The sequence below is a fragment of the Callionymus lyra genome, chromosome 4 (assembly GCF_982586985.1).
Source record: "Callionymus lyra chromosome 4, fCalLyr1.hap1.1, whole genome shotgun sequence".
NCBI lineage: Eukaryota > Metazoa > Chordata > Actinopteri > Syngnathiformes > Callionymidae > Callionymus > Callionymus lyra.
Genome location: NC_141821.1, coordinates 32235581 through 32521467, shown reverse-complemented (window position 1 = coordinate 32521467; position 285887 = coordinate 32235581). Strand labels below are relative to the sequence as shown.

General features: G+C 39.2%; 20 protein-coding genes and 1 pseudogene across 28 annotated transcripts in view; 11 read left to right on the top strand and 10 right to left on the bottom strand.

The window, feature by feature from the left end:
• Nucleotides 1-8163, top strand: part of LOC148082632 (uncharacterized) — a 14823-nt gene extending 6660 nt beyond the window's left edge. Inside the window, exons 4-5 of the mRNA XM_087789874.1 lie at nucleotides 2332-2377; nucleotides 3120-8163. Coding sequence (XP_087646000.1) covers nucleotides 2332-2377; nucleotides 3120-7613 — 4540 coding nt within the window. The 3' untranslated portion in view covers nucleotides 7614-8163. The remainder of the gene's footprint in view (nucleotides 1-2331; nucleotides 2378-3119) is intronic.
• A 3663-nt stretch (nucleotides 8164-11826) lies between these two features.
• Nucleotides 11827-14334, top strand: LOC148082631 (uncharacterized; annotated as a pseudogene).
• A 457-nt stretch (nucleotides 14335-14791) lies between these two features.
• Nucleotides 14792-29885, bottom strand: slc22a17 (solute carrier family 22 member 17). The gene is made up of 10 exons (XM_087789873.1): nucleotides 29322-29885; nucleotides 27936-28458; nucleotides 24731-24834; nucleotides 22387-22541; nucleotides 21571-21736; nucleotides 20098-20222; nucleotides 19729-19834; nucleotides 19366-19589; nucleotides 18633-18744; nucleotides 14792-17079 (listed from the first exon to the last, which is right to left on the bottom strand). Exons 2-10 carry the CDS (start codon nucleotides 28407-28409, stop codon nucleotides 16803-16805), a joined length of 1743 nt encoding a protein of 580 aa, XP_087645999.1. The 5' UTR covers nucleotides 28410-28458; nucleotides 29322-29885; the 3' UTR covers nucleotides 14792-16802.
• Nucleotides 29886-34489: 4604 nt separating this feature from the next.
• cebp1 (CCAAT/enhancer binding protein (C/EBP) 1) lies at nucleotides 34490-36868 on the bottom strand. 2 transcript variants are annotated; one of them, XM_087788247.1, is made up of 3 exons: nucleotides 36779-36868; nucleotides 35950-36198; nucleotides 34490-35062 (listed from the first exon to the last, which is right to left on the bottom strand). In XM_087788247.1, the coding sequence occupies exons 1-3, from the start codon at nucleotides 36779-36781 to the stop codon at nucleotides 34757-34759; spliced, it is 558 nt and encodes a 185-aa protein (XP_087644373.1). In that variant the 5' UTR covers nucleotides 36782-36868; the 3' UTR covers nucleotides 34490-34756. The 2 variants fall into 2 exon arrangements, with proteins under 2 accessions (XP_087644373.1, XP_087644372.1); XM_087788246.1 differs by having other exon boundaries at nucleotides 35950-36231; nucleotides 36779-36849.
• A 2101-nt stretch (nucleotides 36869-38969) lies between these two features.
• On the top strand, nucleotides 38970-42573 carry ngdn (neuroguidin, EIF4E binding protein). The gene is made up of 11 exons (XM_087788245.1): nucleotides 38970-39012; nucleotides 39205-39264; nucleotides 39467-39538; nucleotides 39771-39908; nucleotides 40000-40084; nucleotides 40525-40577; nucleotides 40674-40785; nucleotides 40865-41039; nucleotides 41329-41479; nucleotides 41864-41924; nucleotides 42469-42573. Exons 1-11 carry the CDS (start codon nucleotides 38992-38994, stop codon nucleotides 42486-42488), a joined length of 948 nt encoding a protein of 315 aa, XP_087644371.1. The 5' UTR covers nucleotides 38970-38991; the 3' UTR covers nucleotides 42489-42573.
• Nucleotides 42574-43063: 490 nt separating this feature from the next.
• On the bottom strand, nucleotides 43064-51004 carry pabpn1 (poly(A) binding protein, nuclear 1). 3 transcript variants are annotated; one of them, XM_087789870.1, is made up of 7 exons: nucleotides 50579-51004; nucleotides 48560-48668; nucleotides 48411-48478; nucleotides 47965-48071; nucleotides 47781-47868; nucleotides 47373-47539; nucleotides 43064-43664 (listed from the first exon to the last, which is right to left on the bottom strand). In XM_087789870.1, exons 1-7 carry the CDS (start codon nucleotides 50711-50713, stop codon nucleotides 43469-43471), a joined length of 870 nt encoding a protein of 289 aa, XP_087645996.1. In that variant the 5' UTR covers nucleotides 50714-51004; the 3' UTR covers nucleotides 43064-43468. The 3 variants fall into 3 exon arrangements, with proteins under 3 accessions (XP_087645996.1, XP_087645997.1, XP_087645998.1); XM_087789871.1 differs by having other exon boundaries at nucleotides 48411-48475; XM_087789872.1 differs by lacking the exon at nucleotides 43064-43664 and adding an exon at nucleotides 43858-44456.
• Nucleotides 51005-51675: 671 nt separating this feature from the next.
• Nucleotides 51676-63622, bottom strand: zfhx2 (zinc finger homeobox 2). Of its 2 annotated transcripts, none has more exons than XM_087789866.1 (5): nucleotides 63331-63622; nucleotides 61027-61185; nucleotides 59906-59963; nucleotides 54820-58820; nucleotides 51676-54448 (listed from the first exon to the last, which is right to left on the bottom strand). In XM_087789866.1, exons 1-5 carry the CDS (start codon nucleotides 63334-63336, stop codon nucleotides 54023-54025), a joined length of 4650 nt encoding a protein of 1549 aa, XP_087645992.1. In that variant the 5' UTR covers nucleotides 63337-63622; the 3' UTR covers nucleotides 51676-54022. The 2 variants fall into 2 exon arrangements, with proteins under 2 accessions (XP_087645992.1, XP_087645991.1); XM_087789865.1 differs by lacking the exon at nucleotides 63331-63622 and adding an exon at nucleotides 62735-62803.
• A 44-nt stretch (nucleotides 63623-63666) lies between these two features.
• Nucleotides 63667-66729, top strand: thtpa (thiamine triphosphatase). Of its 2 annotated transcripts, none has more exons than XM_087789868.1 (4): nucleotides 63667-64031; nucleotides 65120-65190; nucleotides 65281-65772; nucleotides 65868-66729. In XM_087789868.1, exons 2-4 carry the CDS (start codon nucleotides 65121-65123, stop codon nucleotides 65966-65968), a joined length of 663 nt encoding a protein of 220 aa, XP_087645994.1. In that variant the 5' UTR covers nucleotides 63667-64031; nucleotide 65120; the 3' UTR covers nucleotides 65969-66729. The 2 variants fall into 2 exon arrangements, with proteins under 2 accessions (XP_087645994.1, XP_087645993.1); XM_087789867.1 differs by having other exon boundaries at nucleotides 64017-64151.
• Nucleotides 66730-67401: 672 nt separating this feature from the next.
• dcaf11 (ddb1 and cul4 associated factor 11) lies at nucleotides 67402-77915 on the top strand. The gene is made up of 15 exons (XM_087789864.1): nucleotides 67402-67599; nucleotides 68616-68844; nucleotides 69450-69577; nucleotides 69653-69771; nucleotides 70009-70073; nucleotides 70158-70258; nucleotides 70782-70928; nucleotides 71511-71565; nucleotides 71763-71831; nucleotides 73040-73097; nucleotides 74165-74350; nucleotides 74610-74763; nucleotides 75767-75919; nucleotides 75984-76090; nucleotides 77232-77915. Exons 2-15 carry the CDS (start codon nucleotides 68630-68632, stop codon nucleotides 77301-77303), a joined length of 1629 nt encoding a protein of 542 aa, XP_087645990.1. The 5' UTR covers nucleotides 67402-67599; nucleotides 68616-68629; the 3' UTR covers nucleotides 77304-77915.
• Nucleotides 77916-78433: 518 nt separating this feature from the next.
• On the top strand, nucleotides 78434-80626 carry fitm1 (fat storage inducing transmembrane protein 1). Its single transcript, XM_087789862.1, has 2 exons — nucleotides 78434-78792; nucleotides 79745-80626. The coding sequence occupies exons 1-2, from the start codon at nucleotides 78527-78529 to the stop codon at nucleotides 80406-80408; spliced, it is 930 nt and encodes a 309-aa protein (XP_087645988.1). The 5' UTR covers nucleotides 78434-78526; the 3' UTR covers nucleotides 80409-80626.
• Nucleotides 80627-80745: 119 nt separating this feature from the next.
• Nucleotides 80746-84103, bottom strand: psme1 (proteasome activator subunit 1). The gene is made up of 11 exons (XM_087789863.1): nucleotides 83952-84103; nucleotides 83784-83816; nucleotides 83371-83433; nucleotides 83203-83304; nucleotides 82820-82871; nucleotides 82600-82697; nucleotides 82442-82510; nucleotides 82315-82382; nucleotides 82197-82251; nucleotides 82043-82129; nucleotides 80746-80921 (listed from the first exon to the last, which is right to left on the bottom strand). Exons 1-11 carry the CDS (start codon nucleotides 83982-83984, stop codon nucleotides 80841-80843), a joined length of 741 nt encoding a protein of 246 aa, XP_087645989.1. The 5' UTR covers nucleotides 83985-84103; the 3' UTR covers nucleotides 80746-80840.
• A 2965-nt stretch (nucleotides 84104-87068) lies between these two features.
• On the top strand, nucleotides 87069-97208 carry pck2 (phosphoenolpyruvate carboxykinase 2 (mitochondrial)). The gene is made up of 11 exons (XM_087789861.1): nucleotides 87069-87471; nucleotides 91752-91964; nucleotides 92043-92227; nucleotides 92827-92897; nucleotides 92976-93111; nucleotides 93191-93378; nucleotides 93656-93818; nucleotides 93889-94104; nucleotides 94884-95021; nucleotides 95132-95227; nucleotides 96132-97208. Exons 1-11 carry the CDS (start codon nucleotides 87440-87442, stop codon nucleotides 96596-96598), a joined length of 1905 nt encoding a protein of 634 aa, XP_087645987.1. The 5' UTR covers nucleotides 87069-87439; the 3' UTR covers nucleotides 96599-97208.
• A 5221-nt stretch (nucleotides 97209-102429) lies between these two features.
• On the bottom strand, nucleotides 102430-111230 carry LOC148082620 (uncharacterized). The gene is made up of 14 exons (XM_087790224.1): nucleotides 111195-111230; nucleotides 110998-111040; nucleotides 110544-110918; nucleotides 110182-110481; nucleotides 109460-109720; nucleotides 109209-109290; nucleotides 108199-108226; nucleotides 107891-108089; nucleotides 105410-105784; nucleotides 105049-105345; nucleotides 104318-104587; nucleotides 102961-103036; nucleotides 102856-102889; nucleotides 102430-102729 (listed from the first exon to the last, which is right to left on the bottom strand). Exons 1-14 carry the CDS (start codon nucleotides 111207-111209, stop codon nucleotides 102565-102567), a joined length of 2520 nt encoding a protein of 839 aa, XP_087646350.1. The 5' UTR covers nucleotides 111210-111230; the 3' UTR covers nucleotides 102430-102564.
• A 1624-nt stretch (nucleotides 111231-112854) lies between these two features.
• esyt2b (extended synaptotagmin-like protein 2b) lies at nucleotides 112855-143499 on the bottom strand. 2 transcript variants are annotated; one of them, XM_087789859.1, is made up of 23 exons: nucleotides 142924-143499; nucleotides 136336-136377; nucleotides 135702-135836; nucleotides 135380-135456; nucleotides 135120-135192; nucleotides 133585-133674; nucleotides 131191-131246; nucleotides 127269-127389; nucleotides 126532-126708; nucleotides 126375-126457; nucleotides 125013-125061; nucleotides 123642-123731; nucleotides 123462-123557; nucleotides 120104-120166; nucleotides 118267-118341; nucleotides 117616-117702; nucleotides 117376-117525; nucleotides 114963-115309; nucleotides 114705-114803; nucleotides 113904-114035; nucleotides 113739-113844; nucleotides 113631-113680; nucleotides 112855-113569 (listed from the first exon to the last, which is right to left on the bottom strand). In XM_087789859.1, exons 1-23 carry the CDS (start codon nucleotides 143299-143301, stop codon nucleotides 113494-113496), a joined length of 2652 nt encoding a protein of 883 aa, XP_087645985.1. In that variant the 5' UTR covers nucleotides 143302-143499; the 3' UTR covers nucleotides 112855-113493. The 2 variants fall into 2 exon arrangements, with proteins under 2 accessions (XP_087645985.1, XP_087645986.1); XM_087789860.1 differs by lacking the exon at nucleotides 120104-120166.
• Nucleotides 143500-144144: 645 nt separating this feature from the next.
• dync2i1 (dynein 2 intermediate chain 1) lies at nucleotides 144145-154881 on the top strand. 2 transcript variants are annotated; one of them, XM_087789856.1, is made up of 22 exons: nucleotides 144145-144235; nucleotides 144398-144451; nucleotides 144731-145367; nucleotides 145438-145505; nucleotides 145642-145845; nucleotides 146307-146357; nucleotides 146596-146797; nucleotides 146886-146979; nucleotides 147053-147182; nucleotides 147667-147778; nucleotides 147854-147942; nucleotides 148038-148161; nucleotides 148235-148407; nucleotides 148694-148856; nucleotides 149589-149702; nucleotides 149811-149872; nucleotides 149953-150004; nucleotides 151021-151081; nucleotides 151320-151416; nucleotides 151615-151746; nucleotides 154081-154304; nucleotides 154366-154881. In XM_087789856.1, the coding sequence occupies exons 1-22, from the start codon at nucleotides 144221-144223 to the stop codon at nucleotides 154529-154531; spliced, it is 3024 nt and encodes a 1007-aa protein (XP_087645982.1). In that variant the 5' UTR covers nucleotides 144145-144220; the 3' UTR covers nucleotides 154532-154881. The 2 variants fall into 2 exon arrangements, with proteins under 2 accessions (XP_087645982.1, XP_087645981.1); XM_087789855.1 differs by having other exon boundaries at nucleotides 146880-146979.
• Nucleotides 154882-154997: 116 nt separating this feature from the next.
• On the bottom strand, nucleotides 154998-157897 carry LOC148082617 (leucine-rich repeat-containing protein 14). The gene is made up of 3 exons (XM_087789858.1): nucleotides 157403-157897; nucleotides 156242-157054; nucleotides 154998-156152 (listed from the first exon to the last, which is right to left on the bottom strand). Exons 1-3 carry the CDS (start codon nucleotides 157678-157680, stop codon nucleotides 155585-155587), a joined length of 1659 nt encoding a protein of 552 aa, XP_087645984.1. The 5' UTR covers nucleotides 157681-157897; the 3' UTR covers nucleotides 154998-155584.
• A 5504-nt stretch (nucleotides 157898-163401) lies between these two features.
• Nucleotides 163402-192871, top strand: malrd1 (MAM and LDL receptor class A domain containing 1). The gene is made up of 33 exons (XM_087790223.1): nucleotides 163402-163558; nucleotides 164133-164261; nucleotides 164490-164581; nucleotides 164661-164819; nucleotides 164950-165046; nucleotides 165415-165528; nucleotides 166706-166858; nucleotides 166942-167047; nucleotides 167364-167731; nucleotides 168961-169391; nucleotides 169878-169965; nucleotides 170032-170211; nucleotides 170288-170444; nucleotides 172223-172379; nucleotides 172452-172562; nucleotides 174287-174500; nucleotides 174566-174813; nucleotides 175515-175803; nucleotides 179098-179343; nucleotides 179403-179560; nucleotides 182396-182576; nucleotides 183966-184094; nucleotides 184151-184312; nucleotides 184440-184597; nucleotides 185313-185514; nucleotides 185872-186150; nucleotides 186343-186468; nucleotides 187736-187802; nucleotides 189824-189915; nucleotides 190060-190156; nucleotides 190232-190292; nucleotides 192558-192656; nucleotides 192779-192871. The coding sequence occupies exons 1-33, from the start codon at nucleotides 163402-163404 to the stop codon at nucleotides 192869-192871; spliced, it is 5400 nt and encodes a 1799-aa protein (XP_087646349.1).
• Nucleotides 192872-200584: 7713 nt separating this feature from the next.
• plxdc2b (plexin domain containing 2b) lies at nucleotides 200585-274562 on the top strand. The gene is made up of 14 exons (XM_087789854.1): nucleotides 200585-200893; nucleotides 233462-233673; nucleotides 244149-244295; nucleotides 247240-247309; nucleotides 252684-252806; nucleotides 256745-256863; nucleotides 257126-257225; nucleotides 259905-260000; nucleotides 260058-260139; nucleotides 265484-265544; nucleotides 265606-265756; nucleotides 269963-270001; nucleotides 271826-271992; nucleotides 272693-274562. The coding sequence occupies exons 1-14, from the start codon at nucleotides 200800-200802 to the stop codon at nucleotides 272810-272812; spliced, it is 1581 nt and encodes a 526-aa protein (XP_087645980.1). The 5' UTR covers nucleotides 200585-200799; the 3' UTR covers nucleotides 272813-274562.
• Nucleotides 274563-276386: 1824 nt separating this feature from the next.
• On the bottom strand, nucleotides 276387-278753 carry gimapl (GTPase, IMAP family member like). 2 transcript variants are annotated; one of them, XM_087789852.1, is made up of 3 exons: nucleotides 278634-278753; nucleotides 276956-277729; nucleotides 276387-276873 (listed from the first exon to the last, which is right to left on the bottom strand). In XM_087789852.1, exons 1-3 carry the CDS (start codon nucleotides 278662-278664, stop codon nucleotides 276869-276871), a joined length of 810 nt encoding a protein of 269 aa, XP_087645978.1. In that variant the 5' UTR covers nucleotides 278665-278753; the 3' UTR covers nucleotides 276387-276868. The 2 variants fall into 2 exon arrangements, with proteins under 2 accessions (XP_087645978.1, XP_087645979.1); XM_087789853.1 differs by having other exon boundaries at nucleotides 276956-277726.
• Nucleotides 278754-279601: 848 nt separating this feature from the next.
• chmp4c (charged multivesicular body protein 4C) lies at nucleotides 279602-282090 on the bottom strand. Its single transcript, XM_087789851.1, has 5 exons — nucleotides 281729-282090; nucleotides 280931-281108; nucleotides 280283-280391; nucleotides 280086-280212; nucleotides 279602-280001 (listed from the first exon to the last, which is right to left on the bottom strand). Exons 1-5 carry the CDS (start codon nucleotides 281949-281951, stop codon nucleotides 279940-279942), a joined length of 699 nt encoding a protein of 232 aa, XP_087645977.1. The 5' UTR covers nucleotides 281952-282090; the 3' UTR covers nucleotides 279602-279939.
• Nucleotides 282091-282584: 494 nt separating this feature from the next.
• zfand1 (zinc finger, AN1-type domain 1) lies at nucleotides 282585-285426 on the top strand. The gene is made up of 8 exons (XM_087788244.1): nucleotides 282585-282673; nucleotides 283048-283090; nucleotides 283382-283421; nucleotides 283513-283646; nucleotides 283710-283801; nucleotides 284426-284544; nucleotides 284628-284783; nucleotides 284999-285426. Exons 1-8 carry the CDS (start codon nucleotides 282619-282621, stop codon nucleotides 285167-285169), a joined length of 810 nt encoding a protein of 269 aa, XP_087644370.1. The 5' UTR covers nucleotides 282585-282618; the 3' UTR covers nucleotides 285170-285426.
• The last annotated feature ends 461 nt before the right edge of the window (nucleotides 285427-285887 follow it).

Below are 285887 nucleotides of genomic sequence, written 5' to 3'. Positions count from 1 at the left end.
ATCAAGCATGATCGGCAAAAAAAGAATGATAAATTGCATGAAAGATCTTACAATAACGCTGAAGATGGTCTATATAGAGTTTGTGTTATACTTATTACTGGCTTATTATTTAATGAGTAAAGAGTCTTGGCGTGTCAAGAGTCACAGGCTTATGTATTTCAAAATAAAACACATTGGAGACAGTTATTACCAATACAACAAGAATGAAATGATTGGTTACACATGTCTTATAGACTGGTACTATGTTGCTATGAACTCCGGGTCCAGGCTCACTTGAGTTGCTGGATCTGCTGCAACACTCTCACCTCTCACGAAGAGGCACAGCTCACTGTGCAAACACGGATGTAAACGTTAACATCCACTCTAGAAATATGTCACGGCTGATGGTCGTAATCTTCATCCATCTTACGGCCTGGCACCTCGCGTCAGTGTGTTAATATAACAAGTTCAGTTACGCTTTCATTCGTTGTCAGCTGATAATGTCGTAAACTTTAGCAAATCATTGCCTTCATTGGAAGGTTAACAGCAGCGAGAGAGCAGAGTTCACAAAAATGTATCATGATTTAGATGTTGGCATGGTTTCCTTATACATACTGAGATAATGTTCCTTTGCTGGATAATCACTTTCACAGTCCGCCCTGTTACTTACCTGAGCTGGTCACTCACGCCCTGAGCCGTCTGCTACCTGTTCACATCTGTTTTGTGACCTTATATGGATGTGTGGGATCCTGCGAATGTGCAGAATGTACTCTATGTGCAACCATGTCAGAAATGTGGAACACACGCTCAGAGTAAGCAGGATGAGGCGTGACCTGTGAGAAAAAACGTTTAATAAAGACAGGGCAGACGTTAGGAATGCTGACCGGCAGGTCCGGCCGCATGGTGATAGTTTGACGTGTAAAAATAGATAAACTAGATGAGGGCACAGTGTGGAGTTTAATTGTCATTCTAGTGTTAATGTGTGAATATAAAGAGATTCACTTTATGATGACAGTCTCATGTGGTCAAACCTGTCCGACGACACTGTGCTGGTGTGTAACTTCATTCGCATGACTATTCAAACACATGGATCATTTAAAGTTTTTATTTTTTCCAACACTGTTGAAAAATGTAAAGATTGTTGGGAATGTGACGTATGCAGCAGGAGAGCGATAAGTAGGTTGATGCAGGTCTGAGCTGCTGAGGCCACAACAAACATGTAGTAAATAGAGGCCAGAATGAATGTTTATAAAGGCCACAGACTGATTTATTAAACCATGAAAATGAATAAATTGTTATCAGCTGTTGGGCTAAAAAGGAGCATTTATTATTAAATTGATACATATTTGTTTGTGGTTTATATTTATTTGATTTAAGTTTGTACTGTAATTTAGATTCCCAACCTTTTTTTTCATCACAGACTGGTTTGATGTCAACTTAAGTCTCTGACTCGCCTTCATCAAAAAGAGAAAAAATAAAATATAATGACTCTCCAAAATATTAAACATTAAAAGCATTAAAAGCAACATCAATTTCACTAGTTTAAAGATTATTTGGAGAAAAATAACCTTTCACACAGTAATAATCAATACAACAGAACGTATACATATAGAATGTTCCATACGTGCAGGTCAAATGCCTCAGTGGTTGTGAATCACTGCTGTAGAACAATAAACTACTTATGAATAAATATATTTCTAAATAATAAATAAAATAAAAAAATTTCTTAATGTTGCCACCAAAGTTTAAACATGTGAATCCAAACTAACACCATAGTGGTGAGAGATGTTTTGGGAAGTAACACGCACCTGCACCTTCAGCGTCTTGTTGTGTGTCGTCAAAGACTACAAAGGACTGGCTAAGCAGAAGAAAGTTAATATGTTTGGTCCATGTGACAGAAAAATTCATTGTTTCTTTATAATAGAAAAATGAGGGGAATTCACACTTCAAAGACGCCCCTAGAGCCTCGTGGCGGCCCCCACTTTGAAAAGAACTAGCCTAGAAGACAACATGGAGTGGGACTGAACTATCTTTAGATAATCTTGGTTTACATCACTGTGACGTAAGACATATCAAGTAAATCCACTGAATGCTTCACCCTAAAATTTGTTATTAGCTTTAATTAACACATGTTGTGGTGACTTGTTATTGATACGCCCAGGCTTCAGAGCAGTCAGGCATTCCTGAGCGCCGATGAAACAAAATAATGAAGCTACGTAGCAACAGCTTCAACAACAACATGGAAACTCTTCTTGTGTGGATCAAAAATGTTTGAACTGAAACTGACTCAAAGGTTATTGTTGATAAGTTATATCATTGACTACTTTCCTAATGATTTTATCTTCCTTCCAGCTCTGCCAGTAAACGGAGGGCGGACACAGAAACCAGCTGCTCACAGGTAAGAATCTACCTCACATGTAGGAATTCTTCCTCCCTCATGCCTAAAAGTATGATTTTTTTTTCCCCCTAACTCAAAAGTACTCAGCACATTCTCTTCACTCTCTTCTTCTCTGTGACGCAGTAAACATCTGAGATTTATAATGATCTCAACTGGGTGTGTGTGTTTTTCACTTGTGTGTCCATGGAGATTTCTCATGTCGATCAAAATAACCTGTTAGTTGAGCCACAATGCAAATGATTAAGAAGTTCAGGCTCTCCTCAATAAGTCACGTTAGCCATTACCCATTACTGTGTTTTGATCATTCAGTGGCCAAAAATGATTTACCAGAACATGGGTGAAGTACCTTACATCATCTTCTTGTTCTTCTTTTTCTTTCGCTGCTCCCTTCAGGGGTCGCCAAAGCGAATCAACCTGCTGAAAATGCTATCTGTAATAGCTTAGATCCCCCTTTAGTTATCTTATTATTTTTTAGAAAGTCCAAGTTTTAACCAGACTTAAAACATTTATGAGGACGGAGTATGGGCCGTTTAATTAACTTTCCGTCAAAAGTACTAAACTTACAAGTTACATATTGTATTGTGTTTTTACAGATTATGTGTCAATGTTTTGCTTTCTAGAAAATCCACCAAGTGTACCAAAAATATAATTTCTTCAACTATGTTTTCACAAAGTAAACTTAGATCCGTACAATTTTATAATGATCAACAACATTAATTTATTTTCCTTCTCCTTTGTAAAGGTAAAGAGCCAAGTGACCGCAGGAGACACCACCGTCTGTAATGATCAAGACAACGGCATCATAAATTGCCAGTCGTCGAATACTGACTCTGGACTACAAAATGCCACCAGCCTTGAACCTGATCGTACACCTGATGCTGTTCAGTCCAAAGAAGATTTAAACTCTTTGCCTACACCGTTGAGGCCAACTGGTTCTGAAGAACCATCTGATTCCAGCATGCTGTCTTCTTCGGTTGTGACGGTCCTGGCCCCACACTTCAGTCGGAGGGGCAAAAGGTTCGATGGCCCAGGGAGTCTTCACAGTCAGGGTAGCATGCAAGATGTAAAAAATTTGTCACATGACTTTCAAAGGACCCAGCATAGTATGGGCAGGATGTTTACGAATGCATCTCAAGACCAGCAAAGAGCCCGTAGGAGCACAGTTGATTGGTCGAATAAAAGTGGCCCTAGTAGCTTGAGCTACAGTGCGAATAGCAGACATCATTCCATTCCAACAGGTGTTTCAGTTAAGGGCACAGAAAACCTAAATGAAGTAGGATATACATGCTCTGAAGTCAGACCCCACTCCATCATGTCCCCCTCTGGTGTGGACCAAAACAGCACTCAAACTGCAGAGCAAAGAGGGATCTCCTCTTTAGGCTCCAAGCCGACCACCAGCAGTCTTCTTCTGTCCTTAAGACGGTTGAATAATCGAAACGTAAATGGACCCCCACAGGCGTCTAAAATACAATCACCAACTCAGAGCACTTCACCTCAAGATGATAAAATTTACAAAACGCACCTTTCCTATACCTTCAACAAGAATGTATCCCAGGAAAGGGTCAATCCGACTCCGGCGTCAACAAGTACTCCTCATCGGACTTCGGATTTTGGTTCATCATCCAATGATAGGATCAGCAAAGCAGCCTGGTTCTCGTCATCCACTGACAAAGCCACAGACAATGCTCCTCAAAGCATGAACCAAACCCAGTCACGCTTCCTTGCATCAAGGCAGGCCTTCATGGAGGGAAGGCCATACAGCAGCCTACAGGAGAGGGTGGATTTTGGAAAAGAGATCTCAAACTCATCAGCTAGAGATTCCTTCTTAATCAAAACACCCCCACTGAAAAGAATAACTCGGGCTGAAACTATTTGGAAACAACATGACTCACTTCCTCACTCCCTAAATGACACAAACACCCAGAAGAAGCAGGAGTCAGCTTTAGTTGTATCTAATAACATTCACAACATGTCACAATCTGGTTTTACTCACAGTAAGAGACCTACAGATGATGGACGCAATATTAAGGCAAGATTTGAGGACAAATCAGAGGAGTTGAAAAGCCCACGGCAGCTTCATAATCTGCCTGATCTTTTGCTGAGTTCCAAAATAAACTCTACTTCAAAACTTCCTCCTGCACCAAATATGAGCAGCAGCAGACTGGAGAATGATCACAGGCCTTTTCAAGACAAAGCCATTTCTCCTGCATTTAGAAAACAGTCTCTGACTCTAGACCTGAGCAGCACCTTTGTATCTGGGCCACACCGAGCCCAAAGCACTTCTCCTTATCAAAGAAGTCCAGTTTCCCCACCAAGAAATAGTCCTATTCAGTCATTCCCTGTTTCACTTTCACAAGAAAAAGTGTCCAAAAAGACAACTCCTTCCTCACCTATTGGCTTCGAGAGAAGTTATGCTTCCATACCAAAGCCATTTGATTCTGGGTCCAAAGTTAGTCATACAGTTGACATCATGTCAAAAAGACTACACAGCACCTCCCCATTCACCACAAAAAGTCATCATAGTGCCCCTCTGTCACCTAAATCTGCCCTTGCCCCCCCTCCCACGAATACCTTGCATCTTCTAACTCCCCCTTCCACACCCGTCCCCACCAGCCCCGGCTTCTCAGAAACGTCCAGCCCCAAAGAAGGGAGGGACTTTGCCAATAGCCTGGAAAGAAACGCAAAGAAACCCGAGAAGACGGAGCAGACAAAAGAAAAGAAAAAGAGAAGAGTAACATGGGAGGACTCGGTTGAGAATTCTAAACTGATCTCAGACGTGGATGCATCCACCATCAGCCCTCAGTCCCCGACAAGGTCAACAAGAGGAATAAACGCCCCCTCCATTTTTTCCTTTCTGAGACCAAACAGCCCCACGAACAATTCCCATCCTGTTCGCGCTCCCTCAGCCAGAACAACATCATTGCAGGTGGAGACGAAAGAAAAGTATCGATCCTTTTCATCCGACTCTGCTGATTTTTCATCCAGAGATGAACAATCCAGGCACAAACGTTGCGACTCCGTGGACCTTAGCCAAGCAAGACAAGAATTGACGGCACCCAGACAGTCTGTCACTGTCCAGTCTCACTCCTCAACAGCTCTTTCTCTCCCTCCGGACTTTTTAAGCGGGTACCAGGTTCGATACAGCTCCCCTCCATATTCAACTCTTGTTTCCACCCGATCAATACAAGATGAGGGCAAACGTCCACCGCCAAGATCGCCACTCTTCAAGGAACAGGATCAGCCAAACAATACAGGGCAGCACCGATATGTACTTTTACACCAAACTGAAGATGCATGTCCACTCAAGTCAGAACCCCGTCAGTCGACTGCAAACTCATGTCTGTCTCAGAAGCCCGCGTCCTATGGTGACGGATTAAACAGGGGGTCTGGTAACGACACCAGTCGAAACTGCCGCAACATTCCATTATTGCTTGTCGACAACAGACTTCAGGTTGGCCCGAAGGACAAACAAGCACCGGGCTGTGTGACAGAGACACTTGTTTATAGCATCAATCATACTCCAAATGACACGAAGCCAGATCTCTTGGCAGAAACTTTCATTACACCTGTTTCACCACAAGTGAATCGTGAGAAGGCAACGCCCACGGATTTGGGAACCGATACCTCACGTGATAGTAGGACCAGTCAAGCCGAAGACTTCAGCGGAGGCCCAGGAGGCCCAAATCAAAAAGGTGTGACGGAGAAGAACATTAGTCCTTCTGTGGAGGAAAACAAAGAACAAACTACAAAGAAGAGTCGGTTCATTTTGAAGAAATCTTCAAGCACTCCGAATACTAATTTGTCCAGGTCAGACTCAGACCGATCCAACAAGACGAACAGCAAGATGACAGTTCTGAACAAAATAAGACAAACGTTCAGTACGAGACGTTCTGAAGACGATCCGGCGTATCCATGGAAGTTTAAGCGATCCTCACAAACGCCTTCTCTCAGTGGATTAAGTGACACCAGCACAAGCAGTGACACTGCTGAGTCCAACAAGAGTCAACACAAAGAGAAGGACGGTCCATCCAAGGACAAAGAAAATGTTAGGGTGAGAAATGAAGGATGGATCCAGAAAAGATACTCAAAGCCAATGTCTCTGAAAAATACCAATGAGAACAATCCATTCTCGCTTTCACTGGATTTTGGGACAAAGGGGAAAAAGGATGCAAGTGAAAGTAGAAGTAAAGTCAATTGGACAAATGATCTCTCCACAAGTCCTCAGATCGAAGACAAAAACGTTGACATCAGAGTTAGACAACCACCAAGTTTGGTGCTGCCTGACAATGATACTAGTTCAAACATCTTACCAACTCATTCTCAGCTGGCAAAATCCTCCTGCCCAAGAAGTCCCTTTTCACCTTTTCCCTCCCTGTCCCCGATATCCCCTCTCACTCCACCAGACGCACTTGATGACAATGTCTTCTACAGTCCCAAACTTCGCCGTCGAAAGGATTCTCTGTCGCCACGGGAGCCCAGAGAAGGGATTAGCCTCGGAGGTTCAAGCAGATGCCGGGTATCTACAGGTCCTCCTAGTACTAGTTCAGGAAATGTGGACAGCCTGCCGTCGTCCTATGCTGACCTGAAATATGGTATCGAGCCAGGAAGGTCCGTTTCTGTAAGTTCCGTCCTCTCCAGTCGTCCCTCAGGGCCGGGCCGTATTTCTACTGGGTCCAGGGTCATGAGTGTGGGAGACCTCACTGCACCAAGTTTGTCCTGTAAACGTTCCAGCAGGGATTTGGACCAGTGGGCACTTTACCCAGACTGGACAACCGACTGCAGCGATAGTGGCCGGATGTATTCCCATGTCGACGCGAGTCAAGTGAGATCCCGATCTCTTCCTCGTTCACTAACCCGGCATCTGGCTGCCTGGAGTTCCGAGATGTCCGAGGCAACTCCTGCACCGACCACATCAAAGGCAGCTCGTCTCTGGAGCCCTAGTTTAAATGTCTGTCAGTTCTCGTGGGACACCGAGTGTCCACCAACTCCTCCTCCAACTCCCCCCTTGTCGCCGCCAACCCGGCGCATGTCCAAACCTTCAAGCGTGTCTTTGTCCAACTCACCCGACTCCAGTGTTGATTCACTGGACAACCCTACACCCAAAGGACGTCTGCCCTCCAGGGGTTACATCTCAAGTCTCAGCAGCTTCAAGGAATCCTCAGAAAGCAGTTCAGACACGACAACAGACGACGAATATTACCTAGAATCAGATGAAGAAAAAGAGACTGAACTATGAACGAGTGGAATCCTGGTCTGAGCAGTAAAGAAAAGAAGAAAGATGGAGTCTCCAATAGTTTCAGTGGTCCTGGTGATTTACTTCTTTTTCTTGTTTTTGTTGCAAAACAGTTGATTTTCCGAGTATTTTTGTATGTTTTTGTATATTAAGCTTCTGGAGATCATATTGTTCGGCCTGCATGGCACCTTTAGAAATGTACCTGTTCAACATTATATCAGCAAGTGCGATAATCAGCTGCAAGTGTGCGTTTGAAAATTTTACTGGTCAAATAATAGCGAGTGGTCTAAAGTGAAGCTTAGTTAATAGGCAACGATTAACCTTTTGCATGATTTCAGTGATTGTTTAATCATTAAACTGCATGAAAGTGCTGCGCTTGTTATAAGTGGATGTCAGGTTTATAAGGTGTGTTGACTCATGCGACAGAGGAACGGCTGCTCTCTCAGAATTGCTTTGTGGAATGTCTGATATTTTTCTAAACTAATTATTCTATTTGCAAAACAACAACAAAGTTCTAATATATTTTAATAAATAAAAATATAATTCATATGAAGTGTGTGTCGTTGCTTTGTCGTCTTGTTCCTCCTTTTATTTACTTGACCTAAATAGTTAGTCGTAAAGTTCAGTCCTGGCATGACTTGGAAGAGCTTCTGTGCCAGAGGCCCGAGTACGCAGCCAAGAAGCTTTAATAGGTTTGCCTTGTGGGATATCAGGTTAATGAAGTGTGTTTCGGAGGCGTGCGGTGCAACAGTCGCACATTATTCCACAGGGTGTTTCCTGCGTTCTGCTGGTTTGACGCTGTTGAATCAAGCCTTATTAGCAGGGTGGATTTATTTTTTAATAAAACATGTTTTTTGTTTGTGTTCCTCACGTTGGCTGTCCTCTATTGTGTTTAGGAACAGGACACTCCCAGCGAGGAATCTAGACTGTTATTGTTATTGTCCCTGACATTGTGTGGGAATGTCAGATACAAAGATTACAGTTTTTCTTTTTTGAAACCTAAAATCACTGGTAGCAATGAGACCAAATTGATTATCTTCACATAAATAATTGATTTATTGACCACACTCTAAATTAGAAATCGGATTTTAAAACTTTAAAATATTTAAAATATTTCAATAAAATGCATTATTTCCTCTCATACTTAATATTACAAATATTTGTCATCAGTGCTTCATAATTCACTATGGTCATGGGGGTTTATTATCTTTTTTAGGCCACACCAAGAGACAAAAAAAAGATTACAATTCTCTCCAAAATTATACAAGTCCATATGACCAACCCAGAGACCCGTATTTGATAGTTCTGACCAAGTCACTGTATGTGGCCCACAACAGATTGTGTTCAGTTGCAGTTGTATTATGTAAAGTTTAACCCCATCCGGATTTCGTTGTAAGTCATTTCTCGGTCATGACTTTACGACTGCTAGTGCACTCGTAAAGTCCTTTTTATGGTACATATAAAACACTTTAGTTGGCATAAGGAAATAAATAACTCGCATTTGGGAACAAAACTGTGATTTGAGACAGTCGTTTTCACTCAATCTGCATAAAGATCACTAGAAGATGTCTTTAACGGATTAAAAACCAAGGAAAATCCATGATCACCAAGAAGCAGAACTCTTCGGTCTCAGTCGGTTCTTGCACAAGATTCCTGTTCAAGACAAAAAAATGACTTAATTATTAATAATTATTATTATATTATTATAATTAAAGGGCAACCAATGTGAAAACAAAAACCTGACTCACTGACATGTTTCAAACGTTGAAGTCTTCCTCTCCAAGATGCAGTAAGTTCCTCATCATGACCATGTTTTGAAGTTATTGCTTTATAAAGTTCTCCCCCGTCTGAAATCTCGGCGAATGAGAGTTTACGAGAGCAAAGTTCATGAAATATGATGTGTAAATAACATAACTTTAACTTGTTTTTGTACCGTGATCCCCCCACAACCAGCGTGATATGTGAAAATAAAAATCACACAAAACACCTCAAATCACAGTATATGAGTCATTCAACGGTTTTAAGTTGAAGTTATTTTAGTACAAAAATATTAAAGTACCCAAAACTACTGAGAGCTGCTTTAACACCCCGCTTTGTTTATACAATGAGTCCCTTGGAGGTGGCGACTACCAGGATTGATGACGTGCTGCGACAAATATTGATGTTTGACCAATCACAGTAGAGTGTTTGTTTTTTATGGAAAACAGGATTTAATCTCCAGAAAACTTAAAGTGTATTCAGTGGGCGGGGCTAAATCATATTTTCTACTGTAAATATTTCAATGAAAAGAGAGTTTTGTACAAATAAACAGATTCTGATAATACAAAAGAGGTCCAACATCTATTTAAGACACACTTAAATCAACACAAGTTTTCCTTCAAGTTAAAAGATAGTTTTCTTTGTAAGATATATTAAAATAAAAGATGCTATACCTCTAAATCAAGGATGCCTGTCAAAGGAATGTCTTGTAGTCCTGTGAATCTACAGAGGATGACAACATGAGTGTAGTTGTGCAACATGTTAACAATAATAAAACGATATTAACAATTAGCAGAGGCGTCACAGTTTCTCTGGTTTCTTTCATGTGCTCTTAAGGCAAAGCTCCTTGTAACACGTCCAGACTTCTTTAGAAAGATAATGACATGCTTTCAAGCATGAAACAAGAACTGATATTTACTTTCGCTTAACGGTGAAGCTTCTTCCTCATCTTTTGTAGTGGCCGAGCTAGGCTGGGTGGGACAAAAGAGGTTACCTAACACGCTGCACTGCTTTTCACCGTGATGTCAACCTTTGTGCCCAAATGATTCTGCAGCAACTCTTATGTAACACGGTGAATAAAACCATTACTGTAATGATGCTTTCAAACCCTTGAACGCTCATGTATTATCTTCATCCAACAACACATTTGTAAATCATCTGTACTTTATGCATGAGTCTTCATGTTCCACATCAAACATTTCATTGTGTTGTAAATGACATCCAATTAACACGACTGATGATATTGAAACAAACATTACTGTCATATCATACACTGCTACACGTCGGTCTGTAACGTAAAAGAATGTCAACCTCAAAAGCAAGATGTTTCAGAATATCCATGATGAGTTTGATGTGACAAAGTGTCCTCTTGAGTGAAAGTGTGAACATTTTCAAAATGATAATAATAGTAATAAAATAATAATAATGAAAGTTGGGGCTTTTTTCTGAAGTAGCTTACTGTCATTTTTCTTTCTTTTTATTTATATTGCCTATTTTATGTGTTTATCTTATTCTTTTATTTTGTACTGACACCACGAAAATATTCCTATGTTTTGTTAACAAAACTGTCAATAAATGTTTCTGACTCTCATGCTAATCCTGAAATTGGCGCCTCACTAACATTGCCCTCTGGTGGCTGCAGCGAGAAATACAGTTATATATTATCTCAAACTGATTAGATATGTGATCGATAGGATAAAACTAAAAACACAACTTTTTAGAGAAAACGGAACGTTTTGAACGGGAAAGAATGTTAACCAGGTAGTCCCACAATGAAGTGCAACTCCTCAAACAGCAGAAGGTAAAAAGGGAATTAACATTCTTGATTGAACATGTTCACTGATTTAGTCAATGAAATATTTTAGCCTGGTTGTCGGTTTACACTTGATTTATACCATAGTTCACAGATCATGACCAACCAAAGTCAAAACAATTTCAAACACGATTTAGGCCGAGGGTCACGTTTTACGACAGGCGTTGTTTCCAAGAGAATCTCACATGTTTGTGCTGAGTTCAGCTGCAGGTGATGAGATTTACGACTGACCGTCAGATGGTTGTCTAAACAATGTTGTACATCATTTTCAAGTTGAGTCGAACACGACCAGACTGGAAGATGTGTCATTCAACATGCAAGATAAACTACAAAGAATATTTTTGATTCTAGCTTAGTGTTAGCTAGTTTTTTATGTCTCTCCGCAGGTGTTTTTGTCGAGGAAAAACTAATGATCAGCATGAAACAGTTGAGCCATGACTACTGTAGAAGTGTAGTTCTGTGCTCGATAAAAAAGAAAAGTAAACACAGATGTGTTGTGGGTAATCAACAGTGTGAAATGACAATAGAGAAAGTTCTGCTATAAATGTGACCTTTCGCAACTTATATTATGGTGCAGTTTTTAAGATCAAAATACCTGTTTCAACATCAGGCAAACCACCTTGACCGGGGAGGTACCGAAGTAAAATGCAGTTGAGGAAGGATCTGCAAAAGTACAAGAGGGCTCAAAATACTCCAGAGCACGTGAGGAGGGACGGATGCAAGCACACCGCTCAGATGTCTCATCTGGTGAGAGGCAGGAGAATTCTAGGCAGGAAGCACACCACAGTCCTAGTGATCTCTCAGTGCCGGCAATCCCCCAAGCTCACACAAGGAGAGCCTCTAACACCACTCCAGAAAGCCCACCACAGCCAACGAGGGAAAGAATCAAGTGGACCAAGTTGAGTGATAAAAAACGTCTGGTCCATGTTAGATGAAGATCTGGACAAGGTGCTTGGAGCAGTTCAAGCTGGATCAGCAGAAAGGAAGGTGGATTCACTGACAGCCATCACCTACAACATGGCAAAAGAACGGTTTGGAACCATGCCCAGAAAAGACAACAAAGAAAGACCGGAAAGAAAGGAAAACAGAAGAGAAAGAAAGATCAAACAACTTAGGAAGAAGATCAAGACCCTGAGGAAGCAATTCAAACTGGCAAGTGCAGGAGAGAAGGAAGGAATAAAGGAGGTGACTTCCAGTCTCCGCGAACAGCTCATCAGGATAAGAAGAGCTGAGAGGTTCACACAGCGGCGGAAGAAGCAGGAAGCTGCGCGAGGTGATTTGGTCCAAGGGAACCATTCCAGCAAGTTGGAGAAGGGCGGAAGGGTGCTTTGTATCCAAAGAACAGGGATCCACACAGATCAGCCAGTTCCGAACTATCTCCCTACTTAGTGTGGAGGGGAAGATTTTCTTTTCTGTGCTTGCCAGAAGAATAAGCAGCTACATGACCCAGAATGGATATATTAACACTTCTATTCAGAAGGGCGGTATCGAAGGGTTCTCCGGGTGCTTGGAGCATACAGGGACCCTCAGCCAACTCATTCAAAAAGCAAAGGAGAAGAAAGACAGCTTAACTGTTGTCTGGCTTGACTTTGCAAACGCATATGGGTCTATTCCCCACAACTTGATCCAAGTGGCTTTGGACTACTACCACATCCCACATAACATCCAGGGCATGATCACCAGCTACTTGAGAGACATCAAGCTAAGATTCCAGTCTGCCAAGTTTACAACAAAGTGGCAACAAGTAGAGAAAGGCATAGTGACAGGATGCACAATCTCTCCCATTTTGTTTATCATGGGAATGAACCTTATCATCACAGCAGCGAGTGTAAAGGCAAGAGGGCCAAAGACCGCTGCAGGGTGTCAACAGCCGGTGATAAGGGGCATTCATGGATGATCTTACTGTGATAACACCAACTCACGTGCAGCCAAGATGGGTCCTGGCAGAACTGGATCGTATGGCCACCTGGGCAAAGATGGTCTTCAAGCCCAAGAAATCAAGGAGCCTGGTGGGGGCAAAATTGACTGGAAGATTTGAGCTACTTGTTCAAGAGGAAGTGATCCCTAGCATCCAGGGAAACCCAATAAAATGCCCTGGAAAGTGGTATGATGATTCCCTGTCAGACAAGAACAGCATCTCCAGCACCGTAAAACAAGTTGAGGATTGGCTGTATAAGATTGATAAGTCTGGCCTGCCTGGAAAGTACAAGTGCTGGATATACCAACATGGCCTACTCCCGACACTCATGTGGCTTCTCACTGTGTACGAGGTTCCCCTGTCATCTGTTGAAGCAATGGAGAGGAAGTTCAACAAACACCTTCGCAGATGGTTAGGAATACCCCCAAGCTTTACAGCTGTGGGGCTCTACATACGGTCGGGCCAGCTCCAGCTTCCCTTATCATCTGTGGTGGAAGAGTTCAAAGTTGCCAAGTCCAGACTGTCCCTGACATACAGGGACTCTCAAGCTCAACTCACCAGGGAAGCAGGAGTCAGAACAAGATCTGGCCGCAAGTGGGCCGCCAGCACAACGATTACCCAGGCAGAATGTTCTCTAAGGACCAAAGACATTATTGGGAACCCTTGCACGGGTAGACAGGGGCTAGGTTCATTTAACCCAGGGTAGATACAGGTGGCGCCATGACAAGGTGTTCGCAGTGCTTGCAGATATCCTGGAGCAAGAGAGGAGGAAGAAGCAACCAACCAAAGCAAGACCACTGCTGAGCACCATCACCATTGTGAAAGAAGGTCAAAGACCTGTTGTCCACAGCCAAGCCAGGCAGAACCTCCTGCAATCAGCACAGCGATGGGAAATGGAGGTTGACCTCTGGAAGAAACCCCATTTCCCAGAAGCGATTCTCATCACCACTCTAAGACCAGACATCATCATGTGGTCTCCAGAGGGGAAGAAGATCATCCTGGTGGAGTTGACGGTGCCGTGTGAGGAGGGCTGTGAGGAAGCTGCAGAGAGGAAAAAATCCAAATACCAGCAACTTGTCCAAGACTGCCGGGATAAGGGGTGGAAAGCATGGCTGATGACGGTGGAAGTGGGATGTCGAGGGTTTCCAGCTCAATCAGTGAGGGATCTATCGACCAAGGTTGGACTGAGAGGCCACTTAAGGAAAGCAGCAGTTCACAGGCTGGGAAGCGTCTGAAAGAGCCCCCTGTTGGCCCCCAATAAGACATTTAGATCATCATCAGCTGCTCTGCAGAGAAAAGCCTATGAGGAATAATTTAATACATATTTATGAAAAAAAACAATTAAAAAAATTTATTTATTTTTTGATTATGTTTAGGCCAGCAGAAAAGGCCTTGCTGGCCCTGACAGCCCGCCACTGATAGAACTTCCAGGAACTCCAGAGATGTACAAATGTGACTTTAAAGACCATGATATCGGAAATATACTGTTGACACAACACCCATAAATGTAAGTAATGTATGTAAATCCTAACTTTGCTCATATTAGTTTCCTACAGCAGAAGTTTCATGAAGCATCAGGACATGATAATTGCCTGAGCTGCAGGTGAAGAACCTCTCAGCAAGGTAAGGTTTGATAAGCAAATGTATATTAATAATGCACGAGTCAGCAGGAAATGGTCAGCAATGCAGCACTTCCAAAATGCATCAACATTTTATTAATAGACATGAGATGAGGGTTAAGAAACGGCATCACACCCATCGTCAAACAGTGTTGAAGAACATCCCAGTGATTATAATCAACCCCCCCTGGAGAAACAAATTCCAAAAGCTGACATCATCAGTCCTTCATTAAATAATATTCAAGATAATAAAATTGTGCAAAATCAGCACTGGATCACAGGAGGAAGGAGGTTCATGGACGAGAGCGCCCTCGCTGGCGGCACCAACTCATCAGGCCTCTCTTCACCTCCACACAGAATGTTTTGAACTCAAACATCAACAGGAAATTATTGCAGGTCATAATAAAGTTCAAAAATGTTTTTTTCTGACTTGAAATCAATGGTGACTCATGTGTTCCTCGGACAGTTTTAGACAAACAAGTTGACATTGACACATTGAAAAATAATAATTTACAGCATTTCTTTAATCAGCAAATGTGTCTCTAGATCTGACATCAGTAACTTGGACAATTTTCGAAGGACCAATATTTAGAGACTCCTAATGTATTGTTTCCAACTGATACCGAGGACTCATGCATCGAGACATTGATGTGACCGGATCGTTCCGACGACTCAAAGTTACCTGAAGCGACATTTAAACTTCGTGCTGAAATCAAAACTATATTTGTAAAAGTATCGTTACTTCCTCTTGGTGCTACAACTCAAGATATTGGTCGTCTTGGTGATGGAGCTGGTTAGTTGACACATGGGTAAAGGGTCTGGTCATCATGTAATGGTCGAGGCCTCACACATGCAGAGCAGATCGTGGCGACGCCTTCCTCATAAAAACAGTTTCATGCCTCAAACCGTGACTTTTATTCACACTTGGCTCGTTGGTCAAGTCGCTTAGTGTCGTCACAGCTGCCATTTTAAGGCAATAAATGACTGTGTACTATAGATATAATACTATAGATACTCCTCTGCAGTCATCTCGGTGTATCATCTGGACATTTGTCAGGCACAACATCTGCTGTTAATCAAACATGTATAAGAGTATTTACAAATGAAAAATATGTTCCATCGGGCCATAAAGTGATGTGCACACATTGTACAAATTCTATCTAATACTTTTGTTTGGTGAGAAATATTGCTGACTCATCAGTGTCACATCTCTCATAAAAGCAAGTGGATTTTTTCTCTTTAATTTTCACTGTATTTATCGGTTCTACCGGTACATCCATGGCGGCTGCCACAAAACAACTTTATTGACTAGCTATGCGACAGTATCAAGCTGGTTTTTCTCTTAACTAACAACATTAATTGATCAACAGTTGATGATGACACTTTATAAGTTCAGGGAAGGAAGGCGCAAGTCTGAGAGATTATTGTAGGACAATTTCAAGTTCAAATGTTTTAGAATTGAAAATAACGTCATCATTTTTTCTTTATTATATTTTGATAAATATCCTTTTTGTGTATTTTGCAAATATCTAACGTTTTGAGTTCAGATGCCAGAATCTCCTGCCTTCGTCTTCATCTTCACCTGTGTTAAGCTAAATATGGACTGACGTGTCTACACTGACGATGACAACAGTCGGGCAGGAAGCAGGACAAAGACTGAACCACTGTCACTTCACACCGAACGACAGGAGTCACAGGATCTGGCTACATGTTAGCTCTACAACAGTTTCTCTCCAGCACAAATCCACACTTTAAATGACGACATGTAACATAAACAGGTCCGCTCAAAAGTCTTGAGGACACACGGAAGTGTAGGTGTGCTGGTGTGTCACATGGAGCATATGAAGACACTTGTGTGTACCTTTGTGGGTTTGTGTGAGGATATATTGGAGGAACGGAAAAGTAAAGGCAGCTTCACCAAACCGCCAGCGTTTGGAATGACTTGAGGATGATATGTTAGGAAGCGTATCTGGTCCTTCGTGGATGAGAGCGCAGCCCTTTGACTCCGCCCACACGGCACCGCCATCGGTGGACAGTTGGATGAAGATGTTCCGGCTGCATGACAAACCAGCGGAGAAACTACTTTAGGTCTCTGGATTTGGAGTGGCCAGCAGAGGCACATTGTCCCGCCTCCTCCTCCCCAGTGGGGGGCGCTTGTACTGCTCCCCCTCAGCCAGCGTCTGGGGCAGTGGTTTTCTCTTGCTCTCCGGCAGCAGCAGGATGGACAGGACGGCGAGGAGCGCCAGTGAGGAGTAGACCACATGGTGCAGGAAGTAGCCGTAGTGGTTCCTCAGGTCCATTAGTGGTGAGCTGAGGCGGCCCACAGAGCCCAGAGCCATGACAGCGCCGACTGCTGTACCTCTGTAGAGACAAGAATCATATAACTGCCAAGATGCAACTACAAAACTACTTAAATCTAGTAATCAACAAGCAAAACTAAACTAGCTTTAACAACAGTGACAATTCTACTCAGAGCCATTAAAAAATTGAATGGTTTAATTAAACATTTAAATGTTTTTTTTTATGTTTTGGGGGATTTCTAAGCATTAAGAATTACTTTTATTGCATGATAGAATTGTTGCAATTCTATTGATTTTATTCTCAATCATTCTAAATAAATTGTCTAAATTCAATATTAATTTTATTCATAGTCATTAAAATTCAATATAAAAATGTTATTATAATATCTCAAGAAGCGAAAGAGCTTCTACATCGTCATGTGATCGTATCACATGATTGGCTAAAAGTTAGATCGCTACTCTTTTGGTATAGTTTGTTGGGACCATTATACAAACATTTTTATATTAAATCTTTTTATTTTTATTTTTTAGAATATCAACTATGTGTAAAAACGATATTGCTTCATTTTGAACATATATATTTTTTATTAAAATAATTAAATTATCAAAAAAACAAACCTTTTAATATAGAATTTATTTAATTCAACGCAATGGTTAAATAAACCCAACATTAAAAAAAGTAAAAAATATATATATCAAAGTTTGTACATTTTAATTGTTATATTCATCCATTCATTATTCTAAAGATGTACTTCAGTCAAATATCATTCTTGTCTACCACTCATCTCTTGGATGCTGCACAGCTGTAGCAAGACATACATTAAACATGTGCTTCTAAATACAGGATGTACATCTTCGTGCACCGCCAAGAAAGAAGTGCAAACACATGAATGAAGAATAAAAATAAGATATGACACGCAGATGACTAGAGGCGATCCTGCCTAGCACTTCGAGTACCTCAGGAGTCCAAGGGGCAGACTTGCACTTAGATCTTATTTGGACTTCTATCAGAAAAAGTCATTCATTAAAGGTTTCGAAAGTATATTCATCTGCTGCCTTGACACCTGCACGCCAACTCTTCTCACACGTGAATCATGCTGCTACTTTGAGGGTGCTTAATCAGTACACTTCTCTCCTACACATGAATAATAGATGTCAGAGGATATGTCCTCTTTGCTTGGTCAGGAAATGGTGAAACTTTTATGAGAACAGAGTTTGCGGGTTGTGACCAAGAAATATCAGAGATAATTTTTCATCCGTTTTTGTCTGTATCCATGGCTTTCTTTTGAATATATATTCAAAATGTAACAACACATTCTCATCCTGGGACTTTCATATCAGAGGTCAATTAGGTTCATATTTTAGAATAACCTAATGAAAGTGATGAGGAGGAACAGAAGCTTTTATTAGGTGCAGCAACACAGTAAACTCTGTGGCCAGAGGAGATCTTCACGTCAACACAGAGACAATAATAAGAACACATTTTGCTTGAGTCACTGACACTGATATTAAAAAGAACTTAACTCTAGCATTCACACTGGCTTCAAATATGATTAACTATAAATCACTTTTTGTACTAAATATGTACTAAAGATGCATGTTGGAGTCGAGTACCTGATGATGGTGGGCATCACCTCTGCAGTGAAGAGGATGCAGAGCGAGGCGGTGGCCTGAGAGGAGAACAGACCGAGCACCGAGAAGACAGTGATGGCCGTCTCACTCAGATCTGAAAGAGACATTAGACACAACGATGAGGTTACTCATCTGAGATATCCAGGCTGATGTTATTAGAATTAAAACTTGTATGTATCAATGCAGGCAGAGATTTGTCGATGTTAATGTTAAAATAAAACTTAAAAACACTTCAGTCAACACCTTGTGAAAACATACATACACAAAACATAAGGTAAACAATACACATAACACACACATGAAATAATTAAATATCAAACTCATGTTCAAGAATAGAAAACACACAACCAAGTTGACCAATGTCAGCAAAAAGCTTACACAGACATGCAAACACACAATGTAATGTAATGTATTCCTATAGAATTTACATTTAATTATTGAAATAATTTCTACAACTCAACCAGCGTTCACTGTTCTGCCTCTGTAGCCTCTTGCTTTAGCCACTAGGAGGCGACAAAGTCTTGAGCAGGCTTCGTCCATAAATCCAACAAAGATGATTGGAATGTATTTTTCACGAGCACAGTGAACCTTAGAGAGTCTTACAAGGAGCAGAAAACAACCTCACATCTTATGAACTGATCCAAGATTTAAAGCGGTTAATCCTTGAACCATGACTTCAACCAAGAAATGGTGAACCTCATAAAAACTTTCTTACACTCCATGAGTCCCAACAGGATCAGAGACGCCAGCCCCGTCATCGTCATGAAGAGCAGCAGGATACCACGGCGACCGCACCTGTCAACTGTCGCCCATAGCAACAGCCAGGCCCCGCCTCCTGCACACACGGACAGCAGATATGTCCAGTAGAAGCTGGGCGCCGTCCCCCTGACGTCACCTCGGAAAGAGCTGTAGCAGTGGCTGATGCCGTGAGAGATGAATCTGTGAGACAAATAGTTGCATAGTCAGGCATCACCTTCCTTTATCACACAGAGGTGACACAAAGTCAAACCCCTCTACGGATGCGTGTTACGTCAGCGTTAAACTGAGCTGCTAAATGAATGGCTGTAGGGCGACTTACGAGGTGAAGCCAAGCACACACATGTTCTTCCAGATGTTCCGACTATGGATGAGTTCATGGAATGACAGGTTGGGCTGAGAGCAGGAGGCCGGCTCAGAATCCAGCTCTGCAGCAGATAAACAGGAATTCAAACCCGAGTAGTTACTCAAACCATGGCACTCACAAGCAATATAACCAACTAATGAAGATCAAATGTGTTGTATTTAAATTATGAACCACATGTCTTTGAATGAATGTACCTCATACAGGTCTTGAAATGTACAGTATATATATCAGAGTCTATATATGTACTGCATAATGCTTATTTTTTAAAGAAAATAAACTGTATGCCAATAATATCATGAGTGTAAAGGACACAAAATCACACACCTGTGAAGCTCTCATCATCCCTCAGATCTCTATTTGTGTTTCTTCTATCAGTGAAGACGTTCATGTCAACAGATCGCTCAGACAAGAGAAGCCAACGTGGAGACTCTGGAAAGACTCCAGGAATCCTGCAGGAAAGCCAAGACACATCAAGGATCAAAGAGTGACTCATAATTTTACCAAGGTTTACTCAGGATTCTTGAATGGGATTACGATTCACTTCTTTCTCAGCCTTGAAAGATAAACAACTGCAATAAACACTGAGAATACTGCAGCGCTTCCTCCTTTCCTTGACATTGGTTTCCAGTGATCTGATGGAATCGTTGTTCATTTGGTTGCAGGACTGCAACAGGAGTCTCAGAGGAATGGAGGACCTTAAACAAAGCTGCTGTAATACATCCTGACACCAGTTAAAGCCTCAGTGTGACTCGGGACAAGAATCAATACAATCACGCAAAGCCTCAGCCAGTCTGCTGAAATGAGGCCCTTTAAGGAGATGAACGGATTCCTTTGGCCTGAAAGGTACATTATTTTAATAAAACATTAAAACACACATTTGTAGCTGTTTAAGAATTAAGTGTGAACACAACACCACCAGGTAACGTTCATGGTGTTTTAAGTGTCTTGAAATATGTTTGAATTATTAATGGGAAACTATAATAAATAGTGTATATGGGTAATATGATTGAGGGAGTAGGATCATCAGTAGTTTAAATTCAAAACCAGAACTTGTAAAAATATAATTTTGTTAAAACAATTGCACAGATTTACAGTATGTTTTATTTGACTTGGAAACAAAACATACAATCAAAGGTTTAAAACAAAGTTTCATGACTCAAACATTGAGTACACAACAATGACCATTTAAACCACTCCTTGAAGTTAAACAAGAGTTCTTGGGCTGAGAGGATTAAGGAGTGGAATAATATCGTCATTTCTCTCTTTGTTAAAACCTCAACTCAATGACATCGTACGATATCGGATTTAGTGATGTTATCCATATAGGAAACAATGACTTATTTTGGGGGTTAAAGACAAGATTATCATAAAAATAGGTTTCACTTTTGACATCCAACTCCAAGCCTTTGAATAATTGAAAGTCTTGAACTTCTTCAAGGGATCATGGAACTAATAATACCTTCAGCCAAGTCAGAAAGCTGTCATGAGATAAAAGTAAAGAATTTTCAGCAGTAAATGTCAGGCGTCGGATTTCAATGTTTGACATTTAAGGTTTGCTATTCTGGTTCATGGTGATCTGGGTTTCTGTCAACTGAAGAACCTACTTAACCCAAATAATCATCATAATATTAAAGGTGCCGTCTCTTCAAACTTCATGGAAGAGGTCAGAGATAGTCCAGTCAAAGAGAGGGTCTGTTCATTTCTGATTTTGATGCATTTAAGCTTCACTTCACTTGTCAGACAGCAGGAGTTCAGTTTGACTGCGATTAAGGAGACGAATTAGAAAACATATCATACCCGTAGCTGAGGAACAGCGTCAGCGGGGCGGCGCCAGCTCCCAACAGACCCCTCCAAGACTGGCAGCCGAGCGCCACAGCCAGCAGCAACAGCTCCCCGGCGACCGTCATCAGCCCGGCCAGCATGGTAACCACGAGCCGGAGAGACGGCTCACACAGCTCCAGGCCTGAGAGCCACACGAAAACATTCATCATCATTTAATTCAGGATCCGCGTCCATCTGTCCTCTTTTAGGGCTCATAAATCTATCTAATCTACTCAAAAGGTGCGAAATCACCAGAAGCATTTCTATTTCCCTCTTGGTGCTACTATTCCAGATAATGCAGCGCTGACTCTGAAACCTTTAGAACTAAGATCCACCACATGCTCACTTCATATTAAAGCAAACATATTAACTTGTACACTGCCTTTATTAAATATAGTCATGGTACTTCTCATGGTACTAACAACCAAATGTATATTTACAGAGACTTGTGAAGTTGCCAAAGACCATTAAACTAATTATTTTCCATAAATACAGATCAGGAGAACAGCTAACTCCAGAATCTGTTGCAGAAAAAAAACATGTTAATACATTCATGTTGAGGGGTTAAAAACATGTATTCCAGTCAATAAGGTTGTACAAGTCTATTTTCATGGCTGTTTTGACTACATACATAGATGAGAAGAAACAACAGAGCAACAATTCTTCAAACAGCCACTAACTCTAGACATACTTAGAAACTAAACAGAAGAATTTCACCTCATTCTCACCCTGGTACAAAATATAAATAATCTTTTCCTGAATGGACGATTACGTTTTTAGCTAAATACTCACGTGCAACGTATAAGTTGAGGAAGACACCGGCACTCGCAGCTGCCAGGCAGAATCGCATCACGATGAAGATGGAGGGTGAAGGAGACACGCACACCAGCACGCCAAACACCACCGAGAGGGTCAGTGAGGTCAGCAGAGACTTGGATCGACCCAGCCTGAGGGAATACGGAGATATTTTTCAACTAGATTCTGCAAGACAAGTACTTGTTTTCTGCGTCATGACTCTGGTAGGATGCTCATATGATGACTTGATAAGAATGATAAAACAATAAAGGCGTCTTCCTGATTTCTTCGTTTGTGTACACACTTTGTTAGACTTTTGGAAATCCTTGACAGTGAATATGAACAGCATAGAGGGGCATATAATACACTGGATAAGAAGAAAGCTTCCATAGCCTGAGATGGAAAGTTATTTTTGACAAACAGAGAAAGTGCATAATATTTCATGTGCATTTCTTGTGTGTGCGTGTGCGTGTGTGTATTTGCTAAAGAAACACAGTTCTAGCTTGGTTTAGTTACGTAGCTTATTCAAAGCTTATTGAGCACAAACAAAACATATGTTTCTCCCAGAACAAAAGAAACTGTATTTTCCAGACCTGCATAATGAACCAGTTATTTATAGATATTCCTGATGAGGGGAGATTTGTTGCACAGGCAGCAGTTAACTTCCATCTCAGCACAAACTCAACATTATCACAGTTCCTTGAAACACATTTAGAAACTCGACAGACGAAGAGTCAAAAACATGGCTGTAAGACTTGTGTCCAGATGAAAGCAGCATAAAAATCAGTGAAAGGTGGATCAGCAAGGATCCCAGGGGCCCTTCTTTTATTTCACCTTAAATGCACGATTAAACAATTAACGATATCTATATTTTATATTTATGAGTTAACTATGCATATTAGCATATTGCTTTAGCAAAGCATTAACAAAAAAACAAGTCAAACACTTATTTGTGGTTCTCAAAAGCAGCAAGAAAATGTAATGAGTGAGTGAGTCAAGAGAGTTGGGTTAATTTTGTACCCTTTAAATGTGTATACTATTTTCTTCCGTTACCTCCTTTCTACCTTTAAGGCAGCAATAATTTGTCCATCCTCACCAACAGGTCCTACACCCAAATAGTCCTCAGATGAATGGATGAAGAATGAAAATCCCCACCCTCCTTTTGGATTCATACTTACCATACCAGGTTATAGACCGAATTTGCGTTAAGACAAAAGACGGTAACTTGTTTTATAAGTTCATCCAAGACTGCATTTCAGAAAAATGACACTGAAAATTTGCAGAATTGTAAATCTGAATTAACTACTAGCTCAACTAACATTTGTACTCTGATGCAAGTCCATCCGAGCAGCAGTAGTGAAACCGTCTAGTCAGGGCTGAGAGAGCAGGAACTAACTATGATTTAGCAAAAACAAATCATAAAAGTCTTGTGCCAAAGTCAATGAACCATAAAAGTATTTGACACGGTGACCTACAAAGAAACACAAAAGAATGGCTGCTTCATACAAGGATAAGTAGATGCATACATGATCCATTTACTGTATGTTTTAGCAGCAGGCTAATGAAAGTAAACTATACAGAAGCATTAGGTTGATTGTGCAACACTGTTAGAATGAATATATGGAAGTAAATTGTCAAAGCTGACAAACATGTCACTTTATTACATGGAACAGTATATGTTGAAATGAATGCAACTTTTATTAAATTCGTCTGAATAAAACATCTAACAATAAAGGGAATTTACGAACTTGTAAAAGCAACATTCCATGATAGGAATTTCATTTTATAGCAGCAGAAAAGACTGCGGTCTTAAGGAGAGGATCTTTCATTTGGATTATAGTGTCTGTTAAGAACTTGTGCAACATTCAATTACAAAACCATACAATATTACATTTCTTTGAGTGCTACTGGATCAGTACCAACATCCTTAATTAAAAAACACATCCTAAGTATCTCTAGTTGGCCGTTTGATCATCTTTTACATCTTCTTTAACTGTTTAATTTTTGGGTGTTAATCTCACTTTTGCTTAGATCTTAAAGCTACAAAACTGTTTAATCTCATTTGTTTAATGTAAGCTATTACGACAAGACTGTCACAAACCACATTAGCCAAAGATTGACGTTTGTATATGAGCTTGGCTTTTCTATCCATTGACAAAACAGTAGTTGAGAGGTGATGTTGTGACATAAACAGTGAAGACTTTAGGGTTGTGTGCGTGTGTGCGTGTGTGCGCGTGTGTGTGTGTGTGTGTGTGTGTGTGTGTGTGTGTGTGTGTGTGTGTGTGTGTGTGTGTGTGTGTGTGTGTGTGTGTGTGTGTGTGTGTGTGTGTGTGTGTGGTACCTGTCAGCAGTGAATCCTAGTGCCAGACAGCCAGTCAATACTCCAAGGATGAAACACACTTCCTCCACTGGGACCAACCAGTAACGATCACACACCAGATCCCACTGAAGAGAAGCAACCACAGGAAAGAGATCAGAGCAATGTCATGATTACTGGGCAACAAAAACATAAGATTTAAATAACCAGCTTTAGCAATATAATCCAATCCACCATCGGTCAATTCCCATTAAGATGGACATTATGAAGAACATTTGTGGAGTTAAGGCAATTAAAAACAGTTTTTAGCTTTTTGTATGCATTCAAGTATTTGTAGCAACGAAATTGCTGATTTTCATTGAAAATTTGTAGTAGAACCAGTTTTAGAGTCTGAGGTTGATGAAGATCAATACATTCTGCGAATAGAGATCTTTATAAGAGCATAAAAAGGAGAGATAAACATGGCCATTTTTGTCATACACCCAAGCACAACATCTAGGGCTGGGTATTGAGCTCTGGTTCTTTTGTCACACTGACCAAAATGCTTTTGAAGGACCGAGCAGGGCCGGGTCTAGGCAGGGGCAAGAGGGGGCCTGGCCCCCTCAAATAAATGTTGTGCCCCCTCAAACTTACATGTAAGTAAGTAAGTAACAGCACAATGCCCCCTCAAGATTTGTGGCTGCCCCCTCATACATGCCTGTCTAGACCCGGCCCTGGTACCGAGTATCGAAACATGCTTTCAGTGCTGAGTTTAGATACCCACACATGATTAGAACTTGATCAACTGTGGAGTTTTCATAAGAAAAACGTGATGAAGGCGATGGATATCAGAATAATTTGTTGGTGTTTTTTCTTTTGCACTGTAAATGTTTTATTTTATTTCCTGCAAGAAAATGTCTTGAAGTGGATAGCTAAAAAATTAAACGCAAGATTTAAACTGTGTGTAATGTCATTTTATTTAGAGTGGAGTTAGTACCAGTGTGGAACAATTTCGATTGATAACCAGCCATAATAACATCACTGACACTGACAGAAAGCGATCTTAGCTTCCATCCATTCCGACTCATCTACAATGCTGACGTTAATAAAGTATGATGAACAAAGTCAAGGACACGAGTGTTAAATCACCTTCATCACTTAATAAACACTTTTAATCACGCTGAGCCGTTCCATAAGCGGACAATGCCATCTGCAGAATCATTTTAATGATCGGGGAAGAGCTGGAGCAGAGGGGCGCTGCTAAAAAGGCCTTGTGTAATTGGAGCTGGAGCACAGAAACAGAGACGCCTGTCAAGTAATATCAGTCATCCTGTTGCTGAAAGGCAGAGCAACTACAACGCAAGCCAGTCGGCCCGGCAAAGAGGAGCATACCAGCCCTGAGTAATGTCAAGGGTTTGAACAAGAAATGCAAACAAACAAGTTGCTGAACTGCCCAGTCGGGTTTTGTCTCTAAGGTGGAGACACACTTTCTCTGTGTGTGATGTTATGAGACCCCTTGCTGACACCATGTTTAAGATCATTTCTAGTTTTCATTCTCAATGTTAAATAAAACAAAGATATAAATGAAAGGGACAGATCGTGACAGGACTGATTTCTTGAAGCCTGGTGTGACTATATATTGATCAGAAACCGCCCTGCTTCTTCCACAGACTGCCAGCACAGCAGAAAAAAAAGACACACACCCTGAGCTAAAAACTGACTTCAGAGAAGCACCAGCATCTGTTCGAGCATATGGCAGAATATGGATTCAAAAGATTGAATTTTTTCTCTTCACACGAACATCTCTGAACGTATTGTTCAGAATATACAGCAGACTACACTGGTGTGGGAGGAGAAACAGGCCCGAGACCAGTGACTGGAGATCTGGGTGTGGCGCCCACGACAAGTAAAAATAGAAGAACAGGCCACAGAAAGGGTGTATTTGAAATAGATCTTTGGAATCATCATATAATTTTACTTATCAAAGATGGTTGAGCTTTGGCGAAATCCTATTGACGAACACAATATATTTCTATATTTCCGCCGTACGTTAATGATAAAAGAAAACGCTATATGGGCAAAAGGGATGGAAACCAGTGTTCCTATGTTTTAGCAGATGTAACAAAATGATCATTAAGTCTATTTACAATAAATTTGTCATTTTATTTTAATTTTCCAATATTTAACATTTTGGGGTTCGCCTGGAGTGATAGTGCTGTGGATTAGCTTTGAGTTCTCGTCATAAACAGTGGTGAATAAATCTACAGTACCAGGATATTTATATTTATATATATATATATAAATATAAATATAAATATAAATATAAATATAAATATAAATATAAATATAAATATATAAATATAATATATATATATATTATATTATATTTATATATTTATATTTATATTTATATTTATATTTATATTTATATTTATATATATATAAATATAATATATATATATATATATATATATATATATATATATATATATATATATATAAATATATATCGAGCTATTAAATTGTACAATTCTGAGTTCGGGGGCAGGAGTGAAGTGAAAGTATCTGGATGTTCTGTTCTATGTTAGTCTTTGTATCTTTTGTCTTTGTTATTTTTCTTTGATCTATGTTCTTTGTCTTTATCTTTAGACTTAGATTGTGTCATCTTGTTCTTTCCCTTTATGTTCTTGTTCTTATTTTATTTATTTTTATTATTTTTTTATTTTTTATAAAAAAAATTGCTGTATGTATTGGCTATTGGAAAAAAAAATTCAAATGTTTGTGTTTTCCAATTGTTAAATTAAGATTTTGATTAAGCCAAACTTAAACATAGTATCAACATCTCTTTTGTTTTATGAATACAACTGTTTATGTCTAAACTGGTACCCATCCCTAGAGGTGTGAATGGTGGATGATAAAATGTGAACTGATGGTGCTACCTTTAAACTAGATTTTCAATTGTCCTCTTGACTCAAGTCCTCCATCAATTTACTAAATTACACAAAACTAACACAAATCTTCACTGCAGAAAGTAAAGCCCAAACAACCTATGAGAGTGAAGGTAGTGTTTTTCTTAACTGGAATTTATAGGACTTTTACCGCATCCAATTGTTTCACAGCCTGATGCCAACGAAAGAGCTCCAACCTGAGGCCCGGAAACAATCCCTCATTTATACTGCATCCTTGACATTGAACATAAACAATAACAGAACCAGGGCGAAACCAAAATGCAAAGAGAGATTGGACTTACTTCTGTAACAATGTTGTTCTTCAGGCCCTCTGTGACGTTGTAGTCCCACCCAGACTCACAGTTCACCACCAACGACTGGCTGCCATTGGCGTATTGTTTACACTGAGAGAGGCCGCCGCTGTCCCCGGGTCGGTCACCCTTCTCCCAGGGGAGAGAGGCATTGAGGACTTCCGGCGAGGGCAGGGGTCCCGGCAGGTGGCAGTGGTGTGGCGAGGAGAGGGTGATCAGGGGGTCCGAGGAGAGCAAGAATGCAAGGAAAAAGTTGGGCAAGATGGAGAGTGCGATCAGAACCCTCTGCTTCTTCCTTCCCAGAGCCAGAACCATCACCTCTCCTGTTGGGGGCAGCGATGGGGGGGCTGGGAGGGAGGAGGTGGAAGGTGCTGGGGAGGAAGGAGTAGGGGAGGATGGGAGGGATGGAGGAGGGGCTGGGCATGGGGATGGAGAGACTAGAGGGGGGGAGTCTGGTGACGTCATGACGGAGACACCAGTTTAATCCACGTTGAAGAGAAGATGGTGGAATACTCTGTGGAGGAGAAATAAAACATCTGTTGGACAAACACAAACGTGTCGATGTGACGGAGCTCCCATGATGCATTAGAGCAACTACAGATCAACATCAACTTTCTACTTCCTCCCTCACCTTCGATTGACAGGTGGCTAGTCCTGGCAGTGAAAGGTACATTTGAAAAGGGTTGTTACTTGTTAGTGAACAAAATAGACTAATTTATCAACGATTTTCAAAAAAAATAAAGTTAGTTGCATTCAATAACAACTGTATTATCTCAAATAATGAATGAAAAATGAAAATTTGAAAAAATAATTAGGTATGAGTTTCTGATGCAGTAGTCTGGTGTAGTCCATTTTAAAAGTGGGTCAAGGAGAAATATAAGAGGCGGTCAGGGGGGGGAGTGACTGAAACTCTTGAGTGGTCTTTGGCTGCCTAGTTACCATAACAGCGGCTCTGGTTGGGAACTTTGGCAGCCCGTGGTCCTGATGAGACTTGACAAGCAGTTCTGGTTCTGCTTCACAACAAACACCATGTCTCTACACTCAGTTCCGAGAGTCTCCCGAACCAAGACATTACCATGAAGAACGTGCAGTTATGACACAATGCTCTCTGAAGGCACCTGCCCTCCTCGATGACGTAGCTTGGTTCCGATCACTTTCAAGAGACCTGAACTTGGCGCTCCTGCCGAACTCAAGAATTCCTGCACAGGAAGTGTTGCTCAGGGAATTCTCAGTGGGTTACATAAGAGCTTCTGAATGATGCGGGTGGGTGGGGGACGTGGAGGGAACATAACCCCCAGACACACACGGAGTGGAATAAGTGCGACACACCTGGAAACAAACACCTGCTAGTCGAGCCAGATGTGACCCGTCACTCACCTCTCAAGATGACACTATGGTGACGTTTGTGGCGAGGTTTTTCCTAAACGAGTTTCATCGTGTATCCATCGCTCCCGGACCACCGTCTGCTCCCGGCGAGGACATGTCTGTCCCGGACAGTTGTTGTTGTCGACGGCGGACAAACACCGGGACACACTCTCCCGGAGAGACGCCGGTGTCGCAGCTAAATGTTCCACAGCTTCACGTTCCAGTCCACGCTCGTGCCCGCCGACATTACACTGTATAAATAAATGAGAGCGAGGGGTTCTCGTCTTAAAGGGGAAGGCAGCTGCTGTGGCGTCGGGGACAAAGAGCGGGTGGAACGCTGCACCGGGAGAGGGTTCGTGGAGAGCAGCTCTGGCAGGGACGTTCCACTTCGTCACATATCGGCTGAACTCGTACGTAACTACGTCCCTTCGGCTCTGTGCGCGCAAAGATCCTCTATGAGTGTAAGAACGATTCTCTGCTGCACATTTAAGTGTGTCAGAATTTATTTTTTTTCATACAAATTTTTGATATTTTGCCAAGTTAACGTTGCCTTTTTCTTGTTGAACTTTATTGTCAATTCACATCAATCATAGATGGCATATCCATAATATGTAGTATACATACAACAAGGTACTCCTATTCAAGTCACCCGTCAGGTAGATACAAGAAACACAGTAATACAAAGGCAAATCAAAAAGAAAGAAGAAAAAAAAGAATACGAAAAATAAAAAACAACAAAAAAACACAAAAAAAACAACATCAACAACCTTTACCTTGAGACAAATTAAGATAGAGCTAAACATTAAGTTTGACAGTATCTGTATTCAGATTTAACATTGCCTTTTTATTCGTTATATATAATGATTTTTATTCATAACTAGTATATTTCACTCCGTCGCAATATTTTAAATTGTAATCCCCATTTTTCTTATTTTAATTATATTTATTTTTCTTTTTTTTCCCAGCCATCGTAAGCCATACACACACGAATAATCTTTTGTCACCTAAATAACTAAAAAAAAAATCTTACCCAGTTGGAAGAGATGAAGGGGTTGAACCTTGAATGCGTCTGCTTTCAGAAGAGCTGGATGAGTTTTTTGTGGACTTTACTTTAAGTGCTGACCTTATTGTTTATTTATGTGTTTGTTTGATTGGTTATTTCTTGAACATATAGACAGAACAATATTTTTTTACTTAATGCTTAAAGAAACATACAAGAAATCCCGTTTTAATTTATAATGCTCTAAAGCAGTGGTGGGTTATTACATGCCCTCAGGGTCTAATGTTAGGGGCCATCAAGCAAAATAAAATAATAGAGGAGCGAAAGGTAATAAAAAAAATCCAAATATTCTTTTTATATATACTTAAATATTTTTAAGTAGCTATACATACTAACAAAATACCACACGCATGGGGCAAAAATCCTACTACTACAAAATAAATGTGTAAATTCCTAATTCCTAGATTTAATCTAAAACACATAAAAACAGTCAAAGGGCCCCAAGTTGCCCAGGTCTGCTCTAAACCATTCATTTATCTGGGACCGACGCTTTAAAATATCGCTGAAGGAGTGAGACGTCTTTTGACGGTCTTTCGCCGCATGATGGAGACAACCATCCGCAGGAGCTCAACACTGACCGACTTGTAGTCCGAACTGCATCATGACTGGTCTCTGTGTTCCTGCTCACGTTTGCTCCACGTTCTCTCTCACAGTGAAGACAGTTCCAATTCATTTTTTCAAAAATGTATTTTAGGTTGGTATTTAAAGAAGCCATGGCCCTTAAATGTTCAGGTATTTGATGATGAATAAATTAACACATCATTGTACATTTAAGATAACTCCGATTGTTTAGAAGTACAGGACGAGCAGTAGTTCTGTAGTAGTAGAAATACATGGTATGAATTAAATGTATTATACAGTATATATTGATTGTGTTTATATCAAATCGATAAAAAATAATCAACGTATTCATGCAGTGGTATCAATATAATAATAAATTCAGTTGGTAAGATTTGAACCAGATTTTATTTAAATAGAATCCTAAAAATGATCCTCAATTAGATTTGCAGACTCAGTGAAACTACAGAAATAATCACGTCCTTCAACTCATGCAAGGAACAGGACATTTATGGAACCAGGGAAGGTGACAATACTTTGCTAGTTCTCCCACGATGTCTATCCATACAGCTGCCATTGGAACTACAATGTAAAAAAGGCAGAAAAGTGTTACAGGTACTAGAACCAAATGACAAGCAAAAACCAATAGAATTGTCATTTAACACGCTGATGATTTGTTGTCACTTTAAAAATCACTGATCATATAAGATAAATCCGGTTGAGATATCTTGTCAACTGGCTTTGTAATACATTTTGATTTTTAAATAGTGAAGAGACTTTATTTTTCTGTATAAATGTATTATCCCACATCTTTTGTCAGGCCTTTCTTTGTGTATTAATGCTGGACATAACTGGCCCGATCGGCGCCACTCTGCCTCGGTGGGAATGTGGCGCTCATATAGTCAAAGCTGTTGAGTAATTTGGTCAGAACAGGTGAAATACACTCTTTCTTCACACCGTGGAGATGTTGCAGTCCTGGACCACAGATTACCCCACACACAAGACTCTGTTGGACATTTCGACAGACATGGTCACACAACAAACCTTCATGTGAGGTTCAGTCAATGACTGACAGCCAGAAGTGTCTCTTTGCTTCTTGTTTTTGCAGAGTTTTGTAAAGATATGGTTTAGAATACCACAATGACATGAGAAGACCTGATTTTGAAAGACAAAGCACTGACATACACTAACTCTAATGACTAAATAATGATTTCCACAGTGATTAATCTTCTTAAATGGATTTTTATTTAGACTTTAATATAAACTTTGATGGACCAGATTAAAGACTCAAGAGTTTTACTCTTTTTCTGTCTTAGCTTCTTTTTTTCTTGTCCACTTTATACAGAAAGTAATCAAATGTACAGTTGTCTTAGGAACATTTTACTGATAATTTCGAAGACGATAACTTAAACGTTAGTGTTGGCATTTGTCTCGTACGTTTCAGGATAAGTATTTTTTTTAAAGGTTCTATTAACATATTCATGTAAACACATTCATTACTTGGAACTATTGTATCATATATTTTTGCACTTCCATGTCTTCCATGTCTTCTGGAATGACTTTAAATGGTTCTTGTTTTGAAACTATGATTTTTTATGACTTGTAATCTGTTCTTTATCTTTGAGTTTTTTTATCCTGCTATTATTCATTTAAAATCCATTAACTGTTGCAGAGAGGTGTGACTGAAATGTGCACCATGGTGTTCATTTACAGGAAAACACGAGATAAAAATCTTAAACCTGACAGTTAAGGAGCTATTACAGGCTGTGGTGTTTAAGACTGTGTTATGTAGCCAACAAAACAAAGGAAGATCTATTTTTATTTGAAAGTAGGTTTCAGTGTCGACCCCCACCCTCTCCAGAGTGTCTCCTATCTCTGTGGCCCTTCACTACCATCGCCGCCACAGGAAGGCCCTGGCAGCTCGAAAACACTGATACTATCTATGTGCTCCTCGTCTCCGTCCTCCGCTGTGTCGAAATCTTGCCCATCTTACAAAGGGAAACCGCTGGTGAACAACGGTCCAGGGCATGACGTCCGTTTCTGTGGCTAGAGGAGTGACGGTAAATGTGCCAGGTGCTCGCTGGAGCACGATGTGCTGAAATCATGACGGTAACATGAGATGGATGAAGTTCCTTTGTGTTATATCACAGTGTTGTCTGTCACAGGGAAGGTTTTCTTAAACTGGATGCAACTCTGCACACATCTTAGTCAACTGTGACAAGCCACATTTCAACTCACAGTGTTAAGAATTTAAAATAAAAGCTACTATTCAAAAGTAGAATAAAACAATAAACAAGTACTGTTAAGTGATTCTGTTGTAAATTAAGTAAAATCTCATTTATTACCCAACCTTTTGCAGAGTACAGCGTTTAACATTTTGATTGACCCTTGACAAAACTGAAGGTCAAAGAACAATCAAGAAAGTTTTTCACTGAATCACTCCCAACATGAGGTCATTGAGTAATTCTGTTGAGCAACAACTTTAACAATTCTGAGAATTGTGGGCTGGAAAAAAGGTGAAAACATCTTCCAAGAAGTCACTCCAATGCTTTTTTTTTATCCATTTTTAAATAAGTCCTTAAAAATAAAACATTGTAGGTCAAAGAATTAAAAAAAACGCGTAATTTAAACTATAATCCCATTCTTTAATGTTAAGAATTAAATTGTAGCAGGAGACTGAAATGAGCCTTACCCATTTTTAACATAACGACCACCTACAATATGTAACATTTATTTATTTAAACAACTTTGTTTTGAAAAAGCAAATTCTACAAAATTAGACAGGTTATTAAAAATGTATTAATGTTTTAAACTCACTAACTCAGAAGCCTGTTTTGATAATAAAGATAAGTTATTTGTGAAAAACAAAATAAAAAAAATATATTTTTGAAACTCAAGATTTCTATTATTTTGGCAGAAAGTTGGTTAGCATAAGCTAATAGCATGCAGATTAGATTTACTAAGATTTGCAAATAAACACATTGGAGCCCATATCTTTAGAGTTTAATGTTTGTGGATTTTGAATAGAAATAGAAGGTTTTTTTTTTTACAAATTATTCTGTGCAAACATTGTTTTGACATCTATGTCTAGGCTTATCAAACTTCTTCATTCTTTACTTGGAATTATTAAATGCTTTATCATCAAAACAACATGTCAGGTAACAGCACTTTAGTTAAAATAAGTCTTGCTACATGAAGAAAGTAGTTGTAGATGAATGTTTGGTCATATCCTTGCGCGAAGACAAAATGATTGTGTGCATGGTTTGTAGCATTCTTGCTGTCTTATTAGCTAATGTGTGGCTTAAAAAACAATCACATCAATTGGCCTCTGGTGTGTTAATTTTTGTGAGTAAACATTAAACTGTCTTACTAAAATAGCCTTTTTGCTCCCAGACTTCTTAAATGGCGCTTTTGAAATAACCATTACTTACTTACTTATTTTGTCAAGAATAACTTGGAAAAAGACACAAATCAGCACATCTTAACAGAACTGTTTAGTATTGATATCTTTAGGCAGGAACAATTTATTAACAATTAACAATTTAAAAAACATTACTCACAGTAGATTTCTTTGTTTATTAAACAAAAAGTTGGATAATATAAAGTCAGCAGTGTTTTTTAATTGAACTCCTGAATCAGGCACAACAAAGTTATTCTTACATTCAGCACCCACTACCATCTCCATTCTTTAACTTAAAGTCTGGAAAATATTCCATTGAACAATTTTTATCTTAAGGGTGTTTTTACACACATTTTCAGTCATTCAATCACATCATTTTAATCACAATCCTGAGGTCAATATCAGGTTAAATGAACCATGAGGCTCTGTTCACATGCTGGACCCCCCCGCTGACCCGTCCTCCGTCCCTGGCAGATGTCGCTGGGACAGGATGTGTTTTAACGTGTCCATCTCCTGAGTCAGCTGACCGATCCGGATCTGCAGCTTCTGGTTCTCCTCCTGCAGCTGCAGGGCTCTCTGCTGGGTCAACAGAATCCTCCTGCGGGCCTTGTCCCGGCTCTTCCTCACCGCGATGTTGTTCCTCTCGCGCCTCACGCGGTACTCTGCGCTGTCCTTGCTGATGCTCCTCTTGGTCACCGGGGCTCTCAACGTGGGCAGGAGGAAGGCGGAGTAATCCTGAAGGTCAACGACAAGAATTCCATCAGTTATCTCATTAAGAAAAACACCTCTCACAACCCTTTCTGAAGAGTAGAAACGACTTATTTTTCTAATACATAATCGTTTCATTGGATCAAACTATGCACCACATTGTCTCGTTTGAATACATATCATCATGTCTTCATGTGGCCCAATGAACGTTTGGCTCAAACTAGACAAAATACAATGAGGATTTTATCACCTTAATACATAAAGATAAAAAAATAAATAATAATCATTTATTTTGCAAATTTATTTTAACCATTAAACAAAGACATCCAATAAGATTTAAACTGAGGATTTTGATATGGGTGAGTGGGGAAGGAGGCAAAACACCGAAATATTTGAGACAAAAGTCAACCTCTAAATATCTAATTGATTCATTCTATACCACAACAGATACAACAAAATATTTTAGTCATTTATAGCAAGGGTTCAAACTCAATCACAAAAGGGGGTCGATTGTGTAGCTGACCAGGTTGCAGGCTATAAAATGTGTATTTACAAAACTGTGTTTAACAGAAAGTACTAGTCTGATAGTGATATTCTCTTTCTTTTCCCGAAGGTTCAATCTGTATTTATATAGTAATTATATGTGGTAATTACAAAAGTAACCTCTGAACCCTTATCTCAAACAAAATAAAAAATCTTACCTTTTTTAACCCTTATTTGTGTAACAATAAATACGTTTAAAAGCAGCAAAAATATAAGACTTTCCTCCTTAGTAATCTCAAAAGAAATGTTTTCACATTTTTCTGTATAACTATGTTTGCCACTGTGGCTCAATAAAGATGCCATTTTAAACAAACTTTTCATAGTTTTATTACTAGTCTCTGAATATGACTATAGTTTAGACGGACTCTCACCTGCTGATTGTGGTTCTGGTGAAGGTTGCTGCTCAGTGAGCTGGACGAGTTGTTCAGACATGATGGATTGTAGGGAAGATAGGACAAGCCCAGCATCTGCTCGTCCACTCTCTCCTCCCCTCCCACTCTGACCAGTCCCTGAGACGGACTGTAGGTCAGCATGTCCAACCCGGTCAGATCACCGCTGGACACTGCCGAGCTTGAGATGTTGGGGTTCAGGGACTGAACCTGGTACGAGCCCACCCACTCCTGGATGACAGAGGACACTCTGGTATTAGACATCTGCCAGGATTCACAGACACATTCAAATCACACATTAGAGCAAAATAACACATTAGGTGTCGGAGGAACAACAATGTTTGTGCATCTAAAATAGATTTAGCAATGTAGAAAGATATTTAAGAGTAAATAAAACATCTCAGATGACCCCCTAAATCTTCACCTTCCAGTGTGATATCTGAAAGAATGTAACTTTTTAATAAATCAGAAGAATATTCTGTTTGAAATGAGATGACAACAAAATAGTTTTAAAATATTTTAGTAGCAGATTTGAATAAATGTATTTTAAAGTTAAATTCAAAAATATCTTTGTGTAAAGAAAAAAGATGAGGGAAATAAAAAGCACCCGAAACCTGCAAAAAGTAAGTTATTGCACAGGTGTTATGTTCAGGGTTTGAACTATAAAATACATTTTAAGTTAAAGCGCAGAAGATTTTTTTTATCTCACAAAAATATGAACTTACAAAAAATTAGATAAATGTGTTTGTTTAGTAACTTTTCTAGAGTTAATACAAATTCCCACAGAGAGTAGTTATCAGAGCAGACTTACCATGGTTGTCCTCCAACTACAAATCTTTCAAAGATCCTCTGATCATTTGTCAGCCAACTGTCAGGTTTGACTCTGATCATCCTCCACCACACCCCACTTCCCACCACCAACCTTGTCTTCTTTTTAAACCCACCCTTCTCCACAGATGTGCACACACACACACACACACACACACACAGACACACGCACACACACGCACACACACACGCACACACAGACACACACACACACACACAAACCCATGCTCTTATTAGAGTTAAAAATGTAAATACTTGAATGCTTATTTGTGATCCAGTATGATTTTATTAAGAATATCTATTGTTCTGAAAAGAAAATGTATGGTAGAACACTTAAGTTACTTTGGAAATCTAATTTAATATAATATAGTAATTGTGGAACGTAAAGCAAGGCATTAATCAACACGATGCACTTTGATGGTGGAAAAAGGAGAACTTGTCATGTCGGCAGAGATATTATCGTGAGCTGACGACGCTTGTGATTTAGTGTTTTAAAATTTGGTGGTTGGCTTAAGATGGTTGGTGACTGGATTGAGATGATGATGCAGGTGGTAGATGATGGAGGTGATATAGGTGACTGAGAATGAGAGAGAAATGTAACAGTAGGCAGGAGAGGGAGGTGAGAGCCTATGTATATGTTAACCCACCGACATTAAAAAAGGAGTTAAGGAGGAAAAGTTATGATAGAGGAACTTGGGTTGTTCAATGAAAGATGGACGGATAAGAAATTAAAATAATAATCAACTTCCGGAAAGCAGTCTGACGTCTCCCATCCAGTTCCAATGCAATGGAAAACAAAGGTGATGGTGAATTTAGGTAATTGTTGTAACTGTGGCGAGCTGTGTGAGCACCGGGGGGCATGTGGTTGTTGTGAAATCAGGAAAGGACCATAGAAATTCAACAGGCTTAACGGTCAACAAAATGAGTGTTTCTGAGACGATGAAAAGCCTACGAGTACGGACAAACGTATGGAAGAAGTGAGGAATGAATGTACTGAAAAGGTTAAAAACAAAACAGAAAAAAAAACCTGATTAATAAAAGGCTTGAGAGAAAAGGTTCCAGGACATAGAACTCAATGCAGATTCATCAATGGAACGCCAGAAGCTTAATAGCAAATGGAAAAGAAATTCCCAGGATTTAGAAAGTCAAAAACGAGGACAATATGCATTCAAGGAAAAAAAAGAAAAGTAAATAAGAACACACAATCAGCTATTAATATGATGCTAGTATCAGAAACCCTATCAGGTAATTACACTTGGCAAATTATAAGAAACACAACAATACAAAGTTGATGACCGATCATAAGTAAAATATGGGTTCATTCATAAAAAACAAGGAGATGATGGATTAGGTTGATTGATTTTAAAAAAGTACTGGAGAGGAAAAACATAAATAAAGAAGTGATTCAAGATGTTGACAAGTTTACCAGTTTTGTTTGAAAAACACATTTTAGGGTTAATGAAACAAACAACACAAATGGAAAGTCAAGATGTTAGAATCAACCTTTGCCAGAGTCACATTTGATATTAAATTATTGAAAAAGGGTAGAAGAGGGAGGGAACTCACAATAAATGAGAAGCTTGTGCAAATACATGAAGATAACAATAACCAGCTACATTTTATTCCTTATATGCGCTAAGGAAAATGTATAATGTTCAAATATGCTGCTGTGTAACTCACAGACTGTATAACAAAGTGTGGGGAAGTTACCACAATAAAATAGCAACGTGCATTAGTTGTGCCAATACCTCAAAGAAAATGATTATTCAAATAAAAAAACAAAGGTTAATACTGTAGACCTAACATCAAATATTTTCAAATGAAATGAGAGAATGATATATGAAACATAAAATGAATTTATAGGAAACATAAAGAGAATAGACGGGGATCAGCCACATTGCATTAACTGCATTAAACACATTCTAGATTAGATTAGATAGAAATGATTGAATTGAAACAAGATTAAGATAGATAAAACACAGGTCTGAAAAGTCGCCTTTTAAAATGAAGAAACACAGATCAGGAAATTGTGAAAACCGGAAACAGCAAAACACGTATTAATTGAACCTCCCAAATACACCACATCGGTCGGTGGCGGTATTGCACCATATCGTTGTTTGCCAAAAACAAAAGAAAAGAAGAAGAGCGATCTTGGACGTGTTCTTTTTCGGCATCCGTAGTAATCGCAATTTCAAAATGGCTGCTTCTGTGGACAACGTGAGTATTTTCACAGGTTATGAACTAATACGTTTCTTTAGTTATTTTTAGTCGTGTTTCATTTTATGTTATACTAGGTAGAGGAGTTTGTTTACTTTGCATTTAGTCGAATGATTTTGGCGCGCCAACGTGCTCAAAGTATTACATAAAATAAACTGTAGTATAACTTGTCTAATGTAATTTATTTTTCAGGGCTTGATAGAGAGCGATTTACCCAAGGCTGTCCAGGTCCTAAATACTCTCACAGAGCAGGTAACTGTTGTTTATTCATGTTGTCTAACAATTCTACTCTACTTGAAAAGTAACAGTTCATGTTTATTGTGTTTTAAATGTATATCTGTCGACGTTAATTTCCTGCCATGTTAGATTCTGACCCAAATACGTTAATAAGTACATTCATGTTAATCACAAAATGTTTTATCTATGAATGCATCTATTCTAACTTTGTTTTCAGGTAGCGTCAGTCACTGGACACGTTCAAGATTTACTCTCAAAAGTTAAAGATGGAGCTTTTGACACGTCTAAGGTCAGTGAAAATATCAATTTATAAAAATGAGATTGATATTTTTTTATATTTAAGATGCTTTATAATGACGATAAAGATTATTTTTATGTGAGGCTTTCATTAATGAATGGATTTTAATTTATAAATTATACTTTATTCTGTCCAACTTGATGGACATGGCATGATAATTCATGTATGTTATGTTTTGTGTAACTATTTTCTTTTGTTACTCTTCATACATTTTCCAAAACAGGGCATGTCATTTTTGGACCTCCGTTATCACCTGCTGCTCTTCTACCTCCAAGATCTCACTCATCTTATCAGCATCAAGACTGAAGGAGGGAAAATCAGCGAGAGCGAAGCTCTCAATAGAGTTGTGACCGTCAGAACTGTGAGACATTTTCACACAATTCCACTGATTTAATTATCACCTCGTCCTTTGACTTTGCGGCTCACATCTGGGTGTCACTCTGCAATGTCAGGTTCTGGAGAAGATGAGACCTTTGGACCACAAACTCAAGTATCAGATCGATAAGTTGGTGAGAACTGCTGTTACAGGAAGCGTTGGTAAGGCCTTTTTTCTTTTTTTTTTTTTTGCAATTTAACGATGTGGCTTTGTGTACAAGATAAGGGGAAAACTGGACTGTTTTAGCTGAAACTTTGTTTTCAAAATGTAGGTTTAATTATCACTCGTTACAACATGAACTCAGTAACTTTAGAGTCAAATTTAATCCTACTTTTCATAATTGCAATAGAATATTATTGTCATCATGACGTATGTTTAAACGTTTGTGTGTGTGCTTGTGTCATCAGTTTCATCTTGCCCTTTAAAGTATATACTTTATTGAGTATGGTTTTGATTGTTTAAGCGCATTGTGACCCTGGTCTGGAAAAGCGCTATACAAATAAAAATTACTTACTTACTTACTTAACGGTCCACTTCTGTAGCCACTAAGTTCATGGAATTCAAAACAAATCAATTGATGTTCTATTGCTTGTCATTGTAGCTGAAAACGACCCACTCCAGCTTCGCCCCAACCCAGAGAATCTTGTCAGCAAAGTAAGAATCAAAACACTGTCTGTATTCCTGAGATTGATGGTAACATTCTGTCTTATAAATTAAAATCACTTGAATTGCATGGATTGTTATTCTCAGCTGAGTGACTCTGAAGATTCTGAAGAGGAGCCTGAGAAGACTTCAGAAAACAAGGTGTCGGCCTCTAGTGGCAAGAAATATGTACCACCCAAGATTGCAGCAGTGCATTATGGTGATTTAAAAAATATATATCATTCTTTACATCAGATCATAACATGTTTATAAAATATGTAATCATTTCACGCCAATAGATGGCGACATGACTGAAACCGACAAGATGAAGGCCCTTGCTGAGCGTCGGAAAAAAGCAGCTCTCAGAAGCTCGGTGATCCAGGAGCTGCGGCACCAGTACAGCGACGCTCCTGAGGAGATCAGGGAGAGGAGAGACTTCCAGACTGAGCGGGAGGGTCGCGAAGAGATCCAGAGGTTTTTATCTTGTCTTACTTGATGTTCTCTTCATCAACTTAATTAAGTGCAACTCGGTGGAAAACAAAGTTGGTAGTCATTTGGACAAAAATAGTTACTGTATGAAGAGACTAAGATTGAAGGTTTTTTTAACACCTCTGGCACTCGATTGAAGGAAAACTACTGTAATTTGGCTGAAACTGTTGATTTTAAATGATCAGTTACACCCAGTGGAAATATGTCTTGGGCAATGACGAAGTGTGTTCTACTCCTCTTCAAAACGATAACTCGGTCTTTGTGCCTTCAACAGAAAGAATTATGAGGAATCCATGATGGTGCGTCTCCACATGCCGCAGACCAATAACTCCAGAAAGCGAGGGATGATGTCCATGTCTGGGCAGCTGAGAGACATCACTCACTTCAGTGACATCACAGCACTGACGGGTGGCGAGGCTGGCCAGGTAAGCTGTTGGTATCTCAGTGAAGTGCACTGATGCAGGAAAGACTCATGATTACCACAAAAAATGACCAAACAATTTATTATTTGTTTCTTCTGGAGTGAATAAATGTTAAAAGGATGAAAATCTAAGCCCAACTTTAGCAACATGCAAAAATAATTTGAGGATTTTTCCAGTGAAAGAAATATCCAGTAAAATAAATGCCCAAAATTATATTTTTGAATTAAGTTGTTTTGTTGTATTATTTTCAATGGTACATAGTAGTAATGTTTAAACATTCCGTTTTCCCTTTATTTTAAATTTACAGTAAGCTCAAGCAACTAAACGTACATCATCCGAGTAACATTTCTGCTTTTATATTTTTTCATTTTTTTCCTTCTCAACTAGGAGTATGGCAACCCTCGTCCTAAGAAAAAGAAGAACATGAAGAAGAATACAAAGAGAAAAGGTATCTTTGTGCTATGGTGTTCTATTGTCTTTGAAATCTTATTGTCCCACTGTCGGGTTTAATGGAATCACTTTTATGCCTCACAACTGCTACTACATTGAGTTAACGGAGAGCAATGATGACATGACTTCATAAACCCTTCAGGGTGGGATGACTCGCCACACTTAGAAAAGCAGATGGTCATAATGATGGTTGACACGCATTGACATGTTCCTCAGAGATGAATTGTACTAAACTGTAAATAATCTGCAGCCTTTCATGAGACTAGCTGTGGTTCAGGGAGGGTGTGCAGGTGATGTAGCAGAGCAACTGTACTGGCTACCATGTTAGAGGTCAATATGGAGCAGGAATACATTGTCAAGCAGTCTCACAGTGATTGTTCCAAAAATGCAACAAGCCGTTGGTTCCTGGTGTCGTCTCTCAAGGTTAATAAGCAGGAGTAATGTTTGTGCACGAGAAAATATCCAATTAGTATTCAAGCACAAATACCAAAAGTATCCTTTAGTCAGACCATTAATGTACATTTTCTTTCCTTCAATCACAGCCTTCCGGAAGCACCATTAGACTGGAGGCATCATTCATCACACCTGATGCAGAAGGTCCTGCATTTACTTGGAATATTGAATTTGTAATAAATATATACACGTCACTGTTGTCTTGGTCTGTTTATTTAAATGTATTTTCTCTAGTTTTCAGCTTAACTATTTAAGTTATGCACCTTGATGTGTCGTGTTCAGGAAAATACTAAGTGGGGTAAAAGTATAGTTACTCAAAACTAATCACAATCTACACTTAAACAGGCAGTTCAAAACTTTTATGAATATTGAAATCATGAGATTTGTCCTTTAAAAACCATGCACAGGACTAAACTGAGAAATAATAGTATTCATGTTTAAACAGGTAGACCTCGAACAGAAATTCAACTTGACTTCTAATCAAAGATGGAATTAATCAGGAAAACAAGGTGCTGTTGGTAGTTACTTTAAACATGACCCCACAAAGATATGCTTCATTCTAAAACTGATTACAGCTGAAGAGGCACTTTGACATTAACCATTCTTAGAAGGAAGTTTGATCAGTAAACTGGTGGCCCAGCAGCCGTAGGCATAATTGTTTACAAACGCACATCGACGCTCACATTTAACACAATGTCTTTATTTTTATTCTTCTCATTACAGACTCATGGAATAAAAAAAATAAAAGGCAAAATCAGTTTCAAAACCCATACCTCCTACCCTTTGAGGAAAAAAAGCATCCACACAAACCCACCCCGCCCGAAACTGCTCCAGCCGGACTGTTAACTTAAATGTTTTTGCTTGTTAGCTCTCTCGGAAAGCTGCGACTGCCCTGCGTGTCACCAGAGTGTGGCGCTGTTCCCACCCTCGACTCTAGCCCTGCCTCCCTCTCTCTTGTCTGCTACTCTCATGTGTTAGCGTCTGCTGCTCTCTGTGGAAATCATGTTGGCGGCAGGTTAAGTGCCGCTCGTGTGTATGTGTGTGAGAGGATGTGTGTGTGTTAGAGAATGAACGCTTGACTAAAAATCATTAACGCTTGCTGTTGTAGTAAATGCCACCTGTGGCAGACCGGTGGTCAGCCTGCCCCCCTCCCCCGCCCCCCCACACAGATAGAATGGGGTGAGTGTGCATAGCGGGAGCAGAGAGCGAGAGAGATGCTGCGGAGACAGTGGGAGGGGCCTGCGCCACCTGGGGAGGGGTTGTCAGCCTCCACTGGTCTTGGAACCTGAAACGACAAGAAGTGGTCTAATATACAGAGAGAGGAGGAGTGAGAGGGGAGGAGGGGAGACAAGGAGCACAGAGGGAGGGGGGACTGCACAAAATAAAGACACTGATGTCTGTCGTAAAAAAAGAAAACAAAGTAACAGGCGGTTCGGTCAAACCTGCCCCCGGGAAGAAAAAAACAAAACAATAGTCTGAACTAAAAACGTTTTATAAAAATACTGTGAGAGGTGGAGGGGTCACAAAGGGAGGATGAGCGGGTGAGAGGTCATGGTACCAATAACTACATTTTAACTGTTGGAACTTTTTGACAGGAAAAAAAAAAAAGACATGCGGCACCTGCCCCGCCCGCCCCCGTCAATGTAGCTGGTGGTTGTGGTGGAGGGTGAGTGGGTGGTCGTGTCGGTGATGGTGTGAAAGGAGGACGTCACAACCAGACCAAAGGAGACACATCTGCAGCCTGAGATTCCATCATCTCTCCTGCCCCTCAAAATATGAAAAAAACCCCACCTTTGTCTCGACTCCACCCCGACCCCCCAAACAACAGATACCTTACCAGCAATGACTGCACCAACCTCTGCACACGCACGCTCACACACATTTCAGTTTTTTTTTTGTGTCTTTTTTTTTTTTCTTTTTTTCTCTCTTCTGGCGATCTCTTCTTTTTTTGTTGGGTGGGGGGGTTGTTTTTTTTTATAATTAGTTATAAATGGAACAAAAAGGATAGATAGTAAAGGGACTGGGATTTGGGGGGGTTTAGTAAGGGGAAAACCACGCTGTTGCTCGCCCTCGGCCCCTGGAAAAGAGAGAGAAAAAGAGGGTGAGTTATCCGACTGGCTGACGTAGACGGACACCAATTTCCTGGTGGTACTCTAGTGTGTTCTTGTAAAGAAAGAGGAGGGGTCTGTGCGGACTATAGGCCGAGAAGATATATGGTCGAGGACAGAGGTGACTGAAAACGTGTGAACCACTGATTGTGTTCTGGTACCACAAATGAAGCTGAAGATCTAAAGGTAGCCATTAGGGGGGAAGTGCCCGTTAGACACAAGCGTGTTTTTTATACGCGTGTGTCCGTTAGGGGATAGCAACGGCACTCTCTCCCTCTTTCTCTCTCTCCATCTCTCACTGCGAGATTTGCTTCGGGGGTCACTGTTGGGAAAGACCTTGAGGGTAACCGCCGACACACTCACACACCCCCCAGGCAGACACACAAGCACATGTACACACACACACACACACAAGCTATACACCTGGGGGTCTTGGCACACAACTTTGATGGTAGCAAAGTGGAGCAGGAGCCCCCTTAAAGGTCACACTTCTCAGTGGTCAAACAATCAGGTCACACCATGACACACACCCGGGTGCTGGTCTCGAGGTGGAAGTCAGGCTGAACTGATGGACCCCAGTGTTTGAGCGGACATGGACACTCAAGGACACGCCCGTTAAACAACAAAGCTCACAAGACGCCCCAAAAGAGAAACTGCCATCACTGAACCCAACCTGCCACTAAAAAACACAAAAAACTCCGGCATCGGACCTTTAAGGAATAGCTGCAGACGTCCAAGTCCGGCGCCCCAGAATTCTTGGTATGTGTGGGAGCGGCAGCGATAAGCCCAGCAGTCAAGATATTCTGACCTTCAGGCCGAGACATTTTCTTACACAAGCAAACCAAGCTCCAGTATCAGCAACATTCGACACAATGTGGACGCTCACAAAGATTAACTCAAAAAAATAACATTACTTCTGAGGCCAGTGTTAAACTATTTCACGTCAACTAAACATTTAAAACAAAATTGAAACCAACACTGGTGCACATGTTCTTGTTTCTTAGTTCTAAGACGCATGTACAGTTACAGAACGTGTTAATGTTCTATTGCAGTACTGGAACTAAACAATTAATGAATACATTTATTTCACGATTCATATAACTACATACTGGTATTGTATAGATGGAGACGTCAACTATTGCTGGAGTCCAAAGAAACATTGAAAATGAACACAACCAATTGTGATGCAGGAAAACCAACTATAAAGACATTTTACGTTTATCTGAACAATTGTACATGTTCAAAATGACCATTTTATTCAGCTTGAAAAAAAGAAGAAACATTAAAGAAAAAAATGACAACAGCATGACTAAATGTTGTGAAACTCTTGAGTTTTAAGAGTTGTGCGTCACACTAAAAGTAATTATTAATCTTCATTTTGGCCTTGATTTAACCACAAATCCACCCCAGATGTCCAAGGCAATCAACAACCTTTCTTTTCCTCCAGATATTCAGCCTCACTCAGAAGAGTTTGTGATATGGCGGTCCTACAACCTCAACTGTTAACATTGATAACAGTAGACAAGATACAATAAGAGGGCAATCACGCTCCAAAAATCACCTCCCAGTGAAAACAAATCCTACATTGAGTCAAAGGAAACGTGGTCTCTTCAGTGAAATGACTGAGTGAGATATGACATGCAATGACCCCAAATTCGAGTTTGAAAGCCTGGCATACCGTTGTTAAATCTGGATAGTAGTGACTGAATTTCAGTGGCTCATTTCTAGAAAAGCATCAATATAAACCAGTTATTGACTGAAGTATATGGGCAACAAGACTGAACTTCAACACTTGGAAATTCTATCTACAGCCTTCCCCGTGGCACACTCCTTTTGACCTGACCGCTCCAGCATACTATTTGCTTTTGTCTAGAGCGAGTTCTTCTATTGACCCAGGACAGGTTCTGGTAGAACAGAAAACTGTTGGAGTGCAAAGAAGACTCTTGTGACAAAATTATTTTACACGACGAGGTGGGAATGATCCCTTACATTTAAACATGACAATGTTCTACGGTCTCCTTCAAGAAGCATCTTAAGACATTTTTATTCGTGCAGGCTTTTCCTTGATATTCTGGAACTCCTGTGTTTGTCTCAGTGTTATCTTGACCTTTAAAGTATACATTTTATTGAATAGTGTTTTGATTGTTTAAGCGCCTTGTGACCCTGGTCTGTAAAAGCACTATATAAATAATTACTTACATATGACCATGTACCTAATGTTTTTTTTCTATGGGAAGTGAGTTGTAGCCTACTGTGATCATCAGGCTCGTGTGAACAGAGAACAATAAGGGGAGAGTAGTCTTGTGACTGGTTGACCTCTGGAATGGGGTCGTAACGCATACGGAACTGTAACTCCTTTACATCCTGCATGTAACGATGAACAGACAGTTTTAAACTCTTGATTTCAAGTCTTCCAAGTCAAGAAAGCTCCCGGACTTTTTTTTTATTTTGACATACAAATGTCAATAAGATAACATTCAGTACTACCAATCGTCTTTAAAGTACGTTTGTCATGAGCCTAAACTACTCTCTTTTATGACTAAGTTGAGATGCAACTCCTCCATCTTGAGATTAACTTGCTTTGCATACTAGTTTTCTGAGCCACAAGTGGCTTACCATTATAATACAAAAGTCCAGTTGCCCATATGAAACCTCAACAATACCAGGTTAGAGCGCTGTAAAGCACCACCTTTGAATGAATCTCAAAGAAAGCTTTATAGTAAATGTATTTTTAAAAAGTCCAAAGTATGCGACCACTGCACATTCAAACATGAATGTTAAGAGTTACACCACAGACTTGATAACTGGAATAAATGCTCCTCGTCTACTCATGGCTGTGAGATCCCCACATGCAGGTGCACCGCTCCGCCACTGTGCCCACTCACCTGAAGGCCCGTCCTCTGCCCCTCTGTGGAGTGTAGCCGCTGTAGTAGCGTGCCCGGGATGGGAAGTTTCCTCCTCCTCCTCCTCCCCCACGTGACCTGAACCTCGCCCGAGGGAAGCCGCGGTCTGTGGTGCTAATGCCTGGTCTGTTTGTTCTTTTGGCGCCGACCTGCAGAACACAAGACGGTGTTAGCGAAAGGTATGTGGAATATACAGTTACTGACCTAATCTCCATTCAGTGGTCATTGATAATTATGGGTTAAACCCATTTGATGCTTTTAGAATATTTTTACACCAGCCACATACATTAAACAGGAGGTTCAGTAGAGGAGCACTTATCTGACTGATTAACAGTTTCCCTGTTGACAACATAGTCAAGCGTCTAGATGCGTCACAGCACTTTGTCTTACCTTTATCTGTCTTCCTCTAAAAAGGGACTCGTCCAGAGCCATGGCTGTCCTAACAGACTCTTTGTCTGCAAATTCAATATAAGCAAACCTGGGGAGAGAAAAATCACTCAAATCACTAGGCCTGAAGAGATATTAAAAGAACCTTGAATGAGAGAATCAGAAATGATCAAAAGCATGTGCAGACCCTTTAGGGTGTCCAGTGTACTTGTCACACAATATGGTGACTCTGTTTACTGAACCGCAGCCATGGAAGTGAGCCTCCAGCTCCTCTGCTGTGGCCCCATAGTCCACCTGAAGAAGAAAAGAATCATGTTGTTCTACTGCAGGCAAGATTTGGTAAAAATCTAATCCTTTGTTCTCAGCCATATTTATGACATTAAATGCATTTTGTTTATAACAGACTTTACCAGTGTCATGTTCCTTGAATATTTATTTGGGGCTAATTTACATGTTGTGTTCAGATGAGGAGCAGGTATGTGCCGACTCAGTCTGAGTTCTCTTAATAAACCGTTTTATAAAAGCTTTTATGTCAGAAGCAGTGCCATTATGCTACTATTGATACTCATTCTTATAGATATGGCGGTAAGACACTAAATATGATTAGGTATTTAGTAGAAAATAAATACTCACATTTCCAACATAAATAGATCTGCCATCTGCCTCCATCTTTTCCTCAATGGACATGATGACGGGACCTACTACGAAAAGATGATGTTTAAGCTGTTTTGAATAGGTGTGATTTTTATATTAATAAAAACAATTGTGAGGTATGCACACACCTGGTGGCGGACTGAGATTCATCTGTTTCTCCACCTCGTTTTGTAGTTCCTTCAGTTTTTCTGCCTCCTCTTCCATCTCCCTCACTCTGGCTTTGATCGCCTCCAGTTCCTGAAACAAAACATTCCAATAACTCACATGTTGTTCTGGATTGGTATTTATAGGCCCTTGTCTACCAGAGGAAAACTGACTTAAAATCAAGTTTATACTGCTTCAGCAACAGACACATTCAAATAAGTTATAAGGACTAGACACAGGTATTAGTTGATGTGTTATTTAGATAACCAAATCACAATTAAAAGAAATGGACGGTTAACATCTGACATTATATTGACTTGAATGACTTAAAATGTTAATATCAACATCAGTAGGCATCTGATGTGATGACATTTTTCCCTTCAACAAATAGTTATCAATGGCATGTTACATTTAATATAAGAATCCCAGATGATTATGTCCGTTGAAAAGATCAGCATACATCATATTTTACCAAAGAGTCTTCGCATCGTTTTGCCCAATTATCCAAAGGATAAATATTGTTACAATTACCCTTCCAATTGTTACGTGCACATGATGCCCATTTTCCCGAGTCGACACTTCTTAAAATAGTTTTCTGCGAAAATAGCACGTTTGGCCCAGTGTAGCATATATCGTATGACAAGATGTTGGTAGGATGTAGATCCATCCATCCATGACAGTCACACAGCAAATGAGAGGCGCTTGACCCGAGACGAGGTACTGCGTTCAAATTAACACACATTCAAAGATGTCTTTCAGCATAGCCCAGATCAGGTGTAAAATTGATATTTAATGTAATATTGATCATGTTTAACATGTAAAGCGTATTATACGTGCAGTCTTATTGTAACCTTTAACTTTATTAGCATAAACATACATTAATCAGTGGTTTTAGAAGCAGACTACTGCGATTCATGGACTCACTGGTTTGTAAATGGGTCACAGAAATGGTGAGGTTAAGATAAGGAAGCCATTCATTAGGTAGATTTTAAAGCATCATCCATTGTGCCTGCACTGATGGGTGGTGGTGTCCTCTCAGGAGAGCAGACGACCGTGTACTGGTGCACTGCAGCACAGTGGGAGTAGCTCCATCCAGGACTGAACGAGAGACACCAGTGGCGACAAAAATTCTTCCACCACGTGTCAGATCACACACGACCGTCTTGGAATTTTGGCTTTAAACACTTCCCTGGCAACAAACGGCGAGAGACAAGAGAACAATCGATGTCGCATTAAACCGTCTCCCTGCCCTCCATCCTGCAGCCCTGGACCAGTACAGCAGGTTCACGAGAATGAACTCCGGTAACACAGCAGTGCACACACACCAGCAAATGTCAGGCAAGTGGGTTCAGGAGCAACTGGGTGTGATGAGAATAAAAATTGGGACGACATGTTCACTTTCACCAGACCTTGTCGACAATATGCCATCAAAGGCAGTTAGCACTAGAGCTAGCATATTAGCATCCAACCGAAACAAACACATTTAGCCAGGAAATTAAAACAAATTTGTGAGAATATTAACATACATTTGCAGCACACTCCCATGTTTAAAATACCGTTCAAGGAAAACCAGACAGACAATCCGTTTTTTTGTTACCGTAATAGCTGTAAGCTAGGTCTTGTTCTCTAACACATCGACGTGTTGGATAAAGGCAGCGGCCTGTCCTCCCTCGACCCTCCGTCTCCTACATCTCCCTCAAAAGTCTTTCCACCCTCAGCGAGCGAGAGTTCCTCTGGCGCAGAGAAACTAGCGCCGCTCTTGCGCCAAAATGGCCACTGAAAGCACGCATGTCACCACCCATTTCTACTGCACTGCGTGAACCACAATGGCGGTGACGGTAGACCCGTGTGGAGCAGTATCGCACATGCGACCCGGTATTTTCCGCTATTGTGTTTACAATTAAAGCATCACTATCGGTTTTAATAAATAGTTGGATGCATTAGTTGCGATCGTGGGGGAAACTGTGCCAACCGTTATAGTAAAAACAATGCCCTTCACTTACCGGGTCTTCGATCGCGGCCTCTCCTTCCTCCAGCCCCGGGTCTTCATCGCCGACACCCGGGTCTTCCAACTCCGGGTGTCCCGGGTCGGAATCTAGTAAAGATTCATCCGTCAGTCCGTTCCCGAACTCCGCCATCGCCCTGTCCAGCCGAACCTCGTGGCCGAATAACCGGAGCAGGCCCCTGCTCACACACTCGAGGGGGGGAGAGCGAGCGGGGCGGCGAACAGAAACAAGCCGCTTTAAAAAGGAAGTTAAAACGGAGAATAAAAACCTAAGCGGTAGCTCCGACTATTAACCAAAGATAGCAGCGGTAAGGCTGCTTTGTCCTGAGACGTTTCCTGAAATGTACGGTGAGGATTCTAGTTCATTGTCTTAATGGAGAGTGTGTATATAAAATAAGCCCAGTGCGCGATGCTAGCACGTCGGCGTCCCTCCGGTTCAGAAATGAGTAGAGGCGGGGCTTCGTCTCGCTGAAACGGTACGTCTCTCGCATCAATTGGCTGAGGATTCGTTTTGGACACGCCCTGGTATGACTAGCGGTACTTCTATTGGTCAACAGAACAGCGCAACGCGGATGTGTAATCCCTACTCGTACATTCATTGGATTACATTTGTGGCAATCAAAACACGTCTAACATTAAAGCTTCTAAAGTTACAGAAGGGCGCCTTTATACTATAAAGGAACACTTGACTTCGATAGTGTAAAATTACACGATATAGGGCGTATCAATTTAGAATTGGTTAATATAACGGATTCCACCCCCACGCCAGTCGAATGAAAATGAAACATATTTGAAACTACTTTGGCAGCTACTCGATTACGATTATTGTATGGATACTGATTGGTTGAAACACAGCCCTCAATATAAACATGCCAAAGGGTTTAACAACAGATCTTATCTTAACCCTCCCTCCTTTAGGAAGAATATAATCAGACCTGGGCAGGACAGGAATTCCACCACAATTTCAGTCTCTCATTTTGCAAACATTATTATACTGGGGGTGATTCCAGTACAACTGGTTCACTTTGAAGCTCAATGTTGCTACTGCACACAGGGTTGCATTGTAACTTGGATGACAGGTAAAAGATGCATTGATGTTGTTCAACTGATTTTATTTAAATTTTCTGTATATCAAAGAAAGCGAAATGGAGACCAAACACAAAAGGCAGGTACAAGTGAGAAGGAAACAAAATAAGCGTAATCAAAAATCTAACAATTGATAAAAACAGTGCCACCATTATTGTTCAATATTCATAGGAATATGTCATACCCATCACTGAGCAGACGTGGCAATAAAAACAATTATGTATCAATAATCAAAAAACAGTGACGAGTAGTAATGATAAATTGTATAAGTAGAAGAACAGTTATAACAATAGTGATAATCAAAGTGACAATGAAATGTTTAGAGATTAAAAGCACATCTCATAAAAACTTAGCTCTTCCGGACAGTGCAACAAAGTGTCTGTGTTCGAGTGCGTGCAATCCCAGTCTTGAGGTTTAAACATCTAGTCCTCACCTTGCACAAAAGCACAGACTGAAATTAGTGGATACTTTTCTAATTAAGAGCAAGTCCTCTTTTTATTATAAAAACTGAACAGTGATTTCCATGACAAATCATTTGCCGTCTTTGTAACTTGTGTAAAAATAGTGGACTGTCATAAGACTCAATTCATACTATAAACTTTGTAGTTTGCATTCATTAACCCCCCCCCTACTTTCCGTCAACCTTGGGATTGCTTTTTGGTTTTAAATGACAGAAGGCAAAGAGAGGATGACTTTGGAATCTTAAATCAGTTATTTTATATACTTAATTTACAAAACATTTGTTTTTAAATTTATCTTTTCGTTAAAACTATTTCATACTTTTATACACAATTGAAGGAAAACATGTTTAGTACTTGACTCATCCTTTAGCTCAGCACCAACTTCACTCAGTCAAAACATTGCCATTAACTTTAAAAAAGTCATCCCTTATCGATGCCTTGACAACCCAATCGCTGAAATAAACAATCTAAATAAAGATCTCTCTTCACAGCACACACTAAACCAAACCATTTCAAAATTGAACTAATGAGGCAGGAGACGATTTTGAGCCCTGCTTTTAAATAAGTGTTAAACTTACTTTATTTCAGTTGCTGGAATTTCAAAAGTTCTATAAGTGTCTTTCATAGCGGTTTGCAAAATCGGTGTCAATAATATGAACAAAATCAATTGATTGCATTAGACTGATCTAGAATTAATATACTTAGACAAAGCCTATCTTTCCCAAAATATTATTGAAAATAAAAGTTTTAGTTTTTAGTCTTGTACAACTGGTTTAGAAGAAAGGAATCCAAACTTGGGATACACATTGACAAGGGGGAGTTTTAATCCATGGGATCATTATCCTTTTTGTTCCTGAATTTGTTTACTATTAAAACCATGGCCAAGATAATTGCGAAAGCTTTGTGAAAGAATTTGACTTGTAAAAAAAAAAAAAATCCCCTAAAATAGACGCAGAAGCTTTTGGAGAGTCTTAAATATCATATCTACATGTTGACTGTATTTTTTTTTAACAAACTAGCAAAAACAAAATCTTTTCATGATCCATATTAAGGCATTCAACATGCACGAATGCATCTTTTAATTAAAAAAAAAGACACTTGCATCCAAATGCTAAAACATTTCAATGTAAAATGTATCAAAGTGCAGAATGCCAAGATTTTACTCTTTTTGCCGTTTGGATTGTCTTAAAACTATGACAACATAAATGCGAAAATTCAACAGCCCTATTCTTTCAAAAGTACCTTTTTATATCCCAAATTACATTGATACAACACTCTTCAGAACACACTCCTGAAACAAATCAAGAGGTGACAGTCAAACTGTAAATTCCTCCTTCTGTGTGGAACGGAAGCAACCATTTCTCTGGCGGTGAAATCTCAAGAAAAACAATTCCACATGAGCAAAGTGAAGTTATTACTTTGGGTAAACCTTGGTGCCATCCAAAATGTGCCCACAAGTCTGATGTGAAATGGTGGCTTGGAAGGAGAAACACTGTTGCATCTGTTGCTAAGGTAGGAAAGTTCAAGCATAGCATGATAAGAGTGACCTTAAAATTGTAGGGAGATTATCAAAAACAAGGGTATGCAAACACACAGGGTTAGGACCAAAGGTTTTCGTTAAGTGTGCGAGGAGAATTGAAACTTCATCACTTATGAAAGCAGCATGGAAAAGATTTTTGCCAAGTTATTCGTCTATAGGAGAGCTCTATAGATTTTAAGGTCATAAAGTCAGTGAAGATCAGACAGGGGATTCGGGGGCGAGAGGAAAAACAGACTCCTAAAAGTAAAGGAGCTGCTTGGTTATTGAAGAATAGTGCTCACACTTGTTTATTGAAATCTGAGAAGCCCAACTGGGTCCAAAAGAGTCATGCTCTGACCAGTCTTGATCCGAGCCTTTAGCTGTTGCTGGTGACTGTGGGCGGTGGGAGATCAATGACCAATTTCACCTCTGATACCGCACCAGTGCTGGTTACCATGGTAGACGACGAGATCTGCGTGCTTGGCACAACACTCCCCGTTCCACCATTGCCGCTTGCATTCTTGCCGACAAGTGTTGCTGGCTGACCAAAGTATGTGTGTTTCAAGGTTGCCAGATGATTTCTCAAGAAGACATGGGCTCTTGCAGCAGCCCGGGATTCAAAGGTGACGTTGCATGCGTCACAGCGGCCAGTTAAGATCTCCTTTTGCATGGACTGGGCGCCTGAAGATTCAGTAATTGTCAGCTGAATTGGTTTAGGCAGAATGGGACGATTGGCTTTGAGAGCACTGTATTCAAGGTATCCTCCTGAGCTCAAGTCGACCTTGCCATCTGCCGCAGGAGACTGGCGGAGTTCAGGTCCCGTTGAGATTGGAGAGGAGGGGGGGGGAACAAAACAAATGTCAAGTTAGGATTATAAAGATAGATGAAATAATACGTGGCAAATTCCATCTTCATGCTTTACTGCAACTTTGTAACAAGGTTATAAATACACTTAATTCAAAACATGGTTGAAAGGTGCCTTGTAGGCAGCTTTTGATTTTTTTAAGTCATAACGTCTATAAAATGCTACATTCGATTTTATTTTGATTATTATTATGTTATGACATTGCAAAGGTAATTGCTTCATAATTCGATTTTTTTCTCCTGGTAAAGCTAATTCTCGCAAACAGAAAACACAAGAAAACAAAAAGTGAAATGATAATATTAGCCTACCGTTTTTTCTTGCTGTAGCCTCCAGCGCTTTTCCTTTGCTCTGGTGTTTTGGAACCAAATCTGCACCACTTTGAGAGGCAGATTGAGCTCGGCACCGATGGCCTCGCACTCCATGGCGTTGGGGTGAGCGCAGGTTTCATAACAGGACTGAAGGATGGACAGTTGTCGACAGGATAGGTGTGTGCGCGGTCTTCGGCTGGCAGAGTGGAAGCTGCTGTCTGTGGGACTTTGTTTAACGACCGCTGGATTTCGAGGGATCGGCACTTTGAGGGAGTTGGGGGTGTTTGGACTGACGGGGGCGATGCTAGGAGTGGGAGGAGGCAGAATTGTGCGAGGTGGGATACTACGTGGTTTTTGGTCTATAGGTAGAGCCAGTTGCTCTCTTGACAAAGTATTAATTTTAATTGGTACTTTAGAGCTCCAGTAGTTCAAACCATTTTGCTTTTGTGGCGCCGGTGAAGCAGCAGGAGGCCTGTTGTTAGACGTCGATAGTGACTTTGGTACCATCCGATTCGATGACATTTGACCAGGTCCTGTTTCATTCTCAGAATCTTTGTCATCATCAGTCTTTTCTTCCTCAACCTCCTCCTTAAGCTTTCTTTTTAGGCTTATTTGTGTAGCCACGACTGAATCTTTAGGTGATGTTAGGCGAGTGGGGTTGATTTTGGGGGAATCATCGACCACGGAGGCATTGCTGGTGGATTCGGCTTTGATCTTTGGCACTGCAGAGCCACCACTGCCTGTAGTAGACACTGATGTTATGGAAGCCAACTCTTTTGGTTTAATTGGTACTGGTGCCGTTTTTCGACACAAAACTGGTTTTACTACCTTTTTCACAGGATCTTTTTCACTTTTTATGAGAGTGCGGACAATTGGAGAAGTTGCGATTGACCTAGGGCCATTTGTTGTGTTAGGCTTGTTTGAAAAAATGGGCTTGGAGAGAGGCCACGTGAATTTTATGAGCGGCTTTCCCACAGCTGCCAGGGTCCCATCACTAATGAAACGGACCTCACCTTTGCGTTCCCTTGCCCTCATGTTCTGGAACCATATCTGAACAACCTTTTTGGGAAGGTGAACCCATTCAGCTATCTGTTCAAACTCATGTTTCCCAGGATTGGCATCTTTGAAATAGCAGCCATAGAGAATATCAAGTTGCTCAGCTTGAATTATGGTCCTTGAACGTCGCATATCCTGATACCTTTTTCCTTTGGACTTTCTTTGCTGTTCATTGTCCGTTTCTTTTTCTTCCCCTTTCTCCCTTGCATGGTCCCTTTCTAAAATTGAATTCTTCATTTTCTCAGTCACCCTCATATAAATATTTGATCTCGCCATATTATTGCAGTTGACAAGTATCATACCACTGTCCGAGGGCACGGCAGAAGCAGGGTCAGGTTTAACCTGGAAAACAACTTGACCTTTGGATGCAGGTCTCAAGCCCAGACCATCAAGCAACTGACCCTTTTGAGCTGCAATTTTGTCAGCATGGAAAGGGGAAGAAGATGATTTATTTTTTCCAATGCTAAGGTCCAGAGCAGATTCACACTCATCACCGTTGGACAAGAACTGGGAGGGTTGGTTTGTGAGAGATTGTGAGAGAAGAGTGTTTGGGAAGCGAGTAATCGTTGGTGGACTTGGAAAGATGGGTATTTTGCTACCGTCGCCGATCATGGAGGGACCAAGAGAAACAATGTATGGGCTAAGGAAGGGAGTAGAAAATGGGGTAAGAGACAGAGGAAGAGAATGAATATTATCACCAGTAATGTAGTCCATAGAGCTTGACTGTGAACTTGGTGGGTCCCCCTGAGCTTCCAATTCAAGGTCTACATCAGGGTCATCGTGCTCATTCTTTACTTCAGTCTCATGTTCAATTGTCTGCCTTCTTTTTTTCCTTTGTGATCTCTGGCCATCATTTCCCTCTTCATCTTCATATTCATCTTCAGCATCAGACAAGAACACGGTTGACGATCTTAGAACCTTTCCCCCAGCTGAAGCCTTACTACCAGGGACCTCCTGCTGTGCTTCATTTTTACCAGGGCTGTCAGCACCTTCCCTCAACGACCCACTCTGGCTTTCTTCGTCAGACACAACAAGTGATGTGTACAACTCATTTTCTGAATCAGAAGTCAGACAGCAATCACGATGACCAGCCCTGCGTTTTCTCTTCTGTCTGGAACATGTCAAATCCATTGCTTCAGTGTCATCCTCGACATCCGCTATAATTAATGATCGTTCTTCATCATCATCAAAGTCATAGTCAGAACTTTGTGTGGTTCTGGTGAAGCTATGTTGCTGTTCTAGCTGCGTGGCCCTGAACTTTTGCCTGGCATACCGAGCCAGGCTGAGCCATTTACGAACCTCTTCCTCCGAGAGTCCCACCTCCCTGCCAAGGGCCTCACAATCTTCATGTGGAGGGCTTGCAGCATCAGCTTCACTCCTCGACTCGAAAAAGGCCCAGAGAACCTCTGTCTGAAACTCTGATAGTGCAGGCAAGTCGGCCAAAATAGACCCCATTGTATTACAATGCATTCGAATTTGGTTATTTAGGGCATTTGCACTCTTCTGAGTATCAAGAGACGCACAGGGGCTCGTGCTGGAAAGTGTTTTTATGGGAGTAGAATCAGGACTAAGTGCAAGGTTTAGGTGGACAGGGCTGAGACTTGAGTGACTAGGCATAGAAGCCGAAGGAGAGTGCTCATCATCCTCAGAGTCCTCCTGATTAGCCAAGTTAGTTCCATTTGTTGTGCTTTTTTTAAGAATGTTCAATCCATCTTCATTACTTTCCAAACTTATTTTGCCTTCTTCATTTTCAACTTGTGCCAGGTTTTCTGTGGTAGTGTTTTTCAAGTCTTTGGACTGACTTGAAATCTTTTCGTCCACTGTGTCATTGGTGTCCGACTTCTGTTCTTGTTTGCCATTGACACCCAGATGCTGCTTGTGTAGACCCGGCTGTATGTTTGCAGTGACTCCTGCAGCTGGCCACTGGCCTTGCATGCTGTTAAGTCTTTGGGACAGGAGGGCTTGCTGTGCTGCGGTGAGGCCAACAAATGGCACACATTGGGTAAGAAGATGTCCTTGCTGGGTCTCTGGAAGCTGCTGTGTTTGGGTTTGAAGCCCATTGAGTATCAAGGGCATAACCATTTGAGGTTGAGGCACAAGCTGGGTTGCAGCAGCACCAGAAACAGCACCATGTGCAAATAGGGAGGGGAAAAGGGAATGGGAAATAGTGCCAGGACTAGATGTAAGGAGGGTAAGAAACGCTGAGACTGCCTGAGCAGAAGCCACGGGGGAGGAGAGCAGGGAGTGAGACACTTGCGGAGTATGGATCTGGGATGCATCGTTTGCAGTCGTCACCATCAATGTTCCTGGAGCACCGCAGTTGGTGGTCGTCACCAGTTGGCTGCTTGTAGTTACAGTCGTGTTCACTTGAGGGTTTGATGTACTGGTGCCGTCACTGGCGGCCGCAGCATTGTTCGCTGCGCTTGCGACAATTCCTGCAGTCCTGCTGCGAGACTGATGAAGGACTGATTTCATATGGCTCTCTAGGGTGATTGCATGGTTGTAAGATACTCTACAGATAGCACACTGGTAGGGTTTGTTTGAAACATATCGCAAAGATGGGGCAGCAACTGTTGGATCCATCCTCTGAATGTGTGATTCAGAGTTGTAATGAACACTCAAGGCTGTTTTGCTGGGAAAGGTTTCCTGGCAGGCGAGGCATTTAAATGACTGCGTATTTGTTTCAGCTGGCACATCATTGGTACTCACTGACTTTTCAGTGGCGTCGTTCATTTCTTTATTTTCTTCTATAGTTTGCTGCATGGCGGCTGTAGGGTGACTTTCGTCTTTTGGCTCTGGTTCAGCTTCACCTCCATCATGTTCAATGTTTCTGTCTTCCTCCATCTTTTTGTCTCCAAGTAACGGGCCGTTGTCCGGGATATCACAAGACTGGCGGAGGTCTGGACTTTGGTCTTCCGTCAGCCGATCTTGCAACAAATCAGCACCTGAGGATACAAGCAAGAAATTTAGGCGCATGATCAACTTTACAATATTATTCATTGAACTCAGACGTGTCAATACCTAGATATTTTTTAACTTGTACTTGGAAAAAAATATAAGGAATATAAAATAGATACTGCTCACTCAGTAGAGTTATGGACCAGTAGGTTTGCAATCTTCACTGCAGACGTGTCTGACATCATTTACCTGGAGATCACTACTTGCTCTTTTGTTTTTACACCTCAACCGTTGAAAGCTTGGGCATTCACAGTTCTTTTCCAACCCAGTTTAGACGTAAATGTGGTTCTGCAAAAGCTGTGAGAGACGGGGCTGCTGCTGCATCTCAACTACCAGCTAAGCAGTGCCGTGAGAAGTGTCGATAAGTGAGGTGCTTCTGCACAATGTTTTTTACAAGCCTGCATATCCCAGGTAACACAATTTTTGCACAATTTGTCAAAATGCATGTGCTGCTTAGATGTGTGTGATGAATATGGCGCGCCGATTTAACATCATGGCTGAAATATATGCAAATATGCCATGTTGTCGTAAATCCCACATCATTTTAGAGAAGACTGGTGAATACTGCTCAGTTGACCAAAATCACAAATGTATACGTATTGACAGACATCTTTACGAACATGATTTAATATGCGTGTTTAATAATGTCTAATAATTGCCACATTAAGTTCTTTATTCTTTTTTTTTTTATTGGTGTCTAGTATTGATTCTGCTTCAAAACGATGTTTCACATTTTCCCCATTTGAAACTACTGAGTAGAGTGAAAAATGGCCTTATTTACTGAAAATGACATGGTGGAAACAGAGTTCCACTTGGGTCGAATACAATTTAGAGATTCGTTTTATGATTAGAAATGTGGGTCCAAGACCAATAAGAATATAAGCAGGGGCTCCCAAATATAGCCGATAGTACCAGTCTGCTTGTTGACACCTGCCAGAGCAGACCACCTGCAGAGTTTGTTTTAATACACTGTTGATAAGAACAGATTCACTTTTTAGGAGAAAGTAAACATAACAGACCTTGCTCTTGTTTATAAAACTAATCCATGAATATACAATCTCCACACACTCACCTGAAGACTGTGGAGCTTCTTGATGCTCTCCTCCTCCAGGAAGTCGTTTTATTATAGCCTATGAAGTAAAAAGATACACGTTAAAATAAACTAATTATAAAATTGCCTGTCAAATAGTGTGTATACACACACGCACACACATATAGATAGACTTTATATGTATACATCCACAATCACAGCAACACGTTTTATAAAACAAACAAGCAAAACCCACTAAAACAACAGAAAAAGTTTTCAATCCATCTGAATCACTGTCACATTATCTACATTTGTTAAAAGTATAATTTCCAAGGCCACTTTAGCCACAGATTAAATTATCACCCTTTCTTTTGAGTCAGCAAGGAGTACTCACTGTAATGTTCATGTTTAAATCAAATAAACAGATACAAATTAATGTAAATGTCAGTTATTCACAATTATTGTAAAGCCTTAAAGTTAGTCACATGATGTGCAAAGCCGGTTCTGAAAGACCAGACTTGCCAAAAGTTATGTAAAGTAGCAAAAAACAAAAGGCCAATCTGCTCCAGAACAGAGAATTTGGTTCCTTCTAGAATCAGTGCTTGGAATAGAGGCTATGTATTTAAAAATTCATAATGATAAAAAGTATTATTAAAGTTAGGAGAACTGAGTGAAATAAAATGATTATACTTTTTTGGGAGAATTCTTAGAAAGGTTTAAGTCAAGTTTAATAACAAGTCCCAATGTTAATATGGATTTAAATATAGGTACTTTGTACTGAGTTTATATTCCAAGTTTTGAATTTTATTTTCATCAGAAAATAAATTGATAGTAAAAGAAGCAAAGACAAATTTAATTGTGTTTATCATTTCATAGGAATTCCTGAGCCCCAGTTATAGAATAATATAACAGCATAAGCGACAAACAAACCGTAGGCAATGTTAGTACTTATAAAATAATAACCAGAATGAAGGATTATAACTTTAAAAATGTATTTGTATAATGCATTTTTGGAAAAAATATATAATGAAGATAATCCATCAAAACACGATATAAATAAAGTTATTCTCCATTTTGAACGTTCTGAAATAAATTATTAGCTGCCCAGCTTTCAAAGGGGTTAAGCTTAAAACCAATTCATGTTACTTTGTTGTTATACTTACAATATCAAGCAGCTTGTCAACACAAGTTGGAAGGACGCTGTGCTGCTCAGTAAGGTGCAGAGAGAGAGAGGGTCTGTCAGGATGGCCTGTTTGGCACAAGGGGCATAACCACTGCTCTGCCCCATTGTTTTCACTGTTCACCTTCTCTGCAGACTCCTCCTGACAAGTTAAAGCATCCGTTAGAAAAACATGCACACACTCCTATTCTGCAATAGTCTGCTGAACACATCATGAATATAAACATTCTGATATAAATGTTGCTATTTAAACGGGTATAATGAGATCCGTCAAAATTAAACATACAATGAAAGAGATGAGGACCCAAATTCCCCATTTTGTGTTTTGCATGATAGGAATGAAATGTACTAAACTTGTTGAACTTCTTAAAAATGTTTTACAGTTAGATAATATATTTCCCAAAGGAATGTACCATCAATCATATTATACATACAAGGAATACACCCTTCATTATACAACATAAATAGATTGTAACATCACAACTTTTTTTTTTACTTTTAATTTCATAGTCAAACTTATTTTAAGTCCACATTTTTTCTGGTAAGTGTTCACACAAGTAGTCTATTATACACTTCTTTTTTTTATATATTTGGGAAGCTCAGTTGTATTTCAGCATATTTTTCATATGAGAAAAACATCCACATATTTACTGAAAACAAATAATAACGACAAACTAACAAAAATAACTACTAAAAGCAGTCTCCAAAATGAAGACACACTTTAACTTATCAAATCTATGACATTTATGAGGTGAAATGATGGGAAGTGAATCATTATTTTTGCAATATATGTTATCGTTTTTACCAGATCCCACTCCTCAGTATAAAGAAACAAAAAGCCAACTCTAGCACTAAAGATAGATTTTGGTTTAGGGAGGAATAAGTGACTATATGGCGATGGTTTTCATCCATCCTCCACCCCTGATCCCTTTGCCAGCAGTGAGTTGAAAACTACAAAGTCAAATAGCCTTTTATGCGTCCACAGAACCCCTGAGTCAGATCTAAGGAAAACAAAAGGATTGGCAGTGCTTTGAACTTTACCATCACACACTTTCAAACGGGCATCAGACAACACGTTATACATATACGTTCAACATTCCTCCACAAAGCAACCGACGCAGCTTTTCTACCAACTTCCTCCTCATGCCAATTAGCAAAGCTAGCGGGTAATATGATCGTTTCACATTCGCCCGAGACTCCCTCACGCCAGCCTCCGTGTTTGGATCAGGACCGTCTTCATCGAAACAAGAAAAAAGAATCCGATCGACGGTTCTTTGCTAATATCTGGCTAATTAACGAGTAATCTAATTAGCCGTGTCGACTTGAGGTGGATCAATTAGCTAGCATGCTAGCTTGTTTCGTCGCAGTACAGAGGGGTTGACAAAAAGCTACTTACGGTGGTCGAATAGTTCCCAAAAACTGTGGAAAACACAACCGGGTGTCGGTTCTAACTAGACGTCCAACTACACGAACAGGCCGTGCGGTCACAACATTAATACAGCAGGGGTGGAGGGGGGGGGGGGGGGGGTATGAGTCGTGTCAGTTCGCTAGCTAGCCAGTTAGCAGCCAGAGATAATTAACTAGTCCCCACTCCCGATCAACTCGTCCCACGAAGGTGGGAACTACAGCGTTAACACACCGAGGCAGAGCAACCGAAACAAAAACACAATCCCTGGCTTGCGATCACAAACCTCGGCCTCGAGTTCCGTCCTTACCCCACTGATTGTGAGCTGCCAATCGGGCATCTAGCGTTGCACCGCCCGCCGTCTGCTGCTCTAGTAGCACAAATCGAGGCCTAGCCGGACTAAAGCCATTTAATTAATGAACGTGGGCTCCGCTTACAGATGTGCTCGAAAACACTCGCGCCCCCTCCTCCCTCGCCGCCCAGCAGACCCCGTTTGACGCGTTCAAAAACCCCCCCTACCTTCAGCACTCCCGGTGCAACACATGCCCGATCAAACTAGCGTTTTTAACGGCTTCGCGTCGTAATTGACGAAAAAACATGAGCCGCTGGAGAAATGTAAAGTGGAGTACGTGCGCCGCCGCCGCCTCGACGATGGGGGGTGGAGTGGACGAGCAGACGGAGCGGGGAGGCAGAGGAAAAAAAACTTTAGGGGGTTTAATGTTGCCTTTTTTTTGATCAGGGATCGGATTAGTGTGGGACGCGATCTGTCGCTTAACCGACTCCGGGTCAGATCCAGAGCAGCCCACACTCGCACGTCAGCACAATTAACCGATCGCGGTTCGCGTTTTAATTAAGTTGAGAGCAATTAGCCGTTGGTTTTACCTGCATGGCCGCCGCTCCTGCACCGCACACACACACACGCTTCCTCTGGAGCTCCTCAGAAGTGAAAAGTTTTCTTGCCTGCCCTCCCCTCCCTCGCTCGCTCTCTCTTTCCCTCCTGTCCTCCCCCTCCTCCCTTCGCTCGCCCTATCCCTCTCTCCTTCTCCTCTTCCCTCTAGTAAACAGACCACAGCTCCCCCCTAGGCTGATTGCTGACATTCAAAGGGACAGAGGGAGATCAAATCCCTTATGTAACCCAGCAGAGAAAATGAGAGATTAGAATATTAGATTAACATGCATATTGAGATCCGAGCAAAGCATGTGATTTTCCATGTGATTCTATTTCCACGACGACATAAAGGACCGGGTCTGATGGACGCGCAACAAAGGCGCTTAATTAGCGATTTATAATGGCGTTAAAAACCGCGGAGAATTTCCTCCTCGGCACAAGTTATGTCATGTCGTATTTTAGGTGTGGCGCGCACAGGCAGCAATGTGGAATAAATATTTATACAGCAGGGAGGATTAAAAATGGCACCGCCCGCACCCCTGCGTTAATGGGACAGGAACTGATGTCCCTGAATACCCTAATAGCTGTTTGCTACTGCGCATGTGCGCGTGGACTGCTGACGTGTTGTGGCTGCAAACGTAGATACGGAACTCCCGTTTTCACGCCGATTTACGTGGATCAGAGACCGCCGAAGGTGTGTAGCTTCCGCGGTCGCTTCGTCGTTGTCTTTCCAAGTGCACAAGACACAAGTCGGTTTTTTTGTCGAGTCGAGTTTGGTGAACGTCGCAGGGATCCGTTGAGATCGCTCGAACAGGTGTGGCTGGAACTATTGAATGTATAACTAGTGACACCAGTTGGTTTAAAAAAGTTTTTAAACAAATGCAACCATACCTGTCCATGGATTTGTCATAGGTTATCCGAGACGGTTTTGATTCATAACGACAATTAAATCAGTATATATTGAAATATACATAATGATTTGTAATTCGTATTATTTATTTATCACGTTTTAATGGTCAATGAAACGTTTGTCAATTAACATACTGTTACACACAAACAGCTTGTTTGGTTGTTTATTATTGGCTTTGGTTTTTGTTGCAGCACAGCTGCAGACAGAACATATCAACTCAGCTTCATTACAGCTCACTGATGTAATGAAGTCTTATTAAAAAGGTTACACATGCTGAAGTAGCTTGTTCACGAAGAAGCCCTCTATCCTCCAAAGTCTACTGGGTTATATTCAAATCCTACAAAACAAATCACATGCATTTAGTTTTGTACTGCCATATCGCTACTTCCTGAGACCACACAATAGAACTCTGGTCTTGTGTATTGGCTTCTGGAGCACTGTATGTGTCAAAGTGACTTGTATATCTCCACCTAAATATTACCCTTATGACCTCCACCAGGGTTATTTGATTCTCTGCAAATATCTGCCAATCTCTTTTGCTCCTGTGCAAGCGAGTTCTGTAACACCTCTACCACCTCATTGAGCTAATGATTACATTTCAAAAATATATCAAATTGTTTAGATAAAAATTAAAAGCCTGTCCTCTCTTTAGTAATTTTCTGTGAGTTTAATGCTAATCAAAATTCTAAATCCAACATTATATTTAAATCTAAATAAAAGGCAGACAAATAAATTAAATGTTATTGAATCCCATTCTTCACTAGCTTCATGGTGCATTTGGAAAACATGCACATCAATACGGTTGTGTTTTTGTACATACATTTACAAATGAAAACAATATTCAAGCCTTATCCTGTCTTTTCTTCTTTTAGGATGAGTGTGGAAGTAGAGAGAAAGTTTGTCTTCACAGCTGACACCCTGAAAACATTGGAGCAGATTGGAGGTATGTGATCAGTCTCTAAGCATTTATTTGTACCTGTTTTTAACGATGCCGGCGCTTTTATAGATCCTAAATCTCTTTTCTTGTCAACAGTGTGTATTGGCGAGCGACAATTTCATGACCAGTACTTCGACACGCCACAGTTTGACCTCACTCTGAGAGACATGTGGTTGCGCAAGCGTAAAGGATGCTGGGAGCTCAAATGCTCGACAGCAGATGTCGAAGACAGCCTACAACCATCCAGAGCTGCGTTCTTGTGTACTCGTTACAAAGAAATAACAAGTCTTCCTGAGATTCAAACCAAGCTGACGGAGGTGATAAAATGTTCTCACCTTGAGAACATTGAAACTGGACATAAAAGCCTTTCACTGGAAGACGAGTCCTGGCTCAGTGCAATGAATCTGATTTGCTTCTCTGAGTTTACAACGCTGCGGCAGTCATTTACATTAGAGGAAGAAGGGGTACAGATCGACCTGGACCAGGCGGACTTTGGATACAGCGTCGGCGAGATAGAAGTCCTTGTGTCAGATGGAGACGATGTAACAAAGGCGGTGGGAAAAATTGAAAGAGCGGCACAGAGTCTGGGTGAGTGTTTTACAGGCAAGACCTCCAGTGAGATCAGAGTTTATAACCTGTCAATGTGTCCTACTTTGTTTTAATTATATATTGCTTTCTTTCAGGTCTGACTGGGGAGCAAAAAATTGAAGGAAAGATGAGCGTGTTTCTCAAAAGATATCGCCCTGAACACTATGTCAGACTTCTGAATGCACATATTTTATAACCAAATGACAATTTTAAAGTCTGATGATTACTATTTAATATGAAAATACCTCATTTGTAATTACTGAAGCATCAGCTTAAGAAATGCTGATACGCTGTGGTATTTGATGTGTAAAATGCTATAATGAAGCACTTATATTATGCATTAAATACTTTTAGTTTTTACATGTAAAGGTTAAAAGGGAAAATGTTTTGAGGCACATTTTAAAGGCAAATGCAGTGAAAACACAGTTAGCTTTGCATTCATGCATTTGAGTTCCTAGTCATAGTCAGTTTTAACATAATTTACATACAGAAGGATGATTTAACTTCAGTGAAACTGGCCCCATTTACAGATGAAGAAGATGATAATTGGTTTCATTAAACCCTAAAGTCAGACAGTATAAGAGGAAAATCCAATCAACTGAAACAATGTCAATTTATTCTCAATTTATTGCAAAATGCACAAAATGAAATTACAGTACATAGATTATAACATTGTAAAGTATCTTCTCTCATGTTAGAAAACCAAGCAGTTAACCATATAGTATTTTGATTTCAAGACACGTACCACTTTTTGTGTGAAATGTTTATTGACCCTACTGATATGGTTGTCTTGTTATGTTAATGTTGTTTTAAACATTTTATGTAGCAAAGTTAGTGCACAGAGCTGAAATCCTGTTTTGTACAATAGTACAATAATAAAGCTGTTAAATATGCTGTTTTTCTTTTAATATTTGCATTTCTTTTTAATATATTTGTGCATTAAAATGGTAAATTTGGGCTTTTATGTATTATAGTACTTAATTCCATTTTAGCATACAAGGTTTACAGTAAATATGAATAGTTTCAGACTTAAATAAAGTTCTTATTGCTTTTTGCTGTGTCCTTTCAACCGGTTGACATAAGGATTCATATAAACAATGAACATGATGTACTTAAGTCTTGTTTAAACAGTACAGTTAGATTACAATTCTCAGAGTATGAGAAGAGATATATCCAAAGTTTGGCTAGAGGAACCTTTGTTTGATGGTACGTTTCATGCCTTTTTTAAATGGTTAATATATATATTTATATATAAAATATTTGTTAATGTATTGTATATTATTATATATTTGGACCAGTGATCAAATATGAGACATGCATGAACTGTAATTCAATCTTAGATTTGGGTGTAAATCTAAGATCAAAAACAACAATATACATTTTAGAACGCTGTTTACAGACCGTTTCACCCCTTTTACTCAATAGTGCTTTAAAAAATGCTTTTGCTGTATTATAAAACGCATCACAATCTATATTTGAAGAAGAAAGCTATAAAGTAGGTACTTGCGAAAACCCATTATTAGCGGCTTTAATGAAGTTCTTGTGGGAACGTGTAGAAACTTTGGCTCGACACGCTTGCCTGGTCACGTGACGCAGACATGGCTGGATCATGCGCAGAGTGTAATCGCACTTTTGTAAACAACATGGCGATCCACGGACACTGCTCTTGAGCGATAAGGAAAACTCGATCTGCGAAAACAACCGCATCCACGGTAACCCAGCATCGTTCGTACATGTTGGGTCACAGCCATCTTTCACATCCGCCTCACCACAAAGACGGGGGACTGGTCGGACAAGCTGTCAACGCAACCGTTCAACGTCCAAACGGTACCGTCCAGTCGTTAGCATGTTTAGCTACATTAGCACAACAAGCGTAATATCGTTCTGGAAGGATATGTTTTCTAAAATTCCTGTTTGTCCTCATCATAAAACATGTATCAAACGTCTTCATTCTTCCTTCGATCATAACAATGTTGATCTTAATGGATGATTGTTTTCCTAAAGTACATTATTTATTATTATGTAAGTAAGTAAGTAATATTTGTAAAGCGCCTTTCTAGACCAGGGTCACAAAGCGCTTAAACAAGCAAAACAATAGCCAATAAAATATATACTTAAAAGGTCAAGACACCACCGAGACAAACACAGGAGTCTCAGAGAGTCAAGGAAAAGTCGCAAATACGTCCCCACTTCCTCATATATATATATATATATATATATATATATCCTGCATTTGATTGATATATTTGCCTGTCATGGTTTTGCATTACTTGCATTGCCTTGGTGCCTTACACAAGCACAGTAATCTAGAGATATTGTATACGTAAGTTATTATTATTTTTATTATGCATTATTATAATAGAATTGAGCAACGTCTGCACCTGTAAACAAGCCAACTAATTCTAAAATTAATAAAAGTAAGGTCAACTATCTAATATAACACATCAATATGAAGATATGTCAATTATTGTATACGTAAATCTTTACATGAATTAGTAGAAGAATATTGGTTCAATCCCAGCTCTGTTTTCTACCATAAATATAGTAACCATAGGCATAACCCATCAATGTGTTACTGTATGTGGGAATTGTCACCGTAGTGCTTAAAATAAAAAAAAGACTATATATGTGAAAGTCATCCATCAAAAGCAAACTATTTATGTAGCTTCAAAAAACCTTCAGCTCGTCTCAGTTGCTCTTCTCTGGCAGCGATGATGCGCTCTGCAAAGTTTGGTACAGACTAGAACCCGTCTTAATATGTCCAAATAATATAAAAAGACTAACCTGTTTCATTCCTACCTTTACTTGTTTATTAACCCAGATTTGATGTGTTCTATTGGTAGGCTTTTTGTAGTCTATGGGCTCTCAGTCCAGTTCTGGGATGTCTGGTGGAAGGGGCTCTTCCAGTGGCAACCCAGTTGAACAACCTGAAGCATCAGAACAGAACCAGAGTGAAAGCAGTAGCAACAGCAGGCGTGGACAGAGAAACTCTGACAGACAGCAGGGAGAGAGACAATCTACATCAGAGGAGGACGTTGATTTAGCCGAAGTGCTGGCTTACTTACTTAGAAGGTAAGTAAATCATTCAATTATAATTTTAGAGTAATGATAGACTGCTAGTAGAGGGTGGGTGTTTAAAAAGATGTCATAGACATTGGAGGCATTAAAAGTTTCTGATTCTAATTCTTAAAAGCAAAAGTTTAATGTATAACAATGTAGAAAAAAAGCTTCACATGCAGATTGTTATTAGGTGAATGATGGGTTATTACTTTTTTGACAAATGGGAATATCCAATGACCTTCTTGGTCTGTTGATTATTATTATCTACAAAAAGAGAGTAATGCATCAAACCATAGTTTTAAAGCAAATCTTGTGCCGTTGACATTTTTGAGAAAGGGTTAATTCACAACAGCTTCAATATTTTTTTATTAAAAACTTTAGTATGAAAGAATACATGTTTACAGAAATGGTGGATAACATTGGATTAAATTAACTTATTTTTTTAAATCATTGAAGTACATTTTGAGAACAATAATGATGACAATATTCCTCATCAGCTCAGTGAATATATATATATATATATATATATATATATATATATATATATATATATATATATATATATATATATATAATATATAATAAAAGTGTTGTTGAGTTGACATCTTGGTGTGCAGGGGCCAGGTCCGACTGGTCCATGGAAGTGGAGCGACTGGTCTACAACTGGTCCAGTCGTACTCTGACTCTGATGAGGACAGCGATGGCGCCTGGGATGGTCGACTGGGAGACCGCTACAACCCACCAGGTACTATCCAGTCATGTCTATGTGACATGTTCTGAAGACAAAGATGTTTGGAAACAAGTGTTTTTTTTCTGACAGTGGACGTTAAGCCTGACACAAATCAAGTGGACCGCAGTGAAATTCGCACTCAGATCCTGCTGGCCACAGCTTCCTCTTTGCTGAGAGGAACCCGCAGTTTTACCCAAATGCTGGCAGAGGTTTGGAAATACTGTTTTTTGGATTGTGATTAACTGAATTTAGCTCCCTGAAGGTTTTATAAGTGTATTGTGTATCTATATTATAATTTAAAGTGGTGTTATCTTACCAGCAGGAAATTGGTCTTTGGTTTTAATATTGGTTTGATTGATTTAGCTCTATATACATCTAAAAAGTAATTGTGTTAAAAAGTTTAAAAAAAAGTTAGTTCATGCATCGTTTACAATGGCATTTTCCAGAGGGAACAAGGTCGGTGCAAAGGCTCAAGTTTTTCTCATGGAGAATGCAGTCGCATCCGCACACAGTAAGTGTAATCTTCCTGTTACGATTTTGACTCCTCTTTTCTTACCATGCTACGTTTTATTGATGTCCATGTTGCCATCCACAGTTTCCTGCCGAACTACGTGTCGCACAAAGACGCGTATCAGCAGAAGGCCTTCTGTGGAGTCTACAGCGATGACGGCAAGATGTTTCTCTCTGCCTGCCAAGGTAAACAACAGCAGCCTTTTATGATGAACAAAATATACCTGTTAATAATGACGAGATGATGCAGTTAATTAAAGAACAACACGGTTGGCGGCACCACAATAGTATTCTAAAATATTGGATGGTTTAATTGAACTTGTCAAAAATCAGGTCTGACTGAGATCCAACAATAATTTAGTATTTATCAGTACAAATACAATTGTTTGTTCTCTAATTCTCGTTGCATATTCATGGTTTGACAGGCGCTTATAAAGGCGTCTATGTTGACATCAATAGTCAGTACAGCACACAAAGAGCTCAATAGTTTGACAGCACTAACAGTCATGGAATGAATGCGAGATTCATTCCTCACTTATGTTATCAAGCATGATCTGCCTCTGAACCAGTTTTTGCCCGCTGCTCCACCTTTCTTATATCTCAGTGTTAGCATTCCTTTATTGTCTGTCTATAATAATCGGGAGAACCTGACTTTATAAGAAATGTGTTTTAGGTTTTAAGTCCTCTAAACCTTTTTGTTTCTCCCCAGATCAGAATATTCGCTTATATAACACCACCAGGGGGCGCTTTTCCTTGAAACAAGCTGTGAAAGCCCGCGATGTTGGCTGGAGTGTGCTGGATGTGTGCTTCACCCCGGACGCCCAACATGTCTTGTATTCCAGCTGGTCTGACTACAGTAAGTTCACGATTGTACGAATGATCTTCGACAAAGAAGTATGAACGGGTTCAGACGAAGAGATTCAACTTTTATCTATCATCTCACAAGCACTCATCCACTAAAATAGAACTTGACTGCGTTAAACGATTTACGAATTGAGTTCCGCTGAATCACTCTTTTTGACTCACCGTTTTGTTTTGTAAACAGTGTTGTACATCTTCATGCAAAGACCCATAATTTCCCCTGCAAAGGAGATTACTTTAATGGCAGTTTCCCTCTTTTGATAAAATAATTTATAACCGTAATGACGTTAATTACATTTTAAGGTCTTATAATCAGTGGAACAACTGCTGTATTTACTGGTGGTCAGGTTTATCACCTGGATCTACTAATCCTTTGAAGGATTTTGTAAATCTCTGTCTGAGACAGCGCTCCAGGGCGAGCTCTAACTTTATTTGTCACTGCTATTTGTTTGTGTAGGCAAGTTATCCACCGCTTTTTACACCTACTGTCCAATTTTAATCTGACTGTAAATGCTATTACTTGTATGACTATGTACTATGACTTGTTGTTGTAATTTTGATATTTTCTGTCCTGTAGTTCACATGTGCAGCATTGATGGCGACAGTGAGAATCATACCGCCCTGGACCTCAAGTGAGTGACCTTTTCTTAATTACATTTATATAGAGAATCAGATTTTTGATTGACATGATTGTTAAATAATCACTTCACAATGATCTTTGGCTTTTCTCGCATGTGCACATGAAGACTGTTTGGGTGTGGACGAGTCAATGCTGCAATTCAATCATGGCTTCTCCTCCCACACTCATGTGTGTTATTGTGCTTTGTAGTCCGGAGGAGAGGAGGTTCTGCGTGTTCTCACTGGCGGCGTCCACAGATGGAAAGGAGATCCTGGGCGGGTGAGTGCCAGCACCACTTTCATGCTCGGAGGCAATAATTGACACAAATGAAATCAACAGACACTCTTTCAAAATGGAAATTCTATCCTCTCTTCCTTCTCTTTCTTGTTGGATTGCTCCACCATATAACAGTTTGCTGTAGTTCATTTGAACGTATGAATCAAACTGTCAGTTCACAGGGTCCCGCGGATCCTTAAATGTCAACACATGATAAATTAGATTTTTTTTAAATCTCAAAGTATTTGGCAACATTTACTTATTTATTATTAAATATAACTATCAGATTAACACACAATCACATTAGAGTAACAAACAGGGAAACAGTTCCTGAGACTCAGCTGATGCATGTCGAGTTTCTACTTCCACATGGTTCATGCAGCAACTCTGGTAAGTTTGCTTGGGGCAACAAAATTCAAAGAGAATTGTCTGTCGAACCAACATTTTTCTTCATGACTGAAAGCAGTACTAGAAAATAAATAAGCCATGGTGTAATTTGTTCTTGGGAGTTTTCCAAATCAGCACAATGTTGAAAGTGGTTTTATGTTAAAATAAAACATTTGGATTATATTGTCCCAAAACCTATGTTTTTATTGTTGATCGAGTTGATCTTTAATTTAATTTCAAATTGTATTAAAAAGTCTTTAAATTAACTTACCTTAAGCACGGGAACCCTTGTTGAAGAAAGTTGAAAGGAGTTAAAACAAATGTTTAGTACTTTACCATATTTTGTACGACAAAATAATCTATACCACTTGGTATTTTTAATTGACTGACTAATGCTGTAACTTCAAATGCCCTATGTACAGCATTTGTTTTCAATACATTAAGCAACAATATGTAAAATCAGAAACATTACTTTAGGCTCCCTAGTGTCAGAACAGTGTAACTGCAATTTCCATTGCACCCTTGCCACTTGTGGCATGTGAATTGGTTTTCAAGACAAGAGAAATGATCTCACTGTGACAGTTTCTTGTTTATCTTCCTGGTTAGTTTAAAAAAGTCTCCCAGTAGTTCATATAAAACACGGTCTCAGACCCGCAGCTGTAAATTAATTTGGTTCAAAATGACAAAGTTACATATAATGTAGTTCTGCTTTAGTACAACAAGCTAAACTATGTTGTTAAAGTTTAATATGTTAAGATCACTTTACACGGCTATTTCAAAACTGCCTTTTTAATTCTTTCTTTTCTCCTCACGTCATTTCTTAGAGCCAACGATGGCTGCCTATATGTGTTTGATCTGGAGCAGAACAAGCGAACACTGAAGGTTTGTGTGTTTTCTTTTCGTCCCACTTGCATACACACACCGTCTGTTAATCTCATCAGATATGTTCATATTGTAAACCAGTTCCCTCACACTGACTGTGCAGAGGCAGGTTTTTAAATTCTCTCAGTCCGAGCACTCATACCAGAGCTCATTCTTGATAATAATCACACGTGGGCTCACGTTTTTTTTTTTCTTTCTATGGTTTAAGAGCTACTAAAAGTCCCACAAATTAGTGGTTTTGTCTGGTTTTCCCAATAATAATTATAATTTGAAAATCTTAATCTGCATTATGTGGGTATAGAGTTTATGACAATAGGTCAATCGGTGTCGGTTTATCGGTGCAAAATTAAGCCTATTAATCCAGATTAACAAATTGCTGTTGTAGAAATAAGTGAATGATGTAATTGATTTATTTAATTAATAAACGTACATGTGGCTCACATATTTATTCATTTATTCAGCCACAGCAGAAAGTATTAGCTGAAATAATATTGGATGTAGATCGTTTTCCATTTGAATATTGAATGGTTGAATTTAACATTGCACATTTTTGAAAATCTTCAAAGAATTGAATTATTATAATTGTATTGTTTTTTATTGAATAATTAAATTCAATAATTAAATGTGAAGGATTTTTTTTTACACAAAGAGATTGATACCTTAGTTCCAATAATTAAAACATATTGTTATATTCAATATATTTTAATGTGAAGCCCATTAAAGTCAACATATAATGCTGGTATTTAAGAAAAAAAGAACAACCTTAAGCCATTATCCTAATGACATAGAAGCATCATTCAGGTTTTGTCCAGTCAACCTTGTTTCAACGTCTGGGGTCTTTCTACGACAAGTTTGAACCAGCGTACACATTTTTCCCAGCGAAATGTCTCTTTATAGAGTTCCAACCATTCAATATTCTGGTGACACTTCCATACACAAATACAGAAGTGTTTTTACTTTTGATGATTACATTGATAATAGTTTAAAGTCATCAGCAAACAGCTGCTGTTTTGAGTGTCCAGCTCACCAGTGAATAACTAATTTATTTTGACATTGTCCCTGGTCAGATTGATGCCCATGAGGATGATGTGAACGCCGTGGCGTTCGCTGACAGCTCGTCTCAGCTGCTCTTCTCTGGCAGCGATGATGCGCTCTGCAAAGTTTGGGACAGACGGACGCTGCGGGAAGACAGACCGCAGCCTGTCGGACATCTGGCGGGCCACCGAGACGGCATCACCTTTATCCATAGCAAGGTATGACAAGTGTGTGTGCAATCTGTCTGTGACAAACTCGACTGGGAGATGGATGAAAGCTCCTCAAATAAAACTTTCTTTGTAAGGCTGGGATAGGATTAAGATTGCAAAACAGCCATCAGATTTTTTATGGGTCACAATCCAAGCCTAACAATGCTTCTTTAGTGCTGTTCACCTGCTGTCATAGTCACTCCTCAGTGTCACATAGTTTTCACATGATTCACTCCCACCATTCTCTCTGTTTTTTTTGCTGTGTCAGGGAGACGCACGGTATCTAATCAGCAACTCGAAGGACCAGTCCATCAAGCTCTGGGACGTAAGAAAGTTCTCTCCCAAAGAAGGTCTGGCAGCATCACGCGTAGCCGTCACCCAGCAGGACTGGGACTACCGCTGGCAGCAAGTTCCCCAGAGAGGTGAGCAGAACAGGCAAGGTCACGGAGGAGAAGAAAGCATGACAAGATTCGAGATGACACTAAGTAGACACTAGGAGAATGAGTGGTGTAACAGCCAGTCCTGGCGTCTGACTCTAGGGCACATAAACATCAGCTGGTAGATTAGGTTCATGTAGTTTCTCTCTGCTGCTCCTCCCTATTGCATGGTATGCAAAAGTCATTTGTTGCATCTCAAAGAATTGAGTTAAGAGTGGATCCATTTTAAATAGAAAAACTTGGGTCAAAGTTCATGAAGCGATGAAAGCACATGTTTGAGTAGAACGCAATTTAAAAAAAAGCCAAAAGATTTTAGTCATATTTCTTAGGAAAGTTAAATCTATAGAAAAACAAGTTCTTTGAACGTATTCAATTACAAGTTGTACATGGTTAAAGTAAATGCAATAAATGGGCTACTTCAAAGTTATTTAACTTGAATTAAGCGGGTTTGACCTGTTAGACAAGAGGATTTAATTATGTTCACCTGGTATACTTTGGTCAATGTTCCATCACAGTAAATAAGAACATTCAAATCATTAAAAAAAAAACTTAAATTGTTATTTAGAAATCAACATTTTTCTTTTAAAATTACAAATAATACATTTTTTGATAGTATGGAAATTAAATCTTCAGTAGATCGTAATGAAATATGCTCTGTCTAGGACATCATTGAATCTTTGACAATGATACTTACACAGTGAAGCTTGGAAAAATGTTTGTGTCATGAAATGTGAACGTTACTCATTCAAATCACTGAAGTAATCTTCATAATACAGACAAACCGTGTGCATAGAAGTGTATCTTACTGTAGGAATCCCTTTAGAAGCAGAGAAGATCGGTGCAAAAAGATTGGCCTTCAACATAAAAGAAGATATTTAATTGGCATGGAAGAGGACGTGACAATGAGATTTAGGAGAAGTGTATTTGACCCACCACTGATTAATCTGCTCAATCCTGGAAGATGAAGACGACGCATCATTTTTTTCAGCTCTGAAAAAACACAAGCTGGCAGGAGACACCTCAGTGATGACCTACCGTGGCCACGGAGTTCTACACACACTCATCCGCTGCAGGTTCTCACCGGAGTTCAGCACCGGGCAGAGGTTCATCTACTCTGGCTGCTCTACTGGAAAGATTATCAGTGAGTGTGTACATGTGTCGCCAGGATTCCTATCACCTTTCTAACTCCGAATATATCTGTGCAGTTTATGATGTTCTGACGGGCGCCGTGGTCTCCAGACTGTCGGGCCATGACGCGTGTGTGAGGGATGTCAGCTGGCATCCTTATGAAGACAACATTGTCAGCAGCTCTGTGAGTCTGTTTACAAATTGACATACATGTGATTTGTTGATTTGTTTCGTACAATAACTATCTTTCAGTTCACAAGAACACTTTATTAGGGTGGTGTAGATCTTCGAAAGGTTTTTAAATTTAAAATCTTAAAACTGCTTTGTCCCTGATGCACTTGAGTATGATTGACATGTCACTTTCCAATCATTTCAAATGGGCCACTTTAAAGGATCGGACACTGTTTTCTAGAGTTCTTTACGCTTCAATAGTGACCAAAATGTTTAATTTCACTGGTAGGACATTTAATAGACCGGCTGCTGTGGACCTGCACATTTATTTATTTTTGACTAAAGATTCAAGCATTAAAAAAAGAAGAATGAAACACAGAAAATGGGGATGTGTACAAATTACAAATTGATAGAAATTTCAGGGAGTATTTCATCAGCCATTTTATTGATGAATCAAGATGTAAAACAAATCACAGTTTTTTATAGTGATTGTCGTTTGATAATTTTACACACATAATTATAAACATTTGTTTCTGACAAAGCATTATACAACCATGTTCGATATAGTCCATTTCTTTTTTCAATGAAAATCCTGATTATTTTCTAAGAGAACACAAAACAGACCTGAAACTGTGTTGCACACACTCCTAATAAATCAGTAACACATTCTGGTTTGTCAAATACAAGTTCCGTAATTTCAAGAGAACAAAACAAACCATTAGCCTTTATTTGACTATTTATTTATTACAATCCATTGAGAACATTAGAAATGTTGACAGATGACGGTAATTAGAACGTAACAGGTTTACTTCTGACATATAAAGTGTGAGTTCAGCATAGTAACATTTAGCCTGTTATATTAGCTCGCAGAAACATGGGTTATTTCATGTACTACTGTAGCACTTATCCAAGATTAATCATTGTTTTCTCTTAGTCAATACTACAGACCAATGGGTGAGAATGATTGACAGGTGTGTGTCACAGTACAGAGCAGCAGTGTTTTAATGAGTATGAAAGAGTCAATTTGCTAACACCGTCTCCAGATTTATTGGTGACTGTAGACGCAGCCTGAAGCCCTGCAAAGCAACTTTGCGATCCTTCACGTTCAAGGCTTTGTGACAACTGATGAGATAAACATGAACCTCTGCCCACAGTGGGACGGAGCTGTGCGGATGTGGGAGCACCGGCAGACTCACCCCCTGGAGGAGGAGCGAGAGCGAGACTGACCGCAGGAGAGGCTGCCTGCAGTGGAGTGAACACGTCAGGACCACCGCAGACCTCACGCAATAAGCTCATGAGAACTGCAATAGACCTTTGGATTCAAAGTCAGTGGGAAGCTATCACAGCCTTAAAGTAGAACTTGCTTTTGATTTCTCTTTTCACTGCCTTTCGCAAAAAAAAAAAGGAGAAACGAGCCAAAGATGGCTTCAATGTACAAAATCCTGCACTCACTTTCGGGAGCTCTGACACGATGAATCCTCTGATTCATGATGGACAATAATTGTTTATACATTTCTAGTATTTTAATGGTATTTCTGTTTTCAGGGAGATTTGTAGTCGATAGCTTGCACTTCTTCTCACATTTCCACTTTACAGATGATCTTGTGTTTCAAATGTTAAACTCTTTATTTTAGCTTCAGCTTCGACGCCACAGTCGAGAGGAAAGTCGCTAGAGTTCTGATGCCAGACGTTCCGTTTGTTTGCTGTAAGCTTATCATTTGTGTGGGAGGATGTCGTGACGATATCACCACATGACTCGACAGTCGACCATGAAAAGCTGACGACCGAGTAGATTTTAAATCATTGTAAAAAGATATATAAACATGTGATTTGTTGAACCTGTGACATCTTTATTTTCTCCTAAAAAGACATGGGTGACATTTTAATGGGAGGTTCAAATTCTTTTCCATTTCCTCAAACCATATGAAGTTATTGGTGTGTTGGTTTGAGAATGATTTTTTCCGTGAACGTCTCTGTCAGATTTAAATGAAGACTTGCAAAACAACAGTGGAGTGTCGGAGCACAGAGAGGAAGCGCAGCTGTCCAGGCGACAAATGTAGAGCAGCAGCAACAGTTTATTGCCTAAATTAGTTTGGGCTTCAACAGCTGATGGACTGTAGGAGCCAAAACGGACTTGTGATGTTTCTATTGTGCTTGTAGGTGTTTAATTCACTATGAAACTTCACGTTAATAAGAAGTAAGTTGGTCATTATCTCGTTTGTTGTCACTGCATCTAAGTGTTAGGAGAGAACACTCCACCTGGAACAGACGCATGTTTGTGGTTGGAGGAGGGGGTCGCTGGGTTAAAGGGGGAGAGGAGGGGGGTGTATTTTTACAAACCACGTGCCCTCCTTCACGCCTGATAGCGATAAAGAAGCCAGGCCCCTGTAGAGGAGCTGCCGTGACTTTCCTAAACAAAAGAGGATCACATTTGTCACCCAGGGCCACAATGGAGGAGGAAAGAAGCGAAATCCCTAAAATGGAGATGCTACACAAGATGGTGGCGGAACTGATCCTCGTTTTAAGATTCACTTTTAGAATCTTACAGTCTGCTTTCGTCTTCTGGACCAATCTAACGGCGAGAGTTATGGGAAGCGACGTCTTCAGGAGGCACTTTCACCTGCTGCTGTCATGTGTGGTTCTGTTCGGGCCTCTGCTGAGTTTCTGGGGGTCCAGGTACAGCATCTTCGCCAACAGCAACCACTACCTGTACAGGTGAGAGGGCACGGTCAGTTGGTTCTGCTTGATCTTCAGTTTCTGGTCTCGCCTGTTATAATACCACGGCTCTTGACGACAGAGACTAATCAGAAGGTTTATTTTAATAACCTAAGTTTAAGGTTTCATGACTGTAGGTGAAAGTTTCTTTCAAACTTGTTCATGATATTTTGGATAAGACTCTGTTTTTAAGAGCGGATGTAATTCAAATGTACCTTTGTTAATTTCCTGCAAATTTGATTCCACATTATTCAACTTAAATGTAGATAAATAATGGTTTTTAATTAAATGTACTGTATTGTTTTTTTTAACTGACAATAAGTTAAATTAAGAGCTTAAGTAAATTAATGTGTATATATATATATATATATGTACATATTATATCATTAATAATGAACACATTAATTTGTTTTTATAATCTAGCATTTGTCTTCAGAATCAACAATAACGGCTCCAACAAGGAGCAGCTCTTCGAGTGGAACTGGTTAGACATGGTTGTTTCTTTAGAGCATATATTTCGGTGTGACACAGAAGTGCAAAAAGGAATTAATTGGAAGGAAGGGCAACTAATGTGAAAACGAAACTCTCCTGACTCACTAACATGTTTCAATGTTGACGTCTTCCTCTCCAAGATGCAGTAAGTTCATCATCATGACCATATATTGAACTTAATACTTTATAAAGTTCTCCTCCCTCTGAAATGTCGGCAAAGGAGAAGTTACGTGAGTGAAGTGCATTATGACGTAGTAATGGTCTTCACTCCTCAAGCCAACTGTAATCATGCCTGCTTTGTATATACAACAAGTACCTTGAAGGGGGAGACTTCCGAGATTGATGACATGCGGTGACAAACATTGATGCTTGACCAATCACAACAGAGTGGGTGTGGTTATGGTAAACAATTTTGAAGATGTGGGAAGATATAGAAAATGGATTCTGATTGTATTGACAGGAAGTTCTTGAGGTCAGCGTGGGGCTGGACCTCCACCCTCACCGGCTCCTTCATCGTCCTCTTCTCCCTCGCAGCTCGCCACCCTCCGTCCACCTGCCTCCGCCACCTCTCTCGGGTGGGTCTAGCCGGGTGTCTGCTGTGGACCTGTCAGCGCATCTTGACCCTCCTTGAAGACGCTGCTGGAACCTGCTACGAACCGATGCCTGCTCCTCAACAGGTCCAGAGCTCCGCCTCGCCGGAACCGCCGCTGCTGGTTCTCCACCAGGACCAGACCAAAGCCTCGTGTCTGAGGAACAACATGGTGTGGAGCGGCTACGAGGTGTCCAGAGATGTGCTCGTCCTCTGCCTGTGCTGCCTCTTGCTGGTCGAGGAACTCTCTGTGTTTGGCCGCAGCCTGACCAGAACCAAGAGGTCCGCAGGAGGCCCGCTGAGGTTCATCTTCCAGCTCTGTGTGTTGCTGCTGGCGCTGTGGTTGTTCCTGCTGCTGTGTCGACTCGCGCACTTCCCACAGTTCCCTTCTCAGCAGCTGGGTGGCGCTCTGGGCTACCTAGCGTGGAGGGGGCTCTACCAGGGATGGTACCGACTCCCACAGGGATGGGGAAGTCCTGGCTTACCCGACGAAGGGATCTCTAGTTGCACTGACACAGACAAAGCTGTGATGTGAACTTATATTTAGACACCAAAACATGAATTTAGTTCATCATTAGTTCAGGGGCCTCAAACTCAAACCGGCTTCAAATGTTTTTTTTTCTGCACATGTGTGATGCAAGTTCAATTTATATTATGGATTTGTTTGCTTTCACTTTTATTTATTTTATGATAAGTCTGTTCCATTTTAAACATATAACCAAAGCTATTTAATAACATTAGATGTGATTTTTCCTCATTTAACATCCTAGAAAGTGAGTTGTTCGAGACATCAAGTGGATAGCTGCATGTTTGAGACCCCTGGTTTAGGAAGGTCATTCCTCTCCTGCATGAAGTGACATGTGCACACAACATAGACGAAACAGATGTTTTATTTTTATCTGAACATGTTTGCGTGAAGACAGTGTTTGCAGTGTCGTTACGGAGGTGATCCAGAGTCGGAAGGCGATCAGTAGATCATGGCCTTCCCTTCTCCTCTGGGCTTCTTGATCTTGTCGTAGTTCTTGTTGATGATGTCAAACAGCACCGCCTGGAGAGAGAGAGAGAGAGAGGGGTGGTGGGGGGTGATCTCAGGTATCAGGAACAATGAGCAAACGAAAGAGAGCAAAACCCAAATCCGGCGCGGTAATTGCATCAAATTTCTCCTTTCATTATCCCTTCATTCATGAGCAGCTTCAAACAGCAGGAGGAGGAGCGGAGGCTGATTAATGGGCTCCACAGAAGAGCAGCAATTAGTCTAATTAGCTGAGGATCAGGAAGAGATGGACTGAACCGAGTCCTTGATGCTGCTGCCCGGACAACCATGTACTGCATGTCGGATAATAACGGATTACATCGCTCTTCTGTAATTACGAAGTGAAAATGTTAATTTATTGTTCAGTCGGTTAAAAATATGTAGCTGAGAATCGTAAAGAATCTACTCTTACTTTAATGGCAACTAATACATTTTTTTGACAAAATGTGTTTGGACTGAAATCTTTTATTCATCGAACCATCTCATCTGCTCTTAACAATGAATATCTATCTATCCATCCATCCACCCACCCATCTATCTTTCTATCTCAGGAAGAAAAATCTTGGTTGATTGCATGTATTTTAAGATTTGAAACTACAATAAAATGTCATATTTATAATTCTAATGCAAATTAAGGCCTTAGTTATAGATTCATGAATGTAATGCCTTTTAAAGCTTTTCCAGGGTCCATGTGAACCCTGAAGGAAATACTTGTAAAACGGTGAACTAAATGTTGAAACTTATACTGTTTAAGATCTGTCTTTTTAAACCCTGAAACCCTTTTGTCTCTTAAATATGTCTCGAAAAAGTTCAAAAAAACCGTAACTAATGGAATTGTAGAGGGAAAAAAAGAATGAAATCAAATGTGACAAGCAGACGGATCAGAGTTTGGTGAAAGATGGAACAAATGGACAGCCTACCGCAAACAAACCGGAGTAAATCAAATGTGATGGTGTCAGACAAGTTGAATCTCTTGTTCACAATCTTTCTTTCTTTAAGTGTGTATTGTTCTAGTCGTCCCTTCTGATCTGTATAACTCGATATATTAAATGAATAACAGTAAAAGTTGTTTTTAGAGTCACTCTGAAAGAGTAAGAGCAATGATTTCAAAACAGAAGACTTGTAAATGCTCTTACGTAAGTGTTGCGGATCTCCAGAACCACGAGGCGAAGCTGGCAATACTGGTACTGATCCAGCTCATGGACCAGTTGTCTGTAGTCACCCTAGGCCACAGACAAAACATGAGTTGTTCATTTAATACCCAAAACAGCCTGAATCTTAAATACTGACCACGTGTGGTTGTTTGGCGGCTTTGGCGACAGCGTCTCCTCTCTCGCTGTAATACCTGCAACATCACAAAACGGTTGAGAAGCTGGATCTTCAAATCAATCATGTTGCTGAAGCTCACTTGTTAATCTGGGTTTGGTACGCCTCGATGCTGGTGCGCGTGTTGGTCAGCAGCTCAAACACTTTCTCCTGCAAAAGAGCAAAGTTGATGAAGGATGTGGAGGAGATGACATCGCAGCGCTTCGCACCTGCACGGCCACGCCAAAGTTGTTCCCGTCCTCAATTCTCGGGATCTGGAGTTGAACCCACATCGTCACCTGCACAAGTTATACATTTTGATTCTGTTTTTTTTTTTTGCTGTTTGACATGTTTGTTGATTAAATCAGAAGAATCTTCTGGACCGAACCGTGTTGAGCTTTTCCTTCAGAGTCTGGATCTCTGGCTTCACCTTCTCCAGGAGACTCTCCACCTGCGCGTTGACGCAGATGGGACCACACGGCGGCGCTGTTGAACCAAAAATGAAGTACTACATATAGTGTCTGTTCGCCAGGACACTAAATTATTATATTTCCTAATGCAAATGCAAATCTATAACAATACATTAAAAAATATATCTTATTTTCTACCTTCATCTTCTTTTTCTTCTTCTTTGTCTTTCTTCCCATCCTTTGCCTCTTTCTGCAGAATTACAATTCACACTTCGTCAGGAACAAACAATAAACATATAGAAGTAAACTATAACCACGAACAACAATGAACACAAGAACAATTCATATATTTCTATAGGAATGGAAAGATTAATATACTACATATTTGACCTTTAAATTACCTCTAGTCGCACATTTACACAGTTTAATTCTATTCATTCTCTAGTGAAAAGACAATTCGATGCTGGAATTACAAAGTAGCTGGTAGCCATGGCAACTGTACAGCCAGACTAGACTTTCTCCTCCACTGATGTCTTTCGTATTAATTGAAAGCTTAACACCAGCAACTCCCACAGACTCACCTCTTCCTTCTTCTTGCGTTTGGCCTCCTCCTTCTCTGGGTCTGGTATGGGGATCTCAAGTGGAACCTTCAAGCTTTTCAAATCATCACAAGCAAAGGAAGTCTGAAAACAAACATATGGCAGGAGAGTCTTCGTGAGGGATGTGACCTGGCCTGATGGACGTTTTACCTTCAGTAGAGACTGCAGCTCGTGGAGCTTCTGGGGGAAGAAGGTTGAGAGAAGACCTTCTGCCTGTAAAAGTAAAAATGTTATTTGCATTCATTTTTCTAAACCAAAGTCAAGCCATGGGAACAACATCTATCATAGAACTCTCGCTGAATGGTAATGTTTCCAAGAGAAGGAGCAGCACAACTTATACTGGTCTAGAAAGGCGCTACATAAATAGAGATTATTATTATCATTATTATTATTATTTATATTACTTATAAACTATTCCAGAGGCATGTTTGAAGCTCATCGTGATGAAAGTGAAAATGAAATATCATCGTTTAGTTTCAGTGGTATAACAAACATCTACGAGTTGGTCAAGGTTAAATATATTTGATCTTAAAACAAAACTCTATTTTTATTATTAGTATTACCTCTTTCGTGAGTCTCTTGGAGAATTCATCCACCTGTAAAAAAAGAGCATGACTAGTTCAGATCCCCTCCGTGAAACACGTCAGAATACCTGTCCAACATGGAGCACCTGAGATCCTCCAGCTAAGCTAAAACTTGTCTGTGTGCACACAGCTTCACAAACTACAAACCTGTTGTTTCGACGCGACGCGAACTTCTGTCATTTTGTCTTTTAGTTGATGAATCGTCCCAATACGATCAAATATCAACGACTCGTAACTTTACCCGAATCACTGTTACTCAGCAGCAAATGTGAAAATGAAAGCAAACTCCTCTTTCCGCATCAGGAACAGCCCACGCGTTGCATCTTGGGAATTGAAGTTTTACTCAGCGAGAACAAAAACGAGTTAGACATATTGAACTCGGTCACAAAAGTAAAAAACAAATGTTATTTTGTTAAAATAAAATTAAAGTTTTACAATAATACAATCGCATCCATATATTGCGAAATATCTCATATATCGTGCATAAGTTTGGTGTTAATACGCTTTGTGCTTAGTTTATTCGAGGGTTGTCCGATTTTGCTTTGTTTTCAGTAGTCTAGCACACATACATGGGTTTATTACATTTTTTAACCTAGGACAAAAAAATGTGTGAAACACCTAAAACAACTCGAAATTAATGTTAAAATGAATAAATGTATGGTATCACTAATAACTGATTATTTAACAGTTGATCCACAAGACGCTATTACTTTGTCTTACAGTGAGAATAAAGAAACAAAAACAAAACATTCCAGATATTTAATATGCCTCGAAAAAGTCAACACAAATAAAGGATTTGTTCTATTATGTGACTCTACATGATCTGCCTCGATAACTTGTAATGAATGAATAATACTGATGACTAATAATAATGAATATTGGTTTATCGTGTCCCAGATTGTGTGTTTAAAATAAGATATTGAAATCCATGTAGTGAAAAAAACGCAGGAAATAGCGATACTGGTTTCATCTTAAACGCCGCTAGAGGTCACTAGATTGTCATTCCTTCATCTCAGTGTTTCCCTCGTATTTGTGTCAAGAACTTGCACTCAGGTCAAGTACTCCAGATTCTACTGGAGCCATCAAACTAAAGAGCTCTCTCTCTCTCTCTCTCTCTCTCTCTCTCTCTCTCTCTCTCTCTCTCTCTCTCTCTCTCTCTTTCTCTCTCTCTCTCTGTCTGAGTTCTTCAAGTGGTGTGAGAATAAACCTCAGGAAAGAACCATAGAACCAAGTGCCATATGACACAAGACTGTTTAGTGAGGGAAATTAAGTGAGTCTGTTCTTCAAGTTGAGCTTGATTTGATGCTGGCTCGATATAGATTCCACCTCAGTGAGGTCGACTCAAGGAACGTATGTCGACTCTTTCATTTGCTGTTGCTTTTCACAGGTCTGGTGGATTTAAGGGACACTCTTGTTCTCGTGAACGAATTCAAAATAGTTAGACATAAAATAAACAACTCCAAATTGCAGTTTGCAAATGCAGACAGTCACCGGGTCCAGTTGTACACACAACCTCGGGGGTGTAGAACTCGGCACCTGATTGACGTCATGGAGATAAGCGTAGAGTATGTGCGCTCAGGCACACACTCAAATGGATTTTTTCATCAGGATGTTTACGGTCGGTGGAAGCCAAAAACCTGATTGGTCTGACGACGTTTGTCAGAACATTGTATTGCAAACAAACGTCGGTTCTATGTGACTTGGGATCGATGAGTCAACAAACTCTGAACACTGATCAAGAGGTGAAGCAACTGTTTATTCAGACTAAACGACAACATCTTAGTGGTCACAGAACTATATTAATATTGCTGTCATAGCTCAAGTTTATTTAACTCTAGGTGCAATAATTGTGTTATAAATGCTCCATGTGTAAATTTGCCTCAGGCATTAGACAATAATAGATCACCTATCAGTTTGATTCTGTCCTCGCTCTAAAGGGCAAAGGTTACTTTTTTCTTTTACTTTTTTTTTTTTAAAGGAAAACAGTGTAAATGAATCAATATGTTCACTGTAGCTTTATTGATTTATTTTTGATACAACTCAAACTTGTGTTTAATTTGATGAGTTTACAATCACGGTGAGTACAGGACCGTGTACTGGATCTGGTGATCAGCTTCCGGTTTTAGATGGGATCAATAGATTTGAAAACCTCTTGATATTTTCTCACCTTAAACGCCTTGTTTGTTTCTCGCTATACAGTCTGCAAGTATCTCTTAAAGAAGCTCAACAGGTTGCATCTGTTTTTTCACAGCCACTTTAAAAGAACCTGTTCTCAACAGCAAATCAGCAGCTTTTGAAAAATGTTTAAGGTTCATTGTCTGTGATAATCATCCACATATTAAAGCGTCAGTCTGAAAACTGTGCTCTTAGCTTCATTTAATGTTCGTGTGTGTGTGAGTAGATGATGATAGATCTGTGTGTTGTACGATCATGTGTTGATCATGAGAAACTGAAGAGTTGAAGTTTGACCAGATGTGATGTTTACTTATCTATCTCTACAGTATATTATTGTGTGTGTATCCGTGTGTGTGTGTGTGTGTGTCATACAATCCTACCACAAATGGTAAAAAAGCTGAATAGACGATTTCCATGGGTTTATTTTTGGCATCTGAGTTGAGCCAGAGGGAAAACTGCTATATTCAACAAAATAGCAATAAGTGCTGAGCTGAAATGTGTTGTTTCATTGCAGTCAAAGATGACAAGAGACTACTCCATTAAGAAATAGTGAACCATTTTATCACATGGTGAGTGGACTAGACTTCCTCTACTGATGTGATCCATAGTTGTGATCGTTCCTTGTTTGTTTTTCTCATCTTCCAATAGATGAAAAGTACTCACTGCCCATTTTAAATCTTACTTGCCTGTTTCATAAATCTGCAATATAGTAAAGATAAAGTTCCTAGATACATCACAAATGACTCAAGCTTGTTTTTCGTTTGTATCATTAACTTATAAGTTTATTTGTGGCACAAGCTCACAAGACATGCCCCCCAGCATCCAGTGGTAGACACTCCTCGTCTTTTATAACTAGTGTATAACTGCTTGAAAGTCAACAGACTTTGTGATAAATACAACGTACACACAGCATACAAGAGTGAATATTGCATGAACAAATATCAATAACTTCTGCAGTCTAGCTATATGAAGAGAGTTTAGTACGCATGCGCCCCCGTGTTTACTCGTACTTCCGGGTGAGGACAGTCCACGCTGCCTTCTCGTCCCTTTCTGCTGCAGGAACTCTGGAAACTTACATCAGCCACTTCTTGAACAGCACCGGGAGGACACGGATGCCAACGATCTGCGCTTGCATTGACTTTTTGAGATTTGTTTTGGGGACTCTTCAAGAGGAATTCTACTCTCGAGTTGCCGGTGTTTTGACAATTCAGAACTAACCGGCGTTTTCAGCAGCGGCAGGACTGGATGTTTAAAAGTCCTCCCAGGCTGGACTTCGGTGTGTGTGTGTGAGAGTGTGTGAGAGAGTGTGTGTTTGTGGATGTCCAGGGTGAGCAAAGTACAAGGTCCATACGAGCACAGATATGAACCGTGATCAGCTCTAACACAAGTCTTCTTCACCTGCCCAGTCTTCTCGCATCTTTGAAACATCTTTAATACAACTTTTATTTCTGCCCACAAACATGTCTTGCTTACTTCTTGGAGTCATACGAAGGTAAGCGCTTAACTTGTGTTGTATTTTCACTTGTGTTAGTGTTTCTTTGACAAAGTTAAAATATTAGGTAAAAAAAATAAAATAATTAAAATAAAGTCATTGAACGCATCACTCGTTCGGACCATTTTCATATTGAGTTATTTCATTAACATATAGTAAGATTTGAGTTGGTATTTATACATCGAACTGTTATTGAAGTTCATAGTTAATGATTCTAATGAAATGTTTTAATAAAACCGTCAGAGACTCTCCTCTCGTAGCTGCTGAGGAAAACAAGTCCAGCTAGATTCCTACACCTCAGGACGAACGACTCCTGTTCTTAATTCATCTTTAGTCAATGAATAGAAGAATCTTGATAAGTGGTTCCCTGCACTCCTTTTCATTGTGTTCTCTCCAGGTTCATCTTCAATAACACTTGCACATATATTAAGACTCATTTCAAGGTTTTTGCTTTTCACAGTAATTACTAATTTCACAATATAAGTTGCCTCTTTATTTTTACTGTACTTTTTAATCCCCTTTTTTTTTAAACATCATGCAAATAAGTGGTCTGGGGACTGTTGCCAATACATTTGTTACTGAACTGCACAGGAAGAAAAACATTTTTTCTTTCGATCAAGAAAATTTGTTTTATTTAGAAAAAGAAAACTGATTTTCTCTGAAAAAACATTAGCGTACGACTCTTAACTAAAACACAAACTCTAGAAACAAAACTTCTGTTTCAGTGTCCTCATTCCATATAAATAATTGCGAACACACACACACGCAGAACACCATCGTCGGAATACAATCAAATATACATAGATGCAAGTACACATAATAAACATATTTTTGTAACTAGTCCAGAGCTTATGCTGATTCAGCATTATGCTCAGATGTTTTTCATGCACCTAATTGTAGTTTTTTTGCAGGTCATGCTATTGTATTTTTACTTTTTTCTATCTGAACGTCGGTCGGTGAATATATATATAAATATATGTACAATATGTCCTCTGGGGGATCAATAAAGTATCTAACATCTATCTAATCCTGACATTTAACCGGTCCTTGGTACGAAAAAGGTTGGTCCTCAGTAATAGTTCCATCCATACCAAAAATATGCATCTACTTCCTGTTTGCATCATTTGCCCTTATAGTTGTTAATTCATGATTTGGTGATCCGTTAATGTAACACGATGTCGCCTCAAATGTCTCTCCTTGTGTATCTCCTCGCTCACAGGTTGTGGGTTGACACCGTGATGTGGACATGTGAGTTCAGTTAAAACTGCTGCATTTTGTTTGGGTTTCTGCATGAGAGGTCTGTAGTTACTTGTGCATTTGCCTGAGTGCTCATGAGCGTGTGCCCCAGTGTGATGCCCACGTCATCTGTGGATACAACGTATGCAGACACGTGTTCTCCAGAGATGCTGAAGTCTGTCGGAGCTTTGTGTTTGCACTATGCCCCGGTCAAGATCCGGCAGAGTGAAGTGGGTGTGTCCACGTGTCTGTCAATGTGGCTTTACTTTTTCAGTTACTTGCAGCTGATGCTGATAGAAGATTCTGGTACTACTGATATTGTGTGTTTTCTGAGGTCTAGAAATGTGCATGACCAAGACTTTCATTTTAATCTCAATTTATTTGTAATGCATGTTAAATAATAATATCTGTATATGTGTGTGTACATATTGAATGAATTAAAACGCAATATAACTTTTTATTTTTTGTAGTGTAAAGGGAGCCTGACTCATCAAGTGTTGCAGTGAGTTATCTGTGTAACAAACACTGGCTTTTGTGGAGGGCTGGGCTCAAGGGTGGACACAAAAACAAATGTTGTAGAGAATAAAGAAAAGAGGTCAAAGGTGACTGAGGTAATTTGAGTCCCTTAGCCTTACTGCGAGATGTAGATTGCTAAATGACTGTTGTTCCGGACAAAAGGATATAATCCCTGTTGAGTTTTGCCAGTTGTATCTGCTAATCCCTAAATACTGAAAACTTTTGTTCTCTTTTTTTGTTGAACTGGTCAAATCTAGCCTTTTCCGTTTTTGCTCGAACTTTTTATTGTATATTTTAAAATTGGGTGAAACGTAGCAAGGGTTGAGTGCACTTTAATAAGTAGTCATGCGCTTAATGAATATATTCCATAGTTAAAAACTATTGTTTTTTTCATTATTGTTTTACTCTATTATAGTCCCGTGGATTCCAGCTTTGCTAAAGGGCCCTGGTCTTATTTAATTTAAAACAAACTCATTTTTCTCAAGTAATATATTTAGGTCCTGAACGCTAATGTCTTTCTCTGAATCTGCATTAAATACAGGGTTTCACAAAAAAAAGTGTTTGAAATGTGCATATTGGAGTGAACGCTTAATAATATTTATTGCACATAAAATGCTAACGGATCAAATGTTGACAAATTCAAATTGATGCATAATATTCAAAAACATTTTCCTGGCAGACAAAATGAATTAAAAAGTTGTGTTTTTTAGCCTAAAGTGACAACCAATTCTTTAAAATGGCAATCTGTTTAAAAATGTTGGTCAAGAAATCAACACTGTGGCGTCATTAATATCAGTCGATTTTCACGCTGTACTCACTAGTGCTGCCTTCTCTTTAAAAAGGGTATAAAGAACTGTGGAAACCTGCTGACTCAACTAGATTCTAATGAGGAGCCCTGCGGAGCTGATAAGGGTCTGTTCAGTTGAAGTGGGCCAGGACCAGGAGCGCATTATAGATGATAGACTTTAATGCTGAACTTTTTACTAGAGTCTGAGACGATTTTAAGATGCAGTGCAGTTGTTCTCTTCTCACTTGTTTACCTGCATCTTTCCATGATCCACTGACTCACTACTGTGACAAATTAATACTTTGCTGTGAGTACTGCAAGACAAACACAAGGATCAGGAGTTGCAAGTAACACGACTGGAAAACTTTTGTATTAAGTTGAGTTTGGCAACGTCGTTTGAGTTTTCCGTCCAGAGGTTTAGCAGTTTGACACCCGTGAAGCCTTAAGACATTGAACTCCTAAGTACTGAGGTCAGCTGTACGTCCGGCGCGTGTTTTATGATTAATATCCGCTCGATTAATGGTTAAACTCTCTTCACGTTGCAGCTCGCTGGGACACTGATCTTATCGGCTAGGCGGGCTGCTCTTTGTTCACTTTCACTCACTTCACGTGTGTGTGTGTGTGTGTGTGTGTCTCACTATTGATGGTGTGTCTGATATTACTCTTTCATATGTACCTTACTATATTCATGCATATATTTTAAAGGAAGTCTACTCTAACATTCTAAACATGGTTCAAACCAAAGAAAATGGATGAGAGCAGATTTGAATCGATAACCCTGACTTTTTTGAAACTAAAACAAACTGAACTACGACCAGAAATGGATTAAAGCTCGCAACAGCAACACAATTTAGATGTCAGTTTAATGAATCTGTAAAATGACCTTGTTGGGAGAGTAGACTAGAGCCCGATTCGTACGAGATGAGTGTTATCTGTGGACCAAAGGCAATTTGCAATAATTGTGGAGAATGTCAGTGATTTAATCCAGAGCGACTGTGCCATGTCTGTGATTTGTAATGTAATAATTCTGACACAAATGACCTATTGTATTTCCCCCTAACCCAGTCGGATGATAATACTAGTCCAGTGGGAATCCTCATCCCGGTGTTTATCTATCTATCTATCTATCTATCTATTATTATAATTGCGCACTTTTCTATCTTGCTGCGTATATACTACCTTTCTCTTTCAGAAACTCCGTCCCTTTTTTACATCTGTGTCTCTAGGTAATGTCAGTAAAACAGACTATTTTGTCAAATGTACTTAAAATAACACGGAGGTGGGGGGTAATTTACAAATCACCAAATGTCCACAGGTAAAACGAATCCCATGCGAATCGGACTTAACGGTGTGAACTGACAAGAATCTGGCAATACAATGCGTATCACGATACATGGGCAACAATATGATTGTGGTACTGTAAGGAACAAGGATATATTTGTAGTATTGTTTGAGTACTTTACTCCGGTGTTGCAGAATTTACAGACCACATGCCAAATTCGTAACTTAATTTGTTTTAAAAAACTAAATATGGCCAAAAATCTGCTTTTAGTCGTAGTAGTATCCTCTTGTCCTCAGTCACTGGCACGATTTCACAGGATTTTATCGTTCCTTTTGGCTCCAGAGGACGTAATGACAGCTGCTATCTAGCGAACGGAAGTTTCATTACAACACAAAAATGAACAAATGCAGTGAATATTTGCATGTTGAAGTCTTGAATGTTGACACGTTTTCTCTGCAGACATGGAGGTGTCAGTGCCAGTGTCGGGGTTCGCTCTCTGGCATCCATCCCTGCGTTGCCCCCGGCGGTGGCAGAGTTTGTCAGGGGAGCGGTGGACGAGTGTAAACCTTCAGGTGTGCATGTGGTGACCGGCACGCCGGAGGAGACGGCGACGATCCTTGCTGGTCTGGAGAAGGACGGGATGGTCAAGAAGCTTCCCAAATATGAGAACTGGTATGAGCGTTTGTTTTATTCCTGGAGTGGCTCCTTGGTTTTCAGGCTAGTAGTTTGAATTCACTCCTGCCTGCACAGCTGGTTGGCGCGCACGGACCCCCGAGATGTCGCCCGGGTGGAGAGCAAGACGGTGATCGTGACCAAGAACCAGAGGGACACGATCCCCATCCCTGCGGCGGGGGCCAAGAGTCAGCTGGGCAGCTGGATGTGCGAGTCGGACTGGCAGAAGGCCAGAGCGGAGCGTTTCCCCGGGTGCATGGCAGGTGGGCTTGTTTGGTTTGAATGAACTGGTTTAAGAGTTCAACACGTGAAAGAGCATCAATGATCTCAATGAGATACTGCTTGTACTACTGTCTGATACCCAGCATCACTTCTTGTTCATGAGTGAGGGGACAGATGGAGCAGTGCAGCGTATTTAGACATGAGGCATTCTTAAATGCTTGTATAGGTCATAATCATTTTACAAAGAATACTTATTTTATCTTTCTAGTTATTTTATATTTTCCTTCAAAATGAAAATAAAATGTCACAAAATGATATATTCCAGCCAATATTAAAAATGAATGGAATATTTACCGTTCTTTATATCCTGTTTTCCATTTTGTTTCTCTAGTACTTTTTAAAGTTTTAGCATATCAAGGCTTCCCTTCCCATTTTGTTCTGCCCGTTCTACCTCGACTTAAAACATTTTGGCTCCTGGTGTGATTAAGTTTGAAACTCCTGGTTTAATTGTTAAAATAATGAAACGGCTTAAGAAATTCAATGTAGTTAAGAAATAAACAAACCGACAACCTGACCTTGGAGTGGACAAAAGTGTGTTTTCCAGATGTTTGTCTGAGTACTATTTTCTCGCCTCCTGTAGGTCGCACCATGTACGTGATTCCATTCAGTATGGGCCCCGTCGGCTCCAATCTGGCCAAATATGGTGTTCAGGTATTGCTCCATGACCATTCCTGGTTTAAAAATGCGTTTTAATGTCCTCATGATCTTCGCTGCTTTCTTCTCCACAAGGTGACCGACTCGCCGTATGTCGTGGCCAGCATGGGCATCATGACGCGGATGGGAACGCCGGTCATGAATAAACTGTCGGAAGGGGAAGAGTTCGTCCGTTGTCAACATTCCTTGGGGCGGCCGTTTCCTCTCAAAGGTTCAGAACAAACATTGTGTTTTAAATAAAAAATCTGAGATGGTCATTCACCGTTTCTGCTCCACTTCACCTCCCTCAGCACCCCTGGTCAACTCCTGGCCCTGCAACCCACAGCAGGTCCTGATCTCCCACCTCCCGGACACCCGGCAAATCATGTCTTTTGGGAGTGGATACGGAGGGAACTCGCTTCTGGGAAAGAAGTGTTTTGCTCTAAGGATTGCCTCAAGAATCGCAAAGGATGAAGGCTGGCTGGCAGAGCACATGCTGGTGAGAAGAATGAAGCCACTGTCTTAAACTGCCACTTCTTGATGTATATAAAGGTCGCTTTTATATGGCCCAATTGAAATTCAGAATGTGGTAATAATTGTAATGCATAAAATGTATATTTTTAAGAATGATTCTTTCATAGTCCCCTTTGGTCTGAAGCATCTAAACGTAACCGTCAAGGGTTGTGAGGACTGTCATGTTTGGTCGAAGCTAACATGCTAACTGGTTCTACTGGTTCATGATTATTTTCCTAAACATAAACATCGACTCTCCTCAGATCCTCGGCATCACCAACCCTCAGGGAGTCAAGCGCTACGTAGCAGCGGCCTTTCCAAGCGCTTGCGGGAAAACCAACCTGGCCATGATGAAACCATCTCTGCCAGGATGGAAGGTCGAGTGCGTGGGAGACGACATCGCCTGGATGAAGTTCGACAGTCAGGGTAATGCAGGAGTTCACCAGTTTGCCCTTGAGTTTCAAGACGAGTGTCGTGACGTCATTCATATGCACAGGAAAACTGAGGGCCATCAACCCAGAGAACGGCTTCTTCGGTGTCGCCCCAGGAACCTCGGACAAGACCAACCCTTACGCCATGTCTACCATCGCCAAGAACACCGTGTTCACCAACGTGGGGGAGACCAGCGATGGAGGAGTCTGGTGGGAGGGTCTTGACCCCGTCGCCCCGGGAGTCTCACTCACGGACTGGCATGGCAAAGCCTGGAAGCAAGGTGACGTCATCAACTCCATGTATAAATAATATTCAGGTTCAATCACAACTAAACCACCTGGTCTGGAAAAGCGCTATATAAATACAAATGACTTACTTACAATGACAGACACTGACCCCTGCAGGCCAACCAAGGAACTGTCACATATTGAGGCTCATGCTCCCATTGGTTACAAATTGGCTGAAATCTAACTTTTGAAATCACCATCCATTGATACCCTTTGCGTGTTGGCATTGTCTGGTGGAACAATTGTACCAACATCTTAATAATTAACTTAAAAGGCTACGAATTTAAAGAAATTCTTGAATATAGTAATATAGTAATAAATAAAAATAGAAAATAATGAAAGTAAATAAATGGAAAAAATATATAATACTTATAATACTTACTATTATATTATTTTAATCATTTTAATTGGAATATCAAACTGTAAAACTTAATGAATGTTTGATAATATTGTTATTTTAATTGAATTATTAAAAAGAAAACTAATTCAACATTTAAATATATACATTATTTAATAAAATTATTTCCAAATATAATTTAATGCTAAAAACAAATTTAAATACAAATAAACTGTATAATTGATAATTGATATCATTTTTTTAATAGTAGTTCATTGCTAATATACTGTATACACACCCCTTCAATAATATTTATTGATCTATATATTGATGTTCTTTAAAAACAATGGGAACAAAAGTGAAATGTATTCATTCAATAGTTCCCGAGTTGTTTTCCTAACCTATACAGGACAATTCTGTCTTTTCTGCTCACAGGAAGTTCAACTCCGTGTGCCCATCCCAACTCCCGCTTCTGTGCACCGGCAGCTCAGTGTCCGATAATTGACCCCAAGTGGGAGAGCGAGGAGGGGGTTCCCATCGATGCCATCATCTTTGGCGGCAGGAGGCCTGAAGGTCTGTGATGATTCCAGCACGTTAAAAATTTATTTATTCAACTGAGAATTCTATTAAAAAGAATGTGCCTCACAGTCAATCTCACTCATGTTGAATGATGACATTTGCAGGCGTCCCTCTGGTCTACGAGTCCTTCAACTGGCAGCATGGTGTGTTTGTGGGCGCTGCTATGAGGTCAGAGGCCACAGCGGCTGCAGAGCATAAAGGTGCGTTTTGAAGTGATTTGTTGGTAAATGTCTGAGTGTGAGAATCCACTGGTTAAAGCTGTAGGTGGAATCCACAAGCTTTTATATGCAATGAGATCAGGTGAAGATCGCAGTCAGGACATTCCTTCGATCAATGGTCAATAAAATTCAAACGGCATCTTCAATCAGAAATTCTGAACATTGAGCTCGTACGTCGTCATCATCATCATCTACTCCTGTACTAGGGCTAAACACAGACCAGCTTCACCTGCACATGCATCACGGGTTACAGTGCAACACTTTCTACTGAACCAGCAGTTTTTCAAAAGAAAAAATCAGAGCATTACTTTGATGTTTAATATTGTACGTGCATGCATAAGCATCCACATATCTATAAATAAGATGCAATGAGTTCACAGAGAGTGAAGTCACCAGAGCAGTGCTGGAAAAAAAGTTTGGAGCGAATTTAAGAGCATTTAAAATATAATCAAAGTGAGTGAGTTATTTTCAAAAAAGTAGAACAATCCAGTGGTGCTTTGAATTTTTTTTTTGTTAATTTATAACTAGTATTGCACAGTAAAAATAACAAATGAAAAACATATTTAAAATGTTAATTATCTTAAGGGGCAGAATCTCACTCAAAGCACATTGTAAAATTCCCTGTAATGAGTACACAATGTACCCAGACTGAATACAGTTGTAGTCGTCAGAATCAGAAACTTTTATTGACAGTGTTGCAAACACAACACAGGTTTTTTGTGGTGTCAGTACAGAATAAAAAAAAAATGAATAAGAGACATACAGAAAAAGCACTAGAAATAAAGAAGCAAGCACGAATGGAAGGTTCAACTTCCCGACGACACAAATGGTGCAGTCGTGACTAAATGTTTCAAACCTCTGTATGACTGTATCATCTTGTCCTCAGGCAAGATGATCATGCACGACCCCTTCGCTATGCGTCCGTTCTTTGGCTACAACTTTGGCGACTACCTGTCTCACTGGCTGAGCATGGAGAACCGTAAATCCACCACACACCTGCCCAAGATCTTCCACGTCAACTGGTTCAGAAAGGACCCCAGTGGCTCCTTCCTCTGGCCGGGCTTCGGCGAGAACGCCCGTGTGCTGGAGTGGGTCTTCAAGAGGTGCGGTCGAGAGAGGGACGACGAGGCTGCCAAGAAGAGCATTATCGGCTGGCTGCCAGAAGATGGCGCCATCGACACGAAAGGTCTGGGCAGCAAGGTAGACATGGGCGCCCTATTTGACGTGCCCAAGCACTTCTGGCAGAAGGAGACCAAGGAGCTGCGGGCGTACTTCAGCCAACAGGTCGGAGAAGACCTTCCCCCTCAGATGGAGGCGGAGCTGAAGGCTCTGGAGGACAGAGTTCACAGTTAAATCCTGTTCCTAATGAAATAGGAGCCATCCTTACCCTGTTTAATGTTTTCTTGTAATTTAGCCACATTCTTACTTCAATATTGCTCTCTTTTCCAAAAGTGTAGCAGTTCATTTAATCTGTCACCTGACGAACTGAATCATTCTGCTGCTAGCATTGAAACTGAAGGTTGAACTAATGTGACTTCATCCATGCAAGCTACTCCGTCTGGTCATGTGAAGGTAGTGCCTTGTAACAAGAAGCAATTCAGCATTAGCTATACAGATGTTTACAGGCTGACGCCAAAGATCTTACCAAAGCTCAAGTCTACTATTTAACATTTTTACACTGAAGGTTTTTAAATGGCTTTTAATACACCAAAGAATGTCTTACACTTGAAATTCATCGACTCTTTTATCCTTCTTCTGCTTTTCCTCATGTTTGTGATACACTGTATAATTGTTTATTCTCGTGTGAATAATGGACCAATAAATGCAAGTGAGATTCAGTTGTACATCAGGTTTTTAAGTTTTAAGTGCAATTTGTGATTTAGTCAAAGTGCCTCTGGTTCATTGTCTTAAATGTACTTGAATTTGGAGTTGCTCATTAAAGAAACGTAATAAAGGAAAGTAATTTGCTTCTTCATCTGTGACCTTCAGATCATGTTGACAGACATTTCCTCTGCACCGAAGTAAGTAAGTCATTTATATTTATAGAGCGCTTTTCTAGACCAGTGTCACAAAGGACTTAAACAATAAAAAAAAATACTCCAAAAATATACAGTGGTATGTAAAAGTTTGGGCACCCCTGTACATTTTCATTATTTTCCTTTATAAATCATTGGTTGTTTTGATAAAAAAATTCCAGTTAAATATATCTTATAGGAGACAAACACAGTGATATTTGAGAAGTGAAATAAAGTTTATATGATTTACAGAAAGTGTGTCAAAACAACTCTCAAATGACCTGAAAACAATGATTGTCCAACATCATGGTTTAGGGGAAGGATATAGAAAGCTATCTCAGAGATTTAAGCTCTCATTTCAACTGTGAGGAACATTGTGAGGAAATGGAAGACCACAGGCACAGTTCTAGTTAAGGCCCCGGAGTGGCAGACCAAGGAAAATCTCAGATAAACAGAGGCAAAGGATGGTGAGAACAGTCACAGTCAACCCACAGACCAGCTCCAAAGACCTGCAACATCAACTTGCAGCAGATGGTGTCACTGTGCATCGTTCAACTATTCAGCGCACTTTACACAAGGAGATGCTTTATGGAAGAGTAATGCGGAAAAAGCCTTTTCTCTGCACACGTCACAAACGGGGTCGCTTGAGGTATGCTAAAGAACATTTGGACAAGCCAGCTTCATTTTGGAATAAGGTGCTGTGGACTGATGAAACTAGAATAGAGTTATTTGTGCATAACCAGGGGCGTTATGCATGGCGGAAAAAGAACACAGCATTCCAGAACTTGCTGCCTACAGTAACATTTGGTGGTGGTTCCATCATGCTGTGGGGCTGTGTGGCCAGTACAGGGACAGAGAATCTTGTTAAAGTTGAGGGGCACATGGATTCCTCTCAATATCAGAAGATTCTGGAGAACAATGTCCAGGAATCAGTTACAAAGTTGAAGTTGCTCCGGGGCTGGATCTTTCAACAAGACAATGATCCTAAACACTGCTCAAAATCTACTAAGGCGTTTATGCAGAGGAACAAGTATAACGTTCTGTAATGGCCATCTCAGTCCCCAGACCTGAATATTATTGAAAATTTATGGTGTGATTTAAAGCGGGCGGTCCATGCTCGGAAACAATCAGACCTGACTGAACTTGAGAAGAACTGTAAAGAAGAATGGTCCAAAATACCTTCCTCCAGAATCCAGACGCTAATTGGAGGCTATAGGAAGCGTTTAGAGGCTGTTATTTCTAAAGAAGGAGGATGCACAAAATATTGAGTAATTTTTCTTTTGTGATGCCTACATTTATGCACATGCCTAATTTGGTTTAAATAGTTGTTGCACACTTTCTGTAAATCATATAAACTTTATTTCACTTCTCAAATATCACTGTGTTTGTCTCCTATAAGATATATTTAACTGGATTTTTTATCCAAACAACCAATGATTTATAAAGGAAAATCATGAAAATGTACAGGGGTGCCCAAACTTTTTCATACCACTGTATACTAAAAAGATCAAGATAACACGGAGAACAACACAGGTGGCTCAGAAAATCAGGGAAAAGCCTGCACGAATAAGAAAGTCTTAAGATGTTTCTTGAAGGAGTCAGTAGACTCCATCAAACACAGAGGGAGAGGAAGATCGTTCCAAAGCTTAGGAGCAACAGCCTGGAAGGATTTCTCTCCTCTGGTCCTGAACTGTGTGCGAGGAACCATCAGTTGATTCTGATCCACAAACCTCAGAGCCCGAGCTGGGGTGTAAGGCTGGATCAGATCACTGATGTAAGGAGGAGCCTGACCATGAATAGATCTGAAAGTAAGAACCAGAATTTTAAAGTTGATCCTGAAAGAAACTTGAAGCCAGTGAAGAGTTTCGGAGAAATATGAGTTCTTCTAGTGGAGCGGGTCAAATTCTCCCTGAGTATTGTATCAACTGCAGGCGAGACAGATCCTTCTTGTTAAGACATGAAAACAAACTGTTACAATAGTCCAGACAAGAAGAAACAAACGCATGGATTACAAGCTCCAGATGTGACAACATTTTCCTAAGTTTGAGATTTTTCTCAGTTGATGGAAACAGATTCTGGTCAGTTTTCTGCAGTGTTGAACAAGAGACATGTCTTTGTCAAATACAACACCCAGGTTTCTCAGGCTCAGTTTGACAGACTGCCCTAAGTCACCCAAGTACTGACTCAACGCTGGAACCTTATCATCAGGAGCAATAACCAAAGTTTCAGTTTTGTCCACATTTAGCTGCAAAGTGTTTTCACTCAGCCATTGTTTGACTTCCAGCAAATAATTTACTAAGCTGGGCTCAGTTGGATCAAAAGAGCAGTAGAGCTGGATGTCATCAGCAAAAATGTGGTAAGATTTTACACAGGGGAATCAGGTACAGCAAAAACAATAGAGGACCCAGAACAGAACCTTGATGGACTCCACACAACAGATCTGCCGATTCAGACCTCATTTGATTGGCAGATACACTAAAACTGCGCCCAGAAAGGCAAGATGAGAACCATTCTAACACAGACCCAGACAGTCCCACTTCATCCCTTAGTCTTCTCAGCAGGATCTGGTGATCAACTGTGTCAAAGGCTGACGACAGATCCAAGAGAACCAGAACAAAGTATTGACCCGAATCAGCCGACATCATGATGTCACTGGACACTTTCAGTAAGGCTGTCTCCCTAGAGTGATGTTTGCAGAAGCCAGACAGAAACTTCTCATGGATGTTGCTCTGATCCGGGAACAAAGACAGCTGCTCATTTATGTTTTCTCTGTGCACTTTCAGGTTTACTCCAGTTTCCTCCAATCTAGAAAAGGTTTGTTCGAGTACTTACAATTGTTTGTAGGTGTGAGTGTGTACATGAATGGTTGTTTGTCTATGTGTGGCCTGTTTAGGGTCGCAGCTCTCACCCTTGGCAGCTGGGATCAGTTTCTGACCCCAATAAGGGAGTAAGCATTGGAAAATAAAATTCTTTTTTTTAAGGAATTTCCTTATATTACTTTTAGCTTGCTAGAAGATGAAATGGTGTTGAAACAACAGATTTTCTTACATGATGCTTTAAAGTTCTGATAACGGTTTGATTGAAGTACTAAGTAACTTAGTAAGTAACTTTTAGTCCCTATTTGAGTTGAAACGACATCATTTAGTTTTACAAATCTAGTAAAGGATTTATATTTGTTATGTGACTTTGTGTATGTAGTCTTTTGTATTTGTACTTGTATTTGTTAGTATGCATAAATGAAATATATAAATAATATGTATATCTTAAACTAGGAAAGAGTGCATTCCCGGATGAAAATGCAGTGTGAATGCTGAGCAGCATTCACACAACTGGTAGTACCGGAAGTAGTAGTAGGGGAATTAGTAGAAGTGGAACTGGTAGTGGAAGAAGTAGTTGATGTTGTCTTTGAGTTCTTCATAGGTTCTAAAAACACTGTTGTCTCAGTGCATCAGTGAATCTGTGATCCATCGCAGGGTCTGGTTGAGGAAGTCATGTGTTCATTTATCCACGATTGCTTTCACCTGATCAATTGTGTCATCTTGGTCTTTGTTCAACAAGTACAGGTAAACCTGGACGCTCTTGTTTTGATTCATCAACTGTTTACTTCTGCTCCAGGTTCTTCTAAAAGGAACTTTTTCCTGCTCCAGCCACACTGTACTTTATTATTGATCTGTTTTTACTTTCTCCACTATAGTATTACTTCAACTGTAAAGTGTCTTCAGATAACTTTGTTATGATAACACACTTTAAATTAAATTATTATTATTATGAATTACTCTTAGTAATAGTACTTGTAGTACTACGAGTACTTGTAGTAGTATTAGTACTCGTAGTACTATTAATACTCGTACTACAAGTACTCATAGTATTCGTAGTACTCGTCGAAGTAGTACTAGTATTCGTAGTACTCGTAGTAGTACTAGTACGTGTATAAGTACTCATAGTAGTATTAGTACTCGCAGTACTAGTACTCATAGTAGTACTAGTATTAATCGTAGTAGTAATTGTATTCGTGGTACTCGTAGTAGTACTAGTATTTGTAGTACTCCTAGTAGTACTAGTACGTGTAGTAGTACTAGTATTCTTAGTAGTATTAGTATTTGTAGTACTCGTAGTAGTTCTAGTATTTGTATTAGTAGTAGTTCTACTACGAGTGAAGGAGTAGAGGATTGAAGAAGTGGAGGAGTGAAGGAGTAGAGTATTTAATAAGTAGAGTAGTGAAGGAGTAGAGTAGTGGAGGAGTGAAGGAGTAGAGGAGTGAAGGAGTAGAGTAGTAGAGGAGTGAAGGAGTAGAGGATTTAATGAGTAGAGTATTGGAGGAGTGAAGGAGTAGAGGAGTAAAGGAGAAGAGGATTTAATGAGTAGAGTATTGGAGGAGTGGAGGAGTGAAGGAGAGTATAATTATTAGTATAACTATAAGTATAAGTATAACTATAAGTATAAGTTAAACTATAATTATAACTATAACTATAAGTATAACTATAAGTATAAGTTTAACTATAATTATAAGTATAACTATAAGTATAAGTTTTACTATAATTATAAGTATAAATATAAGTATAACTATAAGTTTAACTATAATTATAACTATGAGTATATGTTTAACTATAAGTTTAACTATAACTATAAGTATAATTTTTACTATAATTATAAGTATAACTATAAGTTTAACTATAAGTATAAGTATAAGTATAAGTTTTACTATAATTATAAGAATAACTATAAGTTTAACTATTGAGTAGTGAAAGAGTGGAAGAGTGAAGGAGTGGAAGAGTGAAGGAGTGAAAGAGTGGAAGAGTCAAAAAGTGGAGGAGTGTAAGTACAAGAGAAGTATAAGTATAAGTAAAACTATTAGTATAAATATAATTATAAGTATAAGTATAAGTATAAGTATAAGGCAGTAGTAGTGGAATTAGTAGTGGAAAGTATCAGAGATTGAAGTGGAAGGAGTGGAAACATGAGTTGAAGAGTTTCCCCATTGAAATGAATGGGGGAAAAAAGGGTAGAAAAAGTGGAATAAAAGAAAGAGGGGAAGAGATAAAAGAGAGGTAGAACATAGCCTGAAAGACGGGTACGAGCTGAATTGATAAAAGTTTGGACGGTTCAAATCGGATTAAATAAGTTGCACAAAGTTTAGGTCAGAAGTAAGAGGAATAATAAAGAGAAACAGGAACTCAATGCGTGAATTTATGATTGTGAATTTGCTTCCCAGCATTCACACAATAACAAAGGTTCAAGAGAGTTTTAATGATGGTCGTATTTATCTATCGAAGGATCTTCTAGACTCGTCCCCACAGACTATGTTTAGTCATCTGCTGACTTGCGCACATTCACTTGTGAGTAGACGGTGTCTTGCTGTTGCTCCTGTCCTTCTTCTGACTTTGGGTTCACTGTCCGTTTTGAGAAGTCAATTTCTCCATAATGGACTTCCTCTGCTTCCTCTGTTGTCTTCTGGTCACTTCTTACACTCTGAAAGACAAAACCACAAACTTTGTATTTGTCAAGTATCCAGAGTGTTGCAAACCGAAAAGTTGGTCAACTTGAGTTTCACTTCTTTAAGGAACTAGTGAGACGCAGAATCTGAACACTTCTCACCTGAAGAGGTGATGAACGTTTATGTTCCACTCGCCTGGTAGAGATGAAAGTAAAGTCAACAAAGGTATTTAAATCATTTCAGCTGCTCTCAGATATTTAACTTACCAAACACAAACTCCGATGGAGACAAAAATGAGGATCCCAGCCACTCCTCCAAGAATGAATAACCAATTATGAAATCCTTCATTAGAAAAAACAACTTAACTTTCCGCTACTTTGAGAACAAATTAAACCAGAAAACATTGCAGGCTAATGTTGTTTTTTTTGGGGGGGAATTTTCAGAATCAGAATTAAAGTGTATTTTTCTTCATGTAGCATTCATCTGTACAACATCTGAAAACTCCTCTGGACAGACCATTAAAATGTTGGTTAATGAGCGTCACAATAACTGTTGGAATATGCCTAAATCTAATCCTTTTCAATTTATAATGTGGTTACTGCGGGTCGTTTATGCTGCACTCAAGGGGGTCACACCAAAGGTCAAAGATCAATGCTCAAACTTACATTTACCTAACACAACTGGACTTTCGGGGTGTGCAAGCCACACCATTTAAATCCTGTGAGCATATTTGAGCTGTTACATGCATCAAGAGGAACTAACTGCAGCTTCTCACGTTTGACAGATCGCTCAAAACAGATAATATGTCTAACTAGCAGATATTAATGTTCCTCCAAGTAAGTAAGTAAGTAATATTTATTTATATAGCGCTTTTCGAGACCAGGGTCACAAAGCGCTTAGACAATCAAAACAATACTCAAAAAAGTACATACTTTAAAGATCAAGATAATACTGAGAACAACACAGGAGTTCGAGAAATTCAAGGAAAAGCCTGAACAAATAGAAACGTCTTAAGATGTTTCTTAAAGGAGTCAGTAGACTCCATCAAGCGCAAAGAGAGAGGAAGATCGTTCCAAAGCTTAGGAGCAACAGCCTGAAAAGATTTCTCTCCTCAGGTCCTGAGCCGTGTGCGTGGAACCATAAGTAGATTCTGATCCACAGACCTCAGAGCCCGAGCTGGGGTGTAAGGCTGGATCAGATCAGTGATGTAAGGAGGAGCCTGACCATGAATAGCGCCGAAAGTAAGAACCAGAATTTTAAAGTTGATCCTGAAAGAAACTGGAAGCCAGTGAAGAGTTTTAAGGATCGGAGAAATGTGAGTTCTCCTACTAGAGCGGGTCAGAATTCTCGCTGCAGAGTTCTGAATCAACTGCAGGCGAGACAGATACTTCTTGTTAAGACATGAAAACAAACTGTTACAATAGTCCAGACGAGAAGAAACAAACGCATGGATTACAAGCTCCAGATCATGTTGTGACAACATTTTCCTAAGTTTAGAGATTTTTCTCAGTTGAAGGAAACAGTTTCTGGTCAGTTTTCTGAGGAAACTGTTTGATTTGTCAGCTTGATATGATTGACACTATCTGCATAGATCTAAAGTTAAGAGAATCTTGGAATCCTTACCTGTAATGATGAGTGTTGAGATGAGAATCTTCCCTGACGTTTCATTTCCCAGCTGGTTCCTGGCCACACAGTAGTACTCTCCTCCCTCCGTCACGTTGAAGTTGTACAAGTCGCCCTCGGAGACGTTCCTGGCTCCGTCTGTGCTGATCCTGAACCAGGTGAAGCCGCTGACAGGAGGATTGGCTCGACTGGAGCAGCTCAAGTTGACAAAAGTGCCAGCCGACACCACCGCTGACGGGCTGACCCAGGCTGTGGTGTTTTTGGGGGTATCTGGGAGATGAAATGTGTCAGCTTAGAGATTTGACTTAAAGCTGAAACTCAAAGAACATAAATCAGAGATGGCTCAAAGTAACAATAACTTTACTTGTACAAGGAGAGTAATACTGAACATACATGTCAGTACGATTTCTCTCTGAAGCAGTAACTGTTTAGGTTGCATCTTTATGCTCCATCCTAAGTTATTCAACATCCCAGGAACAACAACAAAGATCACAACCGTAAAAACAAGACTGGAATGAACTACGGCTGGTTTAAGAACAAGGATAGGATGGTTAGTGTTCTTCCTGAAGGCTTGTCTGAGTGAACCTGGTGTGTGTTATTTGGAAAGAAATCCCTCTACTTCCTGTTTCCAACTCAAACCAAGCAATGATTAAATATGTCAATATGTGTGTTTAAGTAAATGTGACATCAAGATCATGTGATCAACATAGAAGAGACACTTTTTTGCTCACATTTCACATTAAGGGTCATGTTCTCAGAGGTCTTCATGGTTCCTTCATTCACTGGATAAGAAGCCGAGCAGTTGATGGTGAGACCGTCGTGTTGGTGTGACAGCGTCACGGTCGCCTGGATTTTACTGGTAGAGGTTCCATCTTCGTTTTGCTCTCTGATGATCCCAGATGGTTGCTGGAGATTCCATGTGAGTGTTGGAGGAGACTGCGGACAGGGAGTGGCAGCAGAGCAGCTGATATTGACCACTCTGTTCTCTAGTGTCTCCCCTGAAACATTCACTTCTGGCCTCAGAGAGTCTGCGAAGTGTAGCCGACAAAAAATAAGAGACGGCAACAGAACAGGACAGAGGAAGGGCCTTACCTTTGACTGTGATGAACAGAGGCTGACAAATGGCGGTTGCTTTGAAATTTGTCTTTTCAACTCTAAAGAAATATTTGTCTGTGTAGTTCGACGTCAGATTTGAAAACAAAGTGCTGCAGTTTCTCTCACTCAGTTTTCCATTGAATTTCATGGGATATGGGCTTTCTGGCTTACTTTCGTTATAAATCACATTCTCTGGAAATGGATCGAATCTAGGGTCCTTGATCATCCAGACTCCCTTGAATGATGTGTCTGTTTCTCCTTGCGTGGTGAAATGACAGGGGATCTGCAAACACGAGCCACTCAGAGCCTCCATTTCCCATGGTGCAGTAACGGAGAGAGCTATTTCATCCGGACATTTGACAGAAGCTCCTGCTGGATCAGAGACACAAAGCGTCATGTTTGGAGGGCAGAAAGATATTTGCTTTTGTTCTAAACTGGAACAAACAGTAACAACTCTGGTAAAAAAAAAAAATCACTTGGAATCATTAAGGGTCACACATGAGCTACAACCCCATTACAGATGTAAAGAACTAACAACAGCTAGTTAATTTCATTTAACACAATAACCTTTTTTGTCTCCAGTCAAAATAACTATTTCTCCCAAATATGTTCTTAAACCTAATGGATACATTTGTGAATTAAAGCTTTGATGAGAAAAGGTTATGAATTTTAGCTCACCTGAAAGAGAGAGGATGCTGAGCAGCAAGATGTATATCGACATGTTTGTTCAAGACTCGTGGATGGAGGAACATGCAGCGGTTCATTTCCTTATATCTCCAGAATGTTTAGAAAACAGGAAGCTGCACAGAACAACTACACGAACGAGCTCTTCATTTATTTACCCAGATAGACAGAATTCTCAGGTGAAAACCAAATAGATCACTAATATGGGTAAGACGAGAGTCTATTCTTACCCATATTTGTGACAAGACGTTCAAATAAATTATTCGCAACAATATATTTTCTGTCAGAGGAAGTAGCCGACTTCTCCTTTTTAGTGCTTGAACTCCTCTTTTCTACTGCATTTCCTCATTTGTGCATCTTTCCTGTAACGAACATATAAACAAAACCTATTTACTTGTGTATTACCTTAACAATAACTATAAAGATTTATTTTAAATGATAATAATGTCAAAATCTGACATTTTTGAGAGCAGATGAAAACTATCATTATTATTATTTTGAGCAATTTAAATCCAGTCAAAATTGAAGTAGCTAATCAAAGGTTTCTTCAAGGAATCTATTTATAATGTTTTGATCCCATTTTAAAAATATGTAGGCCAAAATATTAAAAACGTATCAAAACACAAAACGGATCAAATAAAAAATAAACTAAAAGATGGTTTGGAATCAGGTTTACATGACGAAACTAAAGTCAGGGTGACGGAGGTTCAAAACACAAACACTAACACTGCTTCCCTCTGGCTGTCCAGGTCTATCAGAAGCTCACATTTCTATCATGAACTCTCACTGAAATTGATTTGATGTTAGTCTCAACTCAGTTCTATGTTTAAGGTTATGACCCAGGAGTGTCAGACACATTTAAAAAAATAAGTGGTTGATTTAGATGAGGCTTACGAATTTAGAAAAATAAACAAATCAGGCTTTTATTTTGTGACGGCTAAACTGTTGTGTATAACTACAATTAGATGATTTTTTCCAACGTTTTTCTTATCAAATGAACCAAACCATGGGTTTACGACTCGGCAGCTTCCAACGATGCATCTAACAGTGACGTAAAGTGTCCTCCGTCTTCCTCGACCCTCTAATACTTCAGGTGTAAAATACCTGAAATGAATTGTCTTCCTCGCTTGTTGATTTTTTCTTCTCTTCGTGAAATAAAATACTTGGTAACAGTTGATCCAGATTTTGTCAAAATACACACACATCTTTATATTTTGCTTCTACAATTCAGTATAAAGTTACATTATTAATGAGAAAACATATTTTTTTAAGATATAATTGTATTAAATAATCAATGAAGACAAAACTTAAATTAATAACAGATAAATAACATAAATAATGACAGAAAAAGCAACCACAATTAAATATTTATATTATTTTGTCACTCTTAGTTATGAATTACAACTACATCGCACTTAAACAAGCCAAAAGGGAAACATACATATTTATTAGTTTATCTTTCATTTGTTTATAGCATATATCTAGTGGTTTTGTTTCGTAACAGCACATTTAAAATTAACTGTCTTTCAAAAATACAAATGAGATTTATCTAATTTTTGTAAAAGTACTTTAAATTGGAATTTAAAAAAACCTTACCCAACTGTTTTTCGAACTAATTAAAATTCACAGGATATGTTCAGAAATAATAATTATTATAATTATTCATTTTACCCTCGAGTGTGAATTGCTTGAAAAGATCATATTGTTACACCTTGGTTTTTTTCATTCATCGTTTTATTTACCAATTACCAGTGAACATTTCAGAGTAAGTATAAATGCAAGGTCTTCAGACTTAAGTGTCCACAGGGATGTTGGAGTCTCTCTCTGAGGGACCAGCAGCTCTGGACACTGCGACCTGTGAGTACAAAGTTTCAGGCTCTTCTCTGAAAGCATCCTCAGACTCGTCAGTCCTCTTAGAGAAGAACACCTCCCCATAATGAAGCTCTTCCTCGACCTTGCTTTCACCACTTGCAAGCTCATCTTTGGCCTGGTTCTGCAAGGAGTGGGAAGAATGATTTCGAGGTGTTAACAACACGTGTTTCACAAACGCTGATGACGTAATCTACAGGTGACGTCACTCGACGGTCACATGATGAACTTACCTTTGCTCGCCCTGCTGATTTAAGCCACCTGTCCACAAAAGAAAACACAAAAAAAGAGTGTTTTGTGATACATGTCGAAATGATCTGTGTTTTAATTTGGACGATGCGTAGATTCAAAGTTTAAAAAAATAGAAACGTGAATTTAAAAAGATTGAAAAGTTGATTTAATTATAATGTATTGTTAATCCATTTAATTAACTTCTTTTAAGAAAAAACGATTTTATTTATTTATTAAAAAATATATAATTGTATCAAATGAATAGATTGATATAGAAGAAAAAGTATTTTTTTATTTTGGAAAACCTTGACCCGATCTAGTCATATACGTACACGATGCTGTATTATAGAAAAGTGTAGCGTTTAGTTTCCACCAGCAGGGGTCAATATTGCTGTGTTCTTGAGTCTAAATCACTCTAACAAATTAAGCAAGATAAGATAAGATAAAAATAAAATTAAAAAAAATGCATTAGCTCTATATAAAGTGCTGTAAGTAAAAAAAAATTGATGATTTATTCACCAGACCAATCAATGTCCACTTCAGGGTGAGACCATTGTTTTCACCTCGAAAACTTACAGAACAAAACAACATTTTGCATTCAAGGAAACGTTCAAACAGAATGAAAAGTTTAGAGAAAGAATTGTGATTATTTTGAATACTGTAAAAAATAAATAAAAAAATACTATAGTTGTTTATTCACATTAAACTGACACCAATCGAGTTTAAAATGTGAACTGTTTATTAAATTATCTTTTTGTATTAATCCCAAAAAATGGAGGACGTAGAACAAAAAACATCATTAGGACTATAATCTAAAGAAATACCCACAATTTTTATGATCCAGGTATAATATGATGGAGACAACTTATAAACCATGAAAAAATAGTTTAAAGATGTGCTTGTGCATGAGATTCAAATATTTCTAGAATGATGACGAAAACAAATACCTGTCCTGCTCTGCAGATACAACAACATTCTGGTCAATGATGTATTTAGAAATGTTCAAACTTACCAAAAGTACACAAGCAGGCATATAAGCAGTCCAACAACTCCAACGAGAAGTATCCACCAGAGAAAAGAAAGGCTTCCATGTCCTGTAGGAGAAAACAACTATTAAGGGGCTGGAGTCCATCCCAGCTGCTAAGGGTAAAAGTCAGGAGACACCATGGACAGGTGATCAGTCCGTCACTGCGCCACAAAGAAATTCACCGACCGCTTCAACACGTGGATAGAACACGACAAGATCACAATCATTTTGTGTACCTGGAATGATGAGTGTGATCATCCCTGACGTTTCATTTCCCAGCTGGTTCCTGGCCACACAGTAGTACTCTCCTCCCTCCGTCACGTTGAAGTTGTACAAGTCGCCCTCGGAGACGTTCCTGGCTCCGTCTGTGCTGATCCTGAACCAGGTGAAGCCGCTGACAGGAGGATTGGCTCGACTGGAGCAGCTGAAGTTGACAAAAGTGCCAGCCGACACCACCGCTGACGGGCTGACCCAGGCTGTGGTGTTTTTGGGGGTATCTGGGAGATGAAATGTGTCAGCTTAGAGATTTGACTTAAAGCTGAAACTCAAAGAACATAAATCAGAGATGGCTCAAAGTAACAATAACTTTACTTGTACAAGGAGAGTAATACAGAACATACATGTCAGTACGATTTCTCTCTGAAGCAGTAACTGTTTAGGTTGCATCTTTATGCTCCATTCTAAGTTATTCAACATCCCAGGAACAACAACAAAGATCACAACCGTAAAAACAAGACTGGAATGAACTACGGCTGGTTTAAGAACAAGGACAGGATGGTTAGTGTTCTTCCTGAAGGCTTGTCTGAGTGAACCTGGTGTGTGTTTTTTGGAAAGAAATCCCTCTACTTCCTGTTTCCAACTCAAACCAAGCAATGATTAAGTATGTCAATATGTGTGTTTAAGTAAATGTGACATCAAGATCATGTGATCAACATAGAAGAGACACTTTTTTGCTCACATTTCACATTAAGGGTCATGTTCTCAGAGGTCTTCATGGTTCTTTCCTTCACTGGATAAGAAGCCGAGCAGTTGATGGTGAGACCGTCGTGTTGGTGTGACAGCGTCACGGTCGCCTGGATTTTACTGGTAGAGGTTCCATCTTCGTTTTGCTCTCTGATGATCCCAGATGGTTGCTGGAGATTCCAGGTGAGTGTTGGAGGAGACTGTGGACAGGGAGTGGCAGCAGAGCAGCTGATATTGACTGTTTCCTTCTCCTTCAGTTCATTTCTGACTTTCAAAGTCGGTCTCGGAGGAGAATCTGGAATTTGATAGGGTAGTCAGTGTGACTCTGTCTGTCTTTGCCAACAAATGTGTTCTCACCTCTGACAGCTATGTTAACATGCTCACAAGCGTACGACTTGTATTTCTCTGTCTCGATCCTGAAGAAATATTTGTTTGTGTAATCCACCTTTAGGTCTGAAAATAAAGTTGAGCAATTGTTTTCACTCATGTTGCCGATGAGAGTCATTGGATATTTGTTTTTTGTTTTTGCAATTTTGCTGTCGTAGACAAAGTTTTCTGATGATGTTTCGCTGATGAGCCAGATCCCACTGATGGACTCGGTTGATGCCAGTGCATTTTCTTTAGTGATGCTGAAGTTACAGGGGATCAGCAAACAGGATCCTGTCAGCCCGTCTATGGACGGAGGAGTGGTGATGAAAAAACTGATGCTTTCAAGACATTTTGCTGAAGCTCCTGTTAGATCAGGATATCGTGTCAGAAATCTCAGGGTGGTTCAATACGATGTTTGGAAATACAAGAAAGTTCAGCTCACCTGACAGAATGAGACTCAGTAAAAAGCCGTTTGTCCACATCCTCTTCACAAACACAAGAGAAGACAATTGCAACAAAAAAGATTTTTCATAAACAGCTCTGTTTGGATTTTAACATGGACCAACAAACTTCCCGAGGTCACAAGATGCTCACAAGAAGACAAAATCAAATACAGATATTAACATTTATAATTCTTACCTTCATCATCGTCATTTTTCCACCTTCTGCTTCTCGTTTTGCTTCTGACAAAACACATTTCCTGTTTTTCAAACCACTGTTCTCTTCTTCTTTCCTCTGTTTTGCATACAATCTCTCAATTGTCCAAAATTACACCATCAAAGCAACAATACTAAATATACTGTACATACGCTTGATAGAAAGTATTTGTCTCTGCAAATACTTAGTAGGTTTCAAAATACTCATTTTAAATCTTTACAAACTCAAGTTTAATTTTTAAATGAGTCAATGTTTGTGGTATTGGCCAGGAATTAATGAAGTGAAAATACTTTCATGTGACCTCTGCTGGTGACACCAGTACACATCAGCACCTCTTTCATCCAATCACAATTATGATTTGAGAATAACAGAACATTTAGCTGCAAGAAATATTCCAGTCAATCTTTTATTCTTTAGAGCAGAACCTCAAAGTGTTGACAAAACTGTTTATATACTGTATGTATGACGGTGACGAGCATATGTCTTGTACAAAGATCATCACACTGGAATATAAACAGAACTAAAAAATGTTTATTTCAAGAAGAAAATTCAGTGTGAATGCTGAATCTATAAATTGAAATGCTTGAAAACAGTTGAAATGATGGCATAAAGGAAAAGACTGAGTTAAAACCGTTGAAATAAAGTGAAAAAGGTTGAGAAGAAGAAAAGGAAGAAAAAGAAAAATATATAATTTGTAGTAGTGGCAGTAGAATAAGTGGCAGAGTTATCAGTAGAATTAGTAGAATAATTAGTAGTAGAAGAAGTAGTAGTCGAATTAGTAGTAGAAGTAGAAGTAGAATTAGTAGAAGTAGTAATAAAAGTAGAAGTAGAATTAGTATTAAAAGTAGAAGTAATGGTAGTAGTAAGTAGACAACGGTGTTTAAAAAAAAAAGTAGAATGAAGTTTCTTAGTGTGAGTAGTTAAATGTACCTGGAGTGGAAGGAGTTGAAAGATGAGTTTTTTTCCCATTGAAGTTGAATGGGGGGAAAAAAGAAAAGCAAAAGAAAGAATAGAAGAAAGAGTTGAGGAGATAAAAGAAAGCTAGAACGTAGCCCGCATTTCGGGAACAAGCTGAATTGATTAAAGTTTGAATGGTTCAAATCGGATCAATTTTGTAGGCGGAGATGTGGTACAAAGTTTAAGTCAGAAGAGAAAATTTGGATCTAATGCCTTCAGCATTCACACAATTAGGAACGTTTATGTTCGATGGTCCACTGTGGAGAAGATCTGGACCCTCTCTATCATGGAGCTTCAATGCTGGTGATGCTTATGTGAAAAGACTGAACATGCTGATCCACTTCTGAAGTCCTGTTGCAGCTGATTACCACATGCTGATGAGGAAGTGACCTCAAATGATGGCGGTGTAGATCTTAAGCATCGTCAGCTGAGGGATTCTTCTCAAGTTTTTGAACCTCATATTGTGAAGCTGCAGCAAAAAGTCTACTACTTTTTTATTTCTATATAACTTGATGCATTTTAAGGCATAAGGTAATGATCCCGGTGGGACAGCAGGTGGCAGTAGTGAAGATGATACTGATACTGGATCAGGAGTAAAACTTTATCTTCTTTTTTGTCCCATCATCAACCTTCTGAAATCTGTTCTTCGGTTAGTTTGCAGAGGTGATAAACGTCAGAACAATGGTCACAAAAGTTAGCATTTATTCCTCAAAGCCTATTCGTCATTCAAATGAAAATATTAAGAAGGCAAACTGACACAGTGAGTCATTAAGGCACATGATGGAGTACAAGAACAGTATTTAAAATGCTTCGACCTACACCCCCGTCGTCATGACAACACGTTCTGACACCTCTCCAAATGTACTTTGTTCATATTACCCAGGATGCAACGTTTTATTCAAGTATCTTTGAAGCCCAGAGCTCAGTCCCAGCTCCTCTGAATGCCCCTCGGTCAGTCCTGGACCATCTTCCTCCTGTATTGCACAAAATCCTCCTCCAAATATACATAGCAGTCATTTTGTTACTTGCATATGTGCATTCCATGTTCGTATTCAAACACATACAACATTAAGAGGTAAACAATCATAGCACACAGCATTACAAACAATAATAGTCGAGACAAACGCTGATGCAGAAATCCATTCTGTTCCTTTGGTTGAATCCAATTTCATCACCTTTTAGCTCCACCAAAAGAGTTCAAACTGGCCACTTCATATTTACATGGACTCATTACAGTATATTACAACGACTGCGCCGTCATCATTGAACAGTTGAACATGCCCGACTCAGGTAAAAGTACATGCAGTAGAAAAGAACCAGGGCCTCAGATCTCAGCGGTGAAGAGCGGCTCCTGGTCGTCTCGCAGGCTTTGAGATGATCCGTCCTCGCTCAGGCTGAACCTGGAAAAGTTACGATCATATTTAGTTTTTTATCTTCGTAGAGCCTCCATGATCAAGTTACCATTGTGTCCATCCTCTGGAGATGTCCTCCCCACTCAAATCCACCAGAACCTGAGATGGTGCACAACATTCTTTAATGTCTTATATTGTTTCATGACAAGTATTTTACCTTCCCAAGAAGTCCTCGATGTTTGGACAAGATGCTTCCTCCGTTCTTCACGGCCACGTCCAGAGTTCTCCTGTGCAGCTCCACCGTCAAAACGCTGAACTCAAACCTAGGAACACCAGTTCTGTCAGGGCCATGATCACGATACTCCACTGCCTGCTGACTCACGTCTGGTCATAAACAGGATTAACAGTCTTCTTCATGGTGCAGGTCTTTCTCCTGCCGGTCCGGCTCTTGTCGGGCAGGAGGTAGAGTCGGACGAAGGGATCCGAGCCGTCTTTGGTGAAGGCGATCAGGTTTCTGAGGAACAAAACACATGTAATCCAAAGGTCATTTTACTCTGGTAGTTTAGACTCTTATATAATTAAGCCATGTTTATCGAAACGTATTCATTTATTTTGCACATCGACAACAAAATAAATAAAGTGAGACAAGAAAACCATTATTTGAATATTTCATAACATTCAACACTATTTGAAAATCGTACAGTAAAACATTTAATTTGTCAAAAGTTTAATCCATTTAAGTACTAACTTTGGTTAGATAATGATTACAAATATGTTGAATTGAGACTCCAGCCCATGTAAATATTGAAAATGCATCCAATTAATCAAATTTAAGTGGTATTATTTGACATAAAAAAAAGGATTTTATTTATACAAACTTATTTTTAATGCTATAATTATCTTGAAAAATGTCACATTATGTCTGGATCATTAATCATTTTTAATTTGAATTTTCTATGACGACTTTGATGAAAGAGTCACTTATCTCTATTTTATCATTATTACTTTTTAATTCATTCCTTTTCATGAAGTTTTTCTGATTCTTATATTAAATACTGACACAATTCATCACAAAAGAATGATCTGATTTGACAAATACTCTCCTGATCAATTCTCCTGAGATGAGTTTTCCTTAGCAAAACATGATGCAGTCATTTTAGTGGGCGCTGCATGAGTCTCTCACCGGCAGGCGTGTGCTACCACGATCAGCTTGTTTCGTTGGGAGCTGTGTCGGATGGTCAGTTGGACTTCACCGAGGGGGAACTGGCTGACAGCAGAGCCACTGAAACACACCACAGTCAGTCGGTCGGAGCAGAAGACCGTCTAAAACAGGGACATGTGTGTCTGATGTGATGTGAAAAGAGAAATGTCTAAAGAAATGTCATTCTCTTAAGTACCAGTGTATGTTTATTATTCTAAAAAGGTGTTTGTTTCTACGTACTTCTGCAGCTGTCGGAGTCTCTGCTGCAGCTCCAGGGAGGCGAAGGGCAGCGAGATGTCGGAGGCCAGGCTGGGGGTGGACTCCCTGTGAGAGAGGTGCTTCTGGGACCCCGAGATGCAGCTGAGGCTGGAGAAGCTACGGCGGGGGCTGGCCGAGTACGGCTCGCCGTCCCTGGGGTGGAGCGTGAGCGTGGAGGCGTCCACGGGCGGCGGGGAGGGCCGTGACAGCGGAGACTCGGAGGACGACGGCCTCACGGAGACGGCGGGGGTCGGCGGCGGCATGCTGGACTTCCTGAGCTGCACAGAGGAGGGCTGGTCCGACGAGACCTGCTTCTCCAGAGACAGGATCTACAAGCGTAGAGAAATTCATCTGATTATTAACTCCAGTGACAGCCTCTACCTGCTCACTTCCTGTTTTATTTTGATGAATCTGTTACTGCATAAATCACTTGAGTTGTTGATTTACTTCCCTCTATTAGTCTATAATAGTCTTCCTTCTCTTCTCTTGTCTCTGCAGTGTTCAGTGTGTTCACTGTTTCCTGGCTTAAACTTTTGACTTTCATCCTGAAACTTTGAACTTTTGGAACATGGAAAAATAAGTGTCACATATTATAGACAAAGTTTAATACAAGTTTTGTTCAATCATTATCAGTATCCCAATCACAAAAAAATGCCATGTTCTGTTTCTGACACTGCTCATCAAAGTTTCTGACTCTGATATTTACAAAAATAAATTAAATAAATTGAATTTACATTGTATGGAGAAATTAAAAAAGAAATTTTAGAAAGTAAAATAATATATTGAGACATTAAATAAGCAACTTTTTATTTATTATAGTGATTCAGAAATGTTTTTATTTTATCCTCATACTCATTCATCCAGATTCACATGCACACTAAATGCCAATGAACATGGATCTCATTGTGTCTGTGTTGGATTTCTATGGCAAATAATTTGATGAGCTTCATGGGAAGATCAATTACGCCTCTGCAGAGCGGTCAATATTTGTTCTGTTATTAGATCAAATTCAAATGAAGATCAGTGAATCCACAGTCTGGAAAACTAGAAAATCAGCATTGATTCATTTTGAGAAGCGACTTTACATTGTTTGGTTATTTATAAATAGAAAAAGGCAAATTTAAGATTATATTGAGTTTCATGGAAAAAAGTTCATCTGTATTCAGTTGCAGGCATTGCTAAGCAACAGTGACCAGACATGGAGTTTAAACCCACATTTGGATTAAAGAGCTGCTTTTCCTGACAAGGTGTGTTGCTAAAAATAAGAACATGTGTTCTGTATTTATACTGATGAGTTATGCGGCAACAAAGTAAGAATAAACAACAATCAAAACACATCCATGTAGTACTTCAATCCACGGGGCGACGTGTCTGTATTTGCTGAAAAAGTCACCCAGAAGGAGGATTAAACCATCAAGCTTTGATAAGGGTTTCTTGATAAAATAGGTCATGGTGTCGACTGCAAACGTCTTAAGGACGACTTTATAAGTGTGAAAAGTCATTTAATATTTGGAGAAATATTTGGAGAGGAAATTTGCAAAGGGAAATGGATGAAAGTCATAACATTAACATCAGCTGATTTGATGAAGATGAAACAGTTCACCATAAATTCAACAAATCTGTACAAAGGCAATTCATGTTAATTTTTGTTCTCGAGTGTTTCTGCATAGAATCTAAAAAAACAATAGAAAAAGAATAATAAAAGCCGTAATAAAAAGACAACAGATGAACGCTGACAACTTGATTACGGCACTATTGTTCATATAAAATCCCACACTGCTGCTGTAAGCGTAAACTCATCGTGTAGCATTCTGTTTCAGGTCATAAATGACTTAAGAAGTAACAGATCATTACTGAGCATAAAATAATAGCAGGTGTGTGTCCCTGACAATTATGCTGCATCAGCACAGTAGCAGACTAAAAAGATTAGGAGAGGACCGCGATATATTTGAGATATTTTAAGACTGTTTTCAGGTAAACAAATACATCATCAGTTATTCAAGCTGGTATGTGATGCTGTACCATGTTTTACAAATTATTCAATAACCGTGTTTGTTTCCACATGATGGACTTCTGCTGCCTGGAAAAAAAAAACATTCCAGACTCTTTTTACTTTAAAACATCCTGTCAGGGTTTTGTTTGTGAGTGAGACATCGGCAGGGCTGAGCTGGTTTGATTGAACCTCTGTGATGAAAGGTCAAAGTTCAGCATTTTTAATCATGTTTGTCATCAACTGCGAACGATTGTGTGGCTGGACTGAGAGTTGCAGGAGCAAAGTTCAGATGAAACATCTAAAACTACTTCTGCGCCCACAGACAGAGGCGATGGAAGAAGATGAAGGTGTCACAGACGCAACAGCTTGTAATATTCGTAAATAATCCGTTTAGATAGTTACCCTCAGCGCCATCTTCAGCTTGATGGTGGAACTTGGCCCAGAGTTCTTCAGAGGAAAACACTGAGTAAGCGTCATGTCCTCCACTGCCAGTAGACCACTGAGAGGCACCGTCAAATTTCCCAGAGTGCATTTGGCCTTGTCATCTTTCACCTGTGTGTGAACATACAGCATTTGTTTGGTTTAGTCCCAATATTTGGTGGCAGAATGTTCTGAGATGACAGCCGACAGCCGAGTCTGTACCTCCACTTCCAGCTCCTGCCTCCTGGGATTGTGGACGAGGAATGAAAAACAGTCTTCCCACAGCGGCTCCTTGGTCTTGAAGCGGATCTTCAGTGGACAGAGAGGAGGTTAGTCCATTGGTTCATGTTGCACCAAGGCTTGTGCATCAGCCGCTCACTGATATGCTAGCTAGCTACCATCACATCTAAAAACTCTCACATGGATGTACAGTTTTTGTAACTGTCAAAGTAAGAAAAGTCCTTTAGAATAATGAGGACGAGATGAAAGAAGAAAGCAGTTTACACCAGAATAAGTGGATACAAAGACATCACGTGAAAGCAGTTTGTAAAAGGATGTTTTAAAAGAAGTTATAGATTTTTGTGCAGTTTGATGACTGTAACAAAGTCAAGGACCCTCGCTGGAGATTTATCAAGAAGCTTTTGATTTCCGCTGCTTTGGATCTTGCGCTACCACCTGTAGATCGAAGGCTTTTTTTAATTTTGTTGTAATCATTTCATTCAGTTGGCAGACCAGGACGATAATCACAAATCCTGATCTATTCCTTCTTTGATTATTGCATACATGCAAAGTGTCTAATTCTGCTGCCATGCTGCAGATGCACCTGTCAATCAACTCCTGTGAGCTCCAGGAGCAGCCATGATGACACCTCACCTTGCTCTCCAGAGACTTGTGGCCCACGGTGAACTGGACGTACGGACTGGGCTCACTGCTGGTCTTCTTGGCAGACTAATGCAGAGCCAGAAACAGAAACATGTCATATCTCTGGGGAAATTCAAGTCGACACAAGGTGATTGCAAAATAAAACATCAGCTCTGTGAAGCGACGAAGGAAGAAAAGGCGACATTTTTTACACACACTTTGACAAGCAGGGCTGCAGGCAGAGCGACCAGGAGGATTGTCTCAGCTGCATTCTAATTTTAGTCCGCTGGGTTCCCACAGCTAAGTCTCCACCAGTATTCCTCTCAGAATAATAATAAAACTGCAGCTGAGACCGAGAGCTGAATCACTTTGTAATTGATGGCTACATTTCTGTCATTTTTCAAAAACATATTCATGATTTAAATCCATTTTTCAACTTTTTATAATCTTAATGGTTTTGGGTTATAGAGCATTTCATTTCTTCAAATAAACCTCAAGTTAATTAACTGAATGGACTGAAAGAATCTAAAATGAAGCCGTGAGACAGAGTCAAGTGAAGAAAGGACACAGTTTGGGTTGACATCAGCTTTGGCAGAGATATTTGGGATAATTGGGTACATCAAGGTTACATGAATGTCGATGTATCATCTGAATTTTGGAAGGATTTTTGAGAACGTCTGCTAAGTACTGTTAATTCAGATCTGTGAAAAGTGTGACCCAGGGGCCACACACAGACATATGACTGTAATTGATTACATATACAGTAATCATGTTTTAAACATGTACAACCATTCAACATTGCAAGTTCAAGTCTAACTATAAGTTGTTAAATAATTTAGTTTTAGACTTAATTTTGTAATTGTCCCTAAACCAAAAAAAGTGTAATCTTATTTCGTAATAATTACATGTTTTGTCCATTGATTTTTCTGGTTTCAATTAAAAATAAAACATAAATATAAAATTCAATAAACTTAACAAATGTTTCAGATTTTAATAAAGTAAAATAACAATAAAAAGGTTATATTAATTGCATATTTACATGAACATTAAAAAATGTAACCCACATTCATAGAATAGCATGAGAAAAATGAATAAATCAAATCTGCATGATTTTTTTTAAAGCACTTTAGAAGCAGACGGACACACTGGAAAGGTACCTACCTGTATAAAACACAATTTTGAAAAATCTTTCATCATTTTTGGACAGAGGGAGGATTTGGAATGTGAAGATATTAAAGATATAAAATGATACGTTTAGCAAGACTGCTCTGTTAAAAGCCCTTAAACTTCAATTTTTTTGGTGTTTTCATTGTTTTGACACAGAGAAGCTCAATCATTCTCACTTAAGAGGTCAAAGGTTCAAATCCTAATATGGAAGGACAAAGAACCCTGATCAAAAAAAAGATATGATTCATTTACGTGACTGGTTTGAACTGATGACCTGATCTCACACAAAAAAAATATTCCCTTTTTAAAGTCCAGACTGACTTCCTTAGACTTCATGTGGTCCGGCTGATCCTAGCTCTGAGAGAATGTAGGAGAACCTGACGAACCAGTGTTTTTGACCGAGATCCGATGGTCATGATTAATAACTGCAGTGGGTGTGAGACAACATGTGGTGGCCGCCCTGCTCCGTCAGCATCACAAACATGCTGCCGGCTGATAACGCAGATTCAGGAACTGATACACACCAGCACAGTGAGCATGCACGACCACAGGCCTTCCACAATGACTTCATCTTTGCCACAGAGGAGAAGTGAAGATCACAACTGTCACGTCGTGCACATGCCGGATGAATGAGTGCACATGACACTTGACTCAAGTCATCACACACTTCCGTTGATGTTACCTTCAGAGCCTTAAACACCGAGACCTGCTTTGACCCGTCAGAGCTGAAATCTGACGTGTTGCTCTGCCAGCCAGCACGGAGGGAAAAATTAAAGCCAGGTTAGTAGGTGAGGTCACCAGCCGAGCTAGGGAGGGTTAGAGAACTGATCGTTTACACCAGGAAACTCAAATCGCTCGGGCAAACACCTGAATGAAAGTTGTGGAGGAAGTTAGATGATTATGTTGTGATGTAATTATTCATTCATTTTTGTGTCCTTGAGAATTATTAGAAATGTACCAATAAAAATGACATGTTTTATTCTCAGGTATAAAGTCAAAGGTATGAAATAATATTTTATGTTGTACACAATTAATAGTATTAATACATTTTCTTTCTTAACCATCTGATATTATTTATTTATCATTCAAAGGGTTGCAAATGGTCCCCAGGACAATTTTGAAACCCCTTTTTTCAGCACTATGGCGACTTTTATCCCTCATTAAAGATGAGAAGTTTTATTTAAGCCAGTGGTTCTTAAAGAGGGGGAGAGGGCTTGGTGTGATAATCTTTTAGTCGAGGATGAAAGTAATAATTAAAAAAAACACATAGTTTAGCTTTAGTTAAGGTGCTGCTGAGACCAGTGAAGAAGTTTAGAACCACTGGTTTAACTTGAACTACAGGAGAGTTCTCAGACTGTTGATGCAGCTTCTAACTAAAATCCCTGAGCTTCATTTGAGAGTTCACAGCATCGATTGAGATCTGCATTTTAAAGTCCAGTCCATCAACAGTCTGCAGCTCATTATAAAGCAGCGACTGTTTCTCTCCAGGCGTGTCTTTATGTTAATGGTTATCAGGCATGAATTAGTCTCCACTCCTGGGCCGAGCAGCACCGCAGCAGACCTGATGAATGCAGACTCACACTCCACCTCACGCCGGGATGCAGAGGACCGTCTGACTCACACATATGGTTCTATACTCTGAGGTGTTGCTCTCGCAAAACACCAGGCCGGAGGCGCGCCTCTCGCTCAAATTGCCACAGCCCAGGCTGCCGCTGAAGATGCTCTTGGGTGGAGAGGAGACAGTGTGAGGCGCAGCCGTGAACACCGGGTGACATCTACAACAATTATTCACCGTTATGGATTGTGAAGAAAGCGCTGCGACCCATTAACTCCAGTGTATGACTGAACATATGGAACACAAAGCTGAACCTAACCATGTTCATTCGTGCAGTTTTGTTCCGAGCCAGCTCCGATTAATTGTGGTGACTCTAGTTGTTTGTCAACTCCTGGAACAATAACCAGGTGCGAGCTGACAGGGAAGCAGTACTGTTCTTTAAACTAGCCTGAAGAGGAGACAGTCTCTGGAAGACTCCTGACGGTGCTGAGCCAATTGTTAGTTGCTAAAAAGAGTGAATCCGGCAAGTAACTGGAGTCTCAGAGGAAACAAACTTTAATGTCTTGAACTTAGTTTGAACCAAAAGTTTAAATTGCAGCAGTTTTCAGCCGACAGAGGAAGACGAGCTGTGTGTGGAATACGCTGCTCCTGGAAGTTTTATCGTCAGTGTAAGTTTTTCTCATTTTTCTTTTACATAACAGTGTTTTTATCTGCAGACACCAATACACGGTACCGCTCTGGCACTGGTCAACAGAAGAAACATTTCAGAGTTTGATTTGAATTCCTTCTGCCTGACAATGTCTTAAAAATATGACGGACAATAACATAAAAAGTCAGACACCATGGAAAACTTTTGACAGCAAAATAATTCTGCCTGATACGAATGCAGTCTGTTAGGATGAAAAATATTTCCCCTACATAAACAAAATGTAACATTGAGACTGGTCAACTAATGTGTTGATTAAAGTGTGTCTTAGATAGATGTTGGACTCTATTGTATCATCAGTATGTGTCTGTTTGTACAAAACTCCCTTTTCATTGAAATATTTACATTAGAAAATCTGATCAAGCCACGCCAACTGAAAACTTTGTTTTTCTGAAGATGAAATCTTGTTAACCATAACTATGCCCACACTGCTGTGATTAGTCAAACGTTGAGGTTTGTCACTGTATGTCATCAATCCCCGGGGGTCTCCACCTCAAAGGGACTCGTTGTATAAACAAAGCAGGGGGTAATTAGAGTTGGCTGGAGGAGGAGTGAAGCCATTACTATGTCATAATGGGCTTCACTCTTGTAACCTCTTGTTTGCTGAGATTTCACACGGAATTGAACTTCATAAAGTAGAAAGGAGAGTTGGCTTTTCCCATTAATGGCTCTTTAATGTTTTTTTCTTTGTTTGAACCCTTGTGTTGTCTCTGGGTCAAGTTAAAACGAAGCAGTGGTAGATGTCGTTCACTTTGACCCACAGACAACACAAGGTTTAAACATTGCGTCAAAAGTATAGGTTAAAACCCAAACGATTACCCATCTCTTCTTCAAGACCAGTTATGTAAATAAAAATATTTAGAAGACAATCAATTTCAGAGATCACTTCCTAACATGTCTTTGATTTAGTTAGTGTGTGTTGGAGGAAATGGTACCAAATGAAAAACCTCACACTTTACACAGGCGGAGATTTCATATCCATTATTTTTTTGAAACCATCTTGTAGAATTTGATTAGATCAGTGGCTAAAACATGTTTTTTCCACACATGCTCATAAAGATCACAATTAATAGGATAACCATGTAAGAGAGTGAGTCGTCTGTAGAATGTGATTGTGTTTGTTGAGTTGCCCTGAAACCCTTGAACATATACGTACAGGTAATTCTAGGAACCAACATGCTGTGTCTTTCAGTATACTGGTTTATCTGGAACATTATTTGTCCACGACTTTACATCAACAAAGACACAGAGATTTTTAAAGAAGAAAGCTCTTCTGTTAGCACTTCTGAATCAACAGGTTTGTAAATGATTAATGTGGCGGCAAGAAACTAAGGAGTGATTCAGAAATCTTTGCATGTTTTTGGGTAGAAAATAAATCAATTGGAGTCTATTTTATATATAAAGAATATTTAAAAATGTTATGTCTCTGTGTATGGTCAGTGTTACATCATTTTGAATGAAGGATGATGGCTTTTTATTTAATTTTAATTTAATTTGGAAATATAATTAACTTTGCAACTCACATGTATTGTAGTTTTAATTTATGGTACACATGTATTTTTTTGTTTGAATACCTCAACCAGTTCTCTCCCAATAGAGAAAGTAGTCAATCAATCACTTAGCTCATCTTTAAAGTTTACTCCAATTGATGATTTTAAACAGACTGATAATCATCATTAATAACAGAGCATCAGTCCTGATTTGAATTCTGATTTTACTCAATCAAATTCATAAATGTATTGATAGATTGGATTGATCGATCTGCATCGGAAATCTTACCGGCAGGTTTTTTGCAGAGTCCAGGTAGACCACCAGCAGGGCCGAGGAGAGTCCATCGTTGGCCAAACTTCGGTCTGCACGAACATTCCTCAGTACCTGAAAGAGAGGACGCCTTTTGTTTACGACGTTGATGACGACTTGGAAATGGTATCGCGGGTGAGTTTGGGTGAGGTCACTCACCTGGTCCATCTTCTCTGGTGTAGAGAGCAGCGAGAGCCACTCCAGCTTTAAGTGAAGTTTCCCCGTGGGAGCTTCTTCCAAGTCGAACCACTGAAACGAACAAGCCGCACTTAAGAATGCAGTTTGAAGCCTCTCGTCGTCAAGGTTACCACCTCCAGATAATGAAAAGGAACCTCGGCAGCAACACAATCACGACAACCAGCACTTCAAACAAGAACAACCTATGAAAGAAATGTAGCATTGTTCTGAGGAAATAAAACATAAGTTATGATTTGAAGGTTGAGATTCCTATTGTAAACAGTACTTGATGAAGTCTTTTTCATTTGTTCTTGGTAAAGCTTTAACTAGATTAGTAGGAAAATATACTGACTATTTGAATTTGAGAATTGGAATTAGAACCTAAAATAATCAAGAGAAAACACTGTAAGTTTACATTTAATGACAGAAGTTTATGTAAACCTATCCTGACGTGAACTCCAACCTGCTCCTCCGACCTCAACATTAAACTTGTTTGGTATGTCCGTCAGTCTGCAGTCTTATGATGGACAGTTCTTCCTCTCATGTCAATACCCTCCAGCAGGAGAACCCTCAGCATCACTAAATCAGTTGTCCTTCCTGCAAGACCTTCAGACTTCACAATGGTTCAATTATTCATGTGGGTCCGTCAAATACATCACATTGAAAACATCCCTAATTTGACACCATTTGTCACAGGAAGTTGTCGAAAACATGATGGAACCTGATCCAGAACTCTGGTCCAGAATATGTTATCATTCAAAATCTGACCTGCGCCCTGAGAAGGTGGCACTTATACACTCACTTCCAACTTGTTTTTGCACCATAAAGCAGTTTAATGTAAGCATTAGTTCATCCTCTTCTGGCTTCTTAGTTTTCCTTTTCCGCCCTGTTTGTTTAACGTGTGACGTGACAAACACAATCTTGAGAATTCAAAATGTTCTTGTTCCACTAGTTTTTCTGCTCGTTCTTGAAGACAAAACATCTTTCAAGACTCCTGTATTTGAAACACATTCATTCTGCTTGCTCAGCCACAGCAGGCATTCTTGAGGGCACATGGAAGTAACGTTAGTTGAAATGACTCTGTCATGAATGAAAAGGTAATGAAGCAGGTTCTATGATGGATTAAAAAAGAAGAACATTGTTTTAATTACTAAAATGGGTCAGGGAAGTGAAACAGAAAAAGGTCCACAGCAAATATGGCCGTCATTATCCAACAGTTTAGAGCTCACTATAAAACAACTTAACACATGAACAGCAGCTAAGAAAACATAAGCGAAGTCAAATATAATACATACTGTACTCCCTGAAAAAACAATAATTGAACATGTTATTGGACGATGAAGGGTCACTCACCTCATCAACCTTCTGCTCCTTGTGCAGCTCCGTCATGTCAATCATCAAGCTGTGACAGTTCAGAACATGTAGTTACACAAATATCATGTAAAAACATAGACTAAAGTCACATAAATGTATCAAAGCGTTTATAGATTTATTCTCTGCTGCATGCGGTGGTTCGCCTCAGGCTAGTACTAGAGTTGGCGGCACATACATCATTAAGAAAAATATATACTTGATTTTAATGAGTATATTCACACATGAATACTTCTTTCTAACATTAGTATGTAGTTGAAGCTAAATACTTTGCTTGAATCCAGATGTCTGTTTTGTTAGAGCTCAAAATAAGGTAAAACATTAATCTATGCTCCTCATATTGTAAGTAAGTAATTTATATTTATAGAGCGCTTTTCCAGACCAGGGTCATAAAGCGCTTAAACAATCAAAACAATACCCAATAAAATATATACTTAAAAGGTCAAGATAACCCCGAGAACAGGGGTGCATGGAAGTATAAACACCAATTTATAACCATTCTTCTTAAGAAATTCAAAAATATTCTCTGAAAGTGTAAATAAGTGTAAATGTTATTTGGCTATGCAAGCCTGCCAGTGAACTTTCTCCATATGTCTTTCCTCCACATACTATATGTGCATTTCCTGTCCTGAATAAAAAGGAGATTTGAAAAAGCTTCAACTATGGTCATTTTAGTAATTTTTTTAACGATCTTGCACTCTCTTCTGGTAATATTCAGTAGATGCACAATAATAAAGTAATCTTACTGCCCATTATTGTGCATTTTCTCGTTTTGAGTGTTGACATGCTCCTGCCATCATTCAAAAACTCAACACATTTGCTGCTTTTCTGCAGTAGTAAAAAAGAAACCACCATTACCCCCAACTATAAGTTTGGGAATTTTCTTTTTAAATAAAGGACAATCCTGCCCATGTCTTTCTTATAAATGTATCCAAATGTTCAATGAAAATTTGATTATATATAAATTCTATTTAGCTTATTGCATACATTAGTGAGTCATACATGATTCTCTCATGATCCTGTTTGAGTCTTATCTCTTTATTATTTTTTTCCCAAGTTTGGATTTACCTTTTGTGGATTTTATTTATTAAAGAGTTTTGGATACTCTTTTGTGTTTGAGACTGTTTCTGCTTTTGGGCCCTCTGGCGCTGCACCCGTGACACATTCAATTATAAGAAAGAGTCATATCAATCAACAAACGTTGCTTTGATATTAACAATGGGGCTAAATACAACATATTCAATGAAAAAAGATGTCTTGTTCACATTGAAATTATCATTTGATGTGGTTTTTTAAAACATTTTGTTATTTGTTTTTGACACAAACAAGAGTTGAATGACTCACCTTCCCAGAAAATCATCTTTGTCTGGGTCCTCGTCGAACAGCTCAATCTCTAGATGCTGCCCAGACGGCTCGTACACTAAAGCCTGACAAGAAGACACAAAGTATTTCATTCATGGTCGCTAGTAAAAGTGAAAGTTCGAGCATCCATCGTGTTCACCTCGTAAACTTCATTCCACTTGGGATGGAGACTTTCTTTGATCGTCTTGCTCTGAAATAGCTGGTTGCCGATCTGTAAGATGCCGTAAGGGTCGGATTTCCCTTTTATCAAGCCTCCCAGGAACTTGTCCTTCCCCTCCAGATCCTGAGCCTCCAAGAAGTGAATCCTCAGGACACCCTGCAGAGAAGTGGAGACCGTTGACAGGAAATATCCGATAGTGATAAAAGCTGAGCAGCACAACAAAGTTTAGTTGAGGAAAGCTATTGATCATCTCAGGGTGAGTGATCGTGTGTACGGATCATTATTTGTTCATAATTAATTTGAGTTGAATGGTCCTGTGTGGGTTTATTGGCATAAACATTGATCGAGGTAACATACATGTTAGTACAAAGAGATTGATGTGAAGAGAAATTGAACCTGATTTTGTCTTTTAATATCTTACAGATAATACGGTGCAGCCAAGTGGCCTTTAAGCTACGCAGATAAGTTATCAACATAATGAATATTCATCAGGTTTTGTTGAATTATCTAGATAAATCCATTTTAAAATCAATCTATGGTGGTGCTTGTTAAGCAGGTGTTTTTCCTTTATAGGCTTGAGAGATGCGAGCATAAAACTTTATCAGAGAATCGATAAACAGAAAACAAAGAGATGTGAGGCCATTAAAAAAAAACTCCTGATCAAGAATGCACAAGAGAGGGATTTAACAGCGATGTTTCATCGGGTGAAAAGTTACCTTTGGCATGGGAAAGCGCAGCTGAGCCAGCTCGACGTCCCCCACCAGCGGGACGGTGATGCGGTTTGGTAACACCAGGTAACTGTAGATGATGTCTTGGATGAGGCTGTCAGACAGGCCACTGATCAGGAGGAAGCACAGGAAAAGGGGGATAAACAGAAGGAAGGCATGTATTATTTAAGTTTGCCCTCGAGTTATAAATATTCTCCTTTTATCACAGCTTAGAACAAAACACACCCTCAGTGTGTGTGTGTGTGTGTGTGTGTGTGTGTGTGTGTGTGTGTGTGTGTGTGTGTGTGTGTGTGTGTGTGTGTGTGTGTGTGTGTGTGTGTGAGCGTGCTGATAGAAGGGAAATTGGAGTTGGTTCAGACATGTTGGTGCAGCACAGCAAATCACCCGCCAGAAGTCTCTACCGATGGTACATCAACGATAAAGCAAGCAAGGCGGAGCATTTACACAAAGCTTCCTTTAACGCTCGCGCAGTAGCTCTGCTGGAATTACAGGCAAATGGTGGCAATAAAAAACAAGTTAAAATGATCTGTCGCCTGCTGCCGATCTCTGGCTGAATAAATGCTGACAAGTCAGTCTGTGAACTTTTCATCCTCACGCGAGTCCGTCAAGTGAACCTTCCTCAGGAGCTATCCTCACTCTGACAGTTTTTGTCTTGAGAGAAGATATATTGTCCACCTGTCCTGTCAAAGATGGACACAGAGTTTTCTTTGGCTCCAATTCTACTCTTCTCTTTCCTCGATGCACAGAGAGTAGAAAACCATCTCTGAAGTCTGTCCATATTTCTACTGATATGACTTTGAATAAAACCACAATAAATATTTATTTTTGTTTCACTGTATATTTCGAAACCTGTATCTCTACCTATTCCCTTCCATTAAGGTTTTTAATGCAGACCCACAAAATGCATTAACATATATCAATAAAAATAATGACAACATCCAAGTCAGGACCAGATAAAGTATCATAGATACTTTATATCTGAAGCTGGTTCAAGTGTATCAGGATGAAGAGACAAGAAACCATTTTTAAACATCAAGAAACAACATAGAAAACATTATTTTCACATGTTTTTTTAAAATAATACTAACTAATCCAAGAGCTTTAGGTTAGTTTAACGACACCCACAAGAGCCTGGTACTGGTCCATGAGGCATTCATTAAAATATGATCATATCATCATAAAAACCATGCTGCATTGATTATTACTGTCTTAAAGGCGTTTTTTTAAGGAGATTTTCTCGAAAGAGATATTCTCCCTTTACTCTTGACAAGTGTAAACCCTTGTTTCAGACACATTTACTTAAAAATATGAATTTGTGATCTATTTAAAATAAATAAAGCACAGTGATGAAATGTATACATGCACTTTACATGTTTGCGGATCATGATATTTCATCTTGTTAGTTTTAATGTAATGGAAAATAATGTTGACATTAAACCAAAAATAATTGGGGATCCCAGCACTCCCTCCCGGACAGTGTGCGAGAAAATGAAATGAAAATTCAAACGTACACCAAAAAGCCATCTTTTTATTCAGCATTAATTTGAAAGTCACTGGATAGGCTGGTGTCGGATCAGAAGGAGGGCTCATTATATCAATGTTCAAAGGAATATCAACACACCAGTGGGATCAAAGAGAAGATCAATGACTGTCGTTTGACATTTTCAAAGCATTTGTGTGACATAAGGAAAGGGCAGTATAACTAGTTTTCGATGGTTGCTTGTTCCATCCTAATGTGTTTACTCTCACACTGCTAAATTGACGTTCACTCTTGAATTATCTGGCGACACACAAAATTGAAAACTGTGCGGCAGCAATTAAACAGTTTGTTGTAATAAACTCTCGATGACTGCCTTAATATCTGAGGGTCGTTCTCTCGACTGGATCTCCTCTGCTGCTAATGAGGCCGGATGGTGCAATAGCTGGTTAGAGAGCTCATCTTTTCTACTGGAGGAGAGATGACAGCAGAGAGTTTTGCCAAAGGGTATTAGGGGTTTTCTGTCAAGTCAGCACTTCATCGGCTCTTTGTTGTTGGGCGTCTGGCAGAGCAGCCTTCTTGATGTGGACTCTCACCTCAGGATTACACTGAGTTCATTCAGACAGAGAGGCAGACGTAAAGGAAATTGGATCAAGGATGCAAATCCCACAACGAGAAAGAATAGTTGGATGTGAGACCGACTTAAGTTCTGGCTGCAGTGCTTTGACATAAATTATTAATGCAATGATGCTAAAAGGGTATTTGTAAATGTAAAACAACAACAAAAGAAAACACATTTAATTAAAAGACATGATGTTAGCCAATTATTATTAAACAATAAATACACTTTTTGGATAAAAGTGCAAGAGAGAAAAGTGCTAGAGGGAAATAATATCATGAAATATTCTCTAATAGTCCATTAAGAAAATGGAAATTGTATTAAGGAATAAAGAGAACTTACTGTAAGTTAAAAGACAAGGCAAGATGGAAATTATAATAATAATAATAATAATTTATATTGTGAAACACATCTATTTTAAACACCTGTTTTCAATTACAGCTTTGAAGAAGAAACTCAAAAAATACAATTCATTGAGGCATGTCAAATTGGGGTCCTGTAAACACTAATGGTTAAATGAAAAATAAAAACGTAACAATTTTAAATTTATATTACACACATTGAGGACATAAATGGTGTGGCTCATGGTTTCTTTCAACCCTTGTATTATCTCAGGGTCAAGGTGACCCAAAGGCCTTTAAACAAATGTGTTTGTGGTATCTCTTGTGTTGTCTCTGGGTCAAGGTAAACATATAAGCTATTTGCGCCTTCGGGTCACCTTGACCCTGACCCTGAAATATTTTCAAACAGTTTTTACAACAACGTTTTAATCTCAAAAAGCCTTATTACTAATAGTAGGTAAAATATCAAAGTTTGATCAGTGCTTTACAAAAGAGGTCAAACTATTTTTCAAGATCTGAGAAATGATGCAAACAAAGGTAACTGTCTGTACTTGAACAGGTTCATTGATTAAAAATAAATACTTGTCGTGTGTTTGTAAATGCAGAGAATGATTTCACCATCTCTGCCACTCCCACACCAGCCAGCCAATCCACTCACCTACTGCCCACGAACACACATGGACAATATACAGTATATATATACACACACACACACGCTGCATTGCTCGAGCGTCATGGATCTATTTCACCCCCTCTGAGGTCCGAACAGAAGGGCAGGGAGACAGCAGACACTGCTGGTGTCAATACGTCCGTCCACATCACCGGACTACACAACCAGCAGCTGCGATCCCACATGGAGCAACATGTGTTCCTTAATTTAGGGGTGTAAATCACCGACAACATCTTCCAATTGTGCCGGCGATTAAACAAAACCCTAGACGACGTTAATTCCTCTCCCACTGAGTCTTCATGGCTTCGAGTTACACGAGGAAACAGACGCTCAGTGAGACGGACGAGCAGAAAAGAGCGTAACCCAGAACTTTTTTAGACTGGAATGACTTTACAAGATGGTGATGAGGTCGTAGAAATATCACCGGTAGCATGTCCGGACCAACAGGAAAATAGATGTTTGTCTTCCACATATACCATGTGGACTATGTGTACAATAATCAAATGTGGTTATGAAGAGCTCATCAATCAAGACACCAGGACGCTTCATATTTATATTCCTGGGAGGGTCCTGATCGGATAAAAGTTGCGGGTTGGAAAATAAAATGATACTATTGTGATCTAGAGACAAACCTGTGAGTGAAGATGATATAATTGAACCAGTATCTGCACTGAAGCCTTTAACAAAGCCAATAACAAATGATTTTTCCTATATTTGTAATAACTCACTGGATTGCAACCATTCCATAGAGATATGTGTGTGAAGTGGAAGGTAATTTAACGGAGAGTGCACCTCAGACTTACTTCAGGCCAGGAATATCCAGGATATTAGTGAGCCCGGTCCAGTTTATATCCAGCAGCTAAACAAGGGAAGACGGAAGAAAAGGTCAACAGCAGAAACCCAGGGTAAACACAGCCGTGTTGTGTTTTGACAGAGCAACATCGCACATTTTTCTGCCAGCCAAATAAACACGTTGATTCATGTGAGTATGCTGTCACCCTCACTGTGGCCAAATGAAATAAGTCAAGCAGGATAATAAACAAATGTCTGAGTGTATTTGAGAAGAAAGACCTTCATCCTCTTAAGTGTTCAGAGATTTGCGCAGTGAAGAACTCAAATATTGAATGTGAGAAGCATGTTGTTTACATCACAACACAACTTGCTAATGTTAGGTTTGATTAATCAATACTGAGAATAACACATAAATACTTTTTTAATGAGAAAATTATAATTGAATCTATTTTACATTCAGTTAAATTAAAGGTCAGATATAGTGCTATCAATAAAAAGCTTTCAGTTCCTTTAGAATATTGGATGTGAAATGTTTTTTTCCCCAAGCATTTAAAGATTTGCCTGTTTTATTGAATTGTATTAAAGGTTAAATTTATTTTGGTGAATAATTGAATAAGAGAATTTTAATATTTTCAAAAATTAAATGTTTTTGAACAGAAAGTTTGATATTCTTATTTTACATTTTCTAAATATTTTCCACATTTTTTTTCAACTGTAGCACTTTCAATTCATTATGATCATGTTGATATAATAATGACAATATTTAAGTGCATATGACATCATTCAATGCTTTAAAAAATATATCAAATTTGAACATTTAAGATGTTATATTCAACTATTCAATATTCTGATGGCCCTGATATAATTCTGTACATAACATAATATAATACATGTAATCCATATTAATTTTTAAATAGCATGTATTAAGCTTTAAAAGGTCAGCAATGAGACGTCGTTCATTCTTTCTCTGATCATTTGCTCAATTTAAACAGAATAGACATGATGGTGTCAGTGCTTTATCTTCTGCTCACCTAATAATTCATAATAGCAGCAGCAAAAACCTCCCGGGTGTTCATCAGTTTTCCCGGTAATGAGGGCAAATATTCTCCATCGACTTATCTAGACAGATACCTTCTGATTCCTCTCCCCACAGCAGGAGAACAAAAGTGCGAACAGATCTTCCGTCATGTGGGTGAGAGGTGTGCCAACACAATCTGCTGGGACGAAGCCCGAGCATGAAGTCTCTCTGTGAGCTTTGATCCGATCAGCCTGAGAGCCAAGAGAAGCAGGTTATGGTGCCTAATGAGCTTTTTCCATCTTGGCTCTCAGGAGACGCTCAGACTGCAGCGAGGAGGGGAAGAACGCTGTGAACGATGTGGGTGGTGGACTGCGTGCTGTGGGAATAGGATGCGGCGGATCTGGCTCAAATTCATTCTCTGAGTCGGGAAATCTTATCTTTTATTAATATTGATTTAGCTTTTGTGTCCCCGGGTGGGTCAGTCAAAGCAGTTTGTGTTTACAGTGACCACCTGGCCAGGAGCGAACACACAAAACAACTTGAACAAATGAGATTGTTTCACAACACAATAGTGAAGTCAGGTGAAGCACTGAAAGCTCTGCTGGTTGATGGAGTGAATGTCAGGATGACTAGAGAGAAGCTCTAGGATCTTTTTTTGTTTTCCTTTAACATTTTTTTAGCTAAATTGACTCAACCTGTTCACTGAGGATTAAACCGGTAGTTGAAAAAGTCAAATGAAAAGGTTATGAGGAAAATAAACAGAGAGTTTTTCAACACTGCCTGTACTTGAACTGGTGGATTGAATAGAAGAAAAAAACAATCAAAATTGTTTTGCCAGGCTGCTCCAGGCAGTAAGAGTGCCAGCTGCTGGACGTTTAGCATCACTTCCAAATTCCAGTCACTGGGTTGAATAAGTGCAATGATCTAAGACAACTTGGCAAAGGTCTGTTATGGTCTGGAGCTGTTTCTCTTTCATTTGGCATTCAGCTCAAAGCCTTTTAGGGGATGATGGAAGGGTGGACAGGAGCCGTAGACCAGTGTACAAACTGACTTTCACTTGAATTGACATTATATTGCAGTGTTAGTCTTATATCAGGAGAAAGGGCACAGATGTGTTGAACCTTAACAGAAGAGAAGCTGTAAGTGGCCCGGACGTGAATATCAGAAGCATTGATCCAATTGATTAAAAGCTTCTTTTAGACCTAACAATACTTTCACATCTGAAAGAGTTCGAAGGAGCGTCTTCCGCTCATATTTCTTCGCCCATCAGCCTTTCTCGTAGTCCTCACGACAGAGGTCGACACAGTGAGGGGACACACGTTCGGAGTTGTGTTGTCGGCCGAATGAATCAAACGAGTTGTGTTTACTAATCAGCGTCAGAACTCACAGGCTTCTTGAGGAAGAACAGTGACAGGGCTCCGACGAGAGGCATGTCACCCAGCAACGGTTCCATCACCACTCTCAACACGCCGTGGACCTACAACACAGAGCAGGCGTTAACACAGGCAGGCACAAATAGAGACGAGAGGAACCCCCCCCCCACACACACACACCCCAACCCTCTTCCAACAGGCTTTGGCGAAGGAAGCCGTTGTTTTCGCATTAGAAACGCGATCGCAGATTAATTTCCCACATTGTCTCGTCACGTTACAACAGTCGGAAGATTATAGTATCAAAGCTCCGTTTGGTTCTTCTTGTGGAACATGTTTAGCTCCTTCTTGTTTACCTGCTGAGCCACATGAATAAATCACAAACATGTATATGCTGCATTTTCTTACACTGAACAGTGTATGGTCCCATCTGGGGGGAAGGGAGAGATGGGAGGATGATTGCACGATAGAATGGAAGGGAACAATGACGATCTCAACGCTATCAAGATTGTGAGGCTCCTTCATACAGTCGTATTGACCCGCCGCTGCACACATCAATTAGATAAGTGTATTGACAGTCCAACATGTCTTCTCTGGTGAGTGTCAATTAATACAAGCTGCAGAGTCACGTCGCCTTTTAAAGGAACATAATTGGGCCGTCGAGCATCGATGGTTCTCTAGAGAAGGATGTAATAAAAGGGTGGCTCCCTGGAGAGGAACAACAAACTCGGCAAGGATTAAAACAAGAACCGGTCTTGACTGGATGGAGTTCTCTCCGTTGTCTTTGTAAAAAGAAGATGAATCTTACTCTGCGAAAGGAAATCCCTTAAAGTAGCTCTATGCAATTTTAAGGTGAACAACGCCAGTCGACTACAGTGGTAGTGTTTAGCCTGACGGGAGATCACATTTCCCATGAGCACTTGCTAAACGTCGCAAAAGTTGTCATGTTCCGGTTTGCAGCAGTTGATGAATTTTCTGTTTCCAGACTTCCATTGTCTGATGAGGTAATGAATCAGATTGTGGATAATGAAATATGATATGCGTTATGACGGCTTTGTAAATAATATTACTTTAACTTAAGCTCCTGTATTATGTCTTATTAAATATATGTTAGCATAAAAATGGTGTAAGCAGCCTTGACAAAGAACAGAGATCAAGCCTGACTGAAACCACACTGTTGAAATGCTTTCTTCACTTGGGGGCCGTTTTCTTCCAAGTGTTTTGATGTCAACCATTATTTAATGAAACAACAGCAGCTCTCATAATGATTTCATGACTCCAGTCCAGACTTTATATCATGAACCCCCTCAAAATTGCCTACCAAAATCCCAGCAGGTCGTCGTTGACGATTTAATAAGTGTTCTTTACACACAGAGGAAATAAGGAGACGTGTTCTTCTCGGAGGTACACAACCAAGTGCGTTAATAAAGAGTCCAAATTGTTATTTTTGCTGAGTCTCTTTGCATTAATGTTGCATGTGTGCAGCAGCAGTTAAAGCTCCTGGTGGCAGGAAGCACGTAACCACGACAAACACACAAAGGGGATTTCTCACCTGGATGCTTTTGATTCCTGCTTTGCAGTAGTAGCGTTTGATGTCCACGTCAATTTCTGTGTTTCCAACAAAGCTGTAGATCAAAGAGAAATCAGGGGGTGGAATACAGGCGAGACGGGTATGTTTTTTTCATTTGGTGAAACAAAAATATTTTAATGTATAACATTCCAAGTCAACTTGGAGATTTCTAAGATGTATTGTGTGTGGGTGTCAACCATCATCACACTCTAATAACAAGGACAATAAATGGATTAGCTCACCTGACCTGCAGGTCCATAATAATCTGTCGCTTATCCACGTTTTCCGAGTAAACCTTGACCCCGTTGACCCTCAAAGGCTACACAGCAACAGAAGGAAACATTACAGCCGCAACAGCGCAACAGCGCAACAGTCCATCAACACCCCACCAACCCTGACCACGCTCCACGTGGTCAACACAAGGTCAACCCGGCTCCTCGTGGAAGCTATTTAAGAAACGACCCGGCTTCATGTGTCACACACCAGCCATCCCCTTCAGCACCTGCTACTGGTGGTCGCAATTGTCAATGCAGCAGCGTCACATGGTCAGTCTGCGACACTCACTTTGTCTCCGATGTCGATCTTACTGAAGCAGAAGGTGCTGAGGTGTTTGTTCGAGGCCTTCACTGCCGGCTCGATCTTCTCCTTGAAGAGTTTCTCCACAAACTGGCAGATGTAGGGCCACATCTGTTTCACTGTCTGCATCCACCAAAAAACAACAACAAAGAAAGGACCACAAGTACATTAAATGAGAGCCTAAGATATGATCAGTAGACTTTCTGTCTTGGAGAAGAAAATAGTTGCTAAGCTGCAGTGAGACACTATTGATCAGAAGATAAACCATAGCACAGAAGATTACATCAATAAAATCTTCCCCTGAAAAAGGAAATTATTTAATTGCTTACTTCAAGCTCTCTTGAAATCTCTTATTTTAATACTGAAGAAAAGATTCTACTATTGTAATGTATATAACTTTGCACCTCTCATCATATCACCAGCAATCTCATTGCAGGAAATGTTAATAGATGTAATTGATGGAGTGTTAAACACCAACATACAAATTCCAACTGGATGAGTTAAAATCAACCAGGTTAGTGCAGGTCACTGTGCTACAGAAATAAACTGCTACAGTGAAACATTTCAAAGAGACTTAAGAAGAAATGGAAGAAATGAAAGAAGAATGGAAATTGGATTGTACCTTGTTCACCCATTCAACTCGCTCCACATCAGGGAAGTGCACCTACAACAAAAACAGACAACAACAGTGTTTGGTCAGGAAAGCCAGTTCATTGACATTTCAAGGAAATGACCGTTGGGGATGTTTGAAATATGATTTTCGTCTTCATGCTTCTTGGACAGAGTCTCACAGTTCTGATGTTAATCATTGTTTGACAGCTTTTAATGGCAACCAGGAAGCTTCTTATCTTTCGGATGTCAATGCGTAAAACTGAAATGGTTATAAAATTTTTGTAAATATTTTCTCCAAATTCATCAAAGAGTAAAGTTCATTTCAATTATATTGATTGTAGAATCTAAAGATTTAACAAACCTACTTTTCTCTCTCAGTGGTGTCTGAGATCGCTTAGACATTCTGGATAAAAAATCATGCTGGTAATTTCAAAGTTGTTGTTAAAAAAGTAATTAAAGGAGTCATATATCGATCATTCCAAGGGGTTAATAATATCATTATACCTGCATTTTTGCTTCCTAACCCTTGTGTTATCTCAGGGCCATGATGACCCGAAGGCACGAAAACAACTGTGTTTTTAATATATCTCTTTGTGTTTTCTCTGGGTCAAGATGAACGACAAACACATTTGTTTTTAGGCCATAGGGTCAGATTGACAAGGTTTATAAGTCACAGATTATCATCAAACATATAGCTTTTATCTACATTTGGACGACACAATTTTCTGTAGAAGATACTCGATTTACAAATATAAAAAAAAAATGATACAAAGATACTATGGCATCTGTTGAGCTAACTGTGTTGAGCTTGATTGAGATGAAATGGAAGCGGGCATTCATCCAGGGACATGTCTGCCCTTTTGCTGATAGATAAAAATTTACACATCATTCAACAGAGAGCTTTCACCGCTGTCTGGAATGTTAAATACCTCTATTGGGTTAGTGAAAGGCCTTCTGAGGTTTGCAGCAAGATTGAGCTACCAGTGTTTGCTGATGTTTATCACACGATCAAGTGAGGGGCCAATGTGTGCTCTCTCCTCTCCTCTTTAAATAATAATAAATCATTCATTCTTCTTTGAAGTGAGATGTTTTAAGCAACACGGTATTAGACCAAGTAAGATTCAAGCAATGTTCGGCTCAGAGAGGATGATCCCGAGCATCTTTTTATTCCAACACGAGACCCAGATTCATTCAAGAAAGCTCCATGAACGTATGTACATGTGTATTGGGAAATAAATATTAATGTATAATCATGAGGATCCAAAATGTTTCTGTCATGTTCTTCAGTGTATTTTTTTTAATATCACCAGGAAAGGGATTCTTAAACTTACGCTGCATGAAATTCTGCAACCTTCATCTGGGTTTCCAAAAATGCAGGCACTCCAGTTTAATACAATGTCAGATGATTAAGAACAAAGTTGAATTGAAGACCTGTGAACAACATCCATGTCTTGAAGCCTGTACTTAATCTGAAGGTGCTTCTGGCGCCTGGGATATTTACAATATTTACGATCATTTCTCAGCCGAGGATGCAGCAATTTTACTCTTTTTTCACAGGTTACAATAGTGACCTAAAACACTGTGATGTTCATCAGAGTCTGTACCTTAAAATCAAGCTTGTTGTAAGCACTCAAATGCTGGTTGAGTCACCAGAACCCTACAAATATTACCATATTCAGGAACCATCTCAACCACCAAATATCTAAGGTATCTTACATAAGGGGGCTTCCTGGAAAGGGATACAAACAACACAAGTCTATTGGTATTCAAATGGATTAAAGTTGTGTTATTATTTATTTAATACTAACTAACTTTAATACTAAGCGTAAATCGTCACAATCAATAACTACATCAATGTCTATTCTTGCTTCAATTGTATGCCACATATTTAACCCCTCAGTCTGTAGAACATGTCCCCTGGTTATTCCAGTTTGAGACATGTCAAATAAAAGAGTCACAAACACACAATTTAAGTCTGGTGGTTTTCATTATCCTCTGATTTCCATTTAGGACAAACAGGCCTGTGTTTTGGTTACCTTTCTGGTTACCTGGGCAGGTACCTTGAGCCTCTCTAGATACAGAAGATCACTTAAAGCCATAAGAAGCATGGACGATTCAAGGAGAACTCACATGGAGCCTTTGTCGCATTCAAGGGCCCTTGAAGTGCAGCTGTCTCTTAGGAATTCGACCCCACCCACACCACTCCTTTACATCACCAACTCAAGGTCCCATGATCATAAGTTTATGTCTACTAGACAATAAACCAAAATATCTGAAGACGTGTTGAACTGAAAAGAGATCTGTCAATCCCTCTCACTTCAACGCAACTTAGGTTTACCGAGGATTAAAAGGAAATGGAAAATCTGAATCACTCAAAAATGGGGTTAGGAAAGAAGATTAAATTCTGTAAATCTTTCTTGCTTATTATGCAACACATGTGGTGTACAGTTCATTGAAATAGGACATGTTTAGATTGTCTTTTTCCTTTTCTTCAAGCAATATTAGATAGACAGACCTATTATTTTATATATACCTTAGATTGTGGATATATTTTTTCAATAATATCTGGGTATAGATATTGTGATAAGAAGAGGAAATGTGCATAAATACTACTAATGTTTCTCGTACATAGTTAAGACTTGTTGCTTTTTGTTGACAGTCTTGTTTTTTAAGATAGGAAATGTGTTGATTAAATCTATTTTAGCGATAAAAGAATGTATGCAGGACGATGAAAACAAGTTCAGTTCGCTTCTGTTGTTGTGAGTTGCATTACTTGTTTCGTACTGTATGATTTTTTTAGCCAGGGGATGGACGAGCTATTTGTGATGATAATGGAATTACTCCTCCAACTGTCCATGAACATGAGGGTATTGGAGTGAGACTGTCTTCAATCTTACAGTTCACATTAGAGTTTTATTTGAAAGTCTCCTCCATTTGATATGATATTGATTTCTCCCTGGTTAGTAGAAACCTTCTCTATAAACCCACATATCCTTCACTCGCTGGACGAAATGAAAGGCTGTACCTGTCAGTCAAGAGTGGTTCGGGACGAGCTGTTGATATCACACACTCAGAAGTGCTTTTCCTCACACAGGCTTACTCAGCGCTTCTGTCACTGTTGGGGGAAGCATCGGCACGACTGTCTGGAGCGATGGTTCAGATTTAGACATTCTCACAAAGAGTTCACTTTACATAACATTTTGAGTAGACAACGGCGAAGCGTCTGACACAGTGACCTCAATATGTTGGTGACGCAGGATATTGGTGTGTTTATATATCTTGAGGGATGCTGCAGATTTTAGTGGGTGTTTAATAATTCAGCCCGGCAATCTTTTCCCCCTCTGATCCTCTCTCAGAAGTCAAGACCAGGTTTATGTCGACTTCAAAGCGCAAGCGGCAAGTCGTTTTGCTAGTTCTGAATAAATCTTTTACTTTCGTTGAAGCGAAAAGTTTATTATTAAAAGTTTAGAGGTAAAGTATTCAAAGCACTGTCAGAAAAAAAGTCAGAGTGACAAGGAAATGTTTCTGTATAGCAAAGAAGATATAGAGAGAACAGGAGGAGCTACATTTGAAGCAATAAACCAGAGTCACTGTTTTGTCACAGTATCCTTCATGCTACAAACACTTACAGATGACAGGAGAAACTGCAGATCTAATGATGTTTGCTATAAAAATGGCATTTTAAATCTGATGTATATCAACAATAATTTAGGATTAAACAACAGGTGTTTTTTTCTAAAGCTGTAAACAATACATACTCATAGAAGGTTCCTAATGACCAGACAGTTAACAAATACGGTGTCATCATCAGAAAAATTCAACAATTTCTGACCAAGTGAAGACTGTTAAATCGTGTAAATGACTTTCTTTAAAGATAAATGTTTAGCCCGTGTTTAAACATATTGAATTCAAGATTTTTTCAATGTCAATATCAGACCTACATTTGAAAACAGCATAAAAAACAAGAATCAGGTGTAATTGAAAGTAGTTTACAAAATATGGCACATTATATTTCATAAGCTAGGAGGCTTGTGAGTTCCAAGAAGAATCTCACACAAAGACAGGAAGAACATGCAAGGTACAATCCCAAAGTTGCCATAGCTGGGATCAAACAAGAATCAAAACTAACAAACAATGCTACCAAAAAACATTCTCCACTTATTTTTCCCTTGCTGGGTTTAATCTTCTGGCCCAAGTGACATTCATCTCAGGGACTGATTTGTTGCTGTTAGTGTAACAAGCTCCAGCACAAGCCAGACGATGACTCAGAGAATGACATGAATCTAAACTAGAGCAGGAGATGTGTTGAATAAACGCTGCAGGCATTTAGAAAACAGTCCAGATTTATGAGGTACTATCAGTCATGTGTGCTTCCACATGCAGGTATAGTTGATTTATCTTGTCCCTGCAATTGACTACAAGTTCATTACATTCAATCGATTCTTCTATTTGCCTTGAACGTGTCTAACAACTGTGGTCACACAGTCAGCTCTGTTTAGGAAGACACTGGCAGACAATTAACCTGCATGTGTCAACAGAAACATTTATTTACAAACACGGGGCGAGTGAAGAACAGTGTTCGTCTCAACACAGATAAAATAACTTATTTAAGTCTCAATTCCACGGTGATTGAGACGTCTCTTAATTTCTGGTCTTGATGTCTTGCTTTATGAGCATGCTGATAGATTCATATGCTGAGGTCAATACAAACTCGATTCAGCATCAAACAAGGAGTGAAACAGAGAGAGGGTTGAGTATCACAGCATCATGATGATGGATACCACGACCATAGAGGAGCGCGAAGACATGAGGAGAACTCGTCTAATGACCAGTGAGATTAAAGTTGACATTTCATATGAGCAATGATGGAGTTTTGTTCCATCAACCTTAGTTGTCGCACTTGTATCATTAAATCCGTATTGCTCTTCATTACATTGTACAGTGGATATATACTCTAGAATGCTGCAGAGCAAACGACTCTTGTGGGAAAGTAGTTTGAAAATAACAACCTGTGAGTCAAAACAAGTGTTTTAAGAGCTTAGTCGGTTGTAACCTGAGTTCTTAAAAGGAGCTGCTTGGTTTCATGTTTTGTTTTCTCATTTTTTGTTTTTGTTTCTCTTTATGTGTTCAGATCAGGCTTGTGGCTCCTAATTACTATGTTATTATAATGCTAATACATTCCAAAGCCTGCTCCTGGCTGGTCCAGGAGTCGAGCTACTACACTGATATACAATGTGTCATAACATAAACCCCAACTCATCCTAACCCTTCCCGTCATGAGCCCATAGATGGATTGTTGCTCATGATCTCAGTTAGCTCTTGACTGAACACTGTAACTTCTGGCATAAAAATGTTCAATACTGCTTCAAACCTGTTGCACCACAACAACCTTACGCTTGCTGTCAACATGCACCGAGGGATCTTTGTCTGAGGACTAATATTGACAGGTGCTGATTAGAAACCGAAACACAGGTTGCACAACTAGAAAATAGCAACATGGTCATAATGTAAATCAACTGCAGTGGTAGGCATTTACATTTCCTCAGGGGGCGCATTTTATAAGTTCACTGTTGTGAGGGGTCATCGTGCAAAATATAAGCGCACGAAAAGCCTAAATGTCATGGGAATGTTAAAATAAAACAAAGAATAAAGCACTTGCTACACATCTATTAAAATCAAGCTAGATATGCTAGATATTATTTTATAGAACATTTAAATCTTGATGTTGGGCAATAAATACCTGCAAAATTGACGAAGAATGGATGAAAAAAGCTCTTCACCCTTGTGTTACCTCAACTTGACCCAGAGATACCAAAAGAGTTAAAGTTTAGAGTAAAACTAGTAATAAATGATACAAATACAAATAATATATATATATACAGTATTTGTTTTTTACATGATCCGCTCAAGTTTTTCTGACCTCATGAGGGCCACATCAATGCAGCCAGAGGACTGCAGGTGGCCCCTGACTTGGCCCATGTCTGACCTACAGGGTCCTTTTTTATTCCTACTAAAAACTAATTAAAAGGGTATCACCAAGACTGAGTCCTTTAAGACTGAGCATGTTTTTTCCTAGTTTGTTTTAAATAAACCACAGATGTGAAGTTAATACTTTCTGTGTTATAGTGTTATTATTGGTGACACATTATTAACATGGCTACAGGATGTGACTTTGTGTTTTTTTAAGGGCATTCTACAGTTTTTTGAATTATTAGAAGTTTAAGAAAGTTTTAAACCGAAGATAAGGTCATTGTACCAACAATAGGGGAAGAGAAATACTGCTGTATATCGGGTCATCGGTCTGTGCTGTGTAAAAGGGTGGCAGTTAAAAAGATAACGGGTCACAGTCCCAAAATATCGCAGGATCTCGTGCGCATGTTTCCTCTCCAGCATGGTATCTGGTTGACCATTGTAGCCTTCTGAATTTAGACCTCGGAGTAATGCAGGTGGGAGGGGGAGCACAGCTGCTCCATCAAAGCTTTACAGCTCAACTCTGCTGCATCCCCTAATCCTCAGTCAGATGATTCCCTTTTCCACGAGGCTCACCATCATCCTCAACTGAAGGGACCTGCTTTGGGTGTACAGTTGTGACACTTACCCATGGTGGCAGGTCAGAGCTGGTGAGGTTGTGTTTGCCACTGGTCTCCTCCTGGTCAAAGAAAGCCAGAGCTCTGCTGAGGCGACTGTGCTTCCCTCCAGTGTTCCTCCTCCAGCAGAACAGCAGCACCAGTGCGATCAGCAGCCAACTGAAGCTGAACTCAAAATAGCCCAGCACATAAATCGGGAAAATGGCCACGAATGTTTTCACGAAGTCCACCCAGGTTTGCGTCAGGTCGCTGGAGGAAGACACCGGGGTATCCTCGGCGGAGGGATGCGCAAAGTTGGCGCAAGGCTGAGCGGCGTGTCCGTTCTCTTTGGGCGCAGACGCGCCTTGTGGACGCGCTCCTCGCACGGCTGTCATGCCGTCCGTTGACATGTCGCTGGATCAAACGGCGACAGAATCCTGCAGCGAGGTTCCCATGTGCGAGTGATTCCGAATGTGATCCTGGCTCAGCCGCGCACCGTCACATGGGTCGCCAGCATCGGTCATCTTAGTTTACGACGAGACGAACGACCGCATTCTCTTGATCGCACTGAAGTGCCGAGCCAGACAGACTCCTGCACCCTCGCTCCCGCTGACTCCAGCCCGTCTGAACCGTCTTTTCCAAATACACAAGTCCAGCTCTGAGCGCTCGCAAACAACCGGCTTATATGTGTGCAACACCGCCATCTAGCGTTTGGTATTAACAACACAACATACACATATAAGTAAGCAAGTAATTTTTATTTGTATAGCGCTTTTCCAGACCAGGGTCACAAAGCGCTTACATAATCAAAACAATATTCAATAAAATATATACTTTAAAGGTAAAGATAAAACTGATAACACAACAGGAGTTCCAGAAAATCAAGGAAAAGCCTGAACAAATAAAAATGTCTTAAGATATAGCAGCGTATTCTTAAAAACGTTGACTATTTTAAATATCTTCTCCACTGTAAACATTGAATGTCCTAGTTACATCTCTTTAATTGCTATAAAACGTTGTACAATAAAAGTCTAGCACCCAAGTAAAGAAAAAAAAACGAAAACTAAACCAAACACGTTTCTAAATACCATCTTTAAGCACAAACAAGTAATACAAAAAACAAATAAATGAGATAAAGGGGGGTAACTAGTCGTTATGACAACCGATCGATGAAGATGTTTGGTAGTTGATTAGTAATCCTGTTGTCATGCCAAAATGACGCGGTATCCCCGGAGCCCAACAACTGCGCATGCGCGGTGGATGTTTACAGTCATGGCGGCTGAGCTAGTGTCTAAGTTGGATTTGGACGGATAATTTAAGGAACGGAACATGCATAATGATAAGGTACTTCTTTTGACCTATAAACTCCTACCTAATATTTATAACAATGCGGTGGATTGTTACAGCAAATAATCGTTCTTAACTCACTTGCAGTCTGTGTACTTTGCTACTGTTTTGCGTTACTTTACCTTCTAATATCTGTGTTCCATAATTTTCTTCATCCAGAGACTCTCCAAGGAAGACACATGGAGACCAGCAGATCTTAGGAAATATATGCGAGTAAGTCGTGTGATATTTGTTTTATTCTCGATCTATTTGAATAGGCTTCACCTTATTTTAGAAACAGCTTTGGTTTAAGATGGAATATTAGGAATGGCAGTTATCATCATTGAAAACATTGTTGCAATCCTTTGGTATAATCCACAAAAATATGAAAACATGATAAATGATGGTATTTTCTTTCCAGATATATTTAGATCCAGTGCAGTTATTGACAGAGTATCATGTACAGTTAGGTCTCTGCCTTTTTTCGTAACCGATGGTATTTGTTTTTTTCAGGAAGATTTGAGTTCTAATGTGAATATGAGAAAGACGGAAGAGAGAGAGCAAAGACCAAGAGGGTCTAAATCTACAGAGAGACATAAACGTGACCCAGAGGACTCGAAACAAGAGAGAGAAAAGCTCCGGGAGAGACATGATGTTGACAGAAAAGACAGATATGCTGAACATCAGAGAGAGGTTTCACGAGACAGAAGAAAGGAAAAAGAAAGAGGCAGAAGAGGAGAGGACAAGGAGCGTAGGCATGCTTCTGAGATGGATGTGGAGCGGCATAGTGTGTATAAGGAACACAGACGGAAAGAGGAAACACATGAGCGAGAAAGACACAGAGGAAAGGAGCGCGACAGAACAAACGAGAGACAATATGAGGGGGACCAGAGTAGAAGGAGAGAAGAGAGAGATAAGGAAAGAAGGAGAGAGGAACGGGACAGAGAACACCGGCCTGAGGGGAGAAAACATGAAGGAAGAAATGAAGGTGGTCAAGATCGGTCAGAAAAGCATCATAAGAAGGAAAGAGATCGGGAAAGAGATCGGAAGAAAGATGAGTATGAAAAGAGGAGGAGTGAAAAAGAAAGAGAAATACGACACAGAGAGGCGAAAGAAGAGAGAAGACGTTCCGAAAGGAGTGAGAAAGAGAGTAAATAATGACCAACTTCTATATTGGTGTCATGAGTGTAAATTGACTGTGATTATTTTCTTCATTTAAGAACACAAAGAAGAACACAGGGAACATAAAGAGGAACAAGGACGGACGTCTAAAGACAGACGACATCATGTAAACATTGTTATTATACTTTCATTTATTCATTGATTATAAACTCAGTGATGAATTAGAAACACAATAAGTAGTGGGATGATTTTATTATTTTATTTTTTAAAGAAATGTGATCTCTGTTGTTATCTATTTTCAGCAAGATGAAGAGAAACACGACTATAAGAGCAAAGAGTACAAAGAGGCAAAAGCTTCGAGTGAAGTCAGACGTCATGGCAGTCACAAAGAACCGAGTGAACGGGACAAACTCAAAGAGAGAAGACCGAGAGAAGATAAAGAAGAGCAGCAAAAACAAAGCTCCTCATCCCAGTTAAAACCAGAATCTGAAGCTACAAAGACAACGGTTTGTGTTTGGATTAATGGGAAAAACATTGTCCGTATATTGACGATCATTTATGTCAATCGAGGAATTATAAGCGACCATTACACTTTTAACACTTGTTTCTTTAACAGAGTTGTAATATTCAGTTTTAACGCTTACTTCATCAAGTTGATCCGTAGGTCTGAAACCAAATGTGTTTGAGTTATCACTTGTTATTGAACTTGACCCAGAGAAAACACAAGGGATACCAAAGACACTTTTGTTTTTCGGACCTCCAGGTCACCTTGACTCTGGGGTAACACAAGGGATAAATTATATTTTTGCCATTTCTTCAGATGTGAGTGTTGCTGTGAAAAATCTTACATTTTTACAAACAAAACATATCATAAAAAATGCAAAAATATGTTTAGATCTACAATCGGTTTTATCCAGAAATACAAACCTCAACCTGTTGTTTCTTAATGTGATACAATCCATTTCAGGTTGACAAAGAGGAAGATTTGAATACCCGGGAATATGAGGACGACTTTGAGGTAATGGAAATGTTTTTTTCTCAACCCTTTCTCTTTGGTTAAAGTATATTGCTGGATGTAGATAAATATATATGTTCAGTAGTTGTATATGTTTGTAACTGTAACTTTATGTCACTTTGCATGCTATAAATGGCGTCAGAACGTGGTGAGTATCCAAAGTACTAGTGAAGGTCTCGCACAGCGTGACATTAAGTCATTTTTAGAATAATAACAAAGAAACTGACGCTTGTGAAAACAGGATTATGAAGAGGACTTTGAGGAGATGGATGAGAGTGAGAGCGAGGAAGAGGAGGAGCGGGAGGAAGAGACCGAACAACCTACAGCTCAGATAAGTAAAGAGATCCAGATGATCCAGAGAGCCATGGATGAGGAGAATAAACAAGTCACGAGATCAAATTCTACACAAAGAGTCGACCATGAACAGTTGGAAACACAACAAGGTAAAGACTTGAGCTCCGCTTGACTCGTGTGTCTATTTATTCATATTATTTATTCATGTATTAATATTTCTGCCGATTGCAGTGACAGACTTCAGGCGTAAAGACTCACAACGTGGAAAGTTCATCGACTTTGTGGCAGCAAAACAACGAGAAATCAACAAAATGGTTGCGTCAAATCAAAAGTAAGAAGACGCTGTCAATTTAATATATATTTGCAAAATCCCCACTTTAAAAAAACAACTAATCCTTTATCAGGAAACGCAGTACAGAGCTGCTGCGATTGATCGACCTGGACTTCTCGCGGAGCTTCTCTCATCTGGACCTGCCGCCTGTCAATGAGTATGACATGTACATCAGAAGCTTTGGCAGCGCAAACACCAGGCAGGTCAGTACAGGTTCGATGTCAAGTGACAGATTTGAAATTGGTTTCTAGAACTATTTAATTCGATAGACAAATAGGGGTTTAGAAGTCATTGTTTTTCTATTTCACCTCTGGATTCAATGGTTCTTTATCAATTTTATCTGTCTTTACATAGAGAGATGTCTTTGAAAATGATCCTGTTTTGTATTGTTGTTTTCTGTTTAATACAGAACTGTTCTCTTGCAAAGATGGATTCTGTACAATTAAGCTGGCACAACGTTCAATAAAAGTTTTTATTAAGGCATTTATATTTAACAAATTTGAGTTTTGAAAGAATGTGTGGAAGAGTGCAAGAGGAGAAAAAAAAAATCAATAATTCTTTCAACAAACCATAAATCATCTAAATGCTACATTTGACAGCTCATTTGCTTATTCATACAGCAATATCCGCAATCCAGACTCTGCCCCATCACTGTTAATGATTTCCCATCAACATGGGTGTGTTCAGGCTTACGTCCAGACTAATGAAGATAATGCTGAGCGAGACATCCAGACGGAGGAGATTGAAGTGAGTGAGAAGTGGACTCAGCATCCTGCCGAGCACAGTGGAGCCTGTGGAGGTAAGAAAACAGCAGCCGTTTTTATTTATTCTCTTTAGTTTTTGTCATACAAGCATTTGCTGACTTATTCTTCAGATCCAAACTTGACTTCTGGAGACAAAACCGTGTCTGAAATGAAGTTTGATACACAGAGCCTGACTGCGTTTTTACGCTCAGCAGCCCAAGTAAAGTTCTTAATCATTGTGCTTGATCTTTAACATTTAATGGTTTTTGCTTCTCCTCATTATTTCTAACTTCTCTGATGTGTTGTGATCATAAGGTGGTTGTAGTTCTACTGGAAGAAGACCAAGCTGAGCAGAAGTCTCTGAAGAAGACTTCAGCAAACCTGTTATCCTTCAGTGATGCTGGTTTACAACTCAACACACACTTGCCTTTTCTTCACGGTACACAGACGACCAGCCGCACCTCTCTTCCGGCGTTTTCTCTCTTGACAGAAGCTTTATTAAAACACTGCAGGTCGTCCAGTCAGCCTGGTCCACTTCTCCACGGACCAGAGACACACCATGTTATCAGTCCACGAGCCCACATCCAGACACGGCTCCGTCGGCCTCGACTGCTCCACCGTCATCTGCATCTGGAACATCTGGGAGCCTTCCAGGCCTCAGAAGGTTCTTGTTTATGAATCTCAGGTGACATATCTTCTCTCTTATAAAACAGTGGTAGAAACTTGTAGATGACATGAGCCGGTAAGTCGCTTATGCGCATTGATTTCATGACTCACAAGGATGTTTTTCATCAATAGAGATCACGAAGGTCAGCAAACTAATCTGGGAAATGCAGCAAATCAAATGAATAGTTGTGTTTTTAGGAGAAAGTCTGCGTGACTTGTGTTGAACGATTACAATTTGTAACTTGTTTTCTTGTTTTGAGCCATAGACCTTCATAAAAACAGATGTATTTTCTTCCTCTACTCAGGTTCAGTGCTGCTGCTTCAGCCCTGGAAAGGCAAGTTTAGTATTTGCTGGAACTTCGGTTGGTTCTGTGGCTCTCTGGGACCTGAGGGAACACGTGGGTTATCACCGCCGACAGAAGATCGGAGAAGACGAATGGACCTTCAGACAGCCCACCTTCTGCACTGGTGTGTTGCTCAACCAAAGTGGTTTTTACTCTGATTTCCTTTTTTCTAAACTATGAAACAACATGACTTAAGTATTGTCAAGTTCTGTCTGAAACTGTGGCATTAAATCAGAATAAAAAAAAAATTACCAGCAAAACTCAATATACATTACAGGATAACTCACAGAGAGCTTGTATACACATGGACAACATTGTTGGCGCCCCTTTAATGAAAGAAAAAAACTAAAAAAGTAGTGCACAAGATACTGTCAGGCGTGTGGTCGTAATGCTCCCACTAAATGTTCTGAACGTTGTGATATTAGCAACAGCATTGCGATACATCTTAAGCCGACTCCTCAGCCACGAAGAAAGTCTTAAATACACACTATCATTTCATAATCACTTCAGAAATCTGATTAATGGTTTCCGGGTTTGTAACCGATCCGCTGACTCTGAACTCCAGGGAGATCTCATGACACTTGATTGACGCACGTAGGCTGCTAATTGTCACGTCAGTTTCTCAAACCCAACACCGGGTATGTTTATCTAGTCTCAATATAGTCACCTGCTGACAGGTGTGTGGGTTGTGTATTTCACTTGGAGTCTCTCAAAAGACTTTAGAGTCAGCAGAGCTGCGGACGCAAACATGTTCATCCACTAATGAAGGGCAGTGGAATCCTGTGGGCTGCATCATTGTCATGAATCATGGCAGTTATGTGCTGGTGTCTGCTCTCTCTGCACGCTGTCACCACAGACGCAGTGATGGCCAGCGCAGCCCATTTCTCTTCTGTGACGTCTGTGGAAGTTGTTCCCGCCGCTGCAGCAGCCGGGCCAGGGCCAAAGGTCCAACTTTTGGCATCTGAAGAAGGTATTTTTAGAGACGGAGGGGGGACACGTGTTAATTATGTGTAAATGCGAGGGATCCAGTTACAGATTCAACTGTACAGTTTTGCAACTGTTTTCCTCTAATTTGCAGAGTCGGCAGATTTGTCTTTACAACTGGCTTCCCTGGACGAGAGTGGAGTTTTGAATTTCTGGGTAAAAATGTTCCTAAATACAGTTTGTTAACAGCAAAATGTGTGATATTTACAAAATATTTTTATATGTTTGTCCATTAGGTGGTGCTGCAGCTCCCTGTTACCAACGAGGCCGGCTCTCAAACTGACCTGGGTAAAGTTCAGACACCTCTGTTTAACCGTAATTTGACTTGCATAGATCTACTTGGTGAATATGTGTGCGAGTAATAGATGGAAGAAATTATTTAACAGAAGTTGATTTTATTAGCTTAAGATCTTCGTTTTATGAGGAACTTTTTTTTGTCCTTTTTAGAAAATAATCTAAAAAATGTGTAAATGTGTCATAAATTGTAAACGTCACAATATTTTTTTAACACAAAGGACTCTTTTTTTTAAACTTTATTTCCCCTCAAATAACAAGCTGTTTTTTAAATTTGAAATCATTGTTTTAATTGAAACATGCTGTTGTTTTTTTTTCTCCAACCTAGCTTTAAATTGTATTATTTTATTTATTTAATCATTATATATAGAGCTGTAGGAGCTTTTTAAATAGGTTCTACCTAGAGACTGCCTTTTTTTGCAGTCCATTAAAACCAAACTAGAAAATAAAGAACACCTGGAAGGGAAGTGTAATTCTGTTATAATATGAATTAAGCAGAAGGAAAGTCAGTTATCACAAATTCAGTTTTGAAGTAGCTTGAGATAGTAAATGGTTTATCTTCCCATGGTAAACCAAAGAACTTAACCAGATTGTTAACCTGAAACACCTTGTCTTTGTGTAAAAGGTAACATGCTGGGGTCATATGTTTTGACGTTTGTCTTGTATTCAAAGATCTTATTTCAGATGATCCTTTGAGTCATTAAAATGAAAAAAGGAGGGAAAAATATATGTTTTATGAAGAGAAGTGAATAAAAGTGATGTTATTGTTTTCTGACTCTTAGTTTTAAAGTAAATTAGCATTAAGTGGAAAATAAGTGGACGCGAGTTTTGCAGAGGACTTTGGAGTTGTCCCAGGCATCAACAGTGTAATGAATTAGAAACATCAACCTTCCTGCCACCAGAGGTTTTTGTTAGAATTGGTGCCAAACTTGTACTTGTCTGAGTTCCAAATGTTTGTTTATTCCGGTTGTGTCCTTCACCTTCGCCTTCTTCGTTCTCTCCTCCTGCAGGTCTCAGACCCGGCGGCAAAGTCAAGTTACTTCACAGTTCTTCCCGTCAAACGTCTGCGAGGTGAGATTGATAAATGTGATCGTCCATCACAGCCGGGCTCAAAATACCACAAAAATGCAGTGACCCGGTGGAACACAGCTGCCGGGTCACACAGCCTTGTTTGCTGTGCTGTTGTTTGTCACCCGCTTGTTGGATGGAAATTTCAACTCCAGTCCAGAGTCATGTTCCATGGAGGGGGGTTTGATTTCCTCTGGGAATACTGCATCCTTTAACCTCTCGTTTTGGCTTTTGTCCACAGCGCTTCAGCATGGGATGCTGGGAAAACAGGTGCTGCGTCTCTTCAGTTAAAGTTCCTTCCGACAGACTCCAACCATTTCTTCATCAGCACCAACATGGTGAGAGAAGACTGGGTCATACACGCTAAATATACACATGTCGGACAAGATTATCACGTTTCCATTTATCATTCCAAAATATCTTCATCTAGTGAAGTGTCAGATTTTATTATTCTTCTCAGTCAAACTATTTATAGATTAATTTTGCGTCTCAGAAACGAAAAATAAATCTGAAAACTTTGGTCATTTGTGTCCCAGGGTCTGGTCACTCATGGAACCATTCATGGAATTAAAGCTTCGCCCAGGAAGTTTGGTTTTATGGATCTTGATGATCGACCTGTTGATGTCACCGCTGTCGACTTCTCTCCATTCAGATCCCATTTGTTCTTGGTGAGTGATTTGAAGAAAAGGTTGGACAGACAGTTTTTTTTTCTTTTACATTTTTAGTTTCCCATTGAATCAGAAAACAAACATTATGGGCTAAAAATGATTGATGTAAGTTCTGTTGCCATGTCAGTTTAAAAACAAGACCCAAACTATTCATTCCTTCTTCATACAAGAGAACATTCTTAGCAAAAAATGTTAATTAAAAAAAGAGGACAGAGGGGCAGTGGATGTGATTTCTGCATCATTAAACATTAAGGTGTCTCATCTCAGTTGTCAGAGACTGGAGTCACCATAACCACACATCCACGAGAGTCTTCTGCATGTTGGAGGGTTTTTTCGAAGTATACTGATAATTCAGGGAAAATAATAGTCTGAAAAACAGGGTTGAAATAAATGTGCATGAAAAATAAAAAATAAATGAGCATTTCTTATTTTACGTTTATATTTTTATTTATTTTTTATTTACATACAGTACTGTTCTAAAGTTGGAAGCGTTCATAGTTTATTTTCATCAATGCAAAGTGCAGTGAATAAACAAAAGAGAAATCTAAATCAAATCAATATGTGGTGTGTTCACTTTGCCTTCAAAACAGCATCAATTCTTCTAGGTTCACTTGCACACAGTTGTTGAAGGAACTTTGCTGGTAGGTTATTCCAAACATCTTGGAGAACTAACCACAGATCTTCTGTAGATGTTTCTCAAATCCTTCTGTCTCTTCATGTAATCCCAGACAGACATGATGTTGAGATCAGGGCTCTGTGGGGGCCATACCATCACTTCCAGGACTTCTTCTTCTTTACGCTGAAGATATTTCTTAATGATATTGACTGTATGCTTGGGTCGTTGTCCTGCTGCAGTCCAGAGCACCTGCTGCCACTTTTCTGCACCAGTTCCCATGCTTTCGTGCAAAGTTGAGTCGCTTGGCCTTGTTTCTATGTCTGAGGAATGACTATTTGGCTGCAACTCCCATGAAGACACTTTTGGCCAGACTACTGGGACAGTAGATGGTGTACCTGGGTCACACTGGTTTCTGACAGTTCTGAGGTGATGGTACGGCTGGACATCTTCCGATTTCGAAGGGAAATAAGCTTGATGTGTCGTTCATCTGCTGCACTAAGTTTCCTTGGCCGACCACTATGTCTACGATCCTCAACGTCGCCCATTTCTTTGTGCTTCTTCAAAAGAGCTTGAACATCTTGACACCACAGTCTGCTTTGAAATCTTTGTCTGGGAGAAACCTGGCTGATGCAGTAGAACTACCTTGTGTCTTGTTGCTGTGCTCAGTCTTTTCATGGTGTATAACCAGTGACATGAAACTGTCTTCCACAACCTCAGCTTGGTAGGTGAGTTTGGCTGTTCCTCACCGAGTTTTAAGCTCCTACACATCTGTATTTTTTTCACTTCATGACTGTGTTTCAACCTACTTGTGAAATTGATGATTTGTGCAAGTGTACCTATAATAATTGATGCTGGTTCGAAGGCAAAGGGTAGTTACAACAAATATTGATTTGATTTAGATTTCTCTTTTGTTCACTCACTTGCATTTTGTAAATTGATAAAAATAAACAATTATTATTTATTATTATTATAAAAAAAAACAACAACCCAAAAAACGTAATCTGAAAGTTTTTCTTCAAGTAAATGCAATCTCAGCACCACCAGCAAACACGCTTTAGATAAAATGTCATATACTACACATATTCATTACATCCAAAATACTTCATGGGCAGTAAATAGTCTCACAAATCAAAGAGTGCATAGATGTGTTGGACGTTCATGATGAGAGTTTGCAGGCACAAATCATGGCCGGTTGCTGCATGTGTCACAAGGGGAGTTTCAGGTGTCGAGGTTCCTCAACTGCACCCTGTCACCTCAGGCAGCTCCGCAGATGTTCCACGGTGGAACATTTCAACCTGCTGGTCTTCAGTCTGTGACACCGACTAGCTTGACGTGTGGAAGATATAGCAGGTGGCATCAAAACAAATCACCAGAACCACAGTTTGATCTGCTTCTCAGAACTGTCGTTTTGACTGTGGCTGCTCAGAACAAGACGCACCAACATGTTAATAATAATAACAATATAATAATAATAATAGTAATAAGTAAATTAAAGACACATTTTTATCTCTTATATCTAATATATAACACAAATGTGACCCATATTTCCATTCATGTTAGGTGGACCAAAATAACTTATTTTATATTCTTCACACTCGGAAAAGTTTTTCTATGAGAAATTTGAACTGATAGTATTTGAATTTTCATCTTGTAAGTCAGACAGGAAAATTCTATGTTGGTCTATCCAGGTTTTAAGAAACTCTTGTTGTGATTCCCAGATCGGCTGTGGCGACGGAAGCATCCGGCTGCACACGGTCAGACAGGAGCAGCCGCTGTCAGAGTGGAAAAGTGGAAAATCAGGTGAAGCAGTCGTGGCGCTACAATGGAGTCACACCAAGTCAACCGTCTTCTGTGTCCTCGACGCCGCGTCCAACCTTTATGTCTGGGACCTGATGAGGAGCGACGCAGAACCTGTCGTCACTGAGCGGATCAGCACCGACAGGTGACGCTTCAATCACAGAAGTGATGGAATCATTTTATAATGTGTTTGTCATTCTCCTCAGGGTGACGGCCATGTCTGTGTACGGAGACTCGCTACAGCAAAACTTGTATTCAGGAATCGCACTCGCACACAAGTCAGGAAAAATAGAGCTGCATTATTTTACAAAGACATTCTCGGGTCCATCAGAAGAAGGAGAACTGGACAGAATCATGAAAGAAGCTCTTTGAACTCATATTTGCCTTCAAGATAGAGATTTATGTACAAATGCTTTTCATTAGAATATTATATATTTTTTTACATCTTCAAAGACTTTTGCAAAATGTCAGTGTATCACTACGTTTTGACTTCACACAGTTAAATATGAAACAAGAGATGACCTCAGCCCTGATAACTTAACATTACATTGATAAATCTCTTTTTGAGATTTTGCTCATTTGATCAAATATTGTTATGTATTAGCCGCTAGCTCTAAGAATGTATTTTTAAGTTAATGTACATAAAAGACTCATTGTCCCGAGGTGATAGTAATGCTTGTTTCTTTTCTGCTAGTTAATAAATTGTGTCTTTTCTGATTGAATTGTGAACTTTTGATGCTGCAATTCAGCAGGACCAAAACATTCAAATTAACTTTTCAGATTTTCAGTTTGAGGAAAACCTGCCTCGTAATCACTGAATGTTAACTTGGATTGCAAACGGTCAAAGTCTGACACATGGCTCTTGGTTATTTGTTAAATGTTTATTTTATGTTGCGGTTATGAGGATTTATGCTCAGAGATATAGCAGAAATGTAAATAACATAAAGATGATGTTGGAGGCGTCCTTTGCTGAAAAAAAACATTTTCTTCTGCACAAATACCACACGATCGTCGCTACCAAAAGCAATAACTAAACTGTACATCCTCAGAAACATCAGGTTTTCCTGATAAGGCCACTTGGAATATCAAAAATATTAGCTGAACACTCTTCTCAAGCTGTTGTTCATAGAGAGCTGCTCAGACCAGTCTCTCTCGTCACTCACAGACAACCTAAAAATAGTCTTATCTCCTCATGTGAGGCACAGATTCATTACCTTCATATGATTAGTTTTTTTTTTCTCCGGGTCTGATTTAGAGGTGATAATCCTAAACACAGAGAGAGCTAAATATGGCCGACGGGGTATTATTCTGCAAACACAGTCTTATCTTTCAAACATTTCACTTGTTTTTAAATACAAAAACAAACGATTGTCAGCTGTTGCACTTTATGTCCTCGAGCACTGATGTCATCACATGACTTTCAGTTTACTCCGGCAGGTCTTTATCGTAGTTCAGGAGGTCACATGTCAGAATAAGGTCGAAGCGCCCGCTGTCTATCAGCACCAGGTTCAGCTGGCTGCTCGTCACATTCGGGTCCATGCTTTCGTCCAGAGGCCAGTCCAGGAGCTGAGCACTGGACGGCAGGTCAGGTAAGCCGGGCTGGAAGTCCTCCAGGGGGGTCGGGTACAGCAGCTGCTTGAGAGCCGGCATCTTGACCGCAATCCTTACTAGGTCCAACAGGCCCGCCATGGTGAGCGGGTTGAGAGCAAAAGCCAGGCTCTTCAGAGCCGAGCAGCCGCCCAGCGAAGGCTTGAGGAGAGCCAGCAGGTCGTCGGTCAGACCGCACCCGATCAGAGAGAGATGCTGCAGTGTGGCCGAGGCGTTGGACAGCAGCCGCCGCATGCAGATCATGGTTCCTCCATCCATCCGGTTGTCACTGAGATCCAACTGTTGCAGTGAGGAGGCATGATGGCTGCAGGACAAGTAGGCCAAGTCGGACGGACTCAGTCTCAGGTAGGGAACCTCAAGAACCTCCAGAGGCTGCGGCAGTGAGCTGCAAAAGGTCAACAGATGGACATCATTAGTCTTTTTTAATTTAGTAGAGAATTAGATGGGATGATATTTCTTGGTCCAGACGATTACCTGAGCAGCACACGTAGATGTCCTGGCAACCGCAGGGCAGTAAGACTGAGACGCTTGAGTTTCTTCAGCTGTGATAACCCCTGTGACAGTTCCCTCAGAGTTTCGTCACGACCCGTGTCCTCTCTGTGGAAGTCCAGGTTGCAATAGTGGAGGCGTAGCGAGTGGAGATCAGGAAACACGGCGAGGATTGGCAGTAACTGGACCAACCCGGACACGCCGAGGTTACTGTAGCGTACGTCCAATCCAAGGAGACCCTGCTGTGGCAGGAGACCCAGGAGTGTTTTGATGCTGGACACCGAGATCTCCTCCACCCTGAGGTAACGGCACTGCAGCTTGAGCGGCCCGCTGGTGCTGAGGGCGACCCGAAAACGCTCCCAGGAGCGAGCGCTGACAAACATATCAGCTCTCACGTGCACCAACACACCACTATCTAAATCATTCCCCTCTTTCTCCCTTTGACTCTCCACAACCGTGATCAGTGGAGTCTCTGTACTCCTGTCCATCTCCATCCTACGCCTCACTCCTCTCAGCATTTCCTCTTCGGTCTGCGACTTCTCCTTATCGTCGATGAACGCTTCCTTCATTTCTCCTTCACACACCTTCTCTCGCCTCTTCCCCCTTTCTCTCTTCACGTCCGTGGCTCGCTCCAGAGCAGAGAATCGTTTCCTCTCGCCTTCTCTCTTCTGAGCTCCGGCGCGTGCTTGTACCACCATCGTGCAGAGGGCTACGGTGAGGGACCAGCCGCCCATCGGGTCTCCCCGTGACCCCTCGTTCCCCTGCAGGCCACAGAGGTCCAGAAATCTAAGAGCAGATCTGAAAAGAAGGTAAGTAAGTAAGTGATTTTTATTTGTATAGCGCTTTTCCAGACCAGGGTCACAAAGCGCTTAAACAATCAAAACAATATTCAATAAAGTATATACTTTAAAGATCAAGATAAAACTGATAACACAACAGGAGTTCCAGAAAATCAAGGAAAAGCCTGAACAAATAAAAGATGTTTCTTAAAGGAGTCAGTGGAAGGCATAGATTATATATTGTATTCTGGGAGGTCTAAGGGTAAACATGTTCCACTTTTTTACTGCTTAAGTACAGAAATACATGCTGATATTAATCCAAACCACAGAAGAAAACAGGAAGATGTATATTTTCCCCTAAACAAACCTCTGATCAGACAGTCCTCGCACCACCGCCAGCAGCAGCGCCTGGATACACAGTCTGTTCGGGGCTCTCTGGCCTGCTTTCCTTCGTCCTCCCGCCATCAGGCTGCGCTCGGGCCACCGGTGGACCAGCTCGCTGACCGCCAGAGGTCTGCAGCTGGAGAAGGCGGCCTGCAGCAGAGCTCCGTAGAGCTCCCGCGGTAACCAGCGGAGCCAGCATGGGGACGAGCTGTGGTCGCTCACCACCTCCCGGGCGCACAGGTCCACCAGCGACTGAGCCATGGAGGAGCAGCTTCAGGACCGAGGGAGCTAACGGAGACTAGCAAGCCAAAAGGGTATGATGCGTTCTTGTAAACGCTCCAAAAAGGATTTTGAAACTCCACTTGATATCTCGCCGGTGAGTAAATATATAACTATGATATGGTAGTTCTCCAAAATGAAACATTAGCCGCCGTCCAGACGTGCTCCAGAGTTCTGAGAGTGAGGAGGAAGCTGCACTCTAGTGTTTACACCGACGCAGGATTGTGACGTCAGACATGGGGGCGTGGCGATACCCCCAGCAGAATCTTCCTCAATTTTTAATTTAATTTAATTTAAATGGATTTAGTTTCGAACAGCATATTCAGTGTTTTTTTTGTGTTTGGACACCATAATCATAATTGCATTTTTAATTCTAAAAAACTTCCTGTAGACCTCTATTTCCAGATCTGGAAAATGCGGGTATCATATTCTGACTTGAACTCTTTGAGTTTGACTGACAGCAGGGGAATGTTGATTTGTATACAAACTTCTCCTCTGCTCGTTAAAGGTACTGAGTGGTGGAATTCAAGTCATGCAATGACACAGTAAATAAACTTGACTGTTGATCCATGCAATTTGAAAGGACAAGCAAGTGAAAGCAAATGCCTGCTACTATGCCTGACTATAATGGATAAACTCTTGTTTACTCATGCATATTTTTATATGTATGGATGCATTCCTTATTAAAGTTTGGTATATGCTTACACAACCCTCATTACGTAAAAATTAAACTTTTAGTGATGTTTCTGAAAACTAACAACCAAGCTGCTCATAATTTCAATGTATTCATTACTATCTCAATTTAAATGAGACCTCTTCAAGTTATTTGATTTAACGACTACATTTTGTCTTCTATTTTCTTAACATTTTTACACCCTTATTTTGTTGCTTATTCTATTCCTTTTTATTTGTTACATGCATTAAACTCTAAAATTAATTAATCAAATATTGTGTTTTATCATATTTACTTATTTACCAAATCTTCTTCTGAAGAGTTTAAAATGTATATTAAAAATCGCTCAAAATGTCTCATAAAATATCAAAAAAATACATACATGGTAAACACTGAAATAAAATCTCATCTTGCTTTTATTTTGTAATGGCATTGATACATTGGCTGATGTCCTACTTTGTATATATTCCTCTTAAACCTTTTATTTATTTATTTAAATTCTCATTTAATATTAAGATTATTCTTTATGTTCTTTCTTTCTTTTGTCTGACTGGACGGCTCGCCAGTTGCTTAAATAAACATGCAGATGTGCCCCCTAATAAAAAGTATCTTTACTCGTTGTGACCATTTTCTTTTGTAACATTTTTTATTTTTCAATTAATTTCCTGCTGTCAATCAATCATCCAGGCCTTCTTTTGTTTTGTTGTCTAGTGCGTCTGGCCTGCCCTCCATTTTTCTGTACTTGTTTGGATGAGTTTTGTTGTTTTTTGTACTTTGAATGGGACTCTGCCGCCATCTTGTGGATATGTGTTAGTTTTGTGTTGTCCGAGCTTCATTGAACTGTAAAATAAATTGTTTATTTCATTGACTGGAACATATGACATAGTGCGTTGTCTTGCGCTCCTTCAAATCCTTTGTTAACGTTTCTTGAAACTCACCCTGTAATATATAGTACTTGTCTCATCGGGTCATATTAAAACTAAAATACAAATAAATAAATCTGTGTACATTTTTCCCAGAAAGCACATGACATGAAAAGACAGAAAATTCTGCATGTATCCATCTTTTAGAGTTAAAATATGATATTCCATGTTAATCTTTGTATCATTTTCTTTGTTATTTTTCTTAGATCTGTCTTCTTCTTTTTTTCGATTTAGATTTTGTCATCTTGCACTTTCTTTTTTTGCACATCTATCGTCTTGCTGTATGCTGGAAAAACAAGAGGGATCAATAGAGTTTATCTAATCTCATCTAATATTAAATATGGGAAGAACTACATGACCCATTGCCATTTTTTAAAACATACGCATACGAAAAATAATACTAAAAAAGGAAATATAATTAAAAAAATATCATCCACTCACATTAAGTAAAATTGAAAATATTCAAAAACACAAGTTGACATGCAAACGTTTCATATTTATAAATTCAGAAGGATAAAACAAATAATATGACGAATGTACGGAATATTCTGAAATAGATTTTTGTAAAATAAGCATATACAATGTGAGGCGGGCGTAATTTAAAGTGGAAGGTTGTTTATTATTGTTTTTTTTTACATGGTTAGAAGAACAACGCGATCAGGTTAATACAAAGCGTGCATTATCTCTTATAACCACCTGATGGCGGTATATGACAGATCATGTCAGCTCACGCCCACAGTCTCCTCCACTTAGTGATTAACCAGCCTCATAAATATTATTTTTTAAAATGTATTTAAACTGGTACAATGACCACAACATGAATCAACTATTTTTCTCCTTCTATATCCACTAATATACACACACACACACACACATTCTTATCAACACCTTATTTTTTCAAATTCTTTTTTTCTCAAACAACCTCATTAATTCACAAAAAAGTAATTTCCTGGATGGATCATGCAGACATCACCTCTCTTTACTGTGTCAGTCAAGTGTCACATTGAACTGGTTCTCGTGTTCATACAGCACTTTAATCTACATTTTACAACGATCTCTGCTGAACCATGACCTCCACACGCTCTCCTCATGTGTGGCTGCTCGAGCTCGACGTTCAGAAGGTCATGATGTCTGAAGCTGCAGTATTTCTTTCCGAGGATCATCAAGTCTCCTCAGCGCTGAATGTTGAACACGTTTTCATGCTTTTATCAACCAATTTGCACAATAGAAAGACGGAAATGGAAAGGAAACATTGAATAATGTCACATTGGAAAGGAATGTCCAACACGATTAAAACCCATAATCACTTCAGACACTTGTATCTTTGGCTAAAACAAATGAATCAGTTGATATTTTACATTTTGAAGTGAAGTCGCTCATAAACACAATATGCTTTAATACCACGATTAACACAATATCACCAAGATAAGACTCTAATTTACTTTTCTTCTTGGTGATTGTAATCTGTGTTATTTCCACAAGTTCACTTGTTGAATTTAAGCTTATTTTTCTACATTTATTCAAGAAAATACTAAATTAATTTTACTAGATTGAAAAGTTATTTTAATATAGTACATAGTACTTTTGTATACAGGAACAACATTAATTGTAACAATGTATAGCAAGATATTTGATTAAGGGGTTTTCTATGGGAGCGACTAGGAAGGATGAGATCAGAAAGTACTGCTCATGTGGAAAAGAGAGTGAGGAAGGAGAGATGGGTTGAAAGGTGATGTCGGATCTGCACTCGGATGTTCCTCCAGCTTCTCCTGCCTGGAAACATTCAGCAGCACAAACGTGTTTGCACAAACTGAGACGCTCTGGAGTTTGACAATTACAATCAATTGATTGAAATGACTGAAATGATAACTAACACTTTAATGCTTCATGATTTCTAAATGAAATGCTTGATGAATTTTAGCTCATCGTCACATGTAGCTGAGACCGTCAAGCTACTAGCATTCCAAACAAAGAACCCCTGATTGCTCTCTTCCCCAGGACCTAGCCAAAAGAAAGAAGGGAGGAATGAAAATACATGAGTATAAATGACAAAATGCTGACAACAATAATATTAAATATGATAAGTAAGGACGAGAAAATGTGTTGTCATGACAGAAAAAGCATCTACAATTTTTATTTAATTATTTATTATTTACATTTATTATAAACATTTGATTTAAATAAAATGCTCAAAAGAGCAGACACAACTTTACAACTTAACGCTTCATTAAAACAGTTATAAATACTTTTTTTTCAGGGGACCATATGCTCACAAATCAAGTACAGGATCTTCTTGGGCCAGACTGACTGATGCAATTGTCCTCGTGACAGTAGAGGCTCCACCACTCCATTGTAAATGTTTATAAACTTCAACATAAAATGAGATTTGTTAATAAATCCAATACAGTTTGATATCAGACAACAAACAGACAAAGTCTAGTTCCAACAGTTCTTTGTCAGACTGTAAGAAAATGATCAGAAAATGATCAGACGAAGAAAAGGAACTATTGCAGATCAATGATAATGGATGAAGAAGCAAATGTGTTTTATTTCATAAAAAATCCATCAAGAGCTATTCTTATTTCCCCTCTAGCTATTGAGGCATCTTATTATCTCATCCGCTCATAATTGTTATCAAACCGATTCCCTTTCATTTTCCTTGAAGCATGAGTGGAGATTAAATTTGTATGTCTGGTAGATGCTTGATACGTAGATTTAAAACATTTATTGGACTGGAGGAATAAACTGCTTTCAGTAAACTTAAGCTGGGAAACGTATGGAACAAATCCACATGCAACCCTTTGATTGTATTTCTTAAGTCAGAGTAGACGTTTAAAACTGATCTTTTTTATTTAGATGTCAACTCTAGAAAAGTGTGCTTGTTAAGGTTCATGTTTGTTTACTTCACTCATTTTCCTTTCTTTTCATTTGTCTTTTTTGTGAGTCTTACTTACCGAAATCCCAACACAAATAATAAAATAATAAACAATGAATTGAAGTATTTTAATTTTAATTTTAATATCAATTCATAATTTTTTTTTTATAGCCTTACTTACAGCAATCAATATTTTTCCTAATTTTTCTTTTTTTTTCTATCATATCAAAGCTCTTATTTTACAGATTTATTTCGAAAGCTACGACTACACTGTCATTGGTTAGGTTTCTACTTCCCTTTGTAATTTCATACAGTCTCTCCTCCTGCTAACAACCCCACAAATACCAAGTTGTTTATTGAGTAGTATCACTTCCATCCCTTCTGACCCTTGTATTACATCAACCCCTTGTTGGTGAGAATGAATGATGTTTTAACGATGGAACGTAACATTTAAGAGCTCCCTAGTGTATTGTTCCTGTTCATTAGTGGACAATTATTTACTTTTATTTTCTCTTGCATTATTAATGTTATAATATGATAGCATTTCTATAGTAGATATAGACTGGGGTGATGCAGATTATGTTTGTAGCTCGATTGTTGTTCATAAACCTCTGGACTTGACCTGGTTGTAAAGGTCAATGTCAGACAAGATCATGCTCCGTCTTCAGCCGATAATCTCATTAGTTTACTGTCTGTTTCACATCCAAGTTTCATTGATTTATGTCGAAGGGCTCAACTGTGAAGTGATGGAGGCTCTTATTGTTGAAGAAGTGAGATGCAAGTGTCCATGCCAGTAATAAAAAAAATCATAATTGTAATAGTTCAGTTCTGATGCTATCAAGTGATTTATGTTGGACTTAATTAGATGCTTAAGTTTTTTATGAGGGTAATGTGTGTATTTAACTACTTTATTTCAAATTAAACATCATTATAGTGACTCTGATTTTGTAAACACTAGATTATACATCAAATTGTTATTAATTTAAAATTGTTATTGCCATAGTTTAAGCAGTAAATCCAGGTAGAGAAGAACAACAATGCATTTTAAACAAGCGGGGAAGATTGTATGACAACCATCTTGAGCAAGAGTCATAAAAAAACATTTATGACCTTTTATGACTGAGCCTGAACACACCGACCCGATCAATCTCAGTCGTTGGACGTCGCGAGAAGACGAGTGTAAATGATGTTTCACGGAGAGAACTCTGCTGTTTGAGGACCAGCTTAAAGCGATGCTTGTGTCGTGGAGGTGGCTGACGTTGACCTGCTCGCTGGTGTCTCTGTGTGTGAGAGGCTCAGACTTCACCTGTGCTCCAGGTGTCACGGTTCCTGCCAACCACGTCTGTGACTTCACGGACGACTGTGGCGACGGCAGCGATGAGCAGGACTGTAAGTGACTTTATGTTTGACGACATCACCGTTGAAGAGGATTTCTGTGAAGGGTTGAGTTTGGTAAACGTGTACTTTGACTGGGAGTGAAACAGGAAGTAGAGCAGATGAGACGTTCAGTTATGACTCTATGTCAGGATTCCGCTGACATTGATACAACTTTAACATATTTATTCTGATGAAACAAGAGTGTGAAGATCACTTAATACAAATATTAAGACTAGAAACTTGAGTTTTCAAGAGCCCAGTAATAAAGAATACTGTAGATAAAGAATGCAGATAAAGAAAATAAGGAAAAACATGTAGAGAAAATGATCATATTAAAAAACATTGAATTCCCTCTCATTATATTAAAATGAAATACTTAATTTGCAATGAAAAAAAAGATATTAAACATTTTATGATAAATGTTAAGTAGGAAAAAACAATATTTTACATCCCATAAAAAAGTGTTTCAGTTATTTTCACTTGGTTTTGGTGTTGACGCAAACATCCTTCTCTGTTGGGATAAACGTTTGACAAAAAGGTTTCTTCATTCATTTCATTGTAATGTTGTTTGATTTCTCGCTGGTAGGCTCCACTTATAAGAGATGCGACTTCGAAGAAGGATTGTGCGACCTGACAACTTCAGAGTCTTCGGCTCAGTGGACCAGAAACGCACAACTCCCAGGAGTCCATCATGACGACGTCAACAAACGATCAGGTTTTGAGAACTTTTATGCTGTGATATCTTGTGTGTGTGTAGTTTTCAACATCAAGACTAAAACTAAAACTGAAAAAGTAAAATGATTTTCAAGTAAGTAAAAAAAGCAGAAAAAGCAATTCTTAGCCATTTTTGTTCAAATGGAATGAGAGAGCTCGGTCTGGCAGAACTGCTCCAGAACAATTTGTCTCCGTGAAGATGGAATGAATCTCTCCTTCTCCTCTGCAGCACATTTCCTGTCCCTCTCTCCTCTCCGGGGAAACCTGACGACCAGATCTCACTTGAAGAGTCCTTTCTTTATGCCTTCTCACACCTGCCAGGTGAGTCGACTCGCTTTGTTTAATCCCCCCAAAGATGAGTCACAAGTGATTGAAGCTTTTTCTCATTTCTGCCCGACAGGTCAGCTTTTACTACTTTGTTTCGGCAAAACATGGAGAGATCCAGGTCCAGACTGTGGCCCATCGAACGGACCAGAAGACTGTGGTCTGGACAACATCAGGACATGAGCCAGAGTGGACTCGAATTGCAGTACAGTTTTCTACTGACAATCCCTTTCAGGTGCGTAGACGTGTATATAGATTGTATAAGACTGTTTTAAAAAGTTCAATCATTTTATTTGGAGCTGAAAAATGTTGAACAAATGCATTGAAAAAGTATTGTAAATGACTTTCAACTTTCCTCCTCACAGGTGGTGATCCGAGGAGACTTCGGGGCCGGCAGTGAGGTTCCAGAGGTCCTGGGTATCGACGACCTGTCTTTCAGTCCCGGCTGCCAGACCCTCCCTGGTACTCCCGCCTCTAATAACATCCAACTGCAACAGTCACAACAAGTCAGGTCGTGACATTTTGAAATGTCGCCTGGTGTAAACAAGCCAAAGATGTTTAGAATGCTGATATTGGAAAGACACTTAAGCAGCAGAGAGTACAGCGGGTGGCGCTGAATCACAAAATAATCTGCTGACTCAGGTTCTTCTCTCCTTGAGCAGCACATAATCCCACTTTATGTATGTCCTATTTGATCATTCCTGTAAAAGAAAACTATAAACTGACTCATGTTTCCTCAAATGTGACATAGTTGTTCACCAGGCTGGTCTTAAATAAGCACTTTTTTGTTCAATATTAACCAGTTGACATCCATGAGGGGCCTCCACCAGCTGCAGTGTGTCCCCCTTCCTGGTTTGAATGTGGCGACGGTGTGTGTGTCGAGGAGAGCAAGGTGTGTGACTTCACTCAACATTGTCCACATGGAGAGGATGAAGCCACGTGTCGTAAGTGCTTTCCTTTGATGTTTTAAAACATGGGTTGCACAGGGAATTTTAATCCAGAATGACTGACGTGATAATCATCTTAATAGAACCACCGTCCTGGTGAAAGTTCAATCAATGGTTGATAAAAATGTAGTTTAATTTAGTTTATTAATAATGCAAATCAAATCATATTCCATTTGCCACACAGACTGCAGAGTTTTCAGAAGAATAAAATAAAAGTAAAATCAAAACAATAAAACATTGTTGGAAGAATGAGTGTTATGAAGCAGATACATTATGTATTTTTATTAAACATGACAAGATCTAAGAACAAAGAGATAAAAAGTAAGATCTGAGCTGAAGATGTCTTTGCTGCTTGTCAATGTTTCCTTTCTCTTGTCATTTATCTTCAAATACAAATAAAGATTTTTGAAGAATAACTCTGTCTCAGGAACAACTATATAACCATAAATTTGGAATAGGAGGAGTAACCCAGGTGAAGCATCACTGAACTAGAAAAACACAGAGACATACCTTCATCTGCCAAGGACCTTATTTGTGATTACGTTTAAAACTGATGTGAAAACTCAACTCTTTTGACTCACTCACATGTTTCAAATGTTGAAGTCTTTTTCTTCAGGATGCAGTAAATCCCTCATCATGAACATGGTTTCAAGTTATTACTTTATACATTTTCCCCGTCTGAAATCTCGGCGAACGAGAGGTTACGAGAGCGGAGTCCATTATGATGTATTAATAGCTTCACTCCTCCTTCAGCCATCTTTAATCACGCCTGGCTTTGTTTATACAACAAGTCCCTTGGAGGTAGAGATTCCTGGAATTGATGACACGCGGTTACAAACCTTGATGATTGGGGGCGGTGCTTAAGTACATTTTCTAATGTATTTCAATAAAAAGAGAGTTTTGTACAAACAGACAGATACTGATGATACAATAGAGGTCCAACATCTATTTAAGACACATTTAAACTAATCAAGTCATTAGTTTCTCTTAAAAAAAGAATATATATATATATATATATATAGAATACAATTAAAAACACTTCAATTAAGGAAGCTCAGGGGATGAAGGAAGTTCGCAGTGACATAAATGTTTTTTAATGAAAATATTTATTGTATTAGAAAATGCTTTTTTGTCATGCTCATTTGGTCTAATTGTGTGTTTTATCCTCACTCAGCCACAAAGTGTGACTTCAATGGAAGCTCTTGTGGATGGACAGAGCTCACTCCTGGCGATGGTTTTGACTGGGCGAGGGGCTCATCTCAAGATGTCCCGCCTGAATACTATGGTCGCACACCACCTCTGGACCACACAACCAACACCACAGACGGTGATTTATTTCTTTGTTTTCGTTGCCGTTCTCTCTGAACCATCATTCAGATGTCGTGGTTCAACATGTTTCTCATCTGTCAGGCCAGTTCATGTTCATCCTGAGAAACAGCAGCAGTCTTCATCCCCGGGCCGTCCTTCAGGGACCGTGGTTCCGACAGTCGGCCACCGGCTGCACCATGAGCTTCTGGTGAGACTCGCTCTCCTCCCCTGCTTAGTACAGCTTGAGAAAGTGAGCCGTTGTTTATGATGAGTTTTAAAAAACATATCTGCCAGTTGGTTTTCAATTCCATAGATATATTTCTAAGCTGTTCCACTTGCAACTGCTGGGTGTGTATTTATTTTGCTGCCCACAAACACACAACAGGAAGATGCATGTCAGCGTCTGCCGGCAGCTTTTCTTCCATCGGAATAAAATATGTTATTTTCCTCAGAAGAGAGAATCCTGAAGCGAGATACAGTTAAGGAGCAGACGAGCTAGATGTCCATTTTCTTCTCTATTCCAGGCATTATAATTCAGGTGTGTCGGTGGGAGCTGCTGACATGTATCTGCGGCGCAAGGGGGATGATAATAACACCGTCATCTGGAGAACTCTTTACGATCAGGGCCCGCGCTGGAACTATGTCACCGTTCAGCTGGGACGCATCACTCGCCCCTTCCAGATCAAGCTATCAAAAATCAGCCTTGGCGTGTTCGATGGTTACTCGGCTCTGGACGACCTGTCCTTCAAGAACTGTTCGCTACCCTCGGCGGCCTCCACATGTCCATCACACACTCACTTCCACTGTGTGAGGAGCAGAGCCTGTGTGGAGCGACTGGTGCTGTGTGACCTCACGGACGACTGCGGGGACGGATCGGACGAGGAGGGATGTTGTAAGTGTTCAAGCAAGTCATTTTCAGTGTTGAGGAGGCTGCAGAAGTTACATGAAGACAAGTTCTTCACTGATTTAGCTGCACTTTATAGCAATATCTATCTCCATTCTAAATATATAATATCCCCAGATGCAACACTAATAGACTCAGGGACTCATTCATTCCTCGTGCAATTAGACTTTATAACTCTGAGTTCGGGGGCAGGAGCAGAGTGAAGGGATGTTGTTATTCTATATTTGTAAACTTTTAGGTCTTTGTGTTATTTCCTTTGATCTATGCACTTTAAATTTGCACTTTGTTATCTCTTTGCACTTTGCTCTTTTTATTTTGCACTTTCAATGAAACCTTCTATCTTCTGCTGTGAAATGGAAATCTAATTTCCTGAAGGAGATCTCCAGAGGGATTAATAAAGTCAATCTAATGTAATCTATATAAAATAACTTAAACAAACGTTTGCATTTGTAAAGTGAAGATTAATACACCTCTTTTTCATGGACATGTTCCCTTTTCCTTGATTCCCTTTAGAATTTATATTTAAGATATAGATATAGGCATTATATTTGATGTAGATGCTGAATTCAGGATTCCATTTAAAATTCATGGTTTCATGTTTAATTTTGGTCTCAAATGTAAGAAAGGTCAGTCAAATCTGAAATCTGAAAGGGTTTCTAACTAGTGATGCTTAATCCTTGCGTTATCTCAGGGTCAAGTTGACCCGGATATCCAAAACGAAAGTGCTCACAAAGGTGAACAACATCCACCACTGCATATGAATTTCTGGAAGCCAGGAAGGTTGTTCACCTTCACCCAGAGACAACACAAGGGATACCAAAAACACATTTATTTTCGGCCTTTGGATCACCTTGACCATGAGATAACACAAGCATTAATAATGTGTGTCTTCACTTTTGATCACATTCTATAATTTTATGTTGTATTCTCATGAAAAATATTTCTTAAAATACATCAGTAAACATTTACAATCAATTTAAGCAACAATATTCAGACACGCTCAACTTTTATGTGATAAGGTGCGGGCCGGGGGCCACATGTATTTATGTGGCCCTCATGAGGTAAAAGGATAATCATCAGATAGATCATTAGGCTTTTCGCTCCATCATTTTGTACAGTGGCCCCTCACAACAGCTACTGTATGAAATATGGCCCCTGAGGAAACGTAATTGCCCACCAATGATATAAAGTGTTCTTCTCTGAATGTTGTCTTGCAGCTTCAGAGCTTCAGTGTAACTTCGAACACGGCCTGTGCAGCTGGAAACAGGAGCAGAAAACAGACGCTTTTGACTGGACGCGCATCCAGGGGCCCACCCCGTCCTTCAACACCGGACCGTGGAAGGACCACACGGTGGGCACTCGGCTGGGTCACTACCTCTACATCGAGTCTTCGGCCCCGCAGGAGTTCAAGGACACGGCCACGTTACTCAGCCGAACGTTCCAGGCCACCAAGCAGCAGGGGAGAGAGCGACAGCACTGTGTGTTCCGCTTCCATTACCACATGTTCGGGACTCAAGTCTTCTGCCTGGCTGTCTACATGAGGACCACCGCCACGGGGCGAGGTCACATGTTGTGGGTCAGGTACGGTAACCAGGGCAACCTGTGGCACCGGAAGACCCTGTACCTCAACAGTGCTCGACCTTTTCAGGTGCTTTTTTCCTCAGAACTGATCATTTGAATGAATGTAGAATTACTCTGAGATGTTACTTAAGTACAAGTGTATTTACTCATAAAAACTAGATAGCTTAGTGCTTGAGCTTAGACGCAGGAGTTAAGGCTCTTTTTTGTAACATAAAAAAGGACAAAATAAAGCATAAAGTTTGTGTTTATTTTATTTTTTATATTTTATTAGCAGGTATAAAGTGTCAAAAGTGATTGATATTTTTTTTATACTACTCAGTAGTGATGTGATTTCAACGTATAGCACTTATTAAATGCAATAAAACTTGTTTTTTTTTTAAACTTTTTTAGTTAGTTGAGTTTAATATGTTTATGCATAAGGTTATAATATCTGTAATTATTTTTCATTTGGTTGGTTTGAGTTGTTTGAGCTTATTCTGTCCCTGTAATTTGAATCAAATAACATGTCGTTTTTCAGGTTTATGATGAAATTTGACTTGTTCTCTTTCCTTAGATTTTGATTGAAGGCACAGTTGGAGACGACTTCAACGGAGACATTGCCATTGACGACCTCTCCTTCCTGGACTGTGTTCCACATGAAGGTTCCTGACATACATGATTAATCATTTCTCACGATTGAGTGGTAATATGTGCTTATATCTGTCCAGGTGACCTCCCTTCAGCCAATAGCACCATCCCAGCAGTGACCACCCCGACCCCCACCATCCTGCCCCACACTTGCTCTGACGGAGAGTTCGTGTGTGCGTCTCACAGCCAGTGTGTTCCTTTGGACACTGTGTGCAACTTCAGGCGTGACTGTGTCGACGGTTCTGACGAAGTAGACTGTGGTAAATTCTTCAAATATCCTTCTCATGTCAATTCACATCATCAGTTTCCAAATGAATTCTCTTGGTCAAAAACTAGTGGCAGGGCGCTGTGACTTTGAAGGAGGTTCAACCTGTGGCTGGCAGACCGTTACGGAATCTTCTGTCCTCACGCATGCATTTCTCTGGTCACCTGACCAAGGTGAAAGCATTCATGAAGGAGAGCAGTATCATGCTCCAATTACTGACCACACACTGTAAGTACCAGATATCTCTATAGAAACAAGTTCAGAGCGTTTGACAGCATGTTTGCCAAAGCAGTGTCCATGTCTTTTTTTATTAAATATATCCGTTGAGTGACGTCACAAGCCTGTGCGACGGCTTCAGAGGCATCTGTGGGTCAAGGTGACTCGAAGGCTGGAAAAACGACTTACATAAATACATGTGCAGTGGTTTAGGTTGTTTACTTTGACCCAGAGACAACAAGGGATACCACAAATACGTTTGTTTTTCGGGGCCTCTGAGTCTGTTATTTCCGTTTGTTGTGTATCTTGATGTGCCCTGCATTGTATGTCTTTTATGTTGTTCTAATTTGTGTTTTTTGACTTGACTTGACTTGACTAATATCAGAACCATCTCTGCCAAGCAGCTCATATTAATCAAATGAATAAAACAACTTGTATAATATCTATAATTGAAGGGGTGCATTGGGTCAAAAAAAATCCCCAAAATTAAACAAAAACTTGACAGGAATCAAACTTTATGAGTCTTCAAAGACCATTTGGCCTCTAGTTTCTTATTCTTTATTTATTCACAGGTTCTCAAAACAACATTGATATCATCAAGCTAACCCAAAACTATTTTCAGTAAACAATGAGGTTCAACTAACCTCTGCGACTGACCAGACGAGTCCGCAAATCTATACCAAAGATGACCTCCATCCTGAACCATAACAACTTATCCTGTCACCACTGCCTCAGAAAAGTTGATTTTCTTTTAAAGTGAGGGTGTCAAACTCAATTGTACCATGGGCTTACATTTTAACCAGATTATTCTTTGACCATTTTTCATGATTTTTTTTATTCTATGGGTTATTGTAAGACGAAAGTTGGGCCATTATATTTCCTCATGGGCCACATTATATACTGTCAATGTTATAAGGGACCGTCAAACCAAAAGAAAAAAGCCCAAAAAAAGGAAAACCAAAGATAAAAACAAGAACCAAATATGTCAATGAAATATTTATATACTATTCATTTAAAATGATATAAAACACTTAAAAATATATATTATTTTAATATTTACTCAATATCTATTTATTTTCATTAATTTATTAATTTGTAATATTCACAAAAATACAAGGGGCGAAAGGTAAAGTCTGAAAGAACCTAAGAAAGTTATCTTTAAAGTAAATACAAGAATAAATACAGAATTAGATGGTTAGCTATTTTTGTTATGTTGTTGTTGTTGTTTTTTAAGAAATTTTTACTCAGATCTGTTTTACTCTGACTTCATGATTTATAGGGCCACAGGTGACCTTGCTCAGGTTTTTTTTTCTGATGTCTGGCTTAGACTCTTTAATTCAATGATGTCATATTTTCAGGTTTGGGGAGTTCTAATAGACAATTGTTGTGTTCTATAAAACAAGTACGTTTCAATAAGTGGAAATCTATCAAGATTTATTTGAACGCATCTCAAACATATCATGGAAATACAATGAACTTTTAAAATTCTGCTGTATACAAATAAACCGGTGCGGGTGAAAAACAAAGCCTCCTCCACTCGTTGGCGCAGGTCAAAGAATAAATTCCTGGTTGTAACTCTTCCAAAAAAAGGTTTGACGCGACTGTGGCAGAGAGATGTCCCTAGAGGGGTCTCTTGAAAATGGCTGGAGAGAAGTGATAAAACAAAGTGTGACAATCTTCTCCTCACAGACGTGACAGTCGTCAATAAACGACTAAATCTCCTGATATGAAGATGGTTCAATGCTTCTCTGTGCTTCTCTCTCCCTGACCTCGCTGTGGTCCGCCTGCAGGGGCAGTGCTGAGGGCTGGTACATGTGTGCGGACAGTTCCAACGGAGGCTACGGCCACACAGCTGACCTGCAGACGCCTGTCATCTCCTCCACTGGTGCCCAGTGCAGCCTGGTCTTCTGGTACCACATGAGCGGGTTCACGGTGGGCTCGCTGCAGGTACAGAGAGCACTGCTGCTCATTCACTCACTTCCTCTCTCCGTCGAGTGGATTCTCACACTTTATTTGCAGGTGCTGCTCAAGTATGAAAACATCACTCATGAGGTTTGGTCTCAGAGCGGTAACCAAGGCAACAGATGGAGGCGAGGAGAGGTGTTTCTGGGCTTATTACACAGCTTTCAGGTCTGTTGCTCACTTATGAACTTCAACATGATCTTTGGAACATGAACTTGTGTATGAAGGACTGAACTGTTGTATTTTGATAGTTGTTTTGTTAAATCCATAAGGTGAGCAAACTTCTCTCACTTTAAAACGCAATCGATAACATCTATTTAATTATGATGGATTCTTTCTCAGGAGAGTAAACTTTGCAGCAGCCAACTGACCCACGGTCAAATAATAATATTAGTTTGATTCATGCTGACAGGCGTCCGCCCTGATTTGTCCTGGCGACGTTGATGAAGGCACTCTAACTTTAGTGACGCTGTGCTCGATTGGACTCGCTGACAGCTCTATCAATGGTGAATTGATTTGGTCTAATTCCCTCTAATGAAGCTGTGACAGCAAACAGACTTGTGACCCCACAATGAGTTCAGGTCTCACCGTGTCACCCCTGCTAGCTAAAAGAGCAGTGGTCTCTGTGACCAAACATGACAGCCTTTAAACTTCTGCAGTCATGCACAGTAACCTCCGTCTGCCAGGCCTGCTTCATCAGCAGCTAAAGTGAAGGGTTCTGGTCACCAAGACTTCTTGTCATTCACACCTGGATTTGAGTTACTTTCAGGTCAGGATTCGGCTAATTGTTTTTTCTCTGTTCTTCTGTTATATCTTTGTCTACATCCCCCTGTGTGTGTGTGTGTTTGTGTGTGTGTGTGTGTGTGTGTGTGTGTGTGTGTGTGTGTGTGTGTGTGTGTGTGTGTGTGTGTGTGTGTGTGTGTGTGTGTGCGTGTATGTGTGAGTGCTTCTTTTGCCACAGCCTGTTAGAGTTATGTGCTTGTTCTATAGTTTAGGAAGTCAGTTCCACAATGTTTCTCAACTATTTTAGTAGAACAGTTGCAGCCGTACTTTTAAATGCTGTAATATGTAATATATCGGGGAAAAGTTATTTGAAGTAACTGAAGTTGGGTTTTTTAGTGCATTGTGTTTCTGCTCTTATAAATGTAAATGTATTTCTTTAAATATATATTTTTTGATTGTTTAACTAATGACAAGGAAAATCTCCCCATGGAAATACCAATATAGGAAATAATAATTCATACTCATCTAATAAAATATGAATATAATTATTTAGAAGAATACAAAAATGTATAATGATTTTTAAGTAAAGTATTGCAAAACACAACAGTAGTACACAGGACACAGGTAAGGAAGTGAGGAGGTGGGAAATACATTTTGTTAAAATTCAATTAAAAAAAGGTATTATCTTTAATATTGACCATTTTATGAGCAATGATTCCTGTGCCCTGGTTTAAAAAATGTAGCATCCTGGAGCCAAATATAACACCAGAGTTTTAAAGGTTTCAGGAGGTCAGGCCTCTGCTAGTTATGGATATTCAGACAGCCAAGGTTGTTGTTATTTTCATAATATGAAAACCTGTTATTGGCAATAAACTTCTCAGTAGTTGCTTTCTGTTAAATCTTTAAAATGTTGCATTGACGAGCTTAAATGGGTTTTGGAGGCCAGCAGGGGGCAGAAGTAGTTTACAAAGCCATCATGAAGGAGTTCATGGAGAGCTCTGAAGTGAATGCTGTAGGTGAACACACATTTGCTTCTCCTTATCCCTGAAACTTATTAAAGTTGTTTCTCTTAAAGTAGGTTAAATTGAAGAATCCACTTCCCATTCATTTTTTATTGGACACACACAAAACCCAGCGTCTCTACTCTGAACTCTACTGCTCACTAACAGGTGGTCTTCAGAGCCAAGCGAGGGATCAGCTACATGGGCGATGTAGTGATAGATGACATCAGCTTCCTGGACTGCTCTCCATCGCTTCCTACCAGTCTGCCCTGCTCCCATGAGCAATACACTTGCAGCAATGGAAACTGTATCCCCAAGGGCAACCTGTGTGACTTCATCAACCACTGCGGCGACAACTCTGATGAGAAGCACTTCATCTGCAGTGAGCCCTCACAGCCTCTGAAGATAAGTGCTCCCCTGACCGGATCATTTCTTTCTCGTTCTCAGAAGGCTTCAGTGCTCGCTGCGATTTTGAGTTCGACCTCTGTTCCTGGCGCCAGAGCCAGCAGGACGACTTTGACTGGCTCATCAAAGCGGGCAGCACTCCAACAGTGGGAGCCGGGCCATCGACTGACCACACCCTGAGGGATCCGTCCGGTCATTACCTCTACCTGGAGAGCTCCTTCCCTCAGGCCGCAGGAAACACCGCTCGCATGTCAGGACCCACGCTCAGTCGCCGCAGCTCACAGTGCAAGGTGGTGGTCTAAGCAGTCTCATACAGCCTCAGCTACTGGTTACACTCCATTCCTACCCTGATCTGGTATGATAAATAAATAATATGATGAATATTGCTGACGGCTGGAGAGGTTGAAAAGGTATTCCCTGGAGCTAAAAGTCTAACAATGTTCAACAATTCTATACAGTATCATGAAATCTGCTGTCCAAGCAGTTTATTTACCTACTTTTGCTCTCAGTCTTGCTACGGAATATTCCCTCCCATCAACATCAGCAGTAACTGTTTAATGAATTCAGTATTTATCGATGTTATTTCGAGAAACTAGTATTTGTCTTTGTGATTATAATTGCGTGTGAAAGTGGTGATTTATAGTAACTACAGAGTCATTGTCCTCTGGTCTCTTCTAAGTGGTGGTAGGCTTGGAAATAAGATATGTCCTCTTTTATTCATTAATCTTTCTCATAAATATTTAACCTTGTTTCCAATAAAACTGGAATTCAAGCTATAAAGAGTCTGAGCTGATGGCTATTAGTGCTGGAGATGCAAACGCACATTTTTGACTGTTTATCCAGAGTGATTCTCTTAGTATCTTTCATGGCCACTCAAACGATAATGGATTCAAGAAAATAAAACAACTTCAATGAATTGTTTCCCCATTCAAGCTTTCACCAGCTATAACACAGCATTTTTTTTTTACTTTATTCTTCCTTATTTGTCCAGATGCGCTTCTTCTTCCACATGTCCGGTGACGGCATCGGAACGCTCAACGTATTCAGAAAGAGTGAAGGTCGTCCTCATCTCCTGCTCAACCTCACGGGGGATCAGGGCAACTACTGGCAGATGAGAGAAATCGCACTCAGCGCCGCCACCGACTTCCAAGTGGTGTTTGAGGGCAAAGTGGGCCGAAGCGCAAAGGGGGACATTTGCCTCGATGACATCACATTTTCTCCAGGATGCCTCCTCACTCCCACTGCTGAGTCCCAAGATCAGATTCCCCCAAATCCTGGAGGTATCTTTATCTTTTTCTTTTCAGAATGACTTGAAATGATCTGGACATATTGATAATAGAACATTTTTGTTCTTGATTACCATCTGGATCCAACAATTTATTAAAGGATTTGTCACAATCATTCTATTCAAAACTACAACACGGTTGCTTAGTAACCTGTTGTCCCAATAATTAGACTGTCAACTGTGTGGGATTTAAAATTCTTATATCGATACCATAAATGTAGAAAAGTGATGCTAGGTGGAAAAAATTCTTGATATGCGAGTATTTTTGTACACAAGTACCATAATTCAAAAATAAATGTTGAAGTAAATAAAACATAATACATTTGGAAATATAAATGTCAATATACAAATTCAAATAACTGTATACAATTTCATGTAACAATTATTTTCCCATCTATATTTTTAAATCTTTACCTGGATTATGGTAAAACCGTTATGCCATAGTTTGTTGAATGACAGCAAGTGAGTTATTATTTCGTTACCTTTGTTTTCAGAGATGTGAACAGAACTATTGTCTCCAGGTTTATGAATTATCCATTTTTTTTTTTTTATACAAACATACACTTTGGATCACACATGATCTCTGTTTTGTACACGCACAATGTTTTCAAACACAATCAAAATTGTCAACTGTATTCATACATTTAAGCTTTAATTGAATAAATATAAAATATAATCAAACTGTATTTAAACAATCAAATACAATTAAACCATTTTCAACTGATAAAAATAGGACATTTATTGACAGTAAAAAGAATCAGAGAGAAGAAAAATTCTTTATTATTTCTGTCACACTTTCATACTGTCATTTGTTTCAGGACATGACAGTCTTCTTCAAACATGATTTTGTTAGACTGTCTCTATTAGACTGACTCAGCATTGAAGCTGAAAAATATAGGGATAATAGCATTCCAAAAGAAACCAAATGATGCATTCAACTGTGAAAGTGGTGAAATGCTCAACTGGATCTCAGGTAAAAAACAACCTAAGTTGAAGGATTAGGTCGTTTGTTAGGGAGTAAATCTATTTGCTTTGAGATGAAAGGGCTTCAGTGTCTTATGCTCAAGAGTTCGGGGAGGATGAAGTGTGCGATTGATGTTAGCATTGGATTTATTTATTTATATAGTTTCATAGCAATTCTTTTTTAAAATCCAGGTCATAGCTAAGGTCAAGGCTAGTATCTCTCATAATTAATCCGTATGAGAAGAGTTGAGATTTTATTTAAAAGTGAGGGAAAATACAACTGTTTCCCCTCTTATTTGGCAAGCAATGGATTATGTATGCACCTTGATCAACGTTCAATGTGGCTGAACATGGCTTTCTCTGTCAAACTTAGGCCAATATTTACTGCTGGAAATACTGCAGTCGGGTCCCCTCATCTGAATTCAGCGCTTCATGCTCCTCAACGTGCTCGACGAGAGAGGAAGTTGCTCGAGGGAATATGTGCTCATTAAAAAAAAGGACTTTTCCTGTTAGGGTCTCTGGTCGAGGATCTTTGCAATAAGGAGGATTATTTTGTCCCGTCTCTTGTTTGTTGGCGTGATTGCATTAAATATCCAGATTCCTGCCGAGCAGCATTTTTAATTAGTCACATGAGAGCTGATAGAAGTTCAGTCTTGCTGAGATCTGACGCCAGCAATGTCTCAGCGTGGAGGCTTTTAATTGCTGTTTAGCATCTGACACAGTTTATGGTGCGGCTTCCACCTGCTCCGCCTTCTGGGCTCTTCTGAAGAGTGTGCGTCCACGATGTACATCCATGAAGAACAGCCAGGAACCCTAGAAAACTAGTTTAGACAGTGGGTGGTTGCAAGAAAAACTTTGCTTGAATGAAGTCTTTGAAACAACAGAAAAATGAAGCTTTAATATGATAAATACTATATATGTTTCCAATTATAACACAATTGTCATAACATTTTTAAGATTGCTGTAATGCAAAATGATTGCTGAGAAAATGTTCAACTAATGCAACCATGCTAACGCTTCAACAAATTGTGAATCTCTATGAATTAGCTTGGCCTTCAATTGTGCTTTCGGTCAAGTAGACCAATGATGTAGTCGAGTCGCTAGTCCTGTAGGTGCGACAACAACATTCTTGTTCAGTGTTTCTTCACATGAAGCCCCTCTTTGCTTATAGAGTATCTTGTCTAAATCTCCTTTCGACAACCATCATCTCGAAATTTGTACAGACTGCTTTTTTTCTCCTATGATATTTCAAAAGTGGTCAGTCTGCTAACTGGCTAATGTATTATGTCTCCTCTGCTACATACAAAACTGTATTTAAATATTCACCTTGTTACCAGAGTTGGCTTCAGGCATTGCTCTCTCTTTTGTCAAGGGTTTTAGTTTTCATCCCAGCAGGTGGGACGTTGGTCCGGCAGCCCAGTCTGGGGCTTTAGCTTTCCGACTTTCTCCTTTCTCTTTGAACCCCACGTTGCTTCTGGTCCCGTGAGTCTGAAGAGGAACACAGGATTAGCGAAGACTTCTACCCACTTCTCTGCTTCAATTACAGCGACTGGCTCGGTCCATCACGCTCCAGCTCCTGCGCTCCCCAGAGCCAAATACTGCCCCTGATAGAATGTTTGGCACCAATAGGTTCTCGCCCCTTCCATCTCCTACCACCCAGTGATTCACTTGTTTCAGCTTCCAGCTCTTTACTCTTTTGTCCTGCAAAGCCTCTTAAAGATTCCTCCATGAATTTAGAGGGTCTCTCCGCTCTTAAGTCTTCCTAATCTTCTCCTCTATGTACATGGTTGGTCTGAAAGCGGGGCAGATGGTGAGATGGGAAACTCAGTATTGTGTTATTTTTCAATACTACTAATTTAATGACTAATTTAAGGTAACTGGTTCCCAAAAACCCTGTAATGCAATGAAACATTTTAGTCGATTAAATGCTAAAGCGTTCAGCTGCCAGTCATGCTCAAGGGGAGATGCTGCTGTAGAGAAACACAACCTTCTGACTCATTGAGCAACAATGTTCAGCAAACTATCACAGAAATGTTTGTTTTGGTGTCAGCCCTTCAACTAGAATTCAAAGATTCAAGAAGTAAATAAACCTTCAGGCCCTTGAGCAGATTCATGTGGCCCTCGAGGTCCATTTTAAAGTATATTATTCAACTAGAGAAAAAACTTTTTTTAAATGAGAAGTACCAATGAGCCAAATGGAAAAGGACACAAAGTACGTGTTGATGCTAATTGTTTTTTCTGCCTGTGCAGAAGTTAAAGATATTTGTTGTTTACTACAATACTACATTTAGTTGATACGTTTTGACTAATATTTAAACCTTTTTAGGGGGTTGTCCATACGGCTCTCTGCCTTGTGGGGACGACCGTTGTTTCCTAGCAGAGCAGAAGTGTGACTTCACCAATGACTGCGAGGATGGTGCCGATGAGAAGGATTGTGGGACGTCGTGCTCTTTCGAGAGCGGCCGCTGCGGCTGGAAAAGCTCGCAGGCGGATAACTTCGATTGGCTCCTTGGGACCGGATCCGTCCAAAGCATCCGACCGCCGTACGATCATACCCTGATGGACGAGAACGGTTTGTGTGACGGTCGTAACATTTGGGCCGAGACAAATCTCAACACCTCCGTGCTTTAGGTCATTTTCTGTACCTGGAAGCCACACCTGTCGGCCTGAGGGGTGATAAAGTTCACATACGGAGCTCTGTGTGGAAGGAGTCCAGTCCAATCTGCAAACTCTCTTTCTGGTACTACATTTCCCACAAGGCCTCTGGGACTATCCGACTGCTCGTCAAGGTAAGACCAGGATCCCGATTTTACATCAACTGCATCACGCAGATGATGTATGGGAAACGTCAATTTACTAGAAAGTCTGAAGGAGACAGACCGGATAAAAGGTCAGAGGTCACCATGAGTGCTGGCCCTTGTGTGTCTGCTGGATAAAAATGATCCTAGTTCAGCACAAATGTTTCATGTTAAGTGTATCGTCCAACCTGGAGGACTGACAGACATTAGCACTTAGACATTATTGCTCTGTGAGTAATGGCTCCTCTGGGCATGTTCACATGCTCGATAGTGCATGTCTGAGCTCAAGTGCAATATACAATCATGAGACTCACTTCCTTTATTTCACACCTCCGCTCAGGCCCTTATATTCAATCTAGTGTTTTTGACCAGGGTTTTTACAGTTCCATTGTGTTGTTTAACATGTGTAACCACCCTTTTGTGGAACTAAAAAACAAACAAAGCCTATTTTACTTGTTTAATGGTGATTCAAATGTAAAAAAAAATAAACATACAAACATTATGAATATATGACTTCAATATGTATTATTTAATCTTTGTGTTTTCCTGGAGTTCCATGTGGATACAAAAGAGAGTTACGGTGCTAGCTTAATAAAATCCTTTTCATTTATTCTACAGTGTGTTGTGTAAGCAAGTTTTGTTATACAACCCCGACTTGGTGTCGACTTCAGCTCATTCATGGACATTTTTGCCTTTCAGTGGCATTTTTCATTTTGACATCACAACAAAACCTCCAATGTCAGCAAAATACTTTTACAGCACCTACAAAATGAAAATACTAAACAAAAAAAATCAGAAACCAGTCAAGTGGCATCGAAATCCAATGAAGAGAATAGAAAAAAATATTATAATATTATTTTGCATTTAAAGAGATTTGCAAAGACATTAAGGTAATTATAAACCCATACCCATACATATTGTAATTTCAAAATTGGCCTGAAAAGATTACATAGTTAAAGCTTGATCTCTTATTAAAAAGTTAAAACACAAGGACCTCCAGTGTCTTTCCCTCCGTCCTCCTGCTCACTCTAGAGCCAGTCATATAAACCTCGTTTCTCATCTGCATGTGAAGAGCACTTTCTTTACTGAAGGTGCAGGAGCGTCAGATCTGTGATTGTATTTAGCAAAGAAAAGCAACATTGAAGCTTCTAGAAGCCAAAGTTTTTTGTTTTTTTAATCTCTGTTGCAAAACATTCTTCACACATTTAATTAAAACACGGTCACAGTTGGTTCTTCCAGGTTATTTTTCAACTTCCAGATCATTTAGAATCCTGCCTCGACAGGTTTCATTAGGTTGTAAAAAATATGCTACAAAAATGCAATCAGAAGTACGTTGGACTCGATATTACCCAGAGCTTTTATGAGCTGAACGTTTGCTCTGCTACGTTCATTTGAACAAGTCCTTATGTAATGTTGCTTATTAATCTACGCGCACGATAACAAGATTATTCCAAGTCAGGGCTCCATCGGCAAGAAGCGGAGGAGACAGCCTCACCAAAGGGTGCATTTTAATAGGCTTTGAAGCTGCCCAGTGGAATGTGACATTGGCTGTCCTCTCCGCCTGCCAACATCAGACCAGGTAGAGTCACATTCACACTATGAAATGGTGAGTTTCACAGTATTCACTGTGTTAAAAGTCATTTCCATGGAGGCATGACAGTGAAACTGAATTATTGAGGCGCTTTTATGGACCCGCGGACCCTGTTCACTGTAATAACACCAGGGGACGAAGCAGCTATTAAAAATACCTCCGGGCTCCAGCAGGCTTCATATGTGAACTTTGAGACAGGAAAGTCAATGAAAGTTAAGATGTTAAAGCCAATTTTCCTGCTAGCCAGTTTTCATTCTGATCCAAGGTTATCTTTCTTGAGACTTTTCCACACAGCCACTCCAAGTGTCCAGTCAGAGTTGAATCAAAGAGCAGTGCGGCTGGTCCTACTCTTCTAGCAGGAATAGCTCTTCAGCTCTGGATTCTTCTGGTGAGGTACTTATGGCAGAGCCGGAACACACTGGGAACATTGTCTCCAGGCGTGCCTGCAAAACTATCAGTGGTCCATGAAGGAGAAGGAGGTTTCAGATAAGATCATTAGATCGATTAAATAAAAACAATAGTATAACATGTGCTACCTCCATTCATTAATACAATAATATGGTTAAATCGGACTGTTGTGAAGAGTTTATTCTGTAGATGAAAAATTTCATATTATTTTCAGCGGATTATATTTCTAGCATTTTACTCAAAGTTCAATAGCCACTCAAAAGCTCAAATGTAAAACATACAAATTGTTGTGGGTCCAACATTTGAAGAGACTTTTGTTATCTCTATTGGTTGCCGGCTTAACTATGTATTTATAGTTGCTCATTCTGACTTTAATTTGTTCTGATCGACGAAAGAGTGAATCTAAATATCATCAACACAGTTACGACTGTAATATTTCATGTATTCCCTCCTACATTTGTTGGTTTGTGTTGGACTGTGAAGATGTTCAGCCGCCTGATCTCGTGGGCTTGCTTTCATCTGTGAGCTCACTGAAGATACCCCTTGAATCAAAATACCAGACGTTTCTTTCTACTGTTGACAAACTGTTTCCCTTTAACAATGACTGGTTTCTTAAAACGTCGTTATTCTGTGGCACGATGAATTCATTCTTCAGAAGGAGCTTTCTTTGTGTCTGGCAGCTTTAATGTAGACCTGCTTAGACCTAAATATAAACACAAATCAAAGAGACAGGTTTAAACGTGCTCCAGCATATGTTACACAAGTGTATCAATTAAGGTCTGAGGAAAAAAATGAAAGAAAAATCACTTTGAGTTTTTTGTTTCCAGACAGAGGACGAGTTGAAGGAAGTGTGGAACAAAACTGGACATCAGGGGAATCTGTGGCTACAGGCAGAGGTGCCGCTCAGGAAATTGAGGAACTTCCAGGTGATTTTCGAGGGCGTCCGGTCAAGAGACGTCAGTGGTGGAGCTGCCTTGGATGACCTTGAGTATATAGACTGTGCCCCAGGTAGGTCCTAAGGCCGGAGCGTTCATTTCAATTTGCTAACATACTCTAGCAACAAAATAAAAAATATTAGAGAGTAGAGAGTATCAAACAAATATAAAACATGTATTTAAACAGTAGAAGGTTATTTGGGGTCTGGTTAAAAGTTTATGTTTTTTATAAAATATACATTTTATTATCTTCCATTTCAGTCCTAAAGTCAACTTCTAGACTGATGTAATATAAAAGGCCTTGGAAAAATAATTTGGTCACAAACAAGTGAGTCTATACTTTTTTTGGTAATTATTTCTGTATTGTTCTTATTATTGTTAAGATGACTTTAGTTTGGACGTCCTATCGTTACATCCTTTTCACAAGTCATGAAATGAAACAACATGAAGGTCTTTCCAACTCAATATGGTCCCTGGAATGGATCATGTCACCTTAAACCTCACAGATGAACTCAGTTTGTTCAGTCAACGGAGGCTTTTTGATCTTGATGCACATATCATGTGATGTTTCATGTCATGTGTTTCTTCCCTCTTTGACAACGTCAACTCAGGAGAACATGCGAGGACTGACACAAAGACAAATTGCAATCATTTTTCTTTCATGCAACTTCCGTCAACTTTAGGGCTGTGAAAATTGAGCAGGACATTTTTCAGATGATGACAGGAACCCCAGTGACCTCATGGAATAACATTCTGCCGTTTGTAGATCGCACTTGTCATCGTTGAATGTCTCAGCCTTTGAAGTTTAAAGAGTCTCATCAAACGCACCCACTCAAGTGAGACAGGAATCTATTTCTTTATAATAACTTTCAAAACAAATCAAACACAGAGATTCTTCTTCTGGTTTGTGTTCTCTGTGACATTTAGAATGAAAAAAAAGGTTATCAAGGGAAGATCAACGGTAAAATACCTATGCAACATGAGGAAAATATCTTACAATATCTTAAATTATCCCCACACTTGATCTGCTTCTGTTTCCTCCAGTTGGATGGATCTAGAAGACCACACTCCTCCTCGCTTTATATTGCAATGCAACCCACAGATCCTCTCTGAGTATCTACAGGCTTATCACTTACATTCCTACAGACAAGCTCGTTCACATTCAGGTGTGTTCGTACTGCAACCGTACAGCGTTAAGACACAACAAGGTTATAGCGAGTCTCCTGCATTCCTATGATGCCCTCACTGGTCCTTCCTACAGGCTTATAAATTATTGATCGTTGATCTTCTCAGATGTGAAGGAAGGATGAATTAACACTGTTGGGCTGCGGGGGTTCTTGAAGTACTGCCCGGACCTAAACAGTGGACAAACGAAATTGATTTTTTGCTGAAGGAAACATAAAGACATTCATTATTTTTATTGTATTCTAATATATAAATATTGTGCTTGTTTGTGATTCAGATGCTGTCACTCCCGTCAGCTGTCCTGCAGTGACCGACATGGTGTGCAACAAGAGACACTGTATCGAGTCTCACCTGATATGTGACAACAAGAGGGACTGTCTCGATGGAACCGACGAGCTGGACTGCAGTACGTAGAGCCAAGCGTTGCTAACCAACCATAATGACCTTCGTATTCTTCACCAGGTCACGTGGCCAGCACACCTGGCTACTGCGACTTCAACCTGCATGAAGATCAGTGGGAGGAAAGTTGCCGGATTTCTCAAGATGTGGACGACGACTTCGACTGGAAGATAAGTCAGCAGAGTGAGAAGCCGGAGGCTGGACCTCAGTCTGACCACAGTCCAGGTCAGCGCTCGCTCACTGACAACAGTTATCACAAACAAACGCTTTTAATTGTCATCTCAATGTAGTGTGTTTTCACAGTCGTTTCTCCTGCTCTGTCACATTCATGCTGTTCTGTTCGTCCTCAAAGGCGGCGACGGAAAGTTCCTCTACGTTGACTCGTCTGTTCAGAGGGAGGGCGACGTGGCCAGGATTACAACCACAAGTTGGTTTCCAGCCAGCGTGGGTCAGTGTCACCTGCGCTTCTGGTTCCACATGCACGGCTCAGAGCGGATGGGAACACTGAAGGCGAGTCAGATCCTGGATTCCTTTAACTCGTGCGCGATCCTTCTGTAATGCAAATTAGTTTCTGATTCATCAAGTCTTAATTTAGATTCTTATGGAAATAAATGAAGACACCTGGAGCATTGAAATAAAAGCACAGGTGAAAGACAAAGAACTTGATTATCATACTTTTTTGGGGGATTTTTTTTTTTTTTTCAAGATCTAAGTTCATCAAAGCATCAATAACAAGAAAAAAGAAACACGGTTCTTGAATGTTTTCCTACCTAAGACATAGTAATATCCAGATTAGGGGTGTAAAAAAAATATGGATACACTGAATATCGCAATAGTTTTTATAGTGTTATTTACGATACTGCATTGACATTAAAATATACATACTTTTTATATATATTTTTTTAATTTAATTTTACTATTTAACTTCTTGGCTTTCAATCATGGTAACTGTATATACTTTAATAATATATATTTTTTTATAATACAAAAATTACAAAAGATTAAAAAAACATGCAACAACTTAGCTGCGTTTTTTAATTTTTGTGTTGCAATTAAACTTTCTGAAGGCTAGATGGCAGCAGTCATTAAGTCCTCCGCAGCTGAAGGAAAAATAAAATCCCCCAAAGTCACAGCAATTCCTGAGGATACAGTCGGCTCCAGCAGCTTTTAACGCAGATGTTTGATGCTTATTATTAACAGGCTTTAAATATCATTTTGTTTGCAGGTGTACACTGTTGGAACCAGCGGAACCAGTTTGCTGATGTGGGCTGTGACTGGAAACCACAGAGACCAGTGGGAATACGCCAACATCGTTCTGTCCAACCCCACACCTTTCAAAGTCACCTTCCAGGCCGAGGTGGGCGGAGACATGTGGACAAACATCGCCTTGGACGACGTCTCGTACACAGCAGAGTGTATGGCGGGAGGTAATCCTCCGCCCTCTCTCCCCCCTGAGTGGGTTCATACAGTCAGTTCCCCTGCAGGTCCATATGATGGCTTCAGCTTCAGGCGACAGAACAGGGCAACGGAGGTAGAAGTAATTATATTTCTATTGAGCTCCCTTCAATACCTTCATCGACCCTTCACCTGCCGCACTGGCTGACTTGCCAAAAATAGAAGCATTGACAGCTCCTTTTTTAATAGCTGAAATTGACCCCAGGTGAAGATTTTCTGAGGACATGTTTTAATGCAGAAAAATCCAGGTTCATCATGAGAAACTGGTGCTGATGCCTGTAACTATTGTGTATCACCTGTTTTCATGTCTTTTTCCAAATGTCTTCCAGGACCGGTGACCCCTGAGCCGCTCACCTGCAGTGCAGACCACTTCCAGTGCATGTACAGCTTCATGTGCATCCCACTGACCTGGCGGTGTGACAGTGAGCCGGACTGTGCCGACAGCTCGGATGAGGAGGGCTGTCCAACCATGATCCCGGGTACCCACCCTCCTCAGGACCACTGCCCCGCTGCTTTCTTTCAGTGTCTCAACCAGAGCTGCCTCCCTGCCCTCCTGCGCTGTGACGGAGTCCCCGACTGTCCTGACGGCGAGGACGAGTTCGGTTGTCGTGAGTATCTACTGTACATACACCATATATAATTAAAAAAATATAATAAATACAATTTAAAAAGGCTATAATAATGAAATAATAATGTACAACAAACATTATTGTAATAGAAAGGAACTTTTTTGTGGTTGTTTTTTCTTTTATTACTTTCGTTTCTAATAATATTCAAATAATAATATCCATGTCCCTCAGCTCTTCTGAAGTGTGAATTGGGTGAACTGGTGTGTGAAAGTTTGTCAGACTGTATCCCTTTGGACAAACGCTGTGACCACGAAGTCGACTGTCAGCCCTTCAGCTCAGATGAGTCCAGCTGTGAAGGTGATACTGTCCAGATGTTTAACCATTAGAGCGCACATTTTTTGGCATTATGTGTTCAATATTTTTAACGCTTGTCTGCTCCCTCCTCATTATCTGGTTTTGTTTGAATTAATCTATGTAAATAGAGGGCAGCTAAGTCAGTTTGGTTTACCCCCTCACAGTTCTCATGGAACGGATTTCTCATTTTTTGGACTGAAAAACTCCAAAAATGTCCAAAAACGTAGCTGCAGCTCAGATATTTAGCAAGTTACAGCATTTTAAAAATCACAATTCTTTTAACCCTTAACACCTTCTGAGTCATTTTCGGAACCTTTTGCGATCAGCCAAAAAATGATGCTAGCACCCTGAAATCAAATCAATGAAATCATGTTTAAGGTGCACTAAAATAATTCAAACTGAATAACATGTTTTTTTCATTTTTCATTTAAAGTATTCTTCATGTTTTTGAATCTCATAAAAATCCCAGTACAATTTCAGGTACTTCAGCTACTTTGTTAGGTATTCGTTAGATAGCTATATTTATTCCTTTTCTGTTCTATCGATTTTTATTATTTATTAGTACTTTTTATTACTTCCTTCAAAGTCATATTAACATGTGACTCTTGAAAGGTAAGGACGCTTGTTCCAGTGAAGTTTATGTACTTTTCATCCACTTTAGTTTTCCACCAATCATGCTAGTTTAGTTTTTCCTGTACAATTCTTGATGACTCCATCGTCTTAATTTTTTGTAAAGTTTCTTTGTAACAACCAACTATGTGTTTCCTATGTGCTGAAGCAACCAAACAAAAACATAAACAGCTTCTAACCTTTTTTTCTTCATTTAAATACATCTATACTGCATAGGTTCGCTGTATATTTCAGTTAACAACCTGTAGTTCTCGTCACTTGACAGTCTGTGTAGCATCACTTGTATTTGTGCACCAGCCACATCAATTTGTCTCCTGGTCACTTTAAATGAACGGTGGTTTATCAAGCACTCCTGTGATAAGCACGAGTCAGACTATGGAGGCTGAGAGACTCATTATCAGACGTTTGTGGTTGCAACAGACATCCAGGGTATCTTTTGAGGTTTGTGGTTAAAGCTTCACTGACATTGTTTCCTCTGTTTTCCACTTTCAGAGAGCGATACGCTCTGGGTCACACTATGTCTTCTCTAGTTCGGTCCCTGAGATAAAAGCCTGAGACATTCAACAATTTCTTTTTTATTGTGTTTGCAGTTTGACCATGAGGAGTCTATGATGACCTTGAATATGTTTCCCTCTTTCAGATTGTCCTCCCTCGTATTGCATGAATCATGGATCGTGTCGTGTGGAAAGTCATGGACCCATTTGCATGTAACTATCACTCACAGCAGTCGCACACGCAGGACGAGGGATGAATATCACGCCCGTCACTCCTCCCCTCTGTCCTTTCTCTTTCTGTGGAAGACGTGAGGAATGGAAAGAACTTCAAGAAGCATGTGGGATTCTTCTTATCCACCCCAAAGCTTAAGGGAACAGTTCTGCCTTTGCAACAGTTTCTGTGGATTTACCGATAGATTCTCGTGGTTCCACTTTCAAAGACATGCTTTGGAGAAAAAATAAATATCCAGGTCACAATTATAGCAGCAGAGCACATGAAAACTTTATACAATCACGATAAAATATCAATGTGTTACCAAGAGCAGGAATAAAAAGCAAAAGAGAACAATATTTATTAAAGATATCTTCATGTTAAGAATTCAGTTTTCTTGTTCTGATTGATATGAATGTAAATTCAGCAAAGTGTGTATTTGTAACAGATAATGAAAAAAATATATATTTCTCATTGGTAAAACAAAGTTCTTTTTATATCTTACACAAACTCTTTATGAAAACACAGTGTTGAACGTGAAGAATGAAACGATCAGAAATCAGAATAATCAGAATAACCTTGATTAAACTCTTATGAAGGAGGGCCACACTTGATGGACAACATTGTTGTTTAATTAGTTTATCTTTTTATTGTCGTCACCTTCATTTATTCATACAAACGATGACTTGCAGAGTGAAATAAAAGTATATAGAAGGATGACGACAAACAAGAAGACCACATATAAGAAGTAAAGAGCTGCAGTGAAATCAATATTCTGGAGGAACAAACTGAACAGTAACACCAGTGAAGTCTAATTCAACAGTATAAACAGAAACAACACACACCTAAAAGAACAGACGTGTTAGTCTCTGCCTGATATTGGATGATAACAACTTTCAACAAATGGAGTTGATTAGTTCAACAGATGAGATTATTGGACTTAGAGTCCAGCAAAGGAACTAATGTATCTTCCTCTTTAGCGGGAAACCATCCCAGCTATTCTCCTCAGTCATTCTCACCGCCAGGTAGTAACAAACTCTCCTTTTGCAGCTCCTTCGGTCACGATCTTCGAACTTCTCCCAGATCAAGAATGAGAGTCACCTCTGGCTCTGCATTTGTCTCACGTTCTCTCACTTAAAGCAGGAATCCGCCGGGGAAACAGGCCGACTGCCACGGCAGGACGGTCACACAATACCTTCTCAGACACTCTCTGAATGATAATCGCTTGCTTCAGCTTCCGTGGGAAACATTTCGCCTTAGAGAGCTGTTGTTGATCTGGAATCTTGCTGATACTAAACAGATGTGGACTTAGACGCCAGTACTTCATGGAAGATGAAGATGTTCTTTCCTCTGCTCAACCAAGCAGCCAAAATATTTGCTTATTTTTCAGTTTTTCCATGCTCAGAGAGTCGAGAAATCATCTATTTTTAAAGAGCCCTAGACAGAAACTTGTTTTTTTGATGCTTTTATTACGAGGTTGAAAGATTATCAACCATCTCTCTTGTTTTTCTTTTTCTATGTACTAGCATGTGTGTTTTGGCAAGTACAGTCTCTGACGATACGTTACGTATCACGATACAGGGACAACGATGCAATATATTGTGATACTTTAGGATAAAGGATATTTATGTAGTATTGTCCGAGTATAAGCAGCTTAATAAGCAGATGGAGTCGACTGTATCCTCTCATCCTCAGTCAGAGTGAGATTCCGTTGCTCCTTTAGCTGCACAGTTTGAATATTTCCATGTTAATTGTAAATGTAAAAAATGGAATTATTTTATTTTATACACGCTTTGTTGAACTATAAACCTACAATAATGAATGAAATTTAATTCTCAAGCCAAAACTGAAAAGAAAACAATACGACACTGTCTAATATACATACAAATATTGTGGAAAAGAATATCGCAATACATCACTCTTTTGTGAACAAACAATTTTTGTCTTTCGGGAGAAGGTCACGACTTCTATTAACGTGGTTAATGATGCATGTATTGACTGTATGTTTCCTCTATGACACCAGCTGTCAATCAGGTTGGACGGGGAATCGCTGCAGTGTTCGACAGAAGCCTCCTCTGAGCACCTCCACACCAGAACCAGAGGACACTGGGCTAGGTAATAAAGCCGTTCCCGCCCGTGTCCATTAAGCTGTCTCACCTGAATTTACTCACTCCGTCCTCCTGCTTGTATTAAAGTCTGCTCACTTCATTAAATACATGTTCACTCAGCGGGAGTTAAATTAAAACTGATGTTGTTCAGATTCCGTGTACGTTGGAATCACCATCGGACTGCTGCTGTGGACGGCTGGAAGTGCCATCTGTGTACTGGCCCTGTGCAGGAAGAGATGCCACACCATGTGAGTCCTGGAGAAAAAAAGCTTGTCCATGTATTTTGTGATTAAATTTTTTTTTTTAAATGAATATTTTTGCAGGCGAGCAGGGCAGAAGGACTCCAGCGTGATGGATGACCTGGCAGGCAGCAGGGGGGCACAGGTCAGAGCTCCCACTGGTCCAATCAATCTTGCCTCCATCATTTTTCAGGGTCACATATTTCAATATGAAGCTTTTTCCTGACATGACTTAATAAGAACATGAGTGCAGGTCAGAAGGTGGTGTCGCATGAGTCACTAACATAATCTATCAGTTTTCTGTCGTTTTTGTTCTTAATATACAAAATAACACAACAACAGTTGAGCTATTAGTTGATGAACTATTATTCAACCAGCACTATGTACACGTATCCCTCTTTTTTTGGATGTGTGAATTTATTTGAATGCTGCTCTTCACTACAAAACTACTAAACTTTAGGTACAGTTACATTTGGATGTGTACATGTATATCATGGCCGACATACTGAGAGTATTTTATGAAGCCTCCAGGGAGAGAAACCTGAGAAATCCCTTTCTCTCTCTTTCTCTCTCTCTCTCTTTTTTATAGAATTAGCATGTGACTGTTGAAACTTTTCTATCAAAATCCTTTTTTGAGCATTGAATATATTTTTTGAATTATTGAAATGAAAACTGTCTAAATTGAAAGGCTGAATTTAATTGTATTAAATCATTCAATTATATCTTTTGTATATTAAAAGGTTGAATTGAATTACTTGTGAATTTAAAAAAATGTAAAAAAGAAATTCAAAGTGATTGAATTATGCATCGCATGATCGGTTTAAGATTCGATCAAGTATCTCGCTACTGCTTTGGTATTGTCTGGCACCATTACACATACTTTTTTTAATGTATTTAAAAGGTTATGAATTACAAATTAAAACTATATTTTGAATGATGTTAAAATGATGTTGGTTGAAGTACTCTATTGGTTTGTTTACTTGGCCTGTTGGCCTAAACTATTTATTTTGTTCTGGATTTAAACCAACATTTTGAATCGTTAGATATATTTAAAGTCTTGTTGATTTAAAAAACAAAAACACATTTATTGCTCTAGTGCATTGCATTGAGATGTAAAGCAGCATTCGTGTTAAAGATGATTGTTATTATCTGAAATGAAATCCAAATTCAATCTTGTACGATGTTGTTCAATGACTGCGTCTGCTCACTGTCTGGTCTGTTTGCTTTTTCTATTGACACCGACAATGAGTCCTGCTGCCGCTGCACAAGAAATAACACAATGCCTGCTCTTTAATTTGGATAATAGCTGGTGTGTGCTTGAATGTGTCGCATTTTGTGTGTGTTTCAGGCAGTCATCATATAGGGGGAGATATAGGGGGCTATATATTTATTGGAGCTGCCACAATGGGAGCACTTGGGCCAGGCAATAAAAAGCAAATCTATTGTGTAGTCATAGTGTTTTCCAGCCAGCGATAGTCGGGGTCAAGGTCAGTGAGGCCTGCGAGTGTGTGACTGGCTGAGAGTCAAGTGTCAGCTGTTGAGAAGAATGATGTGACTCCATAAAGGCTTGTAGTTGTGCACATGTGCAGGTCTGCCACAGGAAATCTGTTATTTCCAAGAGAGCATAAAACACACGTTTACAAGTATAGATAAAAAACATGCTGGTGTTTGCCATCAATAAAAGTATGCAGACGCTGGTTCTCATCCAGATGCAGAGATTATTTATGAATATAAAGGCTTGAATGTGCAGTCTCTGACTCCAGTTACAGACTGGTGACGTTGTCTGCGTGATGATGTAGCAACCTGTCTGGGAGATTCCCAGCGGCAGAAACTGGATTAGCTCCAACATCTCACGGCCTGTCCAGGATCTCATTTTAATTTCATTTTGGTTAGTGCTGCGGTAAATAGTAGCCTTTGATTCACCATTGTACTCAATTTAGTTTCTTCCTTCGGTGATACTATTGAAGCGCTGATAAGAAAACTAAAATATTACATTTAAATATACTTTTAGTACTTTGTTTTATAAGTAAACATATATGTAAATATTTTAGAAGGTTTAATGTATCACAATTGTTTGTTGTTTTTCCCCTGATCCATCAGTAATTTCTTTAAAAGTTAAATTTATATCGACTACATTACAGACTAAAATTTAAAAAAATCTTCTTCATCTTCTTTTATCTAAATCTTGAGTAAAGTTAAAGATACATTTAAAGTACAGTAACTATCGTAAATGTTAATTGTTGTTTTTTTTATCTTTGAATTATACATTTTCCATTTTATGTTTCCACTTTCTAATAATAAATAAAAACTGCTCAATCATGACACCTGGATTTGGACCTCTGATGTTTCAGGAAGTTCAGAGAGTTCATTGCGTCTCTAACCTCTTTTCCTCTGTATCTCTCTCCTTCAGCTTTCCTCTCTGGATAAAAAGTTAAACCACGTTGACCCCAGGAGGACTCATGATGCCGGGCTCTCCATCAGTGTCTACCCCTGGAGGAGGGAGGAGGAGGTAAAGATCCTGCTTTTTGGCCTCCACTCTAATTATCTGTACAGATGTCGCTGACGTGATCTATGTGTCTTTACGTGTGTGTGTGTGTGTGTGTGTGTGTGTGTGTGTGTGTGGGATCACAGCACGTCGTGCCCCGGAAGGATGCAGCGCTGTCGTTCTCCAACCCTTTGTACAAATACACATCAGAGAGTGATGGAAGAAGCTCCGAGGTCTAATGTTCTCACACTGAAGCAGATTGAATGTTTATTTTCCTGAGAGGTTTTCTTGAGCCACTTAGTGTCCAGATGAGGGGTTTGGTAGAAAATGAAAGAATAATTATCATAAGAAGATGTTCTGTAAGAAAGCTCTGATAATATATATATAATAATAATAATAATATATGTTTGGAGTTCAATATGATGCTTTAGCTTAACATTTAATTTATACAATCACCTGTATTAATAAAACTGTAGCAGTAAAAGGTTTGTGAATTTTGAATAAAGTTTTGGTCTGAGCCCTAATAAATACACATTATTTTTGTTTGTAATGACAAATGTGTGAAAAATGTTATGTTATGTATATTTATTTTATAAAACTTTATGTCCCAAAAAATGATGTTTAAAAGGTTTCATAACGCATATTAACAATATTTAAAATATTCTTTATAAATGATGGATATTTTGTTGTCGTGTGTATGCGCTTCATACCAGCTTAATTAAACAAATGCACAGTATAGCCTCGTTGATTCCATGTGAAGCTTTAAAAGCAATAAATAACAATATTTTTGCTTAGGACACATTCTATTTATTACCAAAAGAAAGCAGTTTTATTAAAAAAATTGTGATACCAATAAAACAATACTTGGAAATAATAAGGTGAACTCTCTTCAACAAAAAAATCATTTCAATTCAAATTAATTCAAACTACCTAGAAAAGCAGTCAAGTCAAGTTCAACGCACGTCTTCAACACAAATGGACCTTTTTTTCTCACGGTAATCATTTTCTGTAAACCTGACACAAACTGGATTTGTCAATGCTGTGTGTCTCTGTGTCAACTTTACTCCCTCAAATTGAAATCCGAAATCCAGAAAATGAATAGAACCAAATGACTTAATGAAAACAGAGGGAATGGATCTTAACTGGATTGCTGCTGCTGTTTAATCTGCCAGTGTACAAATAGAAGGCTTTATTTGCATATTAAGCTTTTACAGGTTTTGGCCGGAGTTGCTGTGTTGTGACCATAACTGAAGCCATCAGTGTCTCTGACACAGCAGACGGACAATTAAAACGATCTGTGTGGATCTACAACGTTGTTAAATGGCTCTGTAATATTCATCAGTTGGCATTGTTATCGATGTAAATGAGACATTTTGTATTTATTGGAAAAAAGATGTTCCACATACTAATCTAGTTAAAAACTCTGGAAGTTTATTTTTCACAAATGAAGTTAATTTTTGATTTAATAAATTGAAAGAACTTTAGTACAGTGGTGCCCAACCTTTTTTGCACCACTGACCGGTTTAATGACGGCATTATTTTCACAGACCGACCTACAGATTAAAAACATCAAAATTAAAATGTGGCACAACCTGCAAAGATCATAAAAATACATCTCACCATAACTCCCCAAGATGGTCCAATATAGAGTTTGTGTTTTACTTCTGTACTATACTTACTTACGTACTTCTGTTACTTTCTGTACTACTTTTAAAGTAAACTTGATCGAAACATGACAAAAGTCACATTCTTTCCTGAGTTATATGATAAGAAACTGAACTTTTTTTCAAAATTGAAAGACCTATCAGACATATAATCGACGCACAATCAATTCTATTGATACAGGGAAACCATTGTATTTGCTGCTAAAGGATGCTAATGCTAACTCTTGCCTCAGAATCCTAAGTGTTAGCATGCTAATGCACTAACTTACACACACTATTGAGTCACACATTTTGCGTCATGAGCAGGTAACTCTAGTGATTGACGGCACAACTGACGGGTGACCAGGTTTGAATTGTAAATTCTGTTGTAACTATAATTGTTTTGTCCCTTCAGCGATCGACATCTCTGCTCATACACGTTTATGCCAGGGATAGCAGATGTCGTACAATCATTTATCAACTCAGATGCTTTTTTTTAATCATTTCGAGTGTCTTGATGTGAATGTATTTGTGGAAACAAGCCACACATCCATCATTAAACAAAAAAGATACAATGTAATATACATTCATTAGCATGCAGGAACAAACTCAATTACAAACTGACCTTGTTTTCTCTCTGCCAGTAACTCAAACTCAGCTTTTCCTGCCTGTCAGTGTTTGTTTGTTTGAACCTGCTGACATTTGACCCGACAAAAAACATTCACCGGCCACACAAAACCTCTGCCACAAACAAAAGCAACACACATACCTCGGTGGACTCGCACACATTGTGAGTGTATGAATGTTCCGCTGGTGGTGAGCACTTCTCTGGTAGCTTCGTTGTTTATGAAACTGAATTGTGCTCGTGTTATCTGATCACATCGCCTCGGTCTTTGTCATGGTTTTGTCCGGGCGGTCCATGTGAAGGTCAGCAGTTGTTTGTGCGTCTCTGGCGAGCTTCGGCGGACAATCCAATCAAGCTATTACGAATCTCATCAGAAAAAAGCTTGTCTGTACATTTGAGGGATTCTTTTGTGTAGGATCTGTGGCAGGAAAAGATTTCATGGTATCATATGATCTAAGGTCAACTGTCTCTCATAAACACACCATTGAAAATTGCAGTTTTACGTATAAAGTCAACGTAGAGGCACTATTACGAACAACCTGTCCTGTTTACCTGTTTACCTGTTCACAGATGTGGTATCAAACTCAACTTTAAACACTGTATAATAAGCAACAAGCTCCTACATATTGACGAATCAGAGCCCGGTTATGTTGACATGCAAAGAGTAATAGGTTCATCTACAAGAAGAAGCAAAATGGAAGAAGTGTATGGATCTGGTGGACCCAGAGACAACGTTGTTTAACTTTGTTTTCTTCTTAAAGAATTCTTCCACATTAGGTAAATCTGTCTCTCAGTTCCAGCATTTTGACTTTCCCTTAACTTTAGACCTGCTTTGAGCAGATCAACCTACTTTTTAAAATGTGATTTTAAAGATGACGTGTTTGAAGTGATTTGTTGCTGACCACTTGCTCAACAAGGGTTTCCACATTGACAATTCATTTTATATATGTGTGAAATAAAAGTTGGTCTTTTTATTTTGGAATCTTCGCATCGCCAACTATTTATTGAAAAGGGTGTCCTGAAGTAGGAAAGATGGGCTTGGTCCTCCATTTTAATTCAGGCTAATACAGTCTAGTCAGAAAACTTGCTATTTAACTATTTTTTTTATCAGGGTCAAGGTGACCCGGAGGCCTGAAAAACAAATGGTCCTGTCGTAACCCTTGTGTTTTCTATGGGGTCACATGTGTTTCTGGAAGCCAGGTCGTTCACCTTGACCCAGAGACAATAAAAGGGATGCCTCAAACACGTTTTTTCTTTTTCATGGACTCCGAGTCACCTTGACCCAGAGATAACACAGGGGGTTAAGATGTACTTGAGGTACACTAATGCACAGCAATAAATATACATGTAGAATTGAATAGTCAACTATGTTATGCTTATCAAAGTGGTAGATACATTTCTGTCCTTTACCTTTTCAACCAGGACACACTATAACATCTGGAAAACATATGTTAAAATCTGGTATTTAAAAGGCACTTCATAAAAAAGGGTGGCAACAGTAAATATTTTTGGTCTTGCAGTAGCCGCCATGATTGCTAATGGTTGTCCGATCGATAACTGACTCCAGTCATATAGTGGGCTCCTTAACCCGGAGACTTTATATATCCAACATTTATGAGCTTGGAAACGAGTCCTGCTCTATGTGGCTGATATGGAATTCTAATTAGTAGTTTTTTTCAGCAGCCTCATAAATATTGTTCTGCCTCATGCGCCACTGCTCGTGTCCATTGTCTCCTCACGCCTCATTCCGTTTCTAAACTCTGTGACGTGGATATGCCATCAACCATTTCTGGATTAATGAGGTAGAAGTTTAGTGTATTGCTTACATCACCAGATACATAAGTCGACGTCTCCAAATGACTGACGACGTGACAACAGCCGCTGCAAAGTAGTTAGTTTAGCCTTGGACTGGAGTGGAGCTGTTTGCTCATGGGACCTGGATCAATAGATTGTTACTTGCAGGTGGAGACTGAAACCTGCTTCAGGGCCGGAGACGATTGTTTGTCTCTCACCAATGCCATGGTCTTCATGAACAGTATCGCCTCGTATAAAGTACAAACTGGCTGAAATCATGCTTGAGTGCCACTAAAAACAACCGTCTGGATTTTGCAGACTGACATTTCCCGGAAAAGCAATCTGAAGTTGTTGGTGTTGCTGTAAGGTAGTGGCTGAGACGACAGCGGTAGCCAAATCCTTTGAGCTGTTTTTTTTTTATTAGATTTTATATTAAAAATATATTTCTCTTTGAACACTTGGAGCTACACGAGCACATGAGACCAACGTCCGGAGTTCACTTGGTTTATTATCAAGTTTAATAATGCATTTTAATTATGTTAGGGATTATTTAACAGCTGGTTTTAGCTGTGTGTGTTTATATCATTTATTGGTTCCTCTGGGTTTTCCTTCAAGACTGTCCCAACATATGATTGGCTTATATTAACATGGACCCACGGCTGCCGTTCTCTGGCAGCAAGACCATTCGAGTCACACTTAAAAACAATTTGTAAAAGGGTTAGTTTGTGACTATTTGCATCTGTGTTCTGAGTCAAGGTGGGATTGATTGATGATCCAGGTTTGAGTCCTGTTATACTGGAACACTTGAACCCTATTTTCCGCTGGAAAATGATTTATCCTTTTGGACCACACACAGTGCTCATAATTCTATCTGTTTTCAGGTGAATTTAAACTATTGAACTCATCAGGTTTGTCTCCTTTAAATAATTACTTTCATATTTTACAAGTATTTAATATATCCGTCAACACTTTGCACAAAACTGCATTCAATTCATAGACAAATGCGTCTGATTGGGCAAAAATATCTCCAAAAACAGAAATCTATTCAAGTGAATATTGATAATGGAACATGAATGAGCTTTAATAATATTTACATCTGCTGTTATGTGACTGTGGTGACAAAATGTGTTCATTTGATGAGTTGTTGGAGCGATCGTTCAAACTGAAAACTGACACTGATGGACCTCCTGCTGCTGTAGATACACACATCTGATTGTTAATGTCTATCTCAGGATGCAAGACAAAAATCCAATATTTCCACACAATAGATCTGCTTTATCCGTTTTATCCGAGGTTAGTAAAAACAAGGTGATTTTTTAAGGTAAGGCAACCATCAGGTATCATCTCTTCTTTTGCAATAGAGCCCACCACTCACTCTACCCATAATGCACTACAGTACAACAGTCAAATCTGTTATATGAATTGTTTTCATTGATTTTATTTTTTGAACCCACAAAAGTAACGTTGTGTTCTTCAGAGTGAGACTGTGGATTCAAAGGTAAATGGAAGATCTAATCTTGGTTTCTGGCCAAAGCACTTCTCTAGATTTGTACGCTGGAATGTAATTGTGCGTTTACTCCTATAGACGTTGATATGTTGCAGAACACTGATTCATTCTGGGATTTAATGGACAGAAATAAGCTAAACTTGTTTTCTCTCTGCACAATGGCCACTTGGCTCATCTGATCTTGTTTAGATCTCGAAGTGAAAGCTAAGTACACCATCTTTGATATCAGTGGAAGCTTGTCCTCCATTACTATGAGACACCATCAGCTGCATTTGAACCAATTCTATCCAGGTAAACACACACACACTGACTTCAGTGGTATTAGATGAGATAAGGGCTGGATAAATGAAAAGGATAAACCCAAGGGAAATTTTTTGGTGAAAATGTTAGAAAACAACTATGAAATCATTGAGTCAGAAGCGTTAGGTGATGAAAACACTATTGAAATGATGATGCTACTCAAGACATGAACAAAAGAGAAAATCATTCCATCATCATCTTCTTTCTTTATTTCCAAGGCTTTCACCTCCTTCTTATCACATTTCTTCTTCCTGTCCTCTTTCATCACAACCATGAACCTTTTTTGTTGTTTTCTTATTCAAGAACACTCTTCCTCCACATTTATGCTGATATTATGCTCATCTCTCTAAGGATACACCTCAAGCCTTATGGATCTATGATTGTGACTCTTTGTCTAAATCTCTAAACTTGGAAAAATTTTGTCACAACACTATCTGGATGTTATAATACATGTGTTTGTGTCTTCTTGTTTAGACTATTGTAACAGTTTATTTTCGTGTCTATTTTTGTGTTTGAATTTGACATGCTTTGTCTATACTGTGTGTGTCCTGCGCTGGACTGATCTCACCCCAAGTAGATTCTGTTGCAACTACAAAGTGATTTTTATAGATTGTAACTTGCTTTTGTGTTGGAATTGTCTCCAAAATGTGAGTCTAAAGGGAAGTCGCTTGGTAAAGCTCCATTCAGCTCAATTCTTGCTGTTTAGAAACAAGCCCATCCTGACCGCTTCGCTAACTTTACCGGGAGTCAATAACCCAACAGATGACACAGTGATTTCGGAGCCAGTGACGATAATCCAAGTAATGACTATATCATTGATAATGCAGTCGCTGTAATAGCTCTCTATTGATCTGCCTCTAGAAGGGAAGAAATATCTCAGAGAACCCAGTATTATATTGTATTTACTGATGTTTTATGACAGCTTTCCACCTCCACACTTGGCCTCCCGTAACAGCCGCAATATTTATCCGGTGGACCAAGTTAACCCTCCTGCACTCCAGGCAAAGTAGTAGAAAAAGATCACCTGATCAGGTTCTAACAGTGAACAAACCCTCTCCACACTTGACCTCTCTCTTCATACCTGTATCTTTGTCCCACATCTCCTGTCAGATTACATGGTTATCACCCTGCCTCCTTCTCCGGTCTAATCACCGTGACCTCTAGACATGTTTTCTGCCGCGCCCCTGTCTGTCTGCATACTTTGGACTGTTGATCTTCTTCCACTGGCTACCTGGATTTGAAGCACTACTTTCTTCTGGACATGTGCAGCTGTATCAAACCACTGTTAAACATGTTATCAGTTGCTTCTATCCTGATGTTCGATTGACAGATAATGAGCAACAGTGACCTCACAAGTGTGTAACATTTTAGCGGATGGAAAAAGAGTTTCAGTTGAGACGAAGGATTTGATGGAAACAGAGGAAAAATAATATTATTAACATGTGTGAGGCAAATAAATGAATATTAAATAGGGACTGTAAAATCCCACAACTGCAGAAGATGAAACAAGACATGGGCATTTTTCATTTTATTGTCAGCTGTCAATCACTGAATTCTAAATGTAGAAATGAATAAACAAGCAGTACTTGTGTGGACATTACTGTTTATTGGGGTATTGGGGTCGTCTAGTTGTGCCACTGGTGACTTTTCCAGACCCCAATTTCCATTCATCTGATATGAAAGAATAAATAAAAATGTGCATCTAAAATGGTATCTCAATGCTTATCGTTATGTACTAAGTAGATTGCTTCGTCCGTGCTTTCAAATAAGCTTGTTTTTTTTTTATTCGAATTGTCATACTGGCCTGAGGGGGGCGCCCTTCACAGTCATTCACCTGTTGTCTTTCAAAGGTGAGCGCACTTCTGCCCAGCACTCCCTAACATTCGGTGTTTTCCTCGAGAGCCATCTACACCTGGTCGTCTGAGAGCCAGCACAACTGCTCGAGGGACGTTTGTGTTTTCAATTCCACGCCAGGGCATCAGACGAAGCAAGAGGCGCGATTGGCTGCGAGGAGCGTGTGACGTAGGAGGCGCAATTCTCCTCCAGGAGCGCTCTCTCCCCCCTCACTCCCTCACTCCCTCACACTCTCCAGCCCAGTCTGCTCGTGTGGAGGTTCTGTGGGATGAGTCCTTTTATTCATCTGTGATCTTGTTTTCAGCGCCGAGCAGGAGAGCTGCGACCTCCGCTGTGGCGCTCCGTGGATCTCATCCACGCACGGCAGGTTGTTGGTGTGGAGCAGTGGCTCCCCGAGGGAAGATCTGCCTTTTCTGGATATTATAAGAAATTGACGACAACAACATGGACAAGGAGGGAGTGAAGGCGTGCGTTCTTCTGCTCGGAGTTGTTGTAGTTTTGCAGTGTGCGTGGTACGTGCGCGCAGAGTCCAGCAGAGGTAAGAACCAGAACATCACTTCACTCTTCCTCCGTGCTGTTTGTGCATGAGAACTTCTTTCTCATCCACTTCAAATACATCCTGGACGCTGACCTGACATATAAGACATTTGGGTTTTGACTACTTATCACAATCACTTTTCTTTTAAATCCATTATTACTTACGTTACAAAAACGAATTTGAGAATCAAATCAAGTGGAAAAAAGTTCCATGTGTGATGGTGTCAAACATTAAAGTGTGGCTAATGTTTGTCTCAGAGAAACTCTTTCAATCTCTAAAAATAAATAGTTTCACCTTAAACTCACCAGTAACCAACCATTCTGTGGTACACTTTTGGCGTCTTGAAAAACTGTTAAGAAAAATAATGTACCTGCTGAAGGTGATCACATGCCAAAATATTTGTATAAACCTGTCTTAAAATATCCTTCAGCCTCGAATATTATAAAAGAGAATTATGACTTTTCAGCGCATTTATCATTAAGTTAAGATCTTCTGATGATGTCTGAACTTGACAGACTTGTGATTTTAATGATTAGATCTGTGCTGGGATTTCTAGATCGTTAGCATTCCGACTGCATGACTCAGATGGCATAAAGTAAAATAAAACTTTGGATATCTTCCCGGACATTAGTATAATTGTTCAGAACAAAATATATTATATAAAGGGGAAGATTTTTTACTGAACAGAAAAGGCAAAAGGACCACTGTCTTTAAAATATATTACTGAAAATATATCTTACAGTCATCGTTCGGCTTCGGCCTTTTAGTTTCAAAAAGTACAATTTGATAAATAAATTATAAGCAGAGGCTCACATAAATGGAAACTTAAAGTGGCATTAAATTAGTTGTTTTATTGTATTATATATATATGTATATATATATATATATATATATATATATATATATATATATATATATATATATATATATATGTGTATATATTTATATATATATATATATATATATATATATATATATATATATATATATATATATATATATATACACACTTTATATTGTATCATATACAATGTTAAAGTGTTTAAACTCAAAGCGGGAATATTTTGGGAAAAGTTGACCTAATCACCTTTTCTATTTCTTATCATAAGACGCTGTCATGTTACATTAAAGAGCTGTCTGTGCAGGAGTAGTCTATTACAAGTCTGTCTTGCTGTCCCACTTTATTTGTTTTGTGTTACTACCTGGAACATCCTGTAACCTGGATCTGTCATCTGTCTATTGCTATATTTTAAGCTCATTACTCGGCAGGGATTCGCGGGGCAGGCGTCTTCTCTGATCAATTTCAAGAGCGTCTTAATATTTAATCTGGTTGGACGTTATTGTTGGCACTGTCACTGTTGTACCTCTGCTGGAGCGTTTGTGTGTAATCTCAGGTCTGGTTCATCCCACTGGCTAAATAATCTCAGCGCTGTCCGGTTCACACCGACACCCTCTGGTTTCCTTTCGACTTCATAGCTGGCAGAGAATTTTCACATCATCCGTTGAAGAAATGTTGGGCTGCTGACAGTTGCCACAAATGAAAGCCACGTGTGACTGAGTGTAAAAACTGACTGGAATGCTAAACCCTTCTCCAGATCTACACTATCTAGGAAGATCACCACTGCAACTGCCATGGAATAGAAAATACTTGGAAACCAGTTGTTGTGGAAGCAGAAGATGTCTTGTGAGAGGTACCGTTATGCAGCGTAGTTCTTCTCCTGCTGCGTCAGTTTCCTTCCAAAATACACATTCATTCATTCATTGTTAATCACTTCTGTCTTTTACTGTTGCTCACTTTACAAAGAGCGCTCTGACAGGAAGGAATGTGTCAATGAAAATGCTTCATGTAAACAATAAACTCAGTATGTACTGATCCAATCCAGCATGTTTTGAAACAAATTTCAAGTTGCTACAGAAAACCATGTGATATATTTGCTCTTCATGGTAGTTGGATAGACTTTAACTTTAAGTTATCATCATGCAACACATAATGGATAGACACTGTTCTAAGTGATGCTATATATGAACGCAGCTGCTGTCATTCTCAAGTGAAATGTACCACCTTAGGTGTGATGTTACACGGTGGTACAAAAGGACAGCAGGCTCACAATAAATACAGATAATCCCTGACAATAATTTTGAGTTGAGGTGTTTTAAAAAGGGCTTTTTCCCTCAAATAGAGCTTCACTGGCACAATTTGTACCAGACTCACATTCAATTACAAAATATTGAAATGAAGAAATGTCCGACTGTTTGCTATCTAGTGTCTGAGGAAGTGACAATTGCACAAGATTCTTGATTAATCTCAACTGTATCAACTGTACATGTTGTTTATTTTCTGAAATATTACAAAATGGAACTTTTTTTTATATTAGTTTTTCTTTATCTACATGAATCGTACCTGTTGAGTTATATCCTAAGCTATAGATCATCCATGTATTCTCTGCAGAGGGCATTGGTAAATGTACTATATTGTAATTTCCTTCAGTGTAGAGTAGTAAAGTTTACCATAGCTCTTAGAAGATCTCTTCATTCTAAAAGACAAACTTTCAGTCCTGAAGAGTCTCTGCAGGAAGAAGATTTGTGCAGATTTGTTTTTAAATCCATTTAATTTCCCTGCTTTGCATTTATTAGTTGGAGGGACTGAAGGGAACATCTGGGCGGAATTACACAACATCCTGTGAGCCTAATGCATCTGTTTTAAGAGCTACAGCTGTGTGATGTTGCTGCTCTGATGTAAACTCTACAGTAGCTGATTTGGGGGCTTCATTTGTGGGGCTGCTTTTCAGCGCGTGGAAAACTGAATGTTCCACTCACAGTCTGGAGTGCGCTTGCATGTGCGATACTGAATGAGCGCGAGAGAACGTCTGGCGTAATGATGTGGTCTGCTTTAAAAGCTGCACTGAAGGCTGTTAATGTGCAAAGATTGTGGCTGTGTGTGGAATTCAATTAAACGTCTGGATGCCCAAGGGTTGTTCTTCATAGCGGTCTTGTGCGGCGTGATGGAGGGTCTGCCGGCTCGTGGGGAGCGATATGAACATCTATGGCTCCAGCACGCCTCCACACATCCATCATGCTGCAAATGGATCCCAATGCAGTCATACCAATGCTACGGGCGCACAACCAGACCTGACATACACTAATTAGTTTCCTGCTCGTGCCTTTACTACTCTTCTGATACAACCATCAAAATAAAACTGTCAATTATTGAGAGGATCTATCCATTGGGATGGAAGGCTTTGGGAAGTTTGAGAAGATGGCTTTGACAACAATGTAAACGTGGTTCCACAGCTGGCAAAGGTGCAATGACATCATGAATTAAAGCATATTTGTTGGGTTAAAAGACGCTTCAACCATAAGCCAAGTCTGGAGATTCTTAGGAATCCCACCCCCTCCTGTCTGGCCTTCTTTCTGACGAGGCATATTTCAGAGGAGGCAGAATGAGCTTGGCTCTTTAGTGGCCCTCTCAATGACCCACTGAAAAGATCCACCATGAATAGATGACGGGGGTGGGGTGCCTTCAGTGGGGGTGTGGTTTTTGTGCCGTCTTGTGTGTGCTGACAGTGAGCTCCACCATACAACCAAGACACTGGGTCACCCCCTCCCACCCCACACCAGCTTAGAACAGCGGCGCCCGAGCTACTTCTTTAGTCACGCCGGTCCCTCCTCGCTCACCTCCACGCCTCCTCCGGGAAGAATCTCTGTCAGGCGGGTGTGGAGGCGCCGGAGCGGAGCTCTGGGTTCAATAGGCTCCGAGACAAAGGGCACAGAGGCCGCTGGTAATGAAACCTTGTGCAGCCAAGATTTTACCTTTTTTCTTTAACGCGGTTCAAAAGCTGCTGATTGTTGCAGTGCATCTTGGAGATGGACAAGAGGATGATTGTTAATGTTGGGGGCAACTTTAAACAATGATGTGTAGGTCAAACAATTGGTCACATTTTAAAAAAAACAATTAATCACTTAACTATTTAATCCTTATTAGGTGGTGAGTCTTTGACACTCCCCCGAGAAACATGAATCATCTGTTTCATAAAAATGTCACAAGAATGCAACATGAGCATTAAAACGAGATATTTAGCAATTCCATTACTTGAGGTTTTCTGAGTTCTTGAAGTTACGTGGCGTCTGCCTGTTGCATCAGTGCATTTGAAGAGTTACCCTTTGAAAATATTATTGCGTTACGTTTCAAGGTCTTGTCATTGCGTCATCAAAATTGCAGAAAAACACATTCAAAGTGTTATAGACCAATTTGCATATAAGAATAACAAGTTATCATAATAATTATTATTTCTCAAACAATAATGAAGAAATCTTTAACATGAAAAACATGCTCTTTTGTCATCTGTAAAGAAAAAAAATGGATACCCACGCTTATTTAGCTGTATTTTCACTTAATACTTAATACAGTACATTTTAACTATATCGACTTCTACACTTGTGTGTTTACATTTTTTCTACATGGTAGTCGAGCTTCATGAGCAACCTGTAACTGGTTTAGTAGTTCCCGCTATGTAACCACTAGAGGGTACATCTCCTAATCCCATTAAAACAAAGCTCTTCCACTAGATATGCAACACAATTTATTTAATCTTATAGAACCACTTCAAAAAGGTACTAAAATATAGCCACCATAGATATGTTACTGAATTTATTGTATTTTTCAAGGGCCACTTAACACTTGAATTTTCTCAGGTCCAAAATGACCAGAAAAAAAATGTGTTTGTTGTATCCCTTGTGTTGTGTCTGGGTCAAAGTGAACGACCTTCCTGTTGAAACAATTACATTTGTTTTCGGGCCTTTGGGTCTCCTTGAGCCTGAGTCAGACTTAAAATACTAAATCGACAGTGCCCATTATAAACCTTATGTATTTATTTATTTTTATTTCTGACATTGAACTGACTTTATCTGGTACACATCCGTCAAAATCTTGGTAAACTACAAAGCCTCAGTCCTTAGCCACCGCAATATTACTCTGCCAGTGTATTACATAGAATTACTGTGTAAGGCTCCGGGGAAGTGATATCGCAAAGCACAATATTTATTTAGTAATTTACCAACACTCCGAAACCTGTATGAGTACAATTAACACTTAGTGAAGGAATAGAATTGTTATACTGGTCGGAACTTTTAACAATCTTTCACGAAAGCTTGTGAGTCGTAGTTGAAAAAGTCTCAAAACTTTATTCCAGACACATTTTTTCCAAACATTTAGCTTTGTTTTCCGTGTACCCCTTAACACATGTAGACGTTGACACCCCTAGTACACGTTGAAGTTCTTTAGGATTCATGTAATAATAAAAATGTACTACTCAAAAGAAAAATATGAGCTCACTTTTGATATGTAGTCACTTTTCTTCCTGACAAAGTTGCAGCACACTGAATGATCCCAGAAGTGCCCACTCGGATAACCTCAGCTGTGATTCACGCGACTGTTGTCAGCTTTAAGGTCACGGCTATAAGAACATCTAATCTTGTTAATACCAGTCATGTGAGAAATATTTGCACCTTGCTGTCTCTGCGGTCCTGCATTCTTCCCCTGTCTGCAAAGGTGACTGCACCAGAGTTAAATACCTTCACATTTGAGCCTCATATGCATCAGCAAAGTTCACTGTAGGGTCTTAAAGAAATATCCGTTAAATTGCATGCTTTGATCCATGTTTTACCTTCTTAGGGAAACATTGACTCTCTTTTTAGTGTAAAAATAAAATAGAGGGTAAAAAAATGAAAAATTTCATTGTGTTCCTCAGTATCTTTTGAATCATATTTGAAGCAACATCACAACACAAAGCAGCCACAGAAGAACAGAATTCTATATGGTCAGTGCCGTCGTTTACCGCCACGCCTGGACTGAACCGAAGAAGCAACAATTTGATGTGCTCGGTTGAAAGCAGACCCTCCAGAGTGGAACCAAGTAGGTCTATGAGAGTGGTGTGCATGGAGGAGTGAGATAAGGTGCCTCAGTCCACAGCAAGCCTCCTCATCTTGGTTCCGCGGTCGGCTTTATTTCCTGATCTCAGCAGGAGTTCGTCCCACAAAGACGGGTCTCACTGGAGGGGTTTGGGGCGTGTGGCTACACGCCTGTACCCAGAGGTGACATGTGTGAACGTTTTTTTTTTCTCTTCTCACTTTGTTTGTGTCTGCAGCACGTTAACTTTCACTGTCAAACAAGCATTCCCATCAGAAGTCCCTTGAGAAAAATACACTCTTGTGTCGCTTGTGTTTGGACGATAAACTCAAAACTTCTTGGTTGTGGATTGAACTCACATGACACATTTACGCATTTTAAAAGTATTTGGAAAAATAAGGATCTCTTGAGATGTATTTCATACATGACCAAAGGCATGTATCTGCATTATTGGGTTTTTTCTTTTACACATGTTGGACCTACAACAATAACTGCCGTTTTAACTGTGTCCACTGGATGGCGCAATAGAAATTGTACGAGCATACAGTTTATTACCTGACTTTTACCTTTACGTTCTTTGGCATCCTCATTGGCTCAATTCATCTCTGTCAAAAAAAGAGAAATATTGATGCAGAGTTTCTAGTGTTCCAAGAGAAATCCCCGCACCCTCCTATTTATTCACAGAAGTGAAAGTTATGTGTTCTCACAGGAAAGTGATCAAATTAAAACAAATAAATCATTCTTAAGTTTTATAATTTAGTTTTTGTACCATGAGTTAAATGGTTTCGACTATGCGAATAGATTTCCGTCCATGTGGCCCCTGAACAAAAATGAGTTTGAAAGCCTTTGTAACGTTTCGTAATCAGTTGTGTTAGTTCCGATTTGTATGTTTGTTTTTAATATTGTCATAATATACACTTTTGGTGACGGGTTACCAGTCTGTGTGTAAACAACTTGTGTCTCGTCTGTATCTCCTCTGATTGTCAGTGTTTTTAAACTGGTCTTCTTCTTGGTTCTTGTGCCAGTGTGTCGTTCATGTTATGCACCAACTCATCATTCCCTCCACTGTACTTTAATTTTTCAGTCCAATTCTGTAATTTAGTAAGTTTGACGATTTGTGATTTCAGTATTTCAGTATTTAGTTTTTGATTTGGTATTTTCATATTTGTGCCCACTTTTTTTCTTTTCTCTTTGTATCTGAGACTTTTCAATATACAGTATATAATTATATATATTCTGACTCGTCAATCACAGTCTGAATACTGGTCATAAACAGAAGTGCACCCTTTAATGACAAAAAGGTTTTAATTCTTTAATGGAGAGTTTACAACCAAGCTAATGAAGGAAATGTTCATTAGCTTTCACTGAATTGACGTGCACATCAAGAGAATCAATCACATTTAACCTGCTGGGCTTCCACTGATCTCTTTATTGGCCTTTTTGTCATGTTAACAGTTTCTTCTTGGAACTGCATCGATAAAAGCCTAATGTCGTTCTGTTGCTGCCATCCCAAGATTGCATTACATGTAGCATTAGCTTGGCTCTGGTGAACGCTCATAGACATTCAAGTAACAACAGAATCTTTTTCACATGAGCATGTTCCAGGGTCAGAACCGCCAGGTTTCAGAAATGACAACAGTGATGAGTGTCATGAGTGACATGACATTCTCTGCAAAAAAAATAAAATTGTGCTCTGTTAGGATATTGGGAGGATTATTGAATTCTAGCATCAGAAACTTGTCATCTATGACAATTACATATTACAGCATAAATATTATGTTTTCATTATCAAATTCTCTAAAACTCAACATTCAAATGTTATGATATTTTATTATTTTGCATCTTAAACTCTCCATTTTAATAATCTTAAACCATTCAACTGGGTCAAAATCTAAATTAGTTTGAAACAATCAATAGATTTGGCACAAAATAATGATGACTAAATCAATATATATCAAACATGAATTTCAACAGTACCAACAGTATCGGGATAATGAAGGATTACACAGTAGATGCAGCTGATTCAATGCTCTTAATTTCAAAGCCAGAAGTTTATTTCTTACTTCTTAATGGCGTTTTTGGAATCACCCGCATTATGTTGCTTCTGATTGGTTAATATTGTGGGTGCCTTCTGTGATTGTGCGCAAAAAGGACAAAAGTTTATGATAATGAAAACGATAAAATGAATTATAGGTAAATATAAGTGTCAGAAAAGTCAGGTGTGGTGTTAGAATGGGTCAAAAAGTTTGACACTGCTCTGCGGAGTGAAGTGACGAATACAACTTTTATCCAAAAATGTGGGGACATTTTTCAAACCAAGTGGTATATATGTTTTGATCTCAATCGTCTTCAATGCTTCGTATATCATAAAACGCTTATTTTCGCTCTTTTCGAGCCCGCCTCCCTGGCTTTGCGCATACCGGAAATTATGTTAGCAGGATACAAATCTAAGCAAACACAGCTGTTCAGTATGAGACCTTCCCTGTTATTCTGGAGAAAACAAAGGATTTTGATAGAATGTGTCGTCGTGTAGGGCAGCGAAAGGTTCCAACACAAATAGACAAGAAACATCACTACTCATACGTCCTGAAGAGTATAGAAGGATCAGCTTACTGACAAATGAGACTTACCATATGATGAATGGAAAGTGTTTACAATCCGTTTAGCTTTGTTCATGTTTCGCGTCAGCTCTGCTGCATAACTAATAATGGAATGATATTAGAGGAATTCAATGAGATGGGGCTGGACACTTCCTTGTTGTCACCAAAATGTGAACATTATATGCAGTATATTTCCATAATGACCACCTAAAACTTATGTAAATATTTTTTTAACCGATGAAATGATCCAAAAGTAGGTCAAAAAAATTAACAACATAACTACACCTGCGCTTTAAATAATCTGAACTGTTCTTATGTTGGTTCTTTAAATCATGACCCGTATAATCATAAACATTCTAGAGCTCTACCTGACTGAATATTGAAGTGTCCTTCTCAAATATCACCTAATTAATATTCTCTGACGATGGATTTAGCAAAACAATGGCTGAATTAAGACGGTTTGCACGTCCAGGCTACAGACTCTGGCAGACAAACGCCTGTGGTGTTCGTCCTTCTATTTCCTAAGATAAGATCGAGCACATCTATTTCCACAATGTGTTTTCAACGGGTCAGGCGATGTCGCAATTCCCAGCTCACTAGAGGACTTGTTCAGTCCAGTAAACAACAATGGATATGAACTGATAAAGAGATATACAAGCTAATACTTTTTATCATCACACCCAATGGTTCTGTGATGTCTATGTCATTTCCTTAATGCATTAAATCTTCTAATATCTACCTTAAAACTTGACGATGTGAAGTCAGTACACGGTCATCCATAACATGACCTAAAACAGATCAACATGGATTTTGTAAAATGACTAGACAAATTCATAGCTCGAGAAGACCCAGAGGTGGTTTCAATGTAGAATTGTTGTTGTGTTCTGTACTATCGCTCTCACCCCTGGAGTCTTGGCTCAGTTCTTCTTTCTGGAGTAAGATTGGAATTGAAAATTGGATAGTGAGGTGGTTGCTGCCAAAGTCTCTGTTGGGATCAGTGTTATTCTCAATTTGTTTTTTATCTTCTTCGTCGAAGTTTGATAAAAAGATGCTGAATTTTCCAAGACAAAATAATAGCAATGTAGAAGAGATGTGACGATTAAGTGTAAGATAATTTTGTTTTCATTTTCTTTCTCGTGTTATATCAGGGTCAAGGTCACAAAAAAATGTGTTTGTGGTTTCCCTTGAGTTGTCTTTGGGTCAAGATGACTGACACCACTGCATATTTATTTCTGGAAGTTAGGAAGGTTGTTTACATTGACCCAGAGAAAACAAAAGGGATACCACAAACAATTTTGTTTTCGGGCCTACGGGTCATCTTGACCCTAAGACACCAGGGTTAAAGGGCAAAATGCAAGCAAAGTAAGTATAGTTAAAATCTCAATGTAAAAGTATTATTTAAAAACAGAATATATATATATATATATATATATATATTTATATATATTCTTCCACAGAATATATATATAATATTCTGGATGCAGATGTCGTGTGCAGATCAATACTGTCAGGGTTTTCGTGTGATCACAGTGATTTTCGCTGAGGCATCTTTGCTTGATTGTCATCCAACTGTCTGCACCGGATGTGATCTGAGCCATGCCTGAAGTAAAAAACAACAAATTATTCGGCAGATTGTTTCCTGTTTATCACGTCACTCTCTTCTCGACTTGAACAAACAGTCACCGCGGTAAATATCTGCATAAACAACGACAAACCAAAAAAAACTTCCCATCATTCCGAAGTATTTTTTGAGTGCCAGGTGTTTCAGGTTTCCGGCTGCTTGCCGATGCTTGCTACTGGAGAGGGTTTTTTTCCCAGAGACGCAAACAAAGGCCTGCTTTCAGAGATGGCGGTGATGAGTTGTGAGGTGTAACGGCAGTTTCTGTGTGAGCGTGAGACAGAGAAAGTGGCAGGACAGGTTGAAGTGAGCAGTTTTTTTTCCAGCTCAGCTCAGGTAACAAGCGATGAGAACCGGGGATGTTTATCTCCTCCCTGAGATGACTTCTGGATCAAGTGATCTTCGTCATTTTACACAGTTAGGATTTTTATGCATGTGAAAATGTTATTGGTTTTAAGAGGTTTTAAAAACTAATCGGAGAGAGATTTTTCATCATCATTTTTCACATCGATGGTGATGATAGCATTTTTCAAAAAACAAATTCCTGTAATAGTATATATGATATTTTCTAAAATTGTATATAATATCTGATAATTCTATGAGAACCCAAAACATAATTTCACGTTCAGCCCGATACGTTCATCCTGGCTTGAGGGCTAGCGGCTAAAGTAGAACTGGTTCTTCAGTCCTGCTGCAACTTGTTCACTGTTGTCGTTGTCAGAAATGGATTTATTTAAAAATGCTCAAAACAACCTTCTTTGACACCAAAAATGTCTCTGCTGACATTGACGCATCTGTAGAAGAAGTCTGAACTGGATTTTCATTCAATGGGAAATGCCATGTTTTTGTTAAATCCGCGGGGAAAAGAAGCTTACGATATGATGGACAAAGGTTCCGAAAATACAACAGAAAATAGGCTGTAATTTTAGAGGGAAAGGGCAGACAGCAAAATGAGATTTAAAAGAGCCGTAAAGGTCTTTGAGAATACTCTCTGTGTGCTTCACCTTGTGCAGGTCAGAAACTTTCAAATCGTCTTTGCTGAACTTTTCCTCTCAGATAAAGGGGAAAAGACTTTCCATTGCAGTAGCTGATAAGCTCGTAGGTGTGGTGCAGCGTACAGCCGTCACTTTAATGGCTGTAATGGATCAACGTCTGTGCTGTGGCTTTAGACGCAGTAAATAGTCTGGCCCGTTTAAGCCTTGGCCCGTCTGCACATGTCATCTCTATTAACTGAAAGTATTTATCATGTATACCTGGTGTTGTAGGTGTCATGTGGACCTCCAGTACTTTAGGTTGTAAACATCCACATCCCACCTGTTCATGGTCAAACACAGCTGAAGAAAAAACCTCTGTAGTCTTTCTTTGTTTGCTCACTGTTAGTCAATGACCCTCCTCAGGCATCTTCCATACAACAATATGACACATTCTTAGCGATGATGACTGTTGGAGTCCTGCTCTCAACATGTCAGCGTTTACCAAGACACTCTATCCTGACCTGAAAAATGAACTCTGCAGGGAAAAAACCTTTCAGATTCTGGAATGTGGGAGAAAAAAATGCTATACAATAAAAAAAAGCAGTGAGAAAGTGTCAGCTGAGAGTAAAATACTGCCCAACCCGAGGAGTTTGTTCCAGACTCAGGAGGTCTCGTATTTTTCTTGTATTTTTCTCCTAATTTTTCAGAAACCTCCCAGAAGCTACAGATAAAAAAACAAAGAGGACACATCTGTTTTTTTATTCATTCCTTTTCTGACACTGGTTGCCTTATAGGGGTCACGGGGAGCTGGAGTTTATCTCAGTTTCTACGGTGGGAGACATGGGAAACCCTCACGTAGGGCACACAAAGACACACAACCACTCACACCTACACTTATCCTTACAGATCATAAGTTCCCAATCAACGTTTGTATGTTTTTAGACTGTGGGGGGAAACCATGCACCCCTGTTATATAATATATAATTATATCCCCTGTGGATTTAAATAATTGTCATTATAATTTATAGTTTCGTTGATATTGTTGCCCACGATAATCGTGTGGCCAAAATAGGATATTGGGACAACCCTAGTTGCTAGCATGTTGTTATGTAGAGAATCAAAACAATTCCTTCCAATGTCCTGGTTTTTGGTAGTTGTTGGAATCCAAGACCTCAGGTGTTAAAGTAAATCTGGATCTGATCAATTAACTATAGATGGACTGAACTAAAGAATCCACCCAGTTTGTGACAATGCCAATGAAGTTATGAAAGAGCTGAGCCAAAGGCATGGTTTAGCTTCAGGCTTTATTTAGCTGTCAAGTTTCCTACCCTGCGGTTATGAGCTTGGGCAGTATCTGAAAGAAAACTTGGGGCTGAAATTGTCTTAAAATTAAGCGAGTGTCGAGTGTTTGCTGAACTAATCGAAGCCTTTTGTCTGTCTTGTATAGAATACAGAGAGGATCATTAGCAGGTGTGTTGTTCAGTGATACCTGAGATTTGTGAGTAAGGGAAAGTAAGAAATCCTCTTTTTTCTCTTGCCAATTTCTTGTTTCAGTTCTGTGTTATAACTAAACTCAAGAGAGTTTGCCGGGATTGAGGGTTTTATTATTGCACCACAACTCACAATCCTGATGCGTGTCTCGGCTAGAAGTGGTCCAGATATTGATTAAATGTCTGGCCGGTCCACGAGGAGGACTGTGGTATCACTTACACTGGCAGTGGTCAAGGTGCCAACATCACTTTGCATCGTCCCATCCAAGTCAACTTCATCTTAACACATTTATTTAAGTCATAAATAAGAAGTCATGGCAATGTAATTTGACATCAGCGAGGCAATTTGTTTTCACTTTAAGTATTGCGTCTGCTGAAAGGAAAAGATCTGCCTCTTCGCTCATTCTCAATGGGGGTCAAAAATGATTTACCCAGCCTCCAAGGATCTGCCAGATTGATGATGAACACCCAAAAAACATCTGATCCGTGGACAGGATAAGATGGAGGAGAAATATACATATACATTAATCGATTTCTGTCTTTTTTTCTTGGCCCCAAAATATGTCGAAGGCTCCTGTTCTCCATCCATTATTTCTAAACTGCTTCAAAGCCTAATAGGTGTGACTTCCAGATCATATTTCAGTTTAAAGTCCCATTACTGTGTGGGTTTATGGAAAAATGGCCAGGTTCCTTACTTGAAGGTTGTAGAGCAACATTAAACTCTTCCACTGACCTGCTGTAGGAGCCCAATCCAACATAGTCAAATGAATCCAACAAAAAGATTTAACATGAATGATAACTTGAAATTTCTTATTATACCGTTCTATATAATGCACATTGGAATCTAGATCCAGATCATATTGGTTGTACATTCAAGATAGACTTTATTAATCCCTCTAGAGATCTCCTTCGTGAAATTGGGTTTCCAGTTCGGTACAGCAAGTACATCATTATCAGCATAGAATAAAATCATCCTTTCACTCCACTCATTTGCGGAGCACTTATAATTGTGATTTTAATTGTTTTTCTGCTTTAGTCTAGATATTTCTAGAGGGCATTTTTAAATAATGAAATGTTGTTGCTATTTTTAAACTTGTTATTTATAATTTATTCCAAGTCACATATGCATAAATGCACATATATCTTTGAAGCTTTAACCAAACTTTGTCTGGAGCCAAATGCAAAAAAAATTGGTTTCAGGATGCACTTGTGGATACTTGAATGACAACATGTCCAAGTTTAAATCTATATACAATTATCACTCCCTTTACAAGATTTCAGGAATTGTTGCCATGACTCTACGATGAGTGTTTGTGGATCGACAGGAAGTCAGGCTATAGACCGGTACCGGTCCACGAGGCATCTGATACCGGATTTACAGAAAGAGACCATTAGGGAAAAGATTATTGAAACTCTTTTGTATAGATTATTATTGTCTTATAATGTTATTATTTGTTTTTGAAACAGCATTTTCTCCAAAATCACACTAGCATTTGACGCTGGATAAGATACAATTTTGGTCAATTTTACTCAAAATTAAAGCAGTGAAAAAGATTGTATCACAAACTCTATGTTTGATGAATTATGGCACAGTTTTAGATTCAAGTTTTTGTTGGATTAACATTGAGAATTCTTACATCAAAAGTCTTCTATCCTCACCATAATGTAGTAAATGATCTAAAGCAATAAACATTAAGCTAATGTGCTTGTTGTATTTCAGTGCACCATCATTCAAGGCTGTGTTTGAGCCGCATGAAAATGTCTGCTGTGTTGTTTTAGATAGATTGAAATGGAACATTTTTACTGTCTGAACACTGAACAGTGATTTGCTAGCATTGCTCGGTGCAGCAGCTCAGATCTCCACAGTGACCCGGTGGCAGCCATCGATTGTTCTAGATGAGGTTGTTTGAGGGCTGCAGATGTTTGGCATCTCCTATAAGTTTTCCATTTTTATTTGATTTAGAAATGGTTTATTGACATGTGAAGTTTGATTTAATAATCATTGTTGGTGTCAAAATATGTTTTAATCTGGTATGTGTGTGTTTTAAAAGCATATCCAGTGTGTTAAGACTCAATTTGGGAAAACAAAGTGTTTTGATTGACAGTTTATCAGAGAGATCTATTGATTAAGTGTCATCTCTGCTTCTTCTGATCGATGTCACACAGTTTAAGAGAAAAAAAACGGAGTCAGGAATTGTACGTTAAAAAAAAAAAAAAAAAAAAGTTTCCTTGTGGTCGATTCATCATCTGAGTTTGGATCCGTTACCTGTCCTTCACCTGCTGGCAGCTCTTTCTGATGAAATGTCTGCGGATCAATACTACGCTGATAAATCTCTGGACAAGAGTGGAGGATATGAATCAATCATCTACAAGGTCGTAAACATCGATAGAGGTGCAGTAGATATAAGATAATGGTGACGGTAAAACAGGGAAAAACTGCATTCATAATTGTACTCTATTAAAACTAGATCTATACCAAAAAAAGGTAAGACGTAAAACTGAGATGATTCAAACCTTCATATTCAGTCATGATGTTGTGGTCGAGGGCTGGAGTCGACACCATATAAACGGAATTTAAATGCATTTATAAATATATTGATGTCACTATTATTGCCATTTAGCAAATGCTTTTTTTAAATGCTCCAATGATTAAATAATAATGTAATAATATTAGTAAATAAATGAAATAACATTTTCTTTTTGCATAAATAAGAAGAAAGTCTAAAAAATAGATGACTGTTGTTTAGAATAGCAACAAGTATTGAATATAATACAACATTCTAAAGAGCATGGGGGAAATCAAAAGGTTCTTAAAAGTCAAACACAATAAAATAATTGCTTTAACTGCTATAAGAGCAGAAAATAGTTTAATGTCTTTAATATAGTATATTCATGCTAAAGTAAAATAATGAAGTTGGCAGGGATGGATACAAGGATGGAAAGAACAAGGGCCTCATGTGGCCCCAAAATTGTACTTGATTATATAATGTCACAGTAACTGGACCGGAATCAACACAGATGGCTGCGTCTCATACCAATATTGGTATCATTCTCCCTAATGAAATGTCTAAGATTGAACATATATTTAAGAATAAAGTCATATTAGTAATTCACTGGACTCTCACTGTACATCGGAACTCCCCTGGCAACGTTTCTCATGCACATCGTCTGACCTCACAAAGAAAATTAAGCCCCAAAATCCTACTGTCAGAATGTAATTCAATCTGTTTTAGTTGAGAAAATCTTGCGAAAAAAAATTGTAAAAATGTTTTTTAATTGTATTTTGACAACATTATTTCTGAATCCTTACAAGCTACTCAGAGTGTTAGGGAAGGGACACCCTGGAAAGGGCACCGGTCTATAGTAGAATAATCAAAATCCAATTTGATGTCATGTGCCATTTTCTGTACACTTCATTATGATCCCAGAAAAGGACTTCTCTTATAATGTGGGAGGTTTTGATCGTTGACTGATGCTATTAATTCATGTTTCATTCATCACTGTATTCATGAGCATCGATATGAATCTGACCTTTTAAAAGGGGCTCCGTGGCGAGTGACTCAGAAATGAAGAAGATGGAAAAGAGAAGGGTCAAATAAGATGATTTTAACTCTTGACCTCTCTCACAGCAGGAAGTGACCTCAGTGTGAGCCCCGACAATAATCCACTTGCATCTCTGACTGAACACGAGGCGGTCCATCACTGTGAGCCGGCCGGCCGCCAAAGAAAGCTGCTGCCAGCACTTCTTGGACAAATACCCAGAGTTTAGAGCAGAACTCTAATGGACGGACGTGTGATTTCTAATAACACTTGTTTTCTAATCCATCACCAGCAATTATTTGATCTCGCCACAGTTCCAGAAGGTTTTCCCCCTAAATCACAGACATCAGACACGTATATTTGAGGCCATTATTTAGGGATGCTAGTCCTCCCAGTGTCTGAGGTGTGTGTCCATCAGTCATGACACACTGATCACTTCCTGTGTGCACGTCCCACTGACAGGCTGAGCGCCGGTACGACAGGGGAGATATTTAGCCTGACGTGAGGTAACCATCTCTCTGACGGGCCGTTAATGAAAGGTCCCGTGTCACCACGGACCCGGCGCTGAGGTGGATCCAGGAGTGATTGGCAGCCATGATTTAACGGCGTCTCTAAAGACTCCTGTGTGGAGTGAAGTCACCAGATACTAGATTGTCACCGTGGTGACGGGTATCCAATCACATCTCAGGTGTTTCATCTGTCAAGTGTGGTTTTATAACTACTCAGGCACGGGATTAAAAGCGATTAGTGTCTTTTTAGATGATAGTCCAAGACTAACTGATCATATATAAGACAAATATTATGTTAAGTAGTTAAATTGAGCGAGGTTTTGTAAATAAAAATCTTGAGTGAAGTGGCTCCATCACAAAAAGATACTAAGATGGCAGAGGGGAGAGGTCGACATAAGTGAAAACATCCAGAGGAGAAACATCTGGAGACATTTCAAGTGCTCGAGTGTTTCAAAATAGTCCATTGAATCTTTAATGGCTGTTCATAGCAACAACATTGACAGCCTGCCACTTGCCTGTGGCTGGTTAGTTCTATGAATGTGTCGTCCAGATAGTTGATCACAAAACAGTGTGGGGTCAAAGTTCGTGTAACTACTGTGGCCAGGTCAAGAATCAGACGATGAAAGGTTCAGATACTTCTGTATCTGTTCTGTATTACAGTCTGTGGCATGTGTTTCTTGGTTTTTAAGGTCATTTGCAGCAGAATGACCAACCACATTTAACTACATATTTCACAGCTGTCCTATAGACTATAGATAAAGACTGACTTCTCACTTTTGCTGCTGCTTCATTCGTTCTCGTCTACACTGCTTATTAAATAACTAAATAATGTTCTTCCTTTTTGGAGCCGTCAATAAATCCACTGGCTTGTTTTCAAACCTGATTGAGACGTCTCAGTTAAATTCAGGGGAAAAGATTAACGTTTTGCTTAAAAAAATTCTAACTAAGAACGGATTGTTCTTGTGGTTTATGTACTTCAATTGCCCTGCAGTTGTTCACTATTTCCCATCATCAAGACCTGGAGATTGAGTTGCTGTCAACAGTTAAAACAACTTTATTTTGGGAGGTTTGCTTTCTTGAAAATTAAGTTTTCCGCAACTTTATTTTTCCTTCTCACTCGATACAGAATAGTGACTCATTTTCCAGGAGCAAAACAAATTCAAACTCTTCATGTGCAGGTATAAGACTTGATTTGAGATTTTATTGTTATTAATATTATGATTATTGGGGACAAGGTTAAGGAATAATAAAAAGTCTATTTATATAGCGCCTTTCTAGACCAGGGTCACAAAGTGCTTTGACAGTCATGCATTTACCCATTCACACATACTGATGGGAGTAGGCTGCAACACATGGCGCCAGCTCTGCCCTCAGGAGCAATCAGGGTAAAGTGTCTTGCTCAGGCACACAACTCTTGAGCTGGGATTGAACCTGCAACCTCTGGGACTGCAGGCAACCACTCTACCATCTGAGCTATGACGCCCCATAATTGCCACAGAATTGTCTTCTTTTTTTTTTTTTTTTACTTTTTTCTGTTGCCTGAAAAAAAAAGTTAGATACATATTTCTGCCTCCTTTATGCAAATATGAATTATTTTCTTCAATTAACAATCATTTTTTTCATATTTGACAAATCGTTTTAATTTTCCATCTGAGCTCACATTCTCTTGTTCACTGCGTCAGCATTACAACACTGATCAGAGGTCAGTCTTACAAAATTCTAATTTGATGCTGGTGAAAACTTCTTCATGCCACAATTCCTGCGTTTATGTTCTTTTTAAAATCCAATTGGAATCAAACCGTTTAAGTTTAAAATTGTTTTTTTAAAACAAAATTACATTTTCATCAAATCCTCTATCTTCTCTCAATATTGTCCCACAAGCTTTAAAGTTCTCCTTATTCTTGTCGGACCAGTTACCAGTCAAGGTCACTGCTCCAGTGCGAGGATCAAACGCAACAGAAGCAGGTTCCTGCAGGTTCTAGTCTGGGCGGCGACCTGGTTCCCGTCTCTGCGGCGTCATACGCAGGACACGCGTGATTGATTACAGGGAGTCGAGGCTGAACACACGACCACTCTAGACTTTACAGTCTCTGCAGAGAGAGCCTGGGGCGTGAGCATCCAGTCTTCTGCGTCTGCTGCTGAACACATGCATGTCTGTGCTCCAGGTTTCCCTCTCAGACACATGTAAGACAAATCATTCAAATTGTTTTGTCTGGATGGCAGTCGTGTGAGTCATTTGTTGCTTTCTTTTTGTGTATTTTTACTTTATTTAAACCTACCATGCTCAGATTAATGAAGTTGAGGTTCAGTCGAGAGTTTTGTAAACGTTATGCTCAACTCAAACAGCCTTTAACAGTAAAAATACAATGTTATCTGATATAAACAGACATAATTTTTAAAAAATATATATCTTAAATAAATAAGTAATAAACAATATGTGTGATGTAATCTCATGTGTGCAAAACTCTTTGTAGATTTTGGTAGGTTTAGATAATTCTTTCCTGGCTATGACCCAGGGCCTCCTCCTAGTTCTACATACAAAATGACAATTTACCGTATTTTCTGCACTATAAGGCGCACTTAAAAGCCTATAAATGTGCGCCTTATAATCCGGAGCGCCTTATATATGAACATTACGGGGTGGGTGACTTGTTTACAAACACTTTCATGACTCTGCCCCGACTGAGCCGACACGCCGTGGGCGGAATTACGTCATTGCGTCATCACAGGATGGGATTAACGACACACGTCACATCATGGCGGACGTCTATGGAGTAAGATTACTGCCACCGTTTTGAGCTAGTGTGTCTTGGTTGTTGTACACTCAAAATCACTCGGCTGCGCGCTCTAGCTGTTATACACGCGCTCAACTTTGCGGCTGCTCACTCAACATTTGTCTGCTCACAACACCAGTCTCGCGCGCTGCTGCTTGAAGCCTTTGAACGGAGTTGTCAGAACGCTTAATATTGTTTGACCTTATCTGACTCTTTTGTTGACATTCCCTTTAGCACAGCTTTATCTAGTGGATGCATAAGGTAACCGCAGTCAAATGTTTGACTGTATCTTTTATTCTATGCGAATTATAATCCAGTGCGCCCTATTTATGAAAACAGTTCTAAAGTAGGCCATTCATAGAAGGTACGCCTTATAATCCGGTGCACCTAATAGTGCAGAAAATACAGTACTCAAAAGTCTCCTGAGCTTCTCACGATTCTGAATATAATAATAAAGCATTCTTAAATACACATTTTTGCAGTTAAAACTGAAGCACTGAGGGAGATGTGTGCGATGAGTGAAGAGAATAATGGATCGTCTCTTCCAGCCAATTGTTGCTACGATTGTACCAAAGACAAGTCCCATCGCTGTTGTCCCGCTGCCAGTTGCTAATGGCATGCTAATGGTGCAATTATTTATTTTTCAAGCAGCAAACTTTCACTTTCAAGGACGGCGGTGTCGATCCTCAAGAGCTGCCACGACCGCTCATCAAACTGACATCATTCAATCTGATTACAGCTATTCCATCCAGAATCGAATTATCCTGGAGGGCCGACTGTACATCTCAACGTCTCTGTTGTAGATGTACTGCCCCTGCGCTCCTGAGCCCCGAGGTGTTTATCTCTGGAGGTTTCACTTACACCGACTGGAGATATGAATAGTAAACTGAACGGCACCCACGGGAGTGCGACTGTAGCTCTCACTCTCTGACCAGGGGGGATTAAAAACAGCAGTGAAACATAATCTACATAAATTTGTGAAGATTTTTGAAAACAACTATCGTTCCAACCAAAGCAAAATCTATCCATCAGGACTGGCTTTGTTGTGGTTGAGTTTATATCTTTTCTAGTCATCCACACTTTTATTTTTGTTTTCATGTATGTCTCCTCCCTCCTTGTCATGGTTAGAAAAATGTATATTAGCAAGTGTTTAATCTTCCTTTTCGACACAGCACACAACACAACACTAAAATGACCAGCTGTAGTAGAAAGGCATTCTTGGTCATTATCAGAGCAAAGGAAATCTAGGACGGCTATTTGTATCAAGGAGGCAGATCTTACAACCATATCCTTGGAAAAATCTGACACAAATGTTCCAGTAACTGAAGGTAAAAGGCCTCAGAAGACATATAAAAGAAACCTCACTGGTGTTAGATCATTGGTCTGAACTGGAGGCTACAGGTTTAATCCAGCAAGGAAAAGTGACTGAGTATCGGTGCTGACTTCAAATAAAGAGTGCACAAAAAATGCATTAATTTTCTACAGAAAAAAGTCAGATGAAATTGTACTAAATATGATGTATTTACTTTAATAATTCTACACTATTAAATTAAAATAAACAATGGTGCTTGTTTATGAAAGACATTGTTAGTTAGACATTCATCTGTTGTGTGTGTTTGGCTGTACACAGAATGATGTAAACAATGTGTGTTTCTAGGGTCCAAAACTATGAATAAGCATTATATGATTCAATTTTTTTTTTACAATTTGCCAATTTTATTTTAATTAGTATACTTTCATTTTTTAAGAACCTCTTTGACAACATCCTGGACTAGGAATCTTACCAACAAATTTGTAAAATCACCATTATCAACATGTTTCATTTAAATGACATAATGTTATGTATGATAGTGAAATACTTGGAAGCATTATCATATTTTTATAATTTAAATTAATTGTGATGACTATTTTGAACTATGCTGTGACCTTTCATTTATAGTTATTTACATTCAAAAGCAAAATCTTGTACTAAGTAGTTTGAATCTATGAGTAGTAGCCTTCACTCCCAGACTGCTCCAGTCTTTGATGGACAGCTGCTTTAAAGAGCAGTCGACCGAGAGATCAGGCCGAATGAAAACTCAACTGACAAGTTCCAGAAATTGTCGTAACTTTTGTTTGGTTGAGAGGCTCTGTTAGGCGAGTTGAGTGCTGAGATGAATTTGTTCTCATGTGTCTTTCTCCAAGACAACACGAAGAAACCCCTGGTGTGGATGAAATCAGCCTGAAGTGTGTTCAATCACGCTTGTCCATTCACCTGTTGCCACTGAAGATAAATACATTTATTCCTGCTGGGAGCTTGTGAGGCTCCGTGGTGAAGGAGTGCAAGCATGAGTGTTTTGAAGACATCCATCTGCTCTGAAGCCTCAGCACCTCTCCGACAAGCCATCAATACAAATGCAAAATGTGGATGGGAGAGCTGCTATCTCTTTTTCTCTGGCACATTTAACAATACGGGTCAGGACTCTGATGGTTCAGTGGGCCCCCGGCGTGATCAATAGACCCTGGAGAAGTAGAATACGGGGCCAGTGATGGTGGCACTGTGCCTGGAAGCAGAGCCTGGAACAAGAGAGAGCACTCTGAAATTCTCAGAAAAGGGTTTTTTTAAAGACTGAGGTTTAGGGGTTGGTTAATCCATGGAATTGTGAGATTACACTGCTTCATACAATTCCATGGATTAACCAACCCCTCTTAAAATGAGATTACTTTTTACTTGATTTCAATTTATTATCTACATATTACGTATTCTCTCGTCAGTACACAAAGGCAATCTGAATTTAGTAAAATCACTCAAAAAAATCTAGTTGGAGTGTGTATTGGGGAGAATCTGTAGATCCATATGACAATACATATGATATATTGCGGTACTGTAGGAACAAGGATATATTGTACTATTGTTGAGTACTTGACTCTGGTGTTGCAGAATTTACAGACCACTTGAACTCTCCACGAAGTTTCCATGATTTCATGTGTTTTGAAACCAAAATGTGTCCAAACATCAGCTGCTGAGTCGACAGTATCCTCTTATCCTCAGTCATAGACGAGATCTTGGGCGATTTCAATGTTCATTTAGCTGTGGAGGTTGAGTGACTGCTGCCATCCCCGACCGGAAGTTTAATTGTTACACAAAAATGAAGAAACACCTTGAATAGTTGCATTACAATTCTAAATAAACAAACAAAATATTTTATTATACACGCACTTTATTGAAATATATAACCCATAAAAGAACTGTGATACAAATAAATAAATATTATACTTGTAAACCAAGTAATTAAAAAAATTGATAATATCTCATGAAAAAAAAATTGCGATATATTAGTGTATGAATATTTTATCACGTCCCAAAAAGTTTTGGTCTCTGGGAAATGGAAACTCACTGGCTGTTGTAATCCACTCTGGCTTAAGAACACCTGGTTAGACACAGTTGAGGAAGGTGATGTTTGTTGGGTTACTTTGAGGACTTCGCAAAGACAAAGGCAAGTGATGTTGAATAGAAATCAAGAGTTTGAAGTGGTGTTTGTTTGCTACCATGTGTCTTTTCCTTCGGTAAACTCCGTCAGGCAGCAGCGATGTGTGTGAATATGATCGAGGGGCATCACTGTCTCTGTCAAAGCACAGTGAGACTCAATCTTCTCCTGCTGGAAAATCCGGGTGCGTTTAAATTGTAGACGTGTTGCCAATGAACATCAATCTCCCAAACTGGACAATAACGTCCATCCGGGTACCAACCCAACCTCCAAACAGGACAAACAAACAAAAAAACATATTGGATATTCATTTGTATTCCTCACCCGCGTCCCCCGGGGCACCTGTCAGGGGGTTCTGACCCGTCTGTTTCTATTAAAGTGTTCAGCTTTACAAGACAAATGGTACCATCAGTCCTAAAGTACGCTATTACTGCTGTGTCCTCTGCAGGGGTCAGAAGTTTGTTTGGATTAGATCAATGGGTGCATCTGAGATGAATGATGATCCTCGCTCGTGTCCTCTGCCCATTTTTAACCCTCGTTACAGTCACTGCCTTCACCAGAATGTGCGAGTCGTCACTCGCTCTTGTCTGACCACAGCCTGTCCACGTGCAGGTGAGGAAGTGGACAGGAACTGATAGGGTGTGAGGCAGGTATCAACATGCAGGTGGCTCACCCGAGGAACATGCAACTGTTGGACCAGACACATATCTGAAACATTAAATTACATTTCTGTCGAGGTTGGAAAGATTTAGTCAATTTTCTCCTGGGATTCATTGTATTCAAATGTCTGACAGTTTTATAAATATTTAAGTATGTTGCCTAAAATGATGAAGAGTGTCGTAGCGTATCAACGTTCTCTCAGGCTGATGACTCGAGAGGTTCAGTGCTGAGTCGTCTGCTCGTCTTCCTCTTCAGGTGCATTCACTCAGACTTGTTAAATCTTTCTCTCGTCCCACCTCTCGGATGGCCTGGGGTTATGACTGGAAGTGATAAAATATTTAAGCCTCATCTAAACCTTCCTGACCTCAGTCATAAACTCAAAGACATTTCTTTACAACCCATAAACTAAAAGTCCAACTTAGCTTCACATGACCAGGTGATCAGGTGTCCCTCAGACGTCTTACTTTTTTACTTTCAAAATGTATATATACAGTATATTAATATATATATATGATTAAATGGGGCAGATTTGGGTTGGATATTTTGGAATATTAAATGCACAATCACTACCTGTTGCAGATGTTTAATCAGATGTAACAGAAACTGAAAATCATATCTGTTGTTTTTATTACAATAAGAGGGATACTTAATTATTATTTTTTTTAAACTCGATTATTAAGTAAGTAAGTAATTTAATTGTCATTTTTTGACTGTGAAAAAGTAAAAAGTAGTTCAAAAGTAAAAATAAAGTCTCATTTAGTCTTCACAAATATAACATTTTTTTTATTTTATTTACCTTTTTATTTATTTATTTTTAACCCTTGTGTTTTCTCTGGGTCAAAGTGAACGACGTCCCTGGTTTCCAGAAATACATATGCAGTGGTGGAGGTCGTTCATCTTGACCCAGAAACAACAAAAGGGATACCTCAAACACATTTGTTTTCGGGCCTTTGGGTCGCCTTGACCCTGAGACAACACAAGGGTTACAGATATACAAGACAGAATTGGGGTTTGCTAAAAATAATTGTACACATGAAATCAGATCAAAGGCCATAAATGGCTTTAAGTCAGACTTTGGACGCACCAGATTTATGCAGAGGTTTTATTTGTTCATCTTCTTGATGTGTTTGATAAAAAAGTGTCAGTTTAGGGTTAATCTTTAAAAAGAAAAGTCCCCATCATGAAGCACGACAGTTTATTCCCGACTCTTTAACGTTCAGATAATCCCTCTCACTGAGCGTGATGATCGTCTGAAGCAGCTAATATTGAATCTCATATCCACCTGCATCAGATCCAATATTGATATTTCTTCTGCCACAAGCTTCATCATCATTACTTTACTCTCCTGACTATGAACACATTCAACATGGTCACCTCATTCATCATCTTCATCATTTGGTCCTCAACTCTAATGAAGCAGGATTAAGGGTTTATTTGATAATAAAAGAGACACAATCTTTATAGATTACTGAAGCTTGTTACTGGATAATAATCAAGTTAATCTGAGGGCTAATTACACTTATGCTGGACAAGTTAATTCCACATCAAGGCTTTAACACTTTTCAAACGGTAAAAGTACTTGTTTTAAATCATGATTGCGTCACTGCATTGTGGTTGTTCACTGAGAGCAGAGTGAGTTGTTGTGACTTTCATTCAGATTTTGTAACTTGTAAAAAAGGAAACCCTTAATTGATGTTGTGGGAATGAGCAGTCCTTGTGTTAAAAGCATGGTTGGCCAGAATGTGGCATGTGTCTGTGTGATCTCAATCATGGTTGAAAACTACTTTTGATATTGTTTTTGCTCTTTGCGGCTGAAGGCTAAATACCTGCAGGCTTTAGCAATTACTGGCTTGTTTACTTCGGATGTGGCTCCGGACTGTCAGCAAATGGATCAGATCTACTGGGCTGAGTCTGGCTGTTTTCTGGGTTGTGAATGATTAAAACAAAAGCTCTGCTCCGACCCCAAAATGTACCGTTTAAGACTCATTTATATCGTGCGTGCTAAGTGTGTCTTGAGCTTTAACCTCATCGTATTCAATATTTTAAAGACACTATAAAATGGACCTTCTGTGAGGTCTCAACCGCACAACGTGCTGTGGGTGGAAATTAACCGGATGGATGAGTCGCTCTTTCACATCAGTGTTTTCGTGACAAAGTTCTAATCCAAGGGATTTTGGAACTTGTTCACGGAATATTTTTGCACCAATTTCACGTTTCATTTATGAGAGACGTTATTCTACCACAGTACACTAAAGTCAAGACTCTAACCATCTGGGAAAGTTAATAAAACATCAGATTTAGTGAATTTCATTTAATCTTGTTCAAATCTCAAGAGACAGAAAAACTGAAGAGTACGATAGGCTTTAGATGAAGGCTCAGTTATTCCAAATGTCATGGACCAGCAAAGACATTTCTTTGTTCGACCAGACAATGTGCAAAACTTTGTTTATACAATATTTAGTCAATGATACAAGTATTAAAATAGATGCAACACATCCTGGAAAAAAATCTTGACAGTGTAGAAAACCAGGGAGCTTTCCTGAGTCCTTTCCCGTCTAATTAATCTAAAGCAACATCTAAAGTAACACATATAAATATGACCATGTAGTAACTGGTGGATTCCTCTTTGTTTTTTAAAAGTTTTTGTGTTAAATTACAATTTTATTTTGTTGTTATATCATGTATTTACCAAAATAATATTAAATAATAACATGTGGATGCTGCTTTTATTTATTATTTTATTCACAAATTCTGTTAATATAAATGTACTACACAATCTTAGTACTTTTCACACAACGTGTAGTTCCAGCCAAACCTTTTAGAGTGCAAAAAGAGGGATATTAGTAATTGTCTGTTTCTAAAATTAGAAAATTATGCAAGGTAAACCAAATGAACTAAAGATCATTCATATTACATTTTCTTGTACATTGTGAATGAATATATAGGAGTATATACGAGTATAGGAAGGACATGCACTGACAGCTGAATAAGAACTGTATCAGTACATTCTGTCTGTCATAAATCTCACAGTAATATATGAGTCTAGGTGATGTTTTATTACACAAGGGGACTTAAAATCCCAACCATATGTGCGTCCAAAGGGAATTGTGGGAAATGGATTTTTAGAAGCTGGTTGGACCTGCTAGTGTTGTTACTCAGTGCAGCTGTAGGAATTTTGCATTTCTGTGAAAGAAGCGATGGAGGACATGACTGAGGACGCACAACATTAAAGAAAAACGAAAAAAAAATAGTTGACAGCCTTGACTGTAAAGTTGACCAGGGATTTGCTGCATACAGCCTTTCTGCCTTAAATAAGAGCAAATCTTTTTTAAAGTGGACTGCAGTAGTTTTTGGCTGTTATATTGGCTGCAAACAACTTATTTATCTTTTCAGAATAAATATCTTTTTGCTTTGGTGAGAAGACAACAAGGATTGGCTGTTGGTTATTAACACCACATTGTTCAGGAAGCAGTCGTAAAACATCACCTTAATGCCTGAGTAACATTTCTTTATTAATCTTAAACTGTTTTAGGATCTTATCTTAAGAACAACTGTCTTACTGGAATCATTGCAGACACAATTTCTGGGTGTGTGAAGCTCTAAGTGGGATCATTGAACTGTGGAAGAAGAGGTTTGAGTTCTGCAGATTCCTTATTGTTAGCCAGTGGCTGCAGGACTACGGTCACATCACAGGTAATGGTCTGTGTTGTGGAAGTGAAAGAAAACACACGAGTGATACATCACCTGTCAGCCGGCACTCCCACGTGTCTGAATGATTTAGGTCTCAGACCTTCTGTTCATTCACACAGTTTAAAGGGGAAAACTTTTGTGAAATACACTCGTGCTGAAAACTGTGAGTCAGTGGATCTTTAAAAAGTTACTCAGGTGCTTCTGTCACACTGCCTGCTGCTTAAAACATTTTTTCTGTCCCGAAGAAGCGTCGGTTGCAGGGGAGCCAGATAAGCTGCTTTATGATGCACCTAAAACCCTATTCTGTTTTGAAGAGTCCCACAAGTGTGTCACCTCTGGTTGGTAGGCACTATGGCGACAATATTATTTCATAAAAATGTTTACTGTATTCCTGGAAGAGTCAGCGAGATAGAACATTTTCAAATGTTCCTGTGAGCTACAAAATGGCACCATTTTTCTTCCCTGTCACATGTTCAGCAATAAAAGTTCAGTGCTCAGCAGGGGTACCATCAAAATGCCTCTTAAGATGTCAAATGAAGTATTTATAAAACTGCCACAATGAATTAAATAGGTCTCTGTGACTCTAAATCATTTTCACAAGCTTACATTTTATTCATTTATTGTCTTGACCACATTCTGAGCCAATTTGTATTTGTCCTTCATTTGAGCATCTGTTCATATTTGGCCGCTTGTCTCAGAGCATACTTTAAGATACCTAAAGTGTTTTCCATCAGTATGCATCCTTTCAGACTTTAAGATATTTTTCAAATCTTCAAAAGATTACTTAAACTAAATCTTAACTGTCAAGTGGTATATATTCACCTCATGTACTCCCTAGGTTAATGTCTATTATCAGAATATAATAGAGTGTTTAACCTAGTAATCAATCTAAATCACCAGAAACAACTTACTGCTAAAACTAAAAAGGACTATTTTAGGCAAATTTCGTCATTGTCAAAATAATTTTCAATTGTAAGTAATTAAAAAGTAAGTACTTTTTTAGAGCGCTTTTCTAGACCAGGGTCACAAAGCGCTTAAACAATCAAAACAATATTCAATTCGAAGCATCAGTAGATTCTGATCCACAGACCTCAGAGATGTAGTGATGTAAGGAGGAGCCTGACCATGAATAGCTCTGAAAGTAAGAACCAGAATTTTTAAATTGATCCTGAAAAAGTTTTAAGGATCACAGAAATGTGAGTTCTTCTACTTGAGCAGGTAAGAATTCTCTCAGGGTTTTGTATCAACTGCAGGCGAGACAGCTCCTTCTTGTTAAGACATGAAAACAAACTGTTACAATAGTCCAGACGAGAAGAAACAAATGCATGGATTACAAGCTCCAGATCATGTTCCGACAACATTTTCCTAAGTTTAGAGATTTTTCTCAGTTGAAGGAAACAGTTTCTGGTCAGTTTTCTGCAGTGTTGAACAAGAGACATGTCTTTATCAAATACAACACCTAGATTTCTTCATTTAACTGCAAAGTGTTTTCACTCAGCCATTGTTGGATTTCTAGCAAACAATTGACTAAGCTGTTCAGCCTCTTGGGCTCAGTTGGATCAAAAGAGCAGTAGAGCAATATCGGGAACATATTTTCCCAGGAGAATCAAGTACAGCAAAAACAATAAAGGATCCAGAACAGAACCTTGAGGGACTCCACACAACAGATCCGCTGATTCAGGCCTCATTTGATTGGCAGATACACTGAAACTGCGCCCAGAAAGGTGTGACGAGGAACTGTGTAACACAGACCCAGACAGTCCCACTTCATTCCTCAGTCTTCTCAGCAGGATCTGGTGATCAACTGTGTCAAAGGCTGAGGACAGATCCAAGAGAATCAGAACTGTGTATTTAGGCTTGTGACACAAGTGATGTTATGACGGCAAATCTTATCTTGATTTATTTCTGTCTTGATCTTGTCTTATTTATTTGTGGGTCCTTCTTTATGTCTCTGGAGGGAAAAGTCCCATAAGATGTGTCTGCTTCCTTCACTTTCTTCCACTTTCCTCTAAAGTCAGTCGTTCTTGTTTTGTAATGACACACCGTGTCTTTTAATAGAAGGCGAGCGAGAGTAAAAAAGCAAGAGTTGACAGGTTCAGAGAAGACAGTGGAATGTGTTAAAAAAGACACATTACTTTTTGTAGCAGTGATATCAGTAGTCGTTTTTCACCAAAGGCAACATATTTGAAGTTCAGTAATTTCAGTCTTATAGCCAGCCTTAAGCTAGTCATGCTAATTTGCTACTTTTGGCTACCATCAAAGCGGCACTAGCATATTGCTCAAAAAAATTGTTCAAAATTACCATTTCAGTTTGAGAGAAAGGAACAGTTTTAAGAATCAGATGTCAGTATTGCATATAAATATAATTATTAAGAGGCCGCTCTTACTATGAGTCCCATAATTTAATGTGTCAGCTAGTCAGTTAGTTAGAGCTAGAGCTATAGGTTTAAATAGGGCGGCCAAGTCACACGCCTTGAGTGTGACAGTGACACAATTCAACCCATTCTCACGCCACACTTGACATTTTGCACACTTACATTCACCCATTGAATACTATATATTTTATTTTTTAATGATTTAACTTTTGGTCATGTCATGTAAATCTAGCCTACAGTTGTCAAGATATAAGTTGTTCTGCTTTCTCCACTCATGAGTCGTATTTTAATTCAGAAGGTTCTCGCTAGACTGTGCGGTAAATTCCCCAAACGCCTTTCAGAAGGAAGAAATAAACTGCAGACTTTCAAATTAAGAGCATCAGCGCAACTGCCTGCCTTCATTATTTCTGTGATTCTCTAAAATGTTTTGAATGCACTTTTGTTAATCTTTTTTTTTATTATTATTATTATTTATCATTCCTTGTTCATTATTTTTTTTATATCTATTTATTGTTTAAAGGGATCAAGATTTGTAACCCAATAAACACAGTTCAAACAATTGAAAATTACAAATTTTAACATTTAAATAATAGAATAATAATCAAATTATACAATTCTTATCATTTGAATGTAGAATTTTGGGAAACTGGAACGAATCTTCTTATCGAAGCTCCAATATCAGATAGACATGGAGATATTTGGATCTTTTTAAGTCTGTCTTTTTGGACGAAAATTAAGAGGATGACACTTAAAATGGACTTACATTTTTGCCCTTAACTCAAAAACCCAACCCTTAGACGACATGAGGGTGAGTAGAAGATGAGTGAAATTAGAATTTTTTTGGGAACTATCACTTGATCCTCTTAGGTGTCAACTAACTTGGGAGTTCTTTCTTCAGCTAGAACTGCAGATTCTGCTGTCGTTAATTTCTTGAATGCAGAGATGCTTATAAAGCAAAGACTGCCCTGCCCATTCATAATGTTTTTGGCCAAGATTTTGCACGTTGAACTGGAGCAGAAAATGCACAGATGCGAGGGGGCATTCTTTTTTCACATCTTGCCAATTGTGAAGCCATTTCCTGTCAGCAACACTGAGTCAAAAAGAAAAAGAAACCGTAAGACTGGCTTAAGAAAAGCTGTGGATAACACCTTTTTGTGGTTTTTACAACCTGCTAAATGTCCTTGAAAGGTTGTAGATGGAATTACGGTCACTCTGTTTTTGTGAATTAAGGGTGTTGACAAGCGTGGGTCCGAACGACAAGGCAGCTTGACAGAGTCAGGGTGAAGGTATGCGGAGGGGGAAGTGGAGAGGAAAGATTTTCTTTCAGGCAGTAGCTGAAGAATAGCCACTCACAGCGGAGAGCTTTTATCCTCCTGTGGTTTTTTTTGAAGGTGTCCCAGCCAGTGTTATACTTTGTGCCCTATTTATCCATTGACAAAAGCCCCAGAATGTTCTCTGGATGACACAAGACTGAATCAGGGAAACCAGAATGCAGGTGCTGCTGGAAAAGGGTGACTCATCACAGCGGTCCGGAGTGACACTCTGGGAAAAGGGGCGGCCATTTATCCACAGCCTCTATGTTGCGGTCATGGTATGTTTGACGGCTTCCTTGTTTGCCAGCTTTCCACACAAGGCTGAGGGACTTGAGAAAGACCCTTTCAAGGATGGAAATAGACGCTAATGGAAGTGCGTGTTAGGGTGGCGCTTGGACCCCTTGGTAATGACAGAAGGTTTTCCAAAGTGGCATTAAATACTGTGACCAGTGTGGAAGAATGTTCGGATTCTTGTTCCAGTCATAAAATATATTCTAGAGGTTTTTCAAGTAGTTCTGAAGAAGAAAATTGGGAACTTTATTATCATAAGTTTGTGGTGTAATTTGCTTTTATGTACCCCATGTCTTGGGTATTTTTGTCTTCTCCTACCAAAACATACAAGGTACACTGAAAAAGCTTGTCCACAAGTGTGCTTGTCATGCAGAGAGAATATATAGAAACCTTAGCGTTAATCTTTCTCGTCTTTCTTTTTGTGTAATACAAATTTTTCTTCTCTTTTACAGTCCCAAAACTGACCACTCATTTTAATAGTAATCCAAATAGCAGCCATCAGCGAATCCTTGATTCGAGACCTTTTTACAGAGCGGTGATTTTTTGGGGGGTTACACTTGTTTAATTTATGACATTTTTATGGGCGATCGCTCTTTTTACTCCAGCTCATTATTAAACGCCTCTGTCAGCTCAAACTTTCGATGAATTAGCATCCTCAGGGTTTCCTTTTGGCTGGAACAAGCGTCGCCAGTCGTTGGCCAAGAAAGATGAGGGGGAAGAATGAAGTGTCAGCGTGAGAGAAAGTGGAAAGACAATAGAGAATATGTGGAAAACACACACGCTCTCTAACCTAAAAAAAAACAACACTATTTTTCTAATGGAAAGTTGTTTAAAGTAAAATATTTGATAGTTACTTCTAATCTGGCTCTGGTAAGTGATCTAGTCCTCCTTTGGCATTCAAAAACCAAACTTAGAGTTTAACATGATAATAATGTTATTACTACCTCTGCCAAGAAGGTAACAATTGTCTCGCTTTTAGCAAAATATCTTGGTGATCAGATTTCAAAGAAATGGTCAGGAACAAGGAACTATTGATTACATATGAATGAATACATGTTGGTGGTGCTGCAGGTTACCATCTGGATCCATGAATCTTTTGAAGTAATTTGGTAGATCTGCTGCGCCTTCTTCTCTGTTACCTGTTTGTCTTGTGCTGGCAAGTTCAAACTATTTCATTATTATTATTATTATTATTATTATTATTATTATTATTATTATTATTAGTTATTTTCTTAGTTAAAATAAAAGTTTTGTAAAAAAAATATTGGGTAAAAAAGTAACAGATATTTGTGCTCTCTGAGTACTTAACTTGTTGGTAGATCTCGCTGAATGATTAATCCTCGTCTCTTGTCTTCCTCTCAGGGGTCTTCTATACGTATACTCACGAATCGGCGGCCGACCAGGACCTACCAGTGGACATGAACTGGAACCTGCATCGGTGGAGGAGGTGGTCTCCACCTAGACCTCGCAACATGGACAGTAACCGGGCCAGTGTGGACCAGAACCAGGAGGAGTCAGACACCTTCCCAGGACTCAGTTCTGCAGAAGACACGGACAACAGCTCCCAGATTGAGGTGAGTGTGAAAGAGCATAAAAACTTCATGCCTTGATCTTAAAAAAAGAAAATAACACAAATTAAATGCATGAAACCTAAAGAACCATGTCAAACTTCTGATGGTCTAATGAGTGACAGATATGAGCAAAGTCTCCTTTTTTTCTTCACTGAACAAGAACTCTGTTGACAACCCATCACTGAAATGAGAGCTTGGAAGTGTACTTGCTGGCAAATTGCTTCGTGCTCAGACTCAAAACAATCCTGACGTACCCAGGTAAAGAAGAGAGCTGCAGGGAGGTAGAGAGGTTGTTACAATAAGTGGCTGCAAGCTTCAAATATGAGGGTTTGCTATGCACCCGCTTGAAGATAACATTTCCCTTTGTTTGTACATTCGACTGTGAACTGTCCTTCTCTCAGGTCAACATGGAATACAACGTTAAAAAACTGTAGATGCATCTTCTTTTCAATTATTCACCGCCTTGTTCATTCTATTCATCCTGCTACTGAAAGAACGCCCTCTAACCTGACCCTATGTTGTTCAATGGTGTGCATTGATCTGGAAGTCACTCTTGGAAAAACTGTGGAAGATTAAGAGTTCAGTTGTAGAATACGTGATTCTGATCCGATGCTGAATCCGATGATGCTAAGTGATTATTTCCCTCCTTAAGTCCAACTTCTGTTGAGATAATCCGTTTAATTCTTGTTTCAACACCTCCTTGACAGCGATATGTTGAACAAAATAAAATTGTCAGAGAAACAGATGAAATATAACACTGGAAATCTCTTTTCATTAGCACATTGTTCACAGTTTTACATTACATTTTAAGACTTTAGAGACGTGTTGTTATTCCCCTGTGAAGGCAGGTGTTGAATTTCAGTGTGTTTCAGGATGAAGGATTAAATGTCTGTCTGTTCAGAAATGCTTGTTAGTTATTAGTTCACTGCTGTACAACACTCAAACTAATGTCTACATAAAAAGTGTTTTAAGGTTTCATAAAGAAGCTCTTCATTGAACAGTAATCTATTGGTTACCTTTTTAACAGCTGTGAAGTTACATTTTTGATTAAAGGCTTCAACTGTTGCATTGCGTTATGGAATCATTGATGCACAAGTGGCGGGAGTGCTTTTACCATCAGACTAACCAAAGGTGTTAGTTCAACTAACAGACATTATGAGGATAAAGTAGGGGCTGTTGAAAACCTGAGGTATGTAAGAAATTAAACGTTTTCTGTGACAGTTTATTATTTTGCTTCTCACTTTGTTGGCAGTGATCCAGCTTCATGGAGGTGCTGAATCACCGCTAATAGCCGGAGCGCCTCTCTAATAGTGCAATTTGGCAACATTAACGTCCCACACACACATCTTAGGACTCACGCTCAGATACACACAGGCCACATGTTTTCACTTATTGTGCTTGATGAGGCATTAACGGATGCTAAAGTACGAACGTATTCCTCATCACGGCGGTCGATCTCACTCAAACCATCTTTTCGCTGTGATTTTCTCTTCCTGCCTGATTTGGAGCACAACTTCTGATTGTGTGGTTGGTATGCTGACAGAGTTCAGCGCCCTTGATATCTTACAATCAAAAATGTTGTTTGAAATTCACATTTGCTGTGATTTTTTTGTGATGGACGAGTATATATAGTTGGTCACGTTTGTCTGTGTAAATATATGGATGATAAACCGAGTGTGTGTTAATAACGACTGATTCTTTTCTTCTAAATGCCACTTTCCTTCACACCTGACTGGACTATGTTTGAGGTCCAATACGTCAGCGTGTCTCTAATTTAGCTCTTCTCATTAAAATGCGTGTTGGAATAATTGCAAGAGCGAGCGCTGATCTGTTCCTATAAATACCTCAGTCATGTTCCTTTGAGCAATACTACGTCTCTTCACGAGGATGTGTTGGAAGTGAAAGAGAGGATCAGGAGGTGCATTCATATAGGCAGGAGGGGAAGTGAACCCTCCACTCAGCTGGTCAGTGCAGATGAGGTTTTGTCTCGTGCAGTCACTTCTTCTTAATGACGGTGACCACAAGGGCTCAGCCGACTCGTAAAGTCTAATCATCTCTGGTTCACAGTCACACAGTGAGGAGACGGAGCTTTGATCATCAGCTGTAAACACTCTCAACTTGCTAAACACATGCACTTCAAGAACACGTTTCAACTCTAAACACGCACTGAATCCAAACAAAAACATCCCTCCCCCCCATCTCTGTCTGTTTTTCTCCCGTCTGGGGTTTGTTGTTGACCATTTGTTGTTGAAAGAAGTGCAGCAACAACATTCTTGAGCAGGTAAACATGTTGAACACATGAATTCAAGATGCCAGAACATATTACCCTCTTGATAGTTGATAAGCACACTCAAGAATATTCCTGTTTCACATCTGATTCATTGATGTTGCTGGTTAAATGAAAGGCCGAGAAAAAAGATGCATTTCTTAATTTCAGACTTCCGCTTCCGGTGAGCCTTTGATCGGCTGCTTGAACGTGAGCTCCTGCAATAATTGCCAAAAACAGTCGTTTTAACGACTATTTGTCCGGATATTATGCTCATATCACTAAAGATATGTCTCATGCATCTCGGATCTATGATCGTGATGCTCTTTTCAACATCAGAGAGTCGATGGAAGATTATAACCGCGACCGTTACCAACGTCCGGTGAATATGTTTCCGGCTCCGCTTCTCATCGACTCGGACTCTGTGGAATATCGTTTGATCTTTCGGGTACCGGGTGATTTCCACAAGGGATCGAGTCGGGCTGGAGTTCAGGTCAGGATGAGACGCGCAGTCGCGATCGCTCGGAACAACTCTGATGTCATCGAACGTCATCGATGTTTGATCGACATTCCTCTCACTGTGTGTGACGACACATCAGCGCTGCCGTCTGTCCAGACCTCAAAGAAAGTTGGTAAGATTTTTTCTTTTCCTCTCTTTAATTCGACTTTTACAACCGAGTTGAACTTCAGTGACAGCTGGTACCCACGTGACCGCTGTTCGCTTCAAAAGATCCCGCTCTGCGCGCCTGTCAGTGACGCGGCGTCGTCAGTGACGTCATCGGTGCTGAATGTGGGACTTCTTAATGTTCGCTCCATTACTAATAAATCCTTTATTCTTAATGATCTTTTCACAAGAGTTAATTTGGATTTATTATGTCTTTCTGAGACTTGGCAGAGAGAGGAAGAGTTTATTCATCTGAACGAACTCTGTCCAGTAGGGAGCGCTGTCCTGGGGAAGCCTCGCCTCTCTGGTCGTGGGGGAGGTCTTGCTACTGTTTTTAGGGAGAGTTGTTCTTGCAAAGTGATTCAGACACAGGAATTCACTTCTTTTGAGTCTCAGATGATCTTGGTTGGTTCTACAAGACCTTTCTATTGTGTGTCAATCTACCGCCCGCCTGGTCCTGCGGCGGTGTTCTTGAAAGACTTTAGTGACTTCTTATCTTCCATTATTCAGATGGAATCTGTTCTTATTCTTGGAGACTTTAATCTTCATGTTGATGACGTCACATCTTGTTCTGCTAAAGAACTTTTAACTTTAACTGAAGCCTTTAATTTTGAGCAACATGTTTCTGAACCCACTCATCAAAAAGGCCACATTTTAGACTTAGTTTTTACTCTTGGCCTGAACATTTCTAATGTATCTGTACATGATGTCCATCTGAGTGATCATTCTCTTGTATTGTTTAACCTGGACTTCATCCCTGAACCTAAGCCTTTGAAAGTTAGGTCTCAGAGGCGTGTCATCTCAGCCGATACTGCAGACAGTTTTTCTGCTATGTTTGACCGTCTTTCCTTTGATGACTGTCCAGATGTGGACAGTTTGATTCACTGTTACACTGATCATTGTGTTGAAATACTGGATCAAGTGGCACCTGTTAAATCGAACTTGAAAATTCAGAAAAAACGGTGCCCTTGGACAAATGAAGATCTCCTGAGTCTGAAGAGACTTTGTCGAAAGACTGAGCGTCTCTGGAAGTCTACTAAACTTGAGGTGCACAGACTTCACCTCAGGGATCTGTTGACTTCTTACAATGAGATGGTAGAAACTGCTAGATCTGATTACATCAGAAAACTGGTAGCAGCAAATAGGAAAAACCCCAAAGTTTTGTTTGACACGATTAATTCCCTCGTGTCTCCTGCTCCTCAAATCACGCCTGTCTTCTGTGAAGCTGACAGCAATGCATTGTTGAGATTTTTCATTGACAAAATTAAATTGATCAAAGAGAAAATCTCTCCCCCTTTGTTGGGAACCCCTACTGTCTCTGAGCCCATCTCCTCCTCTTGGTCATCCTTCACTGCTGTATCTTTGGGTGATATTTCAGCACTAGTGAACAAGATGAAACCCTCCTCTTGCTCAGATGACGTCCTTCCTTGTAGGCTTTTTATCAAAGTATTTGATGTAATTGGCCCCTGGGTTACCAATATGGTGAACCTCTCCCTTTCCACAGGGGTTTTTCCCAATGCATTTAAACATGCCATTGTGGAGCCTCTGCTCAAAAAACCAGGCTTAGACCCAACTGACCTCAGTAATTTCAGGCCTATTTCTAAGCTCCCTTTCTTGTCCAAGATCTTGGAGAAGGTGGTGTCCGAGCAGCTGTCTTTGTTCCTGGATCAGAGCGACATCCATGAGAAGTTTCAGTCTGGCTTCCGTAAACATCACTCTACGGAGACAGCTTTATTGAAAGTGTCCAATGACATCATGATGTCGGCTGACTCTGGTAAATTCACTGTTCTGGTTCTCTTGGATCTGTCGTCAGCCTTTGACACAGTTGATCACCAGATCCTGCTGAGAAGACTAAGGGATGAAGTGGGACTGTCTGGGTCTGTGTTAGAATGGTTCTCATCTTACCTTTCTGGGCGCAGTTTTAGTGTATCTGCCAATCAAATGAGGTCTGAATCGGCAGATCTGTTGTGTGGAGTCCCTCAAGGTTCTGTTCTGGGTCCTTTATTGTTTTTGCTGTACTTGATTCCCCTTGGTAAAATCATTCAGAGATTTCCAGATGTTTCTTATCACATTTTTGCTGATGACATCCAGCTCTACTGCTCTTTTGATCCAACTGAGCCCCAAATGCTGAACAGCTTAGTCAATTGTTTGCTAGAAATCAAACAATGGCTGAGTGAAAACACTTTACAGCTTAATGTGGACAAAACTGAAACTCTGGTGATTGCTCCTGATGATAAGATTCCAGGGTTGAGTCAGTACTTGGGTGACTTAGGTCAGTCTGTCAAACTGAGCCTGAGAAACCTGGGTGTTGTATTTGATAAAGACATGTCTCTTGTTCAACACTGCAGAAAACTGACCAGAAACTGTTTCCTTCAACTGAGAAAAATCTCTAAACTTAGGAAAATGTTGTCACAACATGATCTGGAGCTTGTAATCCATGCGTTTGTTTCTTCTCGTCTGGACTATTGTAACAGTTTGTTTTCATGTCTTAACAAGAAGGATGTGTCTCGTCTGCAGTTGATTCAGAACTCTGCAGCGAGAATTCTGACCCGCTCAAGTAGGAGAACTCACATTTCTCCGATCCTTAAAACTCTTCACTGGCTTCCAGTTTCTTTCAGGATCAACTTTAAAATTCTGGTTCTTACTTTCAGAGCTATTCATGGTCAGGCTCCTCCTTACATCACTGATCTGATCCAGCCTTACACCCCAGCTCGGTCTCTGAGGTCTGTGGATCAGAATCTACTTATGGTTCCACGCACACGGCTCAGGACCAGAGGAGAGAAATCTTTTCAGGCTGTTGCTCCTAAGCTTTGGAACGATCTTCCTCTCTCTTTGCGCTTGATGGAGTCTACTGACTCCTTTAAGAAACATCTTAAGACGTTTCTATTTGTTCAGGCTTTTCCTTGAATTTCTCGAACTCCTGTGTTGTTCTCGGTGTTGTCTTGATCTTTGAAGTATGTACTGTTTTGAGTATTGTTTTGATTGTTAAAGCGCTTTGTGACCCTGGTCTCGAAAAGCGCTATATAAATAAATATTACTTACTTACTTACTTACTTACTTTCAACAATATACCAAATTAATCCTTTTCAATACAACACTTTAGATTTTGCGATCTGCTGTGATGTGTTTTTGTCATTGCCAAGTACTACATATATGTACTACATATTATTTAAATATACTGTATATATGTTTGACTGTTTTGTGTTTTTAACACATAATTTCATTTTGTATGTTTTTATTATTCATAAACAGTTTAACTTCTTTAAATTAGGACTTCCTTCATTACGGCCTTTTCCCTCCAAATTAAGTTCCATCACGTCATATATATAGAATAATAAATAACTAAAAATGGAGAAAAGTAAATAGAATAAAACACCTTGATATCATCTTGTCATGAATTGTCCATAGTTCTCATGATTTATACTGGGGATGTTTGAATGAAATGAATAAACTGTAAAATGAATGACAACCTCAGTTCAGTTTTCCAATGTCCTTTTACATCTGATAAGAAAACTTGGAAAGTTTGTTAATTTGGCTTGAGGGCCCCTCACGACAGTCCTAGTATATAATGTGGCCCCTTAGGAAATGTGATTCTGAACTATAGATTTTCTAAGATCATATTCAGTTTGTGCTTCAGACAAAGTCCAATGAGTAAAGTGCCCAGATCTAGTCAGAGAGTTGAGTATGTTTATGACCAACAATAACTTTAAATGCATTGGAGCTACAGATATTACGGTCACTTATTAAACTGTCAACACCTGAACATCCATCATGGTACCTTATCTTCCTGCAACCTGGGTGCAGTTAGGGATTGTTATCACTTATTTCTTATCTGATACTGCTTCCAAAGATGTACAGTTTGAAAACGTATCTCGCTTAAATGGACCCCAAAACTGTGCTTGTAGAACAAAAAGTGCACAAACTTTGTCCAATAAACTTTTCGTTTTAAGCTTAATGAATGAGAGCGACATTCAACAAATGTCATCCTCAATGTTATCTGCAGCCAAGAACTTGTTCAGTTGATGCTTTTTTACTTCTTTAACATAAGTTGTATTCACTCTCATTGAAAGTCTAACAGGAAGCAGATAGATTTGGGTCAGAACATTTATACTCATCCTTTCACTGTTGAAGCGAGCTATTACCTGAGAGTCAGTCGTCTCACCTCGACCTGCAGGTTCACTCCTGTCCGACGCCCTGGAGTGAACGTGAGTTGCTGAGTCAGCTCCCGGCATCATTAGACAGGATTAACAGCCTCCCTGCTGGAGGTGTCAGCAGGTTGTTGTATTAATGAGTCGCTGGTGTCTGCACTAACTGTGGGAAAAATCGGAGTCTCCGGACGCATGTCACATACTATTATGGTTTCTTTAAATCTTTCTTTAAATTGGTAAATGTGTTCAATCTTCGGAGATATTTATGTCCAGCTGAACTAACTATTTAAAGCCATGACTATTAAATCAACTTAATAGAAACTGATTATACATCTCACATTTATTTAGATTGAAAAACCACTGTGATCTGTGAGCTCATGTCCAAGTGGACAAGTCCTGTTTTCTCCCACATTTCCAATACACATGCACAAGTATTTGTATAAATCATTTTTTCTTGAATATTGTATAGAATACAACCTTCAGTCCATAATTAAATAACCTAACCTTTCACCAGCATTAAGGATTGGCATGAGTGTGGTCAAAAAAGACGAAGAAAAGAAAACAGAAGGAAGGTGATAGGAAAGTGAATCTGTTTTTGCTTCAGGGGAAATACTTTTTAATGCCAACTGACTTTCACAACAAGGCGTGGCAGCCTGGGAACTAGCTGTACCCATATCAATCAAGGGCGGAGGAGGTTCCAGCACCATAAGGGCGGGAGCTGTTGCGACATTGTAAAAATTATGAGAAGACTATAAATAAACTAAAATAATCAGTTATTTTCTAGAATAATATTCAGACTATTTGTTGTATATCCAACAGACAAATCTGTGTGGAGGCTGGAGCAGCACACTCGTCATAACCTTTCCAACAGCAGACATATGGTGAACTCAACTCTCCGACTCCGCAGTAAATCAATGAGAACATCAATATACAAGTCTCTGTTTCATCTTCCAGAATGTCACGATTGTTCGCCAGTTTGCCTTTTCTGGCAACGTTGAGTAAACCCATCACTTAACACGCCGTACCAGGTTCAATCGAACTCAGTCAACACTCATCATTTGTCTAGTTAACCGCGTTGCTTTGCTAAACGTTTTATAACATTGAGGAACAAGAATTTGTTTTTGAATAATGTTCTTCTTACAGTCGAGGTGACAGCTGCTACTCTGATGTTCTGCTGCTGAACATCTTCACCGTCTAAAAAACACATTTGAAACCATGAAGACCCTGTGGATCCTCCGCTCGCACAGAAGTAGTAAAATCCTGACTCGTGTTGTTATAAGAACCTCTTGTGTCTGTAAATTTCGGTATTAAATTTCCCCTTTCAACACTTGTGGTCTCAACATCTGCTCAGTCTCGGCCTGCATACCAGACGAGCCGACAAACACTCTCGACCTCCTGCTCTCCAAACTATTCTCGACGCTATCAGGTGACAAAGTCCAAAGTCCAGTCTTTACAGGAGACCTCTGAAGCTTGGATCTTGTTCCACTTGGACGTTCTCAGTGTAAAAGTGGTTTCGCTCTCGGTGCCATTATCACGCCTCACTGCTCATATTCATACACAAGTACGTTTTGTATCAAGAATTTTACCACAGTTGCATAGTGTGCCAATAATAGCAAACAGAATGGTTGGAGGTCCAGACATCTGTGTTGGACATCTAATGGTGGGAGACCTTCTAATGGAAACTATTCCTGTGGAGTGAAGGTGTTTGGTTGTCGTTTTATTCATTTGATTTACCATAACTTTAATATGATTTCATAATTCAATGTAGTTTGTCAGAGTTTGGTTTAATAGTCTCACCATTTTACACAAGTGAGCTGATGTATAATCTGTGCAATATGGATGGAAATGAGCTGGCAGACGCCGGAGCAGACTGAGGTCTCTCAATGACCACAAGCACTGAGAGACGACCATCCCATCAAATCAGTGTTGGCAGCAAGTTGGGCAGGCTGATGAATAATGGATCGCTGTGCCACACACACTTGAACACACACTCACTAGCAGTTTGATGAAGATCTTCACAAGAGAGCTTGTAAAAGAATTCAGGGACGTAGAAGAATTGAGGTTTGAAGTCCTGGTTTCCATGATTAAAATTGGTAATAAAACATAGTATAGTTGACTACCTGGAAGAGTTCAGCAGCACATGCCAATGGCTTTGACCATTTATCATACCTACTGATGACTCATTGTTTTGTTTTGTGTTTTTATCACCTACTTTCTGTTTTGGCTGTTATTACCTGCAATAAAGATTTACACCACAGACAGCAGCAGTGGAGAATAACACAAATATTACATGCAGCCATTTTCTCACATGAGTCTCGCATCAACATCAAGTAGCTTGTTTATCATCTTGTTTTGCAACTCATCTCCACTTTTTTTTTTAATGGAAAAAATAAATAAGCAGAATGTTCCCACCATGTACCTTTTTTATCATGTTTTTTTGTGCTTACATACACAGAAAACTTCTGTTCCATATATTTTTTAAACAATATTATTTTCCATAAACATGAATTGTAAGTGAAATATAACATAAAAACAGTTTATTTATATTGGGACCTTTAATAAAGAAAAATATATACCTGTATATAAATTGTAAACTTTTTTGTTTATTCTTATATTGTTGTTAACTAAACTTTTTTAATGCACTTTTGTAAAACTATTTTTCCATTTGAGCTGACTCAAAGAGCATGAATATTGAGTTTAATTTAATTTATAATAATATTTCAACGAATCAACATACCCATACAGGAAATAATTTTAATTAAACAGTGTAAGTATTAAATCAAAATTCATTACATTAATGCCCTACATCCATCTGTAAAAGCCATACAAAAATGTGCAACTTAAAACTACAATTTATACACGTTATAGACTACAAATCAAAGTGATGGATTTATTCTTCAACCCAAAATAAATGTCTGCCAGTTTGGCACCAGAGGTGGTACTTTTGTTTTAAAGCTCTCATACATCACCAGTATCGAGGAACACAAGGCTGGAATATTGTAGATTTAAACACGGTAAAGTCTCCCCTGTGGGAAACAGAGGCTTGGTATGAGGTCAAAAAGTTTTTTTTCATTCTGTAGGAAGAAGCCATAAAAGTCTGGTAACATCTCTCAGGTGGCTCATAAGAGTTCTTGTTACCCTTTAAATGTGTTTGTGTGTGTGTGTGTGTGTGTGTGTGTGTGTGTGACTGTGAAGTCAGGATTGGTCCTGGATGTTTATGTATCACTTTTTGGCCAACTTTAATAAAACTTGCTGATTTGACTTCTTCCTTCGAAATCATTACGAATGTGTTATTTATTGTGTTCCTAATAAAGTTCTTCCAAGATATATAAAAAAAAAAACTCTGCTTCTGACTGAGTATGGGAGGTGTACAAATCTGTGTGTGCTTTTCTTTGTGCAGGAGGACACAGATCACAACTACTACACATCAAAAACCTTCAGTCCTAGTGACCCCGTGAGCAAGGACTTGTGGGTAGACATCGAGCATTTGAACAAGGAGAAGGTGAAGATCCACGGGATCTTGTCCAACACACACAGACAAGCAGCGGTGAGTCACAGCTGACCACAAATGAGTTGTGTATAAACAATGGTTCAGACTAGAACTGTCTTTATGGACATGTTTAATGAGTAGATGTTGGAAGTCTATTGTACTCAGCAGTATGTGTCTGTTTTCATTGAATTATTTACATTAGAAAATATTTTAAACACATTTATTTTTCAGAGAATAAATCGTGTTTACTATCATTAAACTATGCTGTGATTGGTCAAACATCAGGGTTGTCACTGCGCACCATCAATCACACAAGTCTCCACCTCCAAGGTACTCTTTATATAAACAAAGAGTGATTACAGCTGGCTGGAGTGAAGCCATTATTACATCATAATAGACTCCACTCTTGTAACCTTTTGTTCGCCGAGATTTCAGATGGATGAGAACTTTATGAAGCAAGCACTTCAACATTTGAAACATGTATGTCAGGAGAGTTGGGTTTTAACATTAGTTGCCCGTTATGCCTGCTTGTAGCCACTTGATGAAGATAGTATTAGTAGATCTACAAAATAACTGCATTTTCTGACTTACAGTCACATGTTTCAAATATTGAAGACACAGTTGTGTAGATTTTGAATCTAGGTATTTCTCTCAAGAAGTAATATATGGGTTTAAGGAAATTATATTAAAGAAGCAGGGCCAGGTTTAGCTGTGATGCTAACTTTAATTAGCTCCCTCAAATACATTCAATAAGTTAATCAAAACAACAGACAGAAAAAAGTAATGACTTCATTTTTAATTCTGAAAAAGGTACGATGCAGAATCTTTAACCCGGTTGTTCATGGATCGAATGTTGTGTGACACCCATAAATTGGGTGACTTAACTCCCTGAATCACTTGGATCCCTCACTTGGGCGAATATACACCTTTAAAGTGAGTCAAATATTACTTCAAGCTATTGTCTTTATCCGGGAAAAAACCCATTTGCAGTGGTATTTCTAACTTGGAACTGTGGAGGGTCGTAAAGTATAAAACGTTTTTCAGTTTCTAAATGGAATAAAGTACTGGTATTATTAAATTATGGTATAACTAATGATGTAAAAGTCTAAAATGTAAAAAAAATGAAATGTCATAAAAAAAGAAAGGTTTTGAATGCATTTAACAGTCAATGAATACATTTGAAGAAAAAAAAGATAAGATAAGGGGGAAAAAACCACTGGGCACAATAGAATCCTCTGTGTGACGCTGACCTCATGAGAGAGGTTGATACATGTGGCCCTTACCACGTGTACGTCTGCATTGACAGTGTCAAAATGAAAATATAATGCTTTAACTTTGTAACTAGGAATACAATCATTTCCATGTCAAAGTTCATTTCATTTATAAACTATCAATCCATTCAAACTCCAAAACATAATTCCGTGGCGTGAATAGAAAGACTAACCGTCGCGTCACTTTTCATCACAGAAATACCTGCGAGGACTTCACTCTGAATACAGGCTGAGAATTTCACGCCTGACATTAAAAGCATGTAGATGAAAGCTTAAATGTTCACTCCATCACTGCTCGAGCAGGTGACCCGTGTGAGGTGAATACTGATGAAGTCTAACACTGTGCAGAAGAGAATTTGGGCCGAGCCGGGAGACCGGGGGAACAATAGCTGACGGATTAAAGTCCCACATTGTGACACCTGATGATGGATTGAACCAAACAATAGGAGATCACAGCCACAGAGTCTCAGACCAGGCAATTTTTAAGGAGTGAATTTGTGGAAGTTTCTCAAACTTTGGTTCCACCTGAATGCAATCGATAAGTCTATCTTGCATTGGTGCTGCCAGCGGTGGCATCTAACTGTAAAGTTAAACGATGGTCAGTGAGTCTAATGAGGAAACAAGCAGCGGAACATTGGGGATCCTAATAAAAAAAAGGGATATTAGGTCATTTTTATGTTTGAATGATGGCCATCTTAGAAATCTTGTGTAATACCCAGTACTTCACTCAATTCTGAGAAGTCAGAAATGTTCTTTTGTATGTTGGTTGAAGAGCCCAATGTTGAAAAATTCCATCAACTAGAAAATGTGCATTTCCCGAAAAAAATGCAGTGTGAATGCTGACTCTGCTGAAGCTGTAAACTGAAAGGCTTGAAAGTATTGAATTAGTATTCAAAGTACAAATGGAAACCGTTAAATGATGGCATAAAGGAAATAAAATGATGTGAAGATGTTGAAATAAACTGAAAAAGGTTCAGAAGAAAAAAAAAAGAAGAATTGAGAGAAGAAGAAGAAATAGAAGAAGTAGAAGAAGAAGTAGAAGTTTAGTGGAAGTAGAAGTGGGAGTAGAAAACGTAGTAAAAGTAGAAGTAGAATTAGTAAAACTAGAAGTAGAATTAGTAAAACTAGTAGTAGAATTAGTAGTACAAGTATAAGTAGTAAAAGCAGTAGTGGAATTAGTAGGAGATAAGAAAAAATAGTAATAGAAGTAAAATACCTAGTCGAAGAATAAGTAGTAAAGTAGAAGTAGAAGTAGAATAAGTAGTAGAAGTAGAGTTAGTAGACGTATTAGTAGAATAAGAAGTATTAGGAGTAGTAAGTAGACAAAAGTTGAATCAAGTTTCTAGGTGTGAATACATGAATGTACCTGAAGGTCAAAGTGGAAGGAATATGAACATAAATTGAAGATTCAAATGAACTGGGGGGGAAAAAAGGGTAGAAAAAGAGGAATACAAGAGTTGAAGAGATAAGAGGCAGATAGAACATAGCCTGCATTTCAGGAACAAACCAAATTAATAAAAGTTGCAATACTTCAAATCGTATAAAATTTTAGGAGGAGATGTGGTACAAAGTTTAGGTCAGAAGAGCAAAAGGTGATCTTGCCTTCACATTCACACAATAAGAAATGTAATCAGTTTTTGTCCAAATACAAACTCTAGTTTTTGTTTTGTTAACCAATATTTATTTTGGTTTTATCAAGCAAACTGATTTCTCTATGTCTGTCCACACAGAGAGTGAATCTGTCTTTCGAGTTCCCTTTCTATGGTCACTTCCTGCGAGAAATCACTGTGGCAACTGGAGGTAAGAGCGCTCGAATCCATCTATCAATTGCAATAATGCGTGTTATTATTGGATGTTCTGTATGTGCCTGGCATATTAGAGTGTACAGACTGTTATATTGCTCTGAGGTTTAGCGGAGAATGTGGTGAGATTTGTAGAAAATCCTTCCAGACTGGAGCAAAGTGGGTGTTACTGGTGTTTCTGCTGTTGGTCTCCTCCTGCACAGACCAGTTAGAAGCACCAGACATCTTAGTCATGTTGTTTCTGGGAAGCCCCTCACTCAAGCCATAGAGAGCAAATGCTTTACTGGCACTAACTGAGGAGGAAAACAACCAGGAGCTGAGAAACATTCTAACTAGGGACAAAATCCACTTAAACAACCCAGGTGACTAGTAATAACAGACTCTACTTAAGACCAGACAACAACAGACGTATTGTAAAAGATCTTCACCACTTTTGGTTGAATCTAATGTTTTTAATGGAATTATTTAATTCAGGTTAATTTCAGGTTTCAAGTTCCACAATTCAAAACAGACAACAACAGTTGGTAATTCACTATCAATAGAAAAGGAAATAATCAAATTTTAACCCTAAACGCCATCATCACTTCAAAGTGTATTTAAAGTGGGTTTCAGAATAATCTCTGATGCTTTAATGTCACAAACATAATGATATATGGCTTAAGAAAAGTTATTTTCTCTGAGTATTTTCAAGTTAAAGCGCTTTTCAAGGTAAAGCGCAGTTCAAGTTAAGTGTTAAAGTTATGATTTTGTGTTTGTTGTGTGCAGGGTATTTCACGAAAACTTTTTTTTACCCTTCCGTCAATGAAATTTAAAAAGTCTGAGTTAAGCGGACAATTGACATTTAATTGCTTGATCCTAGAAAGACATTGTTTAGGATGAAACTGATAAAAAAAAATATATATATAAATGATCACAAGACATCAATAATTAAGGAATTACTGCCATGATAAAAATGGTCACATGACACAGATAAGAGTATTTTTAAAAATAATATGATAAAAATAAGTATGAAGTAAATATCCTAAAAAGGATTAGAAATAATAAGAACTGTTTTTCTATCTGCTCTTTTCCAATTAAATAATCTTGTTTGATCAGTTGTGAAGTGTGTAATTGTAAACACGTCTCTGATCTACTTATTAAAGATAAGATGAGATGAAGATAAACAATGGAAATTGTAAAATCATTTCAAGTGAGCAAGAAAAGTGTAAACGCCAAAGCAGAAAGTTATCAGCAGGTTTCAGTGTCAACAGAGGTGAATCTGGGGCTTCAGAATCCATCAGACATGCCGGCCTGAGTGTGAAGCAATTTTCCACTCGACGATAGCAACAGCATAACATCCCAAACTAGCTATTATCAGCCTCACCCTTCAGTCCTCTGCCTTGCCTGGATATTTCTCAGAAGCTGCGCCACATTAAAAGCTGCTGGAGGAACAAAAATATAATCCATGTCCTTGATAGTCATTATGCACATGTTCACGCCTCCGTCCCTCATCAAGTCCTCAGTAGAGTCCAGAGAGGACGTGAAGGAACGGACCAGCGCTCCTCGCCTCCAGCTAAGGACAGATAACAAGAATAAGCGTTTCCCCAGACGTAGATGACGGAAGTTATCAGCAGCTGCAGGCCTCTGGCTCGCTTTTCTTCTGGTCTTAGACTTCCCTCCTGACAGTCTGCTCTGTATTCTCACCTGTATATCTGTTAATGTCACGTTTTATTGCTTTGCATGACCCTGACATCACAGATTAGATGGTGAAATCACGTTAAACTATACTAAATATAGAAATCATTTCCATTAGGAAAATATAGTGAGTTGGGAAAAAAAAGAAAAGTTTTGACAACTATTTTTCACTTAAATTAATCACAACATGAACCCATGCTGTTTCTATGTGTCTCTGTCATGGTAAAAGTGTGGCCCTGGGACCACATGTGGTGACTATGTTTATGAAGCCCTCGTGATGTAGAAGCAAAATGTATTAAGTACAATCAGCTGCTGTTAAACTACAAATGTTACTTTATAAAGTTCTTGTATTTTAGCAGGTGGACCTAAATAAATAAAAGCCTTAGTATCACCTTACTTTAACTTATTTTTATATTCTCATGGCATTATCAAATGTTTGTAGATCCTTAGTAACAACGTGTCATTTTTTTTTCCGATCATTTTACAAGTTTTTTTTTTTTTTTTTTTTCTTACGGCTTGACTTAACAGTAAAGGTGTATATTTTTGGCACTTAAGGAAAATTAATTTTACAGCTCGGACTTCAAAAGTACGATATTTGAACTATATTAGCCAAAGACAATAATACATAAATAAAACCTAAGCATCAAAACAGACCTTATTTGACTATTAATAGTTTGTAAGTGCTCCTGCTAAAAAAAGTTTTAAAAAATTCTCCACTAGTGGACTTGACAAATAAACAAGGCGAGGAGTGAGGAATGCAAAAGTGTTGCTAAAGAAGCAGTGTGTAACTGAGACTATTGTTCCAGCTCGTGTGACAACATTTCTCAATGACGGTGATTATCACAGTGAGCTGCTGTGAGCAGATTGCTTGTTTGTGCTCTGTCAGAGTTGTGAGTCGAGCAGTCAGCAGGAGGATCAGCAGGGACGTCCAACCCCAGCTGTGGACGTCCAGCTGTGCTGCACTGTTCTGTCCGTCAGCTCACAACATTTTCATACTGAAAGAACATGAAATATGTAACAGTGTGACAGTCACAGCTCACTGAGGGCGGCTCTGGAGATAGTTGACAATCTGAAAGAATTGATGATGGTTTATTCATCTGTCAGTGTTTGTTATTATGCCTGTTGTGTATTCATGTGTGTATCTGACAATCCCATTAAACATCTTCAGAACGGAAATGGAAATGGAAATATATAGTTTCATTTGATCAAAGTCCTGGTCACGAACCAAGAGGAAATGGAAGCAAATGTTGCTTAAAGAATCAAAGCAAAGGTGACTTTGTATTTGTTGCTTAAGTTTGAAGAAGAACATCTTCATTACATGACTAAATTTATATTATCCTCCCCAAAAAAAGTTGCCTATAATGCATTTTGCATATCAAGACAATACTTGAGTGACTCTATAACAGGGCATTACAATTAAATATGCTTAGATCCCCATCTTAGAAAAACACAGTCTATTAAACATCTCTTCAAAGATCTCATGGATTCAAATATAAGTGCGTCACTTTTTCTTTTTCTTTTCTGTTTTAAACAGCTGTGTTCACCAGAGAGTTCCCTGTACACTGAACACTTGAATGAGGACAAAGAACTAGTCCAAACACAATGTCCAATAAAGTGAAGTTCTGCCCCAGTGAGAGTCGAACTCCTATTTTTCTTGGACGCCCCCGAACGTTGGATTCAGTTACGACTTCGAAGAAGACGCAGAGTTTGTGAGAGAAGGAATGATCTTCATTAAGTAAAACATGTTTTCTGGCCATGATTGATACTCTGGTAAGAGAGTCAACAGCAAGTTGTTTTTTTGTTGAGTTACAATAACATGCCTAGTTAACTTTGTGTCAAAGTGTCCAGTGAGATTTTATTTGCAGTGGGTGTAAAAAGAGAAAAGTCAAACAAAAGGAAAATATCCAGAAGAGAATGTTGTATGAATGTGAGACAAAAATGCACCAAACCTGATTTAAATGGGTTGCGTTGCATCAGCAGGTTTACAATACAAAGACGCATTTTCAGCATCTTAACGGCCCACTGACTCCAGTCAGCACAAGACAGATAGTTATTAATTCTGTATCGTCACCACGGCAACTAAGAATCAGCATCTTGAGTAGTAATTGATGATGTTTTTGTTTCTATAAGTTCTCAGTGCACTCCCCCACCCCAAAAAAATAGGAAAAGAACGATTAACTGCACCCGAACACTCAGTTGCGTGTCAATGTAAATGTAAATGTTTTCTGTAAAATATGCCGTTAAAGATGTTAATATTTAAAACAGAAGCAAAAAAAATGTCGTGTTTCAACAAAATTAGTGTTTTTAGTTTCCATATGGCCTGCAGGCCTCGCTGTGTATTTCTGTGCTAGTTTGTCAAGGTGTCTTGATAATACCGAGATTGCGGGAAGAACATCCAAATGAATCCTGACAGCTGTGCCGGAGTGAAAACATGATGAAACCGAGTCGACTCTGCCTAATAAGAATCTGTCAGCTGGTAAATTAAATCTCAGTCGCTCTCTGCGATGAATGCGGCGATGACTTTGTCGGTGTGTTAACATAGTCGATGCTACGTGATGTAGCTCTGGTTCGTAACAACACAGCCTCTCTCTCACAGATGACATTTAAATCAGCATAATTCTGGTTCTTGTCACCAGCTGATGAGCCACCATTGCAGGAACTACACTCCTTGAATAAAGATAGAGCAGTTAATACGGCTGTATTAAAATATAGATACGGCTATATATCACAATATTTTATTTTACCTTGCTACTGTATCGATATATGATATTTTCTCCTTTTTTTACGTTTTTTTTTCATAGTTATTTTATGATATATAATCCAATAACATTTGTGTAAAACTATTAATACCATTTTTTTTACAATTGACAATCAATTATACACAAAATGTGTTCATTTTTGTGTTGCAATTTAACTTCTGGACGCTAGATGGCAGCAGTCATTACATCTTCCACAGCTAGAGGAACAACAGAAGTCGTGAGATCACTGTGATGACTAAGGACAGGAGGATACAGTCGACTCCAGCAGCTTTTACTGTAAATGGACGTATTAAGTTTCAAAACAAATGAAAGCAGTTACGACTTCGTCAACATGTGGTCTTTAATTTCTGCACCTAACACCTAAATCAAGTACTTGGACAATACTATATTCTTGTCCTTTCAGTATCCTAATATATTGTTATAATTGACCCTGTATCATGATAGATAGCGTATTACCTGATATTTGCCAATACACACCCTTAGCAGTTTGGATCCACCTCCAAAATACCTGACATTTCAGTCCACTGTTTTGATGCTAACTGTTAACTAGACGGTGAGAGCTGCTCATTTATTCATCGGTTCATTCATTTAATGTTGATCTACTGTGACTGTTTCGCCTGTCCATGATTCCTAATGGAGTCACAGAGCAAGTTTAATAATTAATACCATTAACACCATCTGGTCCAAACGTTGGGGTCGACTCCGAACCCAGCAGGGGGCGTGACACAATCCTTCTGGAAGCTGAGTACATTTGAATAGCCGAGATGGAGGATTTTGCATTCATGAATAGAAGATCCAGGTGAACTAATGAAGGATGTTTTTTTAATGAATGTTGTAATGAATATTTAATGTTGATGGCTTCAGTCTGACTGACAATGTGTTTAATGAGCTGTTACGATGTCATTACTGCTCCATTCATACGTTCGTGTTATTCTTCAGGATTCATCTACACTGGCGATGTGGTTCATCGGATGCTCACGGCGACCCAATACATCGCACCCCTCATGGCCAACTTTGACCCCAGTGTGTCGAGAAACTCTACTGTCATCTACTTCGACAACGGTGAGAGCTTTTTGAAGATGAAGTCGATTACATCAGGGGTGTCATCTGCTTGACTGAGTGATCTCTAATATTATTACGGAGTGATTCATTTGATTGATTACACCACAGGGTTATAACATCAGTTAAAATAGAGAAATATTTGACTCCACAAATCAAAGTCTGTCAGAACAGTGAGTGAGTGTCGGATAATGAAAGTAAATCCCTTGAGTGACAGCATCAATCAAGCATGTCAAAGTTCAAGCCTACACACCGTAGGATACACGCAGATTATTTACATCGTATCTCCTGAATAACTTCCTAAAGTCTCCTCTAAATGGCATGATGGTGAAAAAAGTGAATCATTTTTTATAAAGCAACCGTTTTCCATCTAAAATAGGACGTTTGAAGTTAATGATGCAGAAACAATTGACGTCGTGGGTGTGTGAAATGTGATGACAGAGTTATTTGCAGTAAACATTCAGTGTGTTATGATAACACAACACAATGTTTTGAAAATGAAAATAATAACTCAAACTTCTCCCACGTGACCCAGAGTTTGTCCTGGAGCTGTCAAACCTCGACAGTGATTGACATAGTGTCGTTCCGCTTGTACTCAGTTGTCAGTTTGCTGAATCACATCAGAGTTTCACTGGTCAAGGTCACTGTCAGTTAGACGGCGTCAGTGAGGTCAAGTGATAATGAAAGGTGCCATCACAGTCATGATAGATCGCGGCGGCGAGACCTACAGGTGGCAGACTGAGAAGTTCCAGTGTAAGTAAGAACCGCTGAGTAATGGTTAACATGGCTCGTTTAAGCTTCACATACACTTCAGTAATAGAAAAAATAATTGTAAAGATGAGATTTTGTTTGTATTTTTATTGAAAATACTACATCGCTAATATGGGTTTATTCACTAAATTGTTCTGAAGGTCTTTCTGCTATGGTGTGAAGTTATTCAAGATTCATTTTTTTTCCTGTGCTGTGTCTCAAATCACATACTAGCGTACTCAAAGTTAGTATTTTTAGTAAGTAATTGCGTCTCAATTCTTAGTATACGAAATTGAGTGCGCCATGCACACTAAATTGCCGTACTAAAACGCCCACAAAACTGAGTATGGTTCGATGGACACTATCTACACTAAACAGCTGCCATCTTAGTGACGTTTTTAACGGAAGTTACGTCATATATATGCATATATATTAATATACTTACAGGTGCATTTTCAGCAGCAGTAGAAGGATGAGATGTCTTCGGTGCTGATACCAACTTAAATATCTTGCGAATATTTTGATTCTCATGTTTTCTTTATTTCTTCTTCCAAACTTGCAAAACGTGCTGCCAGCAGGTGTCGGCGATAGCGTTCAAACAGCTGGTTGAAACCATCGTTAAATAGAAGTAGAAGAAGAAGCTGACGCGTCATTTCCGGTTAATGCTTATTATAGTGTTTGATTTGAGACATACTATCTGTTGAGAATTTGCGTACTAGTTAGTATGTACACTATCTTGATGCATACTAACTTCTAGTATACTAAGAGAAGTATGCGATTTGGGACACAGCACTGGTGTCATCACCACAAGCTCTTCAGTGATTTGTTGTTGTTTCATTTAACCTTATTATTCAACCTCAGTGCAACTGTTTCTCTCTTGAGCTATTGCAGACAATCCAGTAAGGCTTTAATTTTACCTAAATCTTGTTAAAAAAACATTATTCTCAGTGTTCCTGAAAAAAGATTTCTCATCTCCAGTCTCTGAAAGATTCTGTCGCAAGGTTGTTGACAAAGACGAGCAAGCGAGACCACCAGTTAAGTGTGTAATGGATTTTAACATATATTTATTGACGAGGTTTATTAACTAGTCGTCATTATCTATCGAACTGGCTTTCACAATAACTTTCAAAAGAGATTAACAAGGAGATCCAGGAGGGAAAGACAATGCCAGAGTCAAAATAAAATAATCAAATACAGTTGATACAGAGTTTATTGAGCAACACACAGAAGAGTTCAGACGAAAACAGATAAAAAGATCCACAAGATGATGGCAAATGAATACAGTGTAAATGTGAAAATGCGTCTTTGTATTGTAAACCAAACTGTAAAAATGAGAAGTGTCAGTAAGAAAGTGAAGACCAAAAAGAGGCAGGAATAATTGAATTGTCCAACAAAACACAAGTCCAGAGGATCAATACACAAACAAGGAAGCGAGGAAGAGTCAACGTCACACCAGGCAGTAAACGAGCTGACTCAAGTCTATGGGAAGTCTGGCGTAAATGATTGAATAGTGATTGACAGATTGCCGGCAGCCATGCGTCGTTAAGAGGTGGAATAAAGAAGCCTATTTTAGCTACAATTGCCACATCTGAGGGAATGGCTTGGATTATTACAGAAGATTCTCTATTGATAAATAAAGCTCAGGCTTTAAAGAGTTTTCTTTATTATATTTTAGATTATTAAGAAAGAAGAATTAACTAAAATTGAGATATCCATCCCTTGAAACTGATATCTTTGGCTCATTAATGTCAGAAGTATCTGCTCAAAAGACTGTTGGAGCAAATTGAGAATATTGATGTTATCTTGTAAACTGAGGCAAGTTGCTGTAATCTTCCTGGATTTATTGGATTTGTTTTCGCTTCATATAAAGCTTGTAAGAAGGATCAGTAACAAGGCCAGAGTGTTCTCCCTCCACACCTCCGAGCTGTATTTTTAGTCAGCCAGTCCCACTTAGATCTGCAGCTCTGCCTCATCAATACATGCATTTTTAAGTAGCATTTCACTGAGCTGCCGAAATGTTGTGATCTTTTGTTGCCTTCATTTAATGCTTTCCTTCTTATTGCATCACAGTTCAACCTCATTGTCATGAGATCTCTTGGAAGAACTTTGAAAGACTTCCAGATCATCACAAAGTCTGTGCGCTCCATTGAAAGTCAAATTAAAATGTGAAAACTCGAGCTTGGTTGGAAGAGCACTGGCTGAGCACTGCAAAAATGAATTGGTTGTGTTTCAAAGACTTTATTGTCCTGGCGTCCGGCCCGATCTGGGCTCAGACAGTGAACGGCTTTCACATCAATCGGTCCTCCCAAACCAACTGTAAATCCAGGTCTTGTTAAAATGCAGCACGGGTCTGCATTTGGAGCTCCGTGTCACACACTTTAAACACCTCCAGATGAAGTAAAGTTCTGTAACTAACCAGCTTTCAACAGAATAATCATTTATTCATGTCTTATTGTTCCTCAGCAGTTAGACAAACTCTGCAGCTCTAATAAAAGGATGTTTGGGCTTATAAAACGTCAACTCATATGTAGCTATTTCCAAGATTTGTGTATATTATTTCAAGAGAAAGAGCCAATGAGGGGTGAAAGAGAAGTGGATTTCATCTACTTTAATTATTCTTTCTGATGTATACGCATGGTTGTGTAAAATACTCTCAGTATACAATATATTCAAACAGTGCTTTAAAAGCAGCTATAACCTTATTTGTTTATATATTGTTATTTAATAATACAGTGTCGTTCTAAAAAAAAAGGTATTAGCAGATTTGATTACAAGTTCAGTTGAAGCGGATACAAACCTTCTTGAATGTTTGCATGAAAGGACAATTTCTTTATAAGAATATTTTTTAATTTTATATTCAAGTTTTCTAAAATGTTGCTTTTTTTCCTGTGAAACAAAGTTTGTGTGTCGGAGCTGCATCGTCCATCACTTTTTCGTCATTTTTAGCCGAGTTTCATTTTTGTTTGTGTCTAAGCGATGGTGGACTTTTCTTATTATTAAACGTTCAATCATCAGACACTCTTGTCTTGGAAGAAGGATTTCCCGGGAAAAATTTCTCCCACAGAACAGAACTTTTACATTTGTCTTCCGAGGCAACAACTTATGTTTGTGACTAGTTTCTCTAAAGACATCAGAAACTCAGATGTGCTCAATATATTCTCTTTTCTTTTTGTCGTTGTTGATGTGTGTAGGAACGTCTCTGGTGGTGCAGTGGGATCATGTTCACCTGCAGGACAACTACAATCTGGGCAGCTTCACGTTCCAGGCCACTCTGCACAACACTGGCAGGATTGTGTTCGCCTACAAAGAGGTGAGGACTGACTAATCTCTGACCTGAATCTTTGACCAGTTCAGTTCTTCATGATCCGGCTGATGTACTGTAGAGCCCTGTCTGTCGTTAGAGACTCAGAGTAGAGCCAGTAGGTCTGTTCTAATTTTTTCTTTTTCTAACAATTCATGGTCAATTTGTTTTTAATTGAAATTATTTTTCAAGGATATAGTATTAAATCCCAACTCGACATATTTATGACACTTTCACATCTGATGATTTCTTTCTTTTGGCTAATTTCCAGATCCCTGTTGAAGTGGCATCGATCAGCTCTGTAAATCATCCTGTCAAGATTGGACTCTCGGACGCATTTGTTGTCGTCCACAAGATCCAGCAGATACCCAGTGAGTGTGACCGTTTTAGATTCAATTCTTTAAATGTCTGCCACAAACAAGCGTGAAATATAAGCCTGTTTAATTATTTTTCCGGAACAATTCCTCTCCTGTCGAGGCTTCAATACAAGAGGGAAGTTACAGATGAGCAGAATAGAGGTATATGGATGTTTTTAAGTGACTTTTTGGATGAAGTTCGTCCCTGGCTTACAACTTTCTACTTTTAGTGGAGATTGGATCTATCAGTTTAAGGCACTCATATTTTGGCTTCTGCAATAATTAGGAATAAACAGGTTGGTTTATTTTCCAATATTCTCATTAGCAAGTTATTTTTGCTTTCACAGGTTGACCAGTTGTCAAATACCTTCCTATCATTCGCTTTAGAGCTTCATTTAAAGCTCCACAATAAAATATTTAGGGTAACATATTGGCTGTTAATGTCAGGAACACTAGATCTTTGCTGCTTATTTGATTAGAAATAATTTTTATGGTTCTGTTAATACATTTAACTTTCGTATTTAAAGATTTGACATAAATAAAGCAAGTAAGTGAGTAATGTATAACCATTCATTTTATTTACCATATATTTCCAAAAGTCACCATATCATTATCCTATAAATATTTAAAATCACAGCATATTTTGTAAAAACAACTTCAACACAATCTGACTTATTTACTGAAAGTCATTATAGTACTATGATAGTATAGTACTATAGTACTTGTGTCTTTTGTCATGTTTTTTAACTAAATTGTTTCACTTGGATGATCATCCGAGATTGTTTTGGATATTTACCATTTGAAAAACTAGTATACAGTCTTGGGTTATTTTTTACAGTGAACACATTGTGAGTCTTGAGTTTGATAATCTACAGAGAGGACCAGCAGCCGAGGTGTTACCATGGCAACCAAAGATGTGCTTCCTGTTCTCTATAGGCTCAAATATGTCATTTACACAGACCTGCAGGGTGTCAGACAGTCCACTGGCAGTCAATCGCATCTGAAGAGAGAGAAATTGACACAGTATTCCCTTTTAAACATGACTTGTTGTATCTGCTCAACTCAAACATATCATAAATTATATTTATATTAAATATAAAATAAGGGCAGTAAGAGAAGTGAGACTGGCTCATTAAAGATTTACAAAACTATGTTGTATTATTCATGTATTATTCATGAAAACTCTGATCCAGTCTCCTGGTAGTTTTGATGGATGCTTCTGGTTTACAATGGTCAGTACCTGTCAGGTGTGGTTCAAGGGAGCTCAAGAGTCATCAGTGTAAACATGTATGTTCTGGCACTACTATAGATATTGATTAAACTCCTCAGTTACATGAGTATTACTGTGGATGTGGGATTATGATTTCTTCAAGTGAGCTGTGAGAGAACATGATTATAATGGTTTCCTCTGGTTCAATAGAATAAGTGTTTCCTCTGCATCGATGGAGGTGTCGAGTCAGCAGCCTTAGGATGCCATTTTGACCTTCCTTTGACTCCTGTTGGGTCATAAGGCTCTTGGTAATCCTCCTGCTGGAGGCACAAAGTCACAGAGAGAAAGCAAAGGGGGGAGCTAGGCTTGTGTTTCAGGTGGTGCTGAGCAGCTTTGATCAGTCCGATGAATCATAACCAGAACAAGCAGGTCGCTGACATCCTGTCGACCACAGTAATGAGTTAGAAACCCATGTACAGAAGAGAATCAGAATGTATCTGTTACAGTCCAGCTTGTGTTTCATACGTCACACAACCTTCATCTCTCATTGTTACTGCTACTATTGTGTTTCTAGATGTAAAGACGTTAGGATTCTTATTAGACTCTAAAAGACACTCTCTTTGAGTCACTAAGGTCTCTGGTGAACATTTGCTCCAGTAACGTTCTGTGCTTTGATTGATTTTCTCCAGGAACATTTGCTATATTTTTAATAATTAAAGGGCAACTAATGTGAAAACCCAACTCTCCTGACACACTCACATATTTCAAGTCCCTCATCATAATCATGTTATGAAGTTATAACTTCATGAAGTTCTCCCTCGTCTGAAACCTCAGCAAACAAGAGGTTACAAGAGCAGAGACCATTAGGACATTATAACTTGACTTCACTCCTCCAGCCAGCTGTAATCACATCCCTCTTTGTTTATACAACGAGTCCCTTGGAGGTGGAGACTTCCTGGGTTGATGACGCGCAGTGCGCACAACCCTTGATGGTTGACCAATCACAGCAGATTGGTTGTGGTTATGGTAAACAAGATTAATCTCCAGAAAGAAAAAAAAAAGTGGCTGTTTTCAGTGGCTGGGGTTTAAGCACATTTTCTAATGTAAATATTTCAATGAAAAAAGAGTTTTGTACAAACAGACACATACTGATGAGTGACACCAGCATAAAGAAAAGTTGGAGGCTTGTTTGACTTTTCCCAAGTGAGAGTCGATGATGTGTCTCATCATCCGCTACGCTTTCCCAGCTGATGACTGGATGTTCCAGATGATGGAGTGTGTGGCCTTTCAACAGGCTCTGATTGATGTCCGCTCCCAGAGAAAATTGCTATCGTATGCCGCAGAGTCACAGGTTGAGACTCCGGCACAAAGAGAAATAAATGGCAACACTGGTCCGACCCGCTTCTCACGACCCGCTCCACTTCCTCCCCTTGTCCCAGTTTCCATCTAAAAGATTGCTGACAGCTTGTTTCCTTGAAATGTAGACGTGAGAAGAAGGACCATCTACGAGTACCATCGCGTGGAGCTGACTAAGACCAGGATCACCAACTCCACCGCCGTGGAAATATTGCCTCTGCCAAGTAAGACGGGTCGTTCAGACGATGCGTGTGAGACTCTAACTGTTGTTTTCTTCTCAGCTTGTCTTCAGTTCACCACCTGCAGCTCCTGCATCTCCTCACAGATCAACTTCAACTGCAGCTGGTGTCACCGACTCAACAGGTCTCTCTCTTACACTTCTATAACTCTGGGTTCTGGCGGATCCTCTCAAAGGCATCCCAATTATGAATCTAAAAATAAGCCCTCTATCTCCCTTAAACTGTCTTAAATGAAAAAGTCTTACAAATGTGAACACATGTAAGAATTATTTCAATTTTGTTTGACTGTCGAGTTGGTCTTACATTTAATTTCAAATTGCATTTTTTAAAGTCTTGTCTTAAGCTGTAGAAATACAGTTACTGGCAGTGTACTAATAGGAAATCTCAAAAAAACGATCATCAAGCAGCTTCTGATTAAATATTCATATTCCCTTTTTCTTCCTTCTCCGGCGCCCTCTATTGATGAGCTGTCACTCCTCCTTATCTTGAGTGTGTATTTAATAGATCAGTGTGATGATGAGAGTGGAGATGAGATACACCTTTATTGATCCACTTGGAGGTGATTTTAGAATGCAGCCCAACTGTGCAGATGAATATAAACCAACAAATAGAGGATCGATAACTGTAATCTGTGTGATCTGTTAGTAACGCCATCATTTCAGGCTTATTTTTACCATGCATTGGAGAGATAAACGATATTTGGAAATGTTACTTAAAACAGATCATGTTTGTCTGCACGCCACACTTACCCTTAGCAAAAAGTAATATTCTTGAAGTTTATTTCATCAAGTATACGTATATACGTATATATATATATATAAGTATAGGTATAGTAAGTTTACTACGGCTTATATATATATATATATATATATATATATATATATCCTTGCAGTGTACTAAAAGTATACTAGTTTGATATGTTTAAGTTTTAAGTTAAAAGAAGTATACTTTCAAGTATACTCTATAAAACCAGTACTAGTTATACACTCCATACCAGCACATGGGTAAACTTAAAGTATACTCAAAGTACACTATTCCCTATACAAACAATTTACTAGGTATATACATCTAGTACATATTTTGGTAAAAGATAAGGACATGGTCATATTTCCAAATGGTGTGTTTAAGGCACATTAGGTAATGAAATTCTATTTGCTATAAACCTGAACTCCAGCACTATATCATCATACACATGTAGATTAATACTGGGCGTAATAACTCAAAGCAATGTGTGTATTTAACAATAATACCATAAGTCTATTGCCACCCATCACCCACTCCCATAATCCTTTGCACAGTTTACTTGTAAATCACAATGATGGCTGAATAAAGCAGCAAACTGTAGCAGAAGTGCATTTCATAAAGTATTATTGAGTATTAGTATAGATCAGTGTACTATTTTGAAGCATATAATGTCAAAAGTAAACCTCAAGTAATAAGAACACTCATATTACATTAGTATATACCTCTTTTTGCTAAGGGTAGCAGCAACATCTGGTGATGGTGTTTTATCCATCAAACGTATCAGCCTTAAGGTTGGCACATAAAACCTACAGGAGTGAGGTTCATTAAGGTTGCCCTCTTAAAGCATTTTGCATTAACCCTGAAGTCCCATGGAGCGCTCCAGTGTCTCATTAGTTCATGTTTAAAGTGTGTTAGCGTCTCTCTCATGTGAGGGCGACAAACACTGGAGTAACTCTGAGCTGGCGAAGTGAGAAATCTCATTAAAATGCAGCTTAATGAGAGTCTCGGGTGAAAAGCATCTCTATGAGTTAGAGAGCGCTGTAAATCAGTTTGTCACTGACCAAAGCTAGAGAGCTTTAGATCCAGAAGGAACGCCAAATGCAAAACGCCACCCAAGTGTTAAATAGGAAATCTCAGCGGACGGCGAGTCGAGTTACTTTTCAAATGAATGACCAGTCTAGAATAAGTGAGTGCCACATTAATAATTGATCCCGGAGACAATCAAAATGCATAAAAAGCGGCTTGCAGACAGAAAGAAAAAAAAAAGAACATCCGAAAAACACAATCAGCAAATTTAGAGGAGATGCTTATCAGCACTTTCATTGATTTACATTTTCTAACTATAAATTATCTCTTCTGCACGACAAAACTGACGCCTCAGCTGTCTTGCAGCAGCACCAACATCTCTTCAGCAGCTCATATTTATTTTCGGTTTGAAGTGGAGACAGGAAGGAGCCGAGCAGAGGTTTAAGTACTGATCCTGTTGCTTATTTTTTAAAGTTTGATATTAGAGTCTGATGTAAGTGTGAATCAAATATAGCTAGAAATCTCAGTGTAAATGAAAAATAATGTCAATAAGAAATCCATTCTTAAACATTTGGCTCATTGAACTGCACTGACTTGTAGGTCTGGTATAGCGATGACTTATTCCTGGTCTCAAATCTTGTGGTCCACAGTTTAATATTGGTGTTGAAGTAAAATAGAACGGCGCTCTTGGTTGGATCTAAAAAAGGCTTTGTGTTGACTCTTTCTGTTTTGATCTCGTTTCTGAGTCTTAGTGGTGTTTCTGTCCCAGCTGTGGTAGTCTTGACTACAAGTCTAGGAGACAAGTAGGCAGACCATCGATAATGGACCTCAATAAAAATGTTGAGGCCCTCTAGATGGCCCTCAAAATGCTTACTGTTGAGTCTGAAACAACACCTCTAATGGTCTAACTTTTTCTCTTGACACGTCACTATACAATCATTTTGAACTGGCCACTTTAAATGATGATATAAAACTACGCTGCAGTTTGGCAGACAATTTAATTAATTGGCTGCAATTGAAGTGTGAAGGGTAGTATAAGCAATATAATAAAAATTGTTCCAGGAAAAGACCCTTCTACTTTATCTTAAACCACTTGAAAAAAAAAGTTTACATTCGCACTGCACTTGACAAATTAAAGGGGATTCTACTGACTGTTAAAAATAAAAGGAATCAACCACAGAAATTGTTAAGATAAATACTTTTTTTGGGGGAAAAGGTCAACAAATGTGTGTCTTAAATATATCTTGGACCTCTATTGTATCGTCAGTATGTGAAAGTTTTTAAAAAACTTTCTTTTCATTAAAATACTTACATTAGAAAATGTGCTTAAGCCCCGCCCACTGAAAATGCTTGGTTGTCCTGGAGATAAAGGCTGGCTGCGTTTCAATACTCAATTTATGTGCCCTCGCTCACTTGCTCTCAGCATTTTTTCAATTATTATTTATTTTATTTTGAAGAAAATTAATTAAAAGCAGGAAATGTGGATCTGTACTTATTATGCAAATCAGGTGTTGCTGCTGTTGCGTTTGTAAACAGCGTTAGAATAATCGCTAGAATAATTCAACTTAACTATAAATCATATAAAATAATTTATCTAATGACCATGTTTCTGACTATTTATCTTGTATTTTTTATTCTGTGTTTCTTATTTGGTTTATATATACATTTTTATATTGGAATATAGTCCAAGGGACTAGTTAAAAAAACAAAGTGGTCATGATTACAGCTGGCTGGAGGAGGAGTGAAGACATATTTACATCATAATGGACTTCGCCCTCGTAACCTCTTGTTCGCCGAGATTGCAGACGGGGGAGAAATTCATAGGTTTTGACGTTAGCTGCCATTTAAAAGAAGACTAGAGACATCAGATAGTAAACCTGAAATGAGATATTTTATAATGTGACACATTCACTTGTCACGCTGTAGACGGCTTCTAAGCTGACGGTAAATTGTGTTAAAACTTTAATGAAGTGCTCGGATGGATGGAGAACATTCTTTATTTGTGGTTCATTTACATTCAAAAGCTTGTCTGCATTCCTAATTATAAAGCGCTGTGGCTCACTGATGCGGAACAGCAATAGATGCCAAACCAGAGTAACAAACCTCCAGCACTCCCGCGGGATTGTTAAGCCCAGACTGTGTAGTATCTCTTCTTCTCTTGCAGCTCTGAGACAGACACACAGAGCTTAGGGAAGAGCAGGACTCTAACCGGCCGATATATAAATAAATAGACATACATCACATAAGACCATGTTCATGTCAACGTGCACCGGACTTGTGCTCAGCTGGAAATATGTTCAACTTCAATGAGCTGTGTGTGTGAACAGTAACTCTCCCGCCTGCAGTGATGAAGGATTCTGCTTCACTGTATTTACTAGAACACATTGTTGGACAAGCATCCTGTAAACTGGACGAGGATTAGTGGCTGTCGTCCCAAACTGCTTTACGCCTCTTGAGCCTCACTTTGTGATAGACAGAGTCCAAACAAGACCACCTTCAATCCACACTGACGTACCTCCCACCCTGTACATTTACAACAACAATCTTGGGCTCAGCAAGAGGCTGGAGTTCAAATGTGCAAGTGACGTTATCAACACCACCTTCAGGACCGTTTTCATCGATGAACCACAGAATCTTATCAACGGTCTTGTAAACCCGACAGTACCTGCTGCGTTACATTGTGTTGGTTTCTGCTATGAAACATCTGTTGAGTCACTTGCTATAGTCCTCCATATTTTCTGGTCCAATTTGTGAACTAACGAAGGACAAAAGTAAGACATTTTATGTGTTATCTGGAATTTGTCCATAAACTATTGAGCAAGTCAGAGGGAGAGATTTTAGAGGTCAAGTCAAACAGCTATTGGAATGTAATTTTCTCCAGGAAATAACATGATCTGTGGAAAGCAACTAGAGCACAAAGAAGAGGTAGTTGTTGTTCGAGTTATAGCTGTCAAGATAAGATTTACTGTGTAATCATGGTATTAAATATGAATGGTAAAGGTACAATCTTCATCTTCATTTTTTGTGGGTTTTTTTCTCTTTTGGAATGATGAATTACTCTGAAAATGCTGGTGGTTATGATTACAGCTGGCTGGAGAAGGAGTGAAGACATTATTATATCATAATGGACTTGGCCCTCGTAACCTCTTGTTCGCCGAGATTGCAGACGGGGGAGAAATTCATAGGTTTTGAAATTAGTTGCCCTTTAAAAGAAGACTAGAGATCTGGACTAGAGAAAATCAGTCCCTGGAACACATATGACCCTTAAAGAAAGTGGAAAGTAAATCTGAAATGATTTACTTTCCACTTTGGGCTGTATTTGGGTGGTGACCAAAATATAGACCAAAGTATAGTTTTCCTGGCTGATAGGTTAAGAGCATGCATAAAGGAGTTACCGAGGACCATAACCCATAAAACTGGAATTTCAAACTCAATCACACAAGGGACCAAACTATTTTATAAATCTTAGTCTCAAGCCAAACATAATGTATATTTATCGTAAAGGAATTTAGATATTTCCCTTTGAGTGTCAATATATCCATTTTATCTTTGTGTACTTTCTTTTCAGTTTAACTTACTTGAAAGTCTATAATGTATCACATCCATCATTTCTTAAGGTTGTCATATCAACATGGACCGTACATCGATTATGATTATGATAAAGCTATTGAACATTGGAATGATTGTGTTCCTTTCAGGTGTTCTAGTGGATTTGACCGTCACCGCCAGGACTGGGTGGACAACAGCTGCCCAGATGAAGTGAGTGACATTAAAATCATTATATTTAAAATGTTAAAAAATGTTTCTCTAATTCTTTCAGACGAAGGACAAAATGTGTGACCTCATCGACACCACATACCTCTATCCCGTTACCACGGCCGTTGCCAAAACGACGTCCAGAAGCAGAGACTCCACAGAAGGCAAAGAGGCATCCTCCACCAGCCCCCCACCCACCAGCGCCCCCACTGAAGGTAAAGCAGAACCAGATGGAATAAATTCAAAGTCGAGCATTTGGACGGTGCTGAGCAGACTACTGTTGCTCTGGCAAGAGAGCTCGATCTGTTATTGATGTGTAGGCTCTTCTTAGAAGAGCAGAAGATGCAGCAACATTAAGCAGACATTACTTGTAGAAGCAGAGCCCAGATGGCAGACCTAGTGGCGAGACACAACGTTGGTCTTATGAAAACACTGCAGAGAAGATTCTGCTTTTCTTGAGAAACTTCTGAAAACTCTTTTGACTCAATTGCGCTTGTACTTCGGTTCTCAAACATCATCATTTTTGAAACTTTAATTAGCGGGATTGTCCTGAAAGGGCCAATAAAATGTTTAAGAGGAAATTCGATTGAGGGCTTTTATGGAGGTAAGTGGAAATTGACTTTACAATCATTGTGGAGGTAATTGGACACGATCTCGGTCGAAGGAAGTGTGTTATTCTTACTCGGCTAGCCAAGCAGTGAGATAAGTTGGAGTAGATGGATAAAAAGTTAAAAGTAGGAAATTATTTATTGACCAAACAATCTTGGATAAAGAACAATTTCACTGGCTCTTTAGTTTTGTTTCTATTTTCCTGGAATGTTTGAACTATATAGCCTAAAATCCTCACCAATAATTGAGAGTAAAACAATTTGAGTCACTAAAGGAACAGACAGAAATGAGAGTGAAACTATCAGATGTGTTCATAAATAATTGAACGGTTCTTTAGTCAATCAAACTCAACCGACCCTTGAATATTCTTACTCTGTCTCACTACAACAAGCCGAGAGAAAAAGATAGTGACTCGATGCTGCTCATCTCTATTAGAAGAGTCAGAAAAATGTGTTTTTTCAATTGTGGTAGAAAGCATATGATGGATGCTGAGAGGATCTTGTCGGTGAGGGTCTGAACGTTTAACCAGTGGTGGTAGTGGACGATTTATGTAGTGTGACTCTAGTAAACAAGACTGGATCAGCTTCATTGATCAGAAGCCACATTGTTGACTCTCACAGTTGTCTGGAGGATGTATTCAGGGAAGAGGCGAGATGGGAATTGACTCATTATTTTTAGTCCCTTAATCTATTTGCCTGTACCTGAAGCTTTTATCTTTAATCTGTCTGTGTAAATGTTTCCCCTTTTAAAATGTAAATGTTTTACATATTCAGTTATGTATGAGGGAGTCTGAGTGATGGTGACATTGAACTAGAGATTGAACTAGGTCAACACAGAGAGACGACAACTCCACTCTTTGGCAGAAAACTGTGCTGATTTCACCATCTTTAAGATATTTTGGTTTTAAAGTCAAAATAAAACACTGAATAAACTCTGCAGACTTGACCTTTCCACACTCATTCAGGACGTTGAAAGTATTTGAAGCTAGAATATTAATGCCAGCAGGAGACGGGCCTCAGTGCTATCTGATGCAAATTTTCCCTGAAATGCACGAAAGAGATGTTTTGCTGATGGTGGTGAAATAGCCAAGGTGTCCTGTTTACCCCCAGTGATGTAATATAAAAGAGCCGGCTGAATTATTTTACTTCAATTTCCATCTCATTTCTGATGACAACATGCCATGGTTAATGAAATATACTGTATTTCTACTTCACTATTACTTTTAACCAGGGTTCTCAAATTAAATCAATGGCCATAAAATTTATTTGCCCTTCCATCATCTTCAGTTGTACTGGAAGTCTTTATTCTTATCTTAAACCCTGGTATCTTTTCCTTCATTCATTCATTCTGCCACTTATTCCCTACTGGGGTAGCGAGGGGGGCTGGAGCCTATCCCATTTTCTTCAGGCCAGAGGCGGGGGATACCCTGGACAGGACGCCAGTCTGTCACAGGACACACAAAGACAGACAACCATTCACACACACACTACACTACAGACAATTCTCCCCAAGTTCCCAATCAACCTCTGTTTGTTTTTGGACTGTCGGAGGAAACCGGAGTTCTGGAAGTTAACCCACACAACACAGGGAGAACTTACAAACTCCACACAGAAGGGTCACACGTTGCCTCCCTTCATGACCTGGAAGCTGCGCCACTGTGCTCTTGGTCAAAATATCAACATGAACGTCTACTTTGACCAACCATTCAGTAGGCCACATGAAATGGTCTGAAGGGCCCCGGGTCTTAAGTGAGACACTGTTGTGAATATAACTCAAAGTCATTCCGTTTCAATAAAATAAAATGCTTAACTGTCTAAAGAATGTCCAGATCAATGTCTGTTTAAAGTTAGTTATGTGGATCAGTTCCATAAACATTTAAAAACGTGCTTCATGAGTTTTTATTTGATGATCATTTCTTGGCTGGAGCAACGTCCAGATTATGTTGTAAATCAAATTTTATTTTTTGTACAAGCTAAGAGAGATGTAAACTGTTATTCACTGCAAACTGGCAAATACTCGCTTGTAGTGAAAGTTTGACTGAAATTATTTCATGAATTATTAAATTTTTCCACATGTATTGCATACGTTTTCTTCAAGTTGTTACCAATATACTAGTCATGGACTGTAGTTTTAACTGCAAGGTTTCCTTATTCAAACATTTAAACTGGAGATCAGCTACCACATTTATAACAGTTAGCTCTTTGCAATCTATTATTTAAATTTTTTGAGAAAAGGCCATTTGCTTTCATCTCAGCCAAGGTTGACCTTTCCTCGGAACAGGAGCCATTAATCATGAGGCGGCTGTTTAAAAGTCCAGGATGAGGATGTGACCAGAGCAGCATTAGGGTGAAGACTCTGGCATTGAGGCTCAACAGCACCAGAGATCCAGTGGATCAGGGACGTGGTGACGGTCGGGAAGATTGAACATGTGTCCGAGTGAGTGGGATGGAGTGTGTGCTTGCGCAGAGGTCGCGTTTGTTCCGTGTTCCACGCTGAGAACTTCTGACACCAACGGCAGATTAGTTTCACACACTTCGCCCTCCACAGCTGACTGGCTTCAGCTGTGGAGGGCGAAGGTCAAGTCGGAGTGAGGGTCAAGCTTGTGCAGCTGGAAGTGTCAAGACTAAATGTTTCTTTTTCATCAACGAGTTACACTTTCTTAATGAAATGGTTGATATATTTAGGAAAAAGACTTAATTCATGTAAAAAGTTGTGACATTTATTGTTGAATCTGTCTGAGTAGCAACAGGACTGACCCACACACTTCTGGTTCTGCTCTACATGTGCAGTCTGTTTCTGTCCACGAGCAGCTGGAGCTCCACTGTAAATATTTAAGCACAAAAACCTTTAATAAAAATGTTCAAAGTGTGTCTGGCGGAGCTGCATTTGCATAACCTTACATAGAGTGTGCTGGAGAAGTGGGTCGCCACATTTCCATGCCTCACATACCGGGTTCTCCCCAGACTGCTTTTATGTGCTGCGCTGTGCACGTGGAACCATCACAATCAAAGACAGCAATTTTCATCTTATTTAAGATGTTAAGAAGGATCATCATCTCACCAGGGACTTTAGGCTAAATTGTTTTTATGCTGAAACAACAAACTGATGTTTGTGTGCTTCAGTTTTCAACCATTTAGTGATAGAATTTAAGTATTTGTTGCTTTATTTGATGCTCGACTTTGTCAGGTGGTCCCTTCATTGTCTCAGAAGACACCAGCAAAAAAGCTGATCTCATTATATTTACATTTTCAGGAAGCCTTAACACTGGGGCTAAGGGACAATTTTGGTGGTGATCTGAGGTTCTTTTCTATATTTTCTATGGCTGCGATCTAATGCTACTGTTACATCTACAACCTCAGAAAAATATGTATATACTGAGTGTTTAAGTGTGTTGTTGTTGCTACATCTTTATTTCCATTGATTCCTGTTGATGATTTTCTTTTCTTTCCCATAAATCCAAACCTGGAGATTAGAGTAGAACATGCTTAATTTCTTTATTGATGTTTAACTTCCTTATCAGTATCTTTAGTTTTGCTTGATCCTTTCTCTAAATAACAGTGTTTCAATGAAGGAAGTAATTTTTTCTATACATCTGTCCTTTGTTACCCTTACACAAAGCTAATTTTAACAGTTTGTTTCTTTCTTACTTTTTTGTTCTAAGTTATATTTATTATTATCCTGGCTTCTTTCCATCGTTAATGTTTTCTGACAACCAAGTTTTGATTCTGACCCATTTATCTTATCAGCATCTTTATAATAGTGTTATTTAGCAAACATTTTTAAACTTTTTTTTCTCTTCTCATTTTTCACAGATGACACAAAGATCGCGCTGCATCTCAGAGACAGCCAAAGTACGTACCTGCTTTTCGTCGCTGCTCTTTTATGATGTCCTAATGTTGTGTTCCAGCTTCCTGCTGATGCAGCTGCTTTTTGATCTCTCAACACATGTGCTCCATAAGATCATAAACCTCGTGCTTGTGAAGTCAATTATTCCTCTCTGGGTATCAACTGTGAGCGAGGGCATCTGTCTGTGTGTCAAAGTGTGCACTTCTTGTGCGAGGACATTGGATGGTGCGAGTGTGTTGATAAATGGCTGTTTCTCGGCCTGGTAAGATTTGTATACTCCTCCCTCCCACACGCTCTCAGAAAATGCACCAGAATATTAAAACATGAGGATGAATTGTTCGGGTCCCGTTATGAACGTGTCTCCTGGTCCTCACACTTTCATATACACAGAATTGTCCCATCATTCTTCTAAATGCTTCATTTCCTTCAGAGAGAAATTTGAATTCTCCCTCAGTAACACTGTTTCTTTCCTGTGTCTTCTTGTTTGTATCGTTGAGCTACTACCCAAAACACTTTTATTAAAACTAATATATTAGTCGTTTGAAGCACTGTTCCCAAAGTGCTTTGCATATAACAGATTCATAATCAATCATTTAGCTTGAATAAAAACACAGCTTGAAATGCTCTCATATCCATGTAAACGTGTAGCTAAAGTACTCCCTTCTAAGTAACTCATCGTCTAATCTGGATGACTAAAGACAAGGCTTTGTGGACGACGACAAAAGAGTTGTCCGTCTCTCACGTTTGATTTGTCAGCTTCTTGCAAAGCCATTAGCCAGACGAGGGCGTTGGCGTTCATGTGTTCGAGCAGAGGTGATAAACAGCTTGGCGAGGCTTCCTCTGCACATTCACATTTGTCCTTTCCTGAAACGCTCTAATGTGCTTCGCTGCCGTCTGGAATTGCGGCATCCATTAGTGTTTACGGAGTCTCCTCAGGTTCGAGCCGTCGTAAAGACAAAGTTGATGGCAAATGAATTTGGGAGATTTGTGGGAGAAAAAAAGGACGAGGCATTCTACGCCGGATCCAATCGATACTTCTGAACATTTGTGTAATTATAAACTAATGAAGGTTCGAGCCAAGATGGAGTTTCGTGAAGAGAAACCTTCCTCGATCAAAAGGCCGACACGATAAATCCATTGATTTGGAAGGACTTCTCAAACATTTACATTGGCAAGCTTCCAAACTGCTTTAGAAGTCCAGCTGCAAAATTCTACTTTTGAAGGACAAAACTTTCACGAAAATTACTGTTAAAATGTCTTCTTTTTGTATGATTTACTTCTTAGGCTGTATTCAGCTTTATGAGTTTAAATGTTGAACTAAACACATTTGTCCAAGGTTTAACATTGTCAATGGATGACGTTCAGACTGAAGTTGGAGTTTTTCTCTGTGACAACGACTCTTTCACGAAGCATTCTCGCTCAGAGCAGCTTCTTCACTCCTATACTGAGATGAAACCGTTCTAGTCAGAAGAGTCTAATAGATGGCGAGTGCCTCCTACTGGTCACTAATAGAGGTGCTGCGAAATTGCACAGCACAATAATTGACCCTATAGTTTCCACTTCACGTGAATATAACTGTCTTATGACGAGAAGTAAAGACATGGACGTTATTTCTATTTGTATAACCCAGTGTATCCAGTGACACAAACACAAACACAGACTTGTGTTTGAACATCCTGATGATTAGTTCTATTGGGGAATGTCGTTTGTGCACGTTAATTATCTTATTCATGTCTCCTCCTGGTACTCCATTCTCCTCCAGCCTGTCATTTCCATCACCCGTTGACAGAAACTTACAATTAAATGTGTGGTTTCTCCTGCGTTTCCAGTGATGCCAGCCGAGAGCTCAGTGGACCGGACGGCCAACAAACATCCTCTGAACACCGGTCTGATCCTGGGAATCCTGCTGGTGATGCTGGTGATGATCGCGGGCGTGCTGGTCACCGTCTACATCTACAACCACCCGACATCTGCCGCCAGCCTCTTCCTCATCGAGGTCAGGGCTTCTAACCTGTACCGTTATATACCTGATGATTTTTTTTTTTAAATGGAGTAAATAAGTTAAGATTTGTTTTTTTTTATTGCATTGAAAACCAGATCACCTCGGACTCCTGCTGATATGTGACAGATCATTTAAATACAATTTTAAAAATCCACTATTATTTTTTGTGTAAAAAATAATTATACAGAAATTCTTAAAGGGACAATATTAATAAAGTAGACAGAGAAGCTGGTGTGTTAAAAGTCATTTTGAAAGTATTTACAATATGGATTATGACCAACTAAATGTTTTTTTCTTTGCGATTATATTATAATTAGACTTTCAGTCAAATGAGGTCGGCTAAAAACTTTGGTTGAAACACTTCTACTCCACTTCTACTTCTACTACCATAGCCAATAAATTTGCTGCTTCATCAAAAAACGAGCTAGCACCCCTGATACACTAGATCAACGTGTGTCAAACTCAATGGTTATTTTATGTAGCCCCTCGTATAGTTGGATATAACCAAGGTAGTTGTAGTATTGTGACCTATAAAGAGAGAACAGATGTCCCCGACATTGACTATCTTTGGCTCCATGTATGATTTTGTGTGACACGTTAAGGTATCTGAGCACTTTAATATGAAATATTGACATGTGTTCCATAGACAAAAGCATTTGCTGCATTATCAATATGTTTTTTTTCTACCTTACAGAGACGTCCTAAAAGATGGCCGGCCATGAAGTTCCGCCGAGGGTCAGGTCATCCGTCGTACGCGGAGGTGGAGCCCGTGGGTCAGGAGAAGGACGGATTCATCGAGTCGGAGCAGTGCTGAGGGAGGATCAGCAGAAGCATCTTAGAGGTTCCCCCCCCTCCTCAACTGGCTCGAGGATTTTGTGTTCTATGGTGCTCAGTTTGCTCAAGACTGTGGAAGCAGCTGTTGAAGCAACTCGAGAGAAAAAAAAGAAAACCTGACAAACAATTGTTCAGTAGCTCCCCCTGGTGAGTGGTTGATGTGTTGCAGGAGGACGAGCGACCCACCGAACGAGGGGAGCGCCACAAACTTAACATGATATATTTTCTGAATATATTTGGTGGGGTACCGAGTCGCAGGCTTTCTTATATACCCATCAGGTGTTTTTGTTCTCTTCTTCTCTGGGTCGGCACACGGCAGTGAGTCTCAACACTCACAGGATGAAAAGTATCAGACACTTAAAGAGACTGTTTGATAATCATTGGTGAGGAACTGCTGTGGAAACAAGTATCTGGGTTTGTTTAAGTACCGAAGAATATAAACAAGTATTTAAGGCGACAGCACGGAAGGAGGTTCAACTCTTTGATTCAGTGAGATATGGAAGTACAGCATCAAAAGGATAACATTTTTTGTTGCAATATATTCAATGAAAGTTGTTCTCCTGTTCCAGCTTCTTAAACCTTATCCTTTATCTTTAAAGCAACGACTGACCATAATTCCCTGAAGTTTAAGTCATGACTAAACTAACTTCACAAAAGCATGTTATAGAAAAACTGGGACTATTTACAATAATCTCTAATAGTTGGTCAAACAAATTCTCTCAAATCCTAAATTAATCGTTACAAACAAACTCAGCCACATGTGCCGGGCTGAAGTGGGTGTTTTTTGGAAGGTTCTTTTATTTTGTATAATGTGCAGTGATGCTATTTCAGAAGGTGATGGGCTTTCCTCAACTCTTCAATCATAATCCTTTTTTTTTCTGAGACTCTTTTGCACATTTCTTGGATGAACATTTATTCCGGTGACTTGTGGTAATGATGCAGATTTACAAGACAGGAGCTTGTGAGTGTGTTTACTACACGTTTGTGTTCATCTGCTTGGTCGGTGCATATATCTGAGCGGGCTCTGCACAGTTCACTAATAATCAGACTCAGACTCGGCACTGGTGTTTGAGCTTTTAATGTGATTTCTTATTTGTCTTTCATGTGTTCATAGGGGCCAAAACATTTGCAGATTCAGGTAGCATCATAGAAGCAGCACTGTCGTTTTGATTATTCATCTCTTTTATTTTTCTACTTTTTTACTCGACCCAGACGACCCACTCTCATAATCACCCAACAGTTACCTACAGGACTTGATTTACAGACCAGTGGACACAGTGAAATGCAGTAAACAACATCATCATCCAAACCAAAGACTCGTTATTAATGTCAATTAATCTGTTGTTAATATGTTCTTAATGTTTCTGCAGCAACTGTTCAAGTTATGTTCCGCGTCTCACGCACTTCAGAGAGCCACATATGATGTATGCAACAATGGAGATTTTAAAAATGAAATGATGACAGTCCAGTATCAAACGGTTGTTAAGTGATGTTGTCTGTAGTGTGTGTTCAGTGTGTTCCACGACAGAACTGCACAGTCTCCATCACTCACCATGACTTTGATTTTAGTGAAGAAGTTAACACACCATCTTTCTCTCTCACACACACACACACACTCACACACACACACACACACACACACACACACACACACACACACACACACACACACACACACACACACACACACACACACACACACACACACACACACACACACACACACACAGGCTGATGAATGACATCCTAACATCACAGGAGATTGAATCAAGATTTATTTCATAGGGAAATATTTTGTTATTCGTCCCTGAAACTGCAACTGTTTTACTAACTTCAATCTGATTCTAACATTTCCCGACAAGAAACAAAGTGTTGAATCTGCTGTTAGCTGACATTTGCTTTTAAGCGAGAGTGAGATGGAACATTGATGATCCCTTCAGTTCTATTTTTACATCTGCTGTTGGCTTCTTTCACAGCCGCGACATTGGCTTGCTGTGGCACCGACGGTCTGTAGAGGTAGAGTGGACTGCAAAGAAACTGTAGATCTACCGGTTCATTTCTGTTTGATTACATTTGAATTAATAAAATAATGTGGGTGACCAGAGGACGGCAAGTGTGATTCATCATTGACTTCAACTAGAGGCTCAGAACACACAAGGAAATGTGGGAATACAGCGATCCCTGCTGAGATTTAATTATTTAAAGATGAAAAATATGAATGTCTTTAAAGATGAAAATGTTAATGCTGCAACCAACAAGTGAAAACTTTGTCAAATGGAGACAACTATACTATATTCCTGTGGGAAGTTACTCCATCAGCATTTTAAAAGAATGTAACAAGTTCACTGTAAAAATAAAAGAAAAGCCTCTTTTCAATACTTAAAAAAACTCAACAGCAGTGATAGTTATTGCGCAAAGAATAAGAAGAAAAGGGTGTATAGAGTCAATGTCAAGATGTCAGAAATTAGTCAATACAGTAAGTGTTCATTTAAATGACCAAAGCTCTTGTTTATCATTACTTGAGTTGAGCGAGTGTTTCCAACATAATATTATTATTATTTTTAAAATGATGACCACCGGGGTTATTGTAAAAAATTAATGGTTTAAAAATGAAGTCATTTTGAAACCATTAATTTTTTACAATAACCGGCTTTTGACTTGAAGTCTCACCAGGAAATGCTTCGAGCAGCAACAGACTGAAACTTGAGCAGGTAGACGAGCTCACCTGACTTCAAAACACGCCATTTGGATGAGCCGACACTTTGTTGGTCAAAGGAGTGTTTTATTTGCAGCATCTACAACAGGGGTGTCCAAACTTTTTCGAGGAGGGCCACATTTGATGATGTGAAAACAAGCGGGAGCCAAATATTAACCAAGACATGTAACAGAGAGACATCTAACTCAGAAGATAAAAATAAAAGCTTCAGTATCATCAACTTATTCAACACAAAATGTCTAACTTTTTCACCCACATTCATTTCATAGGTTAAGGACCGTTATTCCGAAATGTTGGTTTTAACATAACTAAACATGATTTTTTTAAACAAACGAGAGAAAAAAAACTTTCCTTGGGATCCATAATTCTGTTTGTGCTTCAATCCTTGTTTTTACTTTATTTAAAAACTTCTGTTGCTCAAGGTGAACGACCTCCACTACTGCATATGTATTTATGGTTGACGCAGAGACAACACAAGGGATACCACAAACACCTTCTTTCTTTTTTTTTAACCAACTGGGTCACCTTGACCCAGGGATGACACAAAGGTTAAACAATAAAATAAATGTTACCAGATTCTGGAGATTTTGAACTAACATAAATCTTACTTATAGGTTCACATTTTTAAGAATTTTGAAAAAAAGATTAAAGACATTTTGATGCCAATTCACTCCTTAATTCATAAATTCAAAATATTGATATATGTAATGCATTTGAAGAAAATTTAAGAAACGGCACGAACCCTGTTCATCCAATTCATCAATTTATATAGACAAGTGACAATGTTTGGGGAAAATAGAATGCATTCCATGTTTGTGTCACAACATCTCAGACCTGGTCATGCGTCAGCACACCTTTTTATTTGGATAAACGACATATACATATACAACAGTCGAGTCAACTCATTGACTTGCAAAGAGGGAGCTGCATCAGCTGCTGCTTAAATGAGGTAAAAACTAAAAAGTTAAAATCAAACTAGTAAAAAAAATGTTCTGGTCTTATTATAATTTCAAAAGGCAGATGTTGTACTGCTGTATTTACGATTGAATTGACACCAATGTTATTCATAAAGGAAGGAGGAGCCAAATAAATTATGAAAACTAGTATTTACAGTTTGGTCACAAAAAGATAATCAGTTCAATGTAACAGCGTCACCACACAGAGTCAGGCATGAAACCATCACCCAGCGAGCCCTTAAGTCGGAAAGATAACAAAAATAAATATTTTTTTGGTTTACATTCAGTAAAATATAGATTTTCTGTTCAGCGTTGTGTCAGTGCGGACAGACTGCAGGTCATTTCCATGAGTCAGGAGTGTCGTTTAATCTGTGGGAAAACAAACGTGAAAGGTGGTCAACGTGTGAAGTGTAAAGAATTCTAGCTACTTTCTTGATAGTGAAGAACTTACTGCCAAGTGGATCCACCTCCAGCAGATTTGACATACTCAGTGTAGAATTCTGTTTGGGTCGAGCTCCGAGTTCTTTTCCCTCACTGGTTGGATTCCTGTTCTCATCCAGAGGTTTCTTCTCCTCTTCCTTCTCACCCTCCACCTGGTAGTGGCCTCCTTCCTCCGCCACCATCTTCTCAACCCGCTTGAACAACGGCCCCACCTGGGGGTTCTCTCCGAATATGCCGTTGTTGATGACCAAGTATCTCCGCTTGCACTTCTCCAGAACCGACTGGAGGTCTTTGCCCTCTCTTCGGATGTACCTCTCGATTGAGATCTTCCTCAGCACCTCCGCCCAGGCGAAGACCACAATAGTGTGCCGCCACACCTGCTCGCCGAACAGGCTGACGTGCTCCTCGATGCGAGCTCGGTCCACGTCTGTGAACATTCCCACAGGGATCACCAGCAGGAAGGCGTGAGGACCTGGAGGGCACAGAGTCGCTCCTCTGACGAGCTCCTTTTTGTAGGACTCGGGTGTGTCCTGCGAGGAGAACCACCCGGGCGTGTCCACCACCGTCACCTGTCGATCCAGCACCTCCGCCTGCCTCGTGACACAGAACTCGGCCGCCCGCTCCAGGCGGAATTCCTCCCGGCCGATGATGGTGTTGCCGGTCATACTTTTGCCAGGCCATCTCCAGCCCAACACCACCAGGCGGATCTCGGGGAGACTCTCAGGGAGCGTCTCCTCGGCAGGTTTTGAGTCCAGTGTGCCAGTACATTCTGTGGCTGCAGCTGCTGCATCAGAGAAATCATTCTTCACTATTCATTGTGATACATTTAAAATTTAAATTTGGAATTTATCATTGAAATTTTATTAAAAACTACAACGTTAATATAATTAAAAAACGTTGTTGTCTAAATGATTATAGAAAATGTTGCCAGAGAGTGACCACAGAATTCTTGGCAACAACATATCTTATTATTATGTTGAATTGAGAAGAGAGTGGAATCTGAGCTTTTGAATTAAAAGAAAATATGTATATTTGATTGGCGAAAAATCTAAACATTTGACAACTAAATTACTATATTAGTATATACTATATATACTATATATATATAACCTATAATCGTTGACATTATAAAGTAATTTAGTTGTCAAATGTTTAGATTTTTCGCCAATTAAATATATATATATATATATATATATATATATATATATATATATATATATATATATATACCGTATTTGCAAGAACAAATTTTCATTTGTCATTTTCACGATGATGATTGTAAGATGAGAACGAAATGTAATGATGGCGTTTAAAACAATGTTTTCAATAAACACATTTTAACTGAAGAAGTTACTTAAAACTTAAAACAAGATACTTAAAACGAGTAAATAAAGTGGTGGATCCAACAATGGAGTGTCAAGTCATCGGCGGTAATGACGTCGAAGTACGACGATAATAATTGATCAGATCCTTGTAAAAAACTTCCTAAAGACAGAAAGTTCATTTCTTCCGTCTAATCGTGTTACTGTTAACATTGTCCCAGTAAATGGTGTCAAAATCCGGGAAAGGCGGAGATGTTTCCTCGAACAGGACAGTTCGCGCTATTACACTGAAATATTGTCGTAACACGTCATTACATGTAAAATTGTCAAAGTTCAAACTTATTACTGAGTATAAATGAGACTTACCTCCTCCCTGAAGTTGTACATTTGAATCCATCTTAACTGTAATAGAAAAGTGGAGAATTTATGAAAGTCCTGGATGTTTTGGGGGCTGGAGATGACAGAACTTCCTCTTTGGCTGACGCGGCTCCCAGAACTTACGTACTTCCGGTGGAACCTTTACAAAATAAATGTCTCCAAAAAGTTTTATATACCGATATACAATTTACAATAATAAAAAATATTTAATATAAAAACGATTTTGTATCATATTAAAACATTGTCAGTTCTCCGTCATGTTTCAAGGTAAATCACCCCCTTGTTTTTTTTTTCCTTTTAAAAGGAAGTACTTCCGTGCTACTGTTGCCAAACACTCGTTTTTTTTATTCGCACGCACCAAATGTATCTTCTCTTTAAAGTGTAGTTTAAACTGAATGTATTTGTTTCTCAGTTCTTCTATTAGGATTTAAAAATTATTTTAAATATAATTTTATTGACCAAATGAGGACAAAAAAACATACAGTGGATGTAATGTGGACAGAACAGTCCACCTGACTTCTTTAAGTCCCAACTAGAATTCCCATTTACAAAGAGTCTGAAAATGCATCATCTTCATCTTGACCTCCAAGTCCTCAGATCAGTGATTTTGGAAATTCAACAGGTTGGGAACGATGATTCTAGTCTTAGTCAAATGTCCCAAAACAAAGTGTTGGTTTCACTGATTCCGATCAGGAAAAAGTCTGGCAGGTTCTGATCCTCTTGCTTGCTTATAATAACAATTACATTTTATTCATCAGCACCTCTCCCAAATCTGTGGAATTCTTTATACACTACAGTAGATAATCAAAGGGAGATACAGGCAAAACAACAAGTAGAGTCGAATTTTTTAAGGAAATATCTGACATATAAAAGTAGTAAAAACGTTTGAACCAAAGGAATGAATCCATGACAAACAAAAATTTACGTCATTATACACTATATTTTGAAGAAAAAAAAAAGGTTTAGATATATTTTATTGATTGACAGTAAGGCATTGACAGCTGAAAAGGTTTATTTACAACAGTATTGAAGTCAGCAAATGTATCCAGTAGATCCAGCTGAGTTGTAAACAACAATCTAAACCAAGACAGACACAAGAAAGACCATTTAAAATCAGACGCTTAAAAAAAAGCTAAATATCAACAAACAATTTCAATTTTAATGACCCCTTCCTTCACTTAAATCTTTTAGCTAGCATTGAGTTACTGAAGCTCTGATCAACAGCTTAAATTCTCTTCATTTCCCTCAGTGATAAAAATAGATAATCTCTTTGTTTTTAACTTTAGATGACTCTTTATATAGCCCATGAAGCCAGCATGCTCATGTCCTCTTCCTCTTCTACTCTTTTCTTGGTTGCTGCAAAAGAAAAACAATGTCAGAATTTAAAAATGGCTCCAATTTCATGTTAATGTGACTTTAGGCGTTTATAATAAAACATACTGGAGCGATGGCCGGACTTTTCAGAGGGCAGTTTGGTGGCGGGGACAGAGGGGAGACCACCCATCTGCTTCATGCTATCGTCCAGCTCTTCCTGTTCCAATTCCTCGAGTTCTGCCATGAGCTCATCCTGCAAGATGTTGATCCAAGTATTAGGGTAACTTGAGCATTGTGCATAAAAGGCCAAAATATGGAATTACCTCATCATACGTCTCTCCGTAGCCCCCAGAGATGGCCTGACTGATCTCCTCAGCCACAGTTCGCTGCTCGTTGATGTCCAGCATCAGGTCATCAATCTTGTCGACATCACTGGTGAGTTAAATAACATCATTAACTACACAATGATTTTATGCTAACCTTCAAAATAAAAATCCATCAACTGACTGCTATTGCTACTTTTCTTCATTTGCCTATCAACGTCTTCATAGACCAACACATGAAATGATCCACCAAGAGTCTGTGTCATTATTAATTATTGATTTCAGGAAGATATTCAATCACACGTAAAGGTGAGCTACACAGGTCATGTACAGAATAAATCCACTTGCTTCAACTTTACAATGCAATAGTAGGTGAAACCAAGAGCTTCAATATCAAGACATCATTGTGATTTAAATGCGGTTACTGTTGACGCTACAGTTCTTTGGAGTACTAGTTTCAGTAGAGAAAACAAGGTTGTGATCATCTCTATTAAGAACTTTGACGTTGTTGTACCAGTGTTGTTTGTACTTGTGTCTAGACCAGTATTAATAGCAGCTCTATTCTCAACCTCTGACCATTCTTGTCATCTGCTGGATAGAAACTAATGAGTGACATTTTAAAGATTTGAAAAAGAATGAAATTCTTACAGCTTCTCATGAACCTTCTTCATGGCCTGAGCGGCGAAGCCCATGTTCTTCAGCACCTCAGTGTTGGTGTGAGAGTTCTCCAGGGCTTCTCTCTGGAACTCGATGGTGGAAAGCGTGCCATCGATCTGAGCCAGCTGCTGCTCCAGACGCTTCTTTCTCTTCAAAGCCTGAAGCGCAGCTGATGAAAGGCAGACAATTTGTCTTTTCAAACATAAATTTGACTAACTAGTGATCAGAAAACAGTACCAGAATATGGTTAATGCATGGCATTATTCTCTTTACAATGCAAGTGTGATGGCCTGTTTAAAGAACTCAAGATCGAGGATAGAACAATCGGCAACAACCACCAACCTAAGACAGTTTATAAGCCATTTATTGCAGGCATGACCCACATTTAACCACTGTTTGCTGAAGCATCACTGTGTGGTGGGGCCACAAGTGCCTTCTACAAACAGGTGTTCAAAACAACAGCATTATTTTCCAGTCATCTGAAGTTGCTGGAGTCTACTTGGTTAGTATGGCTTGAGTAAACCTGGCCTGCTTGGGATTTTGAAATTTACAGAATCCTAAATAAAGTTGATAAGATATCCACTCGCTGAACTTAGTGCTATAATAAACACATGACGTCATTCGTCTGAGAAAAAAGAATTAAAAAAGATATTTATCAAAACAGAAATATTCCCAGAGATGTATAGAAGTTTTTCGAGCGCACTTGTGAAATATATATGTGTTTTTGTAGATCAAGCTCAGGGTAATGTACGCGAAGGCCTCACACAGGTGTATCGACAAAAAAAATACCTCTTTTGTTTTTGGTTCCGTGTTTTTTCGCCGTCATCAACTCCTGTTCGATCTTTTTCTCCAGATAATCCATCTTTTTGTTCAACATTTCCTCCGTTTCACGAAGTTTGTGAATGGCTTCCTGGGCCGTCGGTGCTCCTCCTTTGGACCGGTGCTTGGACCTCGATGAGGACGAGCCGGACGAGCTCGAGCTCCCCTTGAATAGTTTGCTAATTTTGCTCATTTTCAGAACGTTGTTTTGGATCAAATGCGTCTTAAACAATCCAGAAACTTTCTTGGGTGTTGTTGATCGCAGGCTTCTTTTCACCTGTTGTTTGTAGCGCGAGAGTGACGAGCAGACGATCAGGCTCGACTGCTTTTTTTCCCGACTCAAACCTTGAACGCACCTTTGACCACACCTTTTCTTGTTACGTCAAAATTCCTGAGGCACTTGTTGTTACTGTTACTCTTTTCAGAAAACAAATACATCGTCAGTTTTTGTAAAATGTGTCGATGAAGATAATAAATGTCAGTTCTAAATACATAGGTTTTAGAACTATTGATTCATGGTACATAACTGCATTATTGTAATTCAAGAAAAAATAAAATTTAGACTATTTTCTATAGAGTGCTTTTCAATTGTACGGTTATCAAAGACGTCGAAAAAATGTTCATATGTAAAAAGTTGCGTACATTAATTGTTTTTTTTTCAAGGCTATAGATTTATATTTTATTTTCTCTATTTTGTTGCGTTGTTTGGCGTTATATTTTAAATAATACGACAAAGTCCTAAGGAAATAATTGCTTTTGATTATATTTTCTTCTGTTACATTTAAATTTAAAATGAAAAGTAGAAAGGAATCCACTTCCGGTTGAAAGAGTTGTTTACATCCGCCGTGTCACAGTGAGCCATGGCTGAATTGGATATTGGAAAACATTGTAAAATTGAGTCCTGTCACCAGAAAGGTTTGTTTCGCACCCACACAATAGTCTTGTCATTTTAACAGTTACACATCGCGTACACATTCAGAGTTTTGATTTCCTCTTTATTATTCTTTTTTTTGTTTGTAGCATGTTTAGCTTCCTGTGTGTTAGCATGACTGTTGTGACACACTTGCCAGACAGAGAAAACAAGTTTTTTGTTGATATACCTTAAAAGTAAATGCATACCATTTTTATTAGTACATGGTTGTTGCTTTTTTCCTCTCGTTTGTTTAGCCTTGTAAGCTTCAGGTTTCGAAGTGTTCCTATACTATTTTCAACTATTAAAACGTCAGAACTACGAGTAATTATGTTGTCATGTTCAGGAGTTGTAGTTAAAATATGTTTTTATTTTTAAGATTTCCTGCCATTTGTTTGTGATAGTTGCAGAGGTCTTTTCTGGTAAGGATTTATTTTTCGATTCTTTCATAATTCATATTAACTCAAACATACCACTGTAAAATATATTTTAATCTTGTTGAATCATGTAATTACTGCAAATTCACTTATTGGATGTTTAACTATTGTTGTAATTTAATCATCACTTAAGAGTAAAAAGCGTAGACCTTGATCAATTCAATGTCAGGAATTTAATAAAAACTATATTAGAGAGTATATCTACATTTCTGTCTGACCAGATGGGCATTTCAGGATAAGCTGTTTGCTTTCTGATTAACTTTTTTCTTCTTTCAGCCTGGAACACAGAAGTATTGAGGCTCATTCGTGTCCGGAGGTACTCTCAGTTCAGTTAACAATTAATAGTTGTATCTTACTCCAAACCTGCCTGCTTTACTGACTTAATAGCCATGTTTATATTTTCTCAGGTGACACTGAAAACGGAGTTTCGGCCTAATGTCGAAAGTACAAGTACAAGTTACCGATGCTCGTTTGAAGACTGCAAAGAGAAATCAGTGTTGCCTGTAATCTGTCCAGAATGTAAAAAACACTTCTGTTTAGGGTAGGTTACAAAATAATTAAATCAAATCATAATGCTTGGGATTAAAACTTTGTGTTTGTACAGCCATCGTCATCAAGATGAACACAAGTGTGAAAAATATGAGGTGCCACAGCCACGAATGGCAGCAACCAGAGCGCTGGTGCAAAAGATTGTAGGTCAGTAAGGCTCCTGTACATGTGTTGATAATCTTGCTTTTCTTCTATTCTGATTGTTCAAGCTTCTCACAGTAAAAATGATCATCATAAAAAATGTATAAAGCTACATTTTTAGGAACTTTGAATTGTAATCATATTTTTTTTACAAAGTTCAAGGACTGGGCAGTGCAGTACTCAAACATCCTGGAATGCCTACAATTTTGTTGGCAAAACCATGAACTACCAGAAAGTCTTGTGGTTGATCTTTGTATAGAATGTGTTTGCTTAGACTAATGGAAACATTAACTGTAATGAGCCATGTATAGTCATTTTTAACATTCACTTCGTCACATTGTAGAACTCTCTTAATAGTATATAACTTTAGAGAAATCTTGCAAGGGAGTCTGTGAGCTTCCAAGTGACAACGAAGATGATAAACAGCAGAGGGTAAGAGACTATGTTTTCATATAAAGCCGTGAGACTTTTTTACCTTATCAGGAAGATGCAGTGATAGACTTACTAAAGAAGGTTCTCTGGAGGGAGTTGTCAACCTACCTCTTGCTGCTTTAAAATGTATTTGTATTCTTGTAAAACAAAAATTCCAGAACACAAAAAAAAATTAATAAATCATGTTTTGATTTTTAGAGTCAAAGGACAGTTCTAAGAGAAAAGGAAGGAAAAGTTCAAAGAACAGTGCAACTGCAGCCAAAGTTGCATTAATGAAGTTGAAACTTCATGCTGCAGGAGATAAGGGGCTCCCACAGGTTTGAAGAATTCTCCGTTTAATACAATGAATATATACATGGCGTCAAAATAATGTTATAATGCCTGCCTTTTGTATCTTCAGACGGAGAGAACATATTTCCAGGTTTATCTTTCTAAGGAATCCAAAGAGGCCAGTCAGCCCATGTTTTTCTGCTCCAAGTGGAGTGTGGGGAAAGTGGTGGATTACGCTGCTTCTCTAGCTTCACTTAAAAACAATAACAACGTCCTCACAGCAAAGGTGTGTTAACTCTTCAATCTTTTTCATGTTACATTAGAAATATTACATTAAGTGATATGACTTGTGGATTTTAGTCTAGTGGAGATGGAAAAAACAACGTTTTAAGATGATATGTTATTTTACATTTTATAACATTTCTGAGTTAATCAGATTTTCTTTGTCATTGTCCTTCTTTCACAAACTTCGACAACTTTCTACTTTATGTATCTCTAAAGAAACTGCGGCTTTGTCATCCTGAGACGGGAGAGGCGTTACGTATGGACGACACTCTGCTCTCCCTGATAGCTTCTCAAGAAAGTCCCTTGTTCAATGGAGGAAATGTGATCCTGGAATACCTGGACAATGAGAGCACAGGCCTGGAGGATGTGACTCAATATATTCAGTAGAATTGAATTCACCTTTTGTTTTCTTTTTTTTTTAAGGAATCAAGATGTTTATTTTGCCCTGTTTTGATCATGTGGTTTTTACATTAATAAGGTCCACCAAATAGCATTAACTTCAACTCTGTGTGTAGTTAATTTATTATAAATGTATCAAATGAGGGGTGTGGGGATAACAGATTTTGCTTCTGTAAACTTTTTTGTTTATTTCTTTTATTTTGATTACTTATGTTTTCTGAATTAAACCTGCACATGAATGCAAATGTCATCTTCTTGGTATTGTTTAATTATCCTTGATTCATTTCTGTGTTGCTTCTTCAATCATGTCAGTACTGATCCGTCCCAGTGATTAGAAAGATCAACCATAAAGCAAAAAACCTCTTGACTCGACTTTTCACATTAGTAACAAAAGAAGGAACCAAATCATTGCTTTATCTGGTGGGAAAAACCTTGGAGCAAGGGAAGTCAAAGTATTTAATCATGGCTGCTAACATAGATCCATGGAATGTAGTTGAACCTTCAATGAATAGCAAAAGGGAGACAACATTTTCTTTTTTAATGCGGAGTTTTGGCATACATGTTTATAAAATAATGAAATGTACAAGGCGCGCAATATTTTCTAAATACCTATTACTAAGTTACACCCGACATATTTAACATAATTATGGATTTCGTCTAAAAACGTTTGAATATGTCCACGAACGTTTCATTCCATTTCTTTAAA

Excerpts from the sequence above, each read along its gene's own strand:
- slc22a17 (XM_087789873.1), bottom strand. The coding sequence starts at position 28,409 with ATGACGTCACCAGACTCCCCCCCTCTAGTCTCTCCATCCCCATGCCCA. Across the intron at positions 22,542-24,730 it reads CTAGGATTCACTGCTGACAG|GCTGGGTCGATCCAAGTCTC; the intron begins GTACCACACACA and ends GTATTCCCTCAG. Across the intron at positions 17,080-18,632 it reads GTGATGCCCACCATCATCAG|AGGTACAGCAGTCGGCGCTG; the intron begins GTACTCGACTCC and ends TTGTCTCTACAG.
- cebp1 (XM_087788246.1), bottom strand. Across the intron at positions 35,063-35,949 it reads ACCAGAACCACAATCAGCAG|GATTACTCCGCCTTCCTCCT; the intron begins GTGAGAGTCCGT and ends GTTGACCTTCAG.
- ngdn (XM_087788245.1), top strand. The coding sequence starts at position 38,992 with ATGGCTGCTTCTGTGGACAAC. Across the intron at positions 40,786-40,864 it reads GATTGCAGCAGTGCATTATG|ATGGCGACATGACTGAAACC; the intron begins GTGATTTAAAAA and ends TCACGCCAATAG. Across the intron at positions 41,040-41,328 it reads GGTCGCGAAGAGATCCAGAG|AAAGAATTATGAGGAATCCA; the intron begins GTTTTTATCTTG and ends TGCCTTCAACAG.
- pabpn1 (XM_087789870.1), bottom strand. The coding sequence starts at position 50,713 with ATGGCGGAGTTCGGGAACGGACTGACGGATGAATCTTTACTAGATTCC. Across the intron at positions 47,869-47,964 it reads TACACTGGACACCCTAAAGG|GTTTGCTTATATTGAATTTG; the intron begins GTCTGCACATGC and ends TTCTCTCCCCAG. Across the intron at positions 43,665-47,372 it reads GGCAGAGGACGGGCCTTCAG|GTTCCAAGACCAGTGGAGGC; the intron begins GTGAGTGGGCAC and ends TTGTCGTTTCAG.
- zfhx2 (XM_087789865.1), bottom strand. The coding sequence starts at position 62,788 with ATGCCCGATTGGCAGCTCACAATCAGTGGGGTAAGGACGGAACTCGAG. Across the intron at positions 61,186-62,734 it reads GGACGGAACTCGAGGCCGAG|GAGGAGTCTGCAGAGAAGGT; the intron begins GTTTGTGATCGC and ends TTAACTTGTCAG. Across the intron at positions 58,821-59,905 it reads AGAAGCTCCACAGTCTTCAG|GTGCTGATTTGTTGCAAGAT; the intron begins GTGAGTGTGTGG and ends TTGTATCCTCAG.
- thtpa (XM_087789868.1), top strand. The coding sequence starts at position 65,121 with ATGAGTGTGGAAGTAGAGAGAAAGTTTGTCTTCACAGCTGACACCCTG. Across the intron at positions 65,191-65,280 it reads AACATTGGAGCAGATTGGAG|TGTGTATTGGCGAGCGACAA; the intron begins GTATGTGATCAG and ends TCTTGTCAACAG. Across the intron at positions 65,773-65,867 it reads AAGAGCGGCACAGAGTCTGG|GTCTGACTGGGGAGCAAAAA; the intron begins GTGAGTGTTTTA and ends GCTTTCTTTCAG.
- dcaf11 (XM_087789864.1), top strand. The coding sequence starts at position 68,630 with ATGGGCTCTCAGTCCAGTTCTGGGATGTCTGGTGGAAGGGGCTCTTCC. Across the intron at positions 73,098-74,164 it reads AGAACAAGCGAACACTGAAG|ATTGATGCCCATGAGGATGA; the intron begins GTTTGTGTGTTT and ends GTCCCTGGTCAG. Across the intron at positions 74,351-74,609 it reads TCACCTTTATCCATAGCAAG|GGAGACGCACGGTATCTAAT; the intron begins GTATGACAAGTG and ends TTGCTGTGTCAG.
- fitm1 (XM_087789862.1), top strand. The coding sequence starts at position 78,527 with ATGGAGGAGGAAAGAAGCGAAATCCCTAAAATGGAGATGCTACACAAG. Across the intron at positions 78,793-79,744 it reads AGCAACCACTACCTGTACAG|GAAGTTCTTGAGGTCAGCGT; the intron begins GTGAGAGGGCAC and ends TTGTATTGACAG.
- psme1 (XM_087789863.1), bottom strand. The coding sequence starts at position 83,984 with ATGACAGAAGTTCGCGTCGCGTCGAAACAACAG. Across the intron at positions 83,434-83,783 it reads CCAAGAGACTCACGAAAGAG|GCAGAAGGTCTTCTCTCAAC; the intron begins GTAATACTAATA and ends TTACTTTTACAG. Across the intron at positions 82,252-82,314 it reads TACCAAACCCAGATTAACAA|GTATTACAGCGAGAGAGGAG; the intron begins GTGAGCTTCAGC and ends GTGATGTTGCAG.
- pck2 (XM_087789861.1), top strand. The coding sequence starts at position 87,440 with ATGTCTTGCTTACTTCTTGGAGTCATACGAAG. Across the intron at positions 92,228-92,826 it reads TTTCCCCGGGTGCATGGCAG|GTCGCACCATGTACGTGATT; the intron begins GTGGGCTTGTTT and ends CGCCTCCTGTAG. Across the intron at positions 93,379-93,655 it reads GGCTGGCAGAGCACATGCTG|ATCCTCGGCATCACCAACCC; the intron begins GTGAGAAGAATG and ends GACTCTCCTCAG.
- LOC148082620 (XM_087790224.1), bottom strand. Across the intron at positions 109,721-110,181 it reads CATGACCCTTAATGTGAAAT|ATACCCCCAAAAACACCACA; the intron begins GTGAGCAAAAAA and ends TTCATCTCCCAG. Across the intron at positions 102,730-102,855 it reads AACGTTCATCACCTCTTCAG|AGTGTAAGAAGTGACCAGAA; the intron begins GTGAGAAGTGTT and ends TTTGTCTTTCAG.
- esyt2b (XM_087789859.1), bottom strand. The coding sequence starts at position 143,301 with ATGTCAACGGACGGCATGACAGCCGTGCGAGGAGCGCGTCCACAAGGC. Across the intron at positions 135,193-135,379 it reads ATTATGGACCTGCAGGTCAG|CTTTGTTGGAAACACAGAAA; the intron begins GTGAGCTAATCC and ends TTTGATCTACAG. Across the intron at positions 123,732-125,012 it reads AGGAGCAGAAGGTTGATGAG|TGGTTCGACTTGGAAGAAGC; the intron begins GTGAGTGACCCT and ends TGTTCGTTTCAG.
- dync2i1 (XM_087789855.1), top strand. Across the intron at positions 146,798-146,879 it reads ACAGTTGGAAACACAACAAG|TGACAGACTTCAGGCGTAAA; the intron begins GTAAAGACTTGA and ends TGCCGATTGCAG. Across the intron at positions 147,943-148,037 it reads TTTTACGCTCAGCAGCCCAA|GTGGTTGTAGTTCTACTGGA; the intron begins GTAAAGTTCTTA and ends TGTGATCATAAG.
- LOC148082617 (XM_087789858.1), bottom strand. The coding sequence starts at position 157,680 with ATGGCTCAGTCGCTGGTGGACCTGTGCGCCCGGGAGGTGGTGAGCGAC. Across the intron at positions 157,055-157,402 it reads CGAGGACTGTCTGATCAGAG|ATCTGCTCTTAGATTTCTGG; the intron begins GTTTGTTTAGGG and ends CCTTCTTTTCAG. Across the intron at positions 156,153-156,241 it reads CATCTACGTGTGCTGCTCAG|CTCACTGCCGCAGCCTCTGG; the intron begins GTAATCGTCTGG and ends GACCTTTTGCAG.
- malrd1 (XM_087790223.1), top strand. The coding sequence starts at position 163,402 with ATGCTTGTGTCGTGGAGGTGGCTGACGTTGACCTGCTCGCTGGTGTCT. Across the intron at positions 163,559-164,132 it reads CGGCAGCGATGAGCAGGACT|GCTCCACTTATAAGAGATGC; the intron begins GTAAGTGACTTT and ends TCTCGCTGGTAG. Across the intron at positions 182,577-183,965 it reads GTATATAGACTGTGCCCCAG|ATGCTGTCACTCCCGTCAGC; the intron begins GTAGGTCCTAAG and ends TTTGTGATTCAG.
- plxdc2b (XM_087789854.1), top strand. The coding sequence starts at position 200,800 with ATGGACAAGGAGGGAGTGAAGGCGTGCGTTCTTCTGCTCGGAGTTGTT. Across the intron at positions 265,545-265,605 it reads ACAACAGCTGCCCAGATGAA|ACGAAGGACAAAATGTGTGA; the intron begins GTGAGTGACATT and ends TAATTCTTTCAG. Across the intron at positions 271,993-272,692 it reads CCAGCCTCTTCCTCATCGAG|AGACGTCCTAAAAGATGGCC; the intron begins GTCAGGGCTTCT and ends TCTACCTTACAG.
- gimapl (XM_087789852.1), bottom strand. The coding sequence starts at position 278,664 with ATGGATTCAAATGTACAACTTCAGGGAGGAG. Across the intron at positions 277,730-278,633 it reads TGTACAACTTCAGGGAGGAG|CAGCTGCAGCCACAGAATGT; the intron begins GTAAGTCTCATT and ends TCTCTGATGCAG.
- chmp4c (XM_087789851.1), bottom strand. The coding sequence starts at position 281,951 with ATGAGCAAAATTAGCAAACTATTCAAGGGGAGCTCGAGCTCGTCCGGC. Across the intron at positions 281,109-281,728 it reads CGGAACCAAAAACAAAAGAG|CTGCGCTTCAGGCTTTGAAG; the intron begins GTATTTTTTTTG and ends GCCTTTCATCAG. Across the intron at positions 280,213-280,282 it reads ACGGAGAGACGTATGATGAG|GATGAGCTCATGGCAGAACT; the intron begins GTAATTCCATAT and ends AACATCTTGCAG.
- zfand1 (XM_087788244.1), top strand. The coding sequence starts at position 282,619 with ATGGCTGAATTGGATATTGGAAAACATTGTAAAATTGAGTCCTGTCAC. Across the intron at positions 284,545-284,627 it reads GAGATAAGGGGCTCCCACAG|ACGGAGAGAACATATTTCCA; the intron begins GTTTGAAGAATT and ends TTGTATCTTCAG. Across the intron at positions 284,784-284,998 it reads ACAACGTCCTCACAGCAAAG|AAACTGCGGCTTTGTCATCC; the intron begins GTGTGTTAACTC and ends GTATCTCTAAAG.